The sequence below is a fragment of the Eubalaena glacialis genome, chromosome 4 (genome assembly GCF_028564815.1).
Source record: "Eubalaena glacialis isolate mEubGla1 chromosome 4, mEubGla1.1.hap2.+ XY, whole genome shotgun sequence".
NCBI lineage: Eukaryota > Metazoa > Chordata > Mammalia > Artiodactyla > Balaenidae > Eubalaena > Eubalaena glacialis.
In genome coordinates this window covers 111,130,520-111,418,877 of record NC_083719.1, presented here as the reverse complement: position 1 = coordinate 111,418,877, position 288,358 = coordinate 111,130,520, and the positions used below count along the sequence as shown (strand labels likewise).

The following is a 288,358-nucleotide window of genomic DNA, read 5'->3' as shown; positions in this document are numbered from 1 at the left end:
CTATACTCCAATATAAAATAAATTTTTTTAAATAAAATGAATTTTAAAATAAAACAAATTCAGAAAAAATAAAAATAAAAACATCTTTTCCCCAAAAAATGCACAGCAAGTGCTGCCTCACTGCGAGACAAGATGATGGAGAACAAAGCTCCCAGGTTCTGTATGGCTTTGGAGCCTCTGCCTCTGGCCCCAGGGCCCGGTCCTGACCTCAGAGGAAGGAATTTAACCACAAATGTCCTCCAGTGCCACATTCAGAGTTTTACAGGTAGAAGGGATTGCTTAACACAAAAAGGGCAGAGCTCTAGGAAGCTTAACATGAATGCACGTTGGTGGGGGCAGTCTTTCCAGGCAACGGGAGACCTTTCTGGTGCCTTTGCAAACCCCACCACCAGGGCCTGTGTATCCCTATAGACTTGGGCCCAGGTGAAAAGGGCAAGTCCAGTGACTGTGTGCAACTTTTTTCCAAGCCAACAACACTCTGTGAGCTTTGGCAAGGTTACCTGTAATGAGCCTACACTGCCGTGCTAGGCCCACTCCACACACTGAGGACCCAGACGTAGCTCCTGCACAGGAAGAAGGCTCTGACACGGGGGACTGGCAAGGCAGATGCACACATCTACCACCAGCTCCTCAAGTCCAGGGATATTCCTGAGAGAACCAGTAAAGACAAATATAAATTTTACAGATGAGCAGCCATGCTTCTGTTATGAAAGTTACTGTGAAGACCACTGTGGGCCGTAATAGATTCCATAACCAGAATTCTATTTGTTAACCAGTCAGGTGTTATACAAAAAAAGTGTCCCCGTGGCTACTGGGCAATTGAATGTCTTGACCTTCAGTTCCACTTTACTAGAGCAAGTCACACCATGTTGATTTGATGTATGAACACACAAGGAGGAACGAGATGAAATATGGAAATATTCGTCAAGACAAATAACATTTTACAAAGCTAGATAAGCTAGATGGAGATCTCACCCTTCAATGTGTTCTCTACTTTGGCTCATTTTAATTATCTTTCTTTTTCTCACTTGTTTTTAGAAAACTAGCTTCTGAGGCTTTGGAGAAGAAATACTGTTCCAGATGCACAATGGAAAAGACAAAAGGACAAAGAATTCTCTGGCTAATCAGAAAATCAGTTTCTCTTGTCCTGCGGAGGGAACATACGTGTGGAAATGATGGGCATTCCAGCTGCATTTGCCAACCATCCTTCAGCCCTCTCCTGAAGCTAGGGAAAAAACACCAGCGACAGAGAGTGAGGCCCCAGAAGGCAAGACATGAGGGGAGTTTGATAAACATGGTGTCTTATTTCCACTAACAATTTCCTAACCCCAGAAGAGCTGAACCTGTGCAGCAGCCTTCTCACAGGATCTATAACCCTGGGTGTTTGGATGATGAATAGAAAACCTCTGGAGCTTAAAGAGCCTTCACCTTGGGCAATTCAGAGCTCTGCACATCAACCATTCTCCTCCGTGAACCAGAACTCCTCTACGTCTGAGGGGCCTTGAGGGAACTTTTGATAACATATACCGTTAACCTTCGAGCATCACAGGGATTAGGGGGGCCCACCATCTGTGCAATCAAAAATCCATCTATAACTCATAGTTGGCCTTCTGTATATGCAGTTCCTCTGCATCCGTGGATTCCATCAACCATGGATCATGTAGTACTGTAGTATTTACTACTGAAAAATATTGTGTATAAGTGGAGCCATGCAGTTCAAACCCATGTTGTTCAAGGGTCAACTGTACAGTGAGAGTTAGTAGCATGGGTACGAGGGCAGGAAAAGAGAAAAAGTGGTCACACAGCAAAAAAACAGCAGAGCCCAACTTCCAGGGCTGACTTTCCTTCTAGGTGTTCTCGTCCGGGATTTTGCTTGTGTGCTGTCGAAACCAGCAGACCTTAGACGGAGTGCCAAGGGGAGGGTACTGGTTGACACTTTAATAATCAGCTTCCGATGGATCCTTGGAGCTCAGGAAGCAACTTCAGACCTCGCAGGGCTGCCGCCCAGCTGGTTCTCACACCATTATCTGATGAAGTATGTTCACTAGGTGGCAGATGACTATCTCAGGACTCTGGGTTATGTGCCCATTGAATCAGATTGCTAATAAGGAGGTTTTAATGTAGAGTATGAATCTTCGAGCAGTAACTGTTTACCTCAAGTTTTTGTACTAAATACCACAAAATGAATCCCTAAACAAAAGAACATCTGTCACAGCAGCAGCTTTAGTCAACATTGGACAGCTGGGCCAATCCCAAGTCTCTACCAAGCATAGAGACGCTTTCTTAGGTTCACACACACACACACAAGCACAAGCAGCCTTCTCCTGCTGAGGAGTGGACAGGTGATAATACAGGGTCACCCAGACTTGCCACAAGAAGGTCCTTTTCTCCTGCTGCAACCACACATAGAATCCTTAAGCACACCAAACACTTCTCTTTCTGTCATGGTCACACTGTCTATACTATAGGCAGAGATAACCTGAAACAAAAGAGAGTCTTCCCCAAGCAGGGAAGCATAGAGCTGGCTGGAATCCCCTTCCCAAAGTCCTTTTATTGGACCACAGAGTAAATTACTCTCAGAATCAGAATCCATATGACTCTACTCTGGGAAGAAGAAAGACTACAGACACCAGAGTCTGTCTGGTAGCATGCAAGAGGCTGAAATCTAAATTCGGTATGAGTTAGGGATTCTAAATAAGAACTGAACTAACACTACGCCTATCCTATATTTAACATTTGTGATGTGCCAGGCCTAGTGGTGAGCACTTGTCTCATTTTATTGTCACAACCACCTGTGGTTGTCATCCCCAACTTAGAGATGAGAAAACTCAGGCCCAAAGAGGAGAATGATGTGCCCAAGGTCACAGTGCTAGTATGTGATGGAATCTGGATTCAAATCTGCTGTCTCAATAACTAAGGGCCTTCTGGCAATTAAAAAAGTATGCACACACACCTTGTGAGAGGACACATTAAAGGAAAACAGATACAAGGGCCATGACTTTCCTAAGCTATCAAAAGTTGTCACTCTGGGGCTTCCCTGGTGGAGCAGTGGTTAGGAATCTGCCTGCCAATGCAGGGGACGCAGGTTCGAGCCCTGGTCTGGGAAGATCCCACATGCCGCGGAGCAACTAGGTCCGTGCGCCACAACTACTGAGCCTGTGTTCTGGAGCCCACAAGCCACAATTACTGAGCCCGCGTGCTGCAGCTACTGAAACCCGCATGCCTAGAGCCGGTGCTCCACGAAAAGAGAGGCCACCGCGATGAGAAGCCCACGCACCGCAACGAAGACCCAACACAGCCAAAAATAAATAAATTAAAATAAATAAATTAAAAAAAAAAAAGTTGTCACTCTGTTAATACTGATGGACACTGTTGGCCACACTTCTTCCTCATCAAGGCCCACAGGCTTAAGACTTGATCTCTGACCTTGCAGCATCACCAAGGACTTTCCCAGGATAGCTGGCACTCTCTTGGTGCTTTGCATGGGGCTCCTCATGCAAGATCCAAGCCTAAAACACGGTATTTACATAACGAGCACCTCGACCACCACATGAAGCACATAACAAGGCAGAAATAGGGTATTTCTGTTGGATTTCAAACTGCAACAACACTTGAGTTTAGGAACATGAAAATCTACTTGGCTTACAGCCCACCAACAATGGCAACAGGGAACAAGCAGGCCTGTGAAGCACACAGCCCTCAAGCGCAGCCAGAAATTCGCATCAAAGAGCAAACCTCAGAACGGAACGGAAAACTGAGCCCTGACTTAAACTCACTTGAATTGCAACAAGCACCCATTTCCATACAACACATCCCCCTCTCAAGGGGTCAGGGCGGTTCCCTGGGTGGGGCACTTCAGCAGCTGAGGCCGGCCTAGGATCTCACCTTTCTGGTGCTTCTCCACCCTCCCTCCACACGTGCCACTTCCCAGTAGTCTGTGCACTCGGCCAGCCCTTGGAGCACAGGACCCCGCGCAAACACAGGGTGGATGCCAGTGAAAGCAGACAGCAAAGGGGCCACACACTGTGCTTCTTCCCAAGGACTGGAAGCTGTGAAGGGGCGTCATCCCACACTTGCCAAATACCTACTACACACTGGGCATAGTGCTGATGTTGAGGCTGCAGCCCAGCGAGAGCTGGACCTGCCCTCACCCAACCAATGAGCTAGCGGGGCAGCTGGGCCAGTGAACGGCGGCTGACAGCCCAGTGTGATCAGAAGTGTGATACAGGATGTGCAGGGTACTCTGGGAGGACAGGCGGTCACTAGACCCAGCAGAGGGTGAGAGTCATGGCAGAATCAGGGAAAGCTTCCTGGAGAAACCTCTAAGCTGAGGCTTGAAGGATTAAAAGTTACCTTGGGAAAGCAGAGAAGGCGGTGGGGAGGGGGGGTAGCGGGGGGAGGTGTCCCTAAAAGAAGGACCAATATGGCCAAAGAACTAAAAGCTGCTGCTGCTGCTGCAGCTGACGTACGGCACGTGCTCACCCCGAGCACCAAAAGGATGAGGAGCCGGTCCACCAGAGCTCAGCGGCCAAGACCCAGCCTCCTCTGAGCACACCCTCCTTGTGATGCTGCAGGGGGTCCAGACTTGTCTCAGGCCAGCCTGTCTGGCTGTGCATCCCATATTTGACACATAGCAGATGCCCAATACATGATGGTTATCATTCTCACTATTATTACTGAATCCATATGGCTTCTCTTGCAAACATGTAAGTTAAGAATGAATGTTCTTTAAGCCCTGCTAGAGAGTTTCTATTACAATTAAGTATTAATTAACTTAACAACCATTGTAGAATTCCCATTATAACTCTGCATCATGGGTTTTCTAATTTAAGTTTGGCTTCTCCTTCCATTGTCTCCTCCCATCTCCCACAATAAGCTGTTTACCATTTCAATTATTTTAGTTCCAACCACTGTGATCACTGTACTTAAAATTCAATCAGGCTTCTAATTTTAAGCATCTTTTTTGTGTATAGCGCCAACAATTGACAAGCGTCCTGAATTTAACATCTGCTCCCAGCAGTAAACGGTTTTAAATTTGAAAAGTGAAAACACACATTAGGCAATTATGAGCAGTTCTCGCACTGTGATTCATGGCTGTGCATCAGCAACTTCCTCCACGACAGGCACGGTCCTGATGGATGGGACTGCAGCCAGAAGCATTACTGCAATGCAGAGGCTGAACAAACCACTTGGACACCCTGCTGCCAACAACATACCTTTTGACTAACAAAAAAACAACCTACTGTGCACCAGGAAACCTGCTGGACATTTTTCTAGGCTCTTTCTCATGTAATCCTAGAGTAAGCTGAATTTGCCCAGAACCTGGAGTAAAGACTGGATCTCATGCACTCAGACAGCCCCCTCCAGGAGTCTCATTGATGTCCACCGCCAAGAAACCATGCAAGGTGGCCTCACCCTGCCTTAGGGTCTCTGTGACGTTATTGATGTTTGTTTCAAGGCTCTGTCTGCTGTTCAGAGGATGGTGGGGCAGGGGGAATCCAGCCAGAAACTGTCCCACTGGGCTCACAGACTCAGGTAAGAGGCTATGGAAAGAGGGGACACAATTACAGCCAAAGGTGTTTTTCATTCCAACTTGGGAGGTGACACATCAGTTGAGACAAGGGAGGAATCATTAAGCGCACAGAAAGAAAGCAGCCATTTCTTTGGCCTCAACCAAATGTTAATTATACGTAAATTGGTAAACTGTGAAGGGAAATAAGTATAAAATGCTAGAAATCGGGCTTCCCTGGTGGCGCAGTGGTTGAGAATATGCCTGCCAATGCAGGAGACACGGGTTCGAGCCCTGGTCTGGGAAGATCCCACATGCCGCGGAGCGGCTGGGCCCGTGAGCCACAATTACTGAGCCTGCGCGTCTGGAGCCTGTGCTCCGCAACAAGAGAGGCCTGCGCACCGCGATGAAGAGTGGCCCCCACTTGCCGCAACTAGAGAAAGCCCTCGCACAGAAACGAAGACCCAACACAGCCAAAATAAATAAATAAATTTTTAAAAAATGCTAGAAATATACTATATTATTAAGACTGTCTAAAATTTTCAATTAGGAATTTTAATATCTGTAATTCTCTAGGACAGAGCTCCTCTAATACCTCAGCCTTCCACTAGGCCTTCTAGAACTACAGCTCCATAATTTTAAAATTCTCCCATATCGAAAAGGACAGGAAATAACTGTGACTGCAACTTGGATAGTGTTTTACAGTTAATAAAGCATTCTCTCAAATCTAAAAAAAAATTCTCCCATATCATCAGCCTCTATTCAAAAGCCTGCCTTCTCTGAAACCTGACTTTCCATGGAAGATGCCGCTTCCCCAGGCCCTCGGGGATGGGAAGTGGAGTCCTTTCCCTCTCTGCTGTCACATCAATACTTCCCCACCTTCAATAGCCTCCTTATCATGTCACCCATTGATTGGCAACTCATTCATCTAAGACTTGTGCACCTGGCACCCATCTTCCCCTTCACCCCCACTCCTTCCCTCCTCCTGGGTGACCAACATCCACATGGATAACCCATCCTGCGCCCTGACCTCCACTTCCTAGACCACCTCGTTCCGGTGCCCTCCTCCTCCACTCCATCTCGGCCACCAAGAGTCACACCTTGTACCTTGTCATCTACCAACAATACTCCCCTGTTACCATCATTAATTCAGACATCACACTCTGACCACACCCTCCTCTTCCCAAGTGGTTTGTTAGCCTACTACTTCGCTGGACATTCTGTGACCAGTCCAGGACCTCCAGTCTGCCATCCCTTCTTTGTCTGCCCAATCCAGCAGTGCAGTGCAGGCGCATGAATAGAGAGACCAGTTCAACGGGTTTGTCTTTTTCCTCGTGTAAATTTGAACGCCTTTATATTTCATCAGTAATTATAATGCTGGCTTAGACTTGGGGTGTATGTGCACATGATTTTTTTAAATCACCCTAAGAAATTATATCAGTCTATAGAGGGGTGGTCAGGAAAGGTCTTTACTACATTTGAGCACAAATGTTTGTAACACCAATTCTTCACACAATTAAGAGACATCTTCACAACTGTTGGAATTAAGTACTATGGTTTTTAGATACCATTGAGGAAAACACAGTTGTACCTTAACATCTGTTGAGAAAATACAAATAAATACGCTAACCGGCGAACAACTGACAGATAACTCAGTAGCCACTGATACAGTCATGCAGTTGAGGAATACATCCCGTGTAACATGACACACAAATCTGGCCTCCGGCACATGCACACCATTGTTTCTTTAAAAAAAAAAAAAAAAAAAAAAATGAAGGAAGGAAGAGAAGGAACCACAAGGTTTTCTGGGAAGAACATTCCAAGCAGCACAAACAGTAAATCCAAAGGCCTGGAGGCAGTGGCATGCTAGGCAAGTTCAAAGAACAACAAGGATGCCAGCACAGCAGGAGCAGAGTAAACAATGGGGAGAGTGGTGGGCGGGGTAATCAAAGAAATGGATCAGGATGGCAGCAGGAAGCAGACCACGGAGAGACTCCAAGGCCACGGCTTTTATAAGCCAAGGCTATGGCTTTTACTCTGATGGGAGGGTTTTGAGCAGAGAAGTGATGTGCCCCAAGTTGCATTTTGAAAGGCACGCACTGACTTCTGGGTTCAGAATTACCTCTAGGGCAGAGCTAGAGTGGAAGCAGGGGTTCCAGGTAGGAGGCTATGATCAAAATCCAATTAAGATACAGGAAGATAGAAGTAAGAAATGGTCAGATCTACCTTGAAGATTGTATTTTGAAGGTAGAACCAACTAGACAGATAAAGATAGATGGTTAGAGAGATTGATAACTGATAGACGGGTGATAGCTGGAGAGCTGGTAGATGATACATCAATAGAATCAAATAGGTGCGTATACGTATCTGAAAGCACATCCCCAGTCTATGGTTGAGTGAGAAGCATATCAGAGCCGTACATATGATCCTACTTACACTAAAAAAATGACATATTTATACATGCATAGGAAGGTATTTGGAATGACACTCAAGTGCTAACAGTGATTTCCTCTGAGGAATAGATTTAGAAGGGACATGGGAGAGCTATCATCTTCTACTTTATATGCATTTTTGGTTTAAACAATGAGTATATACACTCATTACTCATGCTGAATGGGACAGGTCATTTGGTAGTAAGCACCCCTCCGCAAGAGGTGGTGGCCCTGGACTGGAGGACCAAATGGTCAGCCCTCTGGTGACACGGGTAAGTCACCAAAGGAGTCAAACATCAGATAGCATATTGGACCTAAAGATTCTCTCCAAGTCTTAGGCTTCCTTCTCAAGGTAAACAATCTTGTAGGATCCCCTCACTTCTCTGAGCATCAGTTCCCTCACTGGTAAGACAGGGATGACAGTACCTGCTCCAGTGGAGGCTTGAGATAATGTACATAAAGTGTCCAGGACTTCCCTGGTGGCACAGTGGTTAACAATCCGCCTGCCAATGCAGGGGACACGGATTCGAGCCCTGGTCTGGGAAATCCCATGCCGTGGAGCAACTAAGCCCATGTGCCACAACTACTGAGCCTGGGCTCTAGAGCCCGTGAGCCACAACTACGGAAGCCCGTGTGCCACAACTACTGAAGCCCGCACGCCTAGAGCCCGTGCTCCACAACAAGAGAAGCCACCGCAATGAGAAGCCCACGCACCCCGATGAAAAGTAGCCCCCGCTCGCCACAACTAGAGAAAGCCCGCACATAGCAACGAAGACCCAAAACAACCAAAAATAAATAAATTAATTTTTTAAAAAAAAAAGGGTCCAGTACAGCACCTGGCACACAGAGACTCTCGGTAAGCATCAACTCCCCTCCCCTCCCCTCCCCTCTCCAACAAGGATTCCAGGAAAGTCCAGGAGGTGGGGCTGCTCCCAAAGGCTCAAAACACCCTAATATTGCAGGCTGCAGTGAGACAGGAAGGGTGCTGGCCTAAAAGGGATTCCAGCACCCATCCCCCAAAAGCATGAGCATCTCCCTCAGAGAGAAGGGCAAGGCTGCTTCCCGCTGACCCTCTCTGGAGAAAAGCAAAGAGTAATGTAGAAATACCCCCACTCTACTAGCAACAACGTGTGGCTGGACTCCCCGGAGTTCCAAGTCAAGGTCAGAAGTTCCTGACAATGTGTGATTTTCCTCTCTTGGCTTGAGAGAAGGCCATGGGGAGAGGAAAAGAAAAGATGAATGCTATTTATCTAAAATCACTAATACTTTTTGAGAAGCTATAAAATGTGCATGCTCTTGCCAAATGGATGTCGAAAGAGCTTTGATCTCCATTGTGGCTGGAAATTATCCATTCCCTTCCTAATGCAGATATATGGTTTTCGTGTCTCAAATCTGCCCAGTCAGATGCACAGCACATTCTTAATTATTTTGAAATGATTAAAAATAAAACCATAAATCTATGCTTTGACATGACACGGTGATTTGAGCCCCCAGACATAACGTAATAGGTTATTAACAATGCTTCCCAAATCTATTGAAATTTTTTTCCAAAGCTATTCACTAATTAATAGCTATTCAGACAATGATCATTTCTGAGTAATTATGAAACTGTGTCACATTATTTTGTGATGAGAACATAATTATGTCCATTAAAATTATTTGTATAGTTTTTAACCTTCTGCCTAAAATAAATGAGGTTGGTCAAAGAGTAACACAAACTTTGTGACAATACCTAGAGTACTTCCCAAAGTTTGTTTTGTAGCCCAGAAACTTAGAGGTCATCCTTCAGCTTTTTCAGAGCCCCTGGAAGCAAATGGCACTGAGGAAGTGCCTGGGAGGGAGGGTCCCCGTGATCTTACAGGATTCACACCTCCCCTCTGTAGCCATCAGGCTGCTCCCCCTCAGCCTCTGGTCATCTCCTGCATGGCCCTCTTGCCCATCTCACCCCTCCAGTCTGTCCTTCTGGCCAAGCCCCAGCACTCAGTTTATATAACCCCCAGCCCGCCCAAAATACTATTTCCTGGCCCCTTGCCCCACCTCCTCTGACTGACTGGGACCTGCTGGAAGGCAAGCGCTCACCTCACTCATCCCTGTATCCAGCAGAGCCCGTGAGACAGAACTTTCATCTCCCAAAAGGCCATCACCAAGAGGAAGAAGGTGTAGAGAGCTTACTTGTTTCACACTTGCATTTGAGGAGCAAGACTGAGTGGGATGAGTCTAATAAAGACTTCTAACAAAGGCTTCACTTTTTGCTGGGACTATCTTAGGGTGTGTTTGGGTTGGAGGGGAGGCGTGCCTTACTGCCCTCCCAATGAGTAGTCCTTCCACGTTCTAGGAGGCCTCGTGCCTCAGATCTGGGTAAATCAAAAGGCCTCAAATCTGTAGGGCTTGTATTTTAAAAATAATTGTCATTCATCTGAAATTCTAATTTAACTGGGCATCCTGTGTTTTATCCTGCATCTCTGGATGGAGATGAGATGGATGCAGGTGTCCACCGGATGGGCACCTCCCCAGCCAGCCCAGGCGGTCTCTCTTGTTCCTAAGGCACAAGCTGCTGCATGGTCATTCCTATCCTCAACACATCAGGTATCCTGGGCTCAGGCTCAAAACTCTTCAGGGCCACAAATGAAACCTTACCTGGAGGTCTTTTTCATCAAAATAACTGTGTGCTCTTGCCTCAGCCCCTGCCCCTGTCCAGCTCCGCCATCCAGCTGACTCATCTCTTACCTAGAGTTCACCTTCGCCTTCCAGGAGACAGCCTTCTCCACACCTTCACACTCTTGCCAGCATCTCTAGCTGTGGCCACAAGAGACTTCACCACCAGAGGCACAGGCCTAGGAGGATGGAGCTCAAAAGGGCCCGGCCCGGGCTTCCCTGGTGGCGCAGTGGTTGAGAATCTGCCTGCTAATGCAGGGGACACAGGTTCGAGCCCTGGTCTGGGAAGATCCCACATGCCGCGGAGCGACTAGGCCCGTGAGCCACAACTACTGAGCCTGCGCATCTGGAGCCTGTGCTCCGCAACAAGAGAGGCCGCGATAGTGAAGACGCCCACGCACCGCGATGAAGAGTGGCCCCCGCTTGCCGTAACTAGAGAAAGCCCTCGCACAGAAACGAAGACCCAACACCGCCAAAAATAAATATAAAAATAAATAAATAAATAAAAGATTACTATTAAAAAAAAAAAAAAAAAAAAAAGGACCTGGCCCCTAACACTGGCTACCACCCGTTCCAAGAGTTTCCTTTGTAATGTGAGGGGAGCCGGCTGTGGGTGGGGGAGGGAGGAGAAGCAGGAGCAAAAGCTCCCTGTGCAATCAGGCCTGTGACCTGTCTCCCCCTCCTCCCCGTCCCCCAAGAGGTCTTCCCAGGAGAGGAGGCTTCCGGCAGCTTCCAACCAGTTCCCTAGATTCATTCTTTCATTTGGCCAATAAGTACATATTGCACCCAACTATGGGCCAGGAACTGTTCTAGTTGCTTGTTCTAGATGTTCTAGATGCTTACATCACAGAGAAAAAGAACAGAGATCCCTGCCTTGTAGCTCTGATTCACACAGCAATCCAGAAATGCCAAAACTCAGCAACAAAACAGTCATGGATCAAACTGGAAGTCAAACTTTCATCAGCTGTGTGAAAAACAGGTAACACTGACTTGGACAGAAAACATTAGATTATTTAAAGAAAAACAGAGAAAACTCAAACATAATAAAACAATAACATTAATAAATACATTTAAGACTGTTCTTTGGGGAAAACCAGAGTTAAAATAGTCAAATCTCTGGCAAATAACAAAAAAGATAAAATGCTAAATGATAAAAAATTAAGCAGAGGGAGATTAACCAAGATGGCGGAGTAGAAGGACGTGCTCTCACTCCCTCTTGCGAGAGCACCAGAATCACAACTGGCTGCTGGACAATCATCGACAGGAAGACACTGGACTTCACCAAGGAGGATACCCCACATCCAAGGACAGAGGAGAAGCCACAGTGAGACGGTAGGAGGGGCGCAATCAGAGTAAAATCAAATCCCATAACTGCTGGGTGGGTGACACACAGACTGGCGAGCACTTATACCACAGAAGTCCACCCACTGGAGTGAACGTTCTGAGCCCCACGTCAGGCTTCCCAACCTGGGGGTCCGGCAACGGGAGGAGGAATTCCTAGAGAATCAGACTTTGAAGCCTAATGGGAATTGATTGCAGGACTTTGACAGGACTGGGGGAAACAGAGACCCCACTCTTGGAGGGCGTACACAAAATAGTGTGTGCATCGGGACCCAGGGGAAGGAGCAGTGACCCTGGGGGAGACTGAACCAGACATAACTGCTGGTGTTGGGGGGTCTCCTGCAGAGGCGGGGGCTGGCTCTGTTTCACCGTGGGGACAAGGACACTGGCAGCGGAGGTTCTGGGAAGTACTCCTTGGCGTAAGCCCTCCCAGAGTCTGCCATTAGCCCCACCAAAGAGCCAGGGTAGGCTCCAGTGTTGGGTTGCCTCAGGCAAAACAACCAACAGGGAGGGAACCCAGCCCCACCCAGCAACAGTCAAGTGGATTAAAGTTTTACAGAGCTCTGACTGCCAGAGCAACAGTCAGCTCTACCCACCTCCAGAGCCTCCCATCAAGCCTCTTAGATAGCCTCAACCACCAGAGGGCAGACAGCAGAAGCAAGAAAAACTACAGTCCTGCAGCCTGTGGAACAGAAACCACATTTACAGAAAGATAGACAAGATGAAAAGGCAGAGGGCTATATACCAGATGAAGGAACAAGAAAAAACCCCAGAAAAACAACTAAATGAAGTGGAGATAGGCAACCTTCCAGAAAAAGAATTCAGAATAATGATAGTGAAGATGATCCAGGACCTTGGAATAAGAATGGAGGCAAAGATTGAGAAGATGCAAGAAATGATTAACAAAGACCTAGAAGAATTAAAGAACAAACAAACAGAGATGACCAATACAATAACTGAAATGAAAACTACACTAGAAGGAATCAATGGTAGAATAACTGAGGCAGAAGAACGGATAAGTGACCTGGAAGACAGAATGGTGGAATGCTGCGGAACAGACTAAAGAAAAAAGAATGAAAAGAAATGAAGACAGCCTAAGAGACCTCTGGGACAACATTAAACGCAACAACATTCGCATTATAGGGGTCCCAGAAGGAGAAGAGAGAGAGAAAGGACCAGAGAAAATATTTGAAGAGATTATAGTCGAAAACTTCCCTAACATGGGAAAGGAAATAGCCACCCAAGTCCAGGAAGCGCAGAGAGTCCCATACAGGATAAACCCAAGGAGAAGCACGCCGAGACACATAGTAATCAAAGTGGCAAAAATTAAAGACAAAGAAAAATTATTGAAAGCAGCAAGGGAAAAACGACAAATAACATACAAGGGAACTCCCATAAGGTTAACAGCTGATTTCTCAGCAGAAACTCTACAAGCCAGAAGGGAGTGGCATGATATACTTCAAGTGATGAAAGGGAAGAACCTACAACCAAGATTACTCTACCCGGCAAGGATCTCATTCAGATTTGATGGAGAAATCAAAAGCTTTACAGACAAGCAAAAGCTAAGAGAATTCAGCACCACCAAACCAGCTCTACAACAAATGTTAAAGGAACTTCTCTAAGTGGGAAACACAAGAGAAGAAAAGGACCTACAAAAACAAACCCAAAACAATTAAGAAAATGGTCATAGGAACATACATATCGATAATTACCTTAAACGTGAATGGATTAAATGCTCCAGCCAAAAGACACAGGCTTGCTGAATGGATACAAAAACAAGACCCATATATATGTTGTCTACAAGAGACCCACTTTAGACCTAGGGACACATACAGACTGAAAGTGAGGGGATGGAAAAAGATATTCCATGCAAATGGAAATCAAAAGAAAGCTGGAGTAGCTATACTCATATCAGATAAAATAGACTTTAAAATAAAGAATGTTACAAGAGACAAGGAAGGACACTATATAATGATCAAGGGATCAATCCAAGAAGAAGATATAACAATTATAAATATATATGCACCCAACATAGGAGCACCTCATTACATAAGGCAATTGCTAACAGCTATAAAAGAGGAAACTGATAGTAACACAATAATAGTGGGGGACTTTAACACCTCACTTACACCAATGGACAGATCATCCAAAATGAAAATAAATAAGGAAACAGAAGCTTTAAATGACACAATAGACCAGATAGATTTAATTGATATTTATAGGACATTCCATCCAAAAACAGCAGATTACACGTTCTTCTCAAGTGCGCACGGAACATTCTCCAGGATAGATCACATCTTGGGTCACAAATCAAGCCTCAGTAAATTTAAGAAAATTGAAATCATATCAAGCATCTTTTCTGACCACAAAGCTATGAGATTAGAAATGAATTACAGGGGAAAAAACGTAAAAAACACAAACACATGGAGGCTAAACAATACGTTACTAAATAACCAAGAGATTACTGAAGAAATCAAAGAGGAAATCAAAAAATACCTAGAGACAAATGACAATGAAAACACGACAACCCAAAACCTATGGGATGCTGCAAAAGCAGTTCTAAGAGGGAAGTTTATAGCTATACAAGCCTACCTAAAGAAACAAGAAAAATCTCAAGTAAACAATCTAACCTTACACCTAAAGAAACTAGAGAAAGAAGAACAAACAAAACCCAAAGTTAGCAGAAGGAAAGAAATCATAAAGATCAGAGCGGAAATAAATGAAATAGAAACAAAGAAAACAATAGCAAAGATCAATAAAACTAAAAGCTGGTTCTTTGAGAAGATAAACAAAATTGATAAGCCATTAGCCAGACTCATCAAGAAAAAGAGGGAGAGGACTCAAATCAATAAAATCAGAAATGAAAAAGGAGAAGTTACAACAGACACTGCAGAAATACAAAGCATCCTAAGAGACTACTACAAGCAACTTTATGCCAATAAAATGGACAACCTGGCAGAAATGGACAAATTCTTAGAAAGGTATAACCTTCCAAGACTGAACCAGGAAGAAGCAGAAAATATGAACAGACCAATCACAAGTAATGAACTTGAAATTGTGATTAAAAATCTTCCAACAAACAAAAGTCCAGGACCAGATGGCTTCACAGGTGAATTCTATCAAACATTTAGAGAAGAGCTAACACCTATCCTTCTCAAAGTCTTCCAAAAAATTGCAGAGGAAGGAACACTCCCAAACTCATTCTATGAGGCCACCATCACCCTGATACCAAAACCAGACAAAGACACTACAAAAAAAGAAAATTACAGACCAATATCACTGATGAATATAGATGCAAAAATCCTCAACAAAATACTAGCAAACAGAATCCAACAACACATTAAAAGGATCATACACCACGATCAAGTGGGATTTATCCCAGGGATGCAAGGATTCTTCAATATACGCAAATCAATCAATGTGATACACCATATTAACAAATTGAAGAATAAAAACCATATGATCATCTCAATAGATGCAGAGAAAGCTTTTGACAAAATTCAACACCCATTTATGATAAAAACTCTCCAGAAAGTGGGCATAGAGGGAACCTACCTCAACATAATAAAGGCCATATATGACAAACCCACAGCAAACATCATTCTCAACGGTGAAAAACTGAAAGCATTTCCTCTAAGATCAGGAACGAGACAAGGATGTCCACTGTCACCACTATTATTCAACATAGTTCTGGAAGTCCTAGCCATGGCAATCAGAGAAGAAAAAGAAATAAAAGGAATACAAATTGGAAAAGAAGAAGTAAAACTGTCACTGTTTGCAGATGACATGATACTATACATAGAGAATCCTAAAACTGCCACCAGAAAACTGCTAGAGCTAATTAATGAATATGGTAAAGTTGCAGGATACAAAATTAATGCACAGAAATCTCTTGCATTCCTATACACTAATGATGAAAAATCTGAAAGAGAAATTATGGAAACACTCCCATTTACCATTGCAACAAAAAGAATAAAATACCTAGGAATAAACCTACCTAGGGAGACAAAAGACCTGTATGCAGAAAACTATAAGACACTGATGAAAGAAATTAAAGATGATACCAACAGATGGAGAGATATACCATGTTCTTGGATTGGAAGAATCAACATTGTGAAAATGACTATACTACCCAAAGCAATCTACAGATTCAATGCAATCCCTATCAAATTACCAATGGCATTTTTTACGGAGCTAGAAAAAATCATCTTAAAATTTGTATGGAGACACAAAAGACCCCGAATAGCCAAAGCAGTCTTGAGGGAAAAAAACGGAGCTGGAGGAATCAGACTCCCTGACTTCAGACTATACTACAAAGCTACAGTAATCAAGACAATATGGTACTGGCACAAAAACAGAAACATAGATCAATGGAACAAGATAGAAAGCCCAGAGATAAACCCACGCACCTATGGGCAACTAATCTATGACAAAGGAGGCAAAGATATACGATGGAGAAAAGACAGTCTCTTCAATAAGTGGTGCTGGGAAAACTGGACAGCTACATGTAAAAGAATGAAATTAGAATACTCCCTAACACCATACACAAAAATAAACTCAAAATGGATTACAGACCTAAATGTAAGACTGGACACTATAAAACTCTTAGAGGAAAACATAGGAAGAACACCCTTTGACATAAATCACAGCAAGATCTTTTTTGATCCACCTCCTAGAGTAATGGAAATAAAAACAAAAATAAACAAATGGGACCTAATGAAACTTCAAAGCTTTTGCACAGCAAAGGAAACCATAAACAAGACGAAAAGACAACCCTCAGAATGGGAGAAAATATTTGCAAACGAATCAACGGACAAAGGATTAATCTCCAAAATATATAAACAGCTCATTCAGCTCAATATTAAAGAAACAAACACCCCAATCCAAAAATGGGCAGAAGACCTAAATAGACATTTCTCCAAAGAAGACATACAGACGGCCAAGAAGCACATGAAAAGATGCTCAACATCACTAATTATTAGAGAAATGCAAATCAAAACTACAATGAGGTATCACCTCACACCAGTTAGAATGGGCATCATCAGAAAATCTACAAACAACATATGCTGGAGAGGGTGTGGAGAAAAGGGAACCCTCTTGCACTGTTGGTGGGAATGTAAATTGATACAGCCACTATGGAGAACAATATGGAGGTTCCTTAAAAAACTAAAAATAGAATTACCATATGACCCAGCAATCCCACTACTGGGCATATACCCAGAGAAAACCGTAATTCAAAAAGACACATGCACCCGAATGTTCATTGCAGCACTATTTACAATAGCCAGGTCATGGAAGCAACCTAAATGCCCATCAACAGACGAATGGATAAAGAAGTTGTGGTACACATATACAATGGAATATTACTCAGCCATAAAAAGGAACGAAATTGAGTCATTTGTTGAGACGTGGATGGATCTAGAGACTGTCATACAGAATGAAGTAAGTCAGAAAGAGAAAAACAAATATCGTATATTAACGCATGTATGTGGAACCTAGAAAAATGGTACAGATGAGCCAGTTTGCAGGGCAGAAGTTGAGACACAGATGTAGAGAACAGACATATGGACACCGAGGGGGGAAAACAGCGGTGGGGTGGGGATAGTGGTGTGCTGAATTGGGCGATTGGGATTGACATGTATACACTGATGTGTATAAAATTGATGACTAATATGAACCTGCAGTATAAACAAACAAACAAAACAAAAAAAAAAATTAAGCAGATATAGGGAAAAAATTGAAAAGTGTAAGGCACTCACACCTATGGACAATTAATCTTCAACAAAGGAGGCAAGAACATACAACAGGAAAAAGACAGTCTCTTCAGCAAGTAGTGTTGGGAAAGCTGGACAGCCACATGTAAATCAATAAAGTTAGAACACACTCTCACACCACACCATACACAAAAATAAACTCAAAGTGGCTCAAAGATCTAAATATAAGACAGGACACTATAAAACTCCTAGAAGAGAACATAGGCAAAACATTCTCTGACATAAATCATACAAATGTTTTCTTAGGTCAGTCTCCCAAGGCAATAGAAATAAAAACTTAAATAAACAAATGGGACCTAATCAAACTTACAAGCTTTTGCACAGCAAAGGAAACCATAAACAAAATGAAAAGACAACCTACAGACTAGGAGAAAATATTTGCAAATGATGCAAGTGACAAGGGTTTAATTTCCAAAATATACCAACAGCTCATACAATTCAACAACAAAAAAACAACCCAGGGGCTTCCCTGGTGGCACAGTGGTTAAGAATCCGCCTGCCAATGCAGGGGACACGGGTTTGAGCCCTGGTCCGGGAAGATCCCACATGCCGCGGAGCAACTAAGCCCGTGTGCCACAACTATTGAGCCTGTGCTCTAGAGCCCGTGAGCCACAACTACTGAGCCCATGCGCCACAACTACTGAAGCCCACGCGCCACAACTACTGAAGCCCACGTGCCTAGAGCCCGTGCTCCGCAACAAGAGAAGCCACCGCAATGAGAAGCCCGCACACCACAACAAAGAGTAGCCTCCACTCGCCGCAACTAAAAGAAAGTCCGTGTGCAGCAACGAGGATCCAACACAGCCAAAAATAAATAAGTAAATTTTTTTAAAAAACCCAATCAAAAAATGGGCAGAAGACCTAAATAGACATCTCCAAAGAAGACATACAGATGACCAAGAGGCACAAGAAAAGCTGCTCAACATCGTTAACTAATAGAGAAATGCAAATCAAACCTACAATGAGATACCACTTCACACCAGTCAGAATGGCCATCATCAAAAAGTCTACAAATAACAAATGCTGGAGAGGGTGTGGAGAAAAGGGAACCCTCCTACACTGTTGGTGGGAATGTAAATTGGTGCAGCCACTGTGGAAACATGTATGCATGTTTCCACAAGTATGGAGGTTCCTCAAAAAACTAAAAGTAGAGTTGCCATATGATCCAGCAATCCCATTCCTGGGCATATACCCAGACAAAACTATAATTCGAAAAGATACATACACCCCAATGTTCATAGCAGCCCTATTCACAATAGCCAAGACATGGAAACAACCTAAATGTCCATTGACAGATGAGTGGATAAAAAAGATGTGGTGTATATATATACAATGGAATATTACTCAGCCATCAAAAAGAATGAAATAATGCCATTTGCAGCAACATGGGTAGACCTAGAGATTATCATACTAAGCAAAGTAAGTCAGAAAGAGAAAGACAGGGGACTTCCCTGGTGGCACAGTGGTTAAGAATCCGCCTGCCAATGCAGGGGACACAGGTTTGATCCCTGGTCCAGGAAGATCCCACATGCCACAGAGCAACTAAGCCCATGCACCACAACTACTGAGCCCACGTTCCACAACTACTGAAGACCGCACACCTAGAGACCGTGCTCTGCAACTAAAGAAGCCACCGCAATGAGAAGCCTGCGCACCACAACGGAGAGTAGCCCCTGCTCACCACAACTAGAGAAAGCCCACATGCAGCAACAAACACCCAACACAGCCAAAAATAAATAAATAAATATATCTTTAAAAAGAAAAAAAAGAAAGACAAACACCATATGATATCACTTATATGTGGAATCTAAAATACAACACAAATCAACACATCTACAAAACAAAAACTGACTCAGAGAGATAGAGAACAGACTTGTGGTTGCCAAGGACAGGGGAGAGGAGAGGGAAGGACTGGGAGTTTGGGATTAGCAGAGGCAAACTATTCTATTATATATAGAATGGTTTAAACAACAAGGTCCTATTTTATAGCACAGGGAACTGTATCAAATATCCTGTGATAAACCATAATGGAAAAGAATATGAAAGTTATATATATAACTGAGTCACTTTGCTGTACAACAGAAAGCAACATTCTAAATCAACTATACTTCAATAAAATTTTTTTTAATTTAAAAAAAAAACTTTCACCCTCCCCCCACAAAAAAAACTGTAAAGCACTTAGCTATTAATATTTTTTACTAATGAATTTGAAGATCTCAACAATATGGATGATTGTTTGGGGAAAATAGAAATTATAAAAATCAATCCTTTAAGAATTCTTTAAGATTAATAATCAAGGAAAAAGTTACCAAATATTTACTTCCATAAAAGGCTGCATGTCCACATGTCAAATTTAACTTTTAAGAAACCACTAATTCTTGTCATGTGAACAATTTTACTACCTGAAAAAAAGTTGAACAGCAATCTAATTTATTTTATGAATCTATCCTAACTCTGACAACAAAATCTGAGAGAAATAGTAAACAACATGGATTCTCCTCACTTAAAGAATAAGTGTAGAGGGACTTCCCCGGTGGCACAGTGGATAAGAATCCACCTGCCAATGCAGGGGACAAGGGTTTGATCCCTGGTCTGGGAAGATCCCACATGCCGAGGAGCAGCTAAGCCTGTGCGCCACAACTACTGAGCCTGCGCTCTAGAGCCCATGAGCCACAACTACTGAGCCCGTGTGCTGCAACTACTGAAGCCCGCGCACCTAGAGCCCGTGCTCCGCAACAAGAGAAGCCACCGTGATTAGAAGCCCGCGCACCGCAAAGAAGAGCAGCCCCTGATCACCACAACTAGAGAAAGCCTGCGCACAGCAACGAAGACCCAACACATCCAAAAATAAATAAAATTTTAAAAAAAGAAAAGAAATAAGTGTAGGGATTAGCACATATAAACTATTACATATAGAATGGATAAACAACAAAGTCCTACTGTATTGCACAGAGAACCATATTCAACATCCTGTGATAAACCATAATGGAAAAGAATATGAAAAAGAATGTATAAATATGTGTAACTGAATCACTTTGCTGTATAGCAGAAATTAACACAACATTGTAAATCAACTGTACTTCGATAAAATAAATTTTTTAAAAAAGTGTAATAATCCTAAATAAAATACCAGAAAATAGAATTCAATAGAATATTAAAAGAATAATGCTTAACAATAAAGTAGAATCCATCCCAGGATTGCAAAAATGATTTAGTGTTAGGAAATTACTCATATAATCTCCCAGATCAGGGCATCAATTTTTTAGTGACAGCCTTATGCTTAGACTCCGGTTAAATTCAACATGTTTACCTCATGAAAATTCTAAAATCTGGGAATAGAATGATACTTGCTAAACATAACAAAGTATATATTATACAAAGAATTTATCTTCCATGAGGATCCTGGTTATATTCAAATAATTGTGTATTTAATTATATGACACTATCAATGGGAAGAAAATATATAAATACTCTCCTTGTTTATTCTATTTCTATTTCTTTTACATTGTTGAAATAATACCTTTCGATCAATGTGTAAGGTTAATATTAAGTAATTCCTTCCCCTCCCCTTCCCATCAAGTTATCATTAACTTGGTGCATCTCAGAACCAATAGCTTAAATCTGAGGAAATCAGACATATCTCAAATGAACAATTCACTTCACACCTACCAACGTAACACTCAAGTTTTGATGTTAAAATCAGGAACAAGACAGGGAGGCTTGTTATCACCATTATTAACTAAGACTGTTCAGAAAGGCCTGATCAGTACAATAAGAAACAGCATTTAAAACTATAACTATTAAAAATGAGACTATACTATCATTTTCATTCATTCATTCATGATAAGATTGTATTCTTGTAAAATTCAAGACAATTTAATCTAAAAAAGTATCAGAAATAATAAGAGAGCTCAGTACCACGTTACTAATAAATATGCAAAACTCCTGAGTGGGCAAGGGTGTGGTAAAACGGACATACTCATATGTTGTTCATAAGAATTTAAGTTGGTACAACCCTTTGGAAACAATTTGGCAATAGGTATTAGAAATCTTAGAATATTCATATAAAAATAAATAAATGACGGGACTTCCCTGGTGGCACAGTGGTTAAGACTCCTTGCTCCCAATGCAGGGGGCCCAGTTTCGATCCCTGGTCAGGAAACTAGATCCCACATGCATGCCTCAACTAAGAGTTCACATGCCACAACTAAGGAGCCACCAGCCACAACTAAGGAGCCTGCCTGCTGCAACTAAGACCCAGCACAACCAAATAAATAAATTTTTAAAATAAACCAAATAAATAAATAAATAAATGTTAATTCCCCTTATGACAGATACTCTTGCTTTCCCAAAATCTATTCCTGCTTCTTTCCTACTAACAGAATCTACACTTTGGGGAGCAATGTACTCAGCCCAGATCTAAGGCAATCATGGTAGTCTTGTTACTTTTTGCCAGTGATGGGTGTAGGAGTACACATTTGACTTAGACCACATAAAGGAAAGTCTGCTCAAGACTTTAATCTTTGCAAATAGAAAGCTCTTAAGAAGAAATCCCTTTTGCGCCTACCTTCTTCGTTCCTCCTTGGGATCTATCAAATAATGATGTGATGCTTGGAGCTATGGCAGCTATTTTAGACCATGAGGGCATACGTTATCAATACACTGAAAAACAGAAAGCACCTGTGCTCCAAAAACAGAAACATAGATCAATGAAACAAGATAGAAAGCCCAGAGATAAGCCCATGCACCTATGGTCAACTAATCTATGACAAAGGAGGCAAAGATATACAATGGAGAAAAGACAGTCTCTTCAATAAGTGGTGCTGGGAAAACTGGACAGCTACATGTAAAAGAATGAAATTAGAACACTCCCTAACACCATACACAAAAATAAACTCCAAATGGATTTGAGACCTAAATGTAAGACCGGACACTATAAAACTCTTAGAGGAAAACATAGGAAGAACACTCTTTGACATCAATCACAGCAAAATCTTTTTTGATCCACCTCCTAGAGTAATGGAAATAAAAACAAAAATAAACAAATGGGACCTAATGAAACTTCAAAGCTTTTGCACAGCAAAGGAAACCATAAACAAGACGAAAAGACAACCCTCAGAATGGGAGAAAATATTTGCAAACGAATCAACAGACAAAGGATTAATCTCCAAAATATATAAACAGCTCATTCAGCTCAATATTAAAGAAACAAACAACCCAATCCAAAAATGGGCAGAAGACCTAAATAGACATTTCTCCAAAGAAGACATACAGATGGCCAAGAAACACATGAAAAGATGCTCAACATCACTAATTATTAGAGAAATGCAAATCAAAACTACAATGAGGTATCACCTCACACCAGTTAGAATGGGCATCATCAGAAAATCTACAAACAACAAATGCTGGAGAGGGTGTGGAGAAAAGGGAACCCTCTTGCACTGTTGGTGGGAATGTAAATTGATACAGCCACTATGGAGAACAATATGGAGGTTCCTCAAAAAACTAAAAATAGAATTACCATATGACCCAGCAATCCCACTACTGGGCATATACCCAGAGAAAACCGTAATTCAAAAAGACACATGCACCCCAATGTTCATTGCAGCACTATTTACAATAGCCAGGTCATGGAAGCAACCTAAATGCCCATCAACAGACGAATGGTTAAAGAAGTTGTGGTACATATATACAATGGAATATTACTCAGCCATAAAAAAGAAAGAAATTGAGTCATTTGCTGAGACATGGATAGATCTAGAGACTGTCATACAGAGTGAAGTAAGTCAGAAAGAGAAAAACAAATATCGTGTATTAACGCATGTATGTGGAACCTAGAAAAATGGTACAGATGAGCCGGTTTGCAGGGCAGAAGTTGAGACACAGATGTAGAGAACAGACATATGGACACGAAGGGGGGAAAACTGCGGTGGGGTGGGGATGGTGGTGTGCTGAATTGGGCAATTGGGATTGACATGTATACACTGATGTGTATAAAACTGATGACTAATAAGAACCTGCAGTATAAAACAAACAAACAAACAAAACAACTAATACTAAACTTTCATTGGGTTATTTGTATGGAAGTATGTTAATATAAATGTTTCAGACATTACATGAAATTTCTAAAAATCTTATATGTTCTGGTACAATGTTATAAGTCATTATTCTAGTTATTACTTTAAAATGTATATCTCAGAAATAACTAAATTTCCTTGTCAATTGCATTATTATGAACTTTCATCAAATCTTTAACCATGGTCATTTTTAAGTCTTTTGTCTTTTACAGGCAGTTCTGGGTGTACTCTGATGCTTTTGAAAATATGTTCCTATAAAAGGGTTTCATCTTCAAGGAATTCACGGAAAAGACTCTGACAAGTACAGGTTTCTGGTAACTGACTGTACTGCTGAACTGAATGAATAAGCATTTTCAGAACTCTAATGAAAAAGTGATGAACTCATAAAAGTGCTAACAAAAGATCAAGAGGAAAAAAAATAATTAATTACATGGGACTGAGTGATCTGATGAGGATGATTATAATTTTTGTGACTTTCTGTTTGAATTAAAAAAAAAATCCCACAAGGACTCAGAGGCAAAGAATATACAAATCAATTTTCACTGCAAAGTAAAGGAGCTGTTACAGTGGAGGATTACTGGACTGAATGTCAATATTATGACATAGCATGAGTGTGTTTCGTGTTTGGTAATTGCAATCATTGTTGCTTTTGTTGTGGTCATCCATTTACAACGCTTGGTGTCAGTCTATTTATCTCTTGTAAAAATAAAATACAGTGTGTGTGTGTGGAAAAAAAAAAAAAAAAGAAAGAAAGCACCTGTGCTCTTGATGATATCACTGAGCCACTCCTCCAGCCTGTATAGTCTTTCCTCTAAATTTGCTTCTGAACACATACTAGGCATCCATCATTCATGGCTGTCTGACATCTTTTTAATAACCCCATGATATTTTGGTAGTTTCACATGAGTCTTACCTGCCTGTGCTAGGAATCCAAAGATCCACTTATCAGACTTCCTTATTACTAGACTGAGGACATGGGTCCCAAGTTCTGCCAGTATGACTCACCCGCATGAGACCTGGATTCAGAAGGGAGAGGTGAAATGACAGCCATGTGCAAAGAGCTCAGTTTTCTAGTAGTGTGCTGTTGGAGGCAACTGGTCCTCCTAGAGAATATGTGGCAGAGTTTCTGGAGCCCAAAACCCAGGAGTCATTAGAGCAAAGCATCAGGAAATGGCAGCAAGAGTGTTTCACTAGAAAGTCCCACAACGGGATGGAGCAGATTCTAGCTGCACTGTTCCTGGTTATATCCAAGCCTAGTTCTCTGCATCACCACCCCAACCCCCCAGAGATACCTATTATCTTGTGTAAAGATTCCTTTCTGCTTAAATATCCCCAGTAGATTCTCTCATTTACAAACAAGAGCCTGAAACTTTAATTCTACCTCTAGCAATCTATTCCAAAGAAAATAATACAAAACCTAGAAAGCACCTTATACATAGAGATGACTATTGCTGTATTATTTATAATGGTTGAAAAAATTTTTAAACAAGTTAAATGTCCCACAATGAGAAAATTATTAAGTAATTTATAATTAATCCAGTTGAAGCCTATAAAATGAATATGGAAAACTACTAAAACAAGAATGCAATAGGACAAAATCATATATAGTTTGATCACAGCCATGTTAATAGCAATGAGTCTCATAAACATTTCTCCCACTTTTATTTATCCAACAAGTACCTCCTATGGTAAACACCTTAGGGGTATCTGCACAGCCCATGAGTCATCCCATTTCCCTGAGAATTTGCCTTCCCACACCACAAGTGTGGGTCCTGGCAGCCCTGTTTGTGCCTCATGATCCCTGCTCCCTGACCACAGTTGACCAGACCTGGGGAGACCACTTGAGCCAAGCTGAGTCAGTGAGAATCTTCTCCAGGTATTTGAACTCAAAATATTAGTGTTAATTTCTTCATGTGACTGGAACTGAGTGCCAAGTGAGCGAGATGGAGAGAGGGGGGATGAGGGGGAGACTGAGGGAGGGGAGAGAGGGACAGGGAGAGAGTGGGCCACTTTCTAGATTCTAGTCTCAGCCCATCCCTGAGTCCCAGCTTCCTCCTTCTCTTTGGGTTGTAAAAGAAATTCCTATGTCCTTGTAATAATTTTTTGACACTAACTAGTTTGAGTGGGCTTCTGTTCCTCAGAACCAAAGATGGTTTTACTAGCACATTTCTAACGGTGAAACCTTAGGATGCCATGCACAGTCTGAGGGCACCTCACCCTCAGCATCCCTGACTTCTTTTCTGTCCATCTTCGCCTTCCCAGAGGCTGAAACTTGTACCTCAGCCTGTGCAGCCCAGCCAAAGTCACTCCAGGCAAATTTGGCCAAACCAGCTTGGACACCGAGCTCCCTTTATTGGACTGGTCAGAGTGGGGAACCAGAGAAGGATGAGAATGAGGAGAGCCAGAAGGTAACTACATAAGAATGGATTTGTCTTATGGAATACTACTCAGCCATTAAAAAGGAACAAAACTGTGCAATCTGCAGAGACGGGGATGGATCCAGAGACTGTCATACAGAGTGAAGTAAGTTAGAAAGAAAAAAAATATATCATATAATATCACTTATATGTGGAATCTAGAAAAATGATACAGATGAACTTATTTGCAAAGCAGACATAGAGACACAGAAGTAGAGAAACGACATATGGATACCAGGGGGGGAAGGGGGGTTGGGATGAATTGGGAGATTGGGATGGACCTATAGACACTACTATTAGATAACTAATGAGACCCTACTGTACAGCACAGGGAACTCTTCTCAGTGATCTGTGGTGACCTAAATGGGAAGGTAATCCAAAAAAGAGGGGATATATGTAAACGTATAGCTGATTCATTTTGCTGTACAACAGAAACTAACACAACATTGCAAAGCAACTATAGTCCAATAAAAAATTAATTTTAAAAAAATGGACTTGGGGGGTTTCCCTGGTGGCGCAGTGGTTGAGAATCTGCTTGCCAATGCAGGGGACACGGGTTCGAGCCCTGGTCTGGGAAGATCCCACATGCCGCGGAGCAACTAGGCCCGTGAGCCACAATTACTGAGCCTGCGCGTCTGGAGCCTGTGCTCCGCAACAAGAGAGGCCGCGATAATGAGAGGCCCGCGCACCGCGATGAAGAGTGGCCCCCACTTGCTGCAACTAGAGAAAGCCCCCACACAGAAACGAAGACCCAACACAGCCATAAATTAATTAATTAATTAATTAAATAAACCCAAAGTTTAAAAAAAAAAAAATGGACTTGTCTTTACTGGAAGGAAAATAAAAATGTTGGAGATGGGAGTTGCTTAAAAGGCCTTGGCCAGAGCCAGAAGGAATAGTGAAGGAAGAAAGACAGTCTGGAGATTGGGCATTTTGAAAAGAAAGCAGAGATCTGAGCAGTTGCTAGAAGATCCAGTCTTCAAGGACATAAACGGACAAAAGAGAACATTTAGGAAGTTTGCTAATAAATCCTCGTTGGTGATCCCATTAAGAAAACCTCAGTAAATCTGTTCATTACCCCATCGAGGCTTTGAGAGATTTGTGCATTTCTTCTAGATGCTTAACTGTACTGAGACTGTCTTAATGAAAAGAGGTCCAGTTTTTTTTTCTGATTTCACAGGGGGGAAAAAACGATCCATGCACTACTTGGATGGAGTATGGAGGATGAGATTTGGTGGTTGTGATCCTAAATATAAGAGGAAAGGGAGCACAGGAAGGTTTGTGCATTTTCTGAGGAAAGCGCCGCTGGCGAGCACACATTCCCCCAACTTCCCAGAGTGCAGGATGAGCCATGGTGTACAGAAAAGCCCCATTGTCCTTCTGCACCATTTGCAACAGAACCTCTCCAGGAATCCTGCTTGAAATGTAATTCAATTAATGGTGACGAGTTGACTGCTGATCAGGATGATCAAAGTCTTTGCTGATGCAGAAAATCCGGAGCTTCGACAGGACCAGAGCTGGCATGTCTCCCCCGATTCCCCTGGGCAGTGATGCAGTCCAACCAGGATGGAAGAGTCTGGTCTCCCCTCCACACCCGCAGGGCCCCTATCACTAGGGAGACAAAGAGCTTCCCATTCCAGCACCTATTCCTGCCACCTCCAGAGAAACAAGTCAAATCCAGAGATAGGAGACAATCCTTTCTTCTCTCTGAGGCTCATTTTCCCCAAAGGAGACAGGCTTTCCCTGTGGCCTCCTGGGACTGCTGAGAAAGGAGATTGGGCTATCAGAGAAAGCACCTTCTGGAAGCTCCATGTCTGCATATGTGAGGACAGTCCCACATGGGTCAGGAATAATGTCCTGAAAAGAAATTTATTTCTATCTTGTCTCCCCCATCCCATTAACTCAGAATCCTTTCTCCTCCCTCTTCTCCTGTCACACTCTTGATTCCTTGATTATTTGGAAAGACCTATGAGGTTTGTATAGAAAGATGATTGACCTGTCATAAAGAATTCCCCACACAGTCTAGCAAACACGTCATCCCCTGCACCCCATGCACATCATGTCCCAGCCTGACCCCAACAACGGACAGCACGGCCCACCAGGGAGCTGACAGTTGTAATTAGGCAGAGAGACTTCACTAGCATAGCCATAGCAATGAGAACTCTCTGGAGAATGCAACAAAAGCCTGGAGGATCTCGAGACATGTCTGTGCAAAACAGTTAGGGGAGAGAAATGTGCCACATGCTGACCATAAGATGTGATGTCCTCAACAGGCCCTGACCAATGCTTGTGTTGGAATGAGCCCCTCATTCATCCTCTCCATCCTCCATCAACCACCACCCAGTTATCCATCCACCTAATCATCCATCTCTTCCTTTTACCCACTCCATCTATTTATGCATCCAGTGCCACTCAAGTCCCTGACCAGGTGGGGGCGGTCTCTTTTCAAGGTACGAAGGGCCCCTCATCTACACCACTTCCTCCCTTCAGCCTCTAGATCAGTGCTGTCCAGTAAAAATATAATGCAAGTCTGGGGAGGGGGAAGGGTAAGCTGGGACGAAGTGAGAGAGTGGCATGGACATATATACAATACCAAATGTAAAATAGATAGCTAGTGGGAAGCAGCCGCATAGCACAGGGAGATCAGCTCTGTGCTTTGTGACCACCTAGAGGGGTGGGATAGGGAGGGTGGGAGGGAGAGGCAAGTGGGAGGAGATATGGGGATATATGTATATGTATAGCTGATTCACTTTGTTATAAAGCAGAAACTAACACACCATTGTAAAGCAATTGTACTCCAATAAAGATATTAATAAATAAATAAATAAATAATGCAAGTCACATATTGAATATTACATTTTCTAGGGGCCACGTTTTAAAATGTCTTTAAAAAGGTGAAATTAATTTTAATATATTTTACTTAACACAATATATCTAAAATATTATCAGTTCTACATGTATTCAGTATAAAAATTATTGAGATAGTTCACGTATTTTGGTACTAAGTCTTCAAAATCCAGTGTGTGTTTTATACTTATGGCACATCTCAATTCAGTCGAGCCACATTTCAAGTGCTCAATAGCCACACGCAGCTCGCAGCTACCATATTTTAAGGCCAGACCCAGGCGTGAGGCCACCCTAATAATGTGGGGCCTTTTCAAATTGATATTTGCTAAGTGTTTGCTAAGCAGTTAAGCAGAGGACTAGCTAAGCAATGTGACAGGAAGGACAGGAAAACAAAGGGCACTGCAGATGATACTCACAGCCCCCCCTCCACTGTCCTGAGCAATTAAGGTCCAGCCCCAGACCGGCACACCCTCTCTGCAAAACTCAGGCTCTGCAGTCGCCAGACTGGCCTCCTCCAAACACAGTCTAACCACCTTGAGTTACTTAACTGTGCCTCCCGGAAGGCTGTCCCCACTTCTTAGAAGACCCTAAGGGAATTCTTCCCAAGCACAGGCAGTGAGACCTGTCATCACAGCTCTGTCCACGTTCAGGGTTCTCTTAGCTCCCCTGAGAGATGGGGTTCCAGGATGTTATTCAGCCAGCCCACCTCTCAACCAGCTTTATCCCTGCTCAGATTCAATTTTCTCTGTTCAAGTGAATTCTCTCTTCTCCAGGACCAGCCGATGAGGCTGGAGAAATATAGAAATATTGGTCCCCAGGACAGACACTGCCCAGTTCTTACATACTTGGAGATCTCATAGTTTCTCTGAGACCCCCCCCAGCAGCTTACGGGGTACGGAAGCCTGTCTCATTCTAGAGATGAAGAAACTGAGGCTCAGAGAGGCTGAGTGCCTTACCCAAAGTCATATAGGGTATCAATAAAAGTGATGCAGCAGATTGAACCGCAGGCTGCCCACTGTCTACGTTGCTGCCCTCTTCCCTCCCACCCTTCCCCACAGGCAGCCCCTCTAGACAGAGAGAACAGGCAGAGGAGAGGGATCTCAGAGGGTCTCCTCCAAGGTCGCAGAGCCATTCCACCGCCAAGGCAGGCCCATGAAGAGGAGCCCTCACCGACCAGTCCCACCTTCCTCCCATCCTGTCTCCCAGAGACAGCACGCCTTGGAGAGCGTGACCTGCAGGTGCCTTCAACAAGCTCAGGGACTTCACACCTCCATGCCTCCGCCCATGCTCCTTCTGCCTGTAATGTTCTCCTTTCCCTTTGCTGCTCAGAAAAGTCCTTACAGCCCTCGAGGCTTGACCAGAGCTCAGCTCAGTTAAGCCTTCCGTGACAGCCCCAAGAAGAATGACTGCTCCACCTGCATTTTTCCCTGTGAACAATACATTTGCTGGTTCAGGTGCCCCTCCATACTCTGACCCGCACGAAGAGCAGATATGGATCCTGTAACCAAAACAGTGCCCAAGAAGCAGGGGACTGGCACACAGTAAGGACTCAGAAAATGTTTATAAATAATCAGGTGGGAAGCTTACGGTGCATTAATAACCTGTGTCACCAATGGGCTGTCTGGGTCCCCATTCTTTTTTCTATTTTAATTTTATTGGAGTATAGTTGATTTACAATGTTGTGTTAGTTTCAGGTGTACAGCAAAGTGATTCAGTTATACCTACACATATATTCATTCTTTTTTAGATTCTTTTCTCACGTAGGTTATCACAGAATATTGAATAGAGTTCCCTGTGCTACACAGTAGGTCCTTGTTGGTTATCTATCTTACATACAGTAGTATGTGTATGTTCATCCCAACCTCCCGATTTATTCTGGGTCCCCACTCTTAATCTCAGCCTCCTCCCATTTCTCCAGAAGCCCATTTGCCTGTGGACCCCCCAGCCTTGGTGCAGCAGGGCCATTGGGAAAACCCTGCACACATGTTCACATGCAGAGCCCCTCCTGGAGTCCCATCTTCCACCTTTAACTGTCTGTCCCCTTGGCAGCAAAATTCCCAGGGATCTGTAGCCTCTCCCCCTCCCTACCCACCCACTGAAAGCGACATCCTCTTGGATCTACATGGGAGATATCAAAAGTCACAGGTAATTTAGTTTGCTCAAGAGCATATCGGGAGATTATTTATCTGTGTTCTCTAGAAAATGAAGGCCATAGTAGATCTCGCTGATCATATTACCCCACTGAGAGGCAGAAATAATCCTGAAAGTGGCAAGTTAAATCACTACTTTGTAATTTACTGAAACAAAACTAATACCAAAAGAAATATTTTCTCCACCGTTTTATTGTAATTTCACCATTAAGCTGTCTTTGATTGCAATTCATAACAATGAATAAAGAATAGGAAAAAGAATATCTTCAACCCATCCAAGAAATTTATTTTTCTGAACACTAAAAATTTTCCCCATTTTCTCCAGGCAAAAGCACTGGGTGTCATTTCCAGAGTAGCCACAGCCCACCTAAAATGATGAGTGGGAATGACGAGGGTCACACTGTGTGTGCAAACAGCTTCATCCTCCCTCCTCCCCAGAGAAAGCCACCAAGTCCTCTTGCTGGGACTGAAGGCTGGACGGCCCTCACTGGAGCAGCCCAGATGAGTCAGCACGGCAGTGTTCCTCGTGCAGACTCCCAGAGAGCCTTGGACTCTGGGGGTCAGCATCTTTGGCCTTCAAGTCCAGGGGTATTTATGGTAAGGGCTCCTGGAGGGGGTGGGGACCCAGCTCCCAGGTACAGATGGACTCTGGGAGTATCTAGACATCAACCCACACAGAGGCTGGCGACGGTCACTGAGAGAGGGAGGCCAGGACCACTGGCTTTCTTCAGCCACAGCCCCGCATTGAAGGAACTTACCTCCTGCACTTTTGGGTTCCCGAATCTCAAAGAGAGCAGCTCCACAAAGCCTGGGATGGAGAGACAGGAAGGAAGCGGGGTACTGGGCACCCTGCTCAGCTGGGTGACCCTTCCTCACTTAGACACTCCACTTAGGCCATCCCCCTCACCCCTGTGGACTCTATTCCCACATGACTCTCAGATATCTATCTCCGGCCATCTCTCTACTCCGCATGCCGGACTAAAATTGCCAACTGCCTTCTTGACGTTTTCTCTCAGACATCTCAACAACATTACAAAGTCATGGACATTTAAAACTCAACCATCCAAATCTGGGCTAGTGATTTTCTCCACCAAACCTGACTTTCCCTACTTAAGGGATTGGCACCTTCCTCCAGCCAGCCATCCCACAGGGCAAGCCAGACACCTGGAAGCCACCCTCAGCACCTCCCCTCTGCTCACACCACATGCCCAACCCTCCCAAGTCCCGGTGATTCCACTTCTTTATTGCCTCTTGAATAAGTGTACCTTTCTGCATCTCCACCTCCACCACCTGGTCCAAGCCACCACTGTTTCTCACCTGGACACCTGCACTCATCCCCTAACTGGCTTCCTTACTTGCATTCTGGCTTCTGGACAATCCATTCTCAATCAGGAGCCAGGGTCACTTACCCTCTGCTTAAAACCTTCAGTACTATCCCACTGCTCTTACGTAAAGACCACATTTCCTCTCCAGCCTTCATGGCTCTGTGGGGTCTGGCTCCAGCCTGTCTCTCCCATTCCACCTCCCACTACAGCTATCATTTGGTCTCTTGAATTCACCTTGAGCATCGCATCACAGGGCCCTTACCCTCCATTCATACCCCACCTTTCTTGCTTAATTATCTCAAGGTTATCCTTCAGGTCTCAGCTTAAACATGCCTTCCCATGGTAGGAAGTCTTCCTTACCATGTACATTTTCCTTACAGCACTCATCACAGTTTACGATAATGCTTTCATACGTGTGATTATTAAATACCCGGCACCGCCAGAATATAAGCTCCATGAGGGCAGGGACCATAGATTTTGCTCATCACCATGCCTCCAGTGAGTAATTATTATGTAGATGAATAATGAATAAGGACAAAATCAGGGTTCTGTCATGGCCCAAGTGCCTTTTCTCAAAGGAAGAATATACTCTCCACATGACTCAGCCCAAATGTCAGCCCCCAATGGCCCTAGATTGACCCTTGGCCCCAATAGCAAACTGACTCTGGAGCCAGTCTCTCATTTATTCCTCCCTTGAGTGAGAGTGTGTGGATGGCTCAGGGCCACTTGTCCACATACTTGAAGACATACACCCCAGTGCTCTCCCAGGCACACCCTGTAGGCACCAGTGACACAATGGGAAAAGAAGCAATAGGTGGAGAGTGATCAAGATGGCAGAGTAGTAGGACATGAAGCTCACCTTCTCCCACAAATGCATCAAAAATACATCTACACCTAGAGTCTGTCATACAGAGTGAAGTAAGTCAGAAAGAGAAAAACAAATACCGTATGCTAACACATATATATGGAATCTAAAAAAAAAAAGTGGTCATGAAGAACCTAGGGGCAGGACAGGAATAAAGACACAGACCTACTAGAGAATGGACTTGAGGACACGGGGAGGGGGAAGGGTAAGCTGGGACAAAGTGAGAGAGTGGCATGGACATATATACACTACCAAATGTAAAACCGATAGCTAGTGAGAAGCAGCCGCATAGCACAGGGAGATCAGCTCGGTGCTTTGTGACCACCTAGAGGGGTGGGATAGGGAGGGTGGGAGGGAGGGAGACGCAAGAGGGAAGGGATATGGGGATATATGTATATGTATAGCTGATTCACTTTGTTATAAAGCAGAAACTAACACACCATTGTAAAGCAATTATACTCCAATAAGATGTTAAAAAAAAAAAAAAACTACATGTGGAACGATTCCCACAGAATATCTACTGAACTCTGGCAGAAGACCTCAGACTGCTGAAAGGGCAAGAAAATCTCCACGTAACCAGGTAGGAAAAAAGAAAAAAGAAAAAAAAAGAAAGTGAGCAAGGAATCAGGATGGGACCTGCACTCCTGGGAGGGAGCTGTGAAAGAGGAAAGGTTCCTGCACCCTGGGAAGCCCCCTCATCAGCGGGGAGATTTGCAGGGACAGAGGGGACTTCAGAGCCTCGGAGGAGAACACAGCAGCTGGTCTGTGACAGCCAGAGCAGAGGGAGAACTACCCAGACAGTCAGTGCCGCCACCCTGCACTCTCCAGCCTTAGACAGAGGACCCCCACTGTGGCTGAGGGCTGGATGCTAGAACTCAGGCTTCAGATATCAGAACCAGAGAGAGGACTGGGGTTGGCTGTGTGGAAACAGCCTAAGGAGGCTGGAATCCAGTGTGACCACAACTGAGGGTATAAGCAGAGAAAGTCTGGGCTACCTTAGAGGCCAGTCACCATTGTTTGGGGGGGTGCAGGAGGTGAGAGGAGGAACCCGGGTTGTAGCCTTTTTCCCTGTGTGCACACTTGCAGAGAGCAGGACACTACCTGTATGGGTTCCAAGTGCAGTCGCAAGCCTCCACCACCGCCCAGCCAGAGGCCAGGAGTGGTCGCAGGTCCCCGATGTCTCCCTCCCGGACACCAGGAGTGGTTGCAAGCCCCCACTGCCTCCATCCCGGACCCTGGGAGTGGTCGCCAGCTACCACCACTGTCCTCGCAGACTCCAGGAGTCGTCAGGAGCTACCTGTGCTCCCATCATGTGCTCCAGGGGCACACCTGAGCTGCCACCACTGCCAAGAACCCTAGGACTGGGAACCAGCCACCACATCTGCACACCCCCTATCAAGGGGATAATGACCAGCACATGCTGAGGAAAGAGACGACAGGCATCCGTACTAAAAACAGCCCTTGCACCAAATATATTAAAACCACACAAGCTACACAGGGACACCCATACATATAAGTAGCCCTCCAGGACCAGAGTAGATAATTGTTTCTCCTAAACTCACAGAGTAAGAGAAATATAAGTAAAATGAAGAAGCAGAGGAACCACTCCCAGTTAAAAGACCAAGAGAATTCCCCTGAAAGAACAAACAATGAAACAGAGCTCTTCAGCCTATTAGACAACAATTTCAAAAAGGAGGTAATGAAAATACTGAAGAAATTAAGAAAGGCTATCAAAAGAAAGGCAGAGTACTATAACAAGGAACTAGAAACTATAAAAAGGAACAAAGAAAAATTATAAAACTCATTTGCAGAGACAAAAGCTGAGCTAAAGGCAATGAATAGCAGAATGAATAATGCAGAAGAACAAACAAGTGACCTGGAAGACAGAATAATGGAAATCACCCAATCAGGACAGCAGACGGAAAGCCAAACCAAAAAAAAAAAAGAAAGCAATATAAGGAACCTATGGGATAATATAAAGTGTGCCAATCTATGCAGAAGGGGAAAAAAGACAAAAGGGGATCAAAAATGTATTTGAAGAAATTATAGCTAAAAACTTCCCAAATCTAAAGAAGGAAACAGATATCCAGGTGCAGGAAGCACAGAGGGTCCCAAACAAGATAAACCCAAACAGACCTACACCAAGACATGTTATAATAAAAATGGCAAAAGTTAAGGATAAAGAGAGGATTCTAAAGGCAGCAAGAGAAAAACGAAGAGTTAATTATAAGGGAACCTCCATAAGGCTATCAGCTGATTTCTCTACAGAAACATTGCAGGCCAGAAGGGAGTGGCAAAATATATTCAAAGTCCTGAAAGGGGAAAATCTGCAACCTAGGATACCCAGCAAGATTACCATTTAGAATAGAAGGAGAAATAAAGAACTTCTCAGACAAGCAAAAACTAAAAGAATACAATATTAAACCTATCCTAAAAGAAATATTGAAAGTTCTTCTCTAAATAGAAAAGAAGAATCTATAGGAAAGAGAAAATCACAATTGGAAAGTAAATCATTAAATAAGCCAGTACACAGATTAAAAAAAAAAATCAACAAAATTCTGTGAAAGTGATGATAATGAACAGCTAAAGGATGAACATGAAGATGTAAAAGAGGACATCAAAATCATAAAATGTGGGGGAGGAGAGTAAGAAAATGTAGATTTTTTTTTTTCCTAGAATGCGTTTGAGCCTATATGACTACCAGTAGTCTAAGGTAAGTAGAGACAGGAAGGAGTTAGCATACTTGAAAAACAGAGTAACCACGAATCAAAAACATACAACAGATTCACAAAAACCAAAAAGAAGAGAACATAAGTATAATACAAAAGAAAATTATCAAACAACAAAAGGAAAAACAAAAAGAAAAAGAAAGGTACAAAGAAGAAATATAAAATCAATGGGAAAACAAGGTTTAAAATGGTAATACATACACATCTATCAATAATTACGTTAAATGTCAATGGACTAGGGACTTCCCTGGTGGTGCAGTGGTTAAGAATCCTCCTGCCAATGCAGGGGACACAGGTTTGATCCCTGGTCGAGGAAGATCCCACATGCCGCGGAGCAACTAAGCCCATGCGCCACAACTACTGAGCCTGGGCTCTAGAGCCTGAGAGCCACAACTACTGAGCCCACACACCACAACTACTGAAGCCCATGTGCCTAGAGCCCATGCTCTGCAACAAGAGAAGCCACCGCAATGAGAAGCCCGTGCAACACAACGAAGAGTAGCCCCCACTCACCACAACTAGAGAAAAACCCACACACAGCAACAAAGACCCAAAGCAGCCAAAAATTAATTAATTAATTAATTAATTTTTTTTTAATGTCAATGGACTAAATGCTCCAATCAAATGACACAGAGTGGCAGATTGGATTAAAAAACAAGAGCCTACGATATGCTGCCTAGACCCACTTTAGGGCAAAGGACACACATAGATTGAAAGTGAGGTGATGGAAAAAGATATTTCATGCTAACAGAAATGACAAGAAAGTGGGGGTTGCAATATTCATATCAGAAAAAATAACTTTAAAACAAAGTCCATAAAGAAAGATAAAGAAGGATACTACATAATGATAAAAGGTTCAATACAAGAAGAGAATTTTACACTCATCAACATATATGCACCTAATATAGGAGCACCCAAATACATAAAATGAATACTAACAGACATAAAGGAAGAAAATGATACGAATACAATAACAGTAGGAGACTTTAACACCCCACTCACATCACTGGACAGATCTTCTAGACAGAGAATCAATAAGGCAACAGAGATCCTAAATGAAACAATAGAATAGTTAGACTTATTGATATTTTCAGGACATTACATCCAAAAAAATCAAGATACACATTCTTTTCAAGTTCACATGGAACATTCCCGAGGATGACCACATACTAGGGCACAAAACAAGCCTCAACAAATTTAAGAGTATAGAAATTATCTCAAGCATCTTTCCTGACCACAAGAGCATGAAACTAGAAATTAACCACAGAAAAAGAAATGAGAAAAAAAAAATGGTTACATGGAGACTAAACAACATGCTACTAAAAAAAAAAAAAAAATACCTTGAGCCAAATGACAATGAAAACACAACCAAACAAAATCTATGGGATGCAGCAAAAGCAGTTCTTAGAAGGATGTTCATAGTGATACAGGCTTTTCCCAAAAAAACAAGAAAAATCTCAAATAAACAATTTAACCTACCACTTAAAAGAATTAGAAAAAGAAGAACAAACAAAACAAAGTCAGCAGAAGGAAGGAAATAATAAAGATCAGAGAGGAAATAAATAAAATAGAGATTAAAAAAAAAGAGAGAGAAAAAAAATCAATAAAACCAAGAGCTGGTTCTTTGAAAGGATAAACAAGATTGATAAACCTCTAGCCAGGCTCACCAAGAAGAAAAGAGAGAAAACTCAAATAAAAAAAATAAGAACTGAAAAAGGAGACTTAACAACTGATACTGCAGAAATACAAAAAAAAAACATAAAGGAATACTATGAACAATTATATGCCAACAAATTCAACAATCTAGAAGAAACGGACAAGTTTCTAGAAACATACAGCCCACCAAAACTGAATCAAGAAGAAAGATAATTTGATCACTAAGAGAGAAATAGAGTCTGTAATTTTAAAACTCCCTACAAACAAAAGTCCAGGACTAGATGGCTTCACAGGCGAACACTACCAACATACAAAGAAGCACTTATACCAGTCCTTCTCAAACTCTTCCAAAAATTGAAGAGGAGGGAACATTCTCAAAGACATTCTATGAAGCCACCAACACCCTGATACCAAAACCAGACAGAGGCACCACCAAAAAAGAAAATTATAGGCCAATATCCTTGATGAATATAGATGTGAAAATTCTCAACAAAGTATTAGCAAACCGAATCCAACAATACATAAAAAAGATCATACACCATGACCAAGTTCACAAGGATGGTTCAACATACACAAATCAATCAATGTGATATACCACATAAACAAAAGACAAAAACCACATGATCATCTCAATAGATGCAGAAAAAGCATTTGACAAAATTCAACATCCATTCAAGACAAAACACTTACTAAAGTCGGTATAGAGGGAACATATCTCAACATCATAAAAGCTATTTATGACGAACCCACAGCCAATATAATACTCAATGGTGAAAAGCTGAAAAGCTTCCTGCTAAAATCTGGAACAAGTCAGGGATGCTCACTGTCACCTCTTCTATTCAACACAGTATTGGAAGTCCTAGTCACAACAATCAGACAAGAAAAAAAAGTAAAAGGTGTCCAAATTGGAAGGGAAGAGGTAAAATTGTCCAAATTGGAAGGGAAGAGGTAAAACTGTCATTATATGCAGATGATATGATACTATATATAGAAAACCCTAAAGACTCCACACAAAAACTACTAGAACTGATAAAGAAATTCAGCAAGGTAGCAGGATACAAGATTAACATACAGAAATCAGTCGCATTTCTTTACACCAACAATGAAATATCAGAAAGGGAATGTAAAAAACATATACCTTTTAAAATCATACCAAATAAAAAATAAAATACTTAGGAATAAACCTGACCAAGGAGATGAAAGAATTATATGCTGAGAACTATAAAACATTAATAAAGGAAATTGAAGATGATTCAGAGAAATGGAAAGATAGCCCATACTCTTGGATTGGAAGAATTAATATTGTTAAAATGGCCATACTAACCACACAATCTACAGATTTAATGCTATCTCTATCAAATTACCATGACATTTTTTATAGAACTAAAACAAATAATCCCAAAATTCATTTGGAGCCATAAAAGACCCAGAATTGCCAAAGCAATCTTGAAGAAAAAAAACAAATCAGGAGGCATAACCCTCCCATATTTCCGACAATACTACAAAGCTACAGTAATCAAAACACTGTGGTATTGGCACAAAAACAGACATATGTATAATGGAACAGAATAGAGAGCCCAGAAATAAACCCACACACCTATAGTCAATTAATCTTCTACAAAGGAGGCAAGAATATACAATGAGAAAAAGTCTCTTCAGCAGGTGGTGTTGAGAAATTTGGAAGCTGCATGTGAATCAGAGAAGCTAGAACACACCCTCTCACCATACACAAAAATAAACTCAAAATGGCTTAAAGACTCAAACATAAGACATGACACCATAAAACACCTAGAAGAGAACATAGGCAAAACATTCCCTGACATAAATTGTACCAATGTGTTCTTAGGTCAGTCTCCCAAGGCAGTAGAAATAAAAGCAAAAATAAACAAATGGGACCTAATCAAACTTACAAGCTTTTGCACAGCAAAGGAAACCATAAATAAAACAAAAAGACAACCTAAAGAATGGGAGGTAAACCCACACACATATGGACACCTAATTTATGACAAAGGAGGCAAGAACATGCAGTGAAGAAAAGACAGCCTCTTCAATAAGTGGTGCTGGGAAAACTGGACAGCTACATGGAAAAGAATGAAATTAGAACACTCCCTAACACCATACACAAAAATAAACTCCAAATGGATTAAAGACTTAAATGTAAGACCAGACACTATAAAACTTTTAGAGGAAAACATAGGAAAACCACTCTTTGACATAAACCACAGCAAGATCTTTTCTGACCCACCTCCTAGAGTAACAGAAATAAAAACAAAAATAAACAAATGGGGCTTAATTAAACTTAAAAGCTTTTGCACAGCAAAGGAAACTATAAACAAGACAAAAAGACAACCCTCAGAATGGGAGAAAATATTTGCAAATGAAACAACAGACAAAGGATTAATCTCCAAAATATACAAGCAGCTCATGCAGCCCAATATCAAAAAAAAAAAAATCCAGTTCAAAAATGGGCGGAAGACCTAAATAGACATTTCACCAAGGAAGACATACAGATGGCCAAGAGGCACATGAAAAGATGCTCAACATCACTAATTATTAGAGAAATGCAAATCAAAACTACAATGAGGTATCACCTCATGCCAGTCAGAATGGTCATTATCAAAAAAGCTAGAAACAATAAATGCTGGAAAGGGTGTCATGAAAAGGGAACCCTCCTACACTGTTGGTGGGAATGTAAATTGATATAACCATTATGGAAAACAGTATGGAGGTTCCTTAAAAAACTAAAAATAGAATTACCATATGACCCAGCAATCCCACTACTGGGCATATACCCTGAGAAAACCATAATTCAAAAAGAGACATGCACCCCAATGTTCATTGCAGCACTAGTTACAATAGCCAGGTAATGAAAGCAACCTAAATGCCCATCAACAGATGAATGGATAAAGAAGATGCGGCACATATATACAATGGAATATTACTCAGCCATAAAAAGAAACAAAATTGAGTTATTTGTAGTGAGGTGGATGCACTTGTCATACAGTGAAGTCAGAAAGAGAAAAACAAATACCATATGCTAACGCATATATATGGAATCTAAAAAAAAAAAAATGGTACTGATGAAACTAGTTGCAGGGCAAGAATAAAGAGGTAGACATAGAGAATGCACTTGATGACATGGGATGGGAGGGCGAAGCTGGGGCGAAGTGAGAGTAGCATCGATGTATATACACTACCGAATGTAAAATAGTTGGCTGGTGGGAAGAAGCAGCGTAGCACAGGGAAATCAGCTCAGTGTTTTGCGATGACCTAGAGGGGTGGGATAGGGAGGGTGGGAGGGAGGCTCAAGGGGGAGGGGATATGGGGACATGTGTATGCATATGGCTTATTCGCTTTGTTGTGCAACAGAAACTAACACGGTATTGTGAAGCAATTATAGTCCAATAAAGATGTACTAAAAAAAAAAAAAGAATGGGAGAAAATATTTGCAAATGATGCAACAGACAAGGGCTTAATTTCCAAAATATTAAGCTCATACAACTCAACAACAACAACAAAAAACAAACAACCTTATCCAAAAATGGGTAGAAGACCAAAATAGACATTTCTCCAAAGAAGACATACAGATGGCCACAGGCACATGAAAGATGCTCAGCATCACAAATTATCAGAGAAATGCAAATCAAAACTATGATGAGTTACCACCTCACACCAGTCAGAACACCATGTGATCTAGCAACACCACTCCTGGGCATATATCTGGACAAAACTATAACTCAAAAAGATACATGCCCCCCCTATGTTCATAGCAGCACTATTCACAATAGCCAAGACATGGAAACAACCTAAATGTCCATCAATGGACGGATAAAGATGTGGTACATATATACAATGGAATACTACTTAGCCATAAAAAAGAACAAAATAGTGTCATTTGCAGCAACGTGGATGGAACTAGAGATTATCATACTAAGTGAAGTAAGTCAAAAAGAGAAAGACAAATACCATATGATATCACTTACATGTGGAATCTAAAATATGACACAAATGTACCTATCTATGAAAGAGAATCACAGACATAGAGAACAGACTGGTGGTTGCCAAGGGGGAGGGGGTTGGGTGAGGGATGGAGTGGGAGGTTGGGGTTAGCAGATATAAGCTTTTATATATAGAATGGATAACAACAAGGTCCTACTATATTCAATATCCTGTGATTATCCATATGGAAAAGAATATTTTTAGAAAGGAATGTGTGTATATGTATATATATATATATACACACACACACACACAGATATAGATGTATATATATATATGTATAACCGAATCATTTTACTGTACAGCAGTGATTAACACAACACTGTAAATCAACTATACCTCAATAAAAAAAAATAAAGTAAAAAATAAATAAAATAAAAAGCATCAGCCCTTCCCAAAATTAATTAATTAATTAAAATTTAAATTTAAAAAGAAGAAGCAATAGGCTTCTCTCTCAGAAATTTGGGGTCCACTAAACTGGAACCACCTACTCCCCCATGGGCAGTTCCATCTGCCCTTGTCTGTCCCCACTCCACATGCAGCCCTCATCTTGTAGGCCTCTCAACATCCTTCAGAGAAAAACATCATCCCTAAACAATCCCCAGGAAAAACCATGTGTATGGGGAGACACTTCAGGCTAAGCCAGGCTGGGCTCATGACCAGCAAGCTTGACAACAGAGTAAAATGAGCTTCCTGGGTGTCCATCTGCTAAGACATTAAAGCATCTCCCAGGAGAGGACTTGTCCTGAGAGAAAAATGACCAAGTCTGACGAAATTAACCCAGAGACCAAGCCTGATGATGTGACCAGCTCTGTCCCTGATGATTCAACCTGGGTGTAAGAGAGAAGAGGGCTATAAATTAAAACCAACAGCCCCTCTCCTACAAACACTGCAGTGCTGCAGAATGTCAGCAGTCTGGCTGCACTACACTCCCTCCAACTGAAGAAACACGAAAGAGAAAGATGTACCTTCTCTTCCCTTCTGCATAAGCTCAGGGCTATATGCATGAACCTGAAATACCCAAGAAACAGGCTCCAGGGAGAGATGGCAGCACCTTCAGAACCAGGAGGACCTAGCCAGAGTCAGGAGGGCCCAAGGGACCTACCAGAGCCCAGCTGATGGACCTGGAGCAAATAAGGAGAACACAACCCAGACACACCACCACGAACCCGGACTCCACCTGTTCGAGGACATAAAGGGCAATCACAAAATACATGGGGAGACCATGATGGGAAGCGGTTCCCGATGAGCTGAGAGTCAAAGAAATGTGTGTGAAGATGGGCTAGCCAGGAGAGAGTTTAAATCCCCCAGTTACTTTACAAAATGTGTAAAATCAAAATGGTCCCCAGAGACTCAGACCTTCCAAATCTAAGTCCAGGGAGACAGGTTTATGGATCATTATTAAACTGATGAGAAAAGGTATAAACCAGGAGACTATTAGACATAAATCAGACAAATAAGCCTGCAGTCCCATCTGTAATGAGACATGGACACGGGCCAGCAGCACCTAAATCTCAGGGACACTGGTTCAGAGCAGGTGGGGGACAGGGAAGGGTCAAGGCCTGAGCTTCACTCCCCTCGCCCCAACCAGACCCGCCTCAATCCTTTGCCCTTGGACTTCAGGCTCGGGAGGCAGAAACAATCTGGTTCCTAGTGGGTGCTGAGTAAAGAGTAAGGTCTGATGCAATAGGCAGTCCTCATAGCTGCCAACTATGATGAAGGCGCCCAGCCAGGCCCGGAGAGAGGGAGGATCAAGCCCCGGAAAGAGTTGTTCCTGGAGCAGGCCGATCTCCTGGGGAAGAGGAGAACATTATGTCAATGGGATTTTCCTGGGTTGGAGTTTGGATTGAGCCACAAAGCTCAGGACACCATGAAGAAAGGCCCACACATTTCAAAGAGAACAGCTCTGCCCACTTACTAAGACATGGCCAAGCAGGCCCTTATACACCCTGTCACCCCTCCTGCCCAGAAACTGTGGAGGGTCCCCTCCCAGAGGAGGGGCAGAGAGGATGCTCGGCCCCCAAGTTTGTGTGGAAAGTTCGGGGGTGCTGCCAGCAGGGAGATTCCAGCTCATCCCCCTAGAGGTTTCCTGAGCTGTGGAATCACAAGTCCTGATGGCACTACAGCCCTAGAAGTGTGGCCTAGGGGAGGGGGAGAAGAAGACAGAATTCCTATATCCACTTTACACACTAAGGCTCCCAGAAGTTACGTGAATAATCCAAGATGAGGCAGCTGGGTCAGCTCAGCCGCCTGTCTCTCCTCCTGCCTAGGTGGCAGATGCCAACATCTCCCCTAATGTCCCCCTACATGGACCAAGCACACCCTGAGGGCATGCCCCTGAGGGCAACTGGACATGGGACCACTCCCCAAAGTCCCCTCCATCCTTGCCCAAGTGCCTTCTCCCCACTGTTCTTCCCCTTCCCCACTGCTCTTCCCGGACTCAAGCGCCAGGCTGGGCTGGAGTGGACACCAGAAAAAGGCCAGGCCTTTTTCAGACCCCCATGGGAATCCTAGCACCAGAGGGGCGAGGACGAGGCAGACAACACCCCACGTTCCCCACCCCAGCATCGCTGTGGGTCTTTTGTTGGGACAGATGACCGTTGTGATGAACAAAGGGAAGGGAAGGCAAGGACAAGCCTGCCCCCTGCTCCCATCTCACCCACACCACTGTGACCGAGCCACTCTCCTGCTACAGCACAGCTCCAGCCGGCAATGAAGGACACCCTTTTATTTTCCTTTACAAATTACTTTCCTGAGGGAAGGCATAAAACTGAACCAAAAGAGTTGTGTTTAAATAATTTAGAATGTTTTTACCTAGGAATGTCAGTGTAGGGTAAACAAAGGGAACAAAGTTCAGGCCCTCTCTCACCTCAGGTCCGTTCCAGGGCCTGAACTCTGCCATCCACTGAGACGGCCTTGGTACTGTTGGTTTATTCAATGAGCATTTATGGATCACCCATGACATCCTGGGTGTGTCACAGGCACTGGAGTACAGCAATGAACAGGTGAGACATGGTTCCTGCCTTCGTCTGAAGACTATGGCTCAGTGGTTCCTCCACTGAGCTTACAGTCTAGTGGCTATGTTACCAGCAAACAAGACAAGTACAGACTGTGATAATAATCATAAAAGCTTACACTCCCTAAGCCTGACTCTACTGGCAGGCACTATTTTCAGTATTTTACATGTATTAACTCATCTAATCCTGTGAGGAAAGTTCTATTATTATCTCCATTTTACACAGGAGGCACAAAGGGATTAAATAACTCATCCAAGGTCACACAGGCCCAGAAGTGGAGGGTCAGGAACAACAAACACAGATGTGTCTGGTTCTAAGCCCTCTCTCTCAACCCCCTCACTCTGCTTCTCTGGTGATAAGACCATAAAGGAGACAAACAGGGTAATGGGAAAGAGCAACTCGGGGGAGACATTTTTACTTACAGGAACCCAGGACGGCCTCTCTGAGGAGGGATGGAGACCTGGGGAAGCAAGCAAGGAACGGTGGGAGCACCTGGGGAGCAACCTGCCAGGCAGTAGAAACTGTACCACAAACTCCAGATGCAAAACCAAGTGTGGGCGTGATCAGGGCATGAAAGGAGGGCTGCTGAGGCTGGATGCAGAGCAGGAGGAGGGCAGTGGGCGCCGATGGAGCTACAGAGGAGACCAGACCCAGATCTCCTTGGCAAAGTGGGAGGCTTTGATTCAAAGCGCGCGAAAAGCCAGTCCATGGTGAGCACACGCTGAGCCAGTGGAGTGAGGGCTCTGATTCCCACTGGATGGCGGGGGGGGCGGGGCAGGGCCCTGACACTGAGTTCCATTTCCTCATCTGCCAGGGGGCCCTGCACATTCTGGGGCCTTTGGGGAGATCACATAAGATAAAGGCTTATTGTTGATAGAAAGCAGAGATCTCATGCACTCCCCTGGGGAGCCAAACTTCCGGAGGGTAGCATGGAGCCGCCCCAGGGTGAGTGAGGGATGGAAAGGGCAGGCTCCTTTCCTGGGTAAGGCCAGAGCCCCAGCTGCCCATGAGGGCACCTCAGAATCCAGCTGGCAGACAATGTGGCATGAGTTCCCTGCCAAGCTGGCCTCTCCTGCCACTCATTTCCCACCTGGGGCAAAAACAGTCTTTTTTTTCCCTCCCAGATCTGCAAGTACCTGAAAACTAATTACAACCACAGTCCTGTGCCATGAGATCCAAGGTTTTCTTTGATAGTTTAGAGTTAGGGTGAGAAAAATACGGATATATGCTGAACATGGAGAAAAGCGGGGTGAATTTTTTGGCCCCTGCCCATCCTCACTGTCTGTGCCACAAGCTGACAGGGTTTATCTCCTCTGTCACCACCTCCACGTACATCAGAGCCCTGAACCAGGATGATGCGAGGAGGAAGAGCAAGGCTCAGAAAAAAAACTGTTCCCTTAATGTGAATAAACATGTTCATAACAATGAAACCAACATTCACTGAGCCAGACACTTACTGAGCATGTTTCATCTAATCCTCACAACAAGTCAATGACGTAGGCAATGTTCTTATGTCCATTTTGTGGATGAGGAAGTGGAGCCTCAGAGAGGATAGTAATGTTCCCAAGGTCACACAGGTGACAGAGACAGGATTTGAACTGGGCCCTGCCCGACTCGAGTCTGTATTGTTTATGCCTCACCAAGAGGATTATTTTCACAACCGAGACCCAGGTGGGCTTAACTCACACTGAATGCCTATATGATTCGTGTACCCTGAGGAATAAGATGAGTCAGCGTTTATTTAGGAGTTACTAGGTGCCAGGTGTGGCGCTAAGCACTGACACACAGTATCTTGTTTAATCCCCGCAGACAGATTCTGTCCTTATCCCATTTCACAAATCAGGAGGTTAACTGCAGGCTCCAGGGCTGGGTAGCAGGGGCACGGCTTCGGGCTCAGGGCTGTGTGAGCTACGTGACCAGTCATGGGTTCGTTGCTGGGAACCCATCACCCTGGAGTGCTCTGGAGCAGACTGAGTCAGGGATTTGTCACCACCATCACTGCCACCCCCTGGCCCGCCGTGAAGGAGGCCGGACTGGAGCTTGCAGTCATGATGAGGGAAGCTGAACCTGTCTGCGGCCAGGCTGGGAGCAGCTATCCTGGGCTATGCCCTCCCCAGAGAAATTGCCCCAGCTCCAGCTCTTCCAGGCAGGTCAGCCAGACGAGCTGTGTCAAGGCCACTGGGTCAAAAGAGAAGCCCCAGGCCAGCCAGTCCCTCTGCCCTACAGCACCTCAAACCCTGGGGTGCAGGTCTGCAGACCTGTTAGGTCCCCATCATCCCTGTGTCCTGGGAATGCCCCGCCACGTGGACACAGAGAGGAAGCTCAGCCAGAACCCACCCCCAGACAAAGGACATTGAGGACCACCCCACCTCAGGTCCCCTACACCAAACCACAGCTCCTACTGGGCCTTGCTCGGCACCTCTGCTCCCGTAGGAGCTGAGGCAGGGTGGGTGGACCCGTAGGTGGATGAAGGGTCTGGCCAAAAGACTAGGAGAGCAACGTGACAGCTAGGATGGAGGCCCAGATGAGCCAGGAAAGACCCTGCAATACAGAGACACTGCCCACTCTCCCAGCCCAGGCGGGAGTATGTGGTCAGCACCTTCTCCCTCTCCTGCACAGGCCCACACCTGCCATAAGGAAGGCAGCCGTACAGAACCCACCAAACCCAGCCCCCTCAACTGCTCCTGTGGACAGCCAGCTGCCCACCCCTCCCAGCTCTTTGGCTTAGCCCTCTCCCTTCACTTCCCGGTACTAATATCCCACTTTGTGGGATCTCTCTGTGTGCCCAGAATGGTGCTGAGCCCTCACACGCAGTCCTGTTACTCCTCCTCATCATCCTCGCAGGCAGGACTATAGCATCATCTCCATTTTATAGATGAGGAAACTTAAATGCCTTGCCAGGGTCACCCAGCTGGTGCATGGTAGAGCTGGGACTGAAGCCAGGCCTGTCCAATTCCAAAGCCTTCCACCTTTTCCCTCAGCCTCCAGCCCTATCAGATATCTCTGCACACAAATCTCCAATGCACCAGACCCCAGAGTGCATCAGGCGGTGGGAACGACCACCACCCCCGCCCATGCTTGCACTGCCTCTTTCCCAGGGAGCTGTACCTTCTAACTTCTCTCCCCACCTCCTGCCCTGGGGTTCCCCAGGTCAGAAGCTCTTGGGCTACCCAGGAAAGCACTGATTGGCAGGCCCATGCTCAGATGCTTCGAACTCCCTGGCTGCAGTGTGGCAGCATCAGGCTTCCCAAATGTTGTTTACTAATAAATCCCTGAGAATGTATAATAAAGTTGATGGGGCTTAACTGACGGGTCCAGGGCAAAAGGGAGCCAATTACCTGACACTCTCTGCTATGATCTTAAAACAGATGTTGGAGTGTGTAAAATTATGGCTTGTGGTTGAGAACTGCAGATACAATTCCAACCTTCCCTTTTATTGCCACACATAAATGTTAAATGCGGCAAGATCTACATCTGAAATTCAGTTGTTGCCATTTTGTCCCATGTTTCTGAAGCCAAGGCTACATTTGGAGTTGGTGTCCTGGTAATTACTCTGAAACCCCAGGAACAACATACAGAAACAAACTGGCACAAAGTGCAGCAGAGGACAGGCCCCCAGGGCTCACCTCTGATGACCCCAGAATACAGGTCAACGGGGTCACCAGCCCCTGCCCTCTGGAGTTTATACTTTAGGTGACCCATACCTGGTCCGGCAGACCACCCTTCCAGAACCCAAATCAGCCTGATTCTCGGCACATTTATACGGGCCAACTAGGAAGGTGAGTTCTTGCACATTTGGGTGTGATTAGCATTTAGGGTTATACCTGGTTCTCTGGAATTTCCCTGGGCCACCCACAGCAGGGACTCCAGGAAGCCAGCCCTGCAACCAGCACTGCTTACATCACGTGGCTCCTCACACAACTGCCCACAGAGGAAGTGGGAGGAGTGGATACAGGATGGACACAGAAGAAGGAGTCTGCGAATGTGGAACTCCCTGCCCAGAATTCTCAATAGCAAAGTTTCTTGACATTTTGCTCAAACCCGGAGGCCCTTCCTGACAGACCAGCCCCTGGACCTGCTCACAGGGCAATCCCAGAAACTCAGCCAACCCACCCTCGTCTCTGAGCATGTGTGCCCTGAAGTCTCGGAGAAATCCACACATAAAGGGGCCAGTTACGGGTTGATTGTGTCCCCCACAAAAAGATAGGGTGAAGTCCTAAACGCCGGTACCTCAGAATGGGACCTTATTTGGAAATAGGGTCTTCACAGTGTTAATCAAGGTGAAATAAGCTCATTAGGGTAAACCCTAATTCAATGTGACTGGTGTCCTTATGAAAATGAGAAATTTGGACACAGAGACAGACCCACACAGAGGGAAGACAATGAGAAGACACAGGAAGAACGCCATCCACAGGTAAGGAATGCCTGAGGCCATCAGAAGCCAGGAGAGAGTCGAGGGCAGATTCTCCATCACAGCCTCAGAAGGAATCAACCCTGCCCACACCTCGATTTCAGACTTCTGGCCCCCAGAACTGTGAGAGAATCATTCAGTTGTGTAAGTCCCTGGCGTGAGGGACTTGGTTACAGCAGCCCCAGCAAACGAACACCCCACTGTCAGTGGGATGCCGACGGGGCAGAGGCGGGCCCCCTAACATGAGCCTCCTCCAGGCCCCGTGAAAGGCCCTACCGAGGTGTTCATGTGGTCCCATGTTTTTGGTGAACTTGTTAACTGGGCCATTTTAACACAAATAGGGCTGAAAAGAAAGGAATTTTCATCACCGCCAGTGGGCCTATGAAATAAGAAGAAAAAGGCTCAAAAATGGCATGAAGGGGGCATCACCAGAACCTCCACAGAAGCTCCCTCAAACACTGCCCAGCTTGTTCCCCAAGAGCCCAGTGTGAAAAGAAGGCAGGAACATCCATCTACCTTTTCGCCAGGAGACGAAAACTGCCACTGATAGTCAGTCACGTAGGTCACTACGTGAGAGAGAGAGGGCCAAACAGAAAAGACACAAATCACTGTCCCGAAAGATGACTTACACGTGTCCTCCAACTGGGAACGGCAACTGTGATGCCCGACACCCACACGCTGGGCCGTTTTCTCCAAGATCCAGGGCAGGTGTTCCTCTTTCCCCCTCCCTTGCAAGAAAAGATGAGGTCACCCAGCTGTCAGGGAGCTGGGGAATGACCTTGACCACTGCAATTATGAGTGGGGGGAGAAACCTCAGCCAAGCCCATTTTAAACGTTGGAAATTTAGGAGCCGGGTTGAACAAGGACAGCAAACGGCCAGCGTGTCCTTGAGTGAGCACTTCCAGAGACCCCTGGGGCCTGAGCCCCGCCTGCCCATCTTCACCAAGCCACCTGCATCCTCACCAAGGCCTCTCCTCCTGCAGAGCCCCCCAGCCCTCATCCTTCACCCTCAACTCCCCCTGCTGAAGGGCCAGGAGCTGGAGGAGGTGGTGGCTGGAGAGAAGACACGTCCCAAACGGATTGTCCTGCTTGTGCTCACGGGATCCCCCCTCTGAACACGTGCCGTGCCTTTCTTAACGTATGGAAACTGTGTGTTTCCTAAAAAGCAGATTGATTGCCTCTGATTCTGCTCATAGCACACGTGAGCCCCCGCCTAATCACAGAAACCTGGCCAGATCTCTGGCCACCCTCCTCCACAGGGAACCACCCAGCCGTAGGATCACTATCTCCCAGAGATACAGGCCCTCTGCCATGACCCCACAGCCAGCCACTCGGCCTCACACAGCTCCTCACCAGCCTCCCTGCTGCCGGTCCGTCCCCTCCTCCCTCCTCCCCCCAAACAGCGGAACCTCTCTACAGTGCAAATCCCACGAACTGTGTCCTTGCTTAGAAACTTACCAGGGCTTATCAACACCCTCAGGAGAAAATCAAGGCCGTTTTTGTCTCTTATGAAATATACAAAGATCCAAGCCCCAGGAATTCCCTCCCCAAGTACTTAGGACTGCCCCAGGATGCTGCTTGCATGGGTGACTTACCTGCCACGTCCTACAAGGGGTGCCAGGCATCAGCACAGGCCCAGAGGCTGTGCTTGTAGCCACAGACAGTCCCCAGACGTGAGACACCTACTAAACCACCTACCCCTTTATCTTGCCTGTTCAAGAGAGCCACACTCAGGCAAAGGCGCCTGGGACTGAGGCACTGCAGGCTTGGGGGCCAGCTGTCTCCACGCACTCACCCAGGTGTCCTCAAGCTGCAGCGGGCAGGGTGAGGATGTGCTTCTCCTCCCTCCTCTATCACCAGGCCGGATTCCTGGTTGCTTTATAGACCCTGCGGCCTTTCCTAGAATCTGACCTTGCTCACCACCACCCCCATCTCTGGTGGTGTATATCATCTTCAATTTCAAAAGACCCCGAATCCCCATATAAAATAATGGCTGCAAAAAGGGGTTGTGGGGAGGGGTGTTTTATGTGATTCCACCACTGGCCCCCGGCCCCTCATCTTTGACCACTCCCTGCCCTGCCCGTACTTTCCACCCAGAGCTGTTTGTCAATCCCTGCACACCTTTGGTCACTCTCTCTCCTCTGTCTAGGGCTCCTGCACCAACCCCTCTCTCTTTACTTGCTTATGTAGCTGCCGTCCACTCACCTTTTACCTCTCAGCTCCAATCCCACCCTGGGATTGATTGTCAATTATCTGTTTATTTGTAGGCCCCAGCAAAGGAAGGGCTACAGCAAGACAGCTCTGGGCCCTGTTGTATTTACATCCCTGGGACAGGGCAGAGCCCCAGGGCTACTCAGAGAATGTTTGTGGAAAGGACCAATGAGCCAACAAATGAAGTCCAGGCTCCCCATTTGTTGCAACCTCCAGGTTTCCTGGGGTTGTTGCCATGGCTCCCAGGTACTGTCCTCTGGTGGCCACTGCCGGCAGCCTACTCTGAGAGGTGGGCGCCATCACGGCAATGCCAGATTGTCGGGAACCATTTATTTTGTAAACTCAAATTAACAGGAAGCAATTTCATTAACAGATAGTGCTGCTTGATGAGTTCATTCCAATTCAGGGCTTATTTTTAAAGTGTCCTTAAAAGCTATATGGAGCAGGCTGAAGAGCTGAGTCTGATTTAATGGAAATCGCGTGATATTATGTCTCACCTGAGAACATCGAAACGCCAAGGCTTTTCCCTTGAACTGTGAGGACCCCTCCAAGCTACAGATATCTCCTCCAGTTTGAGGAGGGGGTGGACAGGGGTGTGCATACATGAAGCTGGGCTCTGGAGCCTGTGGGCCCAATTCGAGAAGGGAACTCAACCCAGCAAATGCTTCTCCACCCTGGAGAAGCTCTTAGCACAGCCAGGAGAAAGACACACACAGAGTAAGAAATCACAGACTTACCTACCTTGTGAGGGCCAGGGAAGTAAGATGCACCGTGGAGATAGGCCGAAGGCCATTGGTCCTGGAGAAGAGAAGCCCCACACGCTAGTGCCCTAGTCACGCCGGGACAAGTGTAAACTAGATGTTGCGTCCAAAGAGACGCATCGCCCTGCCATCACAAGTAGTGTCAAAGAAATTCCAAACTTGACTTGGCATTTCCAGAGGAACACTGCATCCTCCTCGCCTCCTGCTCCCCACGACTCTACTCCGGTCTCTCCCTTTCCACCTCCAGCCCACAACCACCTTCACCCTCAGCTGTTGATTGTCAATCAACAGTCTCATTCATTTCCCCTTTACCCATTACCCAGGTTCTCTATTCCCAGAACAAAAGCATCAGCAGCACCAGGAACTTGTTAGAAATGCAGATCTTCGGACCCCATGGCAGTCCTTCCGACTCAAAAACTCTGAGTGTAGGGCCCAGTAACCTGGGTTTTAACAGGCTCCCCAAGGCTTTCAGAGGCACAGTTGAGCCACTACTTTACCTCAGAGGAGAGCCCAGGAGCTGATCCACAGGGAGAATCCTCCCCACCACTCTCTCCCCTGCTGTTTCGGTTCAATCTCTTGTACCCGTTGTCCTGATTTGGCATTAAAGAAATCTGGAAAACAAGTAGCCAAGACAGAACTCACAGAGGGTGGGCAATGGCAGGAGATAATCCTCTTTAAATGGATGGGGGTGGAGGAGAAGGCCTGGGGACCCTCATACACCAGGGAACCTTGTGTCTTTCATATCACTCAAATGGGGATATCTACCACGAGGCAAGGAGGGGACACTAAACTAGGTGTCTGGAAGCTCACATTTACCCCAGTTCTTCTGAAGCTGGTCTTAATCCTCTGCAGCAGAGCCCAGGGTTCAGAGAGTCATACAGCTGATTCCTGGGAATCTCTGTGCACACCTGGAGACCCTAACCTCTACAGAGGTCAGGAGCAGCCCCCTTCTGGGGCTACCAGTGGGATCACACCGAGTCAACAGGATAGGCTCAAGTCACAAGTAGTGTCCTCTGGCACTAGGTAGGATGGATTCATGTGCAGCTCAGGGGCAGGAAGCAACACTCCCTCTCCAACCCAGGGGCTAGTGACCATGCCCCCCAGAAGGAGGTCAGTGCCTCTCGGCTCCCTAGGCTGCCCATCAACAACGTTCCTTAGGAATCTGGGCTACTGGCAGGACAGGGGGAAGAAAGAAGTTTCCTCCACAGCCCTGGGACTGCTTATACCTGGGTCAGCTGCTCCTTGCACTGCTAATAGGGCTTAAAAAGGCAAATTACATGCCTGGCGCTCGCAATACCTTTATCCCTCTTGTTTGTCTAGAATGTCTTCCACATCCATCATTTCATGTGATGGGCAGAACTGGTGTGATCACAATTTCACAGATGAAGAAACTAAGGCTCCTAGAGGTTTTTTTCCAAGTCAAAATATGGTCCATGATCAGCATCACCTGGGAGCTTGTTAGAACTGTAGTCTCCCAAGCCCCTATCGAATCAGAATCTGCCTTTTAGCAAGAGCCCCACCTGAATTTGAGAAGCACTGGGCTGGGTACTTACTCAAGATCTGGGGTCAGTCCAATATTCTTTTTTTTTTTTAATTTTTTTAATTTTATTTTTTATAAATTTATTTATTTATTTATTTATTTATTTATTTAGGCTGTGTTGGGTCTTCATTGCTGTGCGCAGGCTTTCTCTAGTTGCAGCGAGCCGGGGCTACTCTTCGTTGTAGTGCGCAGGTTTCTCATTGCAGTGGCTTTTCTTGTTGCGGAGCATGGGCTCTAGGGCCTGCGGGCTTCAGTAGTTGTGGCAGGTGGGCTCAGTAGTTGTGGCTTGCAGGCTCTAGGGTACACAGGCTTCAGTAATTGTGGCACGTGGGCTCAGTAGTTGTGGCTTGCGGGCTCTAGAGCGCAGGCTCAGTAGTTGTGGCACACTGACTTAGTTGCTCTGCGGCATGTGGGATCTTCCTGGACCAGGGCTCGAACCTGTGTCCCCTGCATTGGCAGGCGGACTCTTAACCACTACGCCACCAGGGAAGTCCCCAATATTCTTTTACAACAAGTGATGCCACACTTTGAGTGATAAGGACCTTTTACTAGCAAAAGTCCATAAAAGTTCTCTGCTTTCTCGCCTGAGGCCTCTGTTAAACAACACTTGTTTTGCTCTTAGCTACCCTGAAGGAGAGGAGATGGAGGTCTGCATTCTCTGAACTCTGGGACTCCTCAAGGAGTAAAGCCTTTACTGGGGCTGACCCCAGGCAAAGGAAGAGCGATGCTGCCCTCAAGTGGCAGCTTCAACGCTGCAGCTCACACAACACCAAATCAGAACTGACTGGAGGAGGGCCATTGGATTTTCAGGGAACCAGATGATGTAATATGCAGAGCAATTGTTTTGGGGGGCAAAAGCCCCATATTCTAGGCACACACCTTTCCAGAAGATAAACGTTTTTCAAAATAGCTGGAATAGGGGTTCCTGGCTCTGCCATCCACCTGCTCTGTCAGCTTCGCCTGCTTTGGCCTTTTCCTCATCCACAAAGTGGAGAGTTGAATATGTTTTCAAGAATAGTTCTCATGTTCTGAGTTTTTTATTCACTGAAAATACTGCACGTGTGTATTCAAGTATCCCGTGCTTCATGCTGGCTGCAGGGGGCAGTTGTGAACTAGGCAGAGTCCATCCTTCAGTTGAAGGATATAGAATAAACATGGACAGGACCAGTCACAGAGGAAAGGCCCCTCACCCAGCCTGGGGCTTTGTTTATGACTGCATGAGCCCTCCCAATTTTCTGAGTTCTATTACACACAACCCTCCTGGTCTTCATGGCAGTCTCACATGAGTTCTAGAAGACTGCCTACCGGCATTGCTGAAAGGTACCCTATCATTTGGGTCATCCTTTTCTGGAACATCTACTGATCCAGCTCATCCTCAGAAATGCTCTGCTGGGATTTACATCGTGGAAGCTGAGGCATTGAGGTGGTTTCCCAAGTGTTTCCAGCTTTCTCTCCCCCAAGCATTTAGCCAAGTCTTGACCAAATAGTAGACCAGTCTATCTTAAATTTTAAAGTGCATGTAGAGGGAGCTTCCCTGGTGGCGCAGTGGTTAAGAATCCGTCTGCTACACAGACCTACTAGAGAATGGACTTGAGGATATGGGGAGGGGGAGGGGTGAGATGTGACACGGTGAGAGAGTGTCATGGACATATATGCACTCCCAAATGTAAAATAGATAGCTAGTGGGAAGCAGCCACATAGCACAGGGAGATCAGCTCGGTGCTTTGTGACCACCTAGAGGGGTGGGATAGGGAGGGTGGGAGGGAGGGAGATGCAAGAGGGAAGAGATATGGGAACATATGTATATGTATAACTGATTCACTTTGTTATAAAGCAGAAACTAACACACCATTGTAAAGCAATTATACTTCAATAAAGATGTTTAAAAAAAAAAAAGAATCCGTCTGCTAATGCAGGGAACACGGGTTCGATCCCTGGGTCGGGAAGATCCCACATGCCGTGGAGCGATTAAACCTGTGTGCCACAACTACTGAGCCTGCGCTTAGAGCCCTCGAGCCACAGCTCCTGAAGCCCGTGCGCCTAGAGCCCAGGCGCCCGTGCTCCGCAACAAGAGAAGCCACCGCAATGAGAAGCCCGTGCGCCACGACGAAGAGTAGCCCCCGCTCACCGCAACTAGAGAAAGCCCGCGCACAGCAACGAAGACCCAACACAGCCAAAACTTAATTAATTAATTAAAATAAATAATGTGCAGGTGTAAAAAACAATGTATGCGGTAGGTAAGGGCCTGCTTACTTGTGATAAGAATTTTAAGTGCTCTCTCTCCCTCCATTGATCCAGGACTCCAAATCTTACCAGTCTACCTGGCCTTTGAAGGATGTACACACGGACACAACTCATGGAAATGGCCCCAAACATAGCTCCATTTTTTTTTCTGCTTGTTGTCCTTGAACCTGGCAAATCCCAGGTTAGAAGTATTTCCCCTTTTCTCCCTCCCTGCCCTTATAGCATGTGTCAAAACTGGAGTGACAAGGTCAGGACTAGCGTGGCACTTGCTCATGGCTATTGGACTGATCTGGAAAGCAGTCTGTATTTTCACATCCTCTGAGATCTTCCCTTCCCTGATCCCCCAGAAATGTATTCCCTCCGTTACCATTCTGGAAATGTTGCTCATGGCCGTTTTTCCATTTTGCCTCCTACCCTGCTGCTTAAGAGGTCACCTCCTTCATTTCTACAGTTATGGCACCTGCTCCAAATTGCAGTAATCCAGCTCAGAGGACCAGGGCATTGAGGGTCATATCCCAGGGCTGCTCCAGCCAGAGGCAAGGGAGCACCACCCAGGAAAGGAATGCCATGGTCTCCGGGTAACTGGAGGAAACTATCCCCTTTTGCACACAAGACAGCGGGCCTAGGATGCTGCCAACCTCCTTCCTCCCCAAGTAGATCCCTCATTTCAACTAGGCCAAGCTTCCTGACCAGATACTCTCCTCCACCTGAGGCCTCACTGCACGCCCACAAAGCCCAGCTACCCCCCTTCTAAAGCATCCTCTCAGCATCTAACCTCACTGGCCACTGCCACCTCTCACTTCTCAAATCTCCCTCCTCCCTAACATGCCTCATGGATGATCATTCCCCTCTGGCAGCTGCTTGTTTCCTTCAAAGCTTCCACTTCCTCTTCCTGACACAGCCAAACACCATCCTTTACTCTCTAAAGCAGGAAGAACAAACCCTGACCCCCAAAGCTTCCTTCCACATCCAACTGTAGCTTCAGGATCTCTCGATTCCATGTCTGTACAAGCTCCTAATCTTATCCAGACTCTCATAAACATCTGCACTGACTCCTGCAGACCGGAAGCTCCACATGTCTATTACGTCTTTTATTCCAGGTTTGAAACCTTGGAGCCATTCTTTTTGAAATATATTTTTAATTTGTTTAACATTATAAAATTCCAAAATGCTTATTACAGAAATCTTAGAAAATACAAACAAGCAAAAACTTACAGAAATCACTCACAATCCCACACTGGGAGAAAACCATTTCATTTTGAAACACCTATCCAGTTTTGATATTTATGCAAACACATTCCATGTTCTTTCCAAACATGGGAAGCTGTGCGTATTGTTTTATAACCTGTTTTATAATTTTACATAAGAAATGATCTGTTAAAGCTAAAGAAAAATGATTGAAATCAATCAAGTATACAAAGTGTACTACCAAAAGCCAGATCAATATAAAATGTCAATAGGCTCCTGAAGCCTAGCCTGAGTTCCCTTGTCCTTACCCCATAAAGGTTAACTACTTCCTCTGCTTCTAACAGCATGGTTTTGTTTTAAAGTCACTTTTCCATCTTCCCCCTTCCTCCCGTACCAAGACTTACCATTTCCCCCTTCATTTGGCTCATCCCCCTAAAACGTGGATTATTTTAAAAGTTCCACTACCTCCAACTTCCCCCAGGCCCCACTCACTCTGCACATATCACATGAGCATCCCTAAAACATTGTCACTCTCAGGTCAGGCTAAAAGCCCCAGTGCACCACACCAGGACTCCAGTCTCTCAGCCCTACCACCTCTGACAGCGCCCCAACAAAAACCCCTCAAGATGTTTGATAGGCATCTCAAAGGCCACTGGTCTAAAGCCTCTGTGTGAATTCTCACCAACCCGATGGGAGCCATAAAAGAAGTCCTTCACATTAAGCTGAAGCTGCCCCATTGCAAAACCCTCCCACCAGCCCTGGCTTGCCTCCAACACCCTCTTCCCCAGTGACAGCAGGGATGCTGGTATCTCTCCTGGGTAAACAGGTATGCTACTCTTTCCAGGTGATTCCAACAGCCCTATAAAATGGCTACACTCTGGATAATCACTAGCTAGCTGGCTTCCCACTCATATTACTAGGTGTCCACTCTTCTCCCTAAGACAGAGGCCCAGAAAAACAAAAACTTTACTCCAGACACTTCTTGAAGGTGGCGGGCACAGGCCCTGTTGGTAGGCCTGGCACCGGGACTATTAAGTAGCAGGACTACAGGGAGGAAGGCCCCAGACCCCTCCCCATCTAGGCCCTATGCTTTGTATAGTTAGGGTCTCTTCTGGTGGCTTCACCCCCTTTCAACACTCAACACCACCCCACATACACACCAAGACGCACATGCATGCACACACCGTTGGAACTGTCACTGGTAACAACTGTTACGAGCACATTCTGGGCCATGTCCTGTTCTTTGAAGGGGCAGTCATCAGTCCTGGCACTGGCCTTTATAGGGCCGTAACCCACTTCCTGCTAATATCAAAACCCTCAAAGGCCCAGTCACAGGAGCAAGGTAAGGATTTCTAAGTCAGAGAACTGGGCCAAGACTCAGCATGGGAGAATAAGTATGGAAAGAGCTACTTCTTACCACCCAGTGTGCTAAGCCTCCAATGTTCTTCAGAATGGAGGTCTCTGACAAATGTTAACTACTTGGAATTTAGCTTAGAGGACTCTTACCTCTAGAGAAGAGTTTTTATTTAAAACACAAAAACATACAAACATACACACATACACACCCTTCATTATGAAATTAAGAAAACCATTCCTTTGAGTGTAAGACAGGTTTCTTTTTATTAAGTTTTCCTAAAACTCGTCTCATGTTTACTGAATGTTTTTCTTTGTGTAAGAACGTAACCTGGAGCTTTAACAAACCAATTTGGACAATGCAACCTGGATTAATGCTTGTCTGCACACAACTCATAGATTACCATTCTCTGGCCTGGCCTCCATGTAAATCCAATTGGTCTTAAAGCCTATCTAAACAGAGAGCAAGCAGACCACATCATCTTATTTCTAGTTTAAACTTTAAACCTCAAACTCACCCCCATCCCAAGACCCACACCCGCCCCCACACACAGAAGAAAATTTTTAGAAGAAATGGCCATTAGGAACTGAGTCAGTTGCCTAAGAATTGGCTTAATCCTGCAGCCAGCACTCCTAAGTAGCTCTTGGCCTCACAGCAGGCCAGCTGGAACTCTTGAAGCAGGACAAGTAGAGAATGGATAGAGGAGGCTCTAAGAACAGGGCCAAGTCCTGGTGCTGCGAGGCTTCCACACATGCTTACACTCCAACATAAATACACTTCCACCTTCCTCCTCTAAGTGATGTTTCTCTATAGCACTGTAGAGCTTGTAACCCTCTAAATTTTTTAGTGCAGAGATGGACAGAAACTTATTCTAGATATGCAAGGTATAATCTTATTTCTAACAACATAGGCCAAAATTAACAGAGCAGCTCTGTTATACAGATTAACAATTACAAAGGTCCAAAAAGTAACCAACAAAGATTTTAACAGTTTCTAGGGCAGGTACCAGCTCTGGCCTCTAATACTACAGGTTTCCCTTAGTTTCCAAAATGCCTCACTCCTATCAACACGGCCCAAAGGGCAGTCACAGGGAATGCTTTGGTGCTCCTGACACTGGCTGCACAGTAAGAATGAGGTGTTGCTAAAGTCAGCACCACACTTCTTTAACACTTATTTCAGACTCATCCAGTACAATCCAGTGCATCTTAGTTTTTTGTATGATCTGTCCGCTGTTTAACACATACAAATTGGCAGATTCATGACAGATATTAACACAACACATAAGTGATTGTGAATGAGCAAAAAAGAACTTTTAACTCTTGTCGTAAGACTTTAAGCTATACCTCAAATTTACACAGAACATCTCTAACCTGAATAAGCAGGCCAGGATACAAATCTTCACACCATAATTAACAAGAATCAATCCCTCAGTTAAATTTACCATGCCTATATCCAACAGTACATCTACCCAATTCTAACCTTCCGAAGAGAAAATTATTTAGACTTTGATACTTGGGGTATTAGTGGACATACTTTCAGGAACATACATTCTCAGGAAGAGCCTCCAGGTCTAAAGTCCTCAGTTAACAACTTGCTCCACGTGAAAGGATCTATTTTCCCAGGAGCAACACACGTCATTTGTAATAGGAGCTCCTTTAACTCGGGGAAGATGGGAAGATAGGAAGACGGGGTGGGAGTCCCAGCGGAGCTGACTCACACGTGAAGAAGCTCAGAGCATACCTTTGTTGTTCTCTGTTAATCCATGCCATGCTCTCTAGTCCTCAGAAACAGAGGGAGACCCCTCCCCCATCCCCACACCAAGCGGGGAGCCTTTGTGGCAATCTCCACAGCAGATTTGTGAAGCACAATTAGAGTTCCTGCAACAAAAAGTCTGCTTGATAGCTAGGTATAGCTTGTGCTATAGCTCAACTTTCTAAAACAAACTTCTCTTTGTATAAGCATGATTAAACATAAAAGGAGTGAAGCATAAGCTCAGTAAGACTAACTGGGCTTCTAAATAGTACCATTATGAAAAAGATACAATGCACTTCATTTCTGTATCTAACTATTTCGAACTCAAAATGCTCCATACATTACCTATATCCCCCCCACCAAATCCCCTAAAAACTAAGAAATCTCCAGTATTTAATTGCTCTAGTTGATATTTAGAACAAAGTTGACAACTTAAAGCTTTATAATAGTCTGTTTTAATATAAACAATTGTTGGAATCAATCAATGTCCATTTCAGGAAGCTTCTTGTCTGAATCCGAAGGCAGAGCTGTGTCTGTACCCTGCTCAGCAGCCTGAGGGCCTGGGCTGTCTCCTTGTCCATCCACTGGTCCATTCTGCTCTGCATTTTTTTGCTCCTCTTTTGGAGGTTCCACTTTGGGTTTTGGCTTTGAAATTATAGGGCTACAGATACTCGTCAGCTCCTAGAACAATAGGAGAGAAAACTGTGGTTTCTTGTAACAAATTTTACATGGCATACTAAAATCCAAGTCCACCCTCTCCGACCCTATCCCCAAGCCAGAAGCAAAGATGCAATAATGAAATTCTCTCCTATTAATAATAAATAATGAGACTGACTAGAAAAGACTATTAAATCTTTAAAATCATACATTACTTTAATTTTAGCTTCAATCTCTTTTGCCTTGACAACTGGATCCACGGTCAGACTCTGCTTGTTCTGCAGATTCAGCTTGTTATTCATCCACTCCATGGCCTCATTCGTGCTTTTCTGTACCCTCACCAAGTCAACAGCATCCAAATGGTCATACTGGTCCTCCTGCAACCAGTAGCCAACCAGACAAGTGTCAAAGGATGATACTGTCCCTACTCAAATATTGTCTAGTTCTTTACCATCTTTCAAAAAGTTACAATCTTTCCCAAAATGAAGCCCATCTAGCCTCACAAACTACATAGACATTCAATTCCCGAAAAATTCAGAAAAGTAACCCCAATTTTTAAAACAGAGGAAATACATTTAAAGGCCAAAATTACACAAGGTGGTAATTAAAATGCTTCAGCAGTATAAATAGCACATGCTTTACACAAAATCTTATAATTTCACAATGCAAAACAAAAAATTACATGTCATTAGGTATGAGACCTGAGGTTTAGGCATCCTTGCTAGGAACCAAAATAATAATGAGTACGGTTTTTTAAAAGAGGCCTTTCAGAAGCAAAATTTTTTAATTAAAAGTAATTTTTTTAGAAAGCTCAATTTATCTGTCTTAAAGTTTCTTACACTGACAATACATCAAGAACCTGGAGTATAATAGTGGAGTTAACCAAACTATTTACCAAAGTTTGGGAGCAATCCAAACTTTGGAATCAGACCTCAGGCCAAATCCCAGCTCCCCCAGTAGTAACCTTGGGTGAGGATTAAAGAAGTTAGAAATTATCTATAAATGTTGATACTACCACCTACTTCATAAGGGTACTGTGAAAATTTAATCAGATAATATATTTATGGAATATATATCATATAGTGCTCAAAAAAAAATGAAAGTAGTTTATTGTTGAGACAGTCCTACATCTGTATAACAAACTTAATTATTTGCCTAATGTGTTCTAACACCAAAATAGAGCAAGTTAAGTCAATGATCAAACATTTCATAACAAGAAAAGGAAGCTGAATAATATTGCTCAATTCCATAGTCCCCTTATTAAAGAGAAGCAGCAAATCCCAGGGTTCTTAGTAAGATTATATAAAATATTATACATTACATTAACATCCAAAAAGAAAATACTATCATTAAACAACAGTTAAAAAGAAGACAAAGAACTGCTACGTAAATGTCTCAAAACTTAACTCTACCGAAACAACAGTAGGGAAGAGGAGACAAAAAAAAAAAAAAAAGATACCTTGTTTTTGAAAGAGCTGATTACTTTCATATACTGTTGGATTTGTTTCCCTAGTTCGTCAAATAATTTTGGTCTTTCTTCAGATTCCTGGAATCGTATCTTAATAGGCTGACCTAGATTCTTAACAGAAGAGAGAATATACAAATTCTTCACAGGGGAGTTTAAACTGTAAGAGTAGTATCTTTCTACTAAGATTGATTATGAATTAAAATACATTTAATCTCCATGTTCTATATATAAGAAGTTGAATATTTTTCCCCAGCCAATTGAAATATATCCTCAGTCTACATGAGAATATACCTCAATACTGTTCCAAGTGGAGCCACTTCAACTTGTCACTTGAACCCTAGTTCTCAAAATACATTAGGGAGACACCAAAAATTAGGTGCCTCCAGACAGTGATATACAACACCATACATGAAGTACACTTGAAAAAATAAAAACAAAAAATTTTTTTAAACCTGTATCTGACAAAGCCTCCAGCTGTAACCATCAATTTACCAGATAAGATTAAACACCAGAGTTGAAAAGGAGCAAAATTCAGACCAGGAATAAATCCTCCAGCACGAATGATCAAGTTTTTTCATCAACTAAGTAAGGGAGGAGAAATGATGGAAGGAGAACTACAGACACAGATTTAAGAGACATATCAACAGAATGTATGGACCCTGTTTGGATCCTGAGTCAAACAAACTAAAAAATAATTTATGAAGCAACTGGAACCTGAAAACGGACTGAAAATATGGTGGTATTAAGGAATTTTTATGCGTGTGATAATGGTACAGCTTAAGGCTACATTTTCTTTTAAATACACATTGAAATATTTTTGGATTAAATATAACCTGAGAGACTTGCTTAAAATAACTGGGAGTGGAAAGGAGCAGAAATGAAACAAAACCGGACATAAGTTGACAACAGTTGAAGCTATTATTCTGTCTACTTTCATGTGCTGGACATCTCCCATAATAAAGAGTAAATCAAAAACCTCAATGGGAAGGATCTCACTGGAGACTCTTAATATTCTTGCCAGAATGACAGGAAACTGCAGGCACTGTCCTTCAGCAATTCCATTCCAGAGGTTAGTCACAATGGCCCAGTTTGACAAGAAACTAAGTAATCCAGAGAAATGCAAAAAGTTCTTCTTGTGTATTTGCATCTTTTTCCAAACAAAAGCCTCCAACTTTAAATAATTCTTTGTGCTTTTAACTCTAAGGTGTAACTATCAGCTTCTTTACATACAAAACCAGACGCTTCTGCTCTATTGAGAATCAAAGCTGTATACACGCAGCCCTGCTCCAACTGCATTGCAAGTACCTTTAGGACAGGGATGCATCTTGCTAGTCTTTCAATCTCTTGACACCAAGAACATACTCAAGCTCCAATTCAGTGAAACAGTTTAGGTCTAAACTCAATTTTCAGAAAAATTCTTTTGCTATTACAAAGTTCTAAAAGAAAGACAGTGAACCTAAGTGATAAAAAGTATAGCTCTTCAGTCACTTTCAACCTGCCTTCAATTACTTAACATGAGAATTACTCTCAATTTTGAGATACTCTCCATGGAAACTACAGCATTTCTGCTTTCAAGAGTCACTCACTTTTAATTCAGCCAATTTATCAACATAAACTTGCTTTGGCTGGTCTTCTCCATCCTCATATAACCAATTTTCAGTATCTTCTAGTTTTAAGGTAAAACTGTTACGGTCCTAAAGATGAAGGAAACATTGCAATTTAGTCAGTCAAAAATCAGTTGATTCACAAATGAAGAAACAGGCACAGACTATGATATATATGGATTTTCTTTAAAATACGGGGGAGTGGAGAGATGGGGATATGGAAAACAAGATTGACAAAATGTTATCTTGTTTTATAGGTACAAGGGGGTTTATTACACTATTTTCTCCGCTGTAGGGGACATATGGATATGTTTGAAAATTTCAGAATTAAAAACTACATTTAAAACTAAGTGAGTTACATAGTTAATAATACTGTAGTACATATATGAAAGTTACTAAGAGAATAAATCTTAAAAGTTCTCGTCACAAGAAAAAAAATGTTTTAAGTACGTGTAGTGATGGATGTTTAACTAGACTTATTGTGGTAATCATTTCACAATGTATAAGAACATCGAATCATTATGTTGTACACCTGACACTAATATAAATTTATATGTCAATTATACTGAATTTTTTTTAAGAAGTGAGTTAAAATAAACATCAGGGAAAAGTAAGCTGATTTAAAGAAAAATACTAGGTAAATAATAGCATGCAAAAATGTATCAAAAAGTGACACACCAAAAAAAGAGTGATGCACAAAGTCTAACCTTTGGGAAACACTCCATCAATAGAAAATAAAACGATATAAAACTTCCCCCCAAAAAAGTGCATTTTTAATCATTTTTTTGTATACCTACCGATACAAACTTCCCTTGTTAACTACATTTAAGGATCCTGCCGGAAGACGCACACTAAGCAGGCACACTGCGGCACATACTTACATCTTCACTCACAAACTTCTCATATTCACCACTAAGCTTGTCTCTCATTTCGTACACGTATTCTTCTACTGCATTCTTAGCATCATTCCTCTCCTTCTCTAGTTTATCCTGCATGATCATCTTACCCTGTGAACAGTACAGTCAGATATTCAGAAAACTGAGACAATTTCCCCTTAACTATTAAGTAATATAAAGGTAGAGAAGCCTTCTTCCTCAAATCCTTTTAGTTCTGCGAATCATCCACGGAAAGAGAGCTGGAAGCATCAGTCCTTAGTAAATTATGAAGATCAAGTGAGAGTTCTGTGGGTGTGCTTAGAAAAAAAGAGCAATAGAAGAAATATCAAGATGTTGAAACGCAAAAGCAAAAATAAGGAAAAGAAATTAAGACAAGAGAACTTTAAGAAACTATTAGTTCAATGTCACAAGGTGAGTATACTCTGCTTGTATTACATACCCAGGAAAATCAAATTATTCATATAGTATAGATGCTAAAGGGTCTATGAAACAAAACTATTCTAAGATCCAATGTACATATGATGAGAAACCTCACAGACAATAATTAATTGAATAACTGTGCTCCAGGGTCCCAAACCTTGCATCGCTCACCATAACTAGTTACATATTGACTGGCAACAGGGAAAGGAACTAATAAACAAAATATTAAGGCTAATGTGATTACTCCTGCTGATCAACTTCCCTGACCCTGGCCTCAAACATCCCAATCGCTAGTGAACAACCAAACTCACACACCCAAACATGAATGATACCTCCCCTAAATGTCAAAGATCTCATAACAGAGTTTTTAGCAATAAAGACATAATATCACCATAAAAGAATTTTGATGTTATGTCTTGGGATCTATTAAACTTGTCCTCCAATACCCCAAAATCTAAAATTGTTCTCAAACCCCATACAACCTAAAATACATGAAGGTCACTAGACACAGAGTTTGAACACTACGGTCACGTTAACTTTTTAGCTTATTGTTCTAAAAGACTTAAAATAACCACCTCATTTTCAATGTACAAGTTGAGCATCTCTCTGTCTATCTGCCATAACAGCTGATTCTCAATTGGCAGGTCCACAGTACTGGTCTTCACTTTTGCCTTCTTGGCTTGAGGGGGCTGGTCCATCTTTTTGTCTTTTGATCCAGCTTGAGAAGTCTAAAATAACAGAAATCATTAAGAACACTTATACAGACTCTTAAACTTCCAAATGAGTCATGTTTCAAAGGCTGGTTTTGCTTTTTTATTAACTTAGTTTGTGTTCTTACAATATCTGGAAAGTTAAAAATATAAATATTTTTGACTATAAATAGTCAAATCCATAGAGATAGAAAGTAATGGTGGTTGCCAGGGGACGGGGGGAGGAAGGATAGAGGAATGGGAAATTGTTGCTTAATAGGTAGTTTTAGTTTGGCGAAATGAAAAAGACTGTAGCACAATGTGATTATACTTAACACTACTGATCTGTACACACACATACACTTATTTACATACATATACATACATACACACAAAAACAACCTCCCAAAATCCCACTGTCAACATATAATCACTATTAAATATTCTCTAATTTACTTCCACTCTTATCTAAACATATGAACATGCAGAGGAAATTAGTGGGGAGAGGGTATGAAATTTTTAAGGATCAGAAATCCAGTAGTAATATGACTTCCAGAGTATCTGCACCTATTTACATTCTCACAAGGAGTAACAGAATCCATTCCACTGTACCCTGGCCAAAAAAAGGAATTCATTTACCATGATCTATTATTTTCGTTGGGTCAATAACCTTTTTTCACACAGTTATAAGGCATACTTATTTCTTCAAATTGCCTAGTCATATTTCATCCAGCGTTCTCTTGGGATCTTTGTGATTTTCCCCCCTAAGTGATTGACTCTTCTAGTTTTTTTCTAATCTTCTATTATTTGTCTATGCAAGCTTTTATTGTTGAATCTATCCACCTTTTCCTTTGTGATTACTTTCATTGCTTTTACACTTTGAAAGCTCTTGCTGATCCACAAATTAGAAAAATATCCATTCCAGTTGTTTTTTATTTGTAACTTTCAAGTAATCTAGAATACAAAGTCATTTCCCCATTTCCTGTCCAAATCTTAAATCAGGGCTGATTTATGTATCATTTGTATTTTATTTCCCTTAGAAACAATACTATGAAAGGCGTCAGTTCCCGAGCCACCTCAGGGAAGCAACATAAATAACAAACCCCATGAAACTTGCCACAGCTCCACAGCATTGGGCGGGGGGCGGGGGGGGGGGGGGGGCGGGGGGCAGGCAGGCGGGTCCACCTCTCTTTCTCCTCCCCAACCTTCCCAAACACAGAAAAATACGTACTTCTCTTGCCCACTGCTGCCCCCAACCCAGGCTATAACAGGTCTTCCACCTTGGAAAAGGCCTACAGTACACTGAAGCATCTATGAGGATGATTTCCTCTGCCATTTTTTTTTTACAATTATTTGCACGGCTAAAGGAATAAAATTTGTTAACTGATATGAAAATGGGTACCAGACTTAAGGCTCCTAAAGGCTCTGCCAAACTTTTTTAAATGCCACAATCAGAAATACCTTAAAAGGTGAAATTATACACTGCAATGTCATAAATAATTTGAAAGAAAAGCTGTTTTCAATGCTGATGACAAAATTTAAACATGAAAACTCGAAAGTTAAAGAACAGGTTGTAAAGGATCCAAAAATGCTACATATTCATTTAAATACTTGGGACAAATATTAACATTATTTACAAAATATATTTCAAAACATTATTATTTAAAACAGTGTATTTCAACAAAAAGAGAAGTTTCAGAGAGTTGACAAAATTTGAAAAAACCATCTTTCATTGTTTATTAGTAAAGAATAAATTATGGGTAGGATGACTATTAGTAACAGCCATTCAGAAACCAGCATGAACCAATCACTAGCCTAGTAAAACTAGGGCTTCTGAGTGCTTTCTTCCCACAAACCATCCAGACTAAAGTTCAAAGACCATTTTGCCAAAGATACTTTCCAACCATACTACAAAATCTTGCTTTAAAGACTGTTCAGATAAATGAAGATTTCTAATGTAATTCCTTTCCAAGACATATGTCAGCCAAAACCATTATGTAAAAAGACAGCAAATCATACTCTAAAACACAATTCATACCTCCATTTCTTCAGACTCTGCCTTATTTTCTGCTGGTGTCTGCTGCTGTTGCTCTTCAACATGTGGTTCCTCCTGATCCACTTGCATCTTCTGAAAAACAGGTCACATCAAATCCTGAAACTAGGAAATACTAGTGAAATACTAAGCAACCTTCATGACACATTGGCAAAATCACATGATGTGCAATTCCTGCTAATTACCAACAATCAGACAACGCAGACTCAAATTCCAGCTATAACACATACGTTACACCTAGAACATGAAAGTTTTCCTCTCTGGATCTCGGTTACTACATCTGTACAATGGAAATAACTCTTGCCTTGCCCTTATATAAATAAGAGCGGCTATAGAACTACATTGTAAAACCATAGCAGTACTTATAAGCACACAGCGTGGCAATATTTAACACAATAAAATCTGAAGAAAGCATGAGTTTCTCCTAGCTTCCTCATGAATACATTTCTCTCAAAAGTCTTAACTTTTTCTAGCAGTTTTTAAATCAGCCTTTCCATCCTCAAAAGTACAACCACTGTGTACATTAGGGGAGGTGGACACCTTGAAAATTCTGTTAAAGGTGTTAAAAGAACAAAGGCTGACAGAAATGACAAAGAAGGGAAAAGTTTGTAGAGACCTTGAACCACACTGGCTTTCAATGCCTGCAGCACATTATAATGACCTCGGAGGCTTTTAAAACTGACACCTGGGCTCTAGCCCAGACCAAGTCAAACAAAATCTGTGGGGATGAGACCCCAAACACTTATAGTTTTATAAATCCTTGATTTTTATACACAATAAGTACAAGACCCAGTGCATGATTCCAACAAATAAGTGTGAATTCTATGCTACTTGTGGAAATAATCAACTGAGACTCAGCATTCTCCAGTAATCAGAAAGAACCAAGAATAAGTCAAAATTGAGAGGTGCATGGTCTGAAGGAGGAAGCCAACTATGTCCCATTTCTATACAAATTCTGTATAAAGACTTTGTGTTAGTTCACATATGGTGGGGTATGCATGCAAACCTACTCTCAGCAGCTCTGTCACCCAGTCTATTTGCTAGAATTTCTAGACAAGTGTCACCTCTGAGCCATTATGAATGGCCTAAAATGGTATAAGATTGTCTAGATTACCTCTTCCTCCTTTGCATTCTGATCTGTTTCCATCGGTTCCTCATTTTCTTCAAACTTGTGCACTTCCACTAGAGATGCACTGGACACACTGAAAATGCCATGGACATTTACTCGAACCTTGACTTTCACTTTTGAACTGGAGCCATCAGACTGAGGGGTGACTTTCTGAACTGAAAACTGAGCTAAGGACATAAGAAAGACAAAAGAGAACACATAACCTAAGAGGATGAATTCAAACACAAATACATGCCCATACTGCCAGGTTATGTCCATTTCTCAGTGAAAGGTCAGTAACATGATACTTCAAATAAGCAAAGTGGGCACTCTTAGAATCTTACTAAATCATCAGATTTCTCCTTCTTCTCTCACATATAGTCAAACTCTTATTTATCTTGTCTCAATTAAGGACTCAAGTACCTCCTAACTCTTCAAACATATCCTTCCCTCCAGTGCCTTATTCCAATTCATCTTTATAGGCTACTGCCAGATAAATTCCTAGAATAGATTTGTCCCACTTTCTTCTACTGAAAACCCCAGTGATTCCATACTGCTTGTCACTTATCAAGAAACTGCCATTTCTAGATTCAGTTACTATACCAGGGTTTTGTTTATGTTTTTTAATTCATAAAACTCTGTAAAGTATGAATTATCACACCTAGTCCTGTTTTACAAATGAGGAAAACAGAGTAGGTTAACTTTCCAAGCTTCTAAGTGCCATTCAGGATATTCCTAATACTTTACCCATGTATTCTAGTTCTGTAATTATCATGTTAACTCTAGTTTCTCTCTCCTCGACTGGTATTATATCCAGATTCTAAGTTTCTCAGAGTCAATGAAGACTCAAGCCAACATGGTTCCATAACCTGTGATACTGATTATGACAATTTCTTAATGATTTTCTGTGTACACCTAACTCTATGTTAGGGTCAGAATTGAATCTCTTCAACTCCTTTCAGTAACTAGCACCACATTATGCACAAGGTATAACAATAATGTGCATTAACCAAGAACTACAGCCCAGGGAATTCCCTGGCGGTCCAGTGGTTAGGACTCTGCGCTTTCACTGCCGAGGGCGTGGGTTCGATCCCTGGTCGGGGAACTAACTTCCCGCAAGCCGCACAGAGCATCAGTCAATCAATCAATCAATCAATCAATAAAAATAAAAATTAAACTAAAAAAAATTTTAATTAAAAAAAAAAGAAAACAAGAACTACAGCCCACAATAGGAGATCCAATTAAATAATGACCATCCTGCTGGTTCTAAACCTGGTAATACGACTGAAAGTGGTTTTTTTGTGCATGTGATCTAAAATACCTAAGTTTCAGCATACTCTACTTGCTTTGCTATTCCAGTTCTCCCAAGCACACATAATTTTTCTTTTCTTTTTTTTTTTAATTCTCAACTCTTTACTTACCTATAGCAGGATCTGGATAGGGTAAATCCTGAGGAGAGCTATAATAGGCCTCAAGAGTGAAAGGTTCCTTTCTATAAAATGTGAGTACTTTAGAGAAAGGAGCAGCATGATTTTTTGAAAAGACTTCACAGTCACTGAACAGAGGAAAAAGACAAAAACACAAATTTAGGACATTGCTAACACTTTTTACCCATGTATTCTAGGTTTGTAATTACCGTATAGTTCTAGTTACTCTTCTCAACTGGCACTGTTTGCAGATTATAAGAGTTCCCAAGAAAAAAAATATGTATATGTGTGTGTGTGTGTGTGTCTAGTGTCAGTTTTAAACATATATATATATACTTCAATCAGTACATAAAAGGCACCAATTATTTCAGCAGGATCAAATAAAAGAAGCTAGTAAGGACACAAACTTATTCTGATGAATGACTAAATAATCACTTTGCTTCATGCACTACAGCAAAATATTACAGATGTGTATAACTTGAAATGGAGAGTATTTTCTAAGACTTAACACTTAAGTACAAAAATGATTAAAAAACATTATTACCTTGACCCTTCTTCAGCTGGAGAATTCCATCTCAGAGATATTGGATATGGTACTACATCAGTGATAGAAAATTCTCTGACTTTGAAAGCAGGCGATAAGATTGCACACTAGAATAATAATTTTTAAAAATTCCATTTGACAAGTAGGCATACGAACTAATTATTACAATACCTATAAAGAATGACTTCAGAAGACATCTATTTACATTAATAACTTAATAGTACCTAAATAAGTGGTTTTATAAATGTCTATCATTTGTCAAACCACCCATATAATCTAGCTATTCCTTATTACTTTTCCATTAACCTCAACCTTTATTTAACTGATGTATAACACTACTTCATGCAACAAATATGCCAAATTCTAGTGGTATTTCAGGCTTACGTATGTTTCTAGTAACTTATTTCATCTTATTACGTTATATAGTACAAACAATTCCATTTATGAACACCACTTCTGACACCAATTTTAAAACAGAAGTTTTAGAATCTTAGACCTTAAGATCACTGAGCTAATCTCAGACTAGCTGGATACATAAAACCACTGCTGTATTTACAATGACCTATATAAATGGCTACCTGTGAAAGAAAGCAAGCTCACCTGCAATGCACAGCCTCTAGTAACAGCTTCATCGGCATTTAGTGTTGTACTAAGTTCTTTACCAAAAAATTTGCTGATCTTCTCTTTCACTGCAGGGATTCGTGTTGCACCACCAACTATCTCCACTGCATAAATATCTTCTTTCTTTAACTCTATTTAAAAACAATTAGAATAGACGTTTATATTAAAAGAATCTTTTAACTAGTATTTTACAGTGAAATAAAAAGAGCAATATAACGTCTTATCACAACAAAATAATTCACAAATGCATAACAAAACCCCACCACTCCTAATCCCCTCCACAATAACACGTGAGCGTGCACACACACACAGGTGTGTGCTCAAAATAATGAGGGCAGAGTGGCACAACAATATTGGGACTTAAGAGGTGAGAGTCAGGAATACCTAATGTCCTACAGTGCACAAGTCCTACAATCTTGGAAACAGCCTCACACAAATAAACGTTAAAACATCAATAATTAAGCTGGCCATAAGGAAAATAAAAGGGCCTCAAAATATTGGATTATCCCTGACATGGCATGAAAAAAAAAAAAGTATGCAGATGCACATCTAGCCACTCCAGCACTGCAGCCAGAGTATAAGCATAGGCCAGATTATGACACAGGTACAATCTCCTCATATCAGAAGGAGAGAAGGTACACACCAAAGCTCTGCTGTCACTCATAAAACACCTCTTAATACCACCTGGTTGGGACTTCCCTGGTGGCACAGTGGTTAAGAATCCGCCTGTCAATGCAGGGGACACGGGTTCAATCCCTGGTCCGGGAAGATCCCACATGCCGCAGAGCAACTAAGCCCGTGCGCCACAACTACTAAAGCCTGCATGCCTAGAGCCCATGCTCTGCAACAAGAGAAGCCACCACAATGAGAAGCCCACTCACTGCAACTAAAGAGTAGCCCCCACTCGCCGCAACTAGAGAAAGCCCATGCGCAGCAACAAAGACCCAACGCAGCCAAAAATAAAAATTAAAAAAAAACAAAACCCACCTGGTTTCCTGGTCACATTTTGTGCAACAAACACTGACAATTTGTTGAGAAGTGCTATTTAAAGAAATGGGCTGACCCAGTATGGAAAGAACATGCCCATCTGTGATAATCATTCTGATTTAAGAGCTGAGCCTGTGTCAAGATTAGAGTACATCTCAACACCATGAAATAGCAACCAACAGAAGAGTGGACTCTAGGAAAAGGTTTGTCAAAGGTTTGCGGAACATTAGTAATGCATTCCTAAATCAAACTTCCACCTTTTAGCCCAAGATAAAATTAAAGCATCCTATTAAGTATGTGATTATCATATCCTCTCTTTACTTATTTTTCAACAAAAGATTCACTGACAAAAAAAACCTACAAGACTACCACAGCAACACTGCTAAAGACAATTTTTACCACCATGAAATACCTGAGACTTTAAATCCATCTTTGAATCTGAATTACATTTCCTGGGAAAACTATCAGATTTCCCTAGACACTATTGGAGGTCCTCCAGGGTGACGATATTGATAAAAAGAAGTTTCATATTGCACTGAAGTAGTTCATACAATGAAAATTTGTAAAACTGGGGGAAAAAAAAAGTAATTAACATTTTCCAAAGAGCCCAAGATGAACAGTCACAATAATACTTACTGGCCTGTTCCAAAACACTACGGAGTGGTGGCTCCACTCTAGCTAAGAGATCATCACACATCTCCAGAAATTTGCCTCTATGGAAAAGAACAATAATAGGTTAAATCACATTCCACTTTTATGTAAAATAAATCTCTATAATCAAAAAGACAGATAACAAGTACTGGCAAGGATGGAGAGAAACTGGATCTCACATACATTCCTGGTGGGAATGTAAAATGGTGTAGCCACTTTGCAAGAGTTTGGCAATTGCTCAGCATGTTATACATGGTGCTCCCATATGACCCAGCAATTCCACTCTAGGTATCTATCCAAGACAATTGAAAACATATGACCACACAAAATTTGCACATGAATGTTCACATCAGCATTATTCACAGGCAAAATAGTGTGAAAAACCCTATTATCCATCAAGTGTATTCAGCAAAAAGGAACAAAAACAATAAAAGTGACAGACACATGCTGGAACATGGATGAACTTTGAAAACATTATGCTAGGTGAAATAAGCCGATCACAAAGAACACGTTATATATGACTGACCCCATTTATATGCAATGTTCAGAACTGCCAACTCCAAAGAGACAGAAAGTAGATTAACCACTGCCTAGGGCTTGGGGGAGGAAGAACAGATGGGGAAAGACAGCTACTGGGTACAGATATTTTTTTCTCTTTAATACACTTTATTTTTTTAGACTGGTTTTAGGTTTACAGAGAAATAAACAAAAAGTACAGAGAATTCCCATACACCTCTTACCCCCACACCCAGTTCCCCTGTTAACATCTTGCATTAGTGAGATACATTTCTAACAACTGATGAGCCAATATTGATACATGATAGTATAAATTAGGGTTCTACATGATTTGACAGATGGTGTAAGTATTCACCATTACAGCATCATACTGAATAGTTTCACTACCCTAAAAATCCTCTGTACTCTACTTATTCATCCCTCCCTTCCACTGAACCCTGGCTAACCACTGATCTTTTTACTGTCTCCACAGTTTTGCCTTTTCTAGAAGGTCATATAGTTGTCATATAGAATGTCACATAGTTCTAGAATGTCATATAGTTGGAATCATACAGCCTCTTCAGGTTGACTTCTTTTGCTTAGAAATATACATTTAAGGTTCCTCCATGTCTCTTCACAGAATGATAGCTCATTTAGAGTTTCTTTATGAGGTGATGAAAATATTCTTAAATTGGGTTGTGGTAATGGCTGCACAATTCCATGAATATATTAAAACCCACTGAATTATATACTTTAAATGCGTGACTTTTATGAATTACATCTCAAAAAAAAAAAAAAAGAAAGAAAAATAGTGGAGTTATAGAATGCACCCACCAGAATGGCAAAAATTCAAGATCACTAATACCAATATTTGGTGAGGATGTGTAGCAACCGAAACAGTTTAAAATGACGGTTTGGTGGTCCAGTGGTTAAGACTCCACGCTCCCAATGGACGGGGCCCGGGTTCAATCCCTGGTGGGGAAACTAGATCCCACATACCGCAACTAAGACCTGGCGCAGAATGCATGAATGAATGAATGAATGATTATTTTTTTAAAACTCTTAGCTTTGCCTAAATAAATAAATAAATTGATGGGTAGATAGAAGGATGGATAGATGAATAGATCAATAGGTATGTGGAAAAAACAAGTACAGTTAATGTTATCAGTAGACCCTAAGTGGCAGGATAAGGATGTTCACTGTAAAATTCTTTCAGTTTTGCTGCATATTTGAAAATGTCCAAAATAAAAACATGAAAAGCAAAGGTACAGAGAGCATTCTAGAAAGATGTCAGCAGCAGCAGTAGAGGTTGTTCCTTTTTTTAAAGTTTTATTGAAATTTAATTCACATACCATAGAATTGACACATTTAAAGTGTACAATTCAATGGCTTTTAGTATATTCAGAATTGTGCAAACATCACCACTATCAATTTTAAAACATTTTCATCACCCTATAAGAGTATTTTCATCACCATTAACATTATTCTCCCAACTCCCCCACCAACCCTCCAGCCCTAGGCAACCACTCATTCTGGACATTTCATATAAATAGAATTAGACAAAATGTAGTCCATTTTAACTGATTTCTTTCATCTAGCATAAACTTTTCAAGGTTCATCCATGCTACAGTACGCATCTGTACAACATTTTTTTTAATTGCCAAATAATATTCCATTGTATGGACATATCACATTTTATTTTATCAGTTGATGGGCATTTGGGTTGTTTCCATTTTGGGGGTATTATAAGTAGTGCTGCTATGAACATTCATATATAAATTTTTGTGTAAATGTGCTTTCATTTCTCTTGGGTATGGAGTGGAACTGCTGAATCATATGGTAACTCTATATTTTACTCATTTTTATGTGAAATAAGTATTTCTGAGCTTTTATTTTTTTAATAAATTTATTTATTTATTATTTATTTTTTATCTTTGGCTGCATTGGGTCTTCGTTGTTGCACACAGGCTTTCTCTAGTTGCAGGGAGCGGGGGCTACCCTTTCGTTGCAGTGCGTGGGCTTCTCATTGCAGTGGCTTTTCTTGTTGCGGAGCATGGGCTCTAGGCGCACAGCCTTCAGTGGCTGTGGCATGAGGGCTCAGTTGTGGCTCACAGGCTCTAGGGCGCAGGCTCAGTAGTTGTGGTGCATGGGCTTAGTTGCTCCGCGGCATATGAGATCTTCCCGGACCAGGGCTCGAACCCCTGTACCCTGCATTGGCAGGCGGATTCTTAACCACTGCATCACCAGGGAAGTCCCTTCTGAGCTTTTAGAAGGGAGGTGTGCACTGCCACTAGAGATGCACTGGACACGTTGAAAATAGCTTGGTGATTCCTCAAAAAGCTAAACATATGATTACCACGTGACCCAGCAATTCCCCTCCTAGCTATGTACCCAAAAGAACTGAAAACAAGATACTCAAACAACTTGTTCATGAATGTTCATAGAAACACTCATCACAATAGCTAAAAGGTGGAAACCCAAATGTCCATCAACTGATGAATGGAAAAATAAAATGTGATATACCCACACAAATGTAGTATTATTTGCCATAAAAAGCAATGAGGTACTAATACATGAACCTAGGAAACATTAAGTTAAAGAAGCCAGACACAAAAGAAGCCAAACACATACTGTATGATTCCCCCTAACACATCATAGATACACAAAAAGTTGTTTAATAAAAATGAAAACCATCACTTTCAAGTAGAAGAGAAAGGTGACTACAAATCTGGTTACTAGGCACAGTAATCTAATTCTGGTAGATTAAAAGCAATTCTGACTCCATCTCAATTTTCTGAAGATGGCTCAGGCCACCCTTCTCCAAACAAGCCATCAGTCTTGCCTGAATTCTACCAGTACAGTTCACATACTGAAGAACATCCAAGCAACCTAACCAGATAACAGAAGCATTCTGGGTATTTCTGAGGATAGCCCTGAAATGTCAGTTACCCAGAATTCTTGTAGTATTATACAAGAAGACCCGTTGTCCTCAAGTGATACTGAACTACTCAAAAACACCAATTTCTGAATCAATGACTACAGCAAATTCAGTTTAATCTTGCATTAAAGCACTTTGCCCTGAATTTATGGAAACTGGTAACTCACGTGTAATACATGCACAAGTAAAGGAACTGCCAATTTCCTGGAATATTCAAATAACCAGAACAAACCTAAACCTAATAGTCTACATTATTAGACTAACCAAACCCAGCCTTCACATCAAAGGCAATATCTGGACTTCCCTGGCGGTCCAGTGGTTAAGACTCTGCACTTCCAATGCAGGGGGTGCGGGTTCGAACCCAGGTCGGGGAACTAAGATCCCACGTGCCATGAGGCGCAGCCAAACATAAAAATAAATAAATAATTTTTTTTTTTTAATAAAATAAAGGCAAGATCCTGAATGGCCTCTAATTTTTACCTATAGAACTGAAGTTATCATATAACATCCATATGATTTCAACAATTAGCTAATTAAGGCTAATATAAGTAGAGAAACATCACAGTTCAGTTTACCATCAAAATATTAACATGATTACCTATTCATAGTTCCAGATACATCAACATCATTCATAAAACATTCGATGCTCAAAGGAAGGTCTGAAGCATTTGCACTCATCAATTTCTTGAGTTTCTCACACTCCTGAGACAGTCGTAATAATGCACGGATTTTGGACTTTATGTCTAGCTTGTATTTCTTCCCAAATTCCTCACAGAAGTGATTTACTAGCACCTCATCAAATTTTCTGCCTCCCAGTCTTGTGTCAAATGCAGTGGCCAGAACCTTTGAAAAAAGATGATAATTAATTCAAAAACTAACCAATTTAAAATTTTATCACGATATATATTTAACTGGTAAACTGTCATAAAAAGGCTGAAACAAGGCAATGTGCATGTGTCATTTAATCATGGTTACAACCACTATGGAAAGAGACATTGTAATCCCCAATTTACAGATGATACAAAGACCTAGATAGATAACATGCAGGTCACAAAGATATTAAGTGGTAGAAGTAGCATTCAAAACCCAACCTCAATTCCAAAACCTATGCCTTCTCCACTACACCAATCTGACTCCAAGCAACAATTATAATTCAAGGCCCAATAGACTAACATGTCATGTACAGTTCTAGTCTTATTGCTACCACAAAACTGTGAATAATACCAAAGGCTTATTTAGTTCTATGCAATTTACTACCAGAAAATATGCTAAAGCCCGAACTCACAGCTATCTGTTTCTATTCAACATAGAAGACTAATTAGGTTAGGTTACCCTTTTCCAAATCTCTGGCAGATTAGAAGCAAACTAGATCTAATCAGACCCAATAACAGAAGACTGGCTAAATATGTGATGAACCACACCCTTAAAACAATCTTCAAAGAATGTTAAATGTCCTCAGGAAGTTTTTCTTAATAAGTGAACTCATAGGAGAGGAAAAAAAAAAAAAAAACAGACACAGTTCTGTGTAATTCCAATTTTGTTTTCATAAAAGACTAGAATGAAATACACCAAACTGTAATAAGATCATGAATGTCTTTTCTTTATACATAAATGTTCCAAAATTTGATTTTATAATAAGTATTTTGATAATTAAGTTTTAATTATAATTGGAAAACTGACAAGTAACAGCTGATAATGAAGCAGAAACTAATACACATCACTTTGACTCAAAGACAAGGCTAAATTATGGCCAGTATCTTCTGTCCAAAAAGGTGAGAGGGCTTCCCTGGTGGCGCAGTGGTTAAGAATCCACCTGCCAATGCAGGGGAGCAACAATGCCAATGTTGCTCCCACATGCCACGGAGCAACTAAGCCCGCATGCCGCGCAACTACTGAAGCCCGCGCACCTGGAGCCCGTGCTCCATAACAAGAGAAGCCACCACAATGAGAAGCCCGTGCACCGCAACGAAGAGTAGCCCCCGCTCACCGCAACCAGAGAAAAGCCCGCACACAGCAACGAAGATCCAATGCAGCCAAAAATAAATAAATAAAATAAAAAATAAATAATTAAATTAAAGTTAAAAAGTGAGAGTACAAAATGGAATTTAGAAATAATCCTATTATGGATAAAAGTAAAGCTTAAACAGTGAGAAAAAGACTTGGTCCATCATTCATATCTGTAAAAATCGTGAACCTCTTATTTCCCAACCATCCCAAAGATTTATTTGTTTGTATTAAAAAAAAAAACAAAAACATAAACCATAGAAACAAATCAGAATATAAAGCAGAGGCAAGTCCAGTTTTCAAAGAAACAGGATTGTAACAAAGAGAAACTCAAAATGCCTTCCAAACCTAACAAGTACTTATTTTGGGATAGGTAGTCCACTCGACCAACCCCTAAATTGGAGGCAGAAAACCAGTTTAGACCTGGCACTAAGAACCTTGATACAGAACCCAAATAATTAAATACTCAAAATATCCTTGGTTCTTAAGCAAATTCTAGATAAAATCACCAAGCTAGAGAACTGATTTTATATCCCACTGAGGAACTAGCATATACCATCAAATTCGACTGTGACTCACAGACATAGAAAACAAACTTATGGTTATCAAAGGGGAAGCGGGGGGAATAAATTAGGAGGATGGGATTAACACTACTATAAATAAAATAGATAACCAACAAGGACCTACTGCATAGCACAGGGAACTATACTCAATATTTTGTAAAAACCTGTAAGGGAAAAAAGAATCTGAAAAAGAATATATATGTATAACTGAATCACTGTGCTACATACCTGAAACTAACACAACACTGTAAATCAACTATACTTCAATTTAAAAAAATAAATTAAAAAAAAACCCTCACTGAACACCTAAAATCTATACCTTTCACTCTATATAAATTTTACCTTAATAAAGAGACTAATACAGGAAATGTGTATATATATTTTTTAAAATTTTTTTCAACTGTGACCATGATCACCCTCTGGTCCCTCTCTGCCATTAACACTGCTAGACTTCTCTGTGTACAAAACTGCTTTCTCCAGAGCTCTAACGTCTCCAGACATCTAGAATATCACTCCTAGTCTGGTTTCTTTCGGCCACCCAAGTTCTAGTCACTCCATCCTGTTCCCAGACCACTCAAAACCTTAAGAGAATATGTTTATCATTTCCTCAATCCTCAGTGTAAGATATATGAACATGTTAAAGATTCCTCCTAGTAAGCTTGCAAGGCAAGCATTATTTTCCCGACATTATAGATAAGAAAAATAGGCTCAGGACTCTAAGAGTTTCTTCCTCAAGGTCTATGCTCTTTGCTTCATACCATGTCAACTCTTGATAAATTATTTTGGGCTTACAACTTCCACCCAACCCCTACCTACCTAATTTCTAGTTCAGATAGCTCATACCAAGTTTCCACTAGTGAAACAAAATTCTTTAACCAATTATTTTAAGTTGTCGCTCATAAATTCCTAATTACCATACACTTGTAATACAGTCTTCTGGAAAAAATATACTTACTTTAAGTTTTCCTCTATTAAACGCACATACAGAAACTTGATAAGAAGAATGCCCCATGTCTACAAAAACTACATTTCTTGGTTTCTCTTCTAAGGCAGGAAGATCTTGTTTATAGATTCCATATGCAAGAGCAACTACACAATAAGAAAAAAATTCAACATAATGTTACCATTTAAGTACTAAACTTAAAATTCATTTAAGAAGGAAAAAACAGACTCTGTATACAGATCCATGAAAGACTCAAAATCTTTATAAGCTCTGAATGATTTATTCATGAAGGACACTAACTTCAAAGAGTTAAATGCCGACATTCACTTAGGTTTCCTTACGTTTCCAATTTCCAATTCCAACAACTTTGGCAATTTTACCCAAAACCACTTCCTCCACTTCTCCAAACATTTCTTCCCATGTTTCTACTATCCTTGTGCCATCTCAACATTCCCATATATTCCACCCCCTGAGATGTTGCTTTATACCCCACCCCTGTAACTCCACCAATCCACAAGTTGGAGAAAAACCCAATATTTAAACCAAAGCAATGCTCCAAACACACAATAAATGCGTTCCTTTCCAAACAAGCATGCAATTAAATACCAAAGCAAGTGCTATGAGGATACAGAAAAAGCACTTCTCAGGTGAACTCTTCATAGAATGTGACAGAGTATCCAAAAAAACTATGACACACAGGTGGTAAGTGCTCCAAGCAAAACAGGGAACAAGAAAACCTAGGGTTTTAAGATTTCACAACCTTCAAGATGGAGCAAGTCAAAAATTTCAGTTAATAGTCTCTTACCTGCAGTAGTTTCATTCATTAATCGAAGGCAATTGAGACCAGCAATCTGTGTTGCATCCATCACTGACCGTCTTTCTGCATCAGTATAGAAACAAGGAACCTATAAAAAAATTTGAAAGTTTACTGTATTATGGAGATCCCTCATTTAAAATATACCTGTCAAACAACAGTAAAATCCAGAAACGCCCTCAAATACTTACAGCAATTTATTCTGTATATGATCAAGGAAGTATTTCAAACCAGTAGGAGAAAGTTGGACTATTCAGTAGTCTTGGGACAAATGGACAGCCATACAGAAAAAATAATAAAGTTGTATCCTTACTATACACCTAATACCAAAATATATTTCAAATCAAAAATTTAAATGTTTTTTAAAAATCATGAGTACCATAATAAAAGGGAATCTTTACCGTCAAAGAAAAGATGGGATTTTCTAAATATAACACAAAACCCAAAAGAACCGGCAGGTCAAGGTGGGAGTCCGCTGGTGGCCAGTGCTGGGTCCCAAGCCGGGGCCGGGAGATCAGTGGCACACCTGGGCCAAGGGCTGCAGCAGGCAGGGCTGCTCGCTGCCTCTCGCTCGCCTGGCAGCAACAACGGCAGACATCAGTGAGGCCCGTGGTGACTGGAGGCGCAGCCCGGTGGGTGGGACGTACGGCTGTCCCTGGCTCGCTCATCCTGCGTGATGCTCTTCTCGCCAACAGTGGCTGGGCTTCACTACCTTCAAGATCTTCTAGCACCTGGCTGGCCCTGTTGGTGTTCTCTGTGCTACTGACCCTGCATGTGGACAGCCTGGCTCCCAGCCTCTCCTGGTGAAATGTGTCTGTGCCCTTCTTCGCCGCTAACAGGCTCAGCACCTACTTCCTCACTATCATCTCCGTGCATCTCTTCCAGGACGGAGAGAAGCAGCTGGCCATGCTCAGCCTTTTCTGAGTCCTTAGAGTTCTTAGCCTCAAGTTCATTTTCAAGATGTTGTTATGCCAGAACATACACTCAAAATAAAATGAGCTCTCCTTTGACCTGATCAAGTCTCTGGTCTTCATTCTCCTGAAGCTGCTCTTGATCTGCACCTGCTGGGTCAACCAGCCTTGCAGAGGATAAGCTATTGACAGAATGCCCAAGCTGAAGTCCCTCTTCAACCACACCACTGAAGAAGTCTGGGTCTGAAAGCCAGCTGTGCCCTGCTGAGTACCCACTTTTCTCTGTACTGATCATGTCTGAAATAGTTGCCTCAGCAGGGCTACAAAGAGCAGCCTTGATCCTTAAAACGTATTCCCTCTTGGACTTCCCTGGTGGTCCAGAGGTTAAGACTCCGCACTTCCACTGCATGGGGCACAGGCTCGATCCCTGGTCGGGGAAGTTCCACATGCCACATGGTATGGCAAAAAAAAAAAGTATTCCCCCTTATTTCATGCTTTGAATAACTAATCCTAAAATGAGATCCTGATAAGAGTCCCAGGCCAGACAGTCCTGAACTCCTCTGACAGTTGTAAACTGCATATAAGTAAAATGTTCTGATGAGCTCTGAATATTTTCATGGATCCTGGGAAAGTACCCATTGTGCAAAGGCTGCCAAGCTGGACTTGGGGTTTCCCCTGGGTAGCAGCACCGACCTGGGAGCGCACTGCTCCAGCCCCCAAGACAAGACTTCCTTAGATGCTTGAGCTCTAAAAAGTGTAAACCAGCTTGTGAATCCTCCCCTGTGCCACTGGGGAAAATGGTCCTTTCTTCATTCCAGCCCAGGCAGACAAGAGTATGTTGAATAAGCATAATTGGGACCCTATCTGGAGACCTGAAAAGAACTTGCTTTCAAGGCGCAGCTTGGGTTCCTATCCCAGCAGATGGCAGTGCCACGACTTTTCCACCACCCTGTGGCCAGCACTGTTAGCACACCTGAGACAGATTTAGGCATCCCTAAGGGATCAGAGGGAGGGCAGGTGCTCTGATGCTCATAGGCACTGAGACTTACAAATACTAAGTTTACAAATGGTCTCAGCCCACCGAACTAAGGTCTTTGGTTTGATGTCAGGTGCCAAATGAGAACATCTGCTGAGATAAAAATAAGAGAATGTTTTGCTGGGGAAGAAAAGAAAAGAAAAGAAAAGAAAAAGGCGGGGAAGGGGGTTGATACATTTGACTCATTAAAAAATTCTAATGACCAAATGGGGAAAAATATTTGCAACTGACATCATAAAACAGCAAAGAGTTAATCTCTCTAATATTCGAACAACTACAAATCAAAATAAAGACCATACACTCAAAATAAAATGAAGAAAGGACAAGAATATTTCACAAAAAGCGAAATACAAAATAGTTCATAAATTTTAAAATGTTCTAGTTTACCTAAAGAGTAAAATATCAGCATTAAAATCACACACACTTTGCTACCATTATTTAGCTATCAGAATTATTTAATACACCAATAAGCTGTGCTGGTGAGGCTGTGGTCAAACAAGCCCTCTCATGCATTGCTGATATAAGTATAAATCAGCACAAATTCTCTAAAGGGCAATTAAACAACAGCTGTTAAAGTTTAAAATACACATATCCTTTGTCCCAGCAATTGCACTTCTAGGAATTTAGCCTATAAACTACAAACTTATCACATAAGAGCAAAATGATACTTGTTCAAGTTTACTCATTGTAGTATTCTTTGCAATTAAAAAAAAAAAAAAATCTGGAAGCAACCTGGATGTCCAACAAAAAGAGACTAGTTAAACAGATTATGGTACACATAAACTGTGACACTCTGCTGCACTAAAAGGAACGAAGCACCTCTTTACTGCTATGGAACATATATAAGGTAAATTGTCCAAAATATACTAAAAGAAAAATGAAAGTAAAAAAGGACCTATACATATTTGCCTGGGTACATAAAAACCTCTGGAAAGATCTGTAACAAAGTGGTAAAACTGGTAACCTCTAGGAAGGAAAATCTACTTACTAGGTAACAGATGTGCTAAAGCTTCCCATATACCCTTTTACACATTTGATTTGATTTGAACACGAGGGCTACTATTACCTTCCCCCAAAAATAAAGCTTATATTTTAACAATAATCAATTTATAAATAAAGCAAAATCCACCCAGGCCTTATTTACATAGCAATCAGATATACCATAGTACCAAAAGCTAGAGCAGTGACTGTGCAGAGAAGACTGTGCAGAAAAGAGTTCACACAGAGGCCAGAGACCACTATCCTCAGGCCCAATGGCAAGGTTGGCCCTTTTCTGCATCTAGGAATTTGAATGATAAATAGTTCCCTAAATCAACAGAAAAATTTCCCTAAATTATAAGAGTGGCTCACTGTGCCTAAACTGTTTGTACAATGTAGTTTATGCTTTACACTTAATTTGCTTCTGGAAGTCTGGAATTTTGGTACATGCAAGGCATAACATGCCTATGTGAATGACCTCCAATAGAAATCCTGGACTCCAAGGCTCAGGCAGAACTTCGCTGGTGTATGACATTTCATACGTGCTGTCACAACTTGCTGCTGGAGGAATTAAGCACTTCTGGTCTGACTCCAATGGAAGGTGACTCTTGGAAGCTTGTATCTGCTTTCCTCCAGACATTGTCCATGTACTTTTCCCCTTTACTGATTTTGCTTTGCATCCTTTCACTATAATAAATCTTAGCCGTGAATATGGCTTTATTCTGAGTCCTGTAAATTCTCCTATCAAATCACCAAAACTCTTGAGGACCCCCAACACATAGCTTAATTCATCACCTTTTAACTTGATCCCAAAAGCTGGAAAAGCCACTCAGGCAGTCTTGCCATTTTACATAAATTTTACTTCTACATGGAGCAAAATTCAGAATCAAAGTTAGGGCAGTAAAAGGAGCTGTTACAGTGGAGGATTACTGGACTGAATGTCAATATTATGACATAGTATGAGTGTGTTTCATGTTTGGTAATTGCAATCATTGTTGCTTTTGTTGTGGTCATCCATGTACAATGCTTGGTGTCAGTCTATTTATCTCTTGTAAAAATAAAATACAGTGTGTGTGTGTGTGAAAAAAAAAAAAGAATAAATAATGAATTCCAGTGGCAACCAAAACAAAAAAAAAGGGCAGTAGATGGGGGGAAATGGGGACAAATCTCAAAGTCCAACAGACATTTGGGGGAAGGCAGAAACCATCTAAGAAATACAGTGCCTGTATTGAATCTGAGCTCTTTAAGGGAAGTAGCATTCTTATTCTTTGCATCCCCAAAATGTGGGTTATGAGCCATAAGCCAATTCTTCCTGACAAATGTCAGTACTACTTTACTAGATAGCCAAGAACCAAGGAATCCATCAGTCAAAAAACTGTGAGGTGAAATAAGCCACCTAACAGTCCTTGCTTTGCCAACCAATGCACCAAAATTAAGACAAAAGATGCCAATAAACAACAAGGTCCTACTGTACAGCACAGGGAACTATATCCAATATCCTGTGACAAACCATAATGGCAAAGAACATATATATGTGTAACTGAATCACTTTGCTGTAGAGAAGAAATTAACACAACATTGTAAATCAACTATACTTCAATAAAATTTTTTAAAAATAAACAAAAATTTTAAAAGGCAAAGGAAGCCAAAGAGCTAAAATATCAGATAACAACGGCAGAATGAGGAGATTCATTGGAAAGGCCAATACAACCACCCAAATTTCAACAGTCCCTATGGACTTCACCATACGACAAGCACAAAGCTACAAACAGCCAGGCTTCTGTCTAAAGAGGGAAATGGAAAAGACAAGATGAAGTCTACTGCTGCCTTGCCTTAAGCGCTGGATACAAAAACAGCGAAGATACAGAGATAGAAATCAAGAAAAAAACAGCATTTCTAATTGAGAGTATTCAACTAATTCAACAAACAAGTGGCTACCATGTGCCAGGCACTATGCTAGGTGCTAGAAAGAATCCAGGAAGAAGTGGGCTTAGAAATAAGCCTTTAAACAGACAGAATAACAGAATCATGAGCAAAAACTAGGGGGCAGAAAAAAATATTCAAGAATATGAGAACTAGTTTGATAAAGTCTTAAAATAACCATTACCACCTAAGACAAAAAGCAATTTTATTTTCAATTAACAGCTTTCTTCTTTCTGCTTCTTCATGCAAGACCCCAATAATGTGTAGGGTACAAACTCACCGAAACAACACAGTCCACGACAGGCTTCTTAAGAACACTTTCTGCTGTCTCCTTCAGTTTGGACAAAAGCATGGCAGTCACTTGCTCCGTGGTAAAATTTCGCTCTTCCTCCATGTATTTCACCTGCAATAAAAAAACAAAAGGATCTAAACTTAATATTTCTTCATGTCCTAAAAACCTAAAATGAATAATCTCTAAATCATCAATGGAACATTAACTCAGGAAGGAATTAAGAAAGCTAGTTTCAGAAGCGAAAATAACTTGAAGGTCACTTTTAGCTTTTTAACATGCTTGTCAAGCATGATACCTGGAGATGAGGACCACTATGTAAATGGTACGTTGTGACCACCAACAAAACTTGAAGACAATTACCTGGGCAGAAGCAAATTGGTATAGCTCACTATGACCCACACTGTTCCTCCATAAAGGGATCTGGTGGTGGAAACTATTTTACCATCTGACGTACTGTGTGTATTTTACTTTGTTTACTGTGTTGACTTTATGATCATCGTCCCAATTAGGATCCAATCTAACGCAATGGTTTTTGTCAGATTTGTTCACTGTCATAGCCCCAACACGGAGGACAAACTTGACACAATAAATACTTGTTGAATTAAAGAATAAACGACAAACAAAGCTTCAAGATATCCTACACCGGGATAAAGGTATGCAACTTTGACAACAGTTACAAACTTTAAATGTTGAAAAGACTGCCTAAGTAAGGTAAGGTCCTATTCCACATGCCCATACTCCCCAAGTACAACCCAGACCAGAAAATGTCACTTTCTTCTTTCAGTTCCTGCTCCAACTCAACTTGAACACCACCTTCTCACTCCCCAGCCCAACCATAATTTATTCTGGTTTAGAATTTAACAGTGTCTCACTTTATTGCATGATAAAGATGGGAAAATAACCCTCCCAGTGAGCCTCTTTCAAAGCTACCCCTTCTTCCCTCATTTGTCTTCATCAATTCCTCCAAGCTCATACTTGGATCCACTTTTTCCCAGGTCTTCTCCCTAGTCTCTTTCTCCTTTGGCACTTGTAACGCTTCTGACTAAATCTGCCAATACCCATCCTATTTCTTTCTTGACTGTAAGTATCCCCCATTTCCTCAGCTCCCTTTCCTTTTTTCCTCCTCTGCACTTCATATTTATCCATTATTAGGCCCATTCAAACTGTTCTAAAATTATTGCTGAAAATACCATAAGTAAACCCAGTGATCATTTTTTAGTTATCAAAATTCTTCACTTCCAAATTCAAGTGAATTCTCTGCTACAATGGCACAATTAACTACCTTTTCCCCACAATCCTCATCATCTCTTGGATTTTGAACCTGTTCCCATGATCCTTATTTCTCCAAATGGGGTGTCTCAAACACCACATTTCCTCTCTCTAAACTCAGTTGCCTGAAAAGCTCAAATACCCTTCTGGATTCCTCTTACCACCTGAGTGCAAGAGAGAGATGTGTTCACCGTACCCATCCCTCAGCCTCTAATCTTTTTTGCATGATCAGTTCACTGCATGCTTCACAAAGAGACTCTCCTAGATGCTGCAGAGATAGCAAAGACTAAACTCCCTTTTCCCCAAAAGAACAACACCTTTCCAATCCTACTGTCAAGAGTATGACCACATATCTGGCAGTGACTTTAAAGCATTGATTTCTTTGCCTGCTCTTCCGAAAGTCATTCACTAAAATCATACCAGCAAAACTGCTGCATTAGTCAACAAGACAAGTAGCAATGGCAGTTAACTTCACATCATTACCACCTATCTGTCCAACCCCTATTAACAGTGCCACCTATGGCTCCCAAATAAAATCCAGATTATTCAAAAAATGCCAATGGTCTTTACTAGCAAAAGACTTTCCAAACATTTGTAACCATTTTCATTACAACTTGAAAGTAGAATGGTATAATGTACAATGACCTGATAACATAAAATACTGTATTTCAATCATTAAGGTATTATCTTGAAAACCTTACCTTTATACCTGTTAACCCAGTGGGCAACTGCACAATATCATATGCAAGTTTAGATTTTTCTGCCTCCACAAATGGATCAGAGAATGCTCGGCCATGGAATCTTTTAAATCCTTGGACTGTGTTCTTTGCATTGGAAATTACCTAAGAAAAAGAGTATCAGAGTCAAAGAGTGGAAAGACTAATAGCAATTAAATTATGAAAAAAAAAATTCAGCAATCTCAGGGTTAAATTAGAATCATTTTCCTTCTGAGTTAGTTTTCTTCAGCACTAAACCTTTCTGAACGATGCCTGCTAGCTTGTGAGGTGAGGAGTGAGGGACCTGTACAGGTCACATGCAGGGCTAGGACCAGAGCCCAGACTGCCTTACTTCCTCATGAAGACAGGTCATTACCCTTATAAAAGTATTCTCTGTTCTTAAACTTCTAACAAACATTTACATAAAATAATTTTTATCTTTTAAAAATTACCCGTAGTTTGTGATTCGAACTTTCCATGGGTCAATCTGGCAGTATGTATCAATTCAGTTATTCTAGTGAAGAAAACTTACCATAAAGGAAAAAAAGATGACACTAAGCCCACAAAGATAATGCAAATAAACTGACAGAGCATTATTTATCACAGCAGAAAACTGCAAAGAGCCCAGAGGGTAAATGACAGGGGAATGGGTAAATAAATTATGGCATATCCATACAATGGTTAAGATTATTTTAGAAGTCTGGAGACAAGTATCTATATGATATGATGTCACTTTCTTGGGGTGGGGAGAAAAACATTTATATGCTTAGAAAGAGTATGCTAACTTCCAAATTCCTTACACTTTTACATCTATATTTTCTAATTTCTCTAGAATAAAGTATTATAATTTATGGGAAAAAATGCTGGCAAAGGACATTCAAAAAATTTAAGAATGAACTTCTGCTTAAGACTTATAGGCTCCTCTTCCCAATGCAGAAGTAAGTGCAACAAGTCCCAAGGAAAAACAGCAGAGCTCCTCTGCATCAGGAATGTCAAAAGGCACAAACAGAAGTTCTTTTGTAAAACAATATGAGGGTTCCAAAGTCAGGCCCTGTTTCAGTAAGCTGCCAAGTAGAAACTCAGTATCACAATAACTATGTCAACCTAGAACTAGGCAGCCAGTTTAGTACAATAACTATTCTCAATAATGAAAGCAAGTTTAAAAACAGGAAGAATTCACTGGAATTTTAGAAGGAAAGACGTTTCAAAACAGCTCTGTACTTGCTATCTACTGTCTCCTAAAACATCTTGAACTTTCTGAAAATGAGATTATAAAACACCCAATTTAATTAAATTGGCCAAGCACCATTTTCTTGGGCTTATAAATCTTAGGTGCTGCCTGGTCCAGAAAAAGAGACAGTTATTCATTCTATACGTTGCTCCAGATTGAACTACTAAAACATCTAACATGCAACTCCTTAATTTTATAGCAACCTCAGACACTCAGGAAAATAGAACTCTTCAGGTTCTGCTGCTCTGGTTACAGAGGAACCAGCAAATATGTCAGGTTCCTGGTTTAAAAGTAAACTAATGATAAGTGTGCTTCTACAAGTATGTTTTCCTTCCTTGAGAACCTTGATCAACACTGACCTTAAATATGAGTAAGATGAAAACAGAACAAGACACTTTAACGAGCATTTAAAATACCCAGGAAAAAATTTAAAAAATAAAATACCCAGGAGCAAGCAAACCTTGCTTAAACAATATCTGGATAAATACATCCTAGCACTTTGCATTAAACAGATTATATATGTTCATGCTATTTTAAAAAGCTATTTGTTTCTCACTCAAGTACATAAGAAGGATCAGGTTCATCTCTCTCAATTGTACACCCAGGGGGTCCCAGTGTTGGGCACATAATGGGCACTGAAATACTTGCTGAATGGGAAGGATGGACAAACCACAGAAAAAAGTCACTTTAGGGAAAAACAAAATTCTACCTGGCTTTTAGCTGCTGCTCCAATTGAACGATTCTTAGGACCAAAAGAAATGCAAGCCCTAGAAGACAAAACAAACATTTAAGCATCAAACCTTACTGTAATTATTACATCCAAAACCAAAGCAGGCAAGGACTTCCCTGGCGGTCCAGTGGTTAAGACTCCACGCTCCCACTGCAGCGGGGGAAAGGTTCGATCCCTGTTTAGGGAACTAAGATCCCATAAGCCTCGCAGCACAGCAAAAAAAAAAAAAAGCAGGAAAGATTTTTGAGTCTTAGCCGAAAAGCCCTATTATTTTTAACTGCACACAGTAAGTCTATGATTTTGACCTTTCTACTGAGTAAACTGTCCATGGAATGCGCTGCTTCTTAGAATAATGGGAGTTCGTCACTTAGATGTTGAAGTACAAGTTTGATATGACCATCTGTCTGAAATACTGGAGAGAAGTGGACTAACCAGTCTCCACTATCCTCTAATTCTTCAAGTCTGGTGTTCAAAATTCCAATATAAAATAGTATACCCTATCAATACATCAATAAAATGTTCTTTGTGTTTAGAACAGCTCATAACTTCACCAAGAGAATGGTCTATAAACCCTGAAAACAACTCTTGTCCTACTGTAAACACTGAATACGTAAAAAGTTATTTTTCTAGAACTAGTTTCCAAGGACTCAATTTCTTTTCTTTCTTTTTTTTTTAAAGACTCAATTTCTGACAAGGAACTTCATTCCCACTTCTGAACACATTCTTCCAAATCAATTCATATACTGCCTGCTGGTTTGATCTATATGCTGCTTATTTTAGAAAGCAAAATTGAAACTTGCTTAGAGGTATAAACACTTTAAAACACTGTGTTTAATCTTAAAAAGTCAGTTATTTTGGAGTTGATGTTTTTGCTACCATGGCCTCTATGCTTCCCCCTGTCTTTCACTCTGGAACCTTGCATATATTTGTCACCTCCCTTTCCAGTAGCTGATTTCTCTCAAGCTAAAATAAGATCAAATTCACCCATGCCACCCCCAAAAAATCCAAAAGACAAAGCTCTTCCCAGAGTCCATTTCTCCCTCAGGTTAGTAAAGCCTTCTCTTCCTCCTACTTAATAATAATGACTGCATAAATTGCCTACATGCACTATCCCATTTAATCCTCATAAGCACCCTATCTTATTCCCACTTTATAGGAGAGGAAACTGAGTCCAAAAAGGTATTAATAAATAAATTTGTCCAGAGTCATACAATCTGAAAGCAATGGGAGTCAGGACTATAGATAGTTTCTCCATACTTTACACTCTAGCTAGCTTTGACCCTCTCTCTATCCTCCCTGGACCCCTAATTCTTCGAACTTACTGGAATGAGTAAGAATAAGAGCTCTGCAGCCATACTGCCTTGGTCCAAATCTGACCACATTAGATGACCTATTAATTAAGTAGAACTGTTTTACTTAGATAAACTTACCAGCCCTGTACAAACTGGCAGAATGCTCAGCCTCTCTGTGCCTCAGTGGCCCTTTCCAACCAATGGTGCAAGAATCCCTGTGAGTAGGGCTTCCCTGGTGGCGCAGTGGTTGAGGGTCTGCCTGCCAGTGCAGGGGACACGAGTTCGAGCCCTGATCTGGGAGGATCCCGCATGCCGCGGAGCAGCTGGGCCCGTGAGCCACAATTGCTGAGCCTGCGCGTCTGGAGCCTGTGCTCCGCAACAAGGGAGGCCGCGATGGTGAGAGGCCCGCGCACCGCGATGAAGAGTGGCCCCAGCTTGCCACAACTAGGGAAAGCCCTCGCACAGAAACGAAGACCCAACACAGCCATAAATAAAGAAATAAAATAAATAAATAAAGCATGACACAAATTAAGCAATGTGAATACCATCAAGCTTTAAAAAAAAAAAAATGAAATAACGAATAACTACTCTTAAAATTTCTAAAAAAAAAAAAAAAAAAAAAAAAGAATCCCTGTGAGCCAATCTCCCAGAGCAGTTACAGGCAGCTATGCCCTGTATCAATATGACACAGCCTGGGATTTCATCAGATTTCCTATGAACCCTAAACTCTATGGGCCTAGAACATGCTGCGGGGTAGCCCCTCTAGAGCACAGGTGTCAAGCTCAGCCTTTCTGCAAATATACCACCTATCACTTAAAAAAAAAAAAAAAATTCCTGAGTACCACTTAAATGTCTCCCCTATCACAGCCCTTTAGAAAATTGCCCACCGTAATCTTACCTACTCCATTCACCCTGTCCACTCCTTCTAGCCTATGCATGCAAACCTACATCTTTCTAAAAGCCACCAGATCTGAATTTCTAAGATGCATCCCACCAATACCTCAATCCCAACATAACTAAAAGCCAACATTATTTATCTTCCATTGTTTCCTGCAGCCCTGTTTTCAAGCCTTCATCTCCTCAAAACAATACTAGCTCTAAGAACGAAAAAATTAATGTTCCCAACTTTATTGTATGTCCGTTGAAGGGTTAATTTCCTATTCTACCTTGGTAACTCTGAATCTGTCTTGCTTCTAATTACCTTCCAAATAAAAACATTACCAGCAAATAGGGTCCAGATTCCTTAATGTAGAACCTAAGGCCTCTCACAATCCCAACCCCACCCCCATTTTCCAGGTGCAATCTCAAGCACACAGTGCCCCAACACAAGTCAAATAGTCTTCCAATCCTCCTGCTTTGCTCTACCACTTTTGCCACCTGAAATGCCCTGGTCCTTCTAAATCTCACTCATTCTCCAGAGATATCACACACTTGTGATGCCTTCCCAATCCCTCTCAAGTAAAAATTGTTTCTACCTCTTAAAACTTATTAGACTTGGCTTAAAACTTACTGGACTTTGGGCAATGTGAATGTAGAACATTTCCATCATCACACAATGTTCTACTGTACAGAGCTACTCTAGGTAATATTCTCTTTGAAGTCAGTTAACATTTTTACTTACTCTTAAAATCTACATCTGCCTTAGAAGTAATAGATAGGAAATGGTTCTTATATCTTGAAAAGCTAAATAAAAGTTTGTCTCAGTTCAAATTATTCATCCTTTTATTCGTCTACATATGCACACACTACAAACAGTTCCCAACTTCTTACAAAGCAATCAAATGTCACTAATGGAACATCAATTTTCACCACATAATATAGCAATTACACCTCAAACAAGGCATAACTCTTGCAAAGTATGGGCAGAATTCACACATTTCTTATCATATTATAGAAAATCATTAATATATTATTACATAATTCTTACATTCTAAAAAAAGTTCTATAACAAGCCAACTAGTACATTAAAGAAAGGAATCCTTAGCTTTTCCACTTTATGGTCAATTTGATTGAGTTGAACACATGTACAGTAAAAAGAGCTCAGGCTCTAGAATTAGACAGTATGGGTCTGTCTGAATCCCTTCTCTACCTTTCTAGCTGTGTGACCTGTTAATTAACTGCTCTGAAATTCAATTTGTTCGTCTCTAAAATGGGGGAAATTACTGCACCTACCTAATATGGTTGCTATAAGGATTAAATTTGTTGATCCACTTTTAAAGGACTTTTATCAGAGACTGGCACATCATAAATAACATTAGCTATTACTAAACCTCCAATGAAACCTTGGTCTGAGTTTCATACAAAAAAATATACCAACTAGGGAGTTCCCTGGTGGCCTAGTGGTTAGGATTCTGAGCTTTCACTGCCATAGCCTGGGTCTAATCCCTGGTTGTGGAACTGAGATCCCGCAAGACACATGGCACAGCCACCAAAAAAAAAAAAAAAAAAAACCAGAACAAACCAAAAATATACCAACTAGTTTGCTATGAAAATTGTGCTTCACCTTCTCAAACTATCCACTAAAACCCACTCAGCCATCTTTAAAATCATGAGGAATAAAAAGTCCTACCATTTCCTTTTCAAAAGGACAACTGAATGAGGGTAGATATGTTAAACAGCACAAATTGAAGGGGTTTTTAAACTAAAAGCTTACATAAAGAAATCTAATACTTAAATGTGAAAAAGGCCCAAAAAGATTACGTCAAATTTTAGGGCCAACGCTAGAACCTATTCAGTGCTTTCCAGTGCAAGCTCATCGTAGAAAATTAGAAAAGTATAAAAAAGAAAATAGGGATTATCAGTAACTCCACAACCAACACCCTCCCACCAGAGATGGCCATTACTATTTAGGTAAATACTGCTATGCAATCCTAATAAATTAAGTAATTCTTTTAAAAAGAGAAGCTAAATACCCCCATTAAGTTTGTTTCTCCTCAACAAACACTCTAAAAAATCTTCAGTGGCTGAATGATTCTGTCAGGATTTGGACAGGGAACAAGATATTTAAAGGAAATATGTATTGATACTATTTGCCACTCACCAGGAAATTCCAAAATTTCACATAGCCTGCATGCAATCCCTATCTAGGGCAGGAAGCCTCTCTTTCATCCAAGCAGGTCAAGCTCCCTTGTCCCACAGCTTTCATTTTTGAGCCTTCATATGCCAGGCAGTGTGCTAAGCATTCTACACTTGATTCTCCCAAATACACTGAGACAAGAACCATTACTGACCCAATTTTGTAAATGAAGAACTGAATAAAGGCAAGTTAATGTGCCCAGAAACATAACTAGTACTAGAGTTCAGGATTCAAAATCAGGACTATCAAACTCCAAGTCCCACACATACATACTTTTTTTTTTTAACTTTTTTTTTTTTTTTTGGCTGCATTCTCCTTGCAGCGCGCAGGCTTCTCTCTAGTTGCGGCATGCAGGCTCCAGAGCACGTGGGCTCTGTAGTTTGCAGCACGCAGGCTCTGTCGTTGAGGCGCCCAAGCTCAGTAGTTGTGGCGCGTGGGCTTAGTTGCCCCACTGCACGTGGGATCTTAGTTCCATGACCAGGGATCGAACCCGCAACCCCTGCACTGGAAGGCAGACTCTTTACCACTGGACCACCAGGTTAGTCCCCATACATACTTTTGTACTGCCTACCAAACCCTCTAGATTTATTCCTACTTCTATACCTTCACGCAGACTGTCCCAATCCTTTCTTCATGTTTTCTAATCCTGTTTGCTCAAGTCCCACTCCTGCCTTTCCTTATCACTCCATCCCCCACAGATGTGACCTGTCCTCTGAACTTGTACAATTAAGGTCTATATTTAATAACCTTGCGCATAATTGTACTCTCTATTCTTATTCTATTTACTGTTGCTTTACGTCATTCATATTTCCAACTAGAATGATTACATCTCCACAGCAGGACTCTATCTTACACTTCCTCTATACTTTACACAAGGCCAAGTTAATGCTGCTAAAAACGGCAGTACTCAAGACACTTGCTACTTGACTGATACTACCTTTCCTCCATTCCAAATTACAGGCTGACATTACACAAAGTTAATTTAAATCAAGTTCAAGACTTCTCTGTTCTAATCTTTAAGTCCTAGAAATAATCATCTTTTTAAACCAGAGAACAGCCGTTGTTCTCTTTCCTGGGTAAAAGATACCACTGACCAAACATTTATGCATATTCTGATAGGATGTTATAAACAGCTGCAACCAGCACAGATCCTTAAAAGGTACAGTTTCATGCTTATAAGTATGTGTAGGACCACTCTCAGGATATTCAGACAGCTGTGACTCTAATTTCTTATACAATATAAGAAAATGAGTTTTTCAGAGAACCTACAATAATATTTAGACTATCAAATAAGAGAAGCAGGCAAAACTGGCATGGAAATGGTTATTAGGTTAATCAGAGTACCCCATGGTCACTGCCTTAGCCCAGAACTAGAAAATACCCAAAACAGTCGATATCGAACAGATCAAACAACTCATACTAGCAAGATATGCAGTTCCTTAAGAACCACAAACTCCTGAGTCAATAAGATTTACACATTAAAAGCTACATATTTGATAAACCCTAAAGGCAAACTTCCATAGATTTCATTTTACTGTCCCAATATATGGTCCATTAATAAAGAGAATTAATAAAAAATACAAAAAGGTAATAACAGCAATATGAGCAAATAATTGTGCAGTATTTACTATGTAACAGGCATTATGCTAAATATTTTATATAATTTTAACTCATAATCCTCACAAACCCCAGTGAAACAGAGAAATCACTTACGTTCCTGGTGTAAATTAATCCCTTAAATTTTTGTAAAGTATTCTGGCAATAGGTACTGAAATTTTAAGCATATATATCCTTTCACCAATTTCACATCTTGAAATCTATCCAACAAAAATAAAAGTATTAACATGTAAACATAAAAATAAAAGACTTGTTGAAGACTATTTCTAATTGCAAAAATTTAGAAACAACCTGAACATCTGAGGAAAGCATGTTAAAGCCATAATATGGACTATCATGTACTTAAGGAGGTAAATTCATATTTACTGACTCTGAAGGATGTCTAAAATATAAGTGAAAGAAAATAGTTACAAAATACAGTATGATCCTATTTGTTTATATGGGCACACACGCCCCTACATATATTTGTAGAAGTCTAGAAAAAGTTATGCAAGGATAGACAGCAAACAGCAAATGAGAGGAAACAATTTTACTTAGCACTTTATTTTTGTTGTTGTTGTTAAAGCAAACAAGTATTTTATTAAGTCAGAAAAAGTTTTAATTTAGGAAACCCAATTTAGAACCTAATGACATAAAGTTCCTGTAGATTACACCTACCAATTCTATATACAAAGTTGTATTTTAGTTCTTAAATGAGTCTAAGAAACTACTTTGATAACCTCAATTAGACATGAGAAGTGTTAGCAGTCTGAAGCTTTAGCTAACCAATCAACTTTCCTATTCACTGAACCCAAAAGATCCAGTCATCCTGACGCTCTACTTAGATCTACAGCGTGTAAAGATATTCACTCCATAGAGGAACACCTTTCTTGCACAAATAAGGTATCAGATATTAATCTGCCAGTTAGCCAGAACCCACATTACTTTCAGCTTTTGCTCTCAAGGGCAGTTATTAACAGACAATTTCATCTCTTCAAATTCCTAATATACTGTTTTATGAGGAACTAAGTCCATGAAAATGATAACGTAAACTATTCATACACAGAATTATCTTCTTAGGTAACTCATCTCTACCCTATAAATTTTGTACAGTACGGCCCAACTAACTCCTGTAATGTTTGGCAGTCCGTTAACATTTTTATTCCAAAGAAGCTTTAAGGTTGTACTCTTTCTACTGTAATAATCCAACTAAATATAAAAATAGGCTTTCCATCTTATTCCAAAGCCTATGGTCATGAAATATCAACACGACACTCATAATTTAAAACTCCAAAGTTTATCTCTAAGCCGCCCACACTTTTCTCCCATGCTTCCACACTGGTGGAGAGCAACATAAACTCCCACGTGGACCAAATGATTGCAATATCCTCCTAAGCATCATCCGGCTTCTTCTCTTGCCCTTCTCAAATAAATCCGTTCTCCACAAAAAAGCCAATCACATCTTTAAAATATCAATTGGATCACCTCCCACAGCACCTAGATAAAAATCTTTAACATGATTTACAAAGCCCTGCCATAATCTAACCTGCCTTGCCTAACTCCTCTGCAGATTCAATTCACAGCATTTTTTCAAGTGGCTATAATCCTCTCAGTCTGTCAAGTATACCTCAGTTCTTCCTCACTTGCTATTCCTTCTGCCTGGAACAACTCTTCCTCGCTCCCACCACAAACCTCCATGGTAAAACCCTACTCATCCTCTGGGCTTCATCTTAAATGACACTTCTTTAAGAAGCACCTTCCATCACCACCCCATATCCAATTTAAATTAGGTTCCCATCATTGTTTTCCGTACTTTCCCATCTGGACCTTTACCACAGTCAGCAATTACATATTTGTTTAGCATCTGGTTTTCTCCACTAGCCATGTCCATGATGGCAGGATCTTACTTGTTTATCAGAGTACCTTCAGTGCTTAGCACAACAGCTGACATATTAGAAGCACTCATTATCTGCTAAAATGAAAGGAAGCCTAAATTTGGTGGGAAAGCAAGGGTTTCTTCTAGGTAAGACTCAACTGGCTCCTCAAAAATGGAATTCAAATGCTGTTGCACCCACAATTTTATATGAGTTACTTTCACCATACCCAACCCTCCAGAACCTGCATCTCATTCCACTCTCACACTAAAACAAACCTATGTCACACTCCCTGTGTACCTCTGAGATATAAATCCATTCTTCCATAATCACTACTTTAAAAAAAAAAAAAAAAATCAACCTTTCTGCCCCCCATGTTCTACTTAGCCAAAGACTCCAACACAGAAATCTAAGCTAATCGAGATCATAGTTCAAAAACTACTTGAATGTATGGCATCCCTCTAAGTTCCCGGGAAATATAGGAACATGTAAGGAAAATTACTTTTAAGTATTTAAACAGATATTCTTATCACAATTACATGGTGTATCTGGTCACCCATCAAATAGTCTTTGGGACAAATTTAACTGTGATCTGGGAAGATTAAATTCTTTTCTGAAACAACTCTTTCAGTTCCAAATAATGAGATTCATGGTAAAACTGTTGTAGTTACTATTTGTCTAAAGGAGAAAAGGGGGCATAAGAGTCTAAAAGAAAGGACAGGAACACTTCATTCCAATATTTGGAATTCTCTTAACTTTGGAGCTAAAGTATGTTCAATTCTAGCTGGGAAAAGACCAAAAAGTTACATGCCTAACTCAGTGCTCTAGCCCTCTTAATTTGAGGAAAACTCTCTCTACAGATGAAGCAAACTAGGATCCAGAGAGGAAAACAATAACAAATAGAAAATTAATGCTTAAATACTTAAAAACTTCATTGTACAATACACTTCCCCGGAAATACAAATTAGACCCACTGTTAAAAACTATGAAGGGCTTCCCTGGTGGCGCAGTGGTTGAGAGTCTGCCTGCTAGTGTAGGGGACACGGGTTCGAGCCCTGGTCTGGGAAGATCCCACATGCCGCGGAGCGACTAGGCCCATGAGCCACAATTGCTGAGCCTGCGCGTCTGGAGCCTGTGCTCCGCAACAAGTGAGGCCGCGATGGTGAGTGGCCCCCACTTGCCGCAACTGGAGAAAGCCCTCGCACAGAAACGAAGACCCAACACAGCCATAAATAAATAAATAAAATTTTTTTAAAAAAACTATAAATAAAATTGAGAAAGGAACAGCAAACTGTAGTTTTGGATCTGGGATGGGTTTTGGGGGAAGCACATGGGTTAGGTCTAAAATAAGGGATAGAAATTTGATAAGTTTAAGGGAAATGTTGTCAGCCTTCTGGGTAGCAAAGATCAGTCTGGTATAGGGAGCAATCGAGTTGGCCAGAAATTGCTAAGAAGTGTAACAAAAGGTAGGGTGAAAAACGAGCCTTAAAACAGAGGCCCTTAATGAGACACAATGAGAACCTAGCAAATAACAGAAACTTCTTAAAAAGATTCTGGCCAAGAGGAAGACAATGAACTGAAAGGTGTCTCTATGTACAAAAGGCTCTTACCCTATCCAAGGAAAGACCTGGGTGAGTCATGATTTCTTAGCGCTGTGTCTATACTGGCTCCATAACTTACCATAGGTTCTAAAAGTCAAAGTGAGCCCCTGAGTCATTCATTAACAATTGCAGCCAACACCCTGGTTGGAATGTATTACCGTGAAAGCGGAACGCTGTTAGGGATAGGTGCGCAAAGAATGACAGCAGAGAATGACCCAACATTCAGTTGAATATACTGAAGCGACGTGAAAAACCAAAGTGAATGCAAAGGTATCCAAAAGGCATCGATTTTATTAAATCCTTTTCTATATCTTTCCGTGCCAACCCTATCTGGAGATCTCCGGTGCTCCGACTCCCTCTCTTCCGGGCGCCACCCCACCCCCCACTCACGTGGGACTCCGGCCTCTGCACTGTCTTACCGCCTGCCGGCAGACGCCAGACCAGTTCAATTAAACTTTTATTAAGCTCCTGCTGTGTGCAAAGCTCCCAACTCTGTGCTGGGCTGAAGAGACGTCAGTACGCCCTGGGCCTATTATGTGCCCTCTAAAAGAGAATCTCGGTCCATCCCACATCCCGGGCCTGCCTTCGCTCCAGCTCCTACCCACAGCCTCCGCTGGTCCAAGTACCCACTCGGAGCCCTCGCTCGGCCGGCGGGCCACAGAAAAAAGGCCTCGCCCCTGCGCAGACCCACACGGGAGGTCGCGGCCCCTAGTGACCTAAAACGCAGTGGGGGTCCACTACCCACCGGAGTTTCGGCTCGGAACGGAGGTGACTGCCCGGCCCGCGTTCCCCAAGCCGCGAGGGTCACAGACCGGAGCAAGCGCTACCTCCCCAACCCCCCCACCCACAGTGCACGCGGCTACCCTGGCCCACACTCACGGCGTGCAGCGGTCGCTGTATTCATTAGCGATCGTTTCGATGCCGCCGGCGCGGGCTACAGCGACGTAGCAGCTCTGGAACCCCAGATCTATGCCCACCACCGACATGGCGCCGGCTACAGCTCAGGCTCGAGCCCGGGTCCAGCCGGCAAGACAAGACACGGACCCCGGCGGGGCTGGCGTGCGTAAAGCGGGCCGCGTGGGCCAGGGAACCGGGGCTAGTGGGAGACGTGCGAAGGGCCACGCAAGCGCCTAGGTTCTTGGAAGGAGGGCCACACCGGAGGACACTACTCAGGCCGGCTCCGGCTCAGCGGCCGCAGCCTAGGCGCCGGTAGCGGGGGCGGAGAAGATCTCGAAAGGTCTCGTCGCGACGAGAGTAAAGAAGCAGCGCGAGAACTGAGGGGGAATGTTCTCGCGAGACTCCGGCTCAGCTGCTTTTCTTCCCGAGGCCTCGCCCCCCAGTTACGTACTAGTGTACGTCACTCCCAGGCCCAAGAACCTGGGAAGGGGCAGAGCGGCCGAAAGACAGCTGGGAGGCGGAGTTGGCCATTGAGCATGCACACGGACCCCGCTGCCGCGCTAAGTGCGGCGGCAAAGAGCAGTGGAGCACCTCCCCTTCCAGAAGAAAGTAGGAGAGCCGGTTTAATGCAAAATACTGAGGAAGCGCTTTTTTCTTTCTCTCAAAGGAAGATCCGGTTGTGGCACCTCCTACGCCACACCTTGTGTTGGGAAATGGGAGCGCAAACTAATCTTCAAAGTCCAGAGGCGTCTCCCATCTCCTCTCCTTGGGGTAGGTTGGTGGGTAGAGAAGGCCGCCGTTGGAACGCGGCCTTCGGCAGTCTTAGGTAGGTCTCTGTCAAAGTCAAAGACAGCGCCCTCTGCGGCGGAGGGGAGGATTCCACCCTCAAGCCCACCGCCTTGTTTTTTTCGTTCAGCCTCGTCGCACCGTTTTCTAAACCACTCCTGTCCTTAGGTCAGACTGAGGAGCCTACGGCACTAAAGGCTTTCAATCCCCAACCCATTCTAAGCACATGTCTTGAGCTGGATGCAAGAGACACTGAGGTAGATGACATGCTCCTAGGTACGTTCAGACCAGCCGGTAAGTGGCAGGATGAAATGAAGCTAGCGAATCATCAGGACCCCTCACTTGCATGGGCACCTGGGAGAGCAAGGGGTTGCTGACAGTCACGGTGGCTTCCAGTTGTGGAGGGGAAGCCAGCTGTCAATCGGGAAGCAACTCTTTGTAATGAGCATTTCTGATAAATCGCTTAAAGATACCTCAGAAGACAGGGAATCTGAATCTCCATGTCTCCAGTAATTTGATGTGATGTCTTATTCTAAGTATTTACTTTGTAAATACTTCAGCATTGTATAAGCTTCAACCCCACAAAACCTGAATCCAGTACAAGAGTAGCTAGACAGGTAAATGGGGTCCCAGTACGTGGTGGCAAGTTTGGTCCACACATAATGGGGGAGCGGAGGGGAAAGGGCAGAGAAAATTTTTTGTTTAAATTTTTCTAGTCTTGCCATAAAATACGAATTTTATTTCACACCTGCTGCCTAAGAAGGCACCTCAGTCTCCAGGAGCAATGCCCAAAGCCCACGTTGGGTGCCTTTAAACTTGCTAATCACCACACGGTTCTCACATTTTGGCTAAATCAAACCTGTTTTTGTCTTCAAAAACAAGTACTGAGTGCTCCCTGAGGCTGTAATAGGAGGTGTGGAGGCAGGAAGAAAAAGCCTTTGAAAAAGAGAACAAGGACAAACAGATGCTTGTACACCCATATTCACAGCATTATTCACAATAGCCAAAAGGTGGAAACAACCCAAATGTCCGCTGATGCATGAATGTGTTTTTAAGATGTGGTATATACCTATGATGGGATATTATGCAGCCTAAAAAGGAACAAAATTCTAACACAATGCAACATGGATGAACCTTGAAAACATCATGCTAAGCCAAAGAAGCTAGACACAAAAAAACAAATATTGACTAATTCCATTTACACAAGGCCCCTAGAATAGGCAAATTCATAGAAACAGAAAATAGAATAGTGGTCACTAGGGGCTGGCTGGTAGCAGGGATTGGAGAGTTACTGTTTAATGGGTACAGAGTTTCAGTCTGGGATGATGAAAAAGTTCTAGAGTTGGATAGTGGTGATGGTTGCACAACAATGTGAATGTACATAATGCCACTGATTTGTACACTTTAAAATGGTTAAAATGGTAAGTTTCCTTATGTATATTTTACCACAATTTTAAAAGTAAAGAAAAATTGTACTTGACCTTCCTTCCTCTATCTCCTATTTTTCTCCCACCTAGGAGGATATCAATAACACCAAAGATGTTACTGGCTTTACCTATGACAGAGTCCTGTCTCCATCTGTCTACTCTGGGTTATTAAGCACTGGGCAAACAAGCCAGTCTGTAAACAGATAGGGTAGGGGGTCCACGGAGAAAGAGAACCAGGCATGGCTTTCTTGACGTAAGAGAAGCCATATTTGGCCGAAGCCATTTTTTGATCTAAGCCTGGCCACAATGCTTGCCGTTGAACAGGTCTCAGTAATAAATGATCGTAAGGGAAGTGAGGGAATGCAGGAACAAAGGAAAAGCAGTCAAGAAACAGTAGTTCAGCAATAAAACAGAGTCCTAGTTCCTCCTCAAGGGATGTACATAATATGATACACATCTTCAAGTTCTACAGGAGCTAAGGCCCCCACCCAGATGGAGGATGGAATGATGTTGATCTTTTCTGACCCTTGTGGCTTTAATCACCTAAAGCTTTGTCCCAGTTCAATGTTAAAATCTCCTCAGCTCAAGCCCCTTCATGAATATGCATATACCACACAAGGCCTTTCATGGATATGCACGTACTCTTGGCTTAAAACTTCCCCAGTTTTGCTGTTCAGGGAGACACTGCTTTGGGAAAGATCCCCGGTGTTCTCCTTTCTAACTGCAAGTAATAAATCCTTCCTTCTCCCGATCTTTGGCTTGGTTGTATCTTTTGGCTCAACACCCACCAAGAGGGGAACCCAGTTTTTGGGTAACAAGCCTGACCTAGGCTGAAGTGCCTAAACTACCTAAAAGATCACTATGCCTGGGTTGTGGACTCTGTCTCTGCTTTCCATCTTGTGGGAGGCCTCCCCAGCCTTTAGCTAAACTGGCAAAAAACATCCCTATCTTTTTGTGTTCCAACTTCATACCTACCTGCCATATTTGCCTTGGCACTGCTTTCAGTTTAAAATACCATTGGTTCTATCAATCTTTTGAACAATTTGTCCTTCTCAAAATAAAGTATAACATCAGTCACAGAGAGCACTCATCCTGCTAAAAATAGTGTCCTTGATCATCAAACTTATAGCTCAAGAGGCTATTCTGGGATATTTAAATAAATGAAGTCAGAAAAGGTTATTTAAGAATTCCAAAGAATCTAAAGGAACAAGTTTCCAAGAATCGATTGTGAAGCAGTAAAGTTGCCAGAATATTTAATGTTAAAGGCACCATGGGTGTAGCACAAGTTCTTTTCATTTAGGAGAGCATCTTGAGTATTTTAGAAGGAAGTTGTTAGATGCCTTTCTCTGATACAATGATTAAATTTAGTTGTAAGCAATTAGCAAAGTTTCTGTTTGTTTGTTTTCAGTATACAGTGTTCATAGCCTGCCTACCACAAGACAAAAGTTTCTCAGTCAGTTGGGAATTCATAATCTTCCCTGCCAGGTGTCCAGTGGAATCCTGTCCTATATTCTGGAGCAGGTTCTGGAATCATTTGCTTCACAAGTAAGCTACAAACTCAGATAATGGTGTTTTCTGGCTTCCCTGATATCACAGTGAGTGGACCAATGCCCTTAGCTGAACCAGCGCTCCTTTCTTAAACTCTAAAACTCTAACAACTCAATAATAATGGTAATAACTTCATCTGTAGCTCCTACAGTATGTGTCAGACATTGTGCTGAGTGATTTGGATATCATAATCCATTTAATCCTCACAGCAAACCCATTAGGTGGGTGTTATTTTCCAATTTTGAAGATGAAAAAACAGACCTGATGAGGTTAAAGAGCTTGTCCAAGGTTATATAACTTTTAAAACTCCGATTTCAAAGTGGCCTCCTACAACTACACCACTGCTTTCTTTAAGCTCATGTTCCTGGTAAAGGCTCATTAGAGTAAATATGGGAAACAAAAGAATAAGAGAAATTAATTCAACTACTCATTCACTGTAGACCTTTTGGAATACTTTCCTTACTTTCAGTGTTTTTGTTATGTATATATGACGGTTGAATTTGGTTGTGCCTTTTTTATTAGGTTAAACCAGCCTTTCCCAAACTGTGTTCTATGAGGTATGAATAGGTTAATAATGTCATTTTAAAGACTCTGAGAAGTCTAAAGAAAACCTGTTTAAACGTTGTTTAATTATAAGTACAAGTATAACAAGCATAAATATAAGGAGTAGTAGGGCACAATTTAGTCTCCTGTTTTTTTCCCTCAAGCATTTTTCTAATCTTAACACTCTTCTGATATAGAAACTACCATTACAGTTCACTCCTAACTCCAAACTCACTGAAATCCTAGTGTCCTTCCTCACACTATTATACCATCTGCTTACATAGTAGCACTATGATCTCATTCTGAGGTCCTTTCCCAAAGCCTCACTCTTTTGCCTTTATTCGGGCTGATTATACTTAATACAGTGTATTAATCCTGCAGTATCATCAGTATCCCAAACCTTTCCCTCTTTATAATCTTAAAATGCTGGGTGAACTTTGCAAAGATTTCTCCAGGCCACACAGACTGATACCATCAGGAAATTTTAACCCCTTCATCTAGGTCTCTTGATCACTGATAATTTTCCTGACCTGATTCATAGCCTCCTTACCTATAAGCTCCACCCTCTCCTCAACCAGCCCCAGACTCAGCCTTCTTCCACCTCTAGCAGCTGACATTCCAACTCCACCCCCAAAGTCCAGCCTCTTGGTCTGGTCTGCTGAGACCAGAAACGTGACTCTCACCTGCTCAGACGCTCACCTGCTCAGCCCGGTTTTGCTCTGGCTTGTCCTGTTCCTGAGTACAGAGGGACCCCCCAGGGAGCTATCCGGCCATCTCATGTCTGCAAATTACAAAACTCTTTTACCATCTTTTGTTTAAAGTGTCAAATTCATCAGGACTCAGTGTATCCTGTGCTGGTTTCCCTTCAGCTAAATACAGCTTCTTTGTCTCAGGTCAGAATGCTCTTTGCTTCTTGCTCTAAGACTCAAGGGCAATGATTTTAAAAGGCCCTGTGGCCTCCGATAATAATTCACTATTCAGGTTTCCTGATTAAAGAGGAATCTGGAGTATGAATATGTGTAATTTGATAAAGAATCAGTGTTACTATGAACAGTGTTACTATGAACAATTTCATGTGGCATTCTGCCCAGGCATGGCTTCACAACCACAGGAGGACCATTTATTTTCTTGTGGACATGTAGTTAATGTTCAAATGCAAAGTGAGTTCAAAATCTAAATATATCACAGACGATTACAGTTTGACACTTGAACGCCAGCAGTGCAAGCCCTAACTCAGAGGAGAGTGACTAACATGTTTTCCTGGCAGTGGCACAGGAATCCATCCCCATGGCCAAAGGCAGCAGCAACAGCGACAGCAGGCTGAAACAACAGAGGGGATGACTTGAGCTCACTGGAAGCATTAGAGTTTCTCTTCCAGACAAGACAAAGACAAACCTGAAAAAGGTAGCCGGAAGAAACTTCCACTATGGAGATACTGTGAAACAAAAAGAATGATAGGAACTTTATGTATTCTTGAAATGCTTTGAAAGAATAAGGTACTCAGCAAAGAGTAGAAATGTGGTTAGTAAGTCATTCTTCAGAAATGGATGACTGGCCCTTTAAGAATACTATTTAGTCTATTAAATATGGCTATATTTTGTGCTATTTCCACTGAAGGCAAAAGTTATTTTTGAAAAGAGCAATGAAAAGATCCCAGCTGAATATCCTTACTTGATTCAGTAGTTTGTGCCAGTGAACAGAGCTTGGGATATCTTTTTTTATTCCAATAGTACTAGCACTTGTTATGAGAAGTCAGGAAAGCGTAGTATATTCGTCTTTGGCATGTCATCTTACCCCTAAATGAGATGAGATCCAGGGCCCCAAGAAGGCCCCATCACACTAAAAGATCTCTTCCAGTCATTTAGAATGTCAGTAGTGACGAAAATGCCTCCATTAGGGCTTCTCTCTTATGTTCTTTCTTAAGGCTTCTTCTCTAAAAGTAAAATCCCCTTCGAAAGCAGAGGACACAGTGACAATCTGGCATCTCCATGTAAACGAACAGAAAGTAAAACTACGTGATTGAGAGGAAGTTCATGAATGAGCTCCTCACCCCCCCTCCCCCGCCCCCCACCTCTCAATCACACACACATAGCACTCAGCCTTTACTTTCAGATCCCTTAGGTGGGTGCCTTTCTCTAGAATTTTCAGTGGAATTTCCTAAAGCACTGCAGTATTTGAGAGTTGCTGGTGCTTGTGAAGCAAGGCTGGGCACTTGCCCTGCCTCTGTGAGAAGTAGCTCTCTTTGACTAAAAGCGTGGTTGCTGGTAGCAGAGACATTCTGTTCCCTCTATAAGAGGCAACACAGTGTAATGAAGCAGTAATAATTACAGCTGTGATACTGGTACCAGAAAAGACAAGGACAAACAGAAATAAAATTCCAGAAACATATCCAAGTATGAGAATTCAGTATATGATACTTGGCATTTCACACTAGTGAGGGAGAGGTGGTGTTGGGACATTAGCTAACCATTTGGGAAAAAAATTTTAGATCCCTACCTCAAACCGTATGCAAGAATATATTCCTGATAAGTCAAATACTTAAAGGTTTACAAATTAAGTTTCAAAAATAAAAACATACAATTACCAGAAAATAAAGGTGAATATATACATTATATATATTTATGCAAACACACACACACATAATGATCTTTTGTAAGGACAACAACAAAAGACAAAAACAATAAAAGCAAAGATAGAAAAATGAATGCAGAAAAGACCATAAACAAAATGAAAAGCAATAAATACAAAGTTCAAAAAGATTACCGCCAGACTCTGTAAAATTAGCTGTTAACTTGTAGAAGATTGATATCACAAATGGTGTTTGTTTGGGAGAGATGCAAATGATTTCCATCTGGTAGAAAAGATACTCCCAAAGATTATGCTTTTATTGCCCTGTAGAACAATAACAGGTTTCGTATTTAACTTAGCAATCTAATTTCAGCATTCTTTCTTTCACTTCAGGATCTTGAGTTCTCCATTGAATCAGCTTTACTCTCCTGCTGGTCTCCTCACTGAGGTAAGTAAATCACTGACATAGCCTCACTATATATATTTGTATGTTTTTAACTTTTTAAAAATTATATACTTTGTCCTGAAAAAGTTAAACCTAGAATTACCATATGATCGAGCAATTCCATTCCTAGGTATAAACCTAAAACGATTGTAAACAAAGACTCAAATAGATACACATACACCAATGTTTACAGCAGCATTATTCACAATAGCCAAAGTGTGGAAACAAGCTAAGTGTGCACCAACAGATGAATGGATAAACAAAATGTGGTATACACATGCAATGGAATATTATTCAGCCATAAAAAGGGATGAAATTCTGATATATGGTACAATATGAATAAACCTTGAGAGCATTATCCTAATTGAAATAAGCCAGGCACAAAAGGACAAATGTATGATTCCTCATATATGAGGTACCTAGAATAAGCAAATTCATAGAATATAGAATGGAGGTTACCATAGGCTGTGGGAAAGGGTGAATCAGAGTTGTTTTTTAATGGGTACACAGTTTTGGGGGTTTTTTTTGGGGGGGTAGGTTTTTTTGGTTGTTTTTTTTTGTTTGTTTTTGTCCGTGCCTGTGAGGCTTGCTTGATCTTTTTTTTTTTTAATTAATTAATTTATTTATTTTTGGCTGTGTTGGGTCTTCATTGCTGCTCAGGGGCTTTCTCTAGTTGTGGTGAGTGGGGGCTACTCTTCCTTGTGGTGCACAGGCTTCTTATTGCAGTGGCTTCTCTTGTTGCAAGCATGGGCTCTAGGCACGTGGGCTTCAGTAGTTGTAGCATGTGGGCTCAGCAGTTGTGGCTCACGGGCTCTAGAGCACAGACTCTAGAGCACAGGCTTAGTTGCTCCACGGCATGTGGGATCTTCCCGGACCAGGGCTCGAACCTGTGTCCCCTGCATTGGCAGGTGGATTCTTAAGCATTGTGCCACCAAGGAAGTCCCGGCTTGCTGGATCTTAATTCCCTGATCAGGGATTGAACCTGCGCCCTCGGCAGTGAAAGCACCAAGTCCTAACCACTGGACTGCCAGGGAATTCCCAGGTACACAGTTTCTATTAGGGATGATAAAAAATGTTTTGGAAATAGATAGTGGTAATGATTGCCTGACATTGTGAATATACTTAATGCCATTCAGTTGTACACTTACAAATGGTTAAAATGATGAATTTTATGTTTTGTATACTTTCCCACAATAAAAAATTTATTCTTTGACAACAACTTGGGAAGAAATATCCTTAAGATATGTGACATCAGGGACTTCCCTGGTGGTCCAGTGGGTAAGACTGCACTCCCAATGCAGGGGGCCCAGGTTCAATCCCTGGTCGGGGAACTAGATCCCACATGCATGCTGCAACTAAGAATCCCGCATGCTGCAACTATGAGCCTGCATGCCACAACTAAAAGATCCTGCATGCCACACTAAAGATCCCACGTGCTGCAACTAAGATTCAGTGCAGTCAAAATAAATTTTTTTTTTAAAAAAAGGTATGTGACATCAAATATTCTTTATATATACATACTTGTTGTAAGTCAATCATAAAAAATGGACCAAAGTTAGAAGACAAAGATTAGAAGACAAAGTTCACTAAATAATAAGAAATAAGGTCCCACAAGCCACATGGTGCGGCCAAAAAAATAAAATAATAAAATGGTTTAGAAGAAAGAATAAGTACAAATGACAAATAAACATAAAATGTTCAACCTCACCTGGGATTTTTTTAAATGTTAATTAAAACAACAGTGAAATTCTATTCTTTATAGCATATTGGAAAAACAATATTATATGATATAAAACAAACTGCAATACACCTTACTAGCAAAGGTATCAGGGAAAATATGATCTGGTTCTGTCGTTCTAGAGAGCATTTTGGGAAAAGTGTGCATACTCTGTGACAAGAGTTCTACTTCAAGGAATATATCCTTACAAAATGATGGGCAAGCATGCTTCCCCTGTGTATACAAGAGAGGGAGTAGACTACTTAACCCTACAGCCTGGGCTTGAATACCAGTTCCAAGTGGCTTATAGTCTACAAGCCTCAGTTTCCTCACCTACAAAATGGGGGAAATAATAGGACCTACCTCATAGGATTAATGTGACACATAAATAAGACAGTTATTATAAAATGTACATTACCTGATACAGAGCAAATGCTCAAGAAATACTAGAGGTGGTCGTTACTGTTGTTGCTCTAATAGGATATTGTGTGAGATTTTTCCCAGTTGTCCCAGAATTGGTGATTAGGGCCCACAGGTGAGAACAAAGAAGTGAAAACTAACCTACACCCTTAAGAAAATTGCCAGTAATTGGAGCCAGGCAACTCCCCAAGAGACTAGGCAGAAACAGGCTAGACATTACCAGCCTCCTCCCTACTCCAACCACCCCACCCTTCCAGGTCTCTGTAGAAGTGAGGAGGAGTGAAAGGCACTTGGTGATTTGCTTTGCGGGGAGTGCAGAATTACCTCATGATGAGAAGGGATTTTCTCTTCCCAGAAGGAGAGGGGCAGAAGGTGCTATCTCTCCAGGGAAAACAAATGAGAAGGGAGGCTCTTGTAAAGACTGGAGAGAAGTACATAGGGAGGGGAGACCTCCATTCCATGCCTTAGTTGGCCATTTGCTGAGGCAGCATGCTAGCCAGTTTCCCCCTTTGAACAAAGGAGGGGCAAATATGAACAAAAGAAAAGAAAACTGAAGACAGCAAGCTATATGAAGGGACCAAGAGAGGAAAGTAATATGGTGTGACAAGGAAATAAGTATTCCCCCTGGATCTACCACACATTAGAAGAGGTGGCTGAACTTGGACTGTTTCACCAGACCCTACCCAAGAAGCTGCTGGCTGGGAGAGACCCTTGCAACAGGAGGCAGCAGTTGAGAAGGAATGGTCAGGCTGGAGCTGGGATCCCCTCATCAGGGAACTATGGAGTAGGAGGCCCAGAGGGGCCCTCCAAGTACATCTATCCTGGACATGTGCCACACAGTGGGTATTAGCACAGAAACCCATCAGCATAGACTAGAGAAACAGGGACAGTCAACAGAGAACCTTACAGACACACTCAGGCAAGTATAAAACCTTTTGATTCCAGATTTCTATTATTTGAAGCTAAAGGTATCTTAATATACTTCTTTCTCTGTAGACCCAATTTCTCTCTCTTCATGTACTGGCTGCCTGTCAGCTCCGAATGTACATGTTTCAAGTCCAGCCCTATGCAGAGATGAAAACTGAAGACCTTCTGTTCTATTATAAAATTCCCAGGTAAGAGACCCTAATTGGTCCAGCTTGGATCAGTCAAGCTGGTTCAGTCAGGTATACCTGGGAATACAGGGTCACTAATCCCAGTCTCAGAAGACTGTCATCATGAGCTGGAAAGGCACCCCACAAGATGTCTCACAGTGTTGATGCCGTGGAAGAAGATGTTGTCCCAGAATCCTAGAGCACTGAGGAATCCAGATAGTCTTGGGTGGGCTTTGAAATAAACATTATATATATAGGGGAGGGCATTTACTATACTTCACTTTCCAGAGAGCTTCACAAGGTAATGTGTAGGGACTGTGGGAGTTTGGAAGGGCAGAGGGAACTGGATCTGAGAGGAAATGAGAGAGGTCATTGATTGCCACAGAGAGAGAGAGCGGTCATGCCACAGAGAGAGAGAGTGGTCATGTCATCTACAATGTGACCACCCTTTACAGCAGCCCATAAATCTTCAGTAAAATCATGAGCCGCTTGGTGTGATGGGATTTCTGGTGGGCACATGAAAGGGGAATGCAGCTTCATATCCAGGTGTGACCTGGGGCAGGCACCTAAGAGGAATTAAACCACTAAAAGAGTAGGGTAGTCTTTGAATTACCCCAGACCCTGGATATAGAAGCCAGGTTTACCCAATTCTCTAAGTGCACTGAAGCCTCTAGGTGAAAACTGGGTTACGATTTTAATGGCAGGGAAAAAGAAGGAAACCACAAAAGATTTCACCAATAGCAGCCTGATTAAATAACCTGTGATTAAATTAAATCTAGCTAACTATTAATACAAGTTAGAATCCTGATCCTTCACAGGATGGGGCTTCTGTGCTTTATCTGCAGTTGGCCTGGTGAAATGGAGCAGTGAGGAATTTCAAAACTCTTAGATGTTCTTTAGACTCTAAGACTTCTAGTCTATATTTGCTTCTTTGGAATCAAATTTCCCTGGAACTTTATTACAATGGGCTATTTTCTTACCATACTGATTCATATACCTTCAAGCCTTAAAGCTGTTAGATGGTGGGAGCAGGGATTTCTGTGACCTCTAGCCCACATTAAGGCAAATTTGGCTTTGAGGGAGAATGGGAGAAGTGGCAAGTACTTTGAAAAAAAGTTGTCGAAAACAGAATGAAGGGACTTCCCTGGTGGCGCAGTGGTTAAGAATCCGCCTGCCAATGGAGGGGACATGGGTTCGATCCCTGGTGCAGGAAGATCCCATATGCCACGGAGCAACTAACCCCAATTGCCACAATTACTGAAGCCCGCGAGCCACAACTACTGAAGCCTGCATGCCTAAAGCCCGTGCTCCACAACAAGAGAAGCCAGCGCAATGAGAAGCCCGTGCACCGCAACAAAGAGCAGCCCCCACTCTCTGCAACTACAGAAAGCCCTCGCGCAGCAACGAAGACCCAACGCAGCCAAAAATAAATTAATTTTTTTAAAAGAGAAGAAAATCAGAGATATAATTTAAAAACAACCCCACTTTCTAAATGCAATAAGTATCTTCATGTAAAAATTCTTGGGATTAAAATTCACTTTGAGGGAGTTCCCCAGCAGCCTAGTGGTTAGGATTTCAGGCTTTCACTGCTGTTGCCCGGGTTCAATCCCTGGTCGGGGAACTGAGATCCCGCAAGCTGCACAGCGCAGCCAAAAAGGAAAAAAAAAAATTCACTTTGAGGATTTATCAATGATAAAAAGCCCTTTATATGGATGCTCACCAGACTTACTGGGGTGATCATTTAGCACTATATAAAAATATAAATCATTATGTTGTATACCTGAAAGTAATATGTTATGTGTCAATTATACCTCCCAAAAAAAGCCCTGTATGACATCTATTTTTAAATGGATTCATGAAACTTCACTGAAGAAAATGGAAAAGAAACAGAATAGTTTTTTTGTTTGTTTGTTTGTTCGACCACGACATGTACCTTGCAGGATCTCAGTTCCCCAGCCAGGGATTGAACCCAGGCCATGGCAGTGAAAGCGCTGAATCCTAACCACTAGACCACAGGGAACTCCCAACAGTTAGTATTTTTAAAATGCAGAGACAGGGCATAAATGTTTTGTCACAAAAATAATCCTGGTTCAACATGTAATGAATGGAAAGGTATAATACCTAAAATGGAGAAGATTTACAAATGCTGGTAATACTTGGAAATTTGAAGCAACTCTTAACAATGTCTGGAGTTGATTCAAATTTTCCAAATTCTCAAAAGATTGCTAAAAACCAGATGGTGCAAAAAGAAAATCTTTATAGCAAATTTACCCATAGCAAGTACAAGAAAAGGATCTGTTGACAACTCCAGAGCCGTCTTGAACTTGAACTGGTGCTATACAAAGTGCTTCTCACAAAAAATGTAAGTGCTCTTAGGATGTACCTGCTTTTTTTAGAAAGAGGCTATCTTGCCACTCTTATTCATAAAAAAAAGTGTAATTACTATTTTCTTCTTTGCTTTAGACACCACATAAACTGAATCTTGATTTAGTATTTTTCTGATTAGCATTCTAATGAAAAATGGTTTAGAGGTATTTATTTTTAAGTATTTTGGCCAGTTTGGGTTTTTTCACTAGTAGCACTAGTAACCTGGAAAAAAATTTTAAAAGCTTTTATCAGTTGTTTTATCTATCACAGAAAGCAGTGTTTGGTATGGTAAAATATTACTCACTTCATATTTTTTAAACCTTAAGATATACATTCACAGACAATACTAAATTTTTACAAATGTTTAATCCATATACACCTAATGACCTAAAAGTAAATTCTGTGTTTTTCCATATTTTTTACATTTACCAGAAGTAAAACTTTTCTTTAAAAGTCAAAAACTTAAGAAATAATTGTGTCTAGAAATAATTGTGCCACAACCAAGAGTTTTTGTGCCACATCAACTAAATCCCACATGTTGCAGCTAAGACCCGACACAGCTAAATAAAGAAATAAATTAATTAATTAAATTCTCCAGAAACATTGTCCATGATATTTTAAAATGTGTTAGAATTAGTTAAGTTTCAGTTGTGGGACTTCCCTGGTGGTGCAGTGGTTAAGAATCTGCCTGCCAATGCAGGGGACACGGGTTCGAGCCCTGGTCCAGGAAGATCCCACATGCCGCGGAGCAGCAAAGCCCGTGTGCCACAACTACTGAGCCTGTGCTCTAGAGCCCACGAGCCGCAATTACTGAAGCCCACGCACCTAGAGCCCGTGCTCTGCAACAAGAGAAGCCACCGCAATAAGAAGCCCACGCACCGCAACGAAGAGTAGCCCCCGCTTGCCGCAACTAGAGAAAGCCTGCTCACAGCAACGAAGACCCAACACAGCCAAAAATAAATAAATAAATTTATTTTTTTACAAAAAGAAAACCTCAAACATCTCTATCTGTAGATAGTGGAAAGTAATATGCATTGTTTTCTCTTAATCTCTATTTTAAGTTTTTCCATAATGAAAATGGATCATTTGTGTTTTAATAAAGGCAGGAGGGGTGTGGTTTCAAGACTCGAGCTCAAACCGGGATAAAGTCATCTTTGCCTCAGGAGCCACATCGCAGAAAAGGTACACTAGAGGGGGTGGGCAGCCAGAGACATTCGATGAATGAGGGTATGTTTGGAAGAAATATTAGATCATCATTCCGAATTTCACATGAACTTTAATAAATCAACCATCATCTATCTGACCTTGCAATTAAAATGTTTGGCTTTAGAGCACAGACGGTTATCATCCTCACCAGAAAAGGGAGAGAGAAAGAGAACTGAGATGGGTATTTTCATTTCAGCTAGTTTCCTTTGTTTTTGCTATATGACATTTCTTTTTTTTTTATATTTATTTATTTATTTATTTTTGCTGCTCTGAGTCTTAGTTGTAGCACACAGGATCTTTTAATTGTGACATGTGAACTCTTAGTTGTGGCACGCATGCAGGATCTAGTTCCCCGACCAGGGGTCGAACCCGGGCCGCCTGCATTGGGAGCACGGAGTCTTACCCACTGGACCACCAAGGAAGTGCCTATATGACATTTCTAAATGTTTGGCCACCTGTAGGCCTTTGTAAAACACTGTTACCTCTCCCACTGTTGTCTACTTGTGAAAAATTTTACATGGAAAGATCTTACGAAGAGGTCCTGTTATAGGATATAATGTACAGCTTTTGTTTTTTCTGCTCAGCATTCATTCCTTAAAGTATTCCTCTGATCTTCTTCATTCTGGTGGCTTGCTAACTGTGGGATCCCACCCCCCACCAGAGGGATGGGCACATCTCACTAAGAAGCCAAGCAAACTCCTACGAGGGAACTTCACTGTTGAGATGAGGCACACAGGTACCACAGCGGGTTGGACCTGATCATCTGCTGGCAATTGCCTAAAGAGGTAGCACACAAGTTCCTATGACTAAGATCTGGACTTTTCTGGTTCAAGGGCTTCTCAAGGCTGTACTTCCTCCTTCTAAATTATGAGCCAGCCAATAAAACCAATAAATTCTTTGTTTTTTTAGCCAAAGTTTTGTTTTGTGTTTCTTGCAATTGAATCCTAAAAGATATAAGGGGATTCGTTCTATATTATCTCAAAATACAGTCAGCCCTCAGTATCCTCAGGGGATTGGTTCCAGGACACTTCCCAACGCCCCGAAAAAATCCGTGGATGCTCAAGTTCCTTATACAAACCAGTGCAGTATTTGCATAAAACCTACACACATCCTCCTGTGTACTTTAAATCATTTCTAGATTACTTGTAATACCTAATACAATGTAAATGCTATATAAATAGTTGTAAATACATGTAAATACTATTGCCAGTGCAAATTCAAGTTTTGCTTTTTGGAACTTTCTGGAATTTTTTTCCCAAATATTTTCATTCTATGGTTGATTGAATCCATAGATACCCAACCTGCAGATAAGGAGGGCTGACTATAAGCAAAACTGGCTAGAGGGGAAGGAGAGTTGTGTAATGGAAAAAGCTCAGGGCAGTGGGCCTTGGATAAATCACTTAACAAAGAGGTCTGAGTCTCAGTCCCTTAATTTGTAAAATGGGGATCCTCTGGGGGCAAGGTACAGAAACTTGACTTGAACCATCTTAATCACAAAAGAGATTTACTGAAGAAGGCTGTGATAACCCAAAGAATCAAAGGAAAAGGCAATCAAGTCTAGGTAGGTCTTTTTCTGTCTCTCTTCTCTACTTCTCTCAGCATGTCAACTTCCGTTTCTCCTAAACCAGCAAATCCTGGACTCACAAGCACACAGCTTTATATCACAGCAAGGCATGTCATTAAGGCCCAAGGACCCAAGCAGCTGTGTCTGAAGATGAGAGAATACGATACAATTTTTGAGTATTTAGTTTTCAAGACCCCTTGGAAAGTGGAAATAATTGAGGAAGGCAGCTCTTAGCCCACTCCAGGGAGCTTTAGGCACCACTCTCACCCACAAGCCCAGAGGTGGATGGAAGGGCCATCCTTTTTTCATTTGGAGAACCAGAGCCTCATATCCACAGAGGCCCAAATGGCTTTCCACCAGTCCCCTTGCATGGCCACTCCCCTTTACAAAACAAATGGTCTCCCTGCTCTGAACCTCTCCCTTACTTAGACTAGTTAGTCAAATTCTCTTATCCTACTGGAAGGAGAAGAGCTCTTTTTGTGGTATGCAAAGGCATATGAAGGAAGAACCCACATTTGATTTTGCACCAGGGTCCAATTTTACAGCACTTTTTCCTGAATAGTTGCAATAATTAGTTGTAAAACATAATGAAAGGGCAAAAACCTTAAAAGTTGGTGGATCCATTCTCTCCCCTCTTCTGATCCTGGTGGAGCTAGTTTCCATTGTGGTTAGTCTCACAGTCTTATGAAAACACATTCACCAACTTCTGGTGCAGGATTGTAACAGGGAAGAACTAAATTGGACTCCATGTTGGGTCTGTTTCTTTGGCTTCAACCTTTGCTCTCTGTTGCTTTTGTTATTATAATCATACATAATGACCTGCCACAGGGAACCCTGCCCCTCTGCCTGAATGTTAAAGTGCCTTTGTTCAGGTCACTGGGAGACAATCTGACCCTGCCCACCTGTGAATGGCTGCAGAAAAGAAATTAACACGTCCCCTTCCCGATGCTGGCCAAGCCAGATAAAACTAATGGCCTTTTTACTTCACTTCCTCACCTCCTCCCCCTCTCTGTTCTATAAAAGAAACTGGCATCCAGACCCCGATAAAATGGTTTTTGGGGGACCCTAGTCCGCAGTCTTCTTGGTCTGCCGGCTTTCTGAATACAGTCGCTGTTCCTTGCCTCAACACCTGTTCTCCTGATTTATCGGCATGCCCTGCAGCGAGCAGAGTGAGCTTGGACTCGGTAACAGGATCAGCTACATAATATATAGGGCCCAGTACAAAATTAAAGTGTCAGACTCCCTGTTCAAAAGTTATTAAGAATTTCAAGACAGCAATAGAAAAGCATTAAGCCAAGTGTGGGACTTTTCTAAGCACAGGTCCCTGTGGAGTGTATCGTTTCCCTGCTCATGAGGTGGCAAACTATGTTCTGTGCTCAGCTCTCTAACCACAGATGCTCATGAACTGGTCAGGGTCAGGGCAGGAAACAACCATCCTGACCAAAAGCAACCCAGTTCAGAGAGATGCAAATCTCCCTCTAGCACATCCATCCTTTTTTTTTAAAGTACTTGACCACTTTTTTCTTTTTTTTTTTTTTTAATTTTTATTTATTTATTTATTTATTTATTTATGGCTGTGTTGGGTCTTCGTTTCTGTACGAGGGCTTTCTCCGGTTGCGGCAAGCGGGGGCCACTCTTCATCGCGGTGCGCGGGCCTCTCACTATCGCGGCCTCTCTTGTTGCGGAGCACAGGTTCCAGACGCGCAGGCTCAGCAATTGTGGCTCACGGGCCTAGTCGCTCTGCAGCATGTGGGAATCTTCCCAGACCAGGGCTCGAACCTGTGTCCCCTGCATTGGCAGGCAGATTCTCAACCACTGCGCCACCAGGGAAGCCCACATCCATCCTTTTACACCCACCTTTCCCCCACATCTTTTTTTTTTTTAGTCAAAAGTTCATAGCTTTATTTATAACAACCAACAACTGGGCATGCTCTATGGCACATCAACAAGTTAATGGATAAGCAAGTTGTCAAATAGCAATAAAGTTGAGTACAAGTTAGCATTAAGAATTAAACTATCTATAATTGTAATAACTTGGGTGGATCTCAATATGATTGAGTGAAAAAAGCATTGTTAAAAAGAACACTGTATTATTCCACTCATATAAATTTTAACCCATTGCAAAGTATCTACAGTGACAAAAAGCTGATCAGTGGTTTCTGAAGGATGGTGACAGAGGGGTGGTAATCAGGAATTACAGTGTTGCATTAAGAAACTTTTGGTGGTGATAGATATGTTCATGATCATAATTGTGATGATTTCAGCCTTATAAAAAGCTTATAATATATAAAATATTTTATAAATATCAAATCTCATCTTCATACACTATAAATATATGCAAGTTATTGTATACCAAACCTCAATAAAGCTTTAAAAAAGTGTATTGTCCCAAAATGAATATATCATGGAAAATAAATACCACATAATAAAATGTGCCTTTTGTCTATGTCTCCTACTGTTTTCTAACATTGAGTTATGAAATAAATCCAACTTTGTTTCACAGCAACATAGTGTCAATTAAAATCATTAGCTGAGGTAAGGTTTAATTCTCAAAGCCAGTCTTTCAATTTCAGTTTCTTTTTCTTTTCTTGTTTTTTAATTTTTTTTTATTGGGGTATAGTTGTTTTACAATGTTGTGTTAGTTTCTACTGTTCAGCGATGTGAAGTAGAGTTCCCTGTGCTATACAGCAGGTTCTTATTAGTTATCTGTTTTATACATATTAGTGTATATGTGTCAATCCCAATCTCCCAATTCATCCCACCCCCCCTTTCCCCCACATCTTACATAACTATAAGACACTTGGTGGACGCTTTCCTAGGACAAAAGAATAGTCTGCTTAAGTCTTAGTAAAGTGTTCATTTTTTTCCTTTTTTTTAATTGACGTATAGTTGATATACAATATTATATGTTACAGGTGTACAGTATAGTGATTCACAAATTTTAAAGGTTATATTCCATTTATACTTATTATAAAGTATTTGCTATATTCCTCCTGTTGTACAATATATCCTTTTTTTTTTTTTTTTGGCTGCGTTGTGTCTTCGTTGCTGCACGCAGGCTTTCTCTAGTTGTGGCGAGTGGGGGCTACTCTTCGTTGCGGTGCACGGGCTTCTCATTGCGGTGGCTTCTGTTGTTGTGGAGCACAGGCTCTAGGCGCGGGCTTCAGTAGTTGCAGCACGCGGCCTCAGGAGTTGTGGTGCACGGGCTTAGTTGCTCCGAGGCATGTGGGATCTTTCCAGCCCAGGGATCGAACCCATGTCCCCTGCATTGGCAGGTGGATTCTTAACCACTGGACCACCAGGGAAGTCCCGTACAATATATCCTTGTAGCAAACCTAATAGTTTGTGCCTCTTAATCCCCTACCTCTATTTTGCCCTTCCCCCCTTCCCTCCTAAAGTGTTCATTTTTGCCAGCTAGAAATTACTTGCAGCTTTCACAAGAGTTTTAAATTTTTTTCAGCTTCTATCCATTAAGGTTTACAGTACTTAGTGTCTGAATTTTAGCCTGGGCCCTCTGGACAAAGTTGAGAGTCCCTCAAGTCCATGGGCCTCAATGGGAAAGAGCCACATTGGCTTGGTCTTTTCGTTGAAAAAAAAGATTTTTTTTTTTTGGCTGTGTCGGGTCTTAGTTGCGGCACACGGGCTTCTCTCTAGTTGTGGCGCACGGGCTCCAGAGCGTATGGGCTCAGTAGTTGTGGCGCACGGGCTTAGTTGCCCCGCATGTGGGATCTTAGTTCCCCGACCAGGGATTGAACCCTCGTCCCCTGCATTGGAAGGCGGATTCTTAACCACTGGACCACCAGGGAAGTCCTGAAAAAGCAAAATATTATTGTATTGTGTGTGTGTGTGTGTGTGTATGTGTGTGTGTGTGTGTGTGTGTGTGTGTATCTGGCCCCTGTATCTAGATGCTTTCAGTTAACTCTTGTAGGTTTTCCAGGTGTGCAAACCAAATCATCACAAAAAATGTCATTTGCTTCCTCCTTTCTATTTGTTATATCTTATTCTGTCTCTTGCCATTTTACATTTGCTGTAGTACAATTTCTTTCTTTTTTTTTTAAAGCTCTTCCTGAGCCATTTGTTTCCTTTTTTTTAAATTAATTAATTAATTAATTTTAGCTGCTCTGGGTCTTCATTGTGACACGAGGGCTCTTCATTGCAGCCCACAGGCTTCTCTAGTTGTGGCGCACGGGCTGTAGAGTGCAAGGGCTCAGTAGTTGCGGCATGCGTGCTTAGTTGCGGTATGTGGGATCTTAGTTCCCCGACCAGAGATTGAACCCGGGCCCCCTGCATTGGGAGTGGGGAGTCTTAACCACTGGACCACCAGGGAAGTCCCTGCAGTGCAATTTCTTTTAAAATTAGCTGACAAATGGGAATTCCCTGGCGGTCCAGGAACTCTGCGCTTTCACTGCCAAGGGTCAGGGTTTGATCCCAGGTCAGGGAACTAAGATCCTGCAAGCCGCACAGTGTGACCAAAAAAAAAAAAATTTTTTTTAAAGTTACCTGACAAATACATCTTAATATCGTTTTGTGGAAAACTTGAAAGTTTGTGAATAAAGTTCATCTAGAAAAATAAATACCTAGGAGCAATAAAGAAAACTGAGGAAAAGAAGAATATTTAGGAGGGATTTGCCCTCCTAAATATTCTATAAAATTATGCAAATTAAAGCAATACAAATCCTGGCACAAACAGATCTTTGGAAGAAAACAGAATGTCCAAACAAATTAAATTTGTACATATTTAGTTATGAGGGAGTGGCATTTCAAGTCAATAAAGAAGTGATAAATTATGTAATAAATGGTGTTTCAAAAACTAAAAATTAGTATTAAAAATATAGCCATAGGGACTTCCCTGGTGGTCCAGTGGCTAAGACTCTGCGCTCCCAATGCAGGGGGCCTGAGTTCGATCCCTGGTTGGGGAACTAGATCCCGCATGCATGCCGCAACTAGGAAGTCCGCGTGTTGCAACTAAGCATCCACACGCTGCATCTAAAATACCCCGCATGCAGCAACTAAAACCGGGGCAGCCTAAATAAATAAATAAATATTTTTAAAAAAAGAGCAAAATGTATAATCTATCAAAATTAAAAATACACATATCCTTTGACCCAGCACTTTTACTTCTAGGAAGTCATGTTACAGAAACATGGGTGAGTGCTTAAAAATCTGTTCATTCCATCTTTGTGTTAAATGATCTAATTGTTCAACAACAGGATACTGGTTGGATAAATTGTGGAATATCCATGTAATCCATATAACATAATACATGAAAAGAATGAATTGGATCTGCATGTGCTGATATGGGAAACGATGTCCGTAAACACAGTGAGGAATGAACAAAGCAAGCTGAGGAACAGAACAGAGTAAGATTCCACTTTTTAAGGAACAAGATGTGCACAAAGGTTGCATGACATCACCTTCTCTAACTCCCATTGCTGAATCACTCTTTACCCCTTACGCTAAATTATTTTTCTTTAGACTATTCACGCACGTTGGACATTGCGTTTGTTTATTGTCTGTAGAAAGCTCCATGTGTACAATGACTTTATTTGTTCAATGCTCTGCCTTCAGTTCCTCAAACATTTTAATTGAAAAACAAATTTTAAAAAAATGGAGACACAGAAACATACATACATATATATATTTCAAAAAGTTATCTATACGCAGACCTACTAGAGAATGGACTTGAGGACACGGGGAGGGGGAAGGGTAAGCTGGGACAAAGTGAGAGAGTGGCATGGCCATATACACACTACCAAATGTAAAACAGATAGCTGGTAGGAAGCAGCCGCATAGCACAGGGAGATCAGCTCAGTGCTTTGTGACCACCTAGAGTGGTGGGACAGGGAGAGTGGGAGGGAGACGCAAGAGGGAGGAGATATGGGGATGTATGTATATGTATAACTGATTCACTTTGTTATAAAGCAGAAACTAACACACCATTGTAAAGCAATTATAGTCCAATAAAGATGTTGAAAAAAAAAAGTTATCTATATTTCAAAGACTGGATTTAAGAGAATAAATTTCCACGACTGACACTAAATACTAAAATATCCTTAAAGAATTAATATTTGTTGGGCTTCCCTGGTGGCGCAGTGGTTGAGAATCTGCTTGCCAATGCAGGGGACACGGGTTCGAGCCCTGGTCTGGGAAGATCCCACATGCCGCGGAGCAACTCGGCCCGTGAGCCACAATTACTGAGCCTGCGCGTCTGGAGCCTGTGCTCGGCAACGAGAGGCTGCGATAGTGAGAGGCCCGCGCAACGTGATTAAGAGTGGCCCCCGCTTGCCACAACTAGAGATAAGCCCTCGCACAGAAACGAAGACCCAACACAGCCATACATACATACATAAATAAAAAGAATGTAAGCAGACAAGAATATCATTAAAAAAAAAAATTAAAAATAAAAGAATTAATATTTGTATAATTTTTCCAGTTGAAAAAGCAGCTTTACCTATATAGCCTTATAACATCATTATGAAAAACATAAAAATATAAACAATTAACATATATTTGCATTTAATAGTTTGCTAAAGTCATTTTTTCAATTGATGGTCCCAATCTTGTTGAACTCATTCCTTTTTACTTTGCTATCCAAACTACTTCTAGTGTCCTGAACACTGCAGTTTCATTCATTTATATATATATATAAATTCATTTGTATATAAAGATGGCTAGATGGATCCCTCATTCTAGAATGTTCTTCCCTGCCTCTCCACGCAATATACGTGGACCCATCCTTAAAATCCCTCATTCAGACCGGTCAACTTGCCTCATTCCTCTCCCTCAAACTACAGACGCACACAGGAAACACAACAGACCAGGCCCTAACCACTACTTGCCCCAAAAGCTGCCCCGTTAGCTCTCCAGGCCCGACTGGTCCCGCCCACGCCTACGGCCTCCGGAGTTCTAAGTCCCCGCCCCCTCCGAGGAGTTTCCCAAAACCCAGCGCGGCAGGCCTCAGCCGCGCTAAGATGGCGACTCCCATGCATCGCCTCATAGCCCGGAGACAAGCGTAAGTTAGGGCCGGAGTCGGGCCGCGGGGCGGGCTGGGGGCGGGGAGAAGCGCGTCAGCCGGCTAGTGAGCGGGCGCCGGTATGCGGGGTCGGTGTGGGATCCTCAGCGTGGCCCGGCGGAGGTTGGCCGTTTTTCTCACACGTCGCCTGCCCGCAAGGGGCTCGGGCCGGGGCGGTAAGTTTGATGTATGTGGATTAGCGATTTCGTGGAAGACGGCTGCGTAAGACCGCTGGGCGGGACCTAGGGGTGCCTGAAGAGAGTCTCGTGTTTGGTTCCCGCGAAGGGAACGCCCAGGAGTTGGTCGCTAAGAGTTTTATGCCCCTTTGCCAACCCGGCCGCCCACCCCCACGCGTGACCGGGCGAAGCCTGTAGCCCTCGTCCAACACCGCCTAGTCTCGCCGACGTAAACCTTCAGCTTCCTGTGCAACCTCCAGCCCAGCTGGCTTTTCCTGCCCCTTCCTATCGCCTTCCCTAGGAACAGCCTGACTTTTCTGCCAAGCTCTCTTCTCACTTTCTGCCATTCATTCTCCAACAAATATTAATTTATGCATTACCTATCGCTCTATGCCGGTATTTGGGTGTAAGTAAAAAGAGGTGTTCAAGACAGAATCCCTGCTTTCAGGAAGCTTACATTCTATTGGTGGAAAGAGCCGATAAACTAAACATTTTAAGTAAATACAGTTGATGACAAGAGCTTTGAAGGAAGTAAGAGGTGATGGAAAGAGAAAAAGGTCCAGGTTAGGTTGGTTGGACTGGAAAGGCATCTCTGAAGAGGTGGCGTTTGAACAGAGATCGGAAATGTGAGAAAGGAACGAGTCATGAGAGGATTTGGGGAAAGAGCACCCAGACTAGCATAATTGTTTTGAGACAGCAAAGAACTTAGTTTTTAAGAAACGAAAGATGGCCATTGTGGATAATGAGCGAGAGAGAATAGCACAAGAGGTTTGCTGTGAACAGATAATGCAGGAGTTTGTGCCAGATGCCCCTTTCTTGTGAAACCTTTTTTTTCTTCTACCAGTCTGCATACCCAAACAACGTCTGACACTTTTTCACTCTGTTAGCTTTTAACGGCATCACCATTTGCCCGTTAATAATATATCGCTCACAGTCTGCTCTAATGTGTATATTTATATTTCTTTTTTAATAAATTTATTTATTTTTGGCTGCATTGGGTCTTCGTTGCTGCGCGCGGGCTTTCTCTAGTTGCGGCGAGTGGGGGCTACTCTTCCTTGCGGTGCGCGGGCTTCTCATTGCAGTGGCATGTCTTGTTGGAGAGCACAGGCTATAGGTGCGAGGGCTTCAGTAGTTGTGGCACGCGGGCCCAGTAGTTGTGGCTCGCGGGCTCTAGAGCGCAGGCTCAGTAGTTGTGGTGCACGGGCTTAGTTGCTCCATGGCATGAGGGATCTTCCCGGACCCAGGGCTCAAACCCGTGTCCCCTGCATTGGCAGGCGGGTTCTTAACCACTGCTCCACCAGGGAAGCCCTTGTATTTCTTTTTATATTTATATTTTGTATTCTAAGAGCCCTGATCCTTCTCTTCTCCCTTTCATCAGACTACCTCTCATGCCTGATGAGGTTCCTTGAACATAAGGATAAAGACTTAAGGAATCAGAATGAAGTAGTAGTATGCTTGGTGGAGGAAGAAGGCTTTGAAGTCATATGGTTCTGAGATCAAGAATGGAGTAACAGTAATACTTAATAGATGTGCACTAAATGATATCACCAGGGTCTAATCTCTCTCAGGTTTGCCCTTTTGGGTGTTGGTTCCATACTTGGTTAGATCACTCCTTTGGTCCTAAGATGACTGCAGTATCTAGGGTCCTTTATATCCTCTCAGCTTCAAGTTGATAGCATCTCATTGTCTAGATTGGGTTACATACCCTACCCTGAACCATGTCTATGGGATTATGAAGCTTTGATTGACTTGGATCTCATTCCCTTCCCAGCATAATTGAATGGATCCTTATAAACCAATGGGTGGAAAATAAAATAAAAATAAACGAATGGGTGGGTAGGTCAGAGGAGGTAATGATTGCTAGATTGACAAAACCAACCAATGTCCACTTAAATATGAAGTGAAAGTAAGACTTCTAGCACTTATAACATAAGTTTTGGAGTATCACACAGTTAAACAAATGTTCCATTTCTGCAGTATGCTTGTATTTGGTACATGAGCTACACAGAAGTAAAAGACAATCTTAGCTTTAGGAGCTTCTAGTCTTACTGGAAAGAAAACATGGTGTATAATGAAACCTGTCATGGTTTGCAGACTGTCGGGACAGTTCCCAGGGAGTTGGAGAGGGAGGGCCTTTAGAGGCAAGGGGAGTCCAGGAGAATTTGGGGAATATTTTGGGGGGGGAAAGCAGAAGAGGAGCCTTAACTTTTCATTTTATATTCATCAAAAAGATTTAATTTTATTTATAAAGAGCATATAGCACTTCCATAAGAACAAGTCTTAAACTACAAGTTATGAGAAGTGAGAAAGTACTATTGACATTGTTTTTAAAAGTCTTTGGACTAAAGGAGGAAAAGGGGGAAAATTTGAACTTTTCATTCAGCAGATCTTTCACGGACTTAACTTTGAATCAGATTTCACTCACATATAATTATATGCAGAATGAGAAGACTGGAACTGAAGCCCAAGATACTTGAGGAGTGAGTTATAGAGCCCTAATCCACTCTGAATGTGTTTAAGGCACTTGACCCAGGTGATCGCTCCTCAACATAACAGAGATTTTCCTGGTGAGACAGCTGTACTGCTGCTGGTAATCTGAGAACCCCTGGCAAACAGGAGTGATGCTGAAGGACTGGATGTAGGCAAATGCTGTTTTGATTTTCAAAGTGAGAATGGTAGATTCCACAAACCAGACCAGTGAACTTGATATCCATTCCAGCCAAAATTCTGGCTGGATTTATTAAATACGTTCAGAAAGAAAAGCCAAGATCATCAGGTATCAAGTCATTACAGATTGATACCCTTTTTGCCTTTTAGGTATTTGGATTTCAAAAAGGCATCTTGAAAAGTCTCTCACAATATCCTTGTGAAAACAGAACAATTAGGTACATCAATTGAACATCATGGACAAAGAGTATTGTTTAATGGGTTTAAGTAAATATATAGAGGTATCCCATGGTGGCCTGCAGAGTTTGGTTCTCAGTTTGGTCTTGTCAACATTTTTATAAATGACTTGGATGAGGACACATGTGCGTGTTTATCAAACCTGCAGTTAACACAAAGCTAAGAGGGCTAACTAATACAATGGATGATGAAATCCCAATCCAGAACGGTCTTGACAGGCTGGAACTCTACGTTGAGTCTAACAAGAAGAAATTTAACAAGGGTAAAAATAAGTATTGTAATAGTATTTTTTTAATTTCAATTTCCAATTGTTTGTTGCTAGTATATTGACTTTTGTATATTGACCTTGTATCCTGTGACCTTATTAAACTCATTTATTAGTCCTAGTAGCTCCATTTTGTATTCTTAGGGATTTTCTAGATAGATAATCATCATTTATATTATATTTTTTGTTTATTTGGTATGTACGTTTTTAAGATTTTTGTTGCATATTACCAAATAGCCCTTCAGAAAGTCTCTGCAACTTACATTCTTACCAGCAATTTAGAATGTGTATCTTACTCTATTTAGAGTGCCCATTCTCCATCTTTGCCAACAATAGGCTTAAAAAACAGCTTTGCCAATCTGACAGAAATGGTATCAGAGAAGGTGGTTTCACCCAAAAAGGCTGTACCATTAAAACACTTCCTTAAGCCTTAGCTTAGAATATAGAAATGGAATATTATTAAATAGGGTATTCATTTGAAAAGAAATAAATGCTGATCTTGTTTATTTTGAAATTATCGGTGTGTCTCATTCAGTATTCTATATGGAAGATTTAAGTATTTTTAAGGGTGTTAATGTTTAGAACATCATAGGTGGGCTTTAGATATTGGTGAATGTTTTGTTTATAACAACAAAAAGCAAACTCCACAGTGCTGGTAGATAATATTTTTAATGGCTGGGATCCCAGGTTATAAGTTTCTTAATATTGGGAAAACAAACTATGAGTTGGAGAAGACTTTATTTCCTTGATTCTGAGAGGCTTCCACCCTCCTCCATATTTTCATTGTTAGGAAATATTGTGAAAGGCTTTGAAATGGATTAAAAAAAAAAAAAAAGATTACTAACTGATTTGTCTAATTCCCTATCCTGGCTAGTGACTCTGTGAGGGCCTGTGCCTCACTGTCTTTGAGCCATATATATATATATGTCTCATATATATATATGTTTTGTTTTGTTTTTTAGTTTATTTTTGGCTGAGTTGGGTCTTTGTTGCTGCGCGCGGGCTTTCTCTAGCTGTGGCGAGTGGGGGCTACTTTTCGTTGCAGTGCGCGGACTTCTCATTGCGGTGGCTTCTCTTGTTATGGAGCACGGGCTCTAAGTGTGCGGGCTTCAGTAGTTGAGGCTTATGGGCTCTAGAGCGGAGGCTCAGTAATTGTGGCCCACGGGCTTAGTTGCTCCGCGGCATGTGGGATCTTCCCGGACCAGGGCTCGAATCCGTGTTCCTTGCATTGGCAGGCGGATTCTTAACCGCTGCGCCACCAGGGAAGCCCTCTTTGAGCTATTTTAAAATAACTCTGTAAATTGTAGAAAGCTGGTGGAAAAGATTCTTACCCATGAAAAAGCAGTACAACTGATTCTTGCCCTGTGTCTATTGACGAGTTTTTAACTCTTTGTAAATTCGTTTCCTGCATTCCTGATTGCCCATATATGTGTGTTGTTTGGATTCTGTTTTGAACCAGTTGCAACATCTTACTGGTTCCCTTATTAATTAATGATTAAATAAAACCTTTGACGTGTTCATTTTATATTTATATGAGAGTCATGATTTTACATTTTTTACTAATTACCCTTTAATGTTTTTAAATTTATTATTTCTGGAATGCATATTACAATTGTGTACATATTAAATGTGTTAGTGGTTCTTTTTGCCTGAAAAGTGGGTAACTTAATATTAAGTCCATAGAGTGTTTTATTATTGATAGCCTTAACAATTTGCTACATTACACATTCAGATAAGCTCTGAAGTTATAGTCATGGTTCTGGCAGTTGCTTACTGAAATTTATGAACTATTACTAGGCAAAAAGCTGACTCTTCTTTATTATCTTTCAATACTACCACTCAGGACTTCCTTGGTGGCGCAGTGGTTAAGAATCCGCCTGCCAATGCAGGGGACATGGGTTCGAGCCCTGGGCCGGGAAGATCCCACATGCCGCGGAGCAACTAAGCCCGTGCGCCACAACTACTGAGCCTGCGCTCTAGAGCCAGCGAGCCACAACTACTTGAGCTCACGTGCCACAACTATTGAAGCCTGTGCGCCTAGAGCCCGTGCTCGCAACAAGAGAAGCCACCTCAATGAGAAGCCCGCGCACCACAACGAAGAGTAGTCTCTGCTCAGCAACGAAGACCCAATGCAGCCAAAAATAATTAAATTTATTTAAAAAAAAAAAAAAACTACTACTGAGTAGTATTTCCTTGCTTGAAACATTAGTTCTTCACATTAGGATTGGCTTAATTTTTGAACAAATGCTAAAAATAAATTACTGTCAAAATTACAGAAGCTGGCTGACGATGTGGGAATTCATTAATGAAAAGCATACTATAAACAGTATATGTCCTCTTAAACCCTTGCCTATTTAAACAGTCATTCATTTTACAAACATTTACTGAACACCAATTATGTGTTCTGCAGGGATAAAAAGGCGACTGCTCTAGGTCGAAATTAAGAATCCAGCATCCCATCATGCAACCATGTTTTGAGAAAATTTAAATTGCCATGTATCGTTAGTCCAGATAATTGATTAGCCTAATGTGTGGATTGATATTCACAACTCCCATTTATTTGTGTATTACTTTATGCCAGATTCCTTACTGCTTTCTATACAAACATCCCAGTCTGTAGAATGGGGCTATTGTTCTCAAACTCATTGGGTTGTCATGGGGATTAGATGTATTTATGTATAAATAGTACTTAGCTAAATTCCTGGCACACAGTAAGTATAAACCACGGTTATGGTCTTATCTAATTCTCACAATAACCTAGTGAAGTAGATATTATCCCATTTTTTAGAATAGAAACTGAAGTTCAAAAAGTGGCTTGCTAACGAGCCTAAAGCTATTGTAGTGAAAGAGCCAAGATTTTTAAAAATTTTTATTGTTGTGAACTATAACACATCTACAAAAAAGTTCAGACAACATAAGTATGTCCTTAATAGGTAATTATAAAGAGAACATCCCATGTAACCACCACCCAGATCAAGTATTTAATAAAAAATTGCCAATATACTAGATGCCACCAAGGTGCTTTCCCAATCACAACCTCCTCCCTCCTTCCTAAAGTAACCGCTGTCCTAACATTTATGGTAATTACTTACTTGCTTCTGTTCTGTGCTTTTACCATCTAACTATTCACTAGAGTTTAATTTTGCCTGTCTTTAACCTTTACACAGAATCAGACAATTTAGATTCTTTTGAGTTTAGCTTCTTATATCTAAGCTCCATCTGAGTTAAATTAAGCTGGAATTTGTTCATTTTTATTACTATGAAGTATTCCAGTGTATTCTATACCACAGGTCATCCATTCTTCTTTGATATTATTTCCAATTTTGAGGATTTTACAAATCTTGTTGTTAAGAATATTATTATAGTTCTTCCTCTTCCTCTTCCCTACTTGAACAAGTCAGTCCTAAAGCCATGAGGTGGTATGGATCCATGCAGAGGACTGACCTGGCACTGGAGTATCAGAGCTGAAGGGGAGTAACTAGGGCATCCACATAGGGACGTGAACTGGCTTGCAGTGCCAGCAGGGTGCAGAGGGCATCCAGTTGAGGGAAGGTCCAATGCAGGGCACCAGATCCCAAGCAGAGTGAGGGGGGTTTCCACACAGGGAGAGCCATTTAGCACAAGTTGTCACCCTAGTGGGGAGAATGTCTCCATGGGGGAGGGGAGGTAAAATTTGGTATGGGGTGGCACAGTCTAAATAGAAAGAGAAATGAGTTCATGTGAGGTGGGCTGGCCTGGCAGTGGAAGTCAGAGCCCAAGCAGGGTTAGGAGCATATTCACATGGGGCGTGTGGGAGGACAGCAAAGGGCAGAGCGCCAGAGCCCAAGTGGAGTAAAGAGGGCATCTGTCAGGGGGAGGGGGCAACAATGGGCAATTGGTTTCATAAGACAAATTGACCAAATAAGTAAATCTGTTAAGGGTAATGGGAGCCAGATTTCTCACTGAAGGAGGAGGAGGTATGGGGAAGGAGAAAATAGAGTAAATTCTGTGAAGTTGGATTGGAATTAAAGGGATCGCTATGAATTCATGGTTTTCAAAATATGTAGTTAAATGTAGCTGTAAATGTGTGTATTTGATACATGGATAGTTATGTGTGTGTTGTTCCCTAGCTCTGTCCACTGAGGGTACCTGGGAGCAGCAACATTCCAGTTACAGTGAGCACATGTGTGCCCTGATCTTGACTCTGAGTGTCATCAGGGTTCCATCAGGCTGATTTCAGGCCTGGAAAGGCCTGATTTCAGGACAGGGAAAGTATAAGATGAGCCTGGAATTTTTTGTTGTACCAGAAAGCAAAGAAGTGCTCAAAGAATGAAGGAACCATGTCAAAAGAACACAGAATCCAACTTGGAAGGATTCCCACTGACCAAATCTAGGGCAATCTGAGCATCAAAATAAATCACGGTAATGGATAGTAACTCATTCAATAAAATAGAAAAATAAGTTCATACTGATAGATGAATAAATGAACTAAAAATTTAATGAGCAGGATATTTATGTACTTTCAAATACCAACCCACAAAATACTTATTAATTGCTTTATTAGTTATTAATTATAATTGTATAACAAATTACCCCAGAATTTAGTGACTTCTAACAATAAACATCTCAGTTCTGTGGTCAGGAATTCAGGAGTGACTTAGCTGAGTAGTTCTTTTTTCTTTCTTCTTTTTTTTTTTTTCTGGCTGCCTCAGGTGTTAGTTGTGGCACGCGGGATCTTCATTGAGGCATGCGTGATCTTTTGTTGTGGCGTGTGAGCTTCTCTCTAGTGACATGTGGGTTTTCTCTTTTCTAGTTGTGGCACGCAGGCTCCAGGGCACATGGGCTCTGTAGTGTGGCACGTGGGTTCCAGAGCACATGGGCTATGTAGTTTGCGGCTCGCGGACTCTAGTTGAGGCGCGGGAGCTCAGTAGTTGTGGCGCGTGGGCTTAGTTGCCCTGCGGCATGTGGGATCTTAGTTCCCCAACCAGGGATCGAACCCGCGTACCCTGCGTTGTAAAGCGGCTTCTTTACCGCTGGACCACCAGGGTAGTCCCAGCTGAGTGGTTCTGACTCAGGTTCTCCCCATATGTTTGTGGTCAGGATGTTGCCGGGGGCTGCAGTCATCTGAAGACTTGACCACAGCTGGAGGATCTGCTTCCAAGATAGCTATTCACAGGGCTGTTGGCAGGAAGCCTCAGTTCCTCACCACGTGGGCCTCCCTAGAGGCTGCTTGAGTGTTTTCGTGACATGGCAGCTACATGAGCTAATCTTTAAAGTCACGCTCCATCACCCTGCTTTATTCTGTTAGTTAGAAGCAAGTCACTAAGTCTTAGCCACACTTAAGGGGAGGGTAGTTAGGCTCCAACCCTTGAAGTAAGGATATCATAGAATTTGTGGACATAATTTAAAACCACCTCAATTACAAAAGGACAAAAAATAACTTTATATTGCAAAATCTGGTCGACCCTCCTTAATGAAGGGATCAAAACGAACATCATCAGTAACAAGACAAATTGAAGTCTTGTGTCACCTGACAGGAATACAGTGAGAAGAGCACGGCACATTTCTGTTATATTCCTGCCAAAAATACATGGCTTGAATCTAATCATAGAGAGATATCAGATGTTGTAGCCAGCCTCCAAGATGATCTCCAGTGATCCCTGCTCCATGTGTACTCTCCTCCAGAGAGTACCAGAGTTGGTCTGTATGACCATTAGAATATAGCAAAAGTAATGGTATGTCATTTCCAAGATTGGCTGTTAAAAGACTGACTTCTTTCTTGAGTTATCTTGGTTACTTTCCCTGGGTAAAGCCATGTTGTAAGCAGCCCTATGGAAAGGCCAGCAGGCAAGGAACTGAAGCCTCCCGTTAGCCACATGAGTGAACTTGGAAGCAAATCCTCCAACTCAAAATTGAAGCACATTCTACAAAATAACTGGCTGTAATCATCAAAAAGTGTCAAGGTCATGTAAAGCAAGACACAGGACTGAGGAACTCTTCCAGACAGAAGGAGACTAAAGAGACATGACAACATGTGCAACATTGATGCAGAACTGGATTTTGCTATAGAGAACGTTTTTGGGACATTTGATGAAACTTAAGTGGGGTCTGAAGATTAAACTTAAATAGGCTCTTGAAGGTATCAACATTAACTTCTTGATTTTGATGGTTACATTGTGTATATGAGAATGTCCTAGTTTATAGAAAACATGCAGTAAAGTGTTCTGGTTTGATGAGGCATCAGGTTGGCAACTTACAAATGGCTCAGCAAAAACAGTTCACAAATGATTTAGGAAAAATAGTTCTTTGAACTGTACTTAACAGCTTTTCTATAAGATTGTGATTATTTCAAAACTTTTTCCTACATAAAGGAAAGCAATATTCCAATATTATTATACATGTTATCTGGTATAGTTTTGTGTAGATTTCTATTGTGTAAGTACCTGCAAGTGTAATTGCTGGACTGTAGAGTATGCATTTCTTTAACTATAGTGGTTTTTGCTTTTTCTTAGGTTAGTAATGAGCACCTTTTCATGTGTTTATTAATTTGTTTCCCAATCCCATTTTTGTACTGCTTTTCCATCTTCCACTTTATCTTATTTTTCTATTATACATCATTTCCTTAATGATTCATAAGAGTTCTTTGTATACGTAAGATGAAGCTGTTGGCAAAATGTGTTACAAATATGTCCTCCCACTCTTTGGCTTCTCTTTTTACTCTCTTTATAGTATATTTTGATGAACAGAAATTCTTAATTTTTGAAAATTCTTAATTTTAGTAATTCTAATTTATCAATCTTTTATGATTAGTGCTTTTTTTAAAAATTAATGTATTTATTTATTATTTCGGGCTGCGTTGGGTCTTCGTTGCTGCACGCGGGCTTTCTCTAGTTGCGGTGAGCGGGGGCTACTCTCCGTTGCGGTACACGGGCTTCTCATTGCGGTGGCTTCTCTTGTTGCGGAGCACGGGCTCTAGGCACGCGGGCTTTAGTAGTTGTGGCCGATGGGCTCAGTAGTTGTGGCTTGCGGGCTCTAGAGCGCAGGCTCAGTAGTTGTGGCGCAGGGCTTAGTTGCTTCGCAGAATGTGGGATCTTGCCGGACCAGAGCTCGAACCCGTGTCCCCTGCATTGGTAAGCGGATTCTTAACCACTGCGCCACCAGGGAAGTCTTAGTGCTTTGTTTTTGTTTCTTAAGAATTCGTAACTCAAATATGTCACTTTTTTTATACTGTCTTTTAAACCTTATTGTTTGGCCAAGTCTGTAATCATTGTTCGCTTATGGTTAAGTCTTATTTTTACCATATGCATAACCAGTTGTCCCTACATCATTTATAATCTAACCTTTCCCCCCACTGCTCTTTAATGCCATGGTTGTCATAAATTGTTCATGTATACATTAGTCTATTTCTGGACATTCTGTTCTGTTCCACTGGCGTATTTGTATATATTTGCTCCAATCTCACATTCTTAGTTATTATAGCTGTATCATAAGTCACTGTCTTTTATTTTTTTCTTTCAGTTTTATTGAGATATAGTTGACGTACAGCACTGTATAAGTTTAAGCATAATGATTTCATTTACATACGTCATGAAGTCACTGTTAACAATAAGTTTAGTGAACATCCATCATCTCATATAGATACAAAATTAAAGAAACAGAAGAAAAAAAGTTTTTTTCTTGTGATGAGAACTCTTAAGATTTACTCTCTTAACAATTTTCATGTATAACATACAGCTGTTAATTTCATTAATCATATTGTACATTACATCCCTAGTACTTATTTATCTTATAACTAGAAGTTTGTACCTTTGACTGCCTTCATCCGGTTGCTGCTCCCCCTATCCCCCACCTCTGTTAACCACAAATCTGAACTCTTTTTTTTATAATTTTTTTGTTTGTTTTTGAAATATCATTTACCTACAAAACTGCGTTAGTTCCGGGTGTACATCAAAGAGATTCAATATTTCCATACATTACAAAATGATCACCACAAGTCAATTTCTTTTAATCCAAGTCTTCCCTACTTGTTCCTTTATAAGGGTATTTTGGCTATTCTTGGCCTTTTGAATGTCCATATACATTTTAGGGAATAAGTTTAAGTTCCATACCAAACAAGCACCTGTTGAGATTCTGATTGGCATTGCTTCAAATCTATAGATCAGTTTGGGGAGAATGGACATTTTTTACAATATTGAGTCTTTCAGTCTATGAACATGGTAATGCTTTTATTTAGCTACTTATTTAGATGTTTAATTTCTCTCAGTAATGTTTGTTTTCTGCATAGAATTCTTGCACATATTTTCTTTCACTTATTTATAAGTGCTTGTTATTTTTCAGGATGTTATAAATACCATCTTTTAAAATTTTATTTTTAACTGTTTTTGTTAAGTAGAAACTCAATTGATTTTTATGTGTTGACCTAATATCTAATAGAAAGTTTGGCAAACAATAGTCCACTGAATCCTGCCTGCTGCCTGTTGCAGGCTTGCAAACTAAGAATGCTTTTTACATATGTTTGTATATATATGATCAATTTGATGATAGAGAACACTAATTTTGAACCTCAATTCAGTGAAATGTTATCTTATAGAAAAGAATTCCATTCTTCTCATTAATAAACCTCTTTTATGTGAAATATTTTCGTTAATAAAATATTTGTAGAAATTTGTTTTCTCTCTTGTGATATAAATACCTTTGTAATATCTTCAATTTTGCCTCTTGGTCTGCAAAGCCTAAAATATTGACTCTCTGACACTTTATAGACAAAGTTTACTGACCCCAATATAAAACCTTTCTAAACTCACTTATGAATTCTAATTATTAAAAAATGTTTTGGGACTCCCCTGGCGATCCAGTGATTAGGACTCCATGCTCCTAATGCAGGGGGCAAGGGTTCAATCCCTGGTTGGGGAAGTAAGATCCTACATGCCGCATGGCAGGGCCAAAAAAAATTTTTTTTATCTGTAGAGTCTGTTGGATTTGCCATTTACATGATACATCATCAGTAAGGAATGACAATTTTATTTCTTCCTTTCCAATTCCTTTATCTATTTTTCTTCACTTGCCACACCTTAATTCAATTTCAGGGACTGAGATTTTTCTTAGTCTCCTAGGTGACTAGAAGCTGGGCTGCACTTGATAAGCAGTTGCTTTATTCTTAGAGTAAAGCCCTTCAGAGTCCCAACTCTGAATGCATGATTTGTCTCCCTTGCTCCTTATCAGTGATGCTTGCCTACCCTCCTGATTTGGGAAAAAACCCCAGCACAAGAGTTGACTTAAATGTAGGGCTGACCACTCTGGGTTTCCAGCTTCTTCCATATCTTGGCTTGGTTATTCTTTAATCTCTTGTTAGTTCTCTGGTACCTCGAGCACATTGTTAAAAATGTTTTGACTGTCTTTTCTAGTTCTGAGCTGAAGAGTTGGTCTGAGTTACCTAGTCTGCCATTACTGGAATGGAATTGAGGGAAGAAGATTTGAACTCAGTTCTGTCTAACTCCCAGGTCCATGCTCTTAACCACTTACTATATTGCTTTGTGATTAAATCTAACAAATAATTTAAAGTGTAAAATGATGCTTATTTTTTAATTGTACCTTTACATAAGCATCATTTTATGCTTATATTGTTTATGCTTCTCACGACAGAAAATGTCAGGTCAAAAATTTAAGGCCTGTATTCTATTTTTTACTCTGTAGTGAAGCAAATAAACAACATGTAAGATGTCAGAAATGCTTGGAATTTGGGCATTGGACTTATGAATGCACAGGAAAAAGAAAGTACCTACATAGGCCTTCAAGAACAGCAGAACTAAAGAAAGCTTTAAAAGAAAAAGAAAACAGATTATTATTACAACAAAGGTAAGGTTACATATGGTATCCAAAGGAATATTTATTTGTATTTATAAAATTTATTAAGAGACTAAATATCTTATGGTGGTTATCCAGATTTAGATTATATTGTAATATTAGCTAATGTTTAATGAGTGTTACTGTGTGCCAGGCACCGTACTAAGGTCTTTACAATTATTAGCTTATTTCAGCATCACGTCTATACCGTTAAGGTAAGTACTATTATAATTCCCATTTTACATATGAAGAAGCTGAGGCATGGAGAGATTCAGTAACTTGCTCAGTGTCACACAGCAAGTAAGTGGAAAAGTTAAGTGTTAAACCAACTAGCCAGTCTCCAGAGTCCGTGCTGTTAATCACTTTGCTTTCTTGCCTCAACTGCCAATGAAATGACAGCAGAATACTATGAGGTAGATTATATGAACTGATATGGAAAGATATCCAAAGTAAGTACCCAAGATACTTATACTAAGTATATAAACAAGGTAGAGAACAATATATATAATCTACTATCATTTATGTTAAAAAGGAAGAAAAAAGGAATAATGGAGCTTTTGCAGGGGGGGAATATAAATGGTTGATAATAGTGGTTCTTTTCTAGAAGGAGAACTGGGTAGGAGGGAAAAATTGTTATTTATCCTTTTATGCCCTTTGAATAAAGCTTTTTAAATTCCCATGAAATAAGTAAGCTTATGTGTTTCAGAGAAACTGAAACAGGAAGGTGTCAGGTCTACTTAGTGCTGCATATTAGAAGTAGCACCTTCATGGGGACCGTTAGCAATATAATAGTGTCTTAAACATCTGGATTTTCCAGGCAGCAGTCTTCCAGTTTGTGGACAGGAAGGCTCTTCAAGGGTTATACGGGAATAGACAAGTAATCAGTTTCTAGATTATCAATATTCATATATGTTTCTTCCAAAAATAAATCTGTATGAGACCTTGCCTACCCCTCTCTAATTTCACAAAAGAAAGGCATACCTCTCGCCTATCTCTAATCTTAATTTGGTATATTGTGCTCATATATAAAATCCTAGAGACTTTTCAAAATACTGTTGTTTGTAAGAAAGTAAAAGGCCCAAATTATTGGGAGCAAGTTCTTTTGTAATTTTTTTTCCCAGCAAAATTGAAGGAGGATCTAATTGAGTTGTCAATTTAAAAGTATATTTTAATGATACATCGTTATGTGACTTGTGGAATATAACATGGGAGGAATTCAGAGAACTGAGTGACATTGCTACAGCAAAACTCTTTCTATTCCCATCTACCTGTTCAGGTTAACAAGCTTTCTCAGGGTTAAATCTGTAAAAGTTAAATATAGGAATTAAATTGATACTGAACCCTGTCATAGTCAAGCAATAAGATTCATGGATACATAAACTAGAAAAAAAAAATCCATGTCATTAAGAGGTACAGTTCCAGTGAAATTTTTTTATGTATAATATTTACTAAAATTTATAATATATTTTACATTGTTTTAATCAATTTGTGTAGTAGTAATGATAATGGTAATTCAACTCAGAATTTTTACACACTTTTAAAACCTTATGATCACAAGTAATTAAAAGATATAATATCAAGTTATGTCTATATTTTTATTGCAGAGAAATGTAAGTGATCACTAAAATTTTCAGGCATGAAAATATATTAGGATACATTCTGTGGGGAAAGGAGAATAAAAATTCAAGTTCAAAGAGGAAAAGGGACAGTGTAAAAGTACCAATTGTTAAAGATAAGCTTGTTCATTTATTTTTTTTAATTAATTATGATACGTATCAAATTTTGTGGTATTTAGAATTACCAAAATGATGTAACGATATTCTTTTTAAAATATCAATATTTAATATATAATATGCCAGACTTTATACCCTTTGAGGGGAAAAACATAATTTTTCAAACTTCTTTTATTAGGAATGTAAGCAAAAAATGTTTGAAGACCTCTGTCCTAAAGAATAAAATATAAGAGTTATGAATAATTTCATTTCAACATTTACTTTTGTTTTTCTAGTTGTATTACACAAGTATCTTGGTCTTAAAAATACATAGAACTACATGAATTTTAGTTTTGGCTCTGTTACGTAAAGACTGCTGATTTTTTGGTTCAGTGATAAAATTATGGAAGTGTGTGAATTTCAGTGATCTTGCATTCTTGTGGTGTGACTTAACAAATGTACTTCTACCGCTTATTTTACTGCAAAAATTACAATTCTCCAGTAAGTAATTCCATCATGTAAAACAGCTTTACATAAACACATATTTATATTTGAGGACCCAGGAAATAAGGATATAATGTTATCTAGGAAATATAGAGAAGTTCAGAATATAAAAATGTTAAATTTACAGGACAGTTTATGGTAATAGAAGTAAATCTGTAATTTGAAAGCCTGATTTAGTATGCATGTTGTTTGGCAGCTGTATAGCAGCAAGCCATTTGTGTATTTCACTCAGAAATCTCCAGACTTTGTTCTTTATAAATAATGTGGGGGAACACAGTCTTGAAGTATTAAGTCTCTGGTTCTTAAGCAGTAAATAACTGAACATTTGGGGGACATGCAGAAAAAGAAATATTTTGTTTGTTTGTTTTTGGTTTTTAAATTCTTTTGGCCGTTCCTCGCGGCATGCAGGATCTTAGTTCCCAGACCAGGGATCGAACCCGGGCTCCCTGCAGTGGAAGCACAGAGTATTAACTACTAGACTGCCAAGGAAGTCACAAGAAATAGTTTTTTATTTTTTTTGTTTTATTTTTACTTTTTATTTTTATTGGAGTATAGTTGATTTACAATGTTGTGTTCATTTCAGGTGTACAGCAAAGTGACTCAATTAAGAAATGGTTTTTTAAATTAAAGGTTGCTTTTCTTTTTATATGAAATAGCCATTTATAATACCATTCTAGAAACCCAAATTATAAATTACAGCTGTTGTGCTATGACTTGCTTTGTTCTGTTGTTCACTAAATAGTCGATTTAGCCATGTCAACCTAAGTTCAAAACTAAAAAAGAGGGGCTTCCCTGGTGACACAGTGGTTGGAAGTCCGCCTGCCAATGCAGGGGGCACGGGTTCGAGCCCTGGTCTGGGAGGATCCCACATGCCGCGGAGCAGCTGGGCCTGTGCGCCACAGCTGCTGAGCCTGCGCTCTGGAGCCCGTGAGCCACAACTACTGGGCCTGTGTGCTATGGCTGCTGGGGCCCACGCACCTAGAGCCCGTGCTCCGCAACAGGAGAGGCCACCATGGTGAGGGGCCCGCACGCCGCAAAGAAGAGTGGCCTCTGCTCGCTGCAACTGGAGAGGGCCTGTGCACAGCAACGGAGACCCAGTGCAGCCAAGAATGAATAAATAAAATAGATGAGTTGGGAAAAAACTAAAAAACAATCAAATTGGTGTGTTTGATCATCTTAACTACTAACTTACCTGGCTTCTAAAGTACAGTTGATAACATTTGTCTTGCTTAAGTGCTGGTTAAGTTGACTGCATGTACCATATACACCTGCAACAGGAAACTTTCCTCTTGATTATAGCAATAAACACTGGACTCTCAGTACATGTGATAAAAGACAAAGTGTTTCTCCAATGAAAAAAGTTTTGGGGATAGCAGAAGCGTTTGTCTGAGCTGTTTATAATCACTGTATTAACAGGAGCTTTTTCCCCCCTTCACATTTATCAGCATTGGAGAAACTAATGTAGAAAGAAAGACCAAGAAAAAAAGGTATGTGTGGCTTTAGTATTATATAGATAATATATAATACTAGTTGGAGGGATGGGGTGTGTGATTTTAAAATAATAGTTATAAGATTTGGATCTGAAGTCTCTTGTTTGCAATTCATGATTAAATATCATCCTGTTTTCTGATATGTTCCTCTGTTTACCTATCTGGAGTTTCTTCCTTCATTTATCCTTTTTCTCCAACTTTCTAGAGTCCTTGTACCTGGAAATAGTAAGTAATTTCTCTTGTCTTAGATTAGGAAATGTTATTAGAGTGGTAAGAAATTATTGACCAGCTGTATCTGGTATAAAGTAGTTAAGGTTATGAAGCATTTACCACTCTACATGAGGTTTAAATAAACCCAGTTGTTAAACTGCAACTTTTTTCTAACATCATTCACTCTGGAGCATAGTATAGTAGGTACACTTATCTCAGACTCCATCCAAGAGAGTTAAATTGCTGTAGTAAAAGACCTTGTGGTTGGGGGGAGAGGGTGGGCACAGTGGGGTTATTAGAGTTAGGCAATCCTCGAAACATCAAATCTAGAGATAACATGCTAGCAAAGCTTCAGTATATATATATACATAATACTCAAGTGAAATTGCTTTTAAACATTCTATTAAATGTCAGCTTCTCATGCATATAACTGTCTAATAGGTCTAAGAGTGTAACCAGTTCCAGTAGCAACAGCAGTGACAGTTCAGCCAGTGATTCTTCATCAGAGAGTGAAGAGACCTCTACCTCATCCTCCTCAGAGGACAGTGACTCTGATGAAAGCTCCTCCAGTTCATCATCTTCAGCCTCCTCCACAAGCTCTTCCTCGTCCTCCGATTCAGACTCAGATTCCAGCTCTTCCAGTAGCAGCAGCAGCAGCACAAATAGTAGCTCTGAGGATGAACCACCAAAGAAGAAGAAAAAGAAATAGAATTGTTCCATCCATGTTGGACTGATGGACTAAAAACGTTAATGCGATTCTCAGAAGGGAATTTAGAATGTGTTAAGACCAAATAGGTTAACTGATCAAAATTTTTAGAGTTCAAAAGTTTCTAAATGTTTTACATTGTAAGAGCATAAAGAGTATTAATAATGGATTATATATATAAAGACTTTTATTTTAGGGGTGAATCTTGTTTTTTTTTTATCTTTAAAATATATCTCTAAAATTAATCAAAGCTGAAATCTAGTAAATCTTTTTGTGATGAAACCTATCTTTTCTCCCTGTGAAATAAATGCCATACTTTGTTATATGTTAGTGCTATGTATCAGACATGTTTTCAGGATAATGCATCAGAATATCTATCTGGCAGTGAATTTCTAATGCTTTTGGCTGTATGTTATTATGTAAGATTTAATACCTCTGTAAGCTTAGAGTTTTCCTACTGTTAATAAATGTGCTCTATTTTTATGTTTATGTTCAGAAAGTTGTTCTGACTTCTTGTCCTAAGTGAAAAGTTCAAGGAATCTATTAATAAATTTATACCTTTTGGATGGTACAAGTTTCAAGTTACTGTGTTGTATTATTCATTTTCTTCTGGTTCTTAGAGTTACCCTTTTATGACAAAAATTATTCTAGAGGAACTTAAAAAGGAACAAAATTCTGAAACTACATAGGACTCTAATCTTGGTGCCTTTTGATAAATTCAGTGTATCAGAAAAGAAAACAGTCATTTAAAAAGCTAACTTAAGTAAAAGTGGTATAAGTACCTTTGTGTGTTGATATGCTATAAAAGGTACCATTCAAAGGGGAAAAAAATGGTAGGAGGAAGAGAGGTAATTTTTACAGAAAATTAGAGTGATGTTGGTTGCCTTTTACTAAAATATTCTTAAGTTTTCATAAAGATTGCCTTTTACCATTTTGCAATTGTGGTATGACAGTTTGTATGGTATCTGGTCGTATATGACAGTCTACTGCATAAATATGAATGACTTGGATCAATCTGGTGTGTTGACATAGCATATACACAGTTGAAATCTAGCATGAAAGTTTAAAAAGAAATACTGCACAGTATTTCTTAAAAGTAAAGTACCAGGCCATGGTGAAATTATTTGGTTTAACATCACATTATTTTGTGATGTCTTTTAAACTTTTTGGAAAGAGGTATCATTTGTAGAAAAATCTTGATTTGGGTTAAATATAGGTTTTTAAAACTACAGATGTTGTCTTTTTTATATTTTTATGAAAAAGCAGTAGAAAATTACTTTTGAAGAGAATGGACTTCTATTTAAATGTTTAAATATATGTATGTTGTGAGTTTAAAGAGCTGTAATTACCTGTTTTACAGAACCGTTGCTTTCAATGATTGTAAATATACTCTCAAAACATCACTTTAAGGCTCCATACAGAATGTGTCAATTGACAGGCAAATTTAATAAATTACTAATGAAATACAATTTACAATGTAATCTCTGTAAGGGCAATTTTAGCAGTTAAACTTGGAAGAGAAACAAATGTGTACATAGGTTACATCACTTGCAATTAAATAAAGCTCAGTTTGTGCTGACGAGCTTCTTAATAAGCTGCTTTTATCTCTTTGCTGTTTTACTTAATGCCATTTCTTATCCATTTACATGGTAACAGCATTTAAATTCTAATTATTTTTACTATTACACATGTTAAAAGGTATACCTGGAAAAGTACAGAAGACAGGAAATTCATGCTAGTCACACAGTTTACTCAAAAAAGCAGAATCAGTGGCAAAGTGGAGAGTAACTTCCAAAGAGTTTCTCCCCATCCTGCCTAAAAGCAGAACTCTGGATGTTGAATCCCTGGCAAATGTAATAAATGTATTATTTCTCAACCACAACCACAAACATATCAAAAGGAGACATAATTAGATCATAGGTTTTCACTCCACAAACATTTGTTAGTATGACTATATAATATAGTAAATTTGTCTTGGGATCAAAATATGGCATGAGGCCAAGTTAGCACTGGAAATGGAAAAAAGTACAGAGAAGGTGTACTTTATAGTCATGGTTTTATTTACTTTTTTAACTTGCTATTTTGAACTGACTGTAGATTTACAGAAAATTTGTAAAAATATTACAATTTCCGTGTATACCTCACCTAGCTTCCCCTAATGTTAGCATCTTATATAACCATAGTACAATGATCAGAACCAAGAAATTAATATTTGATAAACTACTGTTAATTAAATCAAAAGCCTTACTCATATTTCATCAGCTTTCCCAGTAATGTTCTATTTCTGTTCCATTATATTACCCAGAAAGTACATTTAGTTACTTCTAAGTCTGAGGCTAAGTTCCTTAGTCTTTCCTTGTCTTTCATGCCCTTGTCACTTTTGAAGAGTATTGATCAGTTATTTTGTCTAATGTCCCTCAATTTGGGTTTGCCTAGTGTTTTCTCATGACTGAACTGATGTTATGCTTTTTGGAAGAATATCACAGAAATGAAGAATTCCCAATGTCGATAAGTCATTTATTATTGGTGATGTTGACCTTGATTACTTGGTGAAGGTGGTTTCATCAGGTTTCTCCATTGCAAAGTTACTGTTTTTCCTCTTTTAGTTGATAGATATCTTGGAGGAGATACTTTGAGACTTTGCAAATTGTTTGTCCTTACAGTCAGCCACTACTTTTAGTGGATCTTGTCTAGAACAATTATTACTGTGATGTTTTGCAAATGGTGATTTTCCATTTCCCTCTTTACTTCTACACTAATTGGAATTATACTCTTAAGGAAGAGCTGCCTCTTCTCCCCCATTCATTTAATAAATGGTACTGTGGACTCCTGGATGTTTATTTTGTTCTGTGGGTTAAAATTCAATAATAGTGTTGCTTTGTTGCTCAAATTCTTCCACCTTTGGCTATTATTAGAAGAGTTCCTTCAGGTAGGCTCCTTCGTTCTTTCAACAAATCCTCATCTTTTTGTTAGGACTTCCTTACTTTCTGGGACCACAAGATGTTCCGGGTTCATCTTGTGGACTCCTTGCCCCATCTTTGGAAGCAACCACTTCTCCAGGGGGCCTACCCTGATTTTTAATTGGAGAATGGTGTTTAGAATCCATGATCTGGGTGCTGTCTTAGTAGGTTTCTTATACATTTTGTATAATAGTGTTCTAAGATAGGTGGTTAAGACATGGAGACCTGCCATTAGCAGGAAGAAATTAGTTAATTCAACATTTCTCAGCTTAGCTTTTTTTACTTTCACAGGACTCTTCCTCAGCAGCAAAGCTCTTTGACAACAGGTGGAAGAGACAAAGTCTTTAATTAAAAATTGCCATTAGAGACTTCCCTGGTGGTCCAGTGGTTAAGACTCCGTGGTTCCAATGCAGAGGACAGAGGACGAGGTTTCAATCCCTGGTCGGGGAACTAAAATCCCACATGCTGCGCCGTGCAGTCAAAAAAAAAAAAAATTTTGTCCTTACTTCCTCCCATCCCCCACTCTACAGTATATCTAAATTGAGACATAGGCCAAATATATATCCATATTCAGACCTTGGGTTATGGTGCCTTAATTGAAAGAAATTGGCCCAAAGTAATATTTCAAATTGTATTTTTGTATGCTGTCCTGTGGGTTTATACATCCTGGGAAAATTGTGCCATAAAAAGATTTAGGTGTGGGGACTTCCCTGGTGGTGCAGTGGTTAAGAATCCGCCTGCCAGTGCAGGGGACACAGGTTCGAGCCCTGGTCTGGGAAGATTCCCACGTGCCGCGGAGCAACTAAGCCCGTGCGCCACAACTACTGAGCCCGCACTCTAGAGCCCGCGAGCCACAACTACTGAGCCCACGTGCCAAAACTACTGAGCCCACATGCCACAACTACTGAAGCCCACGCATCTAGAGCCCGTGCTCCGCAACAAGAGAAGCCATTTCAATGAGAAGCCCGCGCACCGCAACGAAGAGTAGCCCCCGCTCTCCGCAAGTGGAGAAAGCCTGCGCACAGCAGCGAAAACCCAAGGCAGCCATAAATAAATAAATAAAAAGATGTAGGTGTGGTGGTGGTGGTGTGTGTGAAAGAGGGAGAAAGGCAGTGTGAGAGAGGAAGAGAGAAAGGAGAGCCAGTACAATACCTGGGTTGCAGACATTCTCAGATGAATTTTAGGAGAGGTTACAGATGGAAGTTGAGGACCTGGAAATTGCCAATGTCCTTGAAAAGTCTTTTGTGTACCCCCAGACACTTGTGCATGCTATTCAAGGTAATCAGTAATAAACACAAACAGTAGTATAACTCCTATTTGGAAGGTACTGTACCACGATGTATAAATAACACTTCAACAGTGATTTCCTTGGAGTTCACTATCCGTTGGGGAGACACACACAAAAACATTGAGAACAATGGAAAGAAGACTTTCATTGAAACATAGCAAATTGAACCCATGTTTATTACCATTCCTCCCGACACCTAACTAAAATGGTAGAAAAGAAACAAACAAAGAGCATAAACCCATAAGGCAAAGAGAAAAGGAGAGGAGATGAAACATGAGAAATTGCAACTCTTTTGGAAGCTGGAAAGTTGATAGAATCCTGAATGCCAACTTAAACAACAAAACAAGGCCAAATTATAAGTCTACAGTGACGGAAAGTCAACAGGAAGCAAACCAATTTATGCCACAGAACTTTGCAAAGGCTCCAAACATGATGGTACCATACACTCGTCAGCCAAGGTGCAGGGAGGGCTCGAAGACAGAAAGAGTGGTGCTAAGTTTATGTAAGAAACTGCGCCCCTGTGTACTCCTCTCTTGTTTGTGCTGTTTCAGTGGGTTTATTTTTATTATTATTTTTTTAATTACTTGAATGTGACATATTGTGAGTTAACAGTAGTATACACCTGGGTTCAACCTGCTATGATTAATGAATACTATGTTAATTTATACAAGTTGCCATATGCTACAAGCCACTTGGGTTATAGATAATAAATGCTATTAAACCTCGTTGATAAATCCCCAGCACTGGATCTTACTCTCCCCAAAATTCTGGACAAAATCAAGAATGAAAAACCATGGAACTATTGGGTAACATTTTTACATGGACATTGTGGTATACACTTGATAAAACAATTCCCTTCCTTAAGAAGTCCTGAGGGTACTCTGAAAAGATTGGTTCTGTACTAGGCAAATCCATAGGATCACTAAACATATAACCCAATACAACTAGATACTTGCACAAAGAAAATCATTCCTAACTAGTTAGCTGCCTTGAGGGGAATCAGTGAGTATGTGGACAAAGGAGAAAACACTCATTCACATAAAATTTAACAACTAGTATTAAGTACCTGTCTTTGTTCTCTGAGGATTCATAGGCTATTAATAAACACTTATAGACGTGTCTTAAGTGGTGCAAGCTTAAGTCACTAGAGAGCTTAGAGTAGACAATTGCAGGGAGAGTTTGGTAAAGCCTTTCAAGGGAGGTGTATTTGGCTGAGAAAGTTGTTGAGCCCATGCAAATATATATGTGTGTGTGATTAATACTCAGATATATAAAATATAGTTATTTAATTAATTGATCAGCTTGTAATCAACATTTAAATGTCCAAGAAAAATTGTTTTTTCACATTTTACTAGATTTATTGGTTTAATATCTTTAGCATTAAGATAAAAGAATGAGAGATATTATTTCAATTTTTCAGAAGAAAAATGAGGGTCACTCCTGGGGACGTTGGTCCTCAGAGCCTTGATACAGCTACTCATCCCCATCACTCTCTGCAAGGCCAGAGGGAACACATCCCCTTACAGTAGAGTCTCTGTTGTATGATTTTCGTATTCTTGTTTGTAATTTATGCAAGCCTAACACAATTATACTAACTTAACACATTAAAGATGAGAGTGCAAAGGAGGTGACAGATATGAGAGATATTGAGAAGGTAGAAATGACAGAATTTAGTGATCGGTTGATTTTGGTGGTAAGAGAGGTATACCTAGGAAGGTTTCAAGATCTGTTGTTTGGATGACTGGGTAATAAAAGTATTCATTTCAGTATAATTATAACAATAATAGCAACTACTACCTTGGCAAATATAAACTGACGCTAGCAATGGGAGAAATGTCAAACTATTTTTAACATAATGGAATACTACAGTTTGTGAAAATTTTCAGATACCACTTGGGTATCTGAAAATGTGTCTATAGAGTTTGATAGTGACCAAATTGCTAATAGTTATCATATTTGGGTGGTAAGATTATAAATTATACTTTTTATTTCCTTACTTTCCAATTTTCTTTTCTTTCTTTCCTTCCTTCTTTCCTTCCTTCCTTCTTTCTTTCTTCCTTCCTTCCTTCCTTCCTTCCTTCCTTTCTTTCTTTCCTTCTTTCCTTCTCTCTCTCTCTTTCTTTCTTGCCTTGTGGCTTGCAGATCCCCAAAGAGGGATTGAACCCTGGCCATTGCAGTGAAAGTGCCGAGTCCTAACCACTGGACCGCCAGGAAATTCCCTCCAATTTTCTTTTTAAAACTTTATGAGGTGCACTTGACCTACAATAATCTGCACATATTTAAAGTGTATAATTTGATGGGTTTTGACATATGTATACACTCATGAAATCATCACCACAAGCGAGATAATTAAACCTTGCCCCACAAAGCGTCCATGTGCCCTTTTGGAATCCTTCCCACCCATTCCTCTTTGCTTACCCTATCCCCCACCGATCCCCAGACAACTACAAATATAGTTTATTTAACTATAGAATAGTTTGCATTTTTTGTATTTATATAAATAGAATTATATAGTATGTACTTTTTTGGTCTGCCTTCTTTCTCTCAGCATAATTATTTTGGGAATCATTCTTGTTCTTATGGCTGTCAACAGTTCATTCCTTTTTATTGATAGTAGTATTCCACTGTATGGATATACCAAATTTGTTTATCCATTCATGTATTGATGGACATTTAGACTGTTTGCAGTTTTTGGCTATTACAAATAAAGCTGCTATGAACATTCATGTATAAGTCTTTGTGTGGATATATGCTTTCATTTCTCTCGGGCAAAGTCCTAGTGGCGAATGATTAAATATACTCTGAACCCTATAAACCAATAAAATAACAAAAGGAAGCACTATAGCTAATAACCCAACAAAGGAAATAAATGGAATTCAAAAAAAAAAAAAAAAGAAAGTAAAAGAGGAAAAGAAAACAAACTCAAATGGGACAAATAGACAATAAATATCAATATGACAGATTTAAACCTTATCATGTCTGTAATCGCATTATATATAAATGATCTAAGCACTCCAATTAAAAGTTAGGGATTATCGGATTGGATAAAAGAGCAAGACACGCTGCCAACCAGAAATGCACCTTAAATATAAACACACACATAGGTATACTAACACTAATAAAAGGAAAACTAGAGAGACTATATTAATATCAGACCAGTAGATTTCAGAAGAAAGAATATTACCAGGGCCAAAGAAAGTCACTGTGTATGACAATGTGGTCCATTCATCAGGAGGACATAATGATCCTAAACATTTATACATAATAACAGATTTTTAAAATATGTGAAGTAAAACTAATGGAAATAATAAAATGAGAAATAGACAAATCCACAAGTATAGTCAAAGATTTCAATACCCATACTCAGTAACTGGCAGAACAAGTAGACAGAAAATCACTAAGGGTATAGAAGACTTGAGCAATTCAACCAACCAATTTGACATAATTAACATTTATAGAACACTCCACCCAACAATAGCAGAATACACATTCTTTTGAAAGTGCATCCAGAATATTTACTAAGGTATATTTACCAAGGTAGCCCATATTCCAGATTGTAAAACAAGTCTCAATAAAGCTAAAAGGATTCAAGTCAACTGAAAGAATTTTTTTTGAATATTTATTTATTTGGCTGCATCGGGTCTTAGTTGCAGCACATGGCATCTTTGCTGTGGCATGTGGGATCTTTCGTTGCGGCATGAGGGCTCTCCAGTTGCTGCTCTCTAGAGCTCTTGAGCTTTGTTGCCCCACGGCATGTGTGATCCTAGTTCCCTGACAAGAGATCGAACCCGCGTTCCCTGCATTGGAAGGCAGATTCTTAACCCCTGGACCACCAGGGAGGTCCCTGAAAGAAATTTTTTTTAATTAACTTTTATTGGGGTATAGTTGATTTACAATGTTGTGTTAGTTTCTGCTGTACAGCAAAGTGAGTCAGAGTTGTGAGTTTTATTCAAGGTCTTACTGAGGACTATAGCCCAGCAGACAGCTACTCAGTAGCTCTGAGTAAACTGCTCCGAAGAGGTGGGAGAGAAGCCTGTTTATATGTGATATTTTTGGCACTCAAGTATACATCTTGGTAAAAGATTACTGCTAGTCACAAAGAATAGATATCTCATGATATCTATATGATTTTAGTGCTTTCCTATGTGTGGGAAGATGCAAGAATCTGAGTTCATTAAAATTCTTCCTGAGATAAACATCTAAGGGGCCTCCTTGTCAAAAGCGCAGAGCATCCTGATATCGTCATTTCCTCTGTCTGAAGCACGGACTGCACTGTCTGTGAGTGTCTGCAGCAGGTTAATCCCTGTAGAATTGGGTGGTGAGCAAAAATGCTCTTTTGTTTTTCTTTGTTTACAGTACAGACAAGGTATATCTGACCACAGTGGAATTAAACTAGAAATCAATATCAGAAACATCTCTGGAAAATTCCCCAATATATGGAAACTGAATAACAACACTTCTATATAACTCATGGATCAAAAATGAACTCATTCGTACTTCCCTGGTGGCGCAGTGGTTAAGAATCCGCCTGCCAATGCAGGGGACACGAGTTCGATCCCTGGTCTGGGAAGATCCCACATGCTGCTGAGCAGCTAAGCCCGTGCGCCACAGCTACTAAGCCTGTGCTCTAGAGCCCACAAGCCACGACTACTGAGCCCTCGTGCCGCAACTACTGAAGCCCAAGTGCCTAGAGTCCGTGCTCCGCCACAAGAGAAGCCACCGCAATGAGAAGCCTGCGTACCACAAAGAGAAGCCCGCGCACCGCAATTAAGCCAATGCACCGCAATGAAGAGCAGCCCCCCGCTCGCCGCAACTAGAGAAAGCCCGTGTGCAGCAACGAAGACCCAATGCAACCAAAAATAAATAATAAATTAATTAATTAAAAAAAAAGAACTCATGAACTCAAAAGGAATATTACTATATCTATATATCTATATATCTATATCTATCTATATATAGATATATAGATAGATAGATAGATAGATATTTTGGCCACACCGCACAGATTGTGGGATACTAGTTCCCCGACCAGTGATCGAACCTGGGATCTCAGCAGTGAAAGCACAGAGTCTTAACCACTGGACCACCAGGGAAGTCCCCCAAATACTTTTTTTTTTCCCCAAAATACTTTTAACTAACCAAAGATGAAAGCAGAACATCTGTGGGATGTTTCTGATGCATACTTAGGGAAAATTAATAGCACTAAATATTAGAGAAAAAGAAAGTTCTCAAAACAACGACTTCAGCTTGCACCTTAAGAAACTAGAAAAAGAAGAGCAAATAAATCCCGAAACAAACAGAAGAAAGGAAATAATAAAGATCAAGAGCAGAGATCAATGAAATAGAAAACAAACTATAGAGAAAGTCAATGAATCTAAAAGGTAGTTCTATGGGAATTCCCTGGCAGTCCAGTGGTTAGGACTCCTCGCTCTACTGCCGAGGGCCTGGGTTCGATCCCTAGTCAGGGAAATAAGATCCCACAAGCCCCTCGGTGTGGCCAATAAATAAATAAATAAACAAATAAATAAAATGAAATAAAAGAAAAGAAAAGAAAAGGTAGTTCTAAGAGAAGATTAATAAAATCAATAAATCTCTAGCCAGACAGCTCAGAACAAAAAGAGAGAAGAGGCAAATTACCAATATCAGAAATGAGAGAGATGCTATCACTACAGATTCCACATATATTAAAAAGACACTAAGGGAATAGTAAGACAACTTTACTCATTTAATAAATTAGGTAAAATGGAAAAATTCCTTGAAACCCGAACTAACAAGTTTCACTCAAGAATAAGCAGATGACCTAAATACTTGTATATTTATAAAGGAATTGAATTTTTAGTTAAAAATCTTCCCACAAAGAGAACTCACATTTTCAAAAATGTGATTTTGTACTTTTATAAACATTTAAATTTATAAATGAAATAGAAAATATTGTCTAATTTTTCCTTTGGAATTCTTCTTTGACCCATAGGTTATATAGAGTGTATTATTCAGTTTCCATATATTGGGGGATTTTCCAGAGATGTTTCTGTTATTGATTTCTAGTTTAATTCCACTGTGGTCAGATATAATACCTGGAAATATCTTGTATGACTTGAATCCTTTTACCTTTATTGAGACTTGTTTTACGATCTGGAATATGGACTACCTTAGTAAATACACTTTAGTAAATGTTCTGAGTGCACTATGAAAAGAATGTATATTCTGCTATTGTTGGGTGGAGTCTTCTGTAAGTGTTAATGTACACAGGTTATGCATGTGGATAAGGACTGGAAATGAAATTGAACCAATATAAAAAAAATGTAGACTTTACTGTTCATTAGTGAGTTTTTTCCCTGTGTAAATTGCTTGAAATCATATGAAGGAAAACTATGGTTTGGATTGGTATAACTACCCTTCTAGATGGTTCCCAAAGATCCTATTTCCTGTTGTTTATGCCCTTGTATAGTCCCTTCCCCCACTGAATAAAGGCTAACCAAAAAAAAAAAAAAAAGAGTAAGGGCTAACCTCTGTGACCAGTAGAACAGTACAAAAGTGACAGTGTGTGACTTCAGAGGCTAGGTCATAAAAGGCATTACAGTTTCTGCCTTGTCTCTTGAAACATTCACTCTAGGATGAACCAGCCTCTGTGGTATGAGGATACTCAAGCAACCTTGTAGAAAGACCCGTATGGAGAGGAACTGAGTCCTCCAAGCAGCAACCAGCAGCAACCTGCCAGTCACATCCAGGAGCCACTTGGGAAGGAGGTCCTCCATCTGGAGTTAAGTCTTCATATGACTACAGCCTCTTAAGAGACCCAAGCCAGAACTGTCTAGCAAAGCCACACCTGAATTCCTGATCCACAGAAATTGTGAGAGATAATAAATGGTTATTGTTGTGTTAAGCCACTAAGTTTTGAGCAATTTGTTATGCAATAATTCTAAAAACCTAATGCTCATATATTTTAAAGTAAACATTTATTCAAAGACCACATTCAAGCTTCTGCTCATCTCCTTTGAGAAGTTTTTCCTAGACAACCTAGCTGAAATAACCCCTGAACTCATTCTATCCCTTTGCTCTGCTTTTTCTTCTTTACATTTATACCCAGAAATTTAGAGTTTTGTGTGTGTGTGTGTGTGTGTGTGTGTGTCTTTCTTCTCCACTAAAATGGAAGCCCCATGAGAACAAGGACTATTTGTTCACTACTGCCCCTAAGACCAAGAGTGCTTAGAACGCTACCTGGTATATCATAGGCACTCTACCAATAATTGTTGAAAGAATGAATAAATTAATAATAACAAAATCATTAATATTCGCATTTGCCTTAATAGTATACTTGGATTTTATTTCGGGGATGCAGATATGTATAGAGACTATGAGCTATGTGTGAATTTGTACTAACTACTTTTCTTAATGTTTGCATTAGGATCATTTTTACAGCAACATTTTTTGTTGATTCCCTTTTCTTAACAAGGCATTGTGGTAGGCAGCCTCTAAAAGGGCTCCCAATGACTTCTGAGTCCTGGTATTCATGTCCTTGTACAGTCCCCTCTCACACTGGATAGGGCTGACTTGTGCAACCAATAGAATATTGCAGAAATGAATGGGACTTCTGATCATAAAAGACATTAGAAATTTTAAATGGAATATCTCATTACAACTGAATTTCTTCAAACAATTTAAAAAATGAAAAAGAGGCTTTAACCAAAGTTTCTGAGTGACTCATTATGCAAGCAAGGAAAGTCATTTACTGATGGCAGGTTCATTAAATCCTGTTTGATTGTAGCAGCCAAAGAAATATATCCAGAGAAAATAAACTTGTTTAAGATTATTAGCCTTTCTGTGAGAACAGTTACTCAGAGCTGAAGACATTGAGAGCAACATCAATAGTCAATTAAGACACAAGGTAAGTCATATCGACTGGTTTTCCTTGACTCTTTAATTTTTTTGTAATAGCTTCTTGAGATATAATGAACATGCCATACAACTCACCCATTGAAAGTATACAATTCAGAGTTGTGCAACCAACACCAGAATCAATTTTTGAACATTTTTATCACCCTCAAAAGAGACCTTGTACCCATTAGCAGTCCTTACCCATTTCGCCCCCAAGCACCCAGCCATAGGTAACCACTAATCTGTTTCGGTCTCTGTAGATTTGCCTATTATGAACATTTCATATAAATGGAAGCATACTGTGTATTGTCCTTTGTGCTGACTTCTTTCAGTCAGCATAAAGTTTTCAAGGTTCATCTATAGTGTAGCATATATCAGTATTTCATTTCTTTTTATTGCCAAATAATATTCTATTGTATGGACATGCCACACTGTTTATCCATTCATTAGTTGGACATTGACGTTGTTTTCCATCTTTTGGCTATTATGAATAATGTTGCCATGGACATGCATGTGCAAGTTTTCTGAGGACTTTTTAAAATTCTCTTGGGTGTATTCTTAAGACTCTGGGTTATATGGTAACTTTATGCTTAACCTTTTGAGGAAAGCCAAAAAAAAACAAAACAAAACCTCTGTGCATTTTTCAAAAACCGGGTATTTGTCTTTTCACTTTATTGATGCTGTCCTTTGAAGCACAAAACTTTTTAATTTTGTTGAAGTCCAGTTTATGTTTTTCTTTTGTTGCTTGTACTTTTGGTGTCATATCTAATCTAATAAACCATTGAAGATTTATGCCTATGTTTTCTTTTAAGAGTTTTATAGTTTTAGCTTTTACAATTAGGGCTTGGATTCATTTTGAGCTGATTTTTGTATGTTGTGAAGTAGGAGTCCAATGTCATTCTTTTGCATATGGGTATCCAGTTGTCCCAGCACGATTTGTTGAAAAGACTATTGTTTGCCCATTGAATTGTCTTAGAATCCTTGTTGAAAATCAACTGACCATAAATATGAGGACTTACGTCTAGACTTTCAATCCTATTCCATTCATATATATGTACTTGACTCTTGATGAGTACACAGAAGTTACTGATACCAGTCAGTTGTTTATTCAAGGAATCAATGTTGAGTTTGAAGAATTACCACTAAGAGTAGTCTGTGTGGGACAACTACACGTGAGAATATTTTCAAAGAAGTTGAGGAAACCCTAATTCAGTATAACCTGCAGTTGAGCTGAATAAGATGTGTTATAATTGATGGTGGTACCAATAAGTGTGGAGGAGAAAAAGCTTAGTTGGACAGATTTACAAAGCTTTAGAAAATGTAAGGTGTTTAAAGCCTGTTGCAAATATTTGAATTTATCATGTGTCTGTCATCAAACCAACAGTATCAACAGTGAATTTCATTTGCTCTTCTGGACTTAAGCACCATGTGTTCCAGGAATTTTTTTAGAAATAAACCTGAATATCCTGACTTGCTGTACCACACAGCAGTTTGATGGCTTAGTAATGGTAAAGTATTATTGTGATTATTTGAGCTCTGGACTGAGATAGAAATTTTTTAAATTGTGGTAGAATACATATAACATAAAATTTAACATCTTAACCAATTTTTAATGTACAGTTCAGTGGTATTAAGTACATGCACATTATTGTGCAACCATCACCACTATCCATCTCCAAAACTTGTTTCATCTTGCAAAACTGAAACTCTATACCCATTAAACAATAATTCCACATTTCCTCCACCCCAGCCCCTGACAACTGCATTCTCCTATCTGTCTCTAAGAATTTAACTACTCTTGGTATCTCTTATAAGTGGAATCATACAGTGTTTGTCTTTTTGTTACTGGCTTATTTCACCTAGCATAATATCCTCAAGGTTCATTCATGTTGTAGCATGTGCAAATTTTTCTTCCTTTTTAAAGGTTGAATAATATTTTGTTAATGAATATACCACATTTTGCTTATCCATTCATCCATCAATGGACACTTGGGTTGCTTCCACCTGTTGGCTATTGGGAATAATGTTGTCAGATGGAAATTTTTGTGAATAAGTGCCCTCAACCACTGTTGAACACTATCTGGCTTGGAAATTAGCTTTAACTGAAGACTCAATAATGCTTATTAACAAGTTCAACCTAAGTTACAAGGCAAACTGTTTATATGTGAAATTTTACTGCAGACAAGTCATTTCAGCAACAACTTTTTTTGAATCACAATATCAAGTTGTTTTGTATACTTCCTGTGCTGTCCAAAGTTACAAGTAAAATGTCTATTACCATACAGATTTGCAGCATATATCTTTTCTAAGCTTGAACTACAGTGCCTATGTAGGTTTCTGGACTTTGCGGCAGTGAAAGCATGGAGTCCTAACCACTGGACCACCAGGGAATTCCCAGCAATGAATATTCTTAACTAGTATCACATGCCAGTGGATTGATATCAGTATTTGGCAGTACCTATCTGTGTGAAAAGATGTTTTCAAAATGAAATACATAAAACTTTACAACAGATAAGCATTAACAGAGGAATATCTGAAATCACATTTGATGATAGGAAATATTAACTTTGAATCCCAAGTAAGTGAAATGTTATCCCCGCTCCCTGCCAAAAAAGAAAAATTATTATTCTCATTAGTAGACTTGAATTACAAAGCTTAATTACTACATTTTGAATTTAATGAAAAATTGACGGAAAAAAATTTTAATCTATTATGTACCTACACGAAATCCTTGATTTTTGCCACTTGGCCTGTAAAGCCTAAAATATTTACTATCTGGCCTTTACAGAAAAAGTGCCAATCCCAGAAAGAAAGAGAGAGAAAAGAGCTAAAGATCAAGTCTTGAGACACCTCTATTCAGAAGTCAGGGAAAGGTAAAGGATCTCCTGCAAATGAGACTGAAAAGCAGCAGCCAGGAGGGAAACTTGGAGAGTGTGGCATCTCAAAAACCAAGAGAAGAAAGTGTCTCAAACAAGAGAAAATGGTTAGCTGTGTTAAACACTAGTAAGGTAAAGACAAAGATTCAACTTTTGGATTTGACAGTGTGGGAACTGATGGTGATCTTGGTGAGTAGTTTCAGTGGCATAGTGGTAGCGGAAAAGATAGAGAGGAAAAGGTTAAAAAAATTAAATAATGCATCTGAAAATGTTTAGCTTTGTGCCTGGCACATAGTATGTACAGTAATTATCATTGAAGCAGACATGGATGATGTTGTTCGCCCATGTCCCTCACCTCTACCATTTCAGGAATATCAGTGTAACTTTGAATTATGCAGATGTTCCTGATTTTATTTGCCTGAAAAACGTCTCTGGCTGCTGTAGTTTGCTCTACTTACATGCAACAGGCCGGAGTTGCTAGAAAGCCCTCAACAGTGATCAACAGGAGTAGTTATATAAATACTCCAGGGACTTCCCTGGTGGTCCAGTGGTTAAGACTCCGGAGTCCCAGTGCAGGGGGCCCGGGTTCAATCCCTGGTCAGGGAACTAGATCCCGCATACCGCAACTAAGGGCCCACATGCAGCAACTAAAAGATCCCGCGTGCCTCAACGAAGATGCTGCACACGGCAAGGAAAATCCCTCACACGGCAAGGAAGATCCCGCGTGCTGCAGCTAAGACCCAGCGCAGACAAATAAATGAATAAATAAATAAATAATAATTAAAAAAATACTCCAGCTTCCTTGCCCCTCAGATGTGGTAACTGAGATATGTGTTCTCCAGTGTTCCCCAGAAGGATTACGAATGGGAAGACCTGGTACTTGTGCAATTTGAAACAACCATCCCCCAGAAATTTGATTCGTAATCATGACACCTCATGTAACAGTGAAGATTTGGACTGATCATGGCTCTAGATGTTAATATTCTCCAACTCATGCTGAAAAATGGCTGCAAACTCAGACACTGAGAATTGAAACTGTCTATATCCACACGGATTACTGTCAACATTAAATATCTACATGGATTACTGTCAACATTAACATAATTTTATTATTTCATTGTCATCTTCAACATTACTACTATTCCAGGAACATTTGACCAGGAACAGAAAAATTGCAACTTTTCATTTCAGAAACTTCTCAAAGTCTCATTTAAATGAACAAAAACCTACTCCACTTTTCAATAGATGACTTAATTTTACTTATTTATTTGGCTGCACCATGCGGCTTGCAGAATCTTAGTTCCCCAACTAACCAGGGATCGAACCCCAGGCCCCCCGCAGTGGGAGACCAGAGTCCTAACCACTGGACTGCCAGGGAATTCCCTATTTATTTTTATTGAGGTATAGTTGATTTACATTGTTGTGTAGTTTCTCCTGCACAGCAAAATGATTCAGTTATATATATATACATGTATATATTCTTTTTCATATTCTTTTCCATTATGGTTTATTGTGCGACACTGAATATAGCTCCCTGTGCTATATAGTAGGACCTTGTTGTTTATCCATTCTATAGACAACAGTTTGCATCTGCTAACCCCAAACTCCCAACCCATCCCTTCCCCATTCAATAGATGACTTTAAATGACAGTTTACACTGTGTGGTGGGCAGAATAATGGCCCTTCAAAGGTGTTTATGTACTAATCCCTGGAACCTTTGAAGATGCTATGTTACATGCAAAATGGAATTAAGGTGGCAGATGGAATTAAGGTTACTAATTCAGCTGACCTTAATATAGAGAGATTATCCTAAATTATTTGAGTTGGTCCACAGTAATCACAAGGGCTCTCAAAAGCAGAAGAGGGAGGCAGAACAGAAGGTCAGAGTGACGTGATTTAAGAAGGAGTCAACCAGCCCTTGCTGACTGTGAAGATGGATGAAGGGGTCACAAGCCAAGGAATGTGGGCAGCCTCTAGAAGATGGAAAAGAGCCTCTGGTAAAGAACCTCTGGAAAGGAGCAGTCTTGCCAACACTCTGATCTTAACATAGGGAGACCTGTGTCAGACTTCTGATTTATAAAATTGTAAGATGATAAATTTGTGTTATTTTAGGCCTCTAAGTTTGTGGTAATTTGTTAAAGCAGCGATAAAAACTAATACACTCTCAAGACGCTTTAAAACCTTTACCTTGCTGTGTGTGCTAATCCTAACCTATTATACCATGATTCTTATCCAACCCTAATCAAGCCCCCTAAACTGAAAAACCCCCTTAGAACAGACCCCAAAACCTTATAAGTGTTCCAATTTCCCCTTGGAAATGCTACTGAAAACATCAAGGCACCGGTCTCTTTTATCAGTAAGTAATAAACTCAGCTTTGCCTTATCAACACACCATTTTGGTGCTATTTTTTTTGGTGCCAGCATTTGACCATCGTTTTATCCATATGCCTAGAACAGTACCTGCTATATAGTAGATGTTTAATAAACATTTGATACATAATGAATAAATTATCTGAGTTTCTAAAATAACACGGAATAATATTTATGTAGATACATTTATGACTTAGTAATTCCTATGTCTAGAAGTGACTTTCAGAAAATCATTTTAAAGCCTGTGTGAAACCTTGTACGTGGATGTTTATATGTTTTATTCATAATCATTAAAAACTGGAAGCAACCCAAACGTCCTTCAAATGATGAATGCCTAAACAGGCTATGTTATAGTAATAGAATACTACTCAGCAATAAGAAGGGATAAATTACTGAGACATGCAACAACGATAGATGGATCTCAAAGGCATTATGCTAAGTGAATAAAGGCAGACTTAAAAGGTTACATACTGTATGATTCTATTCATGTGATATTCTGGAAAAGGTAAAAGTATAGGGACAGAAAGCACATCAGTGGTTGCCAGGAACTGGGGTTGAGGTGAGGCATTCATTACAAAGGAGCAAGAGGGAATGTTTGGGGGTAAAGGAAATGTTCTATATTTTGATTGGGGTGGTGGTCACGTAGCTGTATGCATTTGTCAGAACTCATAGAACCATACATTGAAAAGGATAAATTTTACTGTATGTAAATTTTATTACTTTTTAATTTTTTATTGAACTATAGTGGATTTACAATGTTGTGTTAGTTTCTGGTGTACAGCAAAGTGACTCAGTTATATATATATATATTCTCTGTATGTAAATTATACCTCCACAAAAATCTGACTTAAAAACACCCCAGGGGCTTCCCTGGTGGCGCAGTGGTTGAGAATCTGCCTGCCAATGCAGGGGACACGGGTTCGAGCCCTGGTCTGGGAAGATCCCACATGCCACAGAGCGACTAAGCCCGTGAGCCACAATTACTGAGCCTGCGTGTCTGGAGCCTGTGCTCCACAACAAGAGAGGCCGCGATAGTGAGAGGCCCGCGCACCGCGATGAAGAGTGGCCTCCACTTGCTGCAACTAGAGAAAGCCCTCACACAGAAACGAAGACCCAACACAGCCATAAATAAATAAATAAATAAATAAATAAATAAATAAAAATTTTAAAAACAAAAAAAACACCCCAGAACTCTACTGAGAATTGCTGCTGTAACAATATATACTGAATACTTTGTTCAAATATTGCCTGTTAATAAAAGTCATATTTTTCTTTGAGATTTTTTTTCTCTTAAAGTTCTATGGTTGGTATTTTCTGATATTACACCAAACTGTGCAGTTGACTTACATTGTTCTAGAACATGAAGTTAGAGACAGAAAATTCACTTTGTTAAAATGGATGCATCTGATTAAATAAAATGACAGAGTATTAAAATGTTACGAGTTGAGAAATATATAATTAGGAACTTTTTCTCTCATTGCTAAAAGGGAAAGAAATTCCGATTTGCAGAATAATTCCAAAGGAAAGTCTATTTTTTCCACTCCAGCCCCCCTTTTGTTTGTTTTTTGGTTTCTTTTGGCTGTGTTGGGTCTTCGTTGCTGCGCACAGGCACTCAGTAGTTGTGGTACGTGGGCTTCTCAATGCGGTGGCTTCTCTAGCTGTGGAGCACAGGCTCTAGGCGCACGGGCTTTAGTAGTTGTGGCTCGTGGGCTCTAGAGCGCAGGCTCAGGAGTTGTGGCACACGGGCTTATTTGCTCCGCATATGGGATTTTCCCAGACCAGGGATCGAACCCGTGTCCCCTGCACTGGCAGGCGGATTTTTAACCACTGTGCCACCAGGGAAGTCCCCTCTTTTGGTGTTTAAGTAAGGTCTCATTTATATTGAAAAATTATCGTGATACTTTATGGAACAAAAAGCATATTATCTTTTGGTTAGCCAAGTAACATTTACACCAAAATAAGTAAAGGAATCTTCTTGTAAAGTTTATGACATATCTTCAATGTTTTAATACTTCTTTAATTGTGTAAAATGATAATCTTTCTTGTTGTCAGTCTCCATCTTCACTCCCTTCCTATACAGGCTTGTAAATCTTCCAAGGCAGAATACAAAAGAAAACACGTGAAATTGGCACTACATCTATGGAGGACAATTTGGCAATCTCTATCCAAACTGAAAATACCTTTTGATTTAAAGATTGCGGTCTAATGAGTTACTGGTATACTTATCCATTTTATGAGACTATTAGTTGCAGCTTAGTTTGTAATTTAGTAATGGCTTGGCAACAACCTAAATGTCCACCTGTAGGAGATTAGTTAAAATAAATTGATATTTGCATACAGTGGAATATTACACTGCCCCTAGAAGAATGAGACACTTCTTTACACAGTGATATGGAAAGATATCCAGGATATTCTAAGTGAAAAAAGGAAGGAACTTAACAGTGTATATAGTACGTTATCTTTTGCATAAAAAGAGGTACATATAAGTGTATTTTAATATATATTTACAACATATCTTGGGAAGGCTACATTAGAAAATGCTAAGTGATTGCCTCCGGAACTGGAGTAGTTGAAGGGCAGGGATGGGACTGCCAATTATTTTTCACTATATTTTGTCACAGTTCATTTTGAGTCTTGCATGAAATCATTTCCTAATTTATATAGATAGATAAAATCTATATAAAGAGTTTAGCTTAAAAGAATATGTGGTCACTTCAGAATTTTAAAAAGAAAAATATTATACTACTATTGCTGATGAATTACCAGCTTTTAAGGCTAATAAAAACATTTTCATATGCACACTCTTTATAGTTTATCATAAAGCTCCTCAAAATCCTTGAATTTTATTTTTAAAAATCTTTAAAATGCTTGCTTCAAAATTAGTAGAGAGTGAAAAAAACACCTTCATGAGGCTCCTTCATGGAAAGAAAACAGATAAGCAGGAAATTATAAAGTGTTTTCCAAAATAATGAACCCAAAGTAGTTTCTCTGGACAGTTACCGTACTGGGTTCTATGAGACCCTTTGAAAATCCTGTCTAATCTATAACTATGGCTTTACTCTCAATTAAATTATAGCTTGCCCTGACTGGCAGGATGTTAAGAACTGAAGAAAAGTGTTCGGAATGATATCTTGAAAAAAAGTATTAACAGTAGAAGATGTTTAGATGACCAAGAAAAAGCGCTGGCTTGGCTTCGTCTGAGAAGTTCAAGCGAGGTTCTAGGCGGCCTCCTGCAGAGAAATTCCCAGCAGACTTCCTATTCCGGCCGGACCTGTCGAGCGCCGCCGCACTGGCTCCGGGCTTCGACGGCAGCACCGCACCACGGGCCTGGGGGCTTCGGCCACACCCTCAGGAGGGGCGGACTGCCTGACCTCCTGAGCCCCAGAACCAGTAGATCCGGCTCCACCCGGCCCCGCCCTTCTGAACCTCGCTAGCGGCTACGCGCTGGAAGGTCTGCGCGCCGAAGTGTGCGCGCGCGAAGTGTGGAGGCCCAATCCTGCCTGTGCCGCCCTGTCAGACGCGGCCGCCGGGCTCAGGGGCTCGGACCTAGGCCACCTGGGCCAGTACCCGGCCAGCCCGGCGTCGTCGGACCCGACCGCCGCGCACATCACCACCTCCACCGTCACCTCCCGGCGCTGTAGGATCCGCAGCCCTCCGCTTTTCTGGCGGGGAGGGGCGCGGCGTCGCCACGTGACGCCTCGTCCCCGCCCTGCCCTGGTCACATGGGTGGCGCGGCCGCTGCGTCAGTCACTGTACTGGCTGCGGGAGTCGAGCGCCGTCGCTGCCGCCGCCAGCGGATGGGGCGGGGGATCCCGGTGCCAGGTCCTCGTCAGCCCGCCCCTGCCTCCTCAGCCAGCCGTCCCGATCTGGGCTCGACAGTCATGGAGCGGGGCGGAACCCCCGCCTGTGCTGTGTGAGGTGCGTCGCCACCGCCGCCGCCTGCGCTTTTCGAGACCTGCCGAACCCCCGCCACCGCCCGGAGCTCCTCGCCCTTGGCAGTCTGTCGCCGCCCCCCGAGCGGGTTCGAATGCGCGTCCGGTGAAGGTGCAGGCCCGGCGCCGCCTCTGCCGCAGCCGGGAAATGGTTCGGGCCTAGCGGAGCCGGGACTGGAGGTGAGAAGAGCAGACAGACGGACTGAGGGCCGGGCCTGGCCGCGGGGAGGGGCTGGGGGGAGGGGAGGACAGCGTCCGTTTGGGGGCTCGGAGAGACCCTCCGGGCTAGGGCTGCTCGATCCGGCTTCCCTCGTCTTCGCGTTCCACCCCCGACCCTCAAAAATATAAATTAATTAAAAAGGCTAACCCAGTCCTAACAAAAATTCCCAGAAATCAATCTTTTCACTGTTTCTCCTTTCCCCTTTCGTCCATTAATCCATTCCTTCCCTCAGAAATTCCATCGACTGATCTGTTACTTTTTAATACCCTTCTCAATTTCAAGTTATTTCTAGTTAAAGAGAAAATAGGCCTAGGTTCTGGCTATCATTACCCAACTAGTTCTCGCTTTCCTTCTCGCGATCCTGCGTATGTCCTCCTCCACCTCCTCCACCTCCTCCTCCTCCTCCTCCTCCCCCCCTCCTCCTCCCCGCCCCCCCGCAAAAAAAAAAAAAAAAGGAAAAAAAATTTCCGCCTTCGACTGGCGAAGGGGGTTGACTAAAAATGGGAATGTGGGGGTGTAATACTTGAATACCCCCCCATAACTTCTGAATCGGTTAGCTAGTTACCCCGATAGCTTGCATTTGGATATTGATGTGTAGGCCTTTCCTCCAGCTGCCTGTGCCCGGGGTTAATCTCGTAATTGACGTCAGTGCTTTGTTCCTTCCACTTTGCTGTTCCTTCCACTCTTTGAGGATGGATCATGGGATATAGGAGTTTGAGGAGTATCCTTATTGCCTTTTCTTTCACAAACGGTATCATTTGTAGGAATGATACAAAGGTGCAAATTTGTACAACGATACAAATCTGAAATGCTTTTGTACGGAGTTCAAACTAAGACGAAGAGTTCGATTTAGGGTTCTCATAGTCACTTGCAATTAAGAATTGTGCGATTTCTTTTCTGCTGGCCTGTTGGAGATTTTAAACTAAGGCCAGTCCCTTTTCCAGTTACCACTGTTTTTCCTTACAGAATCTAGGCTATAGTTCCTTGTGAATAGGATGTTTGTAAATGTGACGTTTAAAATGTCTTATTTTTGAGGGTTCAGATGTTAAAAGCGCAAAGCTTTGTTTCCATATTGATTCTGCAAAGCTTTGTAAAGTGCTCCTTTTATTTAACTGTCCTTTAACTTATCAAAATTGAAATATGAGAACTTTCTTAATTTGACATTTAATAAAGAGCCTCTGTGGCCTGTGAATCTTGCCTAGAATCATCTTTGGTTTTACGTGCATGAAGAAGTGTTGGCAAGTGGCCATCTGGTTTTTAACAAAGCTGGCTTCTTTCAATTGCTCAGGTTTATTTTACTTATTCATCAATGCCTCCTTCAGTCTCCAAACATTAAAAAAAAAATCTTAAGAAGTTATTTTAAATTATCTTTTAGCGTTAACTTACCTGAGGCAATAAAAAAAAATTTTTTTTTTAACACCAGCATTTTCATTCAGTTTGTGGTGGCTTGCAGGCTGACGGCTTTGGTTTTTGTTAGCTCTACAGGAACAGTAGGCAGATTTTGCTTTCAATAAAATTCTGTGTCAAGTGGAGGCAAGATAGGATGTTTGTGAGTGACCAAACTTTTACTGTTTGATTTTTAAAAAAAGAGCTTAGCTGTGATTATTGGAAAATGGTCTACAGTTTTGAGGTGTAAAGGTGATTCTACAGTGCTTTGAAGCTGTGTAATTAAGCATTCTTAAAGATAGCATATTTTCATTCAGATTCAGTTTCTGCTTGTCAGATGATGTACATTCCCTTCTCTGTGCTCTTGAGATACTGTACCCCCTTTGTGACAGTTGATGCATTCTGCTTTGTATTGTAATTTTTTTATAGATCTGTCATGTCTTTAGAGCAAGAACTATATTTATACCTCTTTGTGTCCTCCCCAGTATTTTATACAATTACTAGGTTGAATTTGAATGTGATATCCAACCCAAGATTTCACAAAAGGGTACTCTTAAAAAAAAAAAAAGCTGTATGAGCAAGTGATCAGTATTTATTTGTAGGGGAAAAAGTAGCTATCAGCTACAGAAAATGACAGAAGGTGAAGCCTTCTAAAATTATGTATCTTACATTTTTTTAAGAGTTAAGGTAAATGTCATGGTTTTATGTGTACCTGAGAGGAACAAAGAAAACAGGTATTTCTTCTTTTGTGGCCATCTACTGGTTTAGAATGGAGTCCAAAATGTATGAGGCCTTCTCTTCATAGTATTTTTCATAAAAATCAAAGAGGTAGTCTTTTTTTTAATATAAATTTATTTATTTATTTATGTATGTATGTATGTCTGTGTTGGGTCTTCGTTGCTGTGCGCGGGCTTTCTCTAGTTGCTGCTAGCGGGGGCTACGTTTTGTTGTGGTACCAGGCTTCTCATTGCCGTGGCTTCTCTTGCTGCTCTAGGCGCGCAGGTTTCAGTAGTTGTGGCACGCGGGCTCAGTAGCTGTGGCTCGCGGGCTCTAGAGCGCAGGCTCAGTAGTTGTGGCGCACGGGCTTAGTTGCTTCACAGCATGTGGGATCTTCCTGGGCCAGGGCTCGAACCCGTGTCCCCTGCATTGGCAGGCAGATTCTTAACCACTGCGCCACCAGGGAAGTCCCCAAAGAGGTAGTCTTAAATATCGAAGGCACACCTGGACAGTGACCCAGAAGTGCAGTGTGTATTATAAAAATGGGTAACTTAGATTTGATTTTATTTTACTATTTTTTAAATTTATTTTTTATTGAAGGATAGTTGATTTACAGTGTTGTGTTAATTTCTGCTGTATAACAAAGTGACTCAGTTATATACATATATGCATTCTTTTTTATATTCTTTTCCATTATGGTTTATCCCAGGATATTGAATATAGTTCCCTGTGCTATGCAGTGGGACCTTGTTGTTTATCCATTCTGTATGTAATAGTTTACATCTACTGACCCCAAACTCCCAGTCCATCCCCTGCCCCCATGTCTGTTCTCTATGTTTTTTGAGTCTGTTTCTGTTTTGTAGATAGGTTCATTTGTGCCATATTTTAGATTCCATGTATAAGTGATATCATACGGTATTTGCCTTTCTCCTTCTGACTTACTTTACTTAGAATGATAATCTCTAGTTGCATCCATGTTGCTGCAAATGGCATTATTTTGTTCTTTTTTATGGCTGAGTAGTATTCCATTGTATATATGTACCACATCTTCTTTATCCATTCATCTGTCAATGGACATTTAGATTGTTTCCATGTCTTGGCTATTGTGAATAGTGCTGCTATGAACATAGGGGTGCATGTATCTTTTTGAATTATAGTTTTGTCCAGATATATGCCCAAGAGTGGGATTGCTGGGTCATATGGTAGATTTTATTTTTTATTTCAGCTCTATTCTACAGATAACTTACTATAAAAACTTTCCTGTATAATGTAAAGGATTTCCAGCTCTATTCTACGGATAAGTTACTATAAAAACTGTCCTGTATAATGTAAAGGATTTCCAGCTTTTGAACCCCCAGTCTTCATTATGGTTTTCCTATTTCCTTTTTTATTTCCTCTGAAAAGTTGGAACAATTATATTGATTTCTGGGAGGGTGTTTGCCAGTCTCAGTTAATTGTGAAATAAGGTGTAGTCAGTGACTAAAAATTGCTTAAAGCTAACCTGACCTGTTACCTTGCTACTTTTCCCTTTGGTTTAAGGAGAGCACCCCTACTTGCAGTAACTCCCCACACCCAGAGATTGACATGAATGGATTGCTCTGGAAAGCCAGTATGGTTTGGCTACCCAGATACTGTCGTGATCTGTCCTGGGACTGGGCTTCCTCGGTCTGCTTTGGGCCTGAATGGGTCTCCCATGATTTTGTCAGCTTGGAGCTGCCTAGTGGGTTATGACATTTCACTTTGACTTTTCCTTTTCTTGTCATCACTAGGGTAGGGACAGTTTAATGGAAAGGTGAGTAGAGTCAATACTCTTCATAGATAGGCCTTCCCACCTCTTTCCAATTGCTATCATTTCTTCCATATGGAATATCACTTTTCCAGTCTTGTTCCCTATCTCTTAACATTTCATCATCTTTTAAGGCACAATGCAAATACCATTGCCTTAAGTTTTGCTTGATTCCCTACCCCAGTAGTGACTTATCTCCTTTGAATCCCTGTATCGCTTTGTATCTCTCTTAATATTTGTTATGCAGCTAACTATGGGACTATAGCAGGCTGGATGACTTTGAGGACAATCAGTGAAGACTCACTAGTAGAATAAAGACTGTGTTATACTATTTTATTGTGTATCTCTAAGAATTAAAACAATAATCCAATTTAAGATTTTACTAAAAAAATTAACAGTAATTCCTTAATATCATCACATATTCTACTCAGTGTTCAAATTTCCCCGATTACAGTTTTTGTTTTGTTTTAACAGTTTGTCTGAATTAGGATCCAAATAAGGTTCTTACATTATATTGTGTTGATGTGTGTCTCAACCCTCTTTTCTTTCTGTCTTTTTGTTCTTGTTCCTATACAATTGGTTTGTTAAAGAAACCAAGCCTTTGCCCTATGAGATTTCTCACAGTCTGGATTTTGCTGATTGCATCCCTGTGGTTTCATGTAATATGTTCTTCTGTCCACTGTTTTTCCTGTAAATTGGTAATTACATCTAGAAGCTTGCTCCGATTCAGGCTTGAGTTTTTTTTTTTTCGATGGGAAGAATACTTCATAGGTAGAGTTGTGTACTTCCTATGTATTCTTAAACCCTCAGCCTGGCTTCTCATCCTAGCATGCCAGTGAAATTGCTCTTATCAGGGCCACCTGTGACTTCTACATTGACAAATTGTATAATCATTGCTTACTCCTTTACCTCTTTCTATACTTGACATTGTTAACCATTGTCTCCTTGATACTGTTTTTTTTTTCCTTGACTTTTACGACTCTGTCCCTTTCCTGCCTTTCTTACTACTAGCTGATTCTTTGCAGACTCTTAATTCTCTGCTAATCATATTGATATTTATGAATTTCCACCTTGACCTTCTCTTTTCACTCTTCCTGGTGATTTTTTCCATTTTTGTTGCTGTAGCTACCATCTTTAAGTGTTTTAAACTCACCAGAACTCTTTGATCCAACTGAATATCCCTGTTTAGATTGTCCAATAGGTACTTTGTTTTAGTTAGGAGAGCGACACATACCTAACTGAAGCAAAAAGAAGAATTTTTTGGAAACATACGGGTATCCATGAATTCTCAGAAAGGCAATCAAGCCATAGGAGGACAGCTAGAACTCAGGAACAGCTAGATCCAGGGGCTCCATATGTGGTCAGGAGTATCTCTTTATGTCTCACAAGATACTCTTTTTTTTTTTTTTTTCACACAAGATACTCTTTGTGTGTTCAGTTAGTTCTTTCTTGCTGCAGGTCAGTTTTTTTTTTTTTTTTTTTTTTTTTTTTTTGCAGGTCAGTTTTTAACACTTACTAATATCTTTTGAGTTTTAAATCTTATAGCTTCTGCCATCAGAGAGACTGACCTGATTCTCAGTCTCAGATCTCAGGAAAGGGACTCGTTAGGTTATATATCCAGCTCTGGACCACAGCTGTGGCTAGCGGGCTGCATCCCAGAGAGAAGAGGAGTAAAGGACACTCTAAAACATAGTTGTCCAGTTCATTCATTCCATGGCTATTTAGCACACACACAAAGAGTCCTACTTTTCTTATATATATTAAATATTTTCTTTAACATAATCTCACTATCTCTATAAACCAGCAAACACTCTCATCTCTTCTGTGGAAACAACCCAAATTCATATCTACTTACCACATCCAGAGGTCATTGTTCTCTGAGTCCAGATTCTAAAGGTGATACTCTTTGTTAATCAGGCCTAGATATGCTTTGTCACATGTTTGAAAATTGTGGACTAAATACTGAATTTAACCATCCCCAGCATAACTGATACACAGTGGTAGAAAAAAAAAATAGCTAAAACTGTCATGAGGGGAGGGGAGAGGAAGGTATCATTGTTCCGAAACTTAACACCGTATCTTGCTGGACAGGTACAGAAGGTAAATGATAGAACCAGCAAATTGCATGGGCCTTCATTTGTTGACTTACTTCCTTGCAAATGGAGTGAGTTCTTTGGCAGCCAAATGAAGATTTTCAATTCTGTCCACTAGAAAGAGTTTCCTTTTCTGACACTTAGAGGACATTTGAAAGAATAGGAGAGGGCAGTTCTGTGTTGCCTTAGCACAAGGGTTGATACACTACGGTTAGTAGGCCCAGTGCTGCCTGCTTTTGTATGGCCTGAGAGCTAAGAATGGTTTTTACATTTTTTTTAAATGGTGGGAAAAAGTCAAAAGAAGAATATTTTGTGGTATGTGAGAATTATAGGAAACTCAAAATTCAGTGTCCATGAATAAAGTTTTATTGGAGCACAGACAACACACCCATTTGTTTATGTATTGTATGTAGGTGCTTTTGCTGATACAGTGGCAGAGTTGAGTAGTCCTAACTTTATGGCCTGTGAAACCTAAAATATTACTGTGTGGCTTTAAAAAAGTTTGTCAACTTTTGTCTTAGCAGATCGAATGGCCCTTAGTGGATATTTGAGTCTGAGGATTGCCCTAGGGTTGAGCAGTTAGTTACAAGGTCCTATTTACTGTGGTGGTTGTTAGGGGATTTTTTGTTTGATAGTATGTGTGTGTGTGTGTGTATATATGTATATGTATATATATATATCTGTGTATATGTATGTATAAATGTGGGTATACATATATGTGTATATACATATGTGTGTGTATAGATACCCATTTACATATACGTATAGAGATATAAATAAAACAGGTGGGGTCTGCATATTGGCCTAGCTTTAGTTAAGGATTCAGACTTTATCTGTCAACTGTACCCTGAAGGTAGGATCACACTATAGGTTACATTGTAACACGGTTGCTCTTAGTACAGCTATGTGAATGGGGGAGAGAATTTTGAGAAAAGCTGGGGGTGAGTGAGGTGAACCTAGAAGCTGATCAGATAGTCCCTATAAGTGTTGATCATGTTCAAATTAACTATTCTACTACTTCTCAATCCCCTCACCCCTAAATTCTGCTATTTTCCTTGCCTTGGAGGATGTATCACTATCATTGTTTTTTCTAGAAACCTGCAAGTTGTCCTTGATTCCTCCATTTTACACCTCACATCTGTCTGGCCCCAAGATTCTACCTCCTTAACATCTTTGAATCCAAACCCTTTATCTACATTATCAACACTCCTACTATTACTGCCTTAATCCAGGCTTTCATTTCTTACCTGGGTTACTGCAACAGTCATCTCATTTGTTTCCTTATAATCTACTTCATCCTGTACCAAAGTGATTTTTTTTCCCCTCTAAACTGCGAATTCACTTCTCTTAGAACTCCTTAGTAATGTTGTATTTTCTGTAGTATTTTTCTAACTGGGCATTCTTGTACATTAATGAGTCTTATATAACTTCTAAAGGACTGCTTTATAGCCAAGTAATCCCTTGGGAGTTTGTTGCTGTGTTTAGATTTTGTTTATTATTGTGTTTGTGCCAAGTTATAAAGCATTGTACTGATGATGCTCAGACAGGGAAAGATGGTGAGTTAAATTGGATCATGTCATGGTATATGTTAGTATAGGCAGGCTTAGTAGTTAGTATCATATTTTCACTGTGAGATGTATCTGGTAGATCCCATCTTGTAATTAATCAACGTGAAACAGTTTGTTTGCAGTATGAGTGTTTTATTCCAAACTTCAGCAGTGATTATACTAGATACACATTTAATGTAGTTTTCATTAAGGTACTGAACCACAAATGAACAAGAAAGATTGCCAGAATTAACAAGTGGGCCTCTTTAAAACTGACATTTAAGGACCGCTAGCTGGTATGGTAGTATATATAAGGTTGTATTTCCCTAAATTAGCAAATAAACACTTGCAGTTATTAAATCTGTTTAGTTTTACATATTTATAAGCATTTTATGCACTAGTGTTATTGAAGTCAAATTACAGAAGTGGTTTAAAAATATAGAACTATGAGAATTCCCTGGTGGTCCAGTGGTTAGGACTCTGCGCTCTCACTGACAAGGGCCCGAGTTCAATCCCTTGTCGATGAACTAAGATCCCACAAGCCATGCGGCACAGCTGGAAAAAAAAAAAAGTGTGTGTGTGTGTGTGTATATAAAACTAGACCTGAGACTACATATTTCCAGGATTGACTACATCATTGGTATAGTTTATGTAAAACAACATAATCTGTTACATTAGCATTTTTTTTTTTTAATTTATTTTTTTTGGCTGCACGTGGCATGCAGGATCCCAGTTCCCTGACCAGGGATCAAACCCGTGCCCCCTGCAGTGGAAGCATGGAGTCCCAACCACTGGACCGCCAGGGAAGTCCCACATTAGTGTTATTTAAATTTTTGTTTTGTATTTAATTTTTAAAGTTGTTTCAGTGTTATGGTTACATAAGAGCTATATAACATAATGAGTTCATACCTAATTTTATATCCATACCAGATTCTTCATATTATAATTTTTAAGAAGTCATCACTCAAGATCTGGGAGATATTAATTTTCTCTGAAAAGGTATCCTTATGTCTTTCAGATTTCAGAAACAAACCCACAGGTCTGGTCTGATCCTATGTATTTCTCCAGCCTTACCTTTCATTTTGTACTTCCCCAACCCTATTTTCCAACTACTCTTGATCTATCTCTATTCCCTCTGGGTGTATGCTATGTTCTCTCTTCAGGGCTGTTCCACGTGGTATTCTTTCTGCTCAGAACTAACTTCCCTCCCTTCCTCTTCTTCCTTCCCTTCCCTCCTCCTATCCTCCTGCCACCTTTCTGTAGTTGGTCTAGCTGCAACCAAATCTTGGAGATGATGGGTAATTTTTATTTTTATATCCTTAGCCTTAGTGCAGTGTGTGACAACATATGCCCTGGTTAACTACAGTATTAACGTTGTACCGTATATATAATATTGGTCTATATTGAAGAGACAGATTTTAAAATCAGAGTTATAAAGCATTCAGAATTCCTTCTGAGTTCTGTTTAAATATGTTACAAGTCTGCAGTAGAAAATATTTTGACAATAGGTTTACTCTTATCACTTTATAAATTGATTTTTCAAAGTAAATATTCTCTCTGCCATAATAACTCATTTAATATATAAATTTGTATTCCGTGATTAAAGAGCAATAGCCTTAAATGACCTTAACTACCTTTTAAAGCAATATTCTTATTTACATTTTAATAGGACCTTATTAATAAGAAGTTAGGGTAATTAGGATAGGGGCTGATTTAAGTTCACAAGCCTTGAGTATATGCCTTCTTCATTCAGTACGTTAGCGTTTTCTCTCTTAACATTTTTTGTAATATTCTAAGACACTAAATATATTTTAGGAAACCCAGATACTTTATTATCACTTGTCTTCCACATATGCAGATGAAGATGAAATTAATCAGAAATAATTCCTTTTTAGTGTAAACTCTAAAGAACCTTTGCTGAGTAATGCTTTTTAACTTTTGTTTAATTTGCTATATGCATTTTTAAGTAATAAAATTGCCTTTATTTTGCCTTTTTGACGTGTGTTATTTTCTCTTGGCTTCCTCAGGTACTATAAATGAAAGCAGTCTTGCAGTACTCTTTTGAACAGATCATTTCTTTCTGGGTGTTGTTACTGAAACACTCAGTTTTTATACCATCTCAGTTTGCCAAGTATGATTATGAGATTTTACAGTCTAGCACTTGTATTTGGTGAACATTTGAGAGTGTAGGTTTTAAGTAAAAATAGAAATTGATCATTTCTGTACAAGTGGTTTTTTTTTCTTGTACATATGTTGTTTTTTTTCTTTTAGATAAACTCTTTTAGAGAAATTGCTTTAAAAACAACCGAATTCATTTAGTATCAATATTAATGCTTTATTGGGTTGATAATATATTGAATGCAGGAAATGAGATAGTAAATGAGATAACCCCTATTAAATGAGAGAACCTCTACTTTCTAACCAAGTTGTGAAGTTCATTAGTTTACTTAAGTGATTGTCTACTAGGTTATGTTCTAGGTATGCAATGCTGAAAAACAAGCACATTCCCTGATTATTGTCTAGTGGGAGAGGAAATATTAATGAACATCAAAATAAGTATATACTTAATTGTGATCAGGTACTCTGAAGGAAACAGGAATTGTCTACATGAATTTTCTTAAGCTGGAAAGAGCGCCACAGTTCAAGAAGCCTAAAAAAGGCCCTTGGTGGGAGCTGGGAGGGGAGGGCAGTGAGATATAAAATGAATCTGATGAGATAAGCAGGAGTCACATCAGTAGAAAGTCAAATCCTGGCTTTGTAGGCCATGTTAAGTACCTTAAAGTTTATCCTAAGGCAAGTGGAAAGCTTACTAAAATTTTTAAAGCAGGGGTTGAGTGAAATGATCTGGTTTGTGTTTTAAAAAGATCACTTTAAAAAAAAAAATCACTTTAGGGCTTCCCTGGTGGTGTAGTGGTTAAGAATCCGCCTGCCAATGCAGGGGACACGGGTTCGAGCCCTGATCCGGGAAGATCCCACATGCCGCGGAGCAACTAAGCCCGTGCGCCACAACTACTGAAGCCCATGCGCCTAGAGCCCGTGCTCTGCAACCAGAGAAGCCACCGCAGTGAGAAGCCTGCGCACCACAACGAAGAGTAGCCCCCGCTTGCCACAACTAGAGAAAGCCCACGCGCAGCAACGAAGACCCAACGCAGCCAAAAATAAATAAATAAATAAAATAAATTAATTTTTTTAAAAAAAGATCACTTTAGCTGCTGTATGAAATATGGATTAGAGAGAGATGAGGGGAACTAGGAGTCCCAATTCGAAGGCTGTAGCATTTGTCCAAGTCTGAGGTAAAATGATGGCTTGTTTTGAACAGTGGCAGTAGAGAAGGAAGTGAACTGATAAATTCAAAATATATTTTAGAGGCCATGGTTATGGAGTGGATGTGGAGAGAGGTTGAAGAGAGGGTTCAGCAAGAGCAGGTGGTTGGTAGGATGAGGATCACTGGAGCAGAAGTTGTTGGCGGTAGCGAAAAGAGATCAAGAAATCAATTTTGGATGTATTAAGATTGATATTCCTCAGTCAAAGGACATCAGACGGGCTTGATGTGGAGTATATTTTGGTATTTGTAGTATAGACATATAGATGGTATTTTAAGCCATGAGAATGTAGGGGAAGAATGTAGACTTAATCAGAGTCTGAATGAAGACTTAATCGGAGTCTGAATAAGACCCACAGCTGAGTCCAGAGGAGCACCAATTTTTAAGAAGTCTGGTAGATAGAATGGGAGAAGCCAGAGGTGCTAGGAAAACTGGGAGGGCTGGGGTTATAGAAGCCAAAAGTATATTAAGGAGCCATTAGTGGCTGAATATGTTGAACAGTAGGTCAACTAAAGTGATAGTGTCTGTTGAATTTAGCAACTTGCAAATCAGTGTGATCTTGGCAAAGGAGTGGAATGTGGGAAGTTGGAAACAATGTTGGAAGGTTGGAAACAATGTTGGAAGGTTGGAAACAATGTGGAATAGTGATTGGATATATTTTGGAAAGCAGTTTGTGTATATCAATTAAAATTGAAGATGCTCATTCCCTGCAACCTAGCAATTCCGCTTGTAGGTGTCTCTTCCAGGAAAACTCTCACTCACTGGTACAAAGAGAAGTGTATGAAAATGATCATTACAGGGACTTCCCTGGTGGCGTAGTGGTTAAGAATCCGCCTGCCAATGCGGGGGACACGGGTTCGAGCCCTGGTCCAGGAAGATCCCACATGCTGCGGAGCAACTAAGCCTGTGCACCACAACTACTGAGTCTGCGCTCTAGAGCCCAGAAGCCACAACTACTGAGCCCATATGCCTAGAGCCCATGCTCTGCAACAAGAGAAGCCACCATAATGAGAAGCCCGTGCACTGCAACGAAGAGCAGCCCCCGCTCTCCACAACTAGAGAAAGCCCGCGCACAGCAACAAAGACCCAATGCAGCCATAAATAAATAAAATAAATAAATTTATTAAAAAAAAATCATTACAACATTGTTTGTAATGGCAGAGAAAGGGGAAACTACCTAAATATCCATCATCTGGAGAGTGGATAAGTAAATTGTGTGGATACACAGTAGTGAAAATAAATGAACTACAGCAACATGTATCATGATGGATTAACCTCAACATAATGCTGAGAATTTAAAAGGCTCACAGTCTTTAAAGTGTACCCTTTTTAAAGGTTGAAAAATATGCAGAACAATTCAATGTCTTATTTAGGGATACATACATATATAGTAAAAGTATAAAGAAATTTATGAGAATGATTAACACCAAAATCAGAATAGTGGCTATCTCCTGTAGGGGAAGGGAGCACAGGAGATGTGATCCAGGAGGGGTACACAGTAGCCTTCCACTATATTGGCAATGCTTTATTTCCCAAGGCGGTTCATGGGTAACACAAGTGTTTACTATATTGCTCCTTACACCTTTTTGGGTCACTTTATCAAACAAATGGTTGCAGAGAAAGTGGGGAATCACCAAGAGTCCTTTTGGCTGTGAAGGAGAATAGAGGAGAGATAGAGTGATAGCTGGAGAGATCTATGGGATCAGGGAAGACTTTTTTTTTTTTTTTAAAGAAGAATATGTTTGAATGATGATGGAAGGGATTCATTAAAGAGAGAAAAGTTGAAGTTGCTGGAGAGAAGGCAGTAACTGATAAAGGTCTAGGAGAAGATAGCAAAATGGGCATAATTGTTCTTTGATAGATGCTTTTTCTTTTTTAGCCAGAGGAAAGAAGAGAATGGATGCAATGTTAATAGTTTGAAAGTTGATAGTTGATTTCTCTCTGGTCTTTAATCTTTGTCCAGTAAGATAGGGTCATTTGTGGAATGGAAGCTAGGAGGAAGAGTCATAGAACTCCATGAAAATACTTGTGAGGAATAGGAAAGAGCATTCGTCAGAGAAGGATAGTAAATTTCCGGGAAACTTTGAGGGCCTAGTTGAAAGTGATTCATGAAACATGATTATGAGAAATTAGATAATGTATAAAGATATGATGAAGAAAGCACAAACGGTACGGAATTATCTTTGCTGTCATGTTTTTTACTACCTTTTTTTTTTCTTGGTCACGCAACACAGCACGTGGGATCTTAGTTCCCCAACCGGGATCAAACAACACCCCCCCCCCCCCCCCCCGCCACTGGAAGCACAGAGCCCTAACCGCTGGACTGCCAGGGAAATCCCTTTACTATGTTATTTTATACCTGAAGGCTATAGAAATCTCATGACTAACTTTGGCTGAAAGGTCCTTTTAATGCAAAGTACCATTTTGGGACCTGATGTTTTGTTATTGTTGGCTTTGATCTCCAGGTGTACAACCTCTGTTTGCCTACCTTGTAGGAACTGACCTCTTCAGACTCTCATGGGTAGAGAAATCCTGCCAAATGAGGCCAAGAGAGATTTCTCTACCTATAAGGCTTTTTGCTTTAAGATAGTGTATTTTAAAGTTACAGTTTAATAGCAGTTGTAATAAACTGGATTCTAAAATAATTGAAATCTTAGCTTAAGTCTCATTTTGACTTTTGGAGTGTAAATCATTTAATAATCTGGTAGCTGAATGGCTTCATTTTTCAGTAGGATAGTTCTAAGATACTAATTGAAAAAAAACCATTGTAACAGGTTCTGAACACTTGAAAGGGGCAAGTTAAAGGTCACATTTTACTCTTTAAACTATTTTTGAAGTTTCAAATTTTAAAAGGTTATAAAACTAATACATGTTTTTATTAAAAGGATTATAGGAGATGAATTTCTGGTTCATTGGGAATGCACACTTTTTTTTGAACTGTAATTTTTTTTATTGTAATATATGCACAACAAAATTTATCATTTCAGTCATTTTAAATGTACAGTTCAGTGGCATTATTTACATTCACAGTGTTGTACAACCATCACCATTGTCTATTTCCGGAACTTTTTCATCATCCTAAACAGAAGTTCCATACCCATTAAACGATAATTCCCTATTCCCTCTTATGCCCAGCCCCTTGCAACCACCATTCTACTTTCTATCTCTGTCAATTTACCTTTTCTGCATACCTCATGTAAGTGACTGCTTCATCCATGGTAGCATGTGTCAGAATTTCATTCCTTTTAAAGGCTGAATTATATTTCTTTTATGTGTATACCACATTTTGTTTGTCCATTCATCTGTTGGTGAACACTTGGGTTGCTTCCACCTCTTGACTGTTGTGGATAATGGTGCTGTGAACATGGTGTGTACAACTACCTGTTTGAGTTCCTGTTTTCATTGGTCATATACACATAAGAGTATAATAGCTGGGTCATATGGTAATTCTATGTTATACTTTTAGAGTGACCATCAAACTGTTTTCCACAGCAGCTGCACCACTTTACATTTTTACCAGCACTGCACAAGGGTTCTAATTTCTCCATATTCTTGCCAACACTTGTTTTTTGTTTGTTTTTTTAAATTTTAATTTGTTGATAATAGCCATCCTGATGGGTGTGATGTTGTATCTCTTAGTTTTGATTTGCATTTCCCTAATGACTGATGATGTTGAGCATCTTTTCATGTGTTTATCGGCCATTTGTATATTTTCCTTGGAGAAAAACTTATTCAAATCCTTTTCCCATTTTTTGACTGAGTTGTTTGTCTTGGTATTCTTGTGGAAAATCTGTTACAAATGTGAGGTATAGGGACTTCCCTGGTGGTCTAGTGGTTAAGACTCTGCTTCCACTGCAGGGGGCGTGGGTTCGACCCCTGGTCAGGGAACTACAATGCCGCATGAGGCGTGATGTGGCCAGGAAAAAAAAAAAAGTGAGGTGTATTTCCGGACTCCCAGTTCTCTTTTCTTGATCTATAGGTTTGTAGTAAATTTTGAAATTGGGAAGTGTGTGTCTTCCAGCTTTGTTCTTTTGCAAGGTTGTTTTGACTGTTCTGGATCCTTTGAATTTCCATGTGAATTTTAGTATCAACTTGTCAATTTCTGTGAAGAAGTCAGCTGGGATATTGTTAGGGATGCTGTAGAAACTGTAGATCAATTAAGGGAGTATTTTCATCTTAATAAATCCATGAATAGGATTGTTTCCATTTACTTAGGTCTTTAATTTCTTTCAGTAATGTTTTGTAGTTTTCAGAGTGTAAGTTTTGCTGTTCTTCTGTTAAATTTTTTTCTAAGTATTTTATTCCTTTTGAAGATATTGTAAATGGAATTGTTTTCTTAATTTCATTTTTGGTTTGTTTATTGCTACTGTACAGAAATACAATCCTTTTTTTTTTTTTTAAATTTATTTATTTATCTATCTATCTGTTTATTTATTGGCTGCGTTGGGTCTTCGTTGCTGCGCGCGGACTTTCTCTAGTTGCCGCGAACGGGAGCTACTCTTCGTTGCGGTGCGTGGGCTTCTCATTGCAGTGGCTTCTCTTGTTGCAGAGCACAGGCTCTAGGCGCACGGGCTTCAGTAGTTGTGGCACGTGGGCTCAGTAATTGTGGCTCGCAGGCTGTAGAGCGCAGGCTCAGTAGTTGTGGCGCACGGGCTTAGTTGCTCCGCGGCATGTGGGATCTTCCCGGACCAGGGCTCGAACCCGTGTCCCCTGCATTGGCGGGTGGATTCTTAACCACTGAGCCACCAGGGAAGTCCAATACAATCCTTTTTTGTGTGTGTATCGATCTTGTATCCTGCAACCTTGTTGAACTCGTTTATTAGCTCTAACAGATTTTCAGTGGATTCTTCATGGTTTTCTATGTACAACATCATCATTTTACTTTTCCTTTCCAGCTCAGATGCCTTTTATTTCTATTTCTTGCCTAACTGACTGACTAGAACCTCCATACAGTATTGAATAGAAGTGGTGAAAGGACATCCTTGTCTTGTTCTTGATCTTAGGGGAAAAGTATTCAGTCTCTCACCATTAAATATGATAGCTGTGTTTTCCTTGTAGATGCACTTTATTAGCTTGAGGAAATTCCCTTCTCTTTTATTCATAGTTTGTTGAGTGTTTTTGTCAAGAAGGGATGTCGCAACTTGTCAGATGCATTTTCTCCGTCCGTTGAGATGGTCATTTGGTTTTTGTCCTATATTCTATTGTTATGGTGTGTTACTTTAATTGATTTTTGGATGTTAAGCCAATCCTGCATTCCTCACTTAGTCATGGTGTATAATCCTTTGTAATGTTGCTGGATTTGGTTTGTTGATATTTTGTTGAGGATTTTTATATATATATAATAAGCTTTTTATTGATCTGTAGGTTTTTTTCCTGTAATGTCTTTGTCTGGTTTTCATATCAGGGTACTATTGCCCTTACAAAATGAATTGGAAGGAGTTTCCTCCTTTCCATTGTTTGGGAAGAGTTTGTGAAGGATTAGTGTTAATTCTTCTTTAAATATTTGTTAGAATTCAGCAATGAAGCCATGCAGTTCTGAGCTTTTATTTATAGGCAGTTTTTGGACTACTAATTCAGTCTCTTCACTTGTTATGGGTCTATTCAGGCTTCCTGTTACTTCTTTTTTTTTCCCTAAATAAATTTATTATTTATTTATTTATTTATGGCTGGATTGGGTCTTCCTTGCTGCGTGTGGGCTCTCTCTAGTTGCGGTGAGCAGGGGCTGTTCTTTGTTGCAGTGCACGGGCTTCTCATTGTGGTGGCTTCTCTTGTTGCGAAGCATAGGCTCTAGGCACGCAGGCTTTGGTAGTTGTGGCACATGGGCTTAGTTGCTCCGCGGCGTGTGGGATCTTCCCGGACCAGGGTTCGAACCCGTGTCCCCTGCTGGCGGATTCTTAACCACTGCGTCACCAGGGAAGTCCCCCTGTTACTTCTTGAATTATGTAATTTGGTGTCTTTTTAGGAATTTTGTCCATTCCATCTAGGTTATCTACTTTGCATACAGTTTTTCATCATATTCCCTTATAATCCTTTTTATTTCTGTAAGGTTGGTAATATTGTTCCCTCTTCATTCCTGCTTTTAGTAATTTGAGTTCTCTCTCTTTTTTTTTGGTCGTTGTAACTAAAGGTTTTTCAATCTTCTTAATCTTTTCAAAGGACCAATTTTTGGTTTTGCTAGTTTTCTATATAATTTTTCTATTCTCTTTTATTTCTACTCTAATCTTCATTTATTTCCTCCCTTCTGCTCACATTTGGTTTAGTTGACTTTTAATTTTTTTAGTTTCTTAAGACTGATTTGAGATCTTTCTCCTTGCTTAATAACAGTGTTTGTAGTTATACATTTCCCTTTAAGCACAGCTTTAGCTGCATCTCATAAATTTTGGCATGGGGTTTTGTTTTTATTATCTTAAAGGGTTTCCTTCCTCTTGTGATTCCTTCTTTGACCAACTGGTTATTTAGGAGTGTATTGTTTAACTTCTATATGTTTGTGAATTTCTCAATTTTCCTTCTGCTCTTGATTTCTAATTTCATCCCATTATGATCCAAAAACATACTTGGTGTGATTTCAGTCCTTTTAGGTTTATTTAGACTTGTTTTACGGCCTTACATACAATCTATCCTGGAGAATGTTCCGTGTGCACTTGAGAAGAATGTGTATTCTGCTTTTGTTGAGGGTTCTATATCTGTTAGATCTAGTTGAATTATTACAGTGTTGTTCAATTTAGTGTATCAAAACCTGAGAGACTGTAATATTTGTTCTACTCATATCCTTTATCTCTTGAATAACACCAGATTGTTTTAATGATATGAGACCTCAGTCATTTCTGATAGGGAAACAGGCAGTTTAAGCAGAAGGTTGGGAGCCTGAATTATTTAAAGGAATGCACTAGTCTGAAGCCCATTAATAAGGTCATGAAGATAAAGGAAAAGTTGACAAAGATAAGGTTTCTTTATTCTCTTTTCAAAAACAGCTTTATTGAGGAATAATTTGCATTCCATAAAATTCACTTGTTTTTAAGTGTACAATTCATTGATTTTTAATCCGTTTATGAGTGTGCAACTATCACCACAATGTAATTGCAGAACATTTTCATCACCCTAAAAAGATCTGTTGTGTCCATTTACAGTCACTCTTCATTCTTTGTTTTACCCTTTACTCTTTTTATGGCGGCAGGGGTGGGTGCACCACGTGGCTTGTGGGATCTTTGTTCCCTGACCAAGGATCGAACCTGGGGCCCCGGCAGTGAGAGCGCCAAGTCCTAACCACTGGACCACCCCTTTATTCATTTTATTTTATTTCATTTCATTTCATTTATTTGTTCTGTGGCATGTGGGATCTTCCTGGACCAAGGATCGAACCCGTGTCCCCTGCATTGGCAGGCAGATTCTTAACCACTGTGCCACCAGGGAAGGTCCCCCCTTTTTTCTTGTATAGTGTTAAATACTCAAGTACATTCAAATAGTTCTCTCATCTAATCCTTATCATCAGATTAGTATGGACATTTTATAAAAGACAAAACTGAGGTTTAGGGAGATTATTTGCCTAAATCGTATGTCTAGTATGTTATATAATCACAACTAAACATCAGGTATCCCTAATTGTCCCATTTATAAAATCATGGTGCCTCAGCTGTTTACAGCTCAATTGAAGTTTGGAAGTTATGTTACTTTGTTAAGGTATTTAATAAGTTAATAAAGAGGTAATTGTCTGTATTGGTTTTTGGTTACTAGATGTTTTATGTTTGAGAGTTTTTATTAGCAAGAATACCACTCTACATCAAGATTATCCAATAGTCTTTGCTTATAACTAAACCACCTGAATCACTACGATTTGAAGAACTGTGTATTAGGAAATAGAGGGTCATCTTGCGAATTAATACCTTAGCCTCTTTGATACTGATTATGGAGAAATAAGGGAGGACATCCCTTTTTCCTCCAAATGTTCTTCCAGTAGATAGTTACTGCACATGTACCATATGCTCTGAGGTATTTTTGATGCTCTTCTGAGATTGCTATTCTCTTTTTTTCTTTTCTTTTTTGGCTTCGCCGCACGGCTTGTGGGGTCTTCCCGGATCAGGGATTGAGCCTGGACCCCGGCAGTGAAAGTGCCGAGCGCTAACCACTGGACTGCCAGGGAATTCCCTGAGATTGGTATTCTTAACCTCTCTCTCATTTCCTTCCGTTTTCTCCCCAGGAGGTCCTAAGGATCTTCAGAGAAAAATAAATGACTGAGAAATAACTTTTCAAATTTGTCCAGTTCCGCTATAAATGCAGTTTCACTTGGACAGAGTTGCTAGTAGTGGGTGGATAAGACTTAGAATAACTGCAATGGGTAGCAGAGGCTGCCTATCAAAGCCAGCCCTTTCCTTCCTTTAGTACCTCAATCCCATGTAGTCCATAGTATAATTCACTTTTAGTCTCTTCAGATACTAGGTAACTGAGAAGTAAAGATACAGGTAGCACATTATCTGTAGTATAGACATTTAAAGTTATTTATTTAGATTGATTTTAGTTACACCACAGAAATAAAGAATGGAAAACTCCAGAGAGGCTAAACAGATGCAGATCAAGGTGAAAGTCAAAAAGGCAGCCAAAGGGACTTCCCTCGTGGTCCAGTGGCTAAGACTCCATGGTCTCAATGCAGGGGGCCCAAGTTTGATCCCTGGTCAGGGAACTAGATCCCACATACCGCAACTGAACATCCCGCATGCCGCAACTAAGACCCAGGTGTAGCCAAACAAATTAAAAAAGAAAAAACAAAAAAAAACCAGCCAGAAACAAATCAAGAGACTTGGAGAGAGTATTGACAAACTTTGAGAGTATTGAAAACCATGTGTGAAGTTTGCATCTTAGATTGAGGAGAGTTTAGGCATGGCCTTCCTGTAGTTTGGGAGTGGTCCTGAAAGAGGAGGCAGACGAGTTGAAGGAGGTGGTCAGTAGAATTAGGATGCAGTTTAGCATAAGATTAAATCCTAACCCTATATTCCTCAGCTAAGATATAGGGCAGGTTGGGAAAGCATAGTTATTACATAATCAAAAGACTATCACTTTAATAGAAAAATGGGCAAAAGATGTAAATAGGCAGTTCACAAGAGAAGAAATATGAATGGCTAAGTAGGACATGAAAAAGATATGTGGTTTAACTATCGGAGAAATTGACTAGAAAGCAGTTGACTATGAGCTTTATAAGGTCAAAGACCGTGAGTCATTCTCCGTTTTATCTCTGGCTCCTAGGACAGTACCTAGAAATAGTAGACAGGCTCATGTATTTGTTGAATGAATGAAATAAATAACGTTGGAATAATTTTTTTTTTACTTCTTAGATTGGTGACATGATTAAAAAAGACTCATAATGCCTAGGATTGAAAATGGCATGGTTAAAGGGCAGTTTCATACTCCATTGGGACGCTGTCAATTAGCACAATCTTTTCGAAAAGCAGTTTAGTGATATACGTTAAAATGGTATAGCATATATCCTTTGACTCAGCAATTTCACGTGGAGAAATTTATCTGAAACTGAAATAGTGTGCGGGCATGCACGTGCATGCATACACACACAATCATTATAATGTTTATCATACTAAATTCCGGATACAACCTAACTATCAGGGGCTTTCTGGTTAAATGAATACTATGCAGTCAATCAAAGAATGAAAATTCGTATGTATTGATATGGAACTATGTTCATTACTTATTAAATGAAATAACTGTGTGTGTAACAGTTTTCTACACGACTAATGTGTGACTCTTTGCAATTTTAAAGGGAAGTTTCACTTCCCTGAAACTATTGGTGACTTCTACTTTCTACTTTATGTTAATCATATTAGAGTTTTTGAGCAAAGAGCGAGTATTACTTGTGTAATTGGAAAAACAGACCCATCAAGGTTTATCTCTTTTGAAAAAGGAACCCTCTACACTGTTGGTGGGAATGTAAATTGGTGTAGCCACTATGAAGAACAGTATGGAGTTTCCTTAAAAAAACTAAAAATAGAGTTACTATATGATCCAGCGATCCCACTCCTAGGCATATATCTGGAGAAAATTATAATTCAAAAAGATACATACACCCCAGTGTTCATAGCAGCGCTGTTTACAGTAGCCAGGACATGAAAGCAACCTAAGTGTCCATCAACAGATGAATGGATAAAGATGATGTGGAATATATACACAATGAAATATTACTCAGCCATCAGAAAGAATGAAATAATGCCATTTGCAGCAACATGGATGGACCTAGAGATTATCATACTAAGTAAAGTAAGTCATCAGAGAAAGACAAATATGATATTGCTTATATGTGGAATCTAAAAAAATGATGCAGGGCTTCCCTGGTGGCGCAGTGGTTGAGAATCTGCCTGCCAATGCAGGGGACACGGGTTCGAGCCCTGGTCTGGGAAGATCCCACATGCCGCGGAGCAACTAGGCCCATGAGCCACAACTACTGAGCCTGCGCGTCTGGAGCCTGTGCTCTGCAACAAGAGAGGCTGCGATAGTGAGAGGCCCGCGCACCGCAATGAAGAGTGGCCCCCGCTCGCCGCAACTAGAGAAAGCCCTCACACAGAAATGAAGACCCAACACAGCCAAAAATAAATAAATTAAAAAAAAAATGATGCAAATGAATTTATTTACAAAACACAAATAGACTCACAGACGTAGAAACAAACTTGTGGTTACCAGAGGGGAAAGGGGGGAGGGATAAATTAGGAGTTTGGGTTTAAAATATACACACTACTATAATATAAAGTAGGTAACCAGCAAGGACCCACTGTATAGCACAGGGAAGTATACTCAGTATCTTGTAGTAACCCATAATGGAAAGGAATCTGAATATATACATATATATGTGTATAACTGAATCCCTTTGCTGTATACCTGAAACTAACACAATGTTGTAAATAACTATATTTCAATAAAAATTTTTTTAGAAAGGTTTATCTCTGTTGGAAAATACAAAAGTGGAAGACTGTTCCTTATTAACATTTACAGGAACAGCCAAAATATTTACTAGGGACAAGAAAGAAGATTTACCTAAATAGAGAGACATCCTTCATATTATGTGTGAAAACTGGATATTCACATTTCAGTTTTCTTGTGTTTAGCTTATGAGAATAGTAGTTGGCATATTTTGCTATTAGTTGAGTTAGTTGTATCTCATTCTTTCTATATACTCAACACCTAACAATTCTACTTCTGAGTTTACCCTAAAGAAATAATGAGGTCATCAGTCATATGGCATACATTGTGTTGCATCTACTTTTCCTCACAAAACAGCATTTATGGAAATTCCTCCAAGGTAACTGGCAGTGATCTACCTCATTTGTTTTAATAAACAATGGTTTATTTAAGCATTTCTTTGTTCTTGGGCATTCAGTTATTTTAAATTGTTTTACCACTAAAAACAGTGCTGCAGGAAACATCTTCATAGCTTATGGCTGTGCTTTTAATTCTGTGGAATGTAGTCCCACGAGTGAGGTTACTGGGCTGAAGGATTTGTCTTTTTTCTGGCTGAGTTTGAAATGTCTTCACCATTTTGTAACTGTCATCTTAGAAAAGTACGTGGTTTTTAACTGTTGTTATTAAATAAAACATTTGTTTAAAATTATTTATTTATTTATTTATTTAGGCTGGGCCGGGTCTTAGTTGTGGCATGCAGGATCTTTTAGTTGCAGCATGCTGGCTCTTAGTTGCGGCATTTATGTGGGATCTAGTTCCCCGACCAGGGATTGAACCCTGACCCCCTGCATTGGGAGCGAGGAGTCTTACCCACTGGACCACCGGGGAAGTCCCAAAACATTTTATTACTGAATTGGGTTTGTTAAGTATTAAAATCCCATATATGTTTGGGTTTATTTCGTCCCTCTGTTTTACTGATCAGTTTGTTCATTTTTGTGCACTACCGTGCTATTTTGATAATGGTGATGGCTTATAGTAAGTTTTAATCTAGTGTGGCCAATTCTTCTTGTTCTCTCCCCAATGCTAAGTATTTAATAGATGCTTGTTGCATATTAAGTTAATAGTACACTTAATAATAAACATTAAATCTTGCTTTAGATAAATTTTGGATGCCCATTTACTTTAGGGAGCTGAGCTTGGCATGTGGATGTTGTCCCCTCCTAGCAGTGTAATAAATGTAATTTCTTTCTGACGTGTAATAAATTGTGACACAGAGGAGGAGTTGAGGAGAATTGGATATCGGTGTGAATTTGGAGACAGGGGTGCACCTTAGTCATGAGAGAGATACTTTAAGCCCTAAGGAGAGACAGCTTGATGGTAAATCCCAAGGCTAAAAAATGTTGGAAAGCACCCATAGTGCTCTAATATGTAAATTTTATCACTCTTATCCTTCCATCTTTTTTTTTTTAATTTTCTATTTTTATCTCTCTTTTTTTTTTAAGCTTTTAATTAATAGTTTAATACTGTTATGGTCATAAACCATATTCTGTAGGATTTAATTCATTTGAAATTTGTTGAAATTCTTTATAGCTCAGCATAGGTCAATTTTGGTAAATGTTCTGTGTGTAGTTGTTGAGTGTAATGTTCTATATATTCGGTATACAACAGTTTGGTCTATCTATCTATCTATCTATCTATCTATTTATTTATTTATTTATGGCTGCATTGGGTCTTCATTGCTGCACACAGGCTTTCTCTAGTTGTGGCGAGCGGGGGCTGCTCTTCGTTGCAGTGCACAGGCTTCTCATTGCGGTGGCTTCTCTTGTTGGGGAGCACGGGCTCTAGGCGCGCGGGCTTCAGTAGTTGTGGCACGCGGGCTCAGTAGTTGTGGCTTGCGGGCTGTAGAGCACAGGCTCAGTAGTTGTGGCACACAGGCTTAGTTGCTCCATGGCATATGGGATCTTCCCAGACCAGGGCTCGAACCCGTGTCCCCTGCATTGGCAGGCGGATTCTTAACCACTGTGCCACCAGGGAAGTCCCAATCCTTCCATCTTTTATTTTGAAAAATCTCACACCTATAAGAAAAGTATAATATACATCTGTATACCCTTCACCTAGATTGTTAACATTTTTACTGCGAGCATTTAATTGCTGCTGCTGCTACTCTTCCTTCTCCTCTTCCTGACTCTTTCCCTCCCTCACCCTCTGTCTTTCCCTCCTTCCTTTATCCATCCCTCTCTCTCTCTGTGTCTCTCTGTCTGTCTCTCCCACCCTCCGCACACATACTATCTATAAAGATGCTATCTATACATAATAAATATATATTCCAGTGGTCATTGAACCATTTGAGAGTTGGCAAATATGATGGTATTTCGCCTGTGTGTTGTGTATGTCCTAAGTAAGAATCAAAGATTTTCTCCTGCATAAACAAATACAGTTATCACATTGCTATGATTATCTGAAATACCATTCATATGGAAAATTTCCCAAGTTTCCCATTAATGACCTTCACAACCATTTTTTCCTCCTCAGATCCAGGGTCTGGGGTATGAAGGATCATGCATTGCATTTAGTTGTGTCCTCTTTCTTTCTTTCTTATTTATTTATTTATTTATGGCTGCGTTGGGTCTTCGTTGCCGCACGCGGGCTTTCTCTAGTTGTGGTGAGCGGGGGCTACTCTTTGTTGCAGTGTGTAGGCTTCTCATTGCGGTGGCTTCTCTTGTTGCAGAGCACGGGCTCTAGGTGCACAGGCTTCAGTAGTTGTGGCACGTGGGCTCAGTAGTTGTGGCTCATGGGCTTAGTTGCTCCACGGCATGTGGGATCTTCCTGGACCAGGAATTGAACCCGTGTCCCTGCATTGGCAGGCGGATTCTTAAGCACTGTGCCACCAGGGAAGTCCTGTTGTGTCATCTTGAATGTAGAATATAGACATAATCTCCAGTGCCTGCTCCTGTCTGTTTGTCTCTCCTTTTGTTCTCTGACATTGTTTGAAGAGTCCAGGCCAGTTTTGAAGAATGTTTCTCAGTTTAGGTTTGTATGCTTACTTGTGATTAGATTCAGGTTAAATATTTTTAGCAGGTGGAATACTGAGGTGGTGATATGTCTTTCGTGCATCACATTGGAAGGCACATGATGTCAGTTTGCCCCATTATTGATATGTTAAGTCTGATCACTTGATTATGGGTAGTGTTTACTTCTCTACTTCAAAGATTTTTTTCTTTATACTTGATATTCTGTGGGGGTGATACTGAATATTCCATTGCCTCCAAAATTTTTACCCAGTGGTTTTAGCATCCATTGATGTTTTTTGCCTCAATTATTACTTTAGTGGCTACAGAAAAGCGATTTTTTAATTCTTTCATTTCTTCTACATTTATTAGTTGGCATTCTTCTATGAAGAAGTACATTTGCTCCCTGACTTATTTGTCTTTTAATTTTATTCTTTGCTATTATTGCTGCGGATTCAGGGATTTTTCTTTTGTTTTTAAGTATAGTTGATTTACAATATTGTGTTAGTTTCAGGTGTACAGCATAGTGATTCTGGCTTTTTTGAGGATTATATTCCATTATAGGTTTTTACAAGATATTGGGTATAGTTCTCAGGGATTCTTTTTTTATTCAATTTGTTATATTCCATTGCTTGTTCATTGTGATGCTCATGTTTTAAAATTTGACCAGTGAGAGCCCCTTCAAGCTGGTTCTCGTGTCCTTTTGATGTATCTCCATCTGTTTTTGAGCATTTTCTTACTGTTACAACAAGATATTTTAGGCTCACTTTTTACCTTCCTTGCTATAGCTCTGGAATTAGCTATTTCCCCAAGAAGTCCTGTTCCATTTTAGCAGGGAATGATATTAGAAAACAAAATTTGGTTGCTGAGGGTGCTTCTTTCTACCAGATTGTCACTGCTTCTAGACTCTTTCAGTGGATGGAGCTAGAGACACCATATGTGTGTGTGTGTATATATGTATATGTGCGTATATATACTTAGATATAATTTATTTTATTTTTAATATAAGTATGAGTTCATAGTACTACTTCCTAATCCCCAAAGGTTCTTTTTCTCCTTATTCCACTCTATATTTGTATCTGTTTTCTCATAATAAGGTCCTTGGTTCCCTAAAAGTTTCAGGATGTTTACATTTACTTATTTGTTCAGTCTTGTAGCAATAAAATTGCTACACCATTATCTTTACCAGCAACCAACCTAACTAAAGTTGCAGATATTTCTTTGCATTTCTTTTTGTCCCTAGGATTTCATTTAAAACTGTTTTGAATTTTACTGAATTGGGAAGAAATAGAAAATATTAACAGACCAATTACCAGTAATGAAGTTGTATCAATGATTTAAAAAGTCCCAACGAACAAAAGTGTAGGACCAAATGGCTTCACAGGAGAATCCTACCAAACATTTAGAGAAGAGTTAACACCTATCATTCTCAAACCGTTCCAAAAGATTGCAAAGGAAGGAGTATTTCCAAACTCATTCTTTGAGGCCAGCATTACCTTGATACAGACACAGACAACACAAAAAAAGAAAATTACAGACCAGTATCACTGATGAATGTAGATACAAAAATCTTCAACAAAATGTTAGCAAACTGAATTCAATAATACATTAAAAGAATAATACACCATGATCAAGTGGGATTTATATCAGAGGTTCAAGGGGGTGGTTCCACATCTGCAAATCAATCAGTGTTATACACATTAACAAATTGAAGAATAAAAATTATATGATCATTTCAATAGATGCAGAAAAAGCCTCAGACAGAATTCAATGTCCATTTATGATAAAAAGCTCTCCACAAAGTGGGTTTAGAGGGAACATACCTCAACATAATAAAGGCCGTATATGATAAGCCTGCAGCTAACAACATAATGGTGAAAAGCTGAAAGCATTTCCTCTAAGATCAGGAACAAGATAAGGATGTCTACTTTTGCCATTTTTATTCATCATAGTATTGGAAGTTCTAGCCACAGCAAACAGGTAAGAAAAAGAAATGAATCCAAATTGGAAAAGAAGAAGTAAAAACTGTCACTGTTTGCAGGTGACATGATACTATAAATAGAAAATTCTAAAGACATCACCAAAAAGCTACTAGAGCTCATCAGTGAATTCGGTAAAGGTGCAGGATAAAAAATTATTATACAGAAATCTGTTGCATTTCTATACACTAACAATGAACTATGAAAATAATCCTATTTACAATTGCATCGAAAAGAATAAAATACCTAGGAGTAAACTAAGGAGGTAAAGGATCTGTATTTGGAAAACTATAAGACACTGATGAAAGAAATTGAAGATGATACAGATAGATGGAAAGAGATAACGTGTTCATGAATTAAAAGAATTAATGTTATTAAAATGACCATACCACCCAAGGCAATGTACAGATTCAATGCAATCTCTATCAAAATACAAGTGGCACTTTTCACAGAACTAGAACAAATAATTTTAAAATTTGTATGGAAATAGAAAAGACCTTGAATAGCCAAAACAGTCTTGAGAAAGAAGAACAAAGCTGTAGGTATCATGTCCCCCGATTTCAAACCATACTGCAAATATACAGCTATCAAAACAGTATGGTACTGGCACAAAAACAGACACATAGATCAGTGGAACAGAACAGAGAGCTCAGAAATGAACTCATACGTACATGAGCAATTAATCTATGACAAAGGAGACAAGAATATACAATGAGGGAAATACAGCCTCTTCAGTAAATGGTGTTGGGAAAACTGGACAGCTATATGCAAAAGAGTCAAACTGTACTACTCTCTAACACCATGTACAAAAATAAATTCAAAATGAATTAAAGACTTAAATGTAAGACCTGAAACCATAAAACTCTTAGAAGAAAACATAGTATGCTCTTTGACATTGGTCTTAGTAATATTTTTTGATATACTCCCTCAGGCAAGGGAAACAAAAGCAAAAATAAACAAATGGGACTGTGTCAAACTAGAAAGCTTTTTGCACAGTGAAGGAAACGATCAACAAAATGAAAAGGCCGCCTACTGAGTGGGAGAAGATATTTCCAAATGCTCTGTCAGATAAGTGGTTAATATCCAAAATGTAAAAGAACTCATACAGCTCAACATAAAAAACACAAACAGCCCAATTGAAAAATGGCCAGAGGATCTGTAGACATTTTTCCAAGGAAGACATATAGATGGCCAAGAGGCACAGGAGAGATGCTCAGCATCGTTAATCATCAGGGAAATGCACATCAAAACCACAATGAGATGTCACCTCACACACAATAGCCATTATCAAAAGACAACAAATAAAAAGTGTTGGGGAGTGTTCTGTCATGGCGCCGTCCAGTTCACAAGCCGGTGTGAAGGGACGGGATGCTAGGGTTTTTGTCGGCACGACAAGCGGGTTTGGACGACCCTCTTCGCCTTCAGAGAGCGGAGTCCACACGGAGGGTTTTGGGACTGGAGTTAAACAAAGACAGAGATGTTGAAAGGATCCATGGCAGTGGAGTTAACACCCTTGACATTGACCCTGTTGAAGGGAGATACATGTTAACAGGTGGTTCAGATGGTGTGATTGTGCTTTATGATCTTGAGAACTCCAGCAGACAACCTTATTACACATGTAAAGCAGTGTGTTCCGTTGGCAGAAGCCATCCTGATGTTCACAAATACAGTGTGGAGACTGTACAGTGGTATCCTCATGACACTGGCATGTTCACATCAAGCTCATTTGATAAAACTCTGAAAGTATGGGATACAAATACTTTACAAACTGCAGATGTATTTAATTTTGAAGAAACAGTTTATAGTCATCATATGTCTCCAGTTGCCACCAAGCACTGTTTGGTAGCAGTTGGTACTAGAGGGCCCAAAGTACAACTTTGTGACTTAAAGTCTGGATCCTGTTCCCACATTCTGCAGGGTCACAGTCAAGAAATATTGGCAGTTTCCTGGTCACTGCGTTATGAGTATATCTTGGCAACTGCAAGTGCTGACAGTAAAGCAAAATTATGGGATGTGAGGAGAGCATCAGGATGTTTGATTACTCTTGATCAGCATAATGGGAAAAAGTCACAAGCAGTTGAATCAGCAAACACTGCTCATAATGGGAAAGTTAATGGCTTATGTTTTACAAGTGATGGGCTTCACCTCCTCACTGTTGGTACAGATAATCGAATGAGGCTCTGGAATAGTTCCAATGGAGAAAACACACTAGTGAACTAGGAAAAGTATGTAATGACAGTAGAAAAGGATTGAAATTCACTGTCTCCTGTGGCTGCAGTTCAGAATTTGTTTTTGTACCATATGGTAGCACCATTGCTGTTTATACAATTTACTCAGGAGAACAGATAACTATGCTTAAGGGACATTATAAAAGTGTTGACTGCTGTGTATTTCAGTCTAATTTCCAGGTAAGAATGATATTTAGGGGAATTTAGAATGTTCGGGTAGCTAGCTTGCCAGAGTAGTTGTATATAAAAGAGTAAATTGCAATTTCATTCTAAGGAATTATACTGTTTATCCACATCTGAGCTAGAGTTTATTAAATAGAGGATAGATTTTTTTTTAGGTGGCATAGGATGTCTCTGTGAATCAGTATAATACTGTGCAACTTGACTGGGATAAATTCTTTCTTTTGTATATGGGCTCCATTTATTTGGCAGTTGAAAATCTCTGACAAATTAAAATAATTTCTTGCAAATGAGCTTTTGGGAAAAAAATGGAACATATGTGTCTCATCTCAAAAAAAAAAAAAAAAGTGTTGGGGAGGATGTAGAGGAAAGAGAACCCTTGTGCACTGTTGGTGGCATTGTAAATTGGTGCAGCCACTAAGGAAAACAATATGAAGATTCCTCAAAAAATTAAAAATAGAACTACCATATGATCCAGCAATTCCACTCCTGAGTATTTACCTGAAGAAAACAAAAACACTTGAGATATGTGCACCCTTATGTTCATTGCAGCATTATTTACAATAGCCAAGATATGGAAGCAACTGAAGTTCCCATCAGTAGATGAATGGATAAAGAAGATGTGATCTATAAATATTTATAATGGAAAATTACTCAGCCATAACAAAGAATGAAATTGTGCCATTTGCAACAATATGGATGGACCTAGAAGGTATTATGCTAAGTGAAATAAATTAGAGAAAGACAAATACTGTATGATTTCACTTATATGTGGAATCTGAAACAAACAAACAACAAAACAGAAACAGAGTTTTAGATACGGAGAACAAACAGGTGGTTGCCAGAGGGAAGGGATTGGGGGGGAAGGAAAGAAACAGGTGAGGGAGATTAAGAGGTACAAACTCCAGCTGCAAAGTAAATGAGTCAAGGGTTTGAAATATACAGTGTGGAGAATATGGTCATAACTATGTAATATCTTTGTATGGTGACATATCTTAGCTAGATTCATTGTGGTGATCAGTTTCAAATGTATAGAAATATCAAATCACTATGTTGTGTAACAGGAACTAGCATAGTGTTGTAGGTCAATTATACTTCAAAAACAAACTCAGAAAAAGAGATCTGATTTGTGGTTACCAGAGATTGGGGGGGTTGGGGTCGGGGTCCGGGGAATTGGATGAAGGCAGTCAAAAGGTACAAACTTCCAGTTATAAATAAGTACTAGGGAGGTACTGTACAACATGATTAATAAAATTAACAGTGCTGTATGTTTTATATGAAAGTTGAGAGTAAATCATTAGTTATCACAGGAAAAATAATTTTTTTCTATTTCTTTAATTCTGTATCTATATGAGATGGATGTTCACTAAACTTACTGTTATGATCACTTCATGACATATCAAATTATTATACTGTACACCTTAAACTTGTACAGTGCTGTGTATTAATTATATCTCAGTAAAACTGGAAGAAAAAATTTGTTTGTTATTAATATATCAACTTAAAATAAGTACCGGATGGGTACTTAAACAATTTACCTTAAGTAATTAAAAATCTTAGATGGAGAACCTCCTTTCTACTTGCTAATTTTCTTTTAGAAATTATTTTATCTAGTAGTCAGATTTTGTTGTGATACAGCAATTTGTTAGTTTTTACTGAGTCCTGTTTCAGTACAGTTGCAGATGTCCTGAGGAATATAGTTTTGCCTCTACAAACAGAGATATACTTCAAATTGAGTCATACTTAAATTTCATAATAATTTTAGGGCAGCTCAAGTGGAATTACTGGAATTACTGCTTTGGGGAAAACTTTATTTTAGGCAGAGATACTGATGTTGAAAGACACAGGAGAAAAAAATAGAACTGACGTATTAGATGTGAAAATAAGTCAAATCAGAAAAAAATTAGAGAATAAGAGCTACAACTGGAATATTAGTTCTTATAAGCAATCATTTAATTTCATTATGAGCTTCTTGGCAGCCTTGTTTAAAAGAGGAAATATTCAGTGTGATGACTTATTGTTTAAGAAAAGATTTTTTATCATTGAATTATAGGAGGAATTTTATTGTGGGAATCATCCGTTTTTGAAGTAAATGTTCACGTGTTTCTTGCATGATTATTTTAGTGCTGTTGAATACATAAAATTAAATCATAGTTTAAATAAGGCATTTCTGTTGTTTTCTGATCTTTCAAGAATTAAATTTAGGGAAACATAAGGAAGTTGGTCGTTAACATAGACCCTAACAGATACAGATAAATTTGTATGTTGCAGCACCATAGCTCTAGAGGTCTATTTGAAACTTGATTGTTGGTGATATAGTTATTAGTTGGTTCAGGTGTGCTGGAGGATAATAAATGTTCTTTGTTTTTATTTTTGAATACCAAAGTGTAGATGTTTTATGGTATTTATTAAAGAAAGAATCAAATACTTATTGTGGTTCTGATGGGAGACCAAAGCAAGCACACACTATTTCCATAACCTCAAAATAGTTTATATTCTTTTATAAATTTATTAGAAAATTGTGCATATAAGAAAGAACTTGAATACACATTTGGACACTTAGAACATTTTTTTAAACACTAAATTGCTTTATTTGTATGATATTAAACTGTGCAAATCAGGATGTTTTATCTTTGAATGTTTATTTGTACTTATAAAAGTCCTCAAGAATATATTGGTTTTGCTGTCCATTCTCATTTTATGATTATAGTTTCCCCCAGTCTTGATTGACTTTAATTTTCTGATTTGATTTGACTTATGAACCATAAGGCTGGAAATACTCTACAGTATAACCTGGTTTTTCCCTTTGGCCTCCAACAGGACTTTCAAAACAAAACAAAACATAAGCAGGACAGATGATTAAATCTATCTCCTGGGAAGAGTGTGTTGACAACATTTTTCATTATCTATTTAACCAAAATTCCCGCTGCTATAAATAAACTATTTTCCTTGGTTTGTTCTTAGTGACAACAGTATGACAACATACTGTCATGATTATAGAAATGACACCCTCATTTACCCTTTCTCCCAAAAGACTTTTTCTTTTTCCATACAATTTCGACTACTGTTACTAACCCAAGTTAATTTTAGATTCTATTGCTGAAAGCCTCAGTTTTGCCATTTATTGAGGTGCTAATTGAAATATTAATGTATTTAGAGCAGAAATGTCGTTTTTTAGGGAATCTAGAGCAACAGCAAAGCTGAGGTCAAACTGCCATAAGGATGGACACCAAGGAAGCTGTGTTTGGGACAAAAAGAAATCAAGATAAGGTAGATGCAAAGTAGAGAAAAGCACTGGACCCTGGGGGGAGAGGGTGGTAGGTGGGAGTGGGTTGTATGCCTCTAATGGCAAAGAATAGCTAGATTTCTGAAGAGGAAACCACAGAAGGCTTATAGGAAATATTAAGAATTATGGGTTTAAGTACTACTTTCCCTCTGAATATAGAAGTTTTAGTTGACTTTTAGCTAGCAGAACACTTAAAAATTCATAAGGTTAAGTATTTCAGTGGGGTGGATCCTAATATTCTGGGCTAGTGTTTCCTGTCTGGATAGTTGTGGAAGACACTGTCGGTTTAGTTGATAAAACCGTTGCCAAAACCCAACTTCAGTACTAATGCCTGTTATTACTTGAAAGTTGAAAGGGAATCTCCGATTGAAGCGTTAAACTGACAAAATGAGTACAGAACATTTAATTTTTCCTCTTCTTTTTGTGATGTAAAGGTTGTGTTTCTCTTCATAGCAACATGAACCGTGAAGACCGGAATGTGCTGCGTATGAAAGAACGGGAAAGGCGGAATCAAGAAATTCAGCAGGGGGACGACGCCTTCCCACCTAGCTCTCCTCTCTTTGCTGAGCCATACAAAGTTGTAAGTTGTCCGTTGAATGTTTTTTCCCCGTAACATAACATTTTTTGCTTTTAAAATTTTTAAACTTGAGTTTTTATATTAGAAAGAGTTATTATGTTACATCTTTTAACAGTTTTTCCTTTTCTCATAATAGAATATACTTTTTTGGTGTAAACTTTTCATTGCAGTATAACATACATATAGAAAAGTACACAAAGTAAGTGTTACAAATGAAAGAATTTTCACCACATGAGCAACCTCACATAATTAGTACCCAAATCAAGAACTACAGCATTACTAGTGCCCTAAAGTCATCCTCACAACCCCCCACCCCCCACCCCCACCCCCACCCCCATTGCTACCCTCTACTCTTGAAATATGGTCTGGAGTAGCTCAAACATTCATATCTGTATTCCTGGCTCTACCACTAACCCTGAGCAGGCATTTCACCTTTCTGAGCCTTGAATTAAATTAAAAGTTTGTGAATCACTATGCATTGTCTGCTGTTTCCTTGGCTATTTGGGTATAACATCAAAGACAAATATTTCATAGATTCTTTTGTTTCTCCCTATTTCTTGCCATTTGCTTACTTAGTTTAGTAAGTTTCAGTGATTATTAGTAAGTTTGAATAAATGTGTCTTCAGCATCAATCTGATTCTTTTTCTGTTATCATATACTAAATTCTCTGATTTTCTATATGTTTAATGCTTAATTAACAATATCAAATTTAGATTAAAGCATGTTATCAGACTGTTCAATAAATTGAACTAATTGCTTTTTTTTTTTTTTTTTAACTATCATTGTACTTGATTTGGGATTACATAAAACACTGAATCTGATGACTCTATTGTAGCTGTAGTGGCCACAAATGTCTCTCTAATACTTGATTTGGCTTTGGATTTCATTGGAAGTATTATTATAATTTAAAGGCTTGTACTGTGTATAATAGTTGTAATACTATGTATTGCAGCACTAGTGACCATTGTTGGCTTTATAGTATGAGATTGAGGGTGTGTTAGACTTTTTTCTGATGAAATACGAATGTAACGACATATCCTGGGTTTACCCTTACAACATTTGGTGTTTGTAGAAACCATTTGGGAGCTCTATAAAAAACCATTTATTCAGAGCTTTTAAGGATTGTCCAATGAAGGGCAGTTATACTGACATCATTTATGAGTGTAACACAAAACTTTGGGATTAAAGACATTTTGGAAAAAAACGAGTTTGGTCCAGAATCTTTGAATCATACTACAATTTATTTTGTAATTACATTGTAATGAATTGGATTTGATTTCTGATCTTGATGTTGTCAATAAATTGCTGTAGATTTACCTCTCAGACTGATTTTCAAATAATCTAAAGTCATTACTGATTCCTGCCCACCTCAAAATAAATAGTGGTGGTTCAGGCTTTTCTGTTTGTTTCAAAGTCTTGATTTCCCTTTTAATGTAATCAGTCAACTTTTTTTCTTTCATGTATATGAATACAAGAGTCCTAAAGCTTGTAGACATCTTGGACCTGATTATTCAAGAATAATTCTTGAAACTTAAAGTATGTATTATTGACTTCAAAAGTTGGAGCATTTGATGGTCAGAATTAATAGCCAAGATTTAAAACTTTATTACTGGATTTTCCATGCTTAATTTGTTGTTGATTTTTATTAACTTGTTGAGTCACAGTAACAGAAGGAATTCTAAAAAGTCATTTGCGTATAACTTGTTTAACTAAGTTTTTATTTCTGCCTCTAACTATAACATTGAATTATAAGGAATATGATGTTTTCCTAGACTGCCAAAATATGCATATTGACTAATCTGTGACATGGAACTTAATTACGTAAAGGCATAATTTTCCTGCTCTTCAAAAGATTTTACTACTGTTCCAATATATTTATTGGTGAAATTTGGATTTTTAAAAAATCTCCTGTAGTCTATTGTGTATATTCCTCAGTGTCCTCTAGGATATTTGTGTTTTAACATGAAGGTTTTTCACTTTCAGTTCATTTTTTTCACCATAAAAAATATATATATTTGGAGTTTGTTTTGAGATTTTAACCTTATGATATGAGATGAGACTTCCTTTTGAAAAGTCCCGTTTCATTTGAAGTTTGTCAAGTTAGTTTAGAAGCATCTTTTATTTCTAGTTTTGCTAATTTTATAATTTTATTTTACAATTTTTTTTGTAGACTAGCAAAGAAGATAAGCTCTCAAGTCGTATTCAGAGTATGCTTGGAAACTACGATGAAATGAAGGATTTCATAGGAGACAGATCTATACCAAAGCTTGTTGCAATTCCCAAGCCTACAGTACCGCCGACAGCAGATGAAAAATCTAACCCAAATTTCTTTGAACAGAGACATGGGAGCTCTCATCAGAGTAGCAAATGGACTCCAGTAGGACCTGCACCCAGCACTTCTCAGTCTCAGAAACGGTCCTCAGGCTTACAGAGTGGACACAGTAGCCAGCGGGCCAGTGCAGGTGCCAGTAGTGGCGCTAATAGCAGTGGCCAGAGGCATGACCGTGACTCATACAGCAGTGGTGGGAGCAGTAGCCGGAAAAAAGGCCAGCATGGATCAGAACACTCCAAATCACGCTCTTCCAGCCCTGGAAAACCCCAGGCTGTTTCTTCATTAAGCTCCAGTCATTCTAGGTCTCATGGGAATGATCACCATAGCAAGGAACATCAGCGTTCCAAATCACCTCGGGACCCTGATGCAAACTGGGATTCTCCTTCCCGTGTACCGTTTTCAAGTGGGCAGCACTCAAATCAGTCTTTCCCACCTTCATTGATGTCAAAGTCCAGTTCAATGTTACAGAAACCCACTGCCTATGTGCGGCCTATGGATGGACAGGAATCCATGGAACCAAAACTGTCCTCTGAACACTACAGCAGCCAATCTCATGGCAACAGTATGACTGAACTAAAGCCCAGCAGCAAAGCTCATCTCACCAAGCTGAAAATACCTTCCCAACCATTGGATGTAAGTCACACATTTAGAGCTTTTTAACATTGTAACTATATGAAGCAGTTCACCCTGAAATTATGTTTGAAGTTGAACTGTCTCTTTGTCTTAATAGTAAGGAATGTAAAAGTTTAAGGAAAGACTTGTGATTGACTCCCAGGTGTATCCGTAGAGCTCTTAGCTACCCCTCTTGAGCAGTAGAGAAAATGTCATTCATTGTTCTCAAATATTAAAATGACAAGTCAGTTATAGAATTAAAACATGGTCTATCAATACCTTAGGTTTCCTCGTTTTGATTTTATGGAATAATACATCTTGTGTTCTGTTGTTTTAAAAAAATTACTTCTGTTCTCATTGTGATACTCATCAATGACATGTGGGCATGGTTCGTTGCGGTGAATGTTGGAACTTTTTTGGGTACATGAAGATGGTAATGTTTTATGGTTTGGATGCCATGATCCTTATCTCTGGTTACACTTCAAGGTTTGAGGCAGCTGCTCCAGGCATAGTGGTGGTTTGAAATTTACAGTATTTATAACTATGTACCAAAACATGCTATTCAGAATAACCAAAGAAGTGAGCATTTGTTGTGAAATAGCTGAAATTTTATCTTTTAATCTAGTTTTTGCAATAAAAAATATTTTAAGTAATATCAGTAGCTGAAAATCATAGCTTAAAATGGTGGAGGAAGGGATCAGGAACAGGTAAAATGCTGTCTTAAGGACATTTAAAAATCTTTCTTGTGGCCTTGGGAAACTCATTGTTTGTAGCATTTGTCATCTAATTACTCCTCTCAAGAGAACAGTAAAGTGGTAACTTGTTCTTTCTTCAAACAATATAACATGATCCTTAGAGTTAGACTTCACTGTAGCTCTCCAGTTCCTGTTTGTACTTCAGAATAAAATTAACTTTCGAGATTTAAGAAATACTATGTAAAATGCCCAGCATGTTCTAGACAACTAATCTTTCAATAATATTGGTTTTATTCTGTTTGTTATTTATGTAAAATGATCTCAGTACCATGGTATATTTTGTATATAAACCAACTTTTAAATTTTTGACAAATTGTTCACCTGAAAAAAGTACATTTTAAAAATTATTTCTAATCCAAGTGTATGAAAGATAAGATTTCTTTTTCTTTTTTTGGCTGCGTTGGGTCTTTGTTGCTGTAAGCCGGGGCTACTCTTCGTTGCGGTGCACGGGCTTCTCATTGTGGTGGCTTCTCTTGTTTTGGAGCGTGAGCTCTAGGCGTGTAGACTCAGTAGTTGTGGCACACGGGCTCTAGAGCGCAGGCTCAATAGTTGTGGCGCACGGGCTTAGTTGCTCCGCGGCATGTGGGATCTTCCTGGACCAGGGCTCGAACCCATGTCCCCTGCATTGTCAGGCGGACTCTTAACCACTGTGCCACCAGGGAAGTCCTTAAAATTTTTTTTTAAGAAATCTTATCTTGGGACTTTCCTGGTCGCGCAATGGTTAAGAATCCGCCTGCCAATGCAGGGGACACGGGTCGAGCCCTGGTCTTGGGAAGATCCCACATGCCGCGGAGCAACTAAGCCCGTGCGCCACAACTATTGAGCCTGCGCTCTAGAGCATGTGTGCCACAACTACTGAGCCCACCTGCCACAACTACTGAAGCCTGCGTGCCTCAAGCCCGTGCTCTGCAACAAGAGAAGCCACGACAATGAGAAGCCTGCACACCGCAACGAAGAGCAGCCCCCACTCGCTGCAACTAGAGGAAGCCTGCGCGCAGCAACGAAGATCCAACACAGCCAAAGATTAATTAATTAATTAAAAAAATTTTTTTAAATATAAAGTTCTTCCAGTCATGTACAGCTTGGTGATTAAAATTTTTTTAGTGCTTGAAAATTTTATTTAAGGAAATTAGTCCAAAGATTCCAATTAGTGTTCTGACTTAGAGTAGTGGGATACTAAATATGCCTTTAATTTTAATATATATATATATTTTTTTAATTTATTAATTTATTAATTAATTTTTGGCTGTGTTGGGTCTTCGTTTCTGTGTGAAGGCTTTCTCTAGTTGTGGCAAGCGGGGGCCACTCTTCATCGCGGTGCGCGGGCCTCTCACTATCGCGGCCTCTCGTTGCGGAGCACAGGCTCCAGACGCGCAGGCTCAGTAGTTGTGGCTCACGGGCCCAGTTGCTCCGCGGCATGTGGGATCTTCCCAGACCAGGGCTCGAACCCGTGTCCCCTGCATTTGCAGGCAGACTCTCAACCACTGCGCCACCAGGGAAGCCCCCGCCTTTAATTTTAATCTCATTTCTAATAATGTTAAAGCCGTGCAACAAATGATAAAAATCTAATAAGAAATGACTCCAGATCTAATGTGTGTTTCTTTTCCTCTTTCTTTAGGCATCTGCTTCTGGTGATGTGAGCTGTGTGGATGAAATTCTTAAAGTAAGTTTTTTAAAAAATAGTTTTAGTCTCTTGAATTATGATGCTTTGCTACCCTCTTACCCTCCTTCCCCTTGTGTTTCACAAAGTATCTGAAACTGCAGCAGATTGCTTACATGTATAACCTGATTATGGCCATCAAAAATAACTGACTCTGTTCTACTTATATTCATACTTAAGTTCTAAATCACTTGGTTTGTTTACTATTTGCCCTCGAAAAGCTGGGGGTTTTTTGTTTGTTTTTTTGTTTTATAAGTAAAAACAAACTCTAGTCTTAACAGCTTGCTTTGAAAAGAGGAAGAAACCAAATATAAACTGTACCTTCTCAGGTTTATCGGTTAATAATTTGAAGTACTAAAAATCTCAGTAGTTATCAGTCAAACCATTGTGTTGAAAATAGCTTGCTTTGTAGTTCATCTGTATATACTGGTCAAATCCTACGATGAAAGATCTTCTCTGAATACTACACATTTTGAGTGTTTAATGGAATATGTTTAAACTTGACACATGACCAAAGAGTACATTCTTCTGTTGGGAAAAGAAAACGTTGTCCTTTGGAAAAAGAGAAAGTCCAGTGGACTGAGTGACAATGACTGCCTTTGGCTCAATAGACAAAAACCATCAGTCACATATTAATTGTATTTTTTGTGTACACTCTTGAATTTTTGTGTCTGTACTTGTATTTTACTATGGATACTTTTGAAAGACTACTTGCATTGTCTGCCTTCCACTTTATTTTCTCCTTCCTTCCTTTAGCCTGCTAAAATCTCTTTTACTTCTACCATTCTGCTGAACTTGTTTCTCCAAGGTCATTATCTTCCATGTCATTAGAGGCTTCATTTGAGTTCTTTCTGCTGTTTTAAAGAATTTTTATTTTTTTCTTCGGAAAACATCATTCTTTCTTCCTTGACTGTTGTTATGCTTCACTGTTTTTATTTTCCGCACACCTTTCTTGTCTCACATTCTCTGCCCTTTGGCAACACTTGTGTCTTCTCTTATCTCTTAAATACGGGTGCATTGTCTAGCCTCTCCTCTTTTCTTTCTCCTCTTTGATGTGATTTTCCTCCATCCTTTGGGATTTATCTGTTAGACAACTATTCAGTCTTTCCTGCTTTGGCCTCCTTTGGGTTTTGGTTTGTGTCTCTTAATTGCTTCTTAGCCAGGTCTCCATTTGGATTTCTCCCTGCTTCTTCAGACTCAACATGTCTAAAGCCGTATTTATCAGAGTTAACTTCTGTTAGTAGTATCACCATTCTCCCTTGCTTATAAGTGTAGAATCCTAGTTATTTTCCACTTCTTTCTCTCATGTTTTATTTAATCACAAAAACTTCATGTAGACTTTGAAAATTCCTTGAAAATGTTCATTCCTTTATTTCCATTTCTGCTGCTTTGAGCTTCAGTAATTGTAATATACAGTCCTCACTCTGCCTTTCTGTCTCCAGAGTCTCCCTGCTCATCTGTCTTCTGTATTGCTGCCAGATTCTTTGCTTTAATCCTTTGTCTTCATAAAGTGATATCCTTCTTAGAAGTTTTCAGTGGCTCTTTAAGGCCCCTAGAAAGAATAGTGTGCAAATTTAACATTTTAAATGTTAGGCTGTCCACAGGCCAGTTTCACCCTCTCGCACTGTTGATTGACCACTTTTGCCACACTGGTTTCCCTAAGCCATACACTTTCTTGCTCTTTCATCTTTGTAAAGTAAACTTTCATGGAATGTGTTTCTCCTTCCTCTTCAGTTATACATAGATTCTGTTTTTTCTTAGAATCCCACTGAAATCCTTATTCCCCCTGTGTCAGGCCATCAGACCACAGTGATAACTCATATTGCATTCATTTTTCAGTTGCCATGTACAAGTTTAAGGGAGCATATATCTTTACTCCTAAATCCTCAAAAACGCATGGCACTTTAATACCTGGAAGAAATCTTAGATTTTCTTATATTTAATTATATCTTTGATGTTACTGACCATTTATTCTACATTTTATGTATATGCAGGACTTGGCACATAGCCTTGGGTGTAATAGGTGCTCAGTCATTTGATGGTAGGGAGTTAAATAGATTTTCTATTGAGAGTATTTTGGTATTTGAGGTGTAAAATGCCAACATTGAAAACGTGGGACATATGAGTTTCTGTTTCTTTTCCCTTCCCTATGTAGAGCGTGCAAGGAAGTTCAGGTTCACATTCCCTTCGTGTTTTCTTTTTTTTTCTTCTTTTTTTTTTTTTGGCTGTGTTGGGTCTTTGTTGCTGCGCGCAGGCTTTCTCTAGTTGTGGCGAGCAGGGGCTACTCTTCGTTGTGGTGCACGGGCTTCTCATTGTGGTGGCTTCTCTTGTTGCGGAGCACGGGCTCTAGGTGCTCAGGCTTCAGTAGTTGCAGCACGCAGGCCCTAGAGTGCACGGGCTCTAGAGCGCAGGCTCAGTAGTTGTGGTGCACGGGCTTAGTTGCTCCGCGGCATGTGGGATCTTCCCAGACCAGGGATCAAACCCGTGTCCCCTGCATTGGCAGGTGGATTCTTAACCACTGTGCCACCAGGGAAATCCCCCTTCGTGTTTTCTTGATATTTGTAGTCATATTGTTTCTGGGAACCCCATCACGAACTTAAAGGAAAAAAAGTTTTTTTAATCTAAAAGTAGTATATGTTTATTGTAAAAAATGATGTGTTAATTCAAAGCTTGCTAATTGAGTACCTACTGTGTGTCAAGCACTAGGGACATAGTGGTGATAATAGTGATAGTGTTGCACCCTTTGAGCTGACATTCTCGAGCAGGATGTAGGAAATAATCAATTATATACAATTACTTCAGAAAGTGAAATGCTATTAAAAAATAAAGCCTTGTAAGAGGATAAAGAGCAAGTTTAGTGCAGGTGGCTGTTTCAGGAGATTCAAGTGGGAGAAGCTGCATCAAGTGCCCTTGTCTCTTCCTCCTTCAGTCATTCTGTTGTCCAGAGGTAGCCATTGTTAAATGTCTTCCAGAGATTTTTTCATCGATAAGCATTTACGAGGATATACACTATGATTTGTATTTGCCACTTAACAGTAACTGTGGATATCATTTTATTTCAGTAGGTAACTTTCTCATTTTTCTGTCTGCTTGGTGTTCCATTGTATGAATGTCTGGTAATCTAATCCTTTGTTGTTGGATATTTAGGTTGTTCTCATTTTTTAAAAGCGTGAACCCCTTGAATATGTATCTTTACATAACTGTGTGGGTATAGCTATAGGGTAAATTCCTAAAAGTTATATCACCTTTAATTTATTGTATTTTCTCAGACTACTTGATGGTTTACTTTGAACTAAATGCCAGAGATAAAACACTCCCTCCTTACTCTGATACCTCTCTCTCTCCTGCTTCTCTAACATATACATTGTGATTGTATCCAAACCTCTACTTGGACATACTTGGCATATGATTAGACAGAAGGCATTGAATGAAATCAGACCTATGGCCTTTCTTGTCTGTCTTCCTCCTTGTGTGCTTTTGATAGCTCTCTTCTTATTTCCTCCACCTGACCAAAATTTCCTATCAGTGAATGGGCTCTGTAGCCAGACTACCTAGGATCAAATTCTGTGTCCATTACTTACTAAGTGTGTGACCTGGAGTAAATAACTTAATCTCTGTGCTTCAGTTTTGTCGTACATAGAGTCAGGATAATAACGGTAGCTACTTCATAATGTCATTATGATGACCAGTTGAGTAACAAACATGTAAAATAACAGTATCTGGCCCATTAAAGGTACGCAGTAAATGCTGGCTGCTTTTCTTACTGTTATTCCCTTCCTCCCACTCCCACAGCAAGCTCTTCCTCAGTAGCATTTTACTAGCCTTGTATTTGATTACAGGCTGATTTCTATAACTGTTCACAGGTCTTACCATCTTAACTCTAAGCTCCTTGAAGCCAGAGAGTGTAAACTATTTATCTTCCTATTACCTACCCCATAGTGCCTTGCACACACTGTGCTTAATTAATATTGATTGATTAAATATGTATACTTTTGGAGGAGCAGTCACGAAACCAGCATTTATAATACGAATCTGGTTTTTAGCTGTGTAATTTTTATCCTTGACCTGCTTGAAAACAAACTGTAATAATTACATTTCAGGAGATGACGCATTCATGGCCTCCCCCTCTAACGGCTATTCATACACCATGCAAAACCGAACCTTCCAAATTTCCTTTTCCAACTAAGGTAAGTAAATGAAGTGTGTTTTTATACTGTAAGAAAACTCTAAATGGCTTGACTAAAATCATGTGAATTCAGAATTATCTTGCCATTCCCATTCTAGTGGGAGATAGATAATAAATAAGTGAATAAATAGGTAAGTTTGGATAGTGATATTACTATGAAGAAAATAAAACTAGAACATAGAATCGAGATTAACTTGGATTGAGAGATACTTGGAAAATCTTTGAAGGCAACATGGGAAAGAGACTTAGAAGTCATCAATGTTTGTTGCAAACTATTATGATATTCTAGGCCACAGATGATAAGGGCTTCCCAAACTGTTTGTATGAGGAACTCCTTTCCAGAGGACACAACAACCATACTTATGTCATATGGTAAAGGTTCCTCAGACAACAGTTCCAAGCTCATCTAAAATCAGCAGATCTGGTTTTTTTACATCAATTTATACTTATACAAATAATGCAAAAATATATTCTCCTTGTGAAAGTTTGGGCAGGACCCCTAATAATAGTCTTCCCCATATTCTGTCTCCTACATCTTACCAGAGCTACTTCATACATACGTTTACAAGTCTTTTCATATGCATTTACATACACATGTAATGTAATTGTTACATACATGCATTTTCTCATTTGTTTAATTTCTGTACAGATACATTCTACTGTATTTTTCATCAGTCAGCGATAGGTCTTAGAGACTTTTTCATGTTATTTTATATATATATATATAGAGAGAGAGAGAGATTATATATAGATAATATATTACATATAGAGATATTTCAGTTCTTTTAACTGCATCCATTTTATAAGTATATCTTACTTTATTTAGCCATTTCCCGTTGGTATTTAACTTGTTGCCAAGTTAAATTGTAAACATTGCTATAGTGGATAACTTTGTTCATGCCTTCTTGTGTGCATATGAGTTTCTTTTGTGTAAAGAGCAAGAAGTATAATTGTTGGATATTGAGAGTATATAGTTAATATATTCTCTCAAATCCCCTCCATAGTGATTGTACTAGTCAGTACTCCCACTTGTATTCTCTATTATTCCTTACATGCACACCACTATTTGTTATTTTAAGTACCAGTCTTTTGAGTGGGAAATGGCATTCCATTTCCTAGATTGCTAGTGAGGTTCATCATCTTTAGTCCATTTAACTTCTATGTGGATGAACTGGCCTATTTCCTCTGCCTTTTGGGCTACATCTTTCACTGAATAAGTTTCAGGAGAGAATTTCTTTTTTTGTTTTGTGTTGTTTGAATTCTGGATTCAAGTAATTTATTCCACATACTGCAAATGTTTCTCCCAGTTAGAGCCCTTTTAAGTTTTATGGTCTAGAAGATTTTAATTTTGATGAATAAATTTATCTTTTTCTTCTATAAAGCTTTTGGTTTTTAATGTCTTGTTAAAGAAAGCTTTTCCTTCTCCAGGATCATAAACATATCTTCTTATTTTTCCTTTAATGTGATTGCAGTTTTGTTTTCTTTGTTTATATTTAGCCCAGTTTATTTTTGTGAGTGATGTGAGGTATATCACTCACATCTGCCTATATGTGTGCCATACCACTCTTTTACTTTTTTAAGTCAACTTTGTTTACACATTAAAAATGCACATATATTTAATGTACAGCCTCAGTTTTGATAGATATATGCACCTGTGTAACCACCACGTTAATCAAGAATTAGAACATTTCTGTCACCCCACAAAGTTCCCTCAAGTTCCTTTCCAGTCCCCCTCACCCCCACCACTGGCCCCACACAATTGCTGACCTGTTTTATGTTACTATAGGTAAGTTTTGCTTTTTCTAGAATTTCATATAAATGTACTCCATACAGTGTATACTTTTTTGGCATATATATTTGCATTCTTTTGCTCAGTATATACTTTTGGAATTCTTCCATGTTCTTGAATATATCAGTAATTTTTTCCTTTTTATTCATAGTTCATTTTTATTTCTGTTGGATGAAAATACCAAAATTTATTTATCCATTCACCTGTTGATGAACATTTGGGTTGTTTCTAGATTTGGGCTATTAAGAATTAAGTATTTATAAACATTCACTAACAGTCATTTGCATGTTTATATTTTCTTTTCTTATGGGTAAATACTGAGTCATATGGAAAAAAGTAGAATTGCTGGGTCATGTGTTAAGTGTGTGTTAAATTGATTGTATCACACTCCTACCTTATCCCACTCCCATTTCCCAGCGGTGTATGATAGTTTCATTTGTTCTACATCCTTGCCTACATTTTCTGTTGTCATTCTGTTTAGTTTTAGCCATTTTAGTGGGCATGTAGAGGTATCTCATATTGATTTTAATTTGTATTTCCCTTATGACTAATGATGTTGAACCTCTTTATGAGCTTATTGGCCATTCTTCTCTTTGAAATATCAGTTCAAATTTTTGCCTTTGCCTTCTCTTTGAAACATCAGTTCAAACTTTGGCCTTTGTCGTGTGTGTGTGTCGTGGTGGTGGTGATGCCAGAGTTGGGTGGGTGATGATTGTAGTTTTGTTTTGTTTTTTCTAATAATGTCTTTGGTTTGATATCAGGATAGTGCTAGCTTCTTAAAAGGAGCAAAGAAATGTTCCCTTCATCTCTATTTTCTGAAATAGTTTGTGAAATATTAGTATTAATTCTTCCCTGTATGTTTAATATAATTCATCAGTGAAGCTATCTGTACCCCTAGTATTCTATACTGGAAGGTTTTAAATTACAAATTAAATTTCTTTATTAAATATAGAGCTATTCAGATTTTCTATTTCTTCTTATGTCAGTTTTAGTAATTTTGTTCGTTTCAGTCAAATTTATTGGCACAGTTATTTATAATCTATACTTACTCTTTAATGTCTGTAAGATCTATAGTGAAGTCCTTTTTTCCCTGCTATTGGTGATTTGTAGTCTCTTTCTTTTTGTTTTCCTTGATTTGTCTAGCTAGACGTTTATCAGTTTTGTTGGTCATTTCCAAGAACCATCTTTTAGTTTTTTTCAGTTTTCTGTTTCTTTGATTTTTGCTTTTACTGTGATTATCTTCTTCTTTCTACTTATTTTGAAGATTCTTTTTTTTTTTTAATTTTTATTTATTTATTTATTTTTGGCTGCATTGGGTCTTCGTTGCTGCACGTGGGCTTTCTCTAGTTGTAGTGACCGGGGGCTACTCTTCACTGCAGTGCGTGGGCTTCTCATTGCAGTGGCTTCTCTTGTTGCGGAGCACAGGCTCTACGTGCATGGGCTCCAGTAGTTGTGGCACACGGGCTCAGTAGTTGTGGCTCGCGGGCTCTAGAGCGCAGGCTCAGTAGTTGTGGCTCACGAGCTTAGTTGCTCCGCGGCATGCGGGATCTTCCTGGACCAGGGCTCGAACCTGTGTCCCCTGCCTTGGCAGGCAGATTCTTAACCACTGTGCCACCAGGGAAGTCCCTTTCTACTTACTTTGGGTTTCATTTGCTTTTCTCCTGATTTCTTAAGTTGGAAGCTTAGATCATAGATTGTAAACATTTCTTGTTTTAAGTATATAAAACTATCAGTTTCCCTCTAAGCCCTGTTTTAAATGTACCTCACAAATGGTGATATATTGTGTTTTTATTATCATTCTGTGTAGAATATTTCCTAATTCCCTGTGTGACTTCTTTGTTTTATTTAGAAGTATGTAGTTTTATTTTCAAGTATTTGAAGATTTTCCAGATATTATTCTGTTACTGATTTCTAATTTATTTTTATTCTTGTCAGAGAATATATGCTGTAGAATTTCAGTCCTTTTAAATTTATTCAAATGTTTTAAGGCCTAGTAAATGATCTCTCTTGGTGACTCTTCCATGTGCACCAGACACAGTATGTTCTATATGTGTCAATTAGATATGGTTGGTTGAGAGTGTTTAAGTCATCTATGTTTTTACTGACTTTCTATCAACTTGTCCTCTCAGTTACTGAAAGGAGAGTGTTGACACCTGCATCTGTATTTGTGGTTTTGTGTGTTTCCTTTCAGTTTTGTCCATTTTGGGCTCATGTATTTTGGAGCTTTGTCCTTAGGTACATATACATTTAGGATTTCTGTGTCTTTCTGATGAATTGATCTCTTTTTTTCATTATAAGATTTCCCTCTATGTATCTGGTATTAATGCTTGTTCTGAAGTTTGTTTTGTTTGATCATATGATAATTCTATTTTTAGTTTTCTGAGTAATCCTCCACACTGTTTTTCATAGTGGCTGTACCAACTTACATTCCCACCAACAGTATAGGAGGGTTCCCTTTTCTCCCCACCCTCTACAGCATTTGTTATTTGTAGACTTTTTTTTAATTAATTAATTAATTTATTTATTTATTTATTTTTTGGCTGTGTTGCGTCTTTGTTGCTGTGCACGGGCTTTCTCTGGTTGCGGCAAGCGGGGGCTACTCTTTGTTGCGGTGTGCGGGCTTCTCATTGCGGTGACTTCTCTTTGTTGCAGAGCACAGGCTCTAGGCACGCGGCTGCAGTAGTTGTGGCATGTGGGCTCAGTAGATGTGGCTCACGGGCTCTAGAGCACAGGCTCAGTAGTTGTGGCGCACGGGCTTAGTTGCTTCGCGGCATGTGGGATCTTCCCAAGACCAGGGCTCAACCCCGTGTCCCCTGCATTGGCAGGCGGATTCTTAACCACTGTGCCACCAGGGAAGTCCCTACTTGTAGACTTTTTAATGATGGCCATTTCAACCAGGGTGTGGTGGTACCTCATTGTAGTTTTGATTTGCATTTCTCTAATAATTAGCAATGTTGAGCATCTTTTCATGTGCCTGTTGGCCATCTGTATGTCTTCTTTGGAGAAATGCCTATTTAGGTCTTCTGTCCATGTTTTGATTGGGTTGTTTGTTTTTTTGTTATTGAGTTATATGAGCTGTTTGTATATTTTGGAAATTAAGCCCTTGTTGGTCGCATTGTTTGCAATATTTTCTCCCATTCTGTAGGTTGTCTTTTCGTTTTGTTTATGGTTCCTTTTGCTGTGCTATTTCGTTTGACAATCAACTCTCCTTTGTCTGATATTCATATAAAAGCCACTCCAGCTTTTTAAGAATTTATGGTTAACATGGTTTAACATTTTCTATTCTTTTATTTTTAATCTTTTTGTGCCTTTATATTTAAAGTGAATTTCTTATAGGTGGCATATAATTGGGTCTTGATTTTTTATTTACTCTGCCCATGTAGTGTGTAATCTTGGCACATTCAAAAGATTTCCCTTTAATGTAATCATTAATGTTGTAGGGTTTAAGTGTTCCATTTGCTACTTGTTTTCTATTTGTCCCATCAGCTCTTTCTTTCTTTGTTCCCTTTCTTGAGATCCTTTTGGGTTAAATAATTATTTTTTAATATTCTGTCTCTTATTTAATAGGTATACCTCTTTTTTAATTGTAAGTTAAAGCTTGAGTTTATCTGAAGACTTTGGATATAAGTTCATAATTCTGGCTAATAGCTACTTTTCCTTTTTTTTGGTAACTATTTCATTGAGATATAATATACATACCATACAGTTCATCCATTTAAAATGTACAATTCACTGGGTTTTAGTATATTTAGAGTTGTGTAACCATCACCGCAATTATTTTAGAACATTTTCATCACCCCAGAAAGAAACCTTGTACCCTTTAGCAGTCACCTTCCTGTTTCCTCCAACCCCACTCCCCAGCCCCCAGCCTCTAGGCAACCACTGATCTTACATTATATCTCTGTAGATTTGCCTATTCTGGACATTTCGTATAAATAGAGTCATGCAACATGTGGTCTTTTGTGACTGGATCTTCTTGTTTTTTGTTTTTTTGGCTGCACTGGGTCTTCATTCCTGCACACAGGCTTTCTCTGGTTGCGGCGAGCGGGGGCTGCTCTTCGTTGCGATGCGCAGGCTTCTCATTGCGGTGGCTTCTCTTGTTGCGGAGCATGGGCTCTACACACGTGGGCTCTGGTAGTTGTGGCATGCAGGCTCAGTAGTTGTGGCTCGCGGGCTCTAGAGCGCAGGCTCAGTAGTTGTGGTGTACGGGCTTAGTTGCTCAGCAGCATGTGGGATCTTCCCAGTCCAGGGATCGAACCCGTGTCCCCTGCATTAACCACTGCGTCACCAGGGAAGCCTGCTGTCATTTATTAAGTTGAGGAAGTTCCCTTCTATTTTTATTTACCTGAGAGTTCTTATCAGGAATGAATTTTGGATTTTTTGAATGTGTTCTTTCAATTTATTGATATAGTCAGAGGATTTTCCTTTTTTTTGTCTGTAAAATGGTGACTACATTGGTTAATTTTAAATTTTTAAATCAACATTACATTTCCTGGTAAAAACTCCACTTAGTCATTATGTATTATCTGCTTTATATAGTGTTGAATTTGATTTTCAAAAATATTTTTTTTCAGAATTTTTGCACCTGTGTTTCTGAGGGATACTGGTCTGTAATTTTCTTTTCTTGTTGTCTTTGTCTGGCTTTGGTATCAGAGTAATGCTGACCTCATAGAATGAGTTGGCACATAATTCCTTCTTCTCCATTTTCTGGAATAGTTTGTGTAGAATTGGTATTATTTCTTCCTAAATGTTTGCTAGAATTAACCAGTGAAGCCCTGTGAGTATTGAGTTTCCTTTGTAGGACAGTTTTGTAAAAATTGAATTTATATAATCATATTATCTATTTCTCCTTGCGTCTGCTTTGGCAGTTGTGTCTTTCAAGGGATTTGTCCATTTTACCTACTCATTATCAAATGTTGTCAAATTTATTGATGTAAAGTTTTTGATAATTTTCTTTTATTATACTTTTAAAAATCTGTTGTGATGCCACTTCTCTTATTCCTATTATTGGTAATGTGTTTCTTCTCTCTCTTTTTCATCTGTCTAGAGGTTTGTAAGTTTTATTAATCTTACTTTTAAAAAACTGCTTTTTTTCCCCTCTCTCCATTGTTTTCAATTTTGTTGCATTGATTTCTACACTGATCTTTATTACTTTTTTGTTCTGCTTTGTTTTGCTTTATTTTGCTCTTCTTTTAAAAAAATTCTTAAACTGGAAGCTAAGGTTGTTGATTTGAGATCTTTCTCACTTTCTAATATAGGATTTTTTAATGCTATAAATTATCCTCTAAGTAATGTTTCGTTTACATCCCAGAGATTTTGATATGTTATGTTTTCATTTTTATTCAGTTCAACATAACTTTTTTGTTGTTGTTGTTGTTGTGTTTGTTTTGTTTTGTTTTGGCCACATCATGCATGGCATGCAGGATCTTAGTTCCCTGACTAGGGATCCAACTTGTGCCCCCTGCAGTGGAAGCACGGAGTCCTAACCACTGGACTGCCAGGGAATTCCCTCAACATAAACTTCTGATTTCTTTGATTTCTTCTTTGTTCTGTGGGTTATTCTGAAGTGTCATTTAGTTTCCAAATATTTGGAGATTTTTTTCATATATCTTCTGTTATTGATTTGTGGTTTAATTCCGTTGTGGTCAGAGAACATATTTTGTGTGACTTGAATCCTTTTACATTTGTTAAGACTATTTTATGGCCCAGAATATTGTCTCTTCTGGTAAATGTTTTGTGTACCCTTGAAAAGAGTGTACCATTGTCAAGTGGAGTGTCCTGTAAATGTCAATTAGATCAAGTTAGTTATGGTGTTATTCAAGTTTTCTGTGTTTTTATTCTTTTTAATTCTCGTTCTACCAATTATTAATTTATAGTTAATCTCCAACTATTACTTTGAATTTGTCTCTTTGTCCTTACTTATTCATTCCTACTTTTTCAAGTTCTGCTTTTAGGTGCTTAAACATTTGGGATTGTTATTAGCTCTAGATGAATTGGCCCCTTATCGTTATGAAATGACCTCCCTTTAATCCTGATATTATTCTTTGCTATAAAATTTACTTTGCCTGATATTAATATAACCACTTACCTTTCTTCTGATTAATGTTAAGTTGTATACCTTTTTCCATCCTTTACTTTTAACCTGTGTTCTTACATTTAAAATGCACTTCTTATAGGTAGCATAATTTTGTCTAGAGCTTTTTTGTATTCAGTCTGACACTCTCCTCTTTTTGGGGGGTATTTAGTCCATTTATATTTAATGTGATTATTGATATGGGTGGGTTTATCTCTGCCATCTTGCTTTTTGATATCTACCTGCCCCATCTGCTCTTTTTTGCCTTCTTTTTGGATTGAGTATTTTTTATTGTTACATTTCATTTTTGGCTTATTAGCTGTAATTCTTGGGTTATTGAATGTTTACTTCAGGGTTTGTAGAATGTATCTTTAACTTACTGAAATCTATCTCAAGTAATACTAAGCCATTCTTTTCTATTATATAAAAATTTCTCAACATTATGCTTGCGTTTTTCACTTCTCTGTATCCTGTTGTTGCATACATTTACTTTCATGTAAGTTATAAACCCCACAAAATTGTTAATCATTTTAAAAGTCTATTTTTTTAAAAAAATTAATTAATTAATTAATTAATTTTTGGCTGTGTTGGGTCTTCGTTTCTGTGTGAGGGCTTTCTCTAGTTGCGGCGAGCGGGGGGCCACTCTTCATCGCGGTGTGCAGGCCTCTCACTATCACGGCCTCTCCTGTTGCGGAGCACAGGCTCCAGACACGCAGGCTCAGTAGTTGTGGCTCACGGGCCCAGTTGCTCCGCGGCATGTGGGATCCTCCCAGACCAGGGCTCGAACCCGTGTCCCCTGCATTGGCAGGCAGATTCTCAACCACTGCACCACCAGGAAAGCCCCAAAAGTCTATTATTTTTTAAAGAGATTTAAATAATAGGAAAAAAAGGCTTTTGTATTTCCCCATATAGTTACCATTTCATTTGCTCTTTCTTCCTTTGTGTTAATCCGGATTCCTCTCTGGTATCATTTTCCTCCTACCTGGAGGACTTCTTTAACTTTTCTTTATAGTGCTAATTTGCTGGTGATAAATGCTTTTAGCTTTTGTATGTCTGAAATAAATTTTTAGTTCACCTTTTCTTTTTTGTTTTTAAGATACCTTCACTAAATATAGATTTCTAGGTTGAAGATGTTGATCCATTGTCTTCTGGCTTGCATTGTTTCTGATAAGTAATTTATTGTTGTTCTTTCTTCATCTGTGTATAATGTGTCTTTTTTTTTTTTCTGGCTGCTTTTAAGAGTATTCTGGTTGCAACTGATTTTAAGTTGTTCATTTATGATGTGTCTTGGTGTGATTCTTTTCATCTTTCTTGTGCTTGGGTTTGTTTGTTTTTAGCTTCTTGGAACTTTGGGTTCCTAGTTTTCATCATATTTGGGAAAATTTTGCTATTACTACCTCAAAATATTTTTCTGTACTCACTTCTTTCCTTTTTCCCTCTTCTTTAGAGACTCCAATTACCTGTATAGTGGGCCTCTTGAAGTTGTTCAACAGTGTAGTAATGTGCTCTTCATTTTTCTCAATCTTTTATCTTTTGTTGTTTCATTTTGAGTTGTTTCTATTGCTGTATCTTCAGGTTCAGTAAACTTTTGTTCTGCATTGTCTAGTTTGCTATTAATCCAGTTTGACATATTTTTAATCTCAGATATTTTAGTTTTCATCTCTGTAAACCTTATATGTTTATGTGTTTTATCAAACAGATACTAAGTTCTTACTATGTTTCAGATACTAAATTTGACAATGTATTTTTTTTAAATTTTTATTTATTTTCAGTCTTTTTGGTCATGCCATAGGGCTAGTGGGATCTTATTTCCCAGACCAGGGACTGAACCTGAGCCCTCTGCAGTGAGAGTGTGGAGTCCTAACCACTTGGATGACCAGGGAATTCCCGAGAATGTATTTTTTATTGCAATGCTTTTTCTTTCTTTCCAGCTTTAAAAAAAATTTTTTTTAATTTTATTGAAGTATAATTGATTTACAATGTTGTGTTAATTTCTGCTGTATAGCAGTGATTCAGTTATACATACATATACATTCTTTTTCATATTCTTTTCCATTATGGTTTATCATGGGATATTGAATATAGTTCCCTGTGCTGTACAGTAGGACCTTGTTGTTTATCCATTCTGTATATAATAGTTCACATCTGCTAATCCCAAACTCCCAATCCATCCCTCTCCCACCCCCTCCTCCTTGGCAACCACAAGGCTGTTCTTTATGTCTGTGAGTCTGTTTCTGTTTCATAGGTAAGTTCATTTTTGTCATATTTTAGATTCCATATACAAGTGATATCATATGGTATTTGACAGTGTATTCTTTTTAAAAAAATATTTATTTATTTATTTGGCTACATTGGGTCTTAGCTGTGGCACATGGGATCTTCGTAGCGGCATGTGGAATCTTTCATTGTGGTGTGCGGGCTCTTTGTTGTGGCACACAGGCTTCTCTCTAGTTGTGGCACATGGGCTCTAGAGCGCAAGGGCTCAGTAGTTGTGGCACGCAGGCTTAGTTGCTCCGCGGCATGTGGGATCTTAGTTCCCCAACCTGGGATCGAACCTGCGTCCCCTGCAGTGGAAGGCAGATTTTTAACCACTGGACCACCAGCAAGTCCCTGACAATGTATTCTTTATTGGTGACACTTTTAGTTAGAATGGTGAGGGCAAAAGAATGATTGCAGTGGGCTCAAAAAGTATTGGAGACAATGATTATATAAATGGAGATTTTCTTTTGAGGCATTGTCTGTAAAAGGGCGCAGAGAAATGTGGTGGTGCCAAAAGGGTATGGTGATATTATCAGGGGGGTATTTTTTATAAGATGAGGACATTTTATCGTATTTATATGCTGATGAAAATGATTTTGTAAAAAGGGAAAAACAAGTGATATATGGGAAAGAGAGAAGGTAACCTTAGGAAATCTCCACAAGAGGGATTGACATTCATGCCCAAGTAGAGAAGATTGGCCTTAGAATAGAGCACAATTAGGTCATTCTTTTTCACAGGAGGGAAAGCAGAGTGAATGGGTGTAGTTAGAAATAGGTTGGTAGATTTTCCAGTGATAGTTTCAAGCAAACTAAATCTTTTGACTGCCTTTACTCAGATTCACTGTATGTTCTGAACAATCCCTGGCAGTGTTCTAGGTGCTGTATATACAGCACTGAACCATTTAGATGGTGTCAATGTGTAGAATAGTTCCTGGCACATATTAGCTATTTAGTAAATGTTTATTGACTGAATTTGGGTATATATACTCAGGTAACTGTGTTTAGATTTTTGATATTTATGAAACAGCTCAGCTGCTTAATGATTATTGCTTTGGTTGGGTTGCTTTTACAGGGTTTTGCTTTTTTATAGCTTGTCTCATGCTCTGAATTTTCAGTGAATACAGCTTCACGTATAATATAGCTTAAAGCTTTATATGAAGCTTTAATAGGTATTTATTCTCCTTGTGCACTAACCATGTGGGCTAAGTCTAATGAGCGGACAGAGAAGGGACAAAGTTTTGATACTCAGGGAATTTGGAGATGGCATCCTAGAGAAGATGACAACAACCGGGATTAGAAGGGGAAGTATAGGAGTGCCAGAAGCACGTGGGAAGATGAGGGGCACAACAGAGAGGATTTCCTACCCATTAACAGATCTGAAAGAGCAGTTCATAGTCATGGGTGAGAAGTTGAGTTTAAGAACATATTTGGAGAGCTAGTTTATTAGTGAATCACTATCATTTGCTTAACCATTCTTTATCTGTCCCATTTAAAAACAACACAACAACAACAAAAAAATCCAGTCTGTTCCGTGTTGTTCTCCAGCTACTCCTCCACTTCAGAGTTAATCTTATTCAAGAGTGGTTCATATTTGCTGTCTGTATACTTTCCTCCATTTAATCCTCAGTCCAAGCTAATCTTGCTTTCACTCTTCAGTGTCTCACCAAAACCATTAAGATCACCAGGGGCCCATTTTGGCAACTCCAATGAATGTTTTTCATTTTTTATCTTCATTGAGCTTCTCATGAGCACTGAATGTTGTTTAACCTATTTCTTCCTTGTCTCCCACTATACACTGCTCATCCAGATTTACTTTGTTTCTTCAGTTGCTCATTTTTCTCTTCTATCTCTCCCTCTACCATTAAAAGTAAGTTTTCTGGGCATTGTGTTGAGTACTATAAGAGAATACAAAAGAAGAAATGTGTTCTGCCAGTGTGTCAAACATTTGGTTGTGGAAATGAAATAATACAAAAGAAAGAAAAAAGAATTACATGTTAGTGTTTAATTGGATGCACAGTTAAACGTGAGGAAAAGTCATGATTCTCCCAATCAAAAAGCAAAGAGAAAAACAAGCATGGTTCTCTTCTACTGTTCCATATCTTAGTGAAGCTAGAAAACCTTATAGGAGTTATGTTTGGCACTTTCCTCTTCATCACACCTCACAGACTGTCACCAAGTCCTACTGATTTTAATTCCTTTAATGCATTTCAATTTCATTCATTTTTCTCCATCTTTATTTTTACTGCTGTGGTAAGTCAGTGGTCTCCAGAGTGGAAAACATATACCCCAGTGTTGTGTGCATTGGAGAATGGGGGGTGGGGGATGAAAAGTTTATTCTTATTTTTTAGTTCTAAAAATCCCAATTTATTTGTTTTTTAATTTTAAAAGAAAAATCAAATATGTACATTTTGCTGTCTCTTGATCCGAATGGCAGATGGTCACATTTTATGTCTGGTATGTGAGGTATCCCAAGAGAAGTTTAGGTCTTTTCAATATGGAAAATTGATAGAGTTGTTTTCATTCATTTGTTCTTCCTAGCTGTGTCATATTACAGTTTTAAGTGTGCTTGGTTAAGATGATTTACAGATTGTATTAACTGGTTTTAATTCAACTAATCTTCACTAATGCACAAATGGCTTAAAAGACATACCTGCAGTGAAACTACTGAATGAAAATAACACTAAAATGCATTTGTGACCAAACAAGAAAATTGCAGAGTTGAGATTGTCCTTCTCGTATTATGAGCTCTTCATCTGCCACTACAAAGTAGAAACAAAGATGCCATAAGCAGAAAAAAGAAAAAAAAAGTCCAGATTATCAACAGTAGTTTGAGCAAGCATGTTTATCATTAACCTTGCTTTTAGTGTATATAGCAAGTGCCTTGAGATAGTAACTGATGAAACTGAAAGCATCATAATTTGTACTTAGTGATATTTTGAATTATGTGGTATTCAGTTCAGTCCTTAAACATAAATCAGGCCTAATAAAATTTTATTAAAAACTTCTTTTGATGTTTCTCCCAGTGTTCTATAACCTTTGTTTAAAAACTCAGTCTTTTTACTCCAATGAAAATGACTGAAATCCAGTACAGAGAGAACACAGAGAAAACATACTAAAATGCATTCCTTTGTCAGGAAACACTATTGAAACAGGCTTAGAAAGCAAAGCTAAAGATTCAGGAAACAAATATTAGAATAAATCGTGCATTGCACAAAGTTAGCTATATATAGATAGATGAAAGTGCAGGTGCTTCTGGTAGTATCAGTTTAAGATATTGTAAGATTCTTTTTCAGTTATAAAATACTTGAAAAGCAATTTTTTTGTGTGTGTACCACTCAAAGAAAGATATAACAGAAGTTAAATCCTAAAGTATAAATAATTTTTCCTCCTCCTTCCTTCATGGAGAACCTGTGTGGCACTCCCATATACCTTTTATACTAACGCAGAAGCTCACTGATTATTTGTTTAATGACATAAGAAGTTAGCTCACTTATAAATAAAAAAAAAAGAAAATAATTCATCGAAAGGCAGTGCTTAATCCATAATGATTCTGAAGAATATCTGGCTCTGACCTAGTCCCCCAAACCACTACAATGTTAGTATTTTAAAATAATCACATCAAAAATAAATGTAGTATCTGTACCTCTCTATCTTGAATTATATAAATGCATAATTCAAGCTAAAAAAAAATGAATTAGACACCTCCTTCCCTTCCTTTCTCTCCCTCCCTCTTCTCTCCTTCCTCCCTCCCTCCCTCACTCCTTTCTCCCTCTCCCCTCTCCCCTCTCCCCTCTCTTTCACACACAAGTCCCAAATACATTAGATCTTTTCATAACATATTTAAAATAATAATAATAAATTAAACCCTCTTCTTAGAATAAAAGTGATGTCTTAATGAATGAAAAAGTAACTGCCTCAAGCTAGGAAAACAAGATTTTAAAAATAATGTCATTACTATGTATTTTTTATTGTTGACAGAAACTATGATGATTGTCATATGTGCAAACTTTAAAGACTTAGAAACAGAATTTTCTAACTTCAGTGGGTTTTGAACCTATTTCCTAAAAATATTAAACCACAACCTTTTAATTTATTTTCTTGAAAACCTGTTTTGTATCATTGAACATTGGAAATCTATTAGCTCAATTTCAACAGAAACCTTTGCATAATTAAGGTATAAGATTGAAATTTTGGTATCATGATTTAGTAAGTATAGCACTTCCATTTGTATAGCTGTGTCTTTGTAATGTCCAATGAAACCAAATATCAAGCCAGTTTTAGTGTCAGACCTTTGAAGCACTATATATTTTTTTGTGTGTGTAAGAAAAGTGTTGTTGTCATTGATAAATATAATTTTTAAATTACTCTAGAATATTATTTTATCTGAGCCCTTTAAAATTTCAATATTTTGGTTTTACATAATATATACTAGTTAAATAATAATGCATACAATATACGTATTTGGGAGATACAAATGCAAAAATTTCTTAGTGGTGGGGGGTACATGATCGAAAAAGCGTGGAGACCAGTTTGTTTAAGCTGTTGTCATCTCCTATTTGTACCACTGCAGTTATCTCCTAACAGATATCTTTACTTCCATTCTAGATTTCTCAAAGCTGTTCTCTACTTAATAGCCAAGGTAATCATCACAATATGCAGATGTGCTTTTATAATTCTTCTGCTTAGTAAATTGCACACACACACAAATCTTTAATATGGTCTATAAAGTCTATAAACTATGTGATCTAGCCTCTCTGGTCCTGAGTCTAATTTCTTAACCCTCTTACTTCTGTACTTTTTCCTCCCATGGGCTGCCTTTAAGTTCTTTATACTAGCTGTGCTCCTGTTCTTTCTTGCCTTTACACATGCTTTTCTCTCTACCCTAAACACTTACCTTTCCCTTCGTTTCCCAGTTTACTTCCTACATAACCGTCAAATTTCATACTGAACAGTACCTACTCAGGGAAGCCTTTGTTCATTTTCCCGATCAGGGGTGTGTGTGTGTGTTTGTGCGTGTATGTATGTATCTGTATGTGTCTGTTTCGCGTGCACACACACACACAATTGTAAGCTCTTTTATAATGCTGTGTAAGCATTTGCCCTTCATTGTACTTAACACAATTGCTATTTTACCTTGATTTGCATGAGTAGTTGCAAAGATATTCATTGACATTAAGCTCCATGAGGACAAGGCCCGTGTCAGTTTTTGCTTAATTCTGTTTTTCCAGTACTTAGATATGTGAATGAATGTTTTATCAAGGAGTTTGGGTTTCATCCCTAGGAAAAACAAAGAGCCATTGGAGGCTCTGTGAAAAATAGGAGTAATGATGACATATACTAAGACTTGGGCTTTAGAAAGGTCAACTAGAGGCTATAGCTGAGTGAAGGAGAGAGAGACTAGAGCCAGGAAGATCCATTAGATGGCCATCGTAGATGAAGAAAGGTGAGGACCTAAAGTCTTTGCAGTGTAGATGGAGAGGAGAAGGTGTTGCATGTAGTAGATGGTCTGGAGACAGAATCCAGTCACATTGGTAACTAGCTGACTGACTATTGTCAGAGGTGAGGGGACGGAGTCAGAGATTACTTAAAAGCTTGGGCTATTCAACTTTTAGGCCATTTACTAGGTAAATGAGTATAAGACAATTAGCCTTTCAAGGGGGGGTGGAGAATTCTTTTCATTTTTAATAAGATTCACAGGAGTGACCTCTTGGCCACTGCTATATTTAAAGAGTTTTTTAGAATAGCTTTATTGAGATATAATTCACATACCATGCAAATTATCCATTCAGAGTGTACAATTAAATGGTTTTGAGTATATTTATAGACATATGCAATCATTACAACGGTCAATTTTAGAACGTTTTGGGAAATCTGTGGTGGTCCAGTGGTTAGGACTCTGCGCTTTCACTGCCAAGGGCTTGGGTTCAATCCCTGGTCAGGGAACTAAGATCGCACAAGCTGCATGGCACAGCCAAAAATAAACAAACAAATAAATAAATAATTTTTTAGAACATTATCACCTCAAAAGGAAACTTCCTACTGTTTAGCTATCAACCTTTTCCCCTCTGTTCCCCTCCCAGTGCTACCCAACCACTAATCTGTTCTCTCTATAGATTTCCCTTTTCTGGACATTTCATGTAAATGGAATCATATCATATATGGTCTTTTGCAACTGGATTCTTTCACTTGGCATAATGTTCAAGGTTCTTCCAAGTTGTAGTACGTATCAGTTCCTTCATTCTTTTTTATGGCCAAATAATATTCCATTGTATAGATGTATATCATTTTGTTTCTGAATTCATCAGCTGATGGACATTTGGATTGTTTTGAGCTTTTGGCTACTATGAATAATACTTCTGTAAACCTTTGTACGCAAGTTTTTGTGTGGACCTATGTTTTTGTTTCACTCGGTTATACACCTGGGGGCAGAATTGCTGGGTCATATGGTAACTCTATGTTTAATCATCTGAGGAACTGCCAGAATGTTTTCCAAAGCAGCTAGCCGCACCATTTTGTATTTCCCATTAGGCTTTCAATTCCTCCACCTTCTTGTCAACGCTTGTGATTATCTGTCTTTTTGATTCTAGTCATCCTAGTGAGTGTGAAGTGGTTATCTCATTGTGGGTTTGATTTGTATTTCCCCCCAGTGACAAATGATGTTGAACATCTTTTCATGTGCTTTCTGGCCATTTGTATATCTTTCTTGGAGAAATGTATAGTCAGATCCTTTGCCCACTTTTTCGTTGGTTTACTTGACTTTTATCATTGAGTTGTAAGAGCTCTTTATATATTGTAGATACCAGTCTCTTATCAGATATATGATTTGCAAATATTTTCTCCCAATTTGTGTGTTGTCTTTTCACTTTTTTTTCTTAGAATATTTTTGTTTTTATTGGCATTATTATTATTTTATGGTAGTGTCTTTTCACTTTCTTGATGGTGTCCTTTGAAGCACAAAAGTTCTTAATATTGATGAAATCCAATTTACCTGTTTGTTTCTTTTGTGTCTTGTGCTTTTGGTGTCATGTAAGAATTCTTTGCCAAATCCAAGGTCATTAAGATTTGGGCACTACATTTTCTTCTAAGAGTTTTGTAGTTTTATCTCTTATCTCTTACATTTAGGTCTTTGATCCATTTCAAGTTAATTTTTTTTAATATTGTCTGTGGTAAGCATCCGACTTCATTCTTTTGCATATGGCTGTTCACTTGTCCCAGAACCTTTTGTTGAAAAGAGAATTCTTTCCCTGTTGGATGGTCTTCACACCCTTGTTGAAAATCAGTTGACAATTGATGTAGGTTTACAGTTTTTTTTAACACCAAAACTATATTTTAGCTTAGCTACTGTTTGGATTTCTCTTTCACAGATAATTCTGTCATGAAAGGAAGATTGTGCTTATTTTTAAGTAAGCTGTTAAGGATGTTAGGGATGTTTGTGTAATCTTAGTACTACATTGTGTACCACAGACTTAACCTAGAAAAATGCACAATTTGCACTTGTGAAACAGCTGTTCTGATCTTGAAAGTTGAGTTTGGAAAGTCATGTTTCTTTCATGGACAGTGACATTTTGGTTTTCTTTTCTTTTCTTTTTGGCTTTCTTTTTACGGATGCTTCCTGAATGCCAGGCACTGTGCTAGTATAGGGCTTACAAAGAAGTATATAAAACGAGTATGGAAAATCTCTTCCTCAGTTTGCTAACTGTAAGATATTGGGAGCAGGGAGAGGAAGTAAAATGACATGGGAATAACATAGTAGGAGTTGCTAGTTCATAAAAGTGGTATATTTTGAGTCTGTATAGTTTGTACAGCTATTTTCACTCTAGTATACGGTTATTAGTATTACTTTTTTAAAAATAACATTTTCTTAAGACCAAGAATTAAATTAGGATATGAGTACCATGGATGCTGCTGAATAGAAATGAATGATAAAGAAAGACTTACATAGCTTGATGCTTTTTGTATTAAGCTCTGGGAAACTCTGTTATTGACCACAAAATTGCTGAGGCTGATCAGATGGAATCATTAAATTCTTTTGGTGTTTTTTTCTTTTATGCATTCTTAGGAACTCAACAGGATCTTTCATTGAATTAGCTGGAATTGAATAGTTTAATTGGAAGCATTTTTCTCTAATGAACCTTTTTCTCTTAATGTCACTATATAATTTTATGTCCCTTTTTCTTAGGAGTCTCAGCAGTCCAATTTTGGCCCTGGAGAACAAAGTGAGTATTTCTTTTCTTCTTGGTTTTCAAATTAATCTGTTTGTTGCGCATTCATTTCTCATGGTCACATCATGTATTTCTTTAATAATTCTTTTGTATGTCTTATCTCAATTTTTAAAATTTTTTTGGCCACACCGCATGGCATGTAGGATCTTAGTTCCCTGACCAGTGATTGAACCTGCATCCCCTGAAGTGGGAGCATGGAGTCTTAATCACTGGACCGCCAGGGAAGTCCCTTATCCCAATATTTATGATCTGATGATCAGTAATGGATTGAACTGAATCTTGGCTTGAAAGATGAAGAATTAAAGATCATTGGAGATGAAAATTAACGATTTTTACTAAGTATTTGAACTAATAGTTCAGAGTTCATGAATTCAATTTGATGGGCACCTCACAACCCCAAGAGCCATACTTCTGTCTTTCCATCTCCTTCATGAAGATACTGGGTTCTATTATGGTAAAACTCCAGGCAAGAAGGGGTCATTGTAGCTTACCATGGCTCTTCTCTTCCTGTATCTATATTTATCTATTCTTCCTGGGTGTTTTTGGCTGGGAAGAAAGTCTGCTGTCTGCTACACAACCCCCCTCCACCTCCACTCTCTTGGCCTCTCAAAAGAACTTGAGGGGAAGATAGCCTTGGGGAATTCAAGTGTGATTCAAAGAGTTGATGGCTGTGTGAATTGGTAGTGGTAAGGTCAGGAACCTTGCAAATGACTGGGCTTCACCATATAGCTCTCTAACAAAACAAATGTTCTTTTGCCAAGAGCATTAACTTTTCAGATAGATTTACTCTGGTAATAAGCTATTTTGGGAGATTAATATGTGGAGCATTTTAATCCTTAGTTGTCTTTAGTGATCTTAAAGCAGAGACAAAACTAGAAGAATATCCATTTTAAGGTTAACAAACTTTTTATGTATTTATTTCTTCGTTCTGCCTTAAAGCTGCAGTTACAGGAAAAAAAGGACCCAACATTGTTGATATACAGTATATAGCTAGCTGTAGGCCAGAAAGTTTACATTTTCTCTTAAAATCTTTTAAGAATGTCTCATCCTTACTTCTCCCCTTCCCCCATTCTCCCTCCCCAAAGCTCCTTATTGGCAACTGGGCTCATAAGCTGCACCTACTCTTTATTACCTGTATTTTTCACTTAATTTATTTTAGAACTGTTTTTATATCAGTATAAAGCTCTAGTTCATTATTTTTAAAAACAAAATTGTGTTATATTGTTGAAAGTATCGTAATTTATCTAGTCCCCCGTAGATGGACACTGGTTTCCAGTTTTTGCTGTTGCAAACCATACTATAATAAACTGTGTGTGTGTGTCTGTGTGTCTGTGTGTCTGTGTGTTTATGTATTCCTCTAGATACACCTGTAAGGTAAATTCCTTTCCTTATAATTGCTAGGTCAGTGGATATGTGCATTTACAGTATTGGTAAGATAATATTATCAGATTGCCCTCCAGAAAGATTGTATGAGTTTATAGCCCTACGAATAACATATGAATATGCCTATTTCCACCAGTATTTCATATTATCGCATTTTAAGGTGTTACCAACTTGATGGATGAAGAATTTTATACCAATTTTTTGATTTATATTTCTTTGAGGTTATATTGATAGATATTTTAAAATATAAGTAGCCATACTATAGTTGCTGATTTCTGCATTCCTTTTTGTTCCAGAAAGATATAATCCTTCTTCTAAAACTTCCAATGGGCACCAGTCTAAATCGTAAGTTTATTGCTTAGTAAGTTTAATGTTTGTCTTTTTTGCTAAAAGTCTAACTGTGGTATCGATATTTAGAACAACACTTAGAAATATGGACTTAATCTTTTAAGGCGGGGTAGGCAAACTTTTATGTAAAGGGCCAGATAGTGAAATAGTTTAGGCTTTAGGGGCCAAATGGTTTCTGTCTCAACTACTCAGTTCTGCAGTTGTAGCATGAAAGCAGCCATAGACTATGGGTGTGGCTATGTTCCAATAAAACTTTCTTTACAAAATAGGTCTAGATTTCGCTTGTGGACCATAGTTTGCCTCTGCGATTACACTTTTTTCTCATCTTTCAGAAGTGTGTGTGTTGATAGTTTGTTTTTAATTAAAAAAAACCACATGAAAAAATATAGGATTCTTCTTAGTAAGCCCTCCATTTGACCACTAAGTGTAGAATATGAAAGCAACATAGTTCATACTGTCTAAGTTTTCCTACTTTTATTTTGTAGGTAGACCCAGGAATATATTGGGTTGGCCAAAAAGTTCATTCTGGTTTTTCCATAACATCTTACGAAAAACCTGAATGAACTTTTTGGCCAACCCAATAAATCAAAATATGATAGGGTGGTATATTGGATGATAATAAATTCCAAGCTTAAAGAATGAACTAACTACTGAATTCCTGAGACCACAAGTTAACCCAGTGATTAAAACAAAATTCTAAAGAAAGTGGCCACAGTGCTAACTTTATACCATAACCACAGTCTATACTGATAACCTCAGCCTCTTCAGCTAAACATAGTGGGAACTGAGAATGAAAATATATGAATGCAAGGAGTTTAGCCTCACTGCTGAAGAATTCAAATTATGTAAATTCCTATTTATCATATTTATTCATGGGCAGAAAACTGATGGGAGCTTACCATGTATGTGCATATCACTTTGGTTGCTGACAGAACAAAAGCATGAAGGACCTTGAGCGGTCTGGTAAAAGCTTTGACATATTCACATGTGTAAACAGGTTCATTGAGCTGCCATTATTAAAGCGTAAGGGCTGAGAGAATTCAGAGTAAGTACATTTCTTTACAGGAAATCAGTCATAAAGATGCACTAAGCCCTTGTCCAAAAGAAAAAACCCTTTTTCTCTGTCCCATTTAATTGGTCATCCTTAGAACACTTTTCGTGTAATCATGTGGTTACTTTGTTTCAAGGTGATCTTTTATGTGATACTCTGAATTTGGGAGCAGATTTAGAAACTCAGGTTAAGCTTTGAGGGGAGAGTATAAGTAGTTGTTGGAGTGAAAGAAGATTTCCTTTCCACTGATTGGAGACTGTCGTGAAATTTTAAGAAGAAAGGTAAATGGAGCTAGTGGTAATGAGAAATTAAACATTTTCTAGTTGTAGTTCTTCCTAAGCTTTGTATTAATTTTTCCTTTCTTGTAAAAAGGCAAGGAGTGTTTTGTGGTTCATTACTCAGTTTTTAATTTTGATTTTGATTTTATGGCCTTAAGGAAAATTTAAATCTGTAATTTTACTTTCAAACACTAATTCCAGAAACTATCAACTTATAGTATTTATTTGTGTTTTTTTGATCAAGGAAGATTTGGAGACTGGAGTTTATTTTTAATTTATACATGGTTATTTCTCTTGTATAACCAAGGTTCTTACCCAAAATTGTTACATCTGCAAGGATCAGTCGTCTTTCATAGCAAGGCATTTATGAACTAGAACTTTGTGTGTTCTGGTTTTCACAATCGCCCAAGTGTACATATCTCTTCATGAAACATTGGGGACAGTGAAAGAGAATTGCTGATGCTTTCATTTTATCTTCCTTCCTTTTAGGAGTTGTATTTCTCTAGTGGACTGTTGGGTATGCGTATGGTCATTTGTTTTAATAATGAAAGAGTTTGTGTGTATGCAATTAGAGAAAAGCTAGAGATAACAGAAGTGAGTATAAGAGTTTGTGGAAGGTAGCTTTTGTTTAATTAGAAAAGAAAGTTGAATATTGTACTTACGGAAAAGTGAGCTTCCAAAACTGTTAAATTCCACCTTTCTTAATTTTTTACTCTAGATGTGCACCAAACCAGATAGAGTAAGACTTACTTGTTGTTTTCTTTATTTTTCAAGTAAATCTTTGGCTACCACAGTGATTATTCCTAGAATTATTGGTAGATATTTAATACTCTGGTATGCCATGATGAAGTTCCAAAAATAATAATCCTTTCTGCCTTTTCCTTTTAGTATGTTAAAAGATGACTTAAAACTAAGCAGCAGTGAAGACAGTGATGGGGAACAGGTGTGTCTACTACTATATAATTTTGCCAGTTTCATACAGTGTTTTCATTGTATTTTATAAGAATTATAATTGAATAATACATTTATGATTCAGTTATTTAAAATAAGTTCCTTCCTGCTGTCTGACACTAGAATGTTATAGTTTTCCGCTTTGTTTTTAAACCTCCATTTTTTTCTTATTTAAAAAAAACTGGCTTTTTCTTAATACTTATCATATATCAGAATATACTCGTGAAGCATGAGATTGTTGACAATAAGAACTATTAACACAGCTTTTAATCTTATCCTGGCAATTATTCTTTAGGTAAAAACAGTATTTTTGTAAGTGTTAAGTGACCATTGATGCATACATTAGAGAAGCCAGTTTTTCTATTAAGATTTCAGATACTGTTCACATCAAGCAGATAGAGTACTATTTATTCATTCACAGATTTCCTCTCATGTTTTAATTTTAGGATTGTGATAAGACAATGCCAAGGAGTACACCTGGAAGGTAGGCATCCTTTTATTTCTTGTTTTATTTAGAGTGGAAGGGTCAATCTGATAACAGTGTAGTGATAGAGTAATTGACCTTATAAAGTAAATATTATCGATTGTGATGGTGGTTTTACAACTCTGTAAATTAACTAAAAATCATTGGATTGTATACTTAAAATGGGTGAATTTTATGGTGTGTAATTTACACCACAGTAAAACTGGTTTTTAAAGGTAAGTACTAATGGCTGAGCCGCATTTCAGATATTTTTTAAGGAAGTATTTATTTCATTTATAATGAAGTTCTAGATTCATAGAATTGTAAGAGCTTAACAAATAGTAAACATTTTAAATAAAGTTCATTGTCAGATTTGAATGCTTACCTGTTGTCCCTCTAAAAAAAAAAACTTTTGGTCATTTATATGTTTTATCTCTTTTAGTAACTCTGAACCTTCACACCATAATAGTGAAGGGGCAGATAACTCCAGGGATGATTCTAGCAGCCACAGTGGATCTGAAAGCAGCTCTGGATCTGACTCAGAGAGTGAAAGTAGTTCCAGTGACAGTGAGGCAAATGAGCCATCCCAGAGTGCATCTCCTGAGGTGAGAGGGGGGCAAGGGGCTGCCTTCCATAGGCCCTCTGAAGGCCCCTGGTGATGGCCAGTTAAGACTAGTTTCAAATATAAAAATGAAGAAAAGAAGATTACATATTCTGACAAAAAGAAACTGAACTGTGTATCTTGGAGGAAACTTAGATACTTCAGTGTCCTTGTTATGTGAACATATTTGGTCTAGATTAGGGAACATTTGCGGTCATATTTCAGGTCACTAAAATATTGGATTTATTTACTTTGGGTTTTATTTTTGTTTCAACCTGGTAATTCATGTTATTTAGTTATGGTGAAAAAAAAGTCTTAAATAGTATAATTTCACTGTAGGTTGATAAAATGTTGTTAAAAATCTCTATGGTACCTACATCATTTGTTTACTTTCTGGAATTAAATGTACTGTATGGTCATTTGGATTCCTGACAGGGATATTCAGTAATTAAAGGCTATATATAACATTAAGCTTATCTTCTCATTCAAGTGATTAAAGCTATTAGTCAGTATTTTTAGCCTTTTGCTTTGGTTCAGTCAGAACAATGAAAAACAAATGCCTTTGTGGCATTAGGCATTATGTTTTTCCCTCTTCCTTGAGATTTTAAAGGAAGGAGAAAGTTTCACTACTGAAAAAGCATACTTCTTTCTCTGTTTTTCAGCCTGAACCACCACCCACAAACAAATGGCAACTTGATAATTGGCTGAATAAAGTGAACCCACATAAAGTGTCACCAGCTTCTTCTGTGGACAGTAATATCCCATCATCTCAAGGCTATAAAAAGGAAGGCCGAGAACAGGGCACAGGGAATAGCTATACTGATCCAGGTGGTCCTAAAGAAACAAGTTCTGCTACTCCTGGACGAGACTCCAAAACTGTCCAAAAGGGATCAGAGAGTGGGCGTGGGAGGCAGAAGTCCCCTGCACAGAGTGACAGCACAGCACAGAGGAGAACTGTAGGCAAAAAACAACCCAAAAAGACTGAGAAGGCAGCTGCTGAAGAGCCCCGCGGAGGCCTGAAGATAGAGAGTGAAACCCCTGTAGACATGGCTACCAGCATGCCCTCCAGCAGACACAAAGCAGCCACCAAAGGCTCAAGGAAACCCAATATAAAAAAGGAGTCCAAATCTTCCCCTCGACCTTCAGCAGAGAAAAAGAAATACAAGTCAACAAGCAAATCTTCTCAGAAATCAAGGGAAATCATAGAAACAGATACCTCATCCTCAGACTCGGATGAAAGCGAGAGCCTTCCTCCTTCCTCACAAACTCCTAAGTACCCTGAGAGTAATAGGACTCCCGTTAAGCCCTCCTCAGTGGAGGAAGAAGATAGCTTTTTTCGGCAACGAATGTTCTCTCCTATGGAAGAGAAGGAACTTCTTTCACCCCTCAGTGAGCCTGATGACAGGTATCCACTTATTGTGAAGATTGACCTGAATCTCTTGACTAGAATACCAGGAAAGCCTTACAAAGAAACAGAGACACCCAAGGGGGAAAAGAAAAATGTTCCAGAAAAGCACACAAGAGAGGCTCAGAAACAAGCCTCAGAAAAAGTTTCCAACAAAGGCAAAAGGAAACATAAGGTTTGTAAAGGGTTTTTGTTGTTGTTGTTGTTTTTTGAACATCAGCATCTAGAATGCAATGGAAATCTCAGTAAGCCAAAAAATAGCTAGTTGAGTCAGCTATGAGGGAAAATAGAGATGAGCCTAAAGCCTCAAAGAAGCTACAGACACAAGAGTCTCTTGAAGACCACTGTGCCTCTTCCTGTCTCCTTTAGTAAAGAATTACAGTTTCTAATCAAATAAGAAATGAGCCACTGCTTCTGTTCATGATGTGTGCTGGCCAGTATAGAGGTGAGAGTGAAGCAGAGATTGCAAACTGGCCTTCACAACATTCTTAAAATTTTGGTTTTCAATGTCTTTAGTTGGGATTATTTACTCTTCAGGTTGTCACAGTCCCGAACACTTTTTTCTCTCTTATACCCAGACCAAGTCACACTTTTTTTTTTTTTTTTTCCAAGTCACACTTTTTAAATTACTAATTCCAGCTAGTAAATTGACTCACCAATTTTAACATGTCCTTAAGAATTTCACCAATCCATTGTACATAGCTATGCCGTAGCTTTTTTACCTTTCAAACGCCCATTTCTGCAAGTTCAGAACTAAAAACATCTGCTGACACATTGCCAGCTCTCATCCCTAAATGCTTCCAAGATAATTTGGGTTTAGAGACAAAGCTTGGTATATATTTTAAGGTCAGCTTTTTTTAGACCCAGGAAATGTGAAAACTCATGGATATCTGTGATTGGAGGATAATAGACACATAATGAAAAGAGCTGAAAAACTTACCTATATAGATAGAGATTCTTTGGAAAAAACAGCTTGATCTTTCAGCTCTAGTGAGACATGTTTACAGGAGAGTATATTTTAATAATCTGTATTGAAGAATAATATAATTTCCCCTGATATATATGTGTGAATATGATTGTAGAAGACTGAAAACATGAGCAGGTGGACAGAATAGATACCAGAATGGCTATGCCAGGTGGACTCAGAACAAAACTCCAATCCCAGTTGACCTTGAGAATCTCATGTAGGAGGATAGGAAGAATATAGCATTTTCTTAAAATGAAGTGAGCCAGAGGTTTTTCCTCTCTTTTTTTCTTAAAACCACAGTACTGTGTGCTGCTGCTGATGTGTATTTGGACAAACGAGAATAATACTTCTTTTTTTTTTGCACCTTCAGAAGTTGAAGATTTTTTAAAATTTGAATTTCTAGAAAACTGAAGCTTACTACTTTCAGTGCTATAGCTAATGAGCTTCCATTATTTTAGTAAAGGGATGTTTTATTCAACTAGTAAGCTGTTTAGAGCTGCTAGACTCTAGAGCCCGCAGCCTCAGATTGCTGGACTTGGTTGTGGGATTTAATTAATAGAATTACATGAATGAGAGCTTGTATATGATACGTTCTGCTCTTTAAAAAACTAAGGTGTTTCTTATGGAATTAAAAAAATGGTCCTTTTGTCTTTAAAAGATATTACATGTTCTTGTAAAATTTTCAAACATTTAAAATATAATATAGAAAGTGAGTTTTTTTTACTCTTTTGTTTAAAATTTTACAATATATATAACTTACAATAAAAAATCCCCTTCCTCTAAAAGAAGTGGCCCATATCTCCTTCCCTCCCCCACATCTCACTGGCATATATTCCTCACAGGTTTTTTATATCAATACCTATAAGTCAAATTTTGCTTTTATAAAATGTATGTATATCACCAGGAAACTGGGTGATGATCCCGCATCTTGCAGGATCTTAGTTCCCTGACCAGGGATTGAACCCGGGCCCCGGCAGTAAAAGCGCCGAGTCCTAACCACTAGACCGCCAGGGAATTCCCAGTGATGATTTTTGAGATTTGCTGCTTTGGTAAAATTAAGTGTCAGAGGCAGTTCCTGAAGATAAAGCAGATAGTACTGAGAAGAGACCCAGCCAAGGATAATGAAGAATGGGGATTCCTTTTTCTCATGTTTTCACATGTCCAACTTTAATCATTTGTGTATGGGAACAAATTCTTTTGTTATGGCAGAAAGTTTGCAATATTCGTGCCCTGATATTTAAGTCAATAGGAAATCTTAAATTCATCAAGCAAGTAGCTTGGGGATTATGGACAGGCCCATAGCTTTTGTTTCAGCAAAAAAGTTTTTCAAAAATCATTAGGCTTGACTATAAGCAAAAAGATGGACAGTAACGAGTACTGGTGAAGATGTGGAGAACTGCAGTGCTGGTGGGAATGTAAGATGATGTAGCCACTTTGGAACATAGCTTAGCAGTTCCTCACAAAGTAAATATGTAGTATTACCTTATGACCCAGCAATTGCACTCATAGGTATATACCCAAGAACAGTGAAAACATGTCCATACAAAAACCTGTACTTGAAAAGTAGAAACAACTCAGTTGATGAATGGATAAATAAAATGTGGTATATGCATACCACCATATATTCAGCCATAAAAAGAAATAAAGTACTGACAAATCTTACAACGTAGATGAACCTTAAAAATATTATGCTAAGTGAAGGGAGCCAGACACAAAGGCCACACATATTGTATGATTACACTTTATGAAATGTGTAGAATAGGCAAATCCATAAAGACAAAATGTGTAAATTAGTGATTGCCAGATCTGGGGGTGGAGGGAATGGGAAGTGACTGCCAATGGAGAACAGGGTGCTTTTTGAGATAATGAAAATATCCTAAAATTGATTGTGGTGATGGTTGTACAACTTTGTGAATATGCTAAAAGCCATTGAATTGTATACTTTTAAAGGGAATTTTATGGTATGTGAATTATATCTTAATTATAATCTCATCCCCAGCCCTCCCCAAATCATTAGGCTGAAAAGATGCCACGAAAAGACTGTTGCAGCATTTCAGCTCTTCTTATGTAAAATAGGAGGCTCCTTCTCAGACTTAAAACCTAATTTATTGAACATCGTTTAAATGAATTCTTTCACTTCACATTTATCTTCTTTCTGAAATTTATCAGAGATAAACTGTTTGAGGGTAACTAGTACTGGAAACTGAAATTTGATGAATAGAAATCAAACCTAGCTGCTTTTTTTCTATTTTTCATGCAGAATGAAGATGATAACAGAGCCAATGAGAGCAAGAAACCCAAAACGGAAGACAAGAATTCGGCAGGCCACAAGCCATCCAGCAACAAAGAGTACGTTTGCAAAACATGTTACATGTGTGTCAATCTGTTATTTGCTATTGGGTACTTTCTAACATGCTCTTAGAATGTTCCTTTTAGTAAGTATATGTCATACACATCTGTACACAGTCATATACCAAATAGTGGGAGGTTTTGCTTTTAGCTAATTGGGATGAAAAGCAATTAAGATTCAGTCACATCTTCCTCTCTCCTTTTTTTAGTGGAATAGGAGGTATTTATAGGATAAGAATTAAAGTAAAGCTTTACCTCTTTCAGGCTCGGTGACAAGCTTAGGTATAACCTGCAGGATACTTATGAGCATTAATATCATCATTCACCATTCATCTTTTTGTTAATTTATTCAACCACTATTTATTGAATACTTGTGTGGCAGGCCAAGGTTTAGGCACTGGGTATACAACCATGATGGGGGGAAACACCAGACAAGATGTCTGCCCTCATGAAATTTACAGTTTTATTTTGTTTTGCAGAAATCATGTGTTCTAGTAATCAAATAGGGAAAAACAAATTTGTCTTGAAAGCAGGCAAAGTCAAGTGGAAAAAATCCATCACTCCTCTATGACCGTGTGGAGAAATGAGGGCATTTGTTTGGTTTGGCAGGTCATCTAAACAGAGTGCTGCTAAAGAAAAAGATTTGTTGCCTTCTCCTGCTGGGCCTGTTCCTTCAAAAGATCCAAAAACAGAGCATGGCTCTCGGAAGAGGACTATTAGTCAGTCTTCTTCCTTAAAGTCAAGTAATAATAGCAACAAGGAAAATAGCGGCAGCAGCAAAAACAGTTCCTCCACGTCAAAGCAGAAGAGGACTGAAGGGAAGACTTCCAGTAGCTCTAAGGAGGTCAAGGTAAGGCACTGGGGGCTTGAGCCTTTTGAAAAAAATCTCCTTGCCATGTGACTTCTCCAAGGTGACACTGTGCTTTGAAAATTTTGTAAACATCTTAATTTTATAGACCTGTGCATTTTTACTCTCAAAATGTCATAATCTTGTTAATAAACTTGTGCAGTGATCTGAGACCATGAAAGGAATGAAGTCATCTGGCCATATGCATATTAGTTAGGACAGAAACCCATAATTGGAAAAGTTGGTTATGAAAAAACAATTGATTATGATCAAATTTATAAATAGCTCCAGTTGTTCTGATCGGGTTCTTATCTATGGTTTTAAATGGACTTTGGATTTTTTAGAACTAGATTTTATAAGCAAGTTATACTACTTATAAAGTGATAAAGCAACCATTTGGCTTCATGAAGAAGAAAATATTTCTTTAGCTGAGCTACCACTGGAATTATTTCTAGAGCATGATCATAATGTAGGGGAATACTGTTAATGTTTGTGGGCATGTAATTAGATCAGAGAAGCTTTTTCAAGGCTATACTTTAGGCTCTCACCCTGAATTTGTTTACCAGGTTATTTGTATTGCTTTCTAAAGTGTTCTGATCAGGAGCAAACTACCTGACAAAATTAAGAAAATACCTAGATTTTTAAGTATATAATTTACTGAATTATTTGTGACTTAAATAAACAAAGACTTCAGAGTTGAAAAAAATTGACTGTTAAAGGCAGTTAGTTGTGCTTATTAAATGTGGTAATTAAATCTTTTAAATTTTGAGGCAATTTAAATTGTGAACATCTCAATTGAGATATACAGAAGACTTTTTCTCCTGCTGGACCCCCTTCCATAGTAGTTTAGAGAGTTAGTCCTAGTGCCCTCGAGGAACCTGTTCTGTTGGCCTCTTTCACTGTCCCAGTTCTCTGTCCACCTCCTGACTGGCTCTTTCTCCATTTCCCATCCTGGAACTGTAGGATTTCAGGTCTGTGTGCTTCTTTCTTTAAATCTCTTCTCTCTCTCTCTCTCTGTCTCTGTCTCTCTCTCTCTCTTTAAATGCACTCATTAAGTGAGCTCACCTGCTCATTTGGCTTCTGTTAGCTCATAGGTAACACTCTCTGTGTCTCTTCCTTATTGGTTTGTCAGGTTCTTGAAAGCAGGGATTTGTATCTTACTTGTTTTGTGTTTTATCCAGTGCTTAACTTACTGGATAATGAGGAAACATTTGGATCAGATGTAGTTATTTGGTATTTTGTTGTTATCAACAAGATATAAAATGTATTGGCCCTGACCCCTTTGATTTCAAGATCTTGTGGCACTTAACAGTTGTTAAAATTGTTAATGTTAGTCTTGGCAGTTTCCAGTTTAGGCAATTATATATGGGTTTATTAAAGAAAATTCTATAATTAACTTAGAAAGTATGCTCTTTCCCATATCAACTAAAGAAAAATTAGGTAACGTGAAAAACCAAAATTACATATAATTTTTATTTTCTGTTTTTCTAGATATTTGCTGATATCAAATTTTTGAAATATGTTGGCATAAATTTTGTTCATTATAGTCTCTTATGTTTTTAATATCTATAATATTGCTACTTATGATCCTCTTTTATTTTTAGTATTAGTTTTCTGTGCCATCTTTCTCTTTTCCTTAATCGGTCTCATTAGAGCCTTATCACTTTTACTTGTCTTTTCAAAAAAACAACCTTTCTTTGTCTTTATTCTCTGTAGTTTATTTTTGTCTTCTGTTTCATTAACTTACACGCTTTATAATTTCCTTTTAATTTCTTTTTGTTTTGCTGCTGTTTATTAACTTTTAAAGATTGATACCTAGCTCAAGTTTTTTTTAATTAATTTTAAGTCCTTTTTCTCTAATATTCTAATATAAGCAGTTAGACTATATTTTTTCCTCTAAATACTGCTTTAGCTGCATCTTCAAGATTTGGTATATAATATTTTTATAACTCAGTTTAAAATGATTTTAATTTCCTTTCTGATTTCATCTTGGATCCAAGAGTTATTTAAACATGTTACTCACTTTCCAAACATAGAGATTTTCTAGTTGTCTTTTGGTTAGTACTTCTACCTTAGTTGCAATGGGGCTGGAAAGTGATCTGCGTGTAGCAATCTTTTGATATTTGTTAAGAGTTGCTTTATAAAAGAGCATAGTATATGGTAGATTTTTGTAATGTTCTATATTTGTTTGAAAAGACTGTGTCTTCCACATGAATTGGGGACAGGGAGCTATATAATTCAGTTAGATTAATCATGTTTTCACACCTTCTGTATGCTGACTGATATTTTGTCAGTTTGTCCTATTGCTCACTGAGAGAAGTTCTTCCAGTTTTTTTTTAATTGAGATATAGTTGATATATAACATTATATTAGTTTCAGGTGTACAACATGATGATCACGTATATGTATATATTGCAGAACAATCACCGCAGTAAGACTAGTTAGCATCTCTTACCACACGTGGTAATTTTTTTTTATTTTCAGAAACTTCAGTTTTCCATCAATAAACTTAAACTTAGGCACTTGTAGATCTGTTTATAAAACACAGAGGGAAAGCTGTCCAAGTAATGTTAGATTGCAGCAGTATTTAGGAAGCCATTTCATAAACATGCAGACTGCGTAAAGAGCTTAGCATTTTCTCAAATCTCAGGGCTTTTATTTTCATTCTTTTTTTTTTTTTTTTTAAAACATCTTTATTGGAGTATAATTGCTTTACAATGGTGTGTTAGTTTCTGCTTTATAACAAAGTGAATCAGTTATACATATACATATGTTCCCATATCTCTTCCCTCTTGCATCTCCCTCCCTCCCACCCTCCCTATCCTACCCCTCTAGGTGGTCACAAAATATTGAGCTGATCTCCCTGTGCTATGCGGCTGCTTCCCACTAGCTATCTATTTTATATTTGTTAGTGTATATATGTCTATGCCACTCTCTCACCCTGTCACATCTTACCCCTCCCCCTCCCCATATCCTCAAGTCCATTCTCTAGTAGGTCTGTGTCTTTATTCCCATCTTGCCACTAGGTTCTTCATGACCTTCATTTTCCCTTAGATTCCGTATATATGTGTTAGCATACTGTATTTGTTTTTCTCTTTCTGACTTACTTCACTCTGTATGACAGACTCTAGCTCCATCCACCTCACTACAAATACCTCCATTTCATTTCTTTTTATCGCTGAGTAATATTCCATTGTATATATGTGCCACATCTTCTTTATCCATTCATCCGATGAAGGAAGCTGTAATGGGTGGAACTGAAGGACTCTTTTACAAGAAAAGAAAAAAAAAGTGGTTACATGGTTTTTTTAAAATAGATTTTAAGCATAAGTAATAAAATATATATTATTGTGTCATGGGGCTGGATGGGGAAGCAGTTGGGAGGACAGGGTCATAGCCATTGCATAGAGGTCTGTGTTGATAGGAGACAGGATGGACATGTTGATAGGAGGCAGAATAAAATTTAAGAAAGTGTCCAGGCTCTTTTTTTGGCTGTGCTGGGTCTTCATTGCAGCACTCGAGCTCAGTAGTTGCGGAATGTGGGATCTTAGTTCCCTGACCAGGGATCAAACCCGGGCCCCCTGCATTGGCAGCATGGAGTCTTAGCCACTGGACCACCAGGGAAGTCCCTGTCCTGGCTTTTGAAATCTGACAGATCTGGACTTAAAGCCCAGTTTCTAGGAATACTGCTTAAAAGCTGTTTGAACTTGGACAAGTTACTCAGCCTCCTTGAGAATACTTTTTATTCTATCCTAATAGCAGTACCTATTTCATAGGGTTGTTGAAGGATTAAAGATTGTGCTAAGTACTTGGTTAACTGAGTGCCTAGTAAGTAGTAGGCACATAGTAGATGTTAGATATTATTGTTGTTTTCATCGACCAGTTATTACCAGTAAATTTCGTCTTAAGTAGTACTGCTATATTGATAATAGGTTTGTGTCTTCCTTATGTTTTTACAAGTGCCAGGGTCAGTGCCTGGCACATAGTAGACCCCTGATATTATAAAGAATATTTTTGGTTATATAAAATGGGCTCATTCCATAAAAAGGACATTTACATTCTGAGATTTTAATATTTTATAACAAGGAAATTAATTACCAAAGACAATGGAATTTTGTTTGCTTTTTAACCACTGGCTCAAATACTTTTAGTTTAATTTTAATCTCACAATTTTCAACGTAGTTATATATATTTTTTTGGTCAGGAAAAGGCTCCAAATAGCTCTTCTAACTGTCCTCCATCTACACCAACTCCTGATGCTGCTAAGCCTCGGAGAACGAAGCTTGCCTTTGACGACAGGTGAGATAAATATGATTTTTTATGCATTCAAGAAATCATTCCAGTCAGCATATAAAAAACTCATTTTAATTTCTGTCAGTAACCAGAAGAATTGATTGTGTTGTGATCACAGAATATTCAGATTTTAATTTGAAAGGCACCTACTAGTCCAAGTATTGCTCCTTTAACTTATTAACTCCATGATTCTCATGGGGAATGTGAATAATGTACCTTCCAGTAGAATCTTACTGCTGCTGACTTTACTGTCTAAAATAAGGGCTTTCTTAAATAAGTAAGAGCAATGTTGGTTTTTTTTTCCCCTCCATTTTGATAAAAGGTTATTTTTCATACCCACATTTTGTTTACTCTCAATCTTTCAAACAACTTGGGTAAGTTAGCATTTAATACTAGGGAGTTTGATTTCTGTTTTCCTAGTAGAAAATTTGCCAAGTTGGCCAAAATGATTTATGCTCTTAACCCAATATAAACATTCATCAGAAAAAACTGAATTGAATGTTTAGTAATAGTTCATTTTCTTTACTTGAGGACATGAAAACTGAGGAATATTAGAGACTAAAGTGAACTAGTATTATGAAAATATTTACCATTTTACTTATAATAAAAATTTACATTGCAGAAATTATTCAGCAGACCATTATTTACAAGAAGCAAAAAAGCTAAAGCACAATGCAGATGCATTGGTATGTAAATATTCTCCTCACATTTATATATTTAATCAAATTAACTTAAATCTTCATTTGTTCTCATAGTACATCAGTGTGGCTCTCATTTACCTTTATTCTCCTTTCTTCAGTCTGATAGGTTTGAGAAAGCTGTATACTATCTTGATGCTGTGGTATCTTTCATTGAATGTGGGAATGCATTAGAGAAAAATGCTCAGGAATCCAAATCCCCATTCCTTATGTATTCAGAGACGGTGGAGCTCATCAAGTAAGTGGGAAGACTTGCCACATCACTGGCAATAATATTTCTCTGGTCCTTCTAGGAAAAGACTAATATAATTATATACAGTAAAGCTAAAGAGGATCCTTAGTCCTTTATTGTCCTTGGATAAGGAGAACTAGACACTTCAGTGCAGCAGTCTCCAACCTTTTTGGCACCAAGGACTGGTTTTGTGGAAGACAATTTTTCCACGGACCGGGGGTGGGAGATGGTTTTGGGATGATTCAAGCGCATTACATTTATTGTGTACTTTATTTCTATTATTATTACATTGTAATATATAATGAAATAATTATGGAACTCATCATAATGCAGAATCAGTGGGAGCCCTGAGCTTGTTTTCCTGCAACTAGATGGTCCCATCAGGGGGTGATGGGAGACAGTGACACCCAAAGTGTGTTGCTTATGTCCAGTCTACTCTGTAAGATACAGCTTAATTGTCACTTGCCACTCATTGATAGGGTTTTGATATGAGTATGCAAGCAATTGATTTATTATGGTCTCTGTGCAGTCAAACCTCTCTGCTAATGATAATCTGTATTTGCAGCCACTCCCCAGCGCTAGCATCACCGCCTCAGCTCCACCTCAGATCATTAGGCATTAGATTCTCATAAGGAGCACACAACCTAGATCCCGCATATGCGTAGTTCACAGTAGGGTTCATGTTCCTATGAGAATCTAATGCCGCTGCTGATCTGACAGGAGGAGGAGCTCAGGCGGTAATGCGAATTATGGGGAGCAGCTGTAAATACAGATGAAGCTTCGCTCGCTCGCCCACTGCTCACCTCCTGCTGTGCTGCTCAGTTCCTAACAGGCCACAGATCAGTACCGGTCCGTGGCCCGGGGGTTGGGGACCTCTGCTTTAGTGGGTATTTTTGCCTTTATTTAGGTTTGATTCTAATGTTTAGAGGACTAAAGAGGTCATAAGACAGATGAAGTATTATATTTTGTGTCATTTGTTTCTTATATTATCTCACAGATACACCATGAAGCTAAAGAATTACTTGGCACCAGATGCTACAGCTGCAGATAAAAGACTCACAGTACTTTGGTAAGTGTTGTGTGTTTTAGCCTCTGCTAGATGACAAAGCAGCTTCATAATGAATTGTGCTATGTTCTTCTGAAAGTTATCCTTGAATCTTCCTTCCATAACTCAGTCATAAATCTGTTCTTGATGGGTAAAGTAGAAAATAACTCAGAATTCCTACAGAAATATTTAAGTTGTTGTGAGTCTCTGATCCATTGCCCTCTTGACAAAAGCCTTGGTAGAGGGGGACTGATATTAGAACTTTCTGTTGTCTTAAGTGGTCACTTTTTCAGGCTCTGGTTTTTTGGTTTTTTTTTATATTTAACTATAGTTTATTTTTATTACTCTCAGACTTCTGTTGTGTATTGAAGTAAAGGTGGACACTATAAAAAATCCAGAAAAAAAATAAAAAATCCAGGCTCTTCTTTTGGTAGCCTCTCTCTCCATTTACATATACATATACCTTACCTTAGGGAGCAAACATCTAGCTTGCTCAGGATAAAGAATATGGTTTGTTTGCTTGTTCCCAGAGATATAGTTTATTTGTTGTGGGTATATACTTTACCTGGCACATGTTTAACAACTGGGAGTGCAGCCTTGGGAAAAACTGACATGGTCCTATTTGTCATGGAGTCTAGTGTCTAGTGTGAAAAAACAGAAATTAATCAAATAACCACACAAGTATATGAATTAAGTACTTTGAAGGAAAAGTTTATGTAACTATAAGGGTAAAATGTAGGGATACTTAATCCTTAGGTAGAGGAAACGTGTACACAGCTGGATAGTGGAAAGAAACTGGAAACTTTCTGTCAAGGAACTAAAAGACAGGGAGAAGTAAGTGAAAGTAACTGGAGAGGTAGGCAGTGATGATCATGCAGGGCCTTTGTAAGCCGCTTTGGGTTTATATATGTTACATCAGAATTGTAATATTCAGAGCCAGGAGTCAAGATGGTGGCATGGGAAGACGCGGAGTTAGCGTCTCCCCACAACTAGGGCGCCTGCCGGACGCTGGCGGGAGACCTTGACGCCCAAGGAGACGGGAGGAACCCCCAAGCGACCGGGTAGGACGTGGGGGGACTGAGGGGAGAGCAGAAGTGGAGGCGGGGCAGGACCGTGCCGCTGAGGGGTGGCTGGGATGGGGGAGGGGTTTTCACGCCCAGAGGGACCCTCGGGGGCTCGGATCAGGGGGGAGTGCACCTAGAGTTTCCCCTGCCCAGTTGGCCCAGGAAGCCTGCCCAGCTCTCAGGCCAGGTCCTATGCCCTCAGAGGCCCGCTCCGGGCTGTGTTGGTCCTGGGGGCGTAGGAGGGAGGGTGGGGGAGAACAGGAGAGGCAAGTGGGAGGGACCCTCCAGGACCTGAGGAGCAGGAGAGGTGAGGAGGGCATTTGCCCCGCCCACTCGGGGCAAACCAGAGGCACGCCTGGGCCCCTTCTGTTTTGTTGAGCCTAGGCCTGACCCCCGCCCCCCCCAGGGCCTTTTCCAGCCCCGTGGGTCCTAAACAGAGGCCCTGCCCACAGCCTAAAACCCCCCCCACCCCGCCTAAGCCCCACCCACACAGCGAAGGCCTTTTCTCCTTTTTTTTTTCCCCCCTTCTCTTTTTTACTATTGTGGTTCTGTTTTACTTTCCAATTGTTGTTTCATCTATATTTTTATTTTTATATTCTTTCTAACATATCTGTTAGTTTCCTAGTCTAATTTTATTTTTCACTCTTTGTTATTGCTCTGCTCTTCTTTTCTTTTTCTTTTTCTTTTTCTTTTTTTGCCACCCTGCACGGCTTGCGGGATCTTGGTTCACGAGCTGGGGATTGGGCCAAAGCTCCTACTGTGGGAGCTCCGAGTCCAAACCACTGGACTAACAGAGAACCTCAGACCCCAGGGAATATTCATCAGAGTGAGGTCTCCCAAAGGTCCTCATCTCAGCACCAAGACCCAGATCTACCCAACAGCCTACAAACTCCAGTGCTGGAAGCCTCAGGCCAAACAACCAGTAGACAGGAAAACAATCCCAACCATCAAAAGAAAAAAAAAAAAAGAGAGACAGCAAAAAAAATATGTCACAGATGAAGGAGCAAGGTAAAAACCTACAAGACCAAATAAATGAAGAGGAAATAGGCAATCTACCTGAAAAAGAATTCAGAGTAATGATGGTAAAGATGATCCAGAATCTCGGAAATAGAATGGAGGCACGGATTGAGAAAATACAAGAAATGTTCAACAAAGATCTAGAAGACCTAAAGAACAAACAAACAGAGATGAACAACACAATAACTGAAATGAAAAATACAGAATCAATAACAGAATAGTTGAGGCAGAAGAACAAATAAGTGAGCTGGAAGACAGAATGGTGAAAGTAACTGCCAAGGAGCAGAATAAAGAAAAAAGAATGAAAAGAATTGAAGACAATCTCAGAGACCTCTGGGACAACACTAAACACACCAACATTTGAATTGTAGGGATCCCAGAAGCAGAAGAGAAAAAGAAAGAATCTGAGAAAATATTTGAAGAGATTATAGTGGAAAACTTCCCTAACATGGGAAAGGAAATAGTAACCCAAGTTCAGGGAGCACAGAGAGTCCCATACAGGATAGACCCTAGGAGAAACACACCAAGACACATATTAATCAAACTAACAAAAATTAAATTCAAAGAAAAAATATTAAAAGCAGCAATGGAAAAGCAAAAAATAACATACAAAGGAATCCCCATAAGGTTATCAGCTGATTTTTCAGCAGAAACTCTGCAGGCCAGAAGGGAGTGGCAGGATATACTTAAGTGATGAAAGAGAATAACTTACAACCAAGATTACTCTACCTACCAAGGGTCTCATTCAGATTCAACGGAGAAATCAAAAGCTTTTCAGACAAGCAAAAGCTAAGAGAATTCAGCACCACCAAACCAGCTTTACAACAAATGGTAAAGGAACTTCTCTAAGTGGGAAACACAGAGGAGAAAAAGACCCACAAAAACAAACCCAAAACAATTAAGAAAATGGTAATAGGAACATACATATCGATAATAACCTTGAATGTAAATGGATTAAATGCCCCAACCAAAAGACACAGACTGGCTGAATGGATACAAAAACAAGACCCATATGTATGCTGTCTACAAGAGACCCACTTCAGACCTAGGGACACATACAGACAAAGTGAAGGGATGGAAAAAGATATTCCATGCAAATGGAAATCAAAAGAAAGCTGGAGTAGCAATACTCATATCAGATAAAATAGACTTTAAAATAAAGACTGTTACAAGAGATAAGGAAGGACACTACATGATGATCAAGGGATCAATCCAAGAAGAAGATATAACAATTATAAATGTTTATGTACCCAACATAGGAGCACCTCAATACATAAGGCAAATGCTAACAACCATGAAAGGGGAAATCAACAGTAACACAATAATTGTAGGGGACTTTAACACCCCACTTACATCAATGGACAGCTCATCCAAACAGAAAATAAATAAGGAAACACAAGCTTTAAATGACACAATAGACCAGATAGGTTTAATTGATATTTATAGAACATTCCACCCTAAAGTGGCAGAATACACTTTCTTCTCAAGTGGATATGGAACATTCTCCAGGATAGATCACATCTTGGGTCACAAATCAAGCCTTGGAAAATTTAAGAAAATTGAAATCATATCAAGCATTTTTCTGACCACAATGCTATGAGATTGGAAATCAGCTACAGGAAAAAAACTGTAAAAAACACAAATACATGGAGGGTAAACAGTGTGCTACTCAATAACCAAGAGATCACTGAATAAATCAAATAAGAAATAAAAAAATACATGGAAACAAATAACAATGAAAACGTGACAACCCAAAACCTATGGGACTCAGCAAAAGCAGTTCTAAGAGGGAAGTTTATAGCAATTCAATCTCACCTCAAGTAACAAGAAGAATCTCAAACAATCTAACTCTATACCTAAAGCAACTGGAGAAAGAAGAACAAAGAAAACCCAAAGTCAGTAGTAGAAGGAAAGAAATCATAAAGATCAGAGCAGAAATAAGTGAAAGAGAAACGAAGAAAACAGTAGCAAAGATCAATAAAACTAAAAGTTGGGGAATTCCCTGGTGGCGCGGTGGTTAAGAATCCGCCTGCCAATGCAGGAGACATGGGTTCGATCCCTGGTCCAGGAAGATCCCATGTGCTGCGGAGCAACTAAGCCCTGTGCACCACAACTACTGAGCCTATGCTCTAGAGCCTGCGAGCTACAACTACAGAGCCCACGCACCTAGAGCCCATGCTCCGCAACAGGAGAAGCCACCACGATGAGAAGCCCACACACCACAATGAAGAGTAGCCCCCGCTCGCCACAACTAAAGAAAGCCTGCACACAGCAACAAAGACCCAATGCAGCCCATAAATAAATAAACAAATAAACAAAACTAAAAGTTGGTTCTTTGAGAAGATAAACAAAATTGATAAACCCTTAGCCAGACTCATCAAGAAAAAAAGGGAGAGGACGCAAATCAATAAAATTAGAAATGAGAAAGAAGTCACAACTGACACTGCAGAAATACAAAGGATTATAAGAGACTACTGCAAACAACTATATGCCAATAAAAATGGACAACCACGAAGAAATGGACAAATTCTTGGAAAGGTACTATTTTCCAAGACTGAACTAGGAAGAATTAGAAAATATAAACAGACCTATCACAAGTAATGAAATTGAAACTGTAATTAAAAATCTTCCAACAAACAGAAGTCCAGGACCAGATGGCTTCACAGGCGAGTTGTATCAAACATTTAGAGAAGAGCTAACATCGATCCTTCTCAAACTCTTCCCAAAAATTGCAGAGGGAGGAACACTCCCAAATTCGTTCTATGAAGCCACCATCACCCTGATACCAAAACCAGAAAAAGATATCACAAGAAAAGAAAATTATAGACCAATATCACTGATGAACATAGATACAAAAACCCTGAACAAAATACTAGCAAACAGAATCCAACAACATATTAAAAGGATCATACACCATGATCAAGTGGGATGTATCCCAGGAATGCAAGGATTCTTCAATATATGCAAATCAATCAATGTGATACACCATATTAACAAACTGAAGAATAAAAACCATATGATCATCTCAATAGATGCAGAAAAAGCTTTTGACAAAATTCAACGCCCATTTATGATAAAAACTCTCCTGAAAGTGGGCATAGGGGGAACCTACCTCAACATAATAAAGGCCATATACGACAAACCCACAGCAAACATCATACTCAATGGTGAAAAACTGAAAGCATTTCCACTAAGATCAGGAAGAAGACAAGGATGTCCACTCTCGCCACTCTTATTCAATATAGTTTTGGAAGTTCTATCCGCGGCAATCAGAAGAAAAAGAAATAAAAAGAATACAAATTGGAAACGAAGTAAAACTGTCACTGTTTGCAGATACTATACATAGAAAATCCTAAAGATGCCACCAGAAAACTACTAGAACTAATCAATGAATTTGGTAAGGTTGCAGGATACAAAATTAATGCACGGAAATCTCTGGCATTCCTATACACCAACAACGAAAAATCAGAAAGAGAAATTAAGGAAACACTCCCATTTACCATTGCAACAAAAAGAATAAAATACCTAGGAATAAACCTGGCTAAGGAGGCAAAAGACTTGTACTCAGAAAACTATGAAACACTGATGTAAGATATCAAAGATGACATAAACAGATGTAGGAATATACCATGTTCTTGGATTGGAAGAATCAATATTGTGAAAATGATTATACTACCCAAAGCAATCTACAGATTCAGTGCAGTCCCTATCAAACTACCAATGGCATTCTTCACAGAATTAGAACAAAAAATCTTACAATTCATATGGAAACACAAAAGACCCTGAATAGCCAAAGCAATCTTGAGAAAGAAAAACGGAGTTGGAGGAATCAAGCTCCCCGACTTCAAACTATACCATAAAGCTACAGTAATCAAGACAGTATGGTACTGGCACAAAAACAGAAGTATAGATCAATGGTACAGGATAGAAAGCCCAGAGATAAACCGACGCACATGTGGTCACCTAATTTACGACGAGGCAAGAACGTATAATGGAGAAAAGACAGCCTCTTCAATAAGTGATGCTGGGAAAACTGGACAGCTACATGTAAAAGGATGAAATTAGAACACTCCCTAACACCATACACAAAAATAAACTCCAGATGGATTAAAGACCTAAATGTAAGACCAGACACTATAAAACTCTTATAGGAAAAACACTCTTTGACATAAACCACAGCAAGATCTTTTTTGACCCACCTCCTATAGCAATGAAAATAAAAACAAAAATAAACAAATGGGACCTAATTAAACTTAAAAGCTTTTGCACACCAAAGGAAACCATAAACAAGACAAAAAGGCAACCCTCAGAATGGGAGAAAATATTTGCAAATGGAACAACAGACAAAGGATTAATCTCCAAAATGTACAAACAGCTCATGTAACCCAATATTAAAAGAACAAACAACCCAATTAAAAAATGGGCAGAAGACCTAAACAGACATTTTACCAAACAAGATGGATGGCCAAGAGGCACATAAAAAGATGCTCAACATCACTAATTATTAGAGAAATGTAAATCAAAACTACAATGATGTATCACCTCTCACCGGTCAGAATGGCCATTGTCAAAAAATCTAGAAGCAGTAAATGCTGGAGAGGGTGTGGTGAAGAGGAAGCCCTCCTGCACTGGTGGTGGGAATGTAAATTGATACAGCCACTATGGAGAACAGTATGGAGGTTCTTTTAAAAACTAAAAATAGTACTACCATATGACCCAGCAATCCGACCACCGGGCATGTACACTGAGGAAAGCATAATTCAAAAAGAGACATGTATCCCAATGTTCATTGCAGCACTATTTACAATAGCCAGGACATGGAAGGAACCTAAATGTCCATCGATAGGTGAATGGATAAAAAAGATGTGGCACATATATACAATGGAATATTACTCTGCCATAAAAATAAATGAAATTGAGTTATCTGTAGTGAGGTGGATGGACGTAGAGTCTGTCATACAGAGTGAAGTAAGTCAGAAAGAGAAAAACAAACACTGTATGCTAATGCATATATATGGAATCTAAAAAAAATGGTACTGATGAGCCTAGTGGCAGGGCAGGAATAAAGAGGCAGACATAGAGAATGGACTTGAGGACATGGGGCAGGGGAGAGGGGAAGCTGAGGCAAAGTGAGAGTAGCATTGACATATATACAGTACCGAGTAAAATATGTAGCTAGTGGGAAGCAGCAGCATAGCACAGGGAGATCGGCTCGATGCTTTGCGACAGCCTAGAGGGGTGGGATAGGGAGGGTAGGAGGGAGGCTCAAGAGGGAGGGGGCATGGGGAATATATGTATGCATATGGCTGATTCACTTTGTTGTACGACAGAAGCTAACACATCATTATGAAGCAATTATATACTCCAATAAAGATGTATAAAAAAGAAAGAATTGTGATATTCATAGTTGAGTTCCTAGTTTTACTGTTTTACATTATTGATACTGTAATTTGATGTAGAGATTCTGCCCTGAAGTGATTTTTTTTTTTTTTTTTTTTTTTTTTTTTGGCCACGCCATGTGGCCTGCGTGATCTTAGTTTCCTGACCAGGGATTGAATGCAGACCGTGGCCGTGAAAGCACTGAGTCCTAACCACTGGGCTGCCAGGCAATTCGCCCGCAGGGATTTTTTTAGTCCATATGTTATAATAACATGTTGGTGTCCTGTGGGTGAGGTTTTGATTTTTGAATGTCAACAAATAGGAGGCTAGTCCTAGGTCTCTTCCCCTTCCTTCCTCTCCCTAGGGTATGTACCATAAGAAGATCACATCTTTTGGTTTTGCCTAAGAGTTAGTGTTGTTGTCCTTATGCCATGGTCTGCTTACATGAGCCAGTCATGTAGTCTGGCACGACGCAAAGGTTGTCTATACAGATGTGGCCAGAGTCTGTTGTCCTGGTGGTAAATAAGCTGCCCTTTTCCATTGGCTAGCCTGCGATGCCAGTCTTTGCTGTACCTGAGGCTGTTCAAACTGAAGAAAGAAACTGCTCTGAAGTATTCAAAGACACTAACAGAGCACCTGAAGGTAAGTGTGCAAAAGAGGAGTATCTGTTTCCCAGGGGACAAAATTTATAAAGTCTCCTATCTCCACCCCAGAAGTGCCCTCGTGTTTTCCCTACCAGAGCAGGGGAGAAGCTACTATTTGGGAACTTTCAAATAGTTTGATGTTTAAACTGCACCCCTATCTGATTGTAGAACCTATGTAGCCATATTCAGTAACTCTTAATAATATTTCAGTAGATGTAGCCTATTTTTATCACAAAACCTAATTTATACTTTTTAAATGGTCTTTCGTTTTCACTACCATCCTTCCTTAAACTATTCTCTTAGTTTCCTAAAATATCTTCTTACGTTTTTTCATGATAGCACTACATAAGTCTTCCTAAAATTCTGCCCTGATTATGACTTGGAACCCTTTCATAGCTTATCATTCCCTGCAGGGTCAAGTCAAGTCAAAGATTCTTACCCTGACCTGCAAGGCCCTCAAGATCTCTCTCTCTGTCTCTCTCTCTCTCTGTCGTTCTCTCGTTCCTTTTCTAAACCTTTGCTGTAGATAAACTATATGGGTCATATACATTCTCTTTTCTGCAGCCTTTGTACATAGTATGACTTACCTCTCTTTGCCTTCTCCCCTGTTCTTTATCCATCTGAATGTTACTCATTCTTTGTCTCTCCTTTTCAGTCTTCCAGAACACCCCAGCTCCCATCTAAATAACTTCCTTCTGTTGCACATTTACACACACACACACATTTTGGTTTCTTAAGTTTGTAAACTTTCTTAAGATCAGTACTGGCCCAATGCTTTTGAATATATTTAGTACTTCATAAGTAGTGTTTTTTTGTTTTTTGTTTTTGTTTTTTATTAAGTACATTCTCTTTTCTCCACAGAATTCTTATAATAATTCTCAAGCACCATCACCAGGCTTGGGAAGGTGGGTAAATTTTATTCTATAAAATATTATATGACAAGTTTATTTATTTTTATGTAAAAGTGGAATGGGTTTGGCCACTTTCCAAAAATGGAAAGATGACAACTTTAAAAAAAAATTAAGGCCATGTCTAATAATGTATTTTTTAAAGTATTTTTTCTGGTTTTTTTTTTTAAGTTGAAAATATCATGAACATGATCTTAGAAAGATTAAAGAGGGGACATTTCACCTGCAGAAGTCTAAGTTTTTTACAGCACCTCAACCCTTCTCAGTTTGATTTCTATGGCTAGCTGGGTTTTTATCACGTTGAACTTATCTTTACTCATGTTTTGACACGAATTTAATAACAATGGCATGATTATGGTTTCTCCTCCATTCCCACATCACTCCCAGCCCACCCACCCACAAAAAGGAGGAAAAACACCATGAAATCTTTTTTTTTCTAAGTTTATTTGTTCAATTATTTTGTTTATGCTAATCGACAGTCTGCCTTTTGCCTTTATGTATTTTCTTAAGCACATTTAAAGTGCTAAAAGTGCAGATAAAAATATTCTTAACAAATAGCTTTTCTCCCCTCAACTACTGTTTGATTTTCCTTTTTTTATGGTCTTCAGCTTTTTCAGAAATTTTAGTACTGCTGAAATGAACCTGCCAGATTTCAACATGTGTTTTCTAGGAAATGCTTAATTGACAGGAAGCTTGAGATGATTGCAGTTGATTGAGAAAGCTGTTCTTCTTTGTCAGCTCTGAATAAGTTGGTTAAACTAGGAAAGTACCAGAAATTATGGAGTTCAAAATAAGATGTTTCCATCTACTACCACATTTTTTTGGTGTTAATTGTTAATACACTCAGCTTTCTATGAAACAGTTGGAAAGTACCTAATTATTTGCCCAAATAGGTGGAAAGTGTGTTGAGCTGGGAGTGAGATGATGTAGCTTCTAGGTCTTGGAACCACTACTACTAAGGTGTATGACTTCCTCACTTCTTTCCCATCTTTTGTTCTGTTGCCGTTTGTTAAAGGAAAGAGTCTAGATAAAATGATAATTCACAGTGGTCTTCAGTGAGCTAAGTATTTATTTAAAAGAAATTGTACTTCTCTGGAAACTCTTCTAGTTTAAAAGAATCTTTAAATTTTAAAAGTCTTCATGTAGGAAGAGCCAGTAGTACATCGATTTCCTCACATTCACCATATTCATATGAATAAACTTCCTGTTTCTCTGTGTGTAGCAAAGCTGCTGGGATGCCTTCCCCTGTTTCTCCAAAGCTGTCACCAGGCAATTCGGGAAATTATTCTTCTGGGGCCAGTAGTGCTTCAGCAAGTGGTTCTTCAGTGACCATTCCACAGAGGATCCACCACATGGCAGCCAGCTATGTTCAGGTTACATCCAACTTCCTCTATGCCACCGAAATTTGGGACCAAGCTGAACAGCTTTCCAAAGAGCAAAAAGGTAGGGAGGTCTCTGGAGAGACTCTGAATGATGGAATTGTTAAAAAGAGCTTTTATGATATAGTTAAGTAAGTCTCTGGTATGCATTTAGTTTATTATCTAGTCTAGAGTTAATGACAATCAGTTTGCTGATTGCCATTGCTTATCAATCATGTGAATATACTGAATTCAGTCAAAAAATACCTTGCACTATAGTGGTGACACAAACTAAACAAAAAATAGTTTTTGGTCTAAGACAAAATATGCCTTTGTTCAGGCAAATTTAATTACAGCTTATACTGTAAAAGTAATAAAATGTATATTCTACTCTGGGATGGTTAACAGTAAATTTGGCTATGGGCATAGGATTACATCCAGACATCTTGTACATGTGAGATGTTTAATATATAAGAAAGCATGTTCATATTGGATTTTTAGGTATATTGGAAGAAACTTATATGATAAAAGAGACTACAAAATGAATAGACTTATAGCATTCTTTAATATTAGGTCATTTGAGGCCTTGCACCCTGTTTGTTATCTCCAAAACTAAGAACACTGAGAATTAGAAAGTATTAAGATCTTGGGAAAAGTACAAGATAAACACCATCTTATTTTAATAGATGCTTTTAGTAAATATGTGTGTGTAGCATCTATTCAGGCAGTTCCTTTGTAGAGAAACACTTGAAGTAGCCAATCAATCAAGTGTCCTTTTGTCACAGAGTATATTTAAATACTTATAGCATGAACAGGTAATCAGATGAAAATGAAAAATTCCTATCCCTAAAGAGGGATAATGGTGGCAGAAATGTAGAAGGGGAACCCCAACATGCAATAAAAAGTTGTGTTTTTGAAAACCTAATTTGTTTCTAAAATTTTAAATATTGTCAGTGCTACTCAGGAAAGGTTACAAGGCTGGAATTCTTCTTAAGTCATCCTTGCTTTACATTCTTCTCCCTGATGCCAGTTTTCTAGCATCATTCTTCCTTTCCTTTCCCTCCATCCCTTCCCCCCTCACTTCCTTTCTTCTCTCCCCAGCTCCTTGCTTACACACTTACTTGCCTGCCTGCCTGCCTGCCTACCTACCTACCTATTGTATGGCAGTTTGCAAACATCGACTAAAGGAAAGAGAATGGTATAATGAACCCCATGTACCTTTTACTCAAGTTCAGCTTCAACAACATATTTTGCTAATCTTGTTTTATCGTCCCCCCCGACTGCCCCCCACCAGCCCCCGTCCTACTTTTCTTTACCTGGTGTATTTTAAAGCATGTATCAGATACGACGTTTCACCTGAACATACTTTGGTATGCATCCTTAGGTGATAAGGAGTTTTCAAAAACATGACCGCCATGCCTTTATCACAGCCACCAAAATTAACAGTAACTCCTTTATGTCATCTAAGACATAGTCTCCCATCAGATTTCCCTGTTGTCTCAATATGCCTTTTTTTTTTTTTTAACAGTTGGGTTTGTTTCAAACAGGATCCAAACATTCATTAATCAGCCTCTTAAGTATCTCCCTCTCCTCCACTTTTTTTTGGGGGGGTGGGGGGGCAGGCATGCCTTTGATGTCAAGGAGAAACTGCAGCATAGAATGTGTCATAGTCTAGATTTGGCTCATTACTTCTTCATTGTACATTTAGCTTGCTCTTCTGTCCCCCTCATTTCGTTCATGCTGATAGTTATATCTTGAGACTTGATTAGATTCAAGTTCATTATTTTAGATAAGAACTTTTCATAGGTGTTACTCTGTATTTCCTATTACATCATATTACGAGGCATGTAATGGTTATCCCTTTTTTAGTGTCAGTAAGATTTGACCATTGATTCATTCAGATGGTGTCGGCCTGACTCAGTTTGATGTAAGATTTCCTATTAAACTTAAACTTAGGCTTTTAGCATCCATTGATGGTCATCACCTACATGTGCTATTCCATTAGGAAACAGAAAATTCATCAGGAATTTATTAACTGGAATTCTATAAAGAAGATTCTTTTCTCCTCAACTGTTTGATTACTTCTTATCTTGTTTAAGTATACTGAGGTCTTTGTCATCACTGCACGTGTAAAAACTCTCCTTACTGAGTCCTACATCCGTCTTCTTCCAAAATTGCTTTGGGTTCAAATGTCAGGATATTATCATTCCTTCCTCCTCTCTGTACCCTGCCTTACAATGCACATCAGTCTGTATTTGTTCACATAGGAAGAATCCTTTCATTTCTGTCTCTTACATTTTTAAACTACTGTCTAAAACGTGAGATTTAATGTATCAAAGTTGCATGACATATGATTATAGCAGAAAGGTTGTCTAACCTCACAGTGGCTCTTATGGGGAAACATGCAGATAACATCCTCCTTTTTTGTACCACTTGCTTCTTATACAAAAACAGTACACAGAGAATGTTTTGAGTAATAGTACATTGTAGAATTAGGTCTCCATTTTAATAGTGTTTGCTGCATACTAGCAATTTCCATCAGTGACATTTTGTTTATATGTATAACTCTTAATTCCTGACCATATGGTCTTTTAAAAATGTTTCGTGACTTAGGGAAAAAATATAACTTGAGAGACTATGGGATGATTTGTTTTAAAACACGAAGAGTTATTTTAGTGCAGAAGGGAGTGCTTTTTACTTTATATGAATAGTATTTTACAGTCTAGACTAAAAACTTTATAAAGCACTGATTCAAAAGAGTGTGCATCATTTAATAAGTGTTTTTGGTTTTCTAGAATTCTTTGCTGAACTGGATAAAGTAATGGGTCCTCTCATCTTTAACGCAAGCATCATGACAGACCTAGTTCGTTATACCCGGCAGGGACTGCACTGGCTTCGCCAGGATGCCAAGTTGATATCCTGAACTGAACACATTCTTGTTGCCTCTGATTTTCTCCACAACACTGTGTCACATCACGAAGGAAAACTGCCATAACATACCACCTAGTCGACACTAAGAATGAGGAATGGTTTTCTCTTCCCTAGTTCATGTGTTGTTTTTTATAACCCAAAGCCATCATGTAGTTTGACCCCTTCAATATTCCCAATATGAAAAATTATTTAAATGCTTTTAAATCTGCAACACGTTGATAAGCTGGTTTCAATGATCTGTAATAAGATTGAAATTTCGGTTGCAATTCATAACTAATCAGTTGAAATTCTATTTATTTTAATTTTTTTAAGTGCCCAGATTGGGGCTAGTTTAAAACTTAGTTATTTCTGCCTATAAATTTACTCTGTTGAATATTTTGTGTAAATTTAATGTAGGCATTTTTATTTATATACTTTGGGAGCTTTGTTACCTAAAAATAACGTCTTTTGTGGTAACTCTTCTAAGAGTAAGAGTCGGTTCATCTAGAATGTGGACATGTTCTTCCTACACCTACTACCTGATATTACTTCAGATCTTAAGTACAATTTTATTATTGCAGAATTTATACTTAGTATTAAGGATATTCTACACATGAAAAATCACTAAAATATGAGAAGATGGCGTTCTACGTGGATGTAAAATGAAATGTGTCTGATTTGGTATGCATTATTTCAAGAACTGTGAACATGTGTTAATAACACTATAGCAATCACAAGGTGACTATAACTTGCATTTAATGCATTACAAAAGAGGGCAGGCAAACTTTCTAGGAGAAGCATATCATGTGAAGGGTTTCATAAAAGGACAATCTTGAACCTTATGGATTTTATTAAAACCATGTTTTTTGTTTTTTGGGGTTTTTTGTTACTAATAATTTGACACTTAACTGAAACAGAATAAGTTACTGTTGAACAAAGGATGATCTAACTCCTGAGCGTTGCTGCCTATATCTCTTGCATTGATGATGTTTGTAGGGTAAAATCTCTCTTCAGAATTCTAACTTAAAACTTTTTTCCCACACTAGATTGTGATGCTCTGATAGGAGCATTCAGTGACTGATGTAGGAATGGGCTGGAGCTTTGGTGTGTGTGCTCTTGCTATACAACTTAGAGTTCTAATGCCTGATGTAGAGATGATCAGTTTCTCCTTTTAAACCTGTCTTGTGTTTACTACCTTTGTATTATGAAGGCCCTCATCAATGATGTATGTTTCTGATGGGATCAGAAAATTCACACTAGAAAGGTACCTAACTTGGTTCAGTATGAGTTCTCTTGGGAAGGGGAGGGAAGCAGGGGTAGAGCTTGAGAAGCCAGCTCTGTAAGAGTTGTATATCAAAGTACCTTTCCCTATAAGGTGCATATAGGAGTCAAAAGTGAGAAATATACCTTCTATCTTTTGTTTTTAGTGCCCCTATCATGTCTGGTGTGCCTTAAATCTTACCTTTAAATGAAGAGTCTATGGATTGTTTACAGATGAAGTTTTACACTAGTTGCAGCTCACCCATATGGTTGGTATTCTGTAGTAATAATGTTAAATTCTCTTTCCTTTTCAATCGTCCTTTAGGGTCACATAAAGATTAATTCTTTCAGAAAAGCTAATGCTTTGGTACGTGACTTAGTCTAACCTATTGGGTAATGCTGCTTCAAAAAATAGTTTGTCCTTCTCCCAGTTCCAAAAATGAATCCATCCAATCAGAAAAAAGGATTGCCCTGCTATTTATAGATGATTGCTAAGGCTTGAAATGGGAAAGAAGGGATAGAAAATCTCCAAGCCCAGTGGTATAATGACTCCTCTGTGTCTGAGTCTACACTTATTTATGAAGCTAGTGAACTTTCATTGTCCTGTGGCCTCATATAGAGCTTCTTAATGGTTTTGTACCTCAAGTTGTTTTTGCATATCACTGAAGATTCAGATCTCCAAATTATGCTGAATTTAACAATTTTCCCTTGGAGAAATTGCCTCTGATACCTTGCTAACTTAATCTTAGTGTGTTTTAGGAACAGTTTTCCTTAAGAGGACAGCTTCTCAGTGATCGTTATTCAGTAAGAAACTTGCCACAGTTAATCAAGTAGATGTTTGTCCTGTTCTTCTCTGATTTCTCTGACTCTGATTCCTTAATTTTCCGTGATTTCTTAGAAATGGATAAAGGATCCTCTGAGCTTTTAGACTTCCAGCAACAGCAGCCAGTGGGGCACTTCTGAGTTCCAGTGTGTTCTAGTCTCTTGTGGGTCCTGAGAGGTAGCAGGAGCACTTCCCAGATCACAGTGATAATTTGTTAAAGCAGAATTTCCTGCATGTTTTTTGGTGCTGTGCTAAAGTACTCTCTCTCTAAAACTGTGTTAATTCTTGGAAAATGAATCTTTACAAGCTTTTCATTGTTGAGGGTTTTTCCCACCAGGTGGTAATGGGCAGTGGATCAAAATCCTTTTCTAAATAATTGAATTTTCAGTGTAATAGTCTCTGGAAACACCACTCCCTCTCCTCTGTGTCCATCTCCTCAGAAGTTCTGTCTGTCTTCATCTGTTCCAGCACATACTTTGCACTCCTTCACAGGCGAGCATTCCTTCTTCCTCAGTAGGTGTCTTCAGTGTTCTCTAACTATTTACAACTGATTTTGACAAATAGCTAAAAACTTACTTAGTCTGAGACTTGTATTTAATATAGTTAATTATAAAAATAGCAGCTATTTAAAAAATTACTCTGTTGACTGCTCTAAGACCACACTTGTATGCCAGGAGGCAGCAGCCTACCCCACTGGACTCTTTACAGGCAACCAACGAACATATTATGGTGGATGAAGTTGTCACATGGTATAGTCTTGCCCGGCCTAGGCTGGGCTGTGGGGAGCACTCCCCTCCAGGTGATTCAAGCTTCCTCAGTCCAGCCCAGGTCCAGTCTGGCTGGGGAGCATTCAGCCCATTTCTTGCCTCAGTGCCACCTTTTTCTGGGCAAGTAGTTAAGAATTGACTTTATAAGCAGTGAGTACTTCAGATAAATTTACAGCTGTAGTTGCTGAAGAGTAGAGAAGGTTGAGCATCACAAGTGTAACTCTCCAGTGTAAAAGCTGTCTAGAGTAACGTGTGCACGTGCCCACACATGCCTGTGCTCTGTGGGGCTCTCACGCTGGTGGATCCACAGGCATCTGGGTTGCACTTTGAACGACACACTTATGGCTTTATTAGGTTCGCTGCTGTTGTTGTTTTTTAATTGTTGTTTGTTTCTTTTCATTAAAGAAATGTTTAATCAGCTAGATCAGACAGCACCATTTTTATATTTAATGGCAGTAACCTCGAGAAATTACCTTATTGAATAAGCTTGCATTGTGAAGCAAGAGCCTGCAAAACACACCTGTTCTAAGTGAAATTTCTGGCTCTGGAGGCCAGCAGCACTCTGCGGAGTTTCAGCACAGCCCGTGATCGCTCCAGCCAGTGATGCCTAGTTGTGCAGGGGAAAGGTACGCTGTGCACTCTTGTAAGTGTGAGGGTATGCGACTTTGGATTTTAAAATTATGTACACATACACACTTTATATATATGTATGTATGTATGTATGAAAACATGAAGTTAGTTTGTCAAAAATGTGTGTGTTTAGTATTTTAGCTTAGTGCAACTATTTCCACATTATTTATTAAATTGATCTAAGACACTTTCTTGTTGACACCTTGAATATTAATGTTCAAGGGTGCAATGTATATTCCTTTTAGATTGTTAAAGCTTAATTACTATGATTTGTAGTAAATTAACTTTTAAAATATATTTGAGCCCTTCCGTAGTATAATAGGGCTCTTACAGGGTGGGAAGGATTTTAATTTTCCAGTTGCTAATTGAACAAAAGGGCCTCATAATGTATTTTGAATTATAGAAGTTTGCCTCTGGGTCCCACGAACATCTACTGGGAATGATGTTTTAGGCAGATTGTGATGATTTTTTATTTTTCCTAAATAAATTGGGAAGCAAAACATTTCAAATCCATATAGATTCCTATAACTCATATTCCCTAATTATGTGGAACACAGATTTCATTTCAATTTCATATATCTATGTGTTGGAGAGGCAGACTTTTTTCCAATAATAAATAATATTGCACATCTAAGGTTGCTCTTCAGTAAAATAAATAGAAGAGATAAGTATTGAATGACTTAGGATATGTAGTGACAAGAGGCCAAATTGTTCATGTTTGTGAGCATATCTTTCACATATTTACTAATAGAGAAATTCATTTTAGACCCCTAGACCCTGTAACTAAGCCGGCAAGTGATAAGAAGTAAGTTATTAACAGTTGGTAAAGCAGATACAGATTCTATTTACTCGAACCATATGGTTAATTAAAAAGAACTTACAGTCTCCACAAAAGCGAATAGAAAGAATATCTCAGTCTCTTCTGTTTGATAGAATTTGGTCACAGAATAAGGCATTAGAGTTAAGTCTAAACCAAGTCTTATAATCTTTAAGCAACCTAAAATAGCAACCTAAGTAATCGTCATATACTGAAGTTGACTTTCAGGAATGTCAGCTTGGACCTCTCCTTGCCACCATTGCTCAGCTAAGCATAAATTCCCATTTTTAAAAAGAAACAGCTAAAAAGCTCTCTAAATGAGCATGGGGAAAAAAGCTCTCACCCAGAAATTCTAGTAATATTCAGTTTTGACCTCTTACTGCTTCCACATAGGGTTTCTTTTCAGCTTTTATCCATTGGAATTTTCTACCTGCTGTGTTCCTCTCTGGAAAATATCTATTTGGAAATGCTGCCTTTCAAATCAATGCCATGATTATCCATACTGTTGAGTTTGTTGTTGCTGTTCAAGAAGTGTCCCCATTTTACAACTTTATGCACACACCTGGCAAATCATTGACATGAGCATTCAGCAGTACTGGGGTCGGGGCGGGGCGGGACGGGGCTCACCAACAGAGCTGGCCCAGGTGGTAGTGCCTGAAAAGGCATCACCCTTGAGGACCAGATGTAGGGTTGGTAAGCACAGTTATGAAAATTTCTATCTAGCCTCCGTTTTGAATGGTTTTAAGAAATTTTGTATATGGAGGATGGAAATACTTATATATTTATTGAAAATCCTTTTATTTGAAATTAAAATTATTTGGTGAATAATGGTTTGATATTTGGGGAGGGTTTTGGAGGGGAGGTAATGCCGCTGATAAAAGCCTTGTTGATTCTGCAGAAAGGTACTGTTAGTGTCTGATAGAATGCCTTTGTTTTGTACATGATCCAAATCTTTGTTTTACATTTCTTTTATCCAAAATATTTAGGCATCTGACATTTTCAACCAAAATTTCAATTATATACTGTGATTTTTATTTGTTGTAATAAAATTTCAGAGGTACTTTGGGGCTCAAAAGCTAGGATTTCTAAGTCAGTATGTGCATTTCACATAACAAAGCTGTTAATGGTGAGCAAAGTATTATATACTAACTAGATTTTTCCACATCTGTATAGTATATTATATGTATTTTGTGGTATTGAGATTATAGAAAGTTTAGAGTGTCAAACATGCGTTTAATGTGTATTTTTAAACAAATTTATGGCAATTAAAATATTTGGAGACAAGGGTATCACATTTCAATTTGTAAAGATCTTTTTAACTCTACTGTGTCATTAAGATGCTTTGTATAATGCCAAACCATAGCTGGAGAAACGAAGTTTAATAAATATCAAATAGATTTTCTGTATTAAAGTTTATAAACACTGCTCTCTACACTTCTTCAACTCCTACTTTGCCCTTTTCGTGTAATTTCTGTTTTGTATTTTAGGGTCCAGTGCTACTCTTCTTTAAAAGTCTGGTCCCATCAGTCCAGGTCTTAATTTCTGATTATAGAAATTCTGAACTGGCTGGCCATGGGTCCTTCTGCATAGATCAGAATTCACCCTGCTCCAGCAGAAATCTCATACACATCCTTTTTGTTATTCTTGGTGGCTTGGGCTTTTATCGTTTCATTTTCTTCCAGTTCTCTGTTCATAGACAAACTAGGGCACATCATCAGGTACTGAGTGCCAATATCGCCTATCTTTTGACACCTCACTGAAATGTTCTTTACATGGAGTGAAGGGTTAGGATCCAGGGCCATAGTTTATGAACTTGCCGAGGTTAATCACTAGCTATTAGTAAACTTTTGCCTTTAGCATGCCATTGTGTTATTTCTTCAAGAAATGTTAACTCTCACTGCGCTTTCCGGATTGAGAAGTTAACACGTTATTATTAGGCAATGCTGGGTTTTCTATAGTATACAAAATAAATCCTTCTTCCCCTCAAAAGCATGAATTCCAGGCTGCCAGAATCTCAGTTTGAGACATTTAATAGTATACATAGAAAAATAAACTCTTAAGTTGACAAGTTTAGTTATGCTTATCTGCATATCTACATTCCAAGAAGAAACGGAGACCAATTTAAAGCATACACCTGTCTTTAAACATTTAAAAACACAACATTGCTTCACTTAAGTGCCTCCAACCAAATGCAGTTAATCAATATTCCATAGAACGGAGCATTGTTGTAGGTAAGTGCTGTCCTCTTTTCCCCTGGTGTATACATCATTCCTGGGCCACACTTAGGGAACAGTGTCTTTTTCTAAGGGAAAAGAAAAGGTGATTTTTAAGACAGAGGTCTAGCAGTGCCCAGAGCCACCTCTACTGCATTTCCTTCCTCTGCTTGATATCCAGTCTCAGGGTAGAGCAAAGAAAGGAAAGGCACTACTCTTTTCATGGTACCTGTGTGGAGCCGTTCTTGGCTCTTAACTCTTGAGGGATTCTCCCCCGTGGAGCTCCCACCTCAACCCAGGCGCTCTTCCACCCCAATTTTATTTTCAGGTCTGTGTATGTGCTGATCTCTCCTTTGCGCAGCTTCCCAGGCCTCTTGGGCCCAGGTTTGTGGAGTACCTGCATAGCCTTGTGATACATTCAGAATCATCCCGACAGGAGGCTCCAATGGGCCTGAGGGAAACCCCTCTCCAAAATGGGGTCATTCTCCTCAGCCTTCTCTTTGCTGAACTCAGTTCTGATATTGGGGAGCCATGTACCTGTAGGACAAAGACAGATTCACCTCAGGTACGGAAGAGTTGAAACCTTGCCATACAACTTGGAATAATGATCACCTCCCCCAGATGCTGTGGACTCAGAGCAGAGGGCCCATTCCTCAGGACTGAGGCTGGCGCTCAAGGTCTGCTTACAGTTCTTCCACCACCACTACCATCCCCAGCCACCCGCGTATGTATCCTTCTCTTCTTACCTGGCCTAACAGCAACAGGCAGACCAGGAGTACTGCAAAGAGTTTGAGGTGCCACATCTCAATAGATGGGATATTGGATCCTGAAGGCTGGGGACAGTTCCCACTTCCTTTTATAGATAGATCTGTCTCTTCTATGGTTGCCGAGTGAGATGGGGGCAAAGTTTATATTTGCAGTCAGGGTCAATTTAATAAGTTAATGTCTACCAGAGAGGAATGTGCTCAAGGCCTGCCTTTCAGGCACGTAGTATTTACTGATCCCTCATCTGGACTTTGAGTGATCGTGTTGCTGGCATGGACCTTTTCACCCATTTTGCCAAAAGTCAGCACTGCCTCCTCCCCTTTGAATAGCCACGTGAAGCCATTGAGGGAGACCAGGCACCTGGCCACGTTTTGATTCCAAAATAGCTCAGTGAGATCACTCTAGTCAAAACAGAATTCTAATAATGAGGTCTTCAGAAATAGTGTTGACCCCTTTCAGCCTTGTCTAGGAAAGAAGCACTGATCTGTTTTGTTACAGGCACTTGGATAAGGCCCTTATCTCCCTTCTGTGGGAGGATACTTCAGCAAGCATGGTCTACAAGTGCCCCAGATCCCCATTTGTATAGATGGACTATCACCCTAATTATTTGTTCCACATCATCTCTGTAAAGAATGGAAACCCAGCTGCAAAAAGTTCAAAGTCTGGCCTACCTGCCATCTCCCAGGGGAAGGGCGATCAGGACTGAGTAGTGGTGTTTCAGTCATGGGTGAATTGAATGAATAAGTATAGGTTGACTTTGTTTCCTTTTTTAAAATGTGAATGAGGAGATAGCAGGGGCCCCTAAATCAGTGAGAGAGCTTGATGGTGGTGATAAACATTGTCAACCTTGAATTACTAGCTTTCTTGCCAGTAGCTGACTGGGCCTTTTCCAGAGCACATCCTTCCAGCAGCCTCAGGGAAGCAGGCATAGGGCTGAGATCTCTCCAAAGCCCAAAACATTGTCGCCTTAAGTAGGAACCAACACAAGTTTCTAGACCAAGAAAGAGCATGTACCTAAACCATGAGTAGTTATGGGTACTCATTAAGTGACATAGACATTTTAATAAATTTGTGGGGAAAGGTGTGAATTCTGAGTAAGGAGATATATAGGACTTCAGATTTTCCTATAACCTGGAAGGAAAAGCCAAGAAGACAAATGCAACAAGATTTTTTTTTCTGCGTTGTGTCTCCCTGAACACCTGGCTGATACCTCTTCCCAAAGCCCTTCTCATCTTCACAGGTTGGATATGTGGTGAGGGCCTGCCTGTTCCCCAAGGAAAAGTGGAGGAGATGTGGCACAGCTGAAGGTGGGACAGGACAGTCACGAATCCTCTTGCCAAGGGAGAAGAGGGTGGTATGGTGGGCCTCAGAGCTGGGATTGGGCGGGGTGTGACTCCACAGATGTGTCTGCCTGGTTCCAGTCCTCTCAGGACCAGGCAAGGCCTGGAGGGAGATACCACTGCTTGCACTTAAGGAACGTGGAGAAGCAGAACTATGCCAAACTCACCTACGCAATCCTGCAATTTTGAGACTAGTTAGCTGTTCCTTCCCTTTACTCCTGAGCTTTGATACAGAATGACCCCAAGTAGGGGCTTAACTGGAACTTTTGTGGGGTGGGGAAGAGGCTGTGTGGTGACCTAGTGAACACTGGGTAAGAACACAAATCTGATTAAGTAAGTGAAAGACTGAACAGCGTGATATCCTAGAGCCAGTTGGGTCTGTGGACTGAGTGCCAGCCTCCCGTTAACGAGCCTAGACTGATGTGCCAAATGGGATTTGGAAAGTGCTGATTCCAAAGATGGATACTTTCTCCTAATCCTCCATTTCTGCCTCCCTGTATTTCAAGGAAAATCAAAGTAGCCTTTTGTATTAACTTATAAAGCCAATACCACAGCCAAGGATAAGGGCCTGAGGCGCTGGGCCCCCTCTGTGCACGGGGAGAAGGACTATTCATCGTCATGGGTGTGACAACGCTGCAGAAGCCTTTGTAGCTCAAGCCTCTTTTTTTTTTTTTTTTTGGCCTCACCGCAAGGTTTGCAGGATCTTAGTTCCTCGACCAGGGATGGAACTCGCGCCCCCTGCGGTGGAAGCGCAGAGTCTCAACGACTGGACCGTCCGGGAAGTCCCTTAAGCCTCTATCTTGTATGCCATCCCTCCTCCCAAAAGAAAAGATCCATTAGTTACTGCCTGTGGAAGGAATCACTGTGAGGGAGAGTATTTCATGTGTCTACAAACTCTGTAGTTGTTTTGTTTAAATATGGAGCAAAATCAAACTTTTAAAAGCAAAGCAGCATCCAAACAGCATTAAACTGAAGTGACAGAAGTTGCCCACAGCCATCCCACATCCCTTGAGTAGCTGTGAAGGCCTATTCCTGACATTAAAAAATAAAAATTGTAAAAGTCCAGGGGCTCTCTACAATCAAGTATTTTGCTGAATGAATCAACCCAAAGTACATGTTCCTTCCTCCAGCAGAAAGGTCTAGGCGGCCATAAGGAGAAATGCTTGGCTGGGAGGCAGGAGCCGGGGGCCCAGGTAGGGTAGCTGACCAGATGCCAGCCCTGCCCCTCTTTGGGCTTTAGTTTCTTGTTCTGTCAATGAGATGGGAGCATATCTCTGAGGCCCCTCAGGCACTGACATTTGGGGGTTCAAATGATTAATTTAGAGGAAGAAAGTGAGACTGAAGCATGTTTGATAGCTTACAGCTTGGAAACTCTGAATACAACTCTGAGGGATTTTCTGTTTCTGAGGTAAGTGCCTAGGGTGAAATGGGAGACAGTGTGTAGCTACATGAGCAGCTATTTGAAACAGGTAGAGGGGAGATCATGAAGGGCTTGACAGTAATTGGAAACTTTTTTGCCGTCCCTGAGCAGGAGATGCCTAATGAAAAATGAAAGTCTCTGAAATGGAAAGACTTTTCCAGGTAAAACTTCAACAAAGGGTCAAAGTGTATTTGCTCAATTGCTGGCTAGAACTGGCACGGACTTCTGGGCCTGCATCTCTGGGACTGTATTGGCCGACGGAAGAATCCCCTTTGCCGCATTCTGCAGACCAGAGATAAAAGTCCTTGTGGGAGCAGGTGCACTGCTGGGGAAAAGAAGGGCCAAATGAACACGTGATTGTGCCCCAGCAGCAGGTGAAGGAGCCACACCCTGGCTGGAGGCTCCAGGTGGGTGGGTTATAGGCATAGAGGCCCACAACAGTGATCCCTCTTAAGAGACTTCACCCATTTTCCTTTTCTTTATGGATTTCTACAGATAAACCATAAAATGATCCCAGATCCCATATCACGTACAGGAGCACTGAGCTATAACTCACATTCCACACCATCCACCAGCCCCACGCCACCCCCCGCAGGACCCTGCTACACAGAGCTCTGGGTCTCCAAGCGTAGAGAGGGAAGCCCCTTGGTGAGGGACAGGCTAAAGCAGCCTTTAACAATTTTATCCAAAAGCAGAAGCTTAGCACGTGCAAGGGCTTATAGGACAGTCTTCTCAGTAGAGCACTCCTGGGATAAAAGGTTTCAGACCAAGAGGCTCAGTGCCTGGTCTGGGCTAAGAAAGAAAAGGTCAGTTTGATTTCGGGCTGATATCTCCAAAGGACTCAAAAGAACCAGAATAAAAGTCTAAGGGTAAAATGAAGCCAAGATATGGGACAAGGAAGGGTGGCCATAGTCCCTAGGAAGCTTGGGGCTAAAAGTGGAGGGAAAAAAAAACAGATATCAATGGCCTGTCAAGGCAGTGATCGATCCTCCCCTGGCCGGTGAACCTGTTCAAACTATGCAAGGTTAAGGATGCATTTACACCTTCTTCAGGTCCGCAGCTTTCACCAGATTCTCAAAGGAGTCTATAACCCATATACGTTGCAGATCAGGCAGCAAGCCCTGGGAATAAACTTGGACAAAAAGCCAAACAGGAAAATTAGACTATGTTTGGTGAGACAAGAGTTTTCATCACACCGCTGTCCTTTGTTAAGCCTGTACCACCTTGCCAGACTCTTACATGCCACTCATTTCACTGTTACCTCAGGCCTATGGCTTTGTCTTAATACATCTATTTTATGGATGCGAAGCTCACAGCTAAGGAATGAGGGCTTCTTGCCTTTATCACACATTGAGGAAGCAAGAGTTAAAGGATATGGGCCCAAGTCTGTCAGTCTCAGCTGTACCTCCTTCTCCTGCCTCATAATCAGTGCCATCTTACTGATTTTTGTTTTGCTTTGAGGTAGTTTTGGTTCCTGAAAGGCAGGAACAATCATTAGAATAAGAAGGAAAGACACATCCAGGGCCAGATGCTGAGCTGCCCTGTGAAAGTTGCTGCTCTGGACAAGCAGGAAATCTCCTTAGAAGAGAGGAAGTTTCTAGAAATGGAGCAGGGGAACCAGAAGCATAAAACTGCCAACACCTACCCACACCATCTCCTGGTGAAGGGAAAAGGGTCTTTTCCACTAGAAAGATAATTCAGAGGCTCTGAGACAGGGGTAAACATTTTCTATAAAGGGTCAGAGAATAAATATTTTAGGCTTTATGGGCCATACACGGCTAAAAAGCACTGTTAGCAACCTGGTACAAACACAGCCAGCTTGCTGACCCCAGCTCTAGAGGCAAAGGGGTCACCTCACTCTTTCCTTTCATAGCTGACTTCCTATCATGTGGTACAGCACAGCTTTAAGAGCACAAACTTTAGTGCTCTACCACTCACTAGCTGTATAATTTGAGGCAAATTACTTGACCTCTCTGTGCCTGTGTCCTCATCTGCAAAATGAGTGTAATAGTGATACTTCAAAGGTAGTTTTGAAGGAAAAAACCCCGAAAAACCAAAGGTAGTTGTGAGGTTTAAAAGAACTTATTTGTGTAAAGGGCTAAGAAGAGTACCTGACACACTGTAATTACTAGATTTTATTGTCAGTATGGAAGCAGTGGAAGCATGGAAGCAGGGAGCCAACATTAAACACAGTAGACGCCATCCACAACTGTTCAACTACAGGAGTAGCTGCAGCTACATTCTTGTAGGTTATAGAACAAGGAGCGAGCTACAATCCTTCACCAAACTCAAACTAGCCAAAACGGTTCAGGACTCATGCTGGGAAGGGGAATTCATGAACTTGAAAAGTAGCAGTCACATCCAAGGACTCTGCTCACACAAAATGCAAAATCACAACAGTGCAGCCTATAATAAGTTTATTGTGTCTTCAAGACACTAAATGTAGACTCCTCTCCCAGAGACGGGTCTTTCAGAGACAAGGAACTATTATCCAGATGAGTTGCTCATTTGTCATTTTCATACGCAGCTGGATTCTTCCTCTTGGATTTCTCAAACTCCTGTGTTCCCCATGTGTAGACAAGATAAAACACTACGAATGCTATAAAAATAATAAATGAAAATAAGCAGTGAACACTTACAAGACACATGGATCTCAGTCCTCTTTTCTGACTCAACATATTCTGCCTTCCTGTCTCTAGTTTTTAAGAAACCACTCTTAAACGAGACGATCAAGAAAGGTTACATTACAAACCCATTTTTACAGGTGTGTAAAAGAAAGGGGTTTACCCAGGAAAATTTGTGACCAACTCTTCCCTATTGCTCCCCTGTTGCACATTTTAAAATATTTTAATGAGATAACTGAGATCAAATTCACATAACATAAGCTTCATCATTTAACCATTTTGAAACTTACACTTCTGTGGGTTTTAGCAAAGTCACAATGTTGTGCAATTATCATCACTATCTGCTGCACCTTTAACACAAAACAGTTCATCGCTAAGAAGTGGGTAAAGATGACCTCAGAGGGAGACGCTGGAGTCACACAACTGACCTTGGGCCAGTCATTTAAGCTCTCTGTGACTCACCTCCCTCATCTATAAGATGCGGAGGATATGACCAGTTCAACGGCACTCAAGACTATTCAATGAGAAAACGTGTGTATGGCGAGCTGTGGAGTGCTCAGTGAGGGATCCGCAGTGCCGACTGTGGATGGGAGTCCAGCCCCCCGCCCGGCCAGAGCACTCACGCGGCGCGACGCGAAGGATGCACGCCCGAGTGCGGCGCAGCATGTTGGGGATGCCCTTGCTGAAGTAGTGCGGGAAGGCGCGCTGCTCGAAGGGTGACAAGCTGTAGGTGATCACATGCCGCATCCGCATCAGATGCCCAAACTCGCGGCCCATGGTCGCGGCGGCGCCTGCAGGACGGAGGGTGGAAAGGCGCTGGGCTCAGGCCCCGTACATGCCGCCCCCAACCCGAGGCTCTCCCCGGCGCTCCTCATTCCTTCCAGCCTAGACGGCGCCCCCACCCCCCCCGGGGCCACCGAGACCGCACTACCGGACCCCACTCCCGCACCGAGGTCACCTCGCCCTCCGCAGCGCAGAATCCACCGGCCTCCGTCGGCCACTTCCGGTAGGATCGGACGCCGCGCTAGGAGGCAGTGAGGTCACTTCCGGGAGGATCAGTTCCCGGCTGTCTCCGGGGGAAGGCGCCATCGTCCCCTGGGCCGGGGAGGAGCGCCCCGGTCGAGTGACGTAAGGTGGGCGGTGCCTGCTTGGGGGTCGGGCCAAGCGCGACTGAGTGGGCGTTGGGGCACGGCGGCTCCCCCTCGAGCCTCTCAGGCTTCTGCTCGGTTCCCGCCTTTCCCGGGAGCCGCACGGACTAAGAGTTGAAGAGCCAGGGGCCCGCCGACCTCGAGGGCCGCGCTGGCCGCGCGCTTAGGGTCGGGTGTTGTCCCTGCGAAGGGACAGATCCTGGACCGGGCGGTGGAGAGCGCCCCTGAGGCCGGCGCCCGGCGGCCGACGTGAGGTTTTGTAGGGTCTTGTCCAGTAGCTGGAACAGGAATCGGTTATGTTCAAGCCCTCAGCGACCCCAGACCCCGAATCAGGGACACGGATCTGGGACTTCTCTTGGCACCCACCGGATTAGAATCCACTGGCAGGGTGTAGACTTTCCCAAGAGAGAATAAAAATGTTTCCTCAAATTTAGCCACAGGAGTCCTCAAGTAATAGTCCAGCAACTGATGAACAGCTGTTAGTGGTGGTAGGAGGGAAGAAAGAGGCGACCTCCACAGCAGCCGGCTTCCCTCGGACAGGGTTCTGCCTGGGGCGGGATGTCACGTTGCCCACAGTTCACTCCACTTCCCAAGAGGGAGGCGATTCCATTTTCGGAAAAGTGCTGTCTGCTTAAGGATGCCGCTGTCCTGTACAGCTGACTGACTTTTCCACTTGATGCAGCATGTCTGTAAATGTTTTGTTCATGGAATTGCTGGCCATGTGTAATCTAGGACTAAGTTCTCGTTCAACAGTTTGGCTGTGTTTTATAACCCTGCTTACCAGCCACGGGCCAGGGAGGCTTGGCCGACAATGAACTTAAAATTTACAAATAGGGACTTCCCTGGTGGCGCAGTGGCTAAGAATCCACCTGCCAATGCAGGGGACACGGGTTCGAGCCCTGGTCCAGGAAGATCCCACATGCCGTGGAGCAACTAAGCTCATGTGCCACAACTACTGAGCCTGCGCTCTAGAGCCCGCGAGCCACAACTACTGACCCCGCGTGCCACAACTACTGAAGCCAGCACGCCTAGAGCCCGTGCTCTGTAACAAGAGAAGCCAGTGCACCACAAGGAAAAGCAGCCCCCGCTCGCAGCAACTAGAGAAAGCTCGCGTGCAGCAATGAAGACCCAATGCAGCCAAAAATAAACAATAAATAAATAAATTTATTTAAAAAATATTTACAAATATACCTCGGTTTTATCAGCCTGGGTACTGCATAGACTGGTCTGTATCTTATACCATGAGTATATTCAGCTCTTCATTGTGCACCCGTCTCATTTTTTCTAACACATAATCTCTAACCTAATTTTAGCTCAGAGGCAAGAACATAAATACTTATAACAGTTAAGAACAAAAATATCCTAGCAAATTCTACCACCATTTGAGTGATTAATAAAAATTAAAACTTTCATTTATTTTCTAGCACCTGAAAACATCTCTAAACCTTTCAACTAAAGTATGTATAGATGAATGTGCAGACCAAAGTAAAGGCATCAAGATAATTATATTTAAAAATGAGTCAGGATTAAAGGCGATGTCCTCCTTTTTAAAAGCATATTGCAGTATTCCAAGTACATATCCTTACTAAGCTACCTGAGAGAACTAGGCAACTTAATAGTTCTCTGCTCTCTGGAATTTCAATGCCAATTGTGACTTTCTCTCACCCTCCAAATCAACATGCAGTAAATAAATATTCTAAGCACCTGCAAGTGGGAGATGTGATGAGGATGGAGAGGGAGAGTAAACCGAATACCATAAGTTGCATACCAACAGATCTGCGTATCATCATGAATAATTAGTTAGCCTTTCCATGTCCCTTGGAAGTTTCAGCAAGCACCTAAGGAACACTTTAAGAATACTAATCTCTCTCAAAAAATGGGTGGTTTTGTTTTAAGATCATTCCTCAATTCCTCTCAGCCTTTCAGCTACATAGCTAGTCCATTAACTTAAGAGATTTTAAATAAATGCCAGGGAAAAGGAAAAGGAAAGCTACATAACCAAGTAAATCTGTATCTAATTAGGAGAAATTGGATAAATAGGGTGTTATCAGCTGTTTGACATACAGCTGATAAAAATTACCTTCAGCTAGGCATCCTTGATGTCTGATTACAGAAGTGAACCTAGCCCACGCACACACCTAAAATTTATTTAAGAGACCAACAGAGGCTCTTCCTGGCTTTTAGGAAGAAGACTGGTATGGGGAAACGTGTTTCTTGATAATTCTTCCAAGCCATGGCACTTCCCAGCAAATTCTTCCTTTGTTTTTGCTGCTTTGCCTGGCTCTGTTTTCCTATTAGCCTTGGTTCTCAGGCTTCTAGGGGAGAAGCTCAGATTGCAGCTAGTGCTCCACTGGAATCTGAGGCTGAGCCTCGGTCCTTTCTGCAGCCTCTAGATGGGAGACACAGACCTGGCCTCCTTTCCCCTCTCTTTAAGGTTCTGTACGATGGGCAAACGGAGGCCCCCAGGCTGCAGCCAGATGACAGAGCTTTGCACTACATGAAGAGGCTCTATAAGGCATGTGCTACCAAGGAGGGGATCCCGAAATCCAACAGAAGTCACCTCTACAACACTGTTCGGCTCTTCGCCCCCTGTGCCCAGCACAAGCAGGCTCCTGGGGACCGGGTGACAGGTGTGTGGGAGCAGACTGGTTAATGGGTGGAGGGAAGAAGATAGACCTTCTGCATTTCAGTTACAGAAAGGATCTGGCCCTTGCTCCTTGACTTACATTTTACTTTGCATGACACTCAATATCAAATTCCAAACAAATCTGGTACTTGATCTTATTGTTTCTTCCTAATGCCCTCATGGGTTAAGCTGGGCTGGTATGATAGAAGAGATTTAATGGCCCTAAAGGCTGGGAAAGTGCTGCTGGAAGTTAGCGTCTTGCCCAAGGTCACAAAATCAAGACTGGAAAAGAGGTATTTTGACTTCCAGTTGCATATTCTTCTCATGCTACCAATTCTGGCCTGGATATGTGCCTAAAGAATCTCTTTCAGCTGTTGGTGTGTTTTTATTAAACAGGATATTTCCCCATGTTTGTTGCTTTCTGTGAGAGGAAAGCTTAAGTACCTATGTGGAACAGTAGATCCTTATAAGAACAAAGCATTAGTCAACAATCTTGTGTGTGTGAGAGAAGGAAGCAGCACTATTAACAAAATCTATATTCACTAGCTCATAACTTACAGAAAACCCTTCTAACTCAGCAGGTCCTTTGTGGCTATTTAAAACCTTTCCTCCTTCCTTGATGTCCTGTTTTGTTATAGTGGGTTTAGAGCCTCCATTTGCTGTCCGTCTCAAGTGTTCCAAATTAACTTAGACAATTATGTTTTCTTTATTGAGTCTGTCCATAAGGACTTGAATGTTTTCTTAACAAGCCTGGCAAGTGTCTTTATTATATTTTTTCCCTTAGAGACTCTTCAAGAGAAAAATACTGCTCCCCTTCTTAGCTTCCTCTATGTTTGAAGCAAGTTATTAAGATTCTGAAACTTCAGAATGTAATGATTCCCCGTTTTAATTCACCACCAGAGCTGTTCTGAATTGCTGGTGATTAAGTATCCAGCTGTAAGTGCTGGGACTTAGTTATGGTACTGGTTACCTGCTTTTTTTTTTTTTTTTTTTTTTATAACCCCCATCCCACCCCAGCTTTTGTTTTGAGACTTGAGAAAGTGGGAAAAGAAGGGTGGAAGCACATCCTGAGGTACTAATTCCTTGATCTGACTTTGCGTTGCTTTCGATTTGTATTGAGCATTACTGGTGGCTTGTTTTTTCTCCTCAGGTACCCTTCCATCATCAGTGGACCTGCTGTTTAACCTGGATCGTGTTACTGCTGTTGAACATTTACTCAAGTCGGTCTTGCTATACACTTTCAACAACTCCGTTTCTTTTCCCTCTCCTGTTAAATGTGTGTGCAACCTGGTGATAAAAGAGCCAGAGTTTTCTAGCAAGACTCTCCCAAGAGTTCCATGCTCATTTACCTTTCACTCACAGTTTGAACTTAGAAAGAAATACAGATGGATTGAGATTGATGTGACGGCTCTCCTTCAGCCTCTAGTGGCCTCCAACAAGAGGAGTATTCACATGTCTGTAAGCGTCACGTGTGTGAAATACCAGCTGCAGCATCCTTCAGCGCAGGACAGTCCACTTAACATGACTCTTCTGGCAGCCCCCTCACTGCTTTTATATCTGAATGACACAAGTGCTCAGGCTTATCACAGGTGGTATTCCCTCCACTATAAAACGAGGCCTTCACAGGGTCCTGACCAGAAGAGAGAGCTGTCTGCCTATCCCATGGGAGAAGAGGCTGCTGAGGGTGTGTCCCGTCACCGGAGAGATCAGGAAACCGTCGGCTCTGAATTGAAGAAGCCTCTGGTTCCAGCTTCATTCAATCTGAGTGAATACTTCAAACAGTTTCTTTTTCCCCAAAATGAGTGTGAGCTCCATGACTTTAGACTTAGCTTTAGTCAGCTGAAGTGGGACAACTGGATTGTGGCTCCACACAAATACAACCCTCGATACTGTAAAGGGGACTGTCCCAGGGCGGTCGGACATCGGTATGGCTCTCCGGTTCACACCATGGTGCAGAACATCATCCATGAGAAGCTCGATTCCTCAGTGCCGAGACCATCCTGTGTACCTGCCAAGTACAGCCCTCTGAGTGTTCTGGCAATTGAGCCTGATGGCTCAATCGCTTATAAAGAATATGAAGATATGATAGCCACTAAGTGCACCTGTCGTTAACATAGGCTCCTCTCAAGTAAAACCGTGAGTCTCCTGGCCAAAGTAAATGCCGTGCGCCTGTCTGTGCCTTTGGGAGAAAGTTTCATGTATCAAGTCTCTAAATGTAATGCAGTGTGTTGTGTAAGGAGGAGCCTGGGTAGATGAGCACATTCTGTGGCATCTATCACGGTAAAGGGATAACAGCTGCCTTTCTCATTGCCAAATGTAAATGAAATGTACTTCTTTTGGAAAGCTTTAAATTTTTTTCCCCTGAGTGATTATTTTTTTCTTTTGCAGGAGTCTTGTTTTTGATGTAAGAAAAAAAGCTTAATTAGCATAAATCTTGGATGGAACTGCAGCTCTAAATAGACAATTCAGATTGCTATAGTCTTATTTAATGGAACAATAAATTCCTGTGAGTGGCATAAATTTTCTGTGTGTGGTTTTAATTAAAGATTTGCTTTTAAATGGTCATTTGAGAGGGAGAGGGAAATGTGTCTAAAAGATAGTCTCAGCTCCACTTACTATCCCTTTTTCGGAGTGAGAGAGACTAACTTCTCCATATCCTGACGAAGTGAGAGTCATTACACTAGAGAGTATGCAGTATAACCCGTTTCTGTTGTATTAGTGGTTGGTACTAACTCTGCTCCTTAGATGGCTTGTATAGATTGGTTGACTCATGTCAAACTATAACATTTGTCCCATTTATTTAAAGGAAATAGCCTTGCAAATTTTCCCAAGAAAATGCAGAGTTCAAGGTTTTTAAAACGTATTTTCTCCTTTATATATTTTAAAACTCTGACCTGTTGCAAGGAGGTGAAGAAGCGTTTTTTCTTGGCTGGTTGGTTTGTTTTTGCTGCTTTCCCTCAGCTCCTATCACTCCACCCGCACAGGTTTTTTTTCCAGGTGGATATAGCACTGTTTGCACTAAATTAAGCTGGCAGTGACTAGGTTATATTACAGAGCAGGCCTTGTTTGCATATGAGGGCTTTTATGTGGGTTTTCAGTAAACCTACCTTGAGAAAGCCCTGGAGGCGCAGAGTCCGGGGCTGATGCAGTGATTTTTTGTTTCAGAGTTTGTAAAACCCTCATCTACAAACCAAAAGTAACTCCAAGGTTCAAGTACTTCTCATTCTTTAAATGATTTTTGCTCGGTGCTTAGTGTCTAAAGAAGTCAGCTGGGATTTTGATAGGGATTGTGTTGAATCTATAGATTAGTTTGGGGTGTGCCGCCATCTTAATGTTAAGTCTTCCAATCCACAGGTGTGAGAAGTTTTTCCATTTATTTAGATCTTTCATTTCTTTAGAAAATATTTTGTAGTTTTTGAGTATGTTTTGCACTTTGCATTGTTAAATTTATTTCTAAGTATTCTCTTTTGATGCTGTTGGGAATTAAATTGTTTTCTTAGCTTTATTTTTGAATTGTTACCTGGTGCTATCTTGCATACACCTTACAAACCTGCACACACTGTCCTAAATGCTCTATTTATCTGCTCATGATTTTTTTCCCTCTAAAAAACATTTTTTCCAAAAAATAGGACTGAAAAGTTTTAGGTGGCCTAGTTTCCAAATAACTTTGCCATTTTGTTGTGTAACTTGAAGGAGTCATTACTCTTGGGTAAATGAAGCTGCAAATATAAGAGATAAATGGTGTTTCAGGGTTTTGTATCATTCTCTGTCATTCTTAGGAGTGAAAAAATATTTGGAATGGCCAGGGCACTAGTGATGGTGGCAAGGTACAACTGAGCTTATTTAAAGGTAAATCTCCCTTAAATATGGCTGTTTTCAAATGGACCACATGAAATCTACATCAACTTTAAGGATTCCTCATAGTTCCCCAAATGCCCTAAACTGACATTTTTTTCCCTTAAAAAGGGGAATTTGTTTTGCTTTATTGTTTTGGGGTGGTTTTTTTTTTTCATGGCCTAGTTCTGTGGCTGAGTATGGAATATGGTCTGCAATCAGAGGTTTTGAAAAGAAGAAAATGGTGGGGTAGTTTTGATGGAAGTTAAGTATTAGGGTCAATGCCAAAATTAGGAGTAGATAAATATTATAGTTCATCCGTATAGGTAAGTTCTAAAATTGACTGACTTAAAACACTTTTGCACAGTGTTTTGATGCTATAGCTGAGTAACGATAGCTTGAAAACCATAAGCTTGGCTTCCCCCATCCCTTTAGGCTTTATTTGTAAATCTAGTCTCTTTCATTCAGAGGACAGCGTTAATATGCAGGGCTTCTATATCTGCTAAATTTAAACTTCAAAGATTCTCTTCTACACAATCTAGGAGGATACACTAGTCTCCCAACTGCCGCCTCCTTATGAAACCTGTGTTTCTTCAGTTACTCTTATAAAAGCTGCCAATTTAGAAAATAAATAAGAAAGGACCACAGTGATTTAGATCTGGAAATTCAAGGATGAGGCTTCATCTGCCTTAAATAGGTGCATTCAGCTTTGGTATTTAGTCCAGATGAGATACGGGGTCACCTAACGTGATGAGTGCCTTAGTGTACCAAGGAACAATGGGCCATGTCAGGAGCTGGGCTCTCCTTCAGCTCTGAGTTTCCTGCTCTTTATCGGTTTAAATCAACTCCTGTGTTACGCTGAATACTTTGTTTTACTAATCAGCTTCAGGAGCAGCAGCTGCTCGAGTTGGTTTAGAACTCAATTTAGACAGCCTGTGGGAAAAATTAAGTTGCTCTTTCACGAGGTAAAGGAGGAAGTATTCCTGACTATATAAGTGATAAAAGAAAAATGCTCAGAAGAACTTGGTTTATATCAATTTTAAGTAGTTGATTTCAATTTGCAACTTTGGAGAGATTGTAACTTATAAAATGATAATTGAAATAAAATTAAAACACTTAAAATACTCTTTAGAATATTTAGAGGATGTAAGTCCCCAAAACATTTCTTAAGTATAGAGATTGGCTGAATGGATTATGATAGAGTAGAAAAGTATGCTATTTTATACATTAACTGTTCTCTAAATAGATGGAAAAATAAACAACCTGGAGATTTAGACACTTCATCCTTTACCAGAATTGACAAGCCAAGTAGGTTCTCTTCATGTGGTTAATTACTTCCTGATGGAGATGTCCTTCCCAAACTCCATTTATACTAGTCAGTTTTTGGAAAGGGCCTTGATTTGTCGGTAAGACTAGGACTATTTCAATATCCATTTAAAGAACAGGATTTTATAGATGGCCTGACAGTAATTTCTTCGTTCTACCTTACTACGTAATACAACTTGTATGGAAGAATTGAGTAACTAGATAAATGTGGATAAGAGTCAGCTGTACATTTTGGACATCTTATTAAGAATAAGTGCTTTGTGAACAGTTCAGAGTCATTTACAGACTTGTCTGTGGTGCTGGTGTCTTTCCACATTGAAGGGCTGTGACAGGCAGTGTTAGGAGTTCATAGCCTGTGCCTGGATGTCATTTTGGCATTCTCAGAAATAATTAGCTCATTGAATAAATATTTATTGAACACTGACTATGGGCAGGTGCTGTGTGTGCTTAAGAACAGAGTCTGATGTCCTCAGCTCCGGGAAAAATATATCACCTACCAGAAATGAAGACTTCCTTTATTACCCTAAGTTCCATCAGTGAGCGTTCAGCACCACAGAACGTTCTGTGGAGGAATACATTTTGGGGTGGTACTACATAAGCAGGCTGAATGAATACTAAATTATCTTACCTTTAGAATTTTTTAATTAAACTTTTTAAAGATAATTATAGATTCACATGTTATTGTAAGAAATAATAGAGAGATCACATGTATCCTTTATCCAGATCCCTCAATAACATCTTGCAAAACTATAGCATAGTGTCACAACTAGGATATTGACATTGATACACTAGGTTAGAATTTTTCACACGTTGAAACCTACTTTGGTCAAGAGAAATGTTGACGCTAACATCAGTAAAGTTTTGATATCTCTGGGTGGAAATAATGGTTCGATATTTTTTTGTCTTACACCATTTCATATCTACCTTTGAAACTTTGAGCTTTTTTTAATTGAAGTATAGTTGATGTACAATATTATGTAAGTTACAGGTGTACAATATAGTAGGTTACAGTTTTTAAGTTATACTCCATTTCTAGTTACTATAAAATATTGGCTATATTCTGTGTTGTACAGTACATCCTTGTAGCTTATTTTATACATAATTGTTTGTACCTCTTAATCCCCTACCCCTATCTTGCCCCTCCCCATTTCCCTCTCCCCACTGGTAACCACTAGTTTATTCTCTATAACTGTGAGTCTGTTTCTTTTTTTTTTTTTATTCACTAGTTTGTTGCATTTTTTGATTCCACATGTGAATGATATACAGTATTTGTCTTTGTCTGACTTATTTCACTTAGCATAATACCCTCCAAGCTCATCCATGTTATGGCAAATGGCAAAATTTCATTCTTTTTTATGACTGAGTAGTATTCCATTGTGTGTGTATGTGTGTGTGTATATATATGCGTGTGTATATATATATATATATATATATATATATATATATATATATATGCCACATTTTCTTTATCCACTCATCTGTTGATGGGCACTTACTTTACTTTCTTGGCAATTGTAAATAATGCTGCTATGAACACTGGGGTGCATTTATCTTTTCAAATTAGTGTTTTTGTTTCTTGTGGATATATACCCAGGAGCAGAATCATTGGGTCATATGGTAATTCTATGTTTAGTTTTTTTTAAAACCTCCATACTGTTTTCCACAGTGGCTGCACCAGTTTACATTCCCACCAACAGTATATGAGGGTTCTCTTTTCTCCACATCCTCAACATTTGTTATTTGTGTTCTTTTTGATGATAGCCATTCTGACAGGTGTGAGGTGATACCTCATTGTGGTTTTAATTTGCATTTCCCTGATGATTAGCGATGTTGAGCATCTTTTCATGTACCAGTTGGCCATCTGCGTGTCCTCTTTTGAAAAATGTCTAGTGAAGTCTTCTGCCCATTTTTTCATTGCGTTTGTTTCTTTGAGTTGTATGAGCTGTTTATATGTTTTGGATATTAACTCCTTATTGGCCATGTCATTTGCAATTATTTTTTCCCATTCCATAGGTTGTCTTTTTATTTTCTCAATGATTTCCTTTGCTCTGCAGAAGCTTTGAAGTTTAATTAGGTCCCATTTGTTTATTTTTGCTTTTATTTCCTTTGCTTTAGGAGACAGATCCAAAAAAATATTGCAAAGATTTATGGCAAAGAGTGTTCTGCCTATGTTTGCCTCTTGGAATTTTATGGTATCTGGTCTTACATTTAGGTCTTTAATCCATTTTGAGTTTACTTTTGTATATGGTGTTAGAGAATGTTCTAATTTCATTCTTTTACATGTAGCTGTCCAGTTTTCCCAGCACCACTTTTTGAGGAGATTGTTTTCTCTCCATTGTATATGCTTGCCTCCTTTGTCATAGGTTAATTGACTATACATGTGTGGGTTCATTTATGGGCTCTCTGTTCTGTTCCAAAGCTTTGGTTACTGTAGCTTTGTAGTATAGTTTGAAGTCAAGAAGTGTGATTGCTCCAGCTCTGTTCTTCTTTATCAAGGTTGTATTGGCTATTCATGGTCTTTTGTGTTTCCACACAAATTTTAAACTTATTTGTTCTAGTTCTGTAAAAAATGCCATTGGTAGTTTAATAGGGATTGCAGTAAATCTGTAGATTGCCTTGGGTAGTATGGTCATCTTAATAATATTAATTCTTCCAATCCAAGAACATGGTACATATTTCCATCTGTTTATGTTGTCTTCAATTTCTTTCATCTGTGTCTTACGGTTTTCTGAGTACAGATGTTTTACCTCCTTAGGTAAGTTTATTCCTAGGTGTTTTACTCTTTTTGATGCAATGGTAAATGGGATTGTTCCCTTAATTTCCTTTTCTGATCTTTCGTTGTTAGTGTATAGGAATGCAAGGGATTTCTGTGCATTAACTTTGTGTCCTGCAACTTTACTGAATTCTTGGATGAGCTCTAGTAGTTTTCTGGTGGCATCTTTAGGATTTTCTATGTATCGTATGTTTACTTTCCATGTATAGTATGTATATTTTCTATGTATGTCATCTGCAAACAGTGACAGTTTTACTTCTTCCATTCCAATTTGGATTCCTTTTATTTCTTTTTCTTCTCTGATTGCTGTGGCTAGGACTTCCAAAACTATGTTCAATAAGAGTGGCGAGATTGGACATCCTTGTCTTGTTCCTGATCTTAGTGGAAATGCGTTCAGCTTTTCACTGTTGAGAATGATGGTAGCTTTGGGTTTGTCATATATGGCCTTTATTATATTTTGAGGTATGTCTCTCTATACCTACTTTCTAGAGAGCTTTCTTTTTTATCATAAATGGATACTGAGTTTTGTCAAAAGCTTTTCTTGCATTTAATGAGATGATCATATGGGTATTTTTTTTTAACATCTTTATTGAGGTATAATTGCTTTACATTGTTATGTTAGTTTCTGCTGTATAACAAAGTGAATCAGCTATACGCATACATATATCCCTATATTCCCTCCCTCTTGCATCTCCCTCCCACCCTCCCTGTCCCACCCTTCTAGGTGGTCACAAAGCACCAAGCTGATCTCCCTGTGCTATGCAGCTGCTTCCCACTAGCTATCTATTTTACATTTGGTAGCGTATATATGTCAATGCCACTCTCTCACTTCGTCTCAGCTTACCCTTCCCACTCCCCGTGTCCTCAAGGCCATTCTCTACCTCTGCATCTTTATTCCTGTTCTGCCCCTAGGTTCTTCAGAACGATTTCTTTTTTTAGATTCCATATATATGTGTTAGCATATGGTATTTGTTTTTCTCTTTCTGACTTACTTCACTCTGTATGACAGACTCTAGGTCCATCCACCTCACTACAGACAACTCAATTTCATTTCTTTTAATGGCTGAGTAATTTTCCATTGTATATATGTGCAACATCTTTATCCATTCATCTGTAGATGGACTTAGGTTGCTTCCATGTCCTGGCTATTGTAAATAGAGCTGCAATGAACATTGGGGTACATGACTCTTTTTGAATGATGGTTTTCTCAGGGTATATGCCCAGTAGTGGGATTGCTGGGTCGTATGGTAGTTCAATTTTCAGTTTTTTAAGGAACCTCCATACTGTTCTCCATAGTGGCTGTATCAATTTACATTCCCACCAACAGTGCAAGAGGGTTCCCCTTTCTCCATACCCTCTCCAGCATTTTTTGTTTGTAGATTTTTTGATGATGGCCATTCTGACTGGTGTGAGGTGATACCTCATTGTAGTTTTGATTTGCATTTCTCTAATGATTAGTGATGTTGAGCCATCCTTTCATGTGTTTGTTGGCAATCTGTATATCTTCTTTGGAGAAATGTCTATTTAGGTCTTCTGCCCATTTTTGGATTGGGTTGTTTGTTTTTTTGATATTGAGCTGCATGAGCTGCTTATAAATTTTGAAGATTAATCCTTTGTCAGTTGCTTCATTTGCAAATACTTTCTCCCATTCTGAGGGTTGTCTTTTCATCTTGTTTATGGTTTCCTTTGCTGTGCAAAAGTATTTAAGTTTCATTAGGTCCCATTTGTTTATTTTTGTTTTTATTTCCATTTCTCTAGGAGATGGGTCAAAAAAGATCTTGCTGTGATTTATGTCATAGAGTGTTCTGCCTATGTTTTCCTCTAAGAGTTTTATAGTGTCTGGCCTTACATTTAGGTCTTTAATCCGTTTTGAGTTTGTTTTTGTGTATGGTGTTAGGGAGGGTTCTAATTTCATTCTTTTACATGTAGCTGTACAGTTTTCCCAGCACCACTTATTGAAGAGGCTGTCTTTTCTCCATTATATATTCTTGCCTCCTTTGTCGTAAATTAGGTGACCATATGTGCATGGGTTTATCTCTGGGCTTTTTATCCTGTACCATTGATCTATACTTCTGTTTTTGTGCCAGTTCCATACTGTCTTGATTACTGTAGCTTTATGGTATAGTTTGAAGTCGGGGAGCTTGATTCCTCCAACTCCGTTTTTCTTTCTCAAGATTGCTTTAGCTATTCAGGGTCTTTTGTGTTTCCATAGGAATTGTAAGATTTTTTGTTCTAATTCTGTGAAGAATGCCATTGGTAGTTTGATAGGGACTGCACTGAATCTGTAGATTGCTTTGGGTAGTATAATCATTTTCACAATATTGATTCTTCCAATCCAAGAACATGGTATATTCCTGCATCTGTTTATGTCATCTTTGATATCTTACATCAGTGTTTTATAGTTTTCTGAGTACAAGTCTTTTGCCTCCTTAGCCAGGTTTATTCCTAGGTATTTCATTCTTTTTGTTGCAGTGGTAAATGGGAGTGTTTCCTTAATTTCTCTTTCAGATTTTTCATCATTAGTGTATAGGAATGCAAGAGATTCCTGTGTATTAATTTTGTACCCTGATACTTTACCAAATTCATTGATTAGCTCTAGTAGTTTTCTGGTAGCATCTTTAGGATACTCTATGTATAGAATCGATCATATGGTTTTTATTCAATTTGTTAATGTGGTGTATCACATTGATTTGCAGGTACTGAAAAATCCTTGCATCCCTGGATAGATCCCACTTGATCATGATGTTTGATCCTTTTAATGTATTGTTGGATTTGGTTTGCTAATATTTTGTTGAAGATTTTTGTGTCTATATTCATCAGAAACTTGGAGAATTTTAAACTACAATTTTATTTATTCAATATTTATTGGGCATACACTACACGTAAGGGACTCTTCTAGATGCTGATATGAGAGTGGTAAACAATATAGTCGTGGCACTTGATCTCATGGAGCATCTATTACAGTGGGGAAGAGACAGACAAAACAATTAAACAACACAAGTAGCCATATACAGGAACTTCTAGGCAGAGCAAATGGATGTGAGAAGAAACTTGTGTTCAAAGAACAGGAAGAACTGCGCGTGATTGCAAGTGGGAAAGGAGAAAGAATGGATGGAAGGGCAAGTGGAGTGGGAGGAGATGAGACTGAAGAAGCAGACAGACCAGATGATACAAGACCTTGTTGGCCAGCACAAGGGGATTGGATTTTTATGCTAGGTTCAATAGGAAGCCCTTGAGAGTGTTTAATTGGGGACCTGAAATGGTTAGATTCATTTTTTTTAATATCATCTCAGTGTTCTATGTAGTGTTGTTTGGCAGAGATGAGTCTGAAGCAGAGAGAACTTCTGGGTTTTAGGGGACTATTATCATGGTCCAGGGGAGAGATTATGCTGCCTTGGAGTATGGCAGTGGAGATGGGGATGCAGAGACGTGAAGAAACTTGGAATTTATTTTTGTGGCTTCTCCGTTTGTTACTTGGCCTATTTCTCTAAGGTTGTAGGATGGCAACCTTCTACTAAGAGAAGACACTTAGGTTCTTATGGTGAAATCAGAGGATAAAACTTATCCCATTCCCTGGCTTCATATTCCCATCCACATGAGCTGCCTCTTAATTATAGTTTTTCTTTGTTCTGTTTGTTCTTGCATTATTTCTTGAGTTTTGTTTTGTTTCTGTTTGTTTCAGTCTTTGCCTTTCATGTTGGAGGCTTTTCTCAAGTGTCTTTTGTTGTCCATTTATAAGTGTAAGGGTTTAGAAAGCTGTTGGAAGCTCTGTATGAGAGGGTGGGATGTGTTAATTAATGGGCTCTTTAGTTTGAGGCTCCTCTGTTTCTTTAAGTTTTTCCACAAAAGAATTATCCAGTCTTCTTGTGGGAGGAAGATGGGGCAAAGATGTACACTTAGCTGCTGGTCTTCTTAGAGCCCAGCAGTGCAAAGGGCTATAAGATTTTACCTAATCCCTTTTTATCCCAATATTGCATCTCTTCCCCCAACCTCCACCATGCCTCTTTGCTTCAACTCTTCTGTATGGAACATCTTTGATTCAACTCTTCCACAAAGTCAACCCCTAGTCTCCTGCTGGGTGGCAGGTGATCCCCTAGCTGCTTGGGGTGGGGGAGTACACACTGGGTCCAACTGTTCCATCTACAGACTCGGGCAATACCCACTTAGTTGTATCTGTCACGGCTGCCTTCCATAGCCCATGCATCTTCATTTCCTGAGCTTCCCAGCATTCTCTGCTGTGACTCACCTAGCTTCTCAATGACATCCCCACGCCCTGCAGGTTTAGGTTTCTTTTTTAATTAGCTCTGCTCACTCTTCCAGACAATTTTCATTCCAAAACTTTTTTCACACACCTGCTGTTCTCTCGTTACCTGTTCTTTGCCCTATGGGTATATTTGATAATCACTTCTAATGTTAGTGGGAGGGACTAGAGACCAGTGCATGTGCTCAGCTCTCCAAATCAAAAATGGGTACATCTTTAAGCAGCATGTAAAGTCCTTGTTCAAACCTCTGCTTAGAGAAAGTGGGTAAGAAAAAGTCTATTGCAAATTGTAATCCCTTTGTGACCTGAAAAGAACTTTTCACATGTTCTCTATTTGGTGGTTTCCGTAAACTTCACCATCTAATCCTGGCCTAGTCAGTTTTGGTTAAGGAAAGTGGAAGTATGTCTTAAACAGGAGAACATCCAATATTTGGGATGCATACCATATTTAACATAAAAAGTACTTCATTAGATATTATTGACTAGCAGGACTAGTATTAACTGCCTGCCAATAAATAATCTGAAGTTTTGTCTAAATGTAGGAAAACTGAGTTCAATTGTACCTGTAGAAAAGGGAAAAACAAGCTTAAGAGTTTATTAAAGTTGAAATAAAGGTGAATGTGCCTAGCTTCCATTGCAGCATTTGCCAGGAAAATTTGTACTTCAAACCTTGCAAATCATTGCATGATTGGAGAAGAAAGTAATCAGGATCATAAGTTTTCGTTGTGTTCATACCCTTGACCATTACCAGTTTGTGAAATATTTGTAAAGGGCTAAAGCAGGGTTGTGGAGATTAAGGAATCTCGGGGATTTTCTGAGTTGATGTCACACATTGAGCACTTCCTGGAATTCATGGCTTCATCTTATCCAGCTCCTTCTCCATCAAAACTATAGGCAGATGAGGTAAAAAGAATCCCCAGGAGAGCAGTACTTGGTTTATTACTACTCATCAGATCATATTCCAGAGAGGACAGTAGGCACGCCCCAGGGAACAGAGTAACTAAAAGCATGAGTTCTGGAACCACCCTGGCTGTAACTTCAGGCAAGTGAGTTAACCTCTGTGAAGCCAGTTTCCTCATTTGTAAAACAGGGAAAAAATAGTACCTATTTCATAGGGTTGTCGTGTGGATTAACTAAGTTGATACATCTAAAGAGCTTAGAACAATGTCATGCAAATAGATTCTCACTAAGTGCTGCTTTTATTAATACCCCCGTAACTAAGATGCTCCGAAGCTGTGCTGTCCAATACAGTAGTCCCTTGCTACGTGTGGCTATTGAGCATTTAAAATGTGGCTTATCAAAACTGAGGTGAGCTGTGAAGGTAAAATACACACCAGATCTCAAAGACTTAGTATGAAAAAATGTAAAACACCTAATTTTGTTATATTAGTTACATGTTGAATATATTTGCATATATTAAATATTAAACGTTTTGTTTATCCGTTCGTCTGTTGATGGCCATTTGGGTTGTTACCACTTTCTGGCTATTATGAATAATGCTGCTATAAACATTCATGTACACGTTTTTTGCATGAAACATATGTTTTCAATTCTCTTGGTTATATACCTAAGAGTGGACTTGCTGGCTCATATGGTAACTATGTTCAATTGTTTGATGAACTGACAAAATGTTTCCAAAGCAGCTGCACCATTTTACATCCCCAGCAGCAGCGCATGAAGATTCCGATTTCTCTACGTCCTTGCCAACACTTAATGTCTGTCTTTTTGATTATAGCCATTCTAGTGGATGTGAAGTGGTACCTCGTGGTTTTGATTTGTATTTGATGTTGAGTATCTTTTCATGTGCTTATTGGCCATTTGTATATCTTCTTGGGGGAGATGTCTTTTCAAATCCTTTACCCATTAAAAAAATTGGATTATTTGTCTTTTTATTGTTGAATTGTAAGCTGTTTAGCATGCTAAGGTGAATCTGATTTAGATAAAGCCCTCACTGCTCCAGGAAGACCAGAGGGTTGCAGTTTGGCTTCATTTTTAATTCTTTTCAGGCACTTACTACATTTTCCAAAAGAACCTCTGTTCATAGACTGTGAACTAGGACTTATTGCCATCACTAGTAAAGATTATTAATCTACTTCTAAGAACCAGTGCAAAGGATTTGAAAACCCAAATGAACTCTTAGAAACCCTTGCTTCCATCCATGGCAGCAGCTCCCAGACCTCTGTTTGCTGTGCTCAAGTGAGTGACTGAAGCAGTCTACTCTGAAAAGAAAGTAGCCCCTTCTAGTACGGTAAGTGACATCGTTTTGTTAAAACCACCAACAGGAGAAAGTGAAACAAGAATTGTAGGTAAACTTTAAAGCGTGCACACACACGCTAATCACTGAGTCCTGGGGACCAAGGCCATCCTTAGGATGTTGCTACCAGCTGTGAATTCACAGAATAGAGGAGTGACCCAGATGTTCACGTGGGGTCAGGTCTCCCACTTGCATTCATTCAACAATCACTGATAGTAGTTCTGAGTCTGGTACTGCCAGGCATGGTCATTTCCTTCAAGAGTTCACAATCTGTTTTATGGGGCAGACACACAAGTAAATGGGTATATATTCTACAATATAATGTTAGGTGCAGCAGGGAACAATGAACTCTGCCTAGGGATAACAAGGATGTTTCACCGAGGAGGCGGCACTTGGCTCAAGGGTTGTATAACTCAGCGTCACGATGGGTCCTTCCCACGGACGTTTGCTAGTAGGAAAGGGAAGGAAAGAAGAAGCTTCAGCATATGCCTAACCCTCTATGGGGGGGCAGCTATGGGACGGGAGCCTATGCTTCAGGGTCTCCAGCCAGGCCCACCTTGGCCTGACATCAGCTTAGTCTTTTGGTTCATGCTGGTGTTTCAAAACAAAACAAAACAAAACAAAACCAGGTAGAATCCAGGTCAACCCTCTTTAGGAATAGGAAAAAGCAACCAATCTCCAAATTTTCTTGTCTTTGATTTTATGTTTATCAAGGGAAATCTTGTTTTCATTTTCATAGCAAATGTTTATGACTTTGAACCAGGAACTTGCCTGCCTTGTATTTCTCCTGCGCTGCTTTATCCTGTTTCCTGAGTTGCTAGTTTTGAGCTTGTGTAAGCCTTGTTAGAGGATCTCCAGACACATCAAAGGGCAGGGACTGCATCCCCTTAGCCCCAGAGCAGCTATGGGAGGTCTCTCTTGCCCTCTTGCCTAGCGGTTGCTTCTTCCAAGGAAAGAGTACCTCTGAACACCCAAGTCTGCCCAGATTTTCCTCCAGTCTAACACTGGCATCCCAGTATTAAAAGGTGTCTTGGCTCTATATCAGAAACTTCTTAGGTTCAGGCGGCAGCAACCAGCTCTTGCAACTCAAAAAAGGGATGCATTGGAAGGAGGTCTGGTGGCCAACAGAACTGACTAAAAGGCAGGAGGACCAGCCTATGAAAATAGACAGGAACCAAAGGAGGCTGGATAACAAGATGAGGAGACAGGTTAGGACCACCACCATACACACCCCCAACTCCTGATGGTTTCTCACCTGTCCCTGCATCACTATGTCACTCACATGAGAGTCCCAGTCCCTGGCAGGAGCATCACATCGGTCAAGCCAGGTGTGAAGGCTTGCACTGTGGCAAGCTGGCTTTCAAGTGGGAGGAGGGGCTCTGTCTCCCCAAGACCTACACAATGTGGGTTCCCCCAGGAAGGAAGAGTTCAGATGCCCACCGCGGCCCTGTCTGGGGGAGCAGTAAGCAAAGCCTAGGAGAGGACCAACACTCATTGGAGACCTCTGGTGTATAAACGAATCCTTAGAGATAAAATTGAGGCTGGGATTTAGTCAAGATTGTCTTCCCTACAAGAGAAGCTGAAGTGAGGAATTATAACTAACACCACTTATTGATGGTCTCCTGTGAGCCCACTGCTGAGAATATTTGATGAAATCTCATTTAATCTTTACCTGCCAAACATATAGTAGTATCCATTTTACAGATGAGGAAATGAAGGTTCAGGAAGGTTGGGATATCTCCAGGGTCATACTGGCATTCATACTTAGGTCTGCCAGGCTGTGGACTCATGCTCGCTTTCTCACTGCTGGTTTTCTTATACCTGGGATACAGTGAACTGGAGAACAGCTCCCTGTCCTCCTTTTTTAAACTTCTCTTAATGCTTCCCTTGAAGCACAAAAAGCTGCCAACTAGACTGTGTGTGTGTGTGTGTGTGTGTGTGTGTGTGTGTACGTGTGTGTGTGTTGTCACATTCACTCCTGGCAGGGTCCCAAAAACTCATGATGGATGACACATACGCACCCTCAGGTTTTAGAACAAAGTCTCTTCCATGTGAGTAACTGACCAGACATATCAGTTAAAATCAGCAAGATTTTCTCGGTGAATGTTAAGAACATGCATTATCTGCTTCCATAGCCAATGGCCAAAATCCATCCCACGTACACGTGGCATGCTGTGACCCAATCCTGCACTAATGCTTCCGTGTACAGCCCGAGGCCCAAAGCTCTAGAGTTGGAGTGGCCTCCTGTTGCAAATGCTGATCAGATGACTCCTTGGTGAGCAGAGACCTGGGGGATTTAGCTCAAACAGAAGGCAGTTTTAGGAGAGGGGCCTTTGGAGACCATCTCATCCCTTTGTTAGTGCCTGAACACAAAAGGGGCAGTTTGGCCATTCCTGGGCTTGAGCCAGCTGTTGCCCTCCCTGGGGATGCTATTGGGGGTCTTGTTCATAGTCTTGAGTTTACTTCTATTCTTGGGGACCAAAATGAAGTGTAAGAGACATTTTTCATCTGGGTCCTGGGAGGCCAGCAAAGCAAAGTGGAAAAGCTCACTTGGTTACCACTTACGTGTCTTCAGTCCACTGGAGTAGGTAGAAGAGGAGAGAGGCCTGCATCCAGCTATCTCCTTGAATGTCTCTTGGCCAGGGATGTGTCGGTAACATCTGAATGAGGGAAGACCAGGAGGATGGAATGGTCCCAGGCCTGGAGCTTGGGGCCAGGCTAGAGAAGAAAAGCTGAGTTCTTATGGCCAAATCAAACAGAAGCTGAGGAGTCACCCAGTGTCTGTAGGGAAAAGGTGATATATGTGTACTCAGTAGGAATGTGACAGACCAGCATTCCTTCCCAGAAACTGCTGATCTCAAAGGGAACTTTGGTTCAATCCCTGGGACATCCAGTCCCTACCCAGGCTCGCCCAGAGGCCTTCCTGCAAGATGCCCCCATAGAAGAGGGGGTGCGCCATTCTCCCCGTACTTTTTCTTGCAGCTGCCTTCCTATTTATAGGAACAAGTGTGGTGAATTCAGTGCATAATTAAAAAGCAAAAACACTTGCTCTAAGGGAACACTTACAATTTAAGTAGACACTTGTGTAAAAACAATGATTCATGCTTTGTTAGATCTCCAAAAATAGACAACATGATTCGTTGAATGATTTCTGGCCTTTAGTGTATTTTAACCTATACATGACAGTCTCTGAATTATCAAGACAGCTATGTAGTTACTGTCTACAAGAAAGAAACATCTTTTGCCTCAACCACAGGTTATAAATTCACTGCTACCACAAACAAAGTCAAAAGACACAAACTTGGGAAAATATTTGCCACATATTAAAAAAAAAAGTTAATTGCCTTAATATATAAAGAGAGCTTACAAGTCAATAAAAAAGACCAATAATTTGATAGAAAAATGGGCAAAGAAAGTTGACAGTTCACAGAAGTTAATACAAATGGCTTCTAAATGTACAAAATGATATGCAATTTTATATATAAAAAAGAAATGTAGGGCTTCCCTGGTGGCGCAGTGGTTGAGAATCTGCCTGCCAATGCAGGGTACACGGGTTCGAGCCCTGGTCTGGGAAGATCCCACATGCCGCAGAGCAAATGGGCCCGTGAGCCACAACTACTGAGCCTGCGCGTCTGCAGCCTGTGCTCCGCAACAGGAGGCCGTGACAGTGAGAGGCCCACGCACCGCGATGAAGAGTGGCCCCCACTTGCCACAACTAGAGAAAGCCCTCACACAGAAACGAAGACCCAACACACCCAATAGTAAATAAATAAATTAATTAATTTAAAAAAAAAAGAAATGTAAATTAAAACATTATTTTCACCTTTCAT

General features: G+C 39.8%; 7 protein-coding genes, 1 non-coding gene and 1 pseudogene across 11 annotated transcripts; 5 read left to right on the top strand and 4 right to left on the bottom strand.

Moving 5' to 3' along the window:
* Positions 1-58,743: 58,743 nt before the first annotated feature.
* HSPA4 (heat shock protein family A (Hsp70) member 4) lies at positions 58,744-100,898 on the bottom strand. Its single transcript, XM_061189597.1, has 19 exons — positions 100,541-100,898; positions 90,202-90,259; positions 88,247-88,387; positions 86,265-86,387; positions 81,128-81,227; positions 80,335-80,468; positions 77,411-77,655; positions 73,365-73,441; positions 71,721-71,872; positions 71,121-71,227; positions 70,571-70,704; positions 69,156-69,337; positions 68,027-68,116; positions 65,875-66,027; positions 64,865-64,990; positions 63,966-64,073; positions 62,371-62,490; positions 61,127-61,288; positions 58,744-60,935 (listed from the first exon to the last, which is right to left on the bottom strand). Exons 1-19 carry the CDS (start codon positions 100,645-100,647, stop codon positions 60,732-60,734), a joined length of 2,523 nt encoding a protein of 840 aa, XP_061045580.1. The 5' UTR covers positions 100,648-100,898; the 3' UTR covers positions 58,744-60,731.
* LOC133089530 (transmembrane protein 203-like) lies at positions 81,551-82,228 on the top strand (annotated as a pseudogene).
* A 22,298-nt stretch (positions 100,899-123,196) lies between the features above and the next one.
* ZCCHC10 (zinc finger CCHC-type containing 10) lies at positions 123,197-141,541 on the top strand. Its single transcript, XM_061188165.1, has 4 exons — positions 123,197-123,255; positions 136,273-136,434; positions 140,084-140,125; positions 140,780-141,541. The coding sequence occupies exons 1-4, from the start codon at positions 123,215-123,217 to the stop codon at positions 141,045-141,047; spliced, it is 513 nt and encodes a 170-aa protein (XP_061044148.1). The 5' UTR covers positions 123,197-123,214; the 3' UTR covers positions 141,048-141,541.
* A 20,608-nt stretch (positions 141,542-162,149) lies between these two features.
* On the top strand, positions 162,150-259,341 carry AFF4 (ALF transcription elongation factor 4). Of its 4 annotated transcripts, XM_061189594.1 has the most exons (22): positions 162,150-162,525; positions 194,884-194,975; positions 195,445-195,571; positions 197,739-198,533; positions 200,886-200,930; positions 205,028-205,114; positions 223,414-223,450; positions 225,136-225,184; positions 227,405-227,459; positions 227,914-227,951; positions 228,373-228,535; positions 229,194-230,111; positions 233,164-233,252; positions 233,862-234,102; positions 238,304-238,398; positions 239,015-239,078; positions 239,192-239,328; positions 240,320-240,391; positions 248,376-248,469; positions 249,333-249,376; positions 250,602-250,822; positions 253,533-255,231. In XM_061189594.1, the coding sequence occupies exons 3-22, from the start codon at positions 195,449-195,451 to the stop codon at positions 253,658-253,660; spliced, it is 3,495 nt and encodes a 1,164-aa protein (XP_061045577.1). In that variant the 5' UTR covers positions 162,150-162,525; positions 194,884-194,975; positions 195,445-195,448; the 3' UTR covers positions 253,661-255,231. The 4 variants fall into 4 exon arrangements, with proteins under 4 accessions (XP_061045577.1, XP_061045578.1, XP_061045576.1 ...); XM_061189595.1 differs by lacking the exons at positions 194,884-194,975; positions 253,533-255,231 and adding an exon at positions 256,903-259,341; XM_061189593.1 differs by lacking the exon at positions 194,884-194,975.
* LOC133089946 (DNA excision repair protein ERCC-8-like) lies at positions 190,662-191,603 on the top strand. The gene has a single exon (XM_061188164.1). The coding sequence runs from the start codon at positions 190,666-190,668 to the stop codon at positions 191,515-191,517; it is 852 nt and encodes a 283-aa protein (XP_061044147.1). The 5' UTR covers positions 190,662-190,665; the 3' UTR covers positions 191,518-191,603.
* TRNAK-UUU (transfer RNA lysine (anticodon UUU)) lies at positions 231,846-231,917 on the bottom strand. The gene has a single exon. It is a non-coding gene; the product is annotated as a tRNA-Lys (tRNA).
* A 647-nt stretch (positions 259,342-259,988) lies between the features above and the next one.
* LEAP2 (liver enriched antimicrobial peptide 2) lies at positions 259,989-261,173 on the bottom strand. Its single transcript, XM_061188163.1, has 3 exons — positions 260,904-261,173; positions 260,555-260,694; positions 259,989-260,246 (listed from the first exon to the last, which is right to left on the bottom strand). The coding sequence occupies exons 1-3, from the start codon at positions 260,958-260,960 to the stop codon at positions 260,210-260,212; spliced, it is 234 nt and encodes a 77-aa protein (XP_061044146.1). The 5' UTR covers positions 260,961-261,173; the 3' UTR covers positions 259,989-260,209.
* Positions 261,174-266,082: 4,909 nt separating this feature from the next.
* LOC133089944 (cytochrome b-c1 complex subunit 8) lies at positions 266,083-267,351 on the bottom strand. The gene is made up of 3 exons (XM_061188162.1): positions 267,256-267,351; positions 266,930-267,097; positions 266,083-266,281 (listed from the first exon to the last, which is right to left on the bottom strand). The coding sequence occupies exons 2-3, from the start codon at positions 267,081-267,083 to the stop codon at positions 266,187-266,189; spliced, it is 249 nt and encodes an 82-aa protein (XP_061044145.1). The 5' UTR covers positions 267,084-267,097; positions 267,256-267,351; the 3' UTR covers positions 266,083-266,186.
* A 2,336-nt stretch (positions 267,352-269,687) lies between these two features.
* Positions 269,688-272,260, top strand: GDF9 (growth differentiation factor 9). The gene is made up of 2 exons (XM_061188161.1): positions 269,688-270,084; positions 271,231-272,260. Exons 1-2 carry the CDS (start codon positions 269,688-269,690, stop codon positions 272,190-272,192), a joined length of 1,359 nt encoding a protein of 452 aa, XP_061044144.1. The 3' UTR covers positions 272,193-272,260.
* Positions 272,261-288,358: the final 16,098 nt, after the last annotated feature.

Excerpts from the sequence above, each read along its gene's own strand:
- ZCCHC10 (XM_061188165.1), top strand. The coding sequence starts at position 123,215 with ATGGCGACTCCCATGCATCGCCTCATAGCCCGGAGACAAGC. Across the intron at positions 136,435-140,083 it reads AGATTATTATTACAACAAAG|CATTGGAGAAACTAATGTAG; the intron begins GTAAGGTTACAT and ends CACATTTATCAG. Across the intron at positions 140,126-140,779 it reads AGAAAGACCAAGAAAAAAAG|GTCTAAGAGTGTAACCAGTT; the intron begins GTATGTGTGGCT and ends ACTGTCTAATAG.
- HSPA4 (XM_061189597.1), bottom strand. The coding sequence starts at position 100,647 with ATGTCGGTGGTGGGCATAGATCTGGGGTTCCAGAGCTGCTACGTCGCT. Across the intron at positions 71,873-73,364 it reads TAGTGTTTTGGAACAGGCCA|AGTTAAAGAAAGAAGATATT; the intron begins GTAAGTATTATT and ends GTTTTTAAATAG. Across the intron at positions 61,289-62,370 it reads TCAGCTCTTTCAAAAACAAG|GAGGACCAGTATGACCATTT; the intron begins GTATCTTTTTTT and ends TACTGGTTGCAG.
- LOC133089944 (XM_061188162.1), bottom strand. The coding sequence starts at position 267,083 with ATGGGCCGCGAGTTTGGGCATCTGATGCGGATGCGGCATGTGATCACC. Across the intron at positions 266,282-266,929 it reads CATCCTTCGCGTCGCGCCGC|CATTCGTAGTGTTTTATCTT; the intron begins GTGAGTGCTCTG and ends TTATTTTTATAG.
- AFF4 (XM_061189593.1), top strand. The coding sequence starts at position 195,449 with ATGAACCGTGAAGACCGGAATGTGCTGCGTATGAAAGAACGGGAAAGG. Across the intron at positions 239,079-239,191 it reads AGCACAATGCAGATGCATTG|TCTGATAGGTTTGAGAAAGC; the intron begins GTATGTAAATAT and ends TCCTTTCTTCAG. Across the intron at positions 239,329-240,319 it reads GAGACGGTGGAGCTCATCAA|ATACACCATGAAGCTAAAGA; the intron begins GTAAGTGGGAAG and ends ATTATCTCACAG.
- LEAP2 (XM_061188163.1), bottom strand. The coding sequence starts at position 260,960 with ATGTGGCACCTCAAACTCTTTGCAGTACTCCTGGTCTGCCTGTTGCTG. Across the intron at positions 260,695-260,903 it reads GCCTGTTGCTGTTAGGCCAG|GTACATGGCTCCCCAATATC; the intron begins GTAAGAAGAGAA and ends TTTGTCCTACAG. Across the intron at positions 260,247-260,554 it reads TGTATCACAAGGCTATGCAG|AAAAAGACACTGTTCCCTAA; the intron begins GTACTCCACAAA and ends CTTTTCCCTTAG.
- GDF9 (XM_061188161.1), top strand. The coding sequence starts at position 269,688 with ATGGCACTTCCCAGCAAATTCTTCCTTTGTTTTTGCTGCTTTGCCTGG. Across the intron at positions 270,085-271,230 it reads TCCTGGGGACCGGGTGACAG|GTACCCTTCCATCATCAGTG; the intron begins GTGTGTGGGAGC and ends TTTTCTCCTCAG.
- LOC133089946 (XM_061188164.1), top strand. The coding sequence starts at position 190,666 with ATGCTAGGGTTTTTGTCGGCACGACAAGCGGGTTTGGACGACCCTCTT.